This window comes from Ambystoma mexicanum, chromosome 3q, assembly GCF_040938575.1.
Source record: "Ambystoma mexicanum isolate Mex_15411 chromosome 3q, UKY_AmexF1_1, whole genome shotgun sequence".
Lineage (NCBI taxonomy): Eukaryota > Metazoa > Chordata > Amphibia > Caudata > Ambystomatidae > Ambystoma > Ambystoma mexicanum.
This window is the reverse complement of record NC_090926.1, coordinates 51,663,157-51,951,514: the sequence shown is the minus strand read 5'-3', so window position 1 is coordinate 51,951,514 and position 288,358 is coordinate 51,663,157. Positions and strand designations below refer to the sequence as shown.

The following is a 288,358-nucleotide window of genomic DNA, read 5'->3' as shown; positions in this document are numbered from 1 at the left end:
CATTAGCGGTCACCGCTAATAGCGGTCACCGCAAATAGCGGGAACCGCTATTAGCGGTGACCGTAAATAAGCGGATCCGGAAGTAGCGTCATCGCACAGGAACGGGAAAGAGCAAGGCGGCCATCTTTAAAAACACAATCCATTGCCATCCACCACAACCAGGAGACATCTGACCCCCCCGAACTCCCACACACCTCAACCATCACCTGTCTGAAATCAGGATGCCAAAAGTTGTGAAGAAAAGTGGAGATCGGCTGCGCCGGGAGCGCTTCTCAAGAGAGGAGCTGACCATGTTGGCTGAAACTCTTCAGGAGCATGCAGACGTGGTGCTTGCAACAGACATGTCCCGACCGGCGCTGCTGCAGAAAAAGCAGATATGGGTGTTGGTCGCTCAGAGGGTCAGTGCTGTCGGCACAACACCCCGCACCCCAAAACAATGCCGCAAGCGATGGGACGACTTACGTCTGCGCGTGAGGAGCATACTGGCGGCAAACAGAAATCTTGGAATGGCGACAGGTGGAGGTGCAGAGTCGCCCCTAAAACTCCAGCCATGGGAGGAGATATGTGCCTCCACCATAGGCACCAAGTCCAAAGAGGGAGTTGGGGACATGGTGAGAGGAGCCCCGTCATCAGCCGATGCAGGTAGGTGTCTCTAATCAAACAATGCCAATACCACCATGATGATGTCCACATGAACGGACAGAGCAATGGTGTATATCAGGGTCCACCAGACACATAAGCAAAAGACTGCCTACAGGCAGTGCAGAGCATCACCTTGTCCACATGCATGATGCACCCCATTTCTGTTGCTACCCACATGCCTCCATGCATCACTCACCCAAGAGTGAGACAACCTGTAAGTCACTCCCTCCAATGTGACTCATCTATCGATCCATATCAATGCAGCAAACACAATGCATGCTCAATACCCGTAGACCCATCACTAACCCTCTCCCTCCTTTGGTCCCCCACAGGCACACAATCAGACAGTGCTGATGACGACACCGGTGCCACCCCAGATAAGAAGGCCAGGGCTGAAGAGGGACAACACCGGCCCTCCATTTCAAGGGGCATAAGGAAACCCCTACGACATGAGAAGGCCAAGAGCACACCACAGGACACAGCACCAATGTGCTCTACGTCCAGTACTTTGGCACCCACAACAGCCAGCATCAGCCAAGTGTCGGTGGCAGAAGGGACTGCATCGGCTGCAAGCAGCACAATTGGGGAAACAGCTGCCACAGCAGCAATCTCGGATGACGAGGAAGGGGATGTGCTGCATGTTGCCACCCCCCTCACTGACCGCCTACATTCCCCCCACCTGTCCCCATGCAGCCTGCCCGACACAAGCATGCACGGGCTATCTCCGGCTAACTCGTGGCCGGCAACTCCCAGCCCAACCACACCTGTGCCGGAGGAACACAGTAATATGGGCACCCCTCAAACATCCACCCCAGCCCCAAACACCCAAGAGGGGATCCAGGACATTATAAGGCGCCACCAGCAGGTCACTGGCCTCTTGACACAGCACATTACAGAATGTGGTAGTGCAAGGGAGGACATCTGTGATTGTGCTGCTTCCCTGAGGTCAGCAATTGAGTCCAGCTCAAAGGACATATGTGCAGAACTGGCCGCAGTGCGGCACGTACTGTCCGAGATGGTGCAAGCAATGCGGGACATGCGTCCATCTGAGCAACCGAGTACATCCTCGGCTGCCAGTTCCACCAGGACCAGCCCTGTGCGCAGGTCTGGCAGGTACTTACGGCGATCAGACAGGGGTGCACCTGGTGCTGGAAGAGGGGGATGCCAGTAGGCACAGCCTTGTGTACTGGTGCCACGTGGTCCACTGGTGCACAGTACTGCACACCATGTGTTGGGGAGTTGAGGGGGGAGTGGGTGTGTTGGGGAGTTGAGGGGCGAGGGGGGAGTGGGTGTGTTGGGGAGTTGAGGGGGGAGTGGGTGTGTTGGGGAGTTGAGGGTGTGTGGGGTGGAGGGCCTGTTCACTTAGTTTTGCTTATTCAATACACTTTTTGGTTAATCAAAATTCACATGTGTGGACATTGCTTATTGCGTACGTGTGCTTAATTAGGTAACAGTCTACAGTGTCCATGTCCCGGACACACCCTGTGCCCCGAGTGCCATCTCCATGTTACACTCCCTGTCCATGTCTGCTAGAAACATTGGTTGATCAGAGTCTGACGAATGGACGTCCCTCCTGTGCATCGTTTCGTCCCTGAGGTGCTGCCCATCCCCAACCTCCTCATCCTCATTGTCAGGTGATTGCAGTTCAGCGTCAGGGGGCAGGGGCACATTCTGTCTGATGCACATATTGTGTAGCATGACACATGCCATGACGATCTTGCCTACCTCCTGATGCCTGTACAGGAGTGCCCCACCAGACCTGCTGAGGCAGTGAAAACGTGCCTTGAAAAGGCCAAATGTCTGCTCAATCACCACACGGGTACGTGTATGCGCACAATGGTAGTCCTCTTCGTGCCTGTTCTGCGGGTTCCGGACTGTGGTAAGGAGCCACCTCTTCAAGAGATAGCCTGCATCATCTGCATGTGGGCAACGATGTATGTGTAAGTTACCACATCATATTTGACCTGATTGAGTGACAACATGGCATGCATGTATTTCTTATTGTCAAGCCCATTTCCATGCATGGATGGAGACACACGATGTGACTGCTATGTGTGTATTACTCTTATGGACTGGTTTGCATGCCATCTACTAGTGGGCGCAGGGGGGTCAATTTCCTTGTGAGTGCCCATGCACTGTGTTAGTCCACAGTGGTTGTTTCTGTGATGTTGCAGATGTCCGGTGATTTGTATGCTTTCATCCTGGCACCGTTGATGTCAGCCTCATGATGATCTCACTACGCACATCAAAAGGTGTCATTCAAATCAGTTGGGCCTCTGTGTCAGTGTAGTGGTGTATTGATGTTTTTGACCCTCATGTGACTCCTTTGTACGCAGTAATGGGGGACTGTACTTTCAGTTGATGGTGTTTGGTGCTGTCTATTGGCCATAGCCATTGCTTGTAGCTGCATTATGATGAGGGGGATGCGATCTGATTTGGTACAGTGCACATGCAGATGGCTGTGGAATGGTTGTGACACTGCTTCATTCACATGGTAGGGCTGCTTACATCTTGCATTATGTGGTCATGTGTCAGGTCCAGTCTGGGCTGCTTTGGGGCATGAGCATGCTCCATTACCTCTGGCACTCGCAGCCAGGTGAAGTATGCATGTATACGTCAATCACCTACCCACATCACATTTCCATGGGCATAACATGCGACTCACCGAGAAGCCAGGACCTCTGCCCTGCATGTTGCTCCGTGTAGCGTGGTACCGTCGAGTTCTGCAGGATCATTGATTCATGGATAGATCTGGGGAATCGGGCACAACAATGTGTGCTGATCCTGTTTCAGTCACATACCATTTGCACATTGATTGAGTGGTATAGCTTACGGTTGGTTGCTGTACGCTACCTCCATGGCATGTGGGACCACCAATTCCACTTGGGTGCAGTTCATGGTACCAATGCAACTAGGTATGCCAGCCAGTGAATGGAAACCTACTTTGGTGTTTGAGATCTCCTGGGCAGACCGTGGTAAGGAAATGTGGTCATCTGTGTGCTTGAGGAGGGCATCACGCACTTGGTTCAGCGTACTTGAGAATAATGGTTATGAAATGCCATGCAAGTGCCCCACTATGTGCTGGTAGGTGCCTGTGGCCAGGAAGTGGAGCACAGACACTACCTTCAGTAGGGGTGGGATGGCGGTGCGTGTTTCATTCAGGCTGACAATGTCGTCATGTATCATGTCCCCAATGGTGGTGATGGTGTCCCGGTCCAGACGGTACAGGGTGTGGATCTGCTCAGCGGTTAGGTTGAATGGACTGGCTCTGATGCGTGGGATTGGGGGCTGCCTGCGTGGTGCCACTGGCTGTGCTGGTAGGGCATGCTGGACCTGCCTTGCCCTCCTTCTCCTCCTGTGTCTCCTCTGTGCTGCCTGTTGTTGTTGTAGCACTTCCACTGCAATCAGGTCCTCCAGCCCCAGCATTGCTAGTAGTATTGGGATCATTGTGGAGTGTGACTGAGTGTGGGAAGGGGTGGGGTGTGCTCCTTTTGTGCTAGCCCAGTCTGTATAGCCTCCACCTGTGCTGATTGTGTGCACCTGTGGCAGTTGGAAACACTGCACATGGCCGTTTACGGTTGATCCGTGATGGCGGTATTTGCACCATGGCGGTAAGGTACTTTACGCCCGGCACAATGGCGTTAATTGCATGTCCGCCCGACTCGTGGTGATGTTCCCCACTTTGCGCCATGCCGGTATTTACGGCATGGGAGGTCGCGTGCCCCCGCCCTTGCCGCTTTTAGTGGCACTGTTAATTACGGTACTGTTAATTGCGCATTGTCAGGTTATAATCGGCCGGAGCGGTAAACGATGCAGGTAATCCTTTACCGCCATCGTTTTCCACTTACCGCCAGGGTCATAATGAGGCCCATTGAATTTCGAAGTGTCTTGCAATATCTTTTCCATATTTATTCCTTTGATATAATACATGGACACACATTATCATCCTCTGTAATTTCTGCCATTTTGCTTGATCTAATGTAAGAGATCTTCCAGTTGTTGATTCATACAACCAACAGTTTGGATTAAAAAATACTAATAGGCAGTTTGTGATGTGTTGCAGAAAAATATTTTGAGCAGTTCAATTAAATGCCCCTAAAAAACGTTGCTTTACAAAAATGATAACATGGAGATGGATTATTGCTCCCTTGTCTTGAAATCCAGCACTGCACAAAACATACTACCCAAAACAGTTCCTTATCAATTAATGGATGTACACTGTCACAGAAAGATATTTAAGAGTAAAGAAATTAAATTTAAAAAGCAAGCCATGCGTTAATTAAGTGCTGCAGCGAGAACTGGAATTCTGCTCTTTGCTGGTTGAAGCAGCATGAATTCTGATGTCTCAACTTCACTGTAATAAGCTATTACTACCCAACCGAAATTGGTACCAATTTAATTTAAAAGACCTCAGAAGAATGAACGGTTGAGTAGCCTTGGCAGGATTCAAACCTGCAGATCACACAGCTATCTTACAGGATAGAATGATATTGCATTGAACTGAGCAATGCGTTTAGGTCTTCAATAAGGCACTGTCAACATCACACGGTGCTGACCCGGGAATGAAGGGTGGCAACCCGTGCAACTAAGTGATTTCAAAGTGAGGTCGATAGTACTGCAGGCTCATAAGATTAACCACTGGCAGGGTGGTACTTGCATTTCGTGACATCATAGTTGATTTAACTTATGGCAGGCCAGGAACAACTGGAAGCCATGACATATTACCCATTACGTCTACCAGGAGAGTTTGGTCGATTTACAATATGCGTTAATGAACCACTTAAGTGCTCATTGGTTCAGGACCGGATATTAGAATAACTGATGCCTGCCTGCTGGTTTCGCCACCAGCCACCACGGTACAGGCATGCTGCAAACAGAGCTCAGCCGCAGATGAACAGCGCCGGTGTAATATGGCCTCATTTGCCGCAGGTGGTTTCTTGGGGACTGGGCTGGCTAGTACCGACTTGACTTACAAACGGCCCTGCAGGCGACTAAACCCACCACTCTATCTGGGTGACTGCGCGCTTCTTGGTGAAAGGCCACGCAACACGCGCGAAGTTGTGTCTCGTACAGTTCTCAGACGTAGCCGTCAACATTCCCACTCAAGGCCGAGGCGATAACTGGGCAGAATGACTGTACATTGCGGCGGTGGCGCGGAAGAAAGGTCAGCAGGCACGGGTGAGAACGCAGCGCTATCGCATGGGTGGACACTGAAAGCGTGATCACAGATGCACACGTAGTGCAAGTGGGCACACGTGGAGAGCGAGAGAGACGGCGTGGGAGGACACTGAAGGCGAGTAACAGGGCCACACTGGTTCAGTGGCACGAAGTGTGTGATACAAGCATGGGGAGGTCAGCAACCATGGCTCTCTGCCTAGCCTGGGCCCTTACTCTGTGGCCCCCGTGCCTGCTAGGCACAGATCCCCTCACAGTGATCACAGCCACCGAGGGCACTGCCCCGCCCGAGCTGGAGAACGCAGCCATCCGCCGCAGGCCATCCTCCGGGTTACGGCCCTACAGCCTGTCGCTCGACCCCGACGACTATAACTATTCTCCAAAACCGCGGCACCTGCGCACCGCCCGTTTGCTGCGCCTGCTGGGCCCGTCCTTCGACCCCTTCTGGATGTCTGTGGAGGACCCACGCAACGGAAGCAGCGGGCCTCCCACCAGCGCGAGCCGTGACCTGTCAGACGGCGCCGCGCGCTACCAGCGCAAGCTCCGGCGCGAGGCAGAGGGCCTAGAGATTTCCGGGTCGCTACTGCCCCCTGGCGACGCCTACGCCAACATGACGCAGATGCTACGCGCCTGGCTGGTGGACCGGGCCACCTGCCAGTTGACGTCGTCCTGGGTCGACCTCGGCCCTGTCTTCTGGCCCCGCTGGGTGCGGCATACTGACTGCGACGACCAAGGCCCGTCCAGCTGTTCGTGGCCCCCAGGCATGGTGTGCCGCCGAGCCCAGCTCACCCAGATCAAGCTGCTGGCTTGGCACTGTTGGGCCACCCCAACAGAGGCAGGGGTCGCCGCCGGACGCCCTGTGCAGCAGTGTGCATGGCGACTCGTTCCTTACCCTGTTGTGGCTGCTTGCAAGTGCTCCTGCCGGTGATGCCAGGACGGTGGGCTCAACAGCCATCCTGTGGGACCTGATACTCTTCCGGCTAGTCGTGAACCACCCCAGAAGACAGTGACTTTCCAATCCTGCATGTCGCTGCCAGAGGCCAGTGAGTCATGATCCACAGCAACCTCTTAAAAGCTTTGACTTTCCAACCGCTCCAACATCCCAGATACCCATGACTCCTAAAGCATACAGGCCCTTAACTTAGCACCTTTGCAATTGCAGGAGGACAGCCACACTCACCACACAAGCCCATGAGACACTTGCAGGCAAGCCCTGCACTTTGTGACGTTTCATCCTCACAGGCCAGTGAGTTTCCCACACAAGCTACTAGAAGTTCAGCAAATATTCAGTCATATATGCTCTCAGAGGCCAATGGCTTACAAGAGGACTAACACTCCAGAGTCCGGTCACTCCCCAGCAACCCAAGCCCTGTGGCAGCCGATAACCCTTAAAGTGGACCTGTCCCCATTAGGGTGAGGCACTCCAACTGTACAAGCTCTATAGAGACTAGTGACATTCAGTTAAGCAAGCCCCACAGCCAATGGAATCTACAACTACATAAGCCCCCAAGTTGGGGATCCCTTAAGGTGCAACTTCAGTGCGATAGGATTCCTTCCCCTTCTCATTCCAACTCATCATCACACCACAGAAGAAACATTGAAGAACTGGCATTCAACCAATCGAGGAATTCAGAAGTTCAATCCTGGATAAATTGAGGTCATGTATTTAGGCAAGGCAAGAGTTTAGCTTCTATAACATGCCAATGGTAAGCCATGTTTCAGACCTCTCTAGTACACCATTCTACCGCCTTAGACTTTTATTCCAAGTCTCTTGCAGTGAGCCAGAACATCAGTGGGAATGCAATTAGGTCGTTAAATGAAAGCCCGGGGTTGGAACGTGGCATTTCTTTTGATAATAGACGTCATCGGGGTTCCTTTTTTCTTACCAAATAAGTATGTATATTTATCTCCATGGTTTTCGTTCCTTTAATGAATTAAATTGAACAATATAACACTCCCATCTATCTGATGCAATAGCGCTCTCTTTTGTGACTCAAACATGTTAGTCTATGTGCATATTGTTTACTGGGAGATAATCGTGTATTTGTAAAGACAACATGAGCTTCTGAGTGTGAGTGTTGAATTATTTGCTAGGGCAAAATCTGTACCAGATTTCGAGTGGGAGGGGAAAATACAATTTATTAAGAACTCAGCAATAATGATAATGATGTGTTATTTATATAGCGCCTTAATTCAAAGCGCTTTACAGAGCACATATTTACATACAATATCACCCAACCGAAATTGGTACTCATTTATCGACCTTGGAAGGATGAAAGGCTGAGTTGGCCTTGATCGCAGCAGCGAGCGCTCAACCCACTGAGCTATCTAATAGTTGTGTTCTTCCCAACAAAATGTACTGGGAAGATTACTTGTGTTTGGGAGTGTGTGGGTGCAATGGTGGGGGTAATGAGAAGTGTTTGCAAGGTACAATCCCCCATCTCCTTAAAGAGAAACAGGTTCAGATGCTGGATCAGGCACTAATGGCTCACTGTGTGATCTTCGGGGTTAGGGGTCAGTAGGTGATTCTTCTTGTCTCCGGTGCAAAGTAGATAGTTGAAGAGAAACCAGCTTGCGGGGTGGGGGTTATAACATGTTGCGGTGAAGTGATTGCATGCAATATGTCGTTTCTTTTGTGGCTTTTCAGTTTTTAGCCCTTTGGATTGTGGTTCTTGTAGTTTTGTTTTTTCCTCAGGCTTGAAAGCGTTAGAAAGTAAAGTACTATTGGCTAAAAATATGAGTATGGCGAAGTGATTCAGACCCGACTCAGGACACTTGGAATATATCTGAAAATATTACCAACAACCATTGCAGATGCTTCTGAACAACTATTGCTAGGTTGGTGCGTACTAATTGAGGCATATGTAATAAAGAAAAGCTCCCAAGATTCATTGTTGCATTGTGAACAATAGGGAGCACGATTTCATGGTGATGATTTAATCATGCCTGTTGTTCAGACATCCTGCATAAATAGCAGAATAGAAATATTAATCGAGCAACTCATTCAAAACTCTAGTAGATGCAGCACACAAGAATCCACTCAGACGATAAAACATTCGTCATATTATTGAGGCATTATAGCCCTGGGGAGGTAACAAGTGTTACGGGACCTGACGTAGTTCAGGGGCACATAAGGAAGGTAAGGCACAGTAACGCCAGTCACAGCACTCCCCCACTCAGCCCCCAGAGCTATCATTCCATTATAATATGGCTAAATCACACATACATGTTAAGAACAGGTTAGAAAGAAAGAAAACAGTTGGCGACTACGTGCAGAAACCTTGTGGGAACCATTGTTCTGGTGGAATGGGGGCTTAAGGAGAGACCGAGCATTGAGGTGAAATGTTGTGAGAGAAACATCAAGCTTTGTAACAGTAGTTAAGACCCTCTGCTAACTCATAATTTACAATGGCATGCCACTTTTCAGTATTATGACAAAATACAATACTAAACATATCATCTAGCTAACGTAGCCACAGCAACTCACACATGCTAGCTATATATAAGGTCAAAGCAAGTAATGGATTCTGTGCCCTGGAAAATGGAATGTTCAGACGAGCAAAAGTGTATTACTGGGTGTTGTCAGCTCAGATTGTAAAAAGGCTCCGGATTATTCCTTTAGGAAGGACATAACACCTCCAGGTGAAAGTAGACAGCAAATGCCCCCTGGGGGGCGGGGGCGCTGGGATGAGGTGGAGGAGTCCTCATTTCGTGTTTTTGTTTGTGCCCGTTCCCCAATTTCCGCCAAGCAAAGCAAGGACTGAATAGGGTGTCAAACGGGGTGTTGTTAAATGGAATTACACCTTGTTCTTAAGAGGCGGTCTACAGAACAGCAAGAGACACCATTTTAAATGACCACTTTCATTTCTGGCTGGATGAGCAACTGTGTTGGAGACCATTGAATTGTTAAAACAGCAGCATTTACCAGGGCTGAAGACGTATTATGAGGCACGTGTATCTCTATCATTACTAGCCATCTCGTTTATCTAAACATTTGCAAATGCTTGTTTTATCTATTCTTTTAAAAAAATAGTTCCTTTGACTTAATGAAATCCTCATTTTCACATTGAAAGGTTTCCTCCGACTTTTTTATGGTGTGATTCCACGTCTTTCCACAATGACCCCATACTTTTGGGAAAAGAAGAATGTGTCATACCCGAGACCATTTTTCTATCAGCATATTTATTTTTCTAATTGAAAATGCACAACCTGACAACAAAACGTGGGAACCTGGATCAAGAATGGCACTAGTGCCATACCTATTTATATTTTCTTTTAACTTTGTATTTTGTCAGCATATAAAGGGAAACATTACAGTGCATATTATTTCAAAGCAGACTCTGCCATGCATAATTTCTATTTTATTGCATAGCAGTTATTGAATACTTTTGTCATTTGCATGTCATGCAGAAGATTACATTCCTATCTAGCAAATCTTCCCCTAACTACTTCCCAGACATAATAACAAGTCACACTTGCACTCTTTCCTTCACCCCCACAGCTCAAAACTGAGTTAAATCGCTCCTTAACCTGCTAAACAGACCCAAGGCCCACGCATAAATATATACCCCAGTTCCATTGTTCAGCCACCAGGGGAATTCTGCTCCCGGTTGTTCTCCCCTGCACCAGAATGTAAGGCACTGACATCCACAAGATTTCTGGGAAGAGGGATGTTTGCTTCAATAAAGGCTACAGCCTCATCACAGAGCATAAAGAAGAAGGTCTTGCCCCACTGTTGGATACATAGTCTGGCAGGGAAAAGCATTGCATAAGGTATGGCCCGATCCCTCAGCAGCTTCTTGACACCATTAAATGAGTGCTGCTCCATTTGCCCCGCAGTTGAGAAGTTGGATAAATATGCATCACAGTAGATTCACATAGCAGGTGTTCTTTCTCCCTGTCCATTCACAGTATTCGGTCATGGTCTCTAGTTAAGTAGATGAGCGATTACCGTCCGTGGGAGGAACGCCAGGTCCTGGCCTGACAGAGTCAAGTGATGTACGTCCTTGAGCAGATCTTCAACCAGCACCTCCATATGTCCCTGGCCCACTTGTTCAGGGAGACCCACAATACTAATGTTATTGCGTCTGGAGCACGACTGTAGGTTGTCACATTTTGGAGGGCCAGTAAGGTCCGTAGCAAAAGCCATCTGGGCCTTGAGCAGATTGAAATCATCATCCATTGTACCGATTCCAGCTTCAGCATCAGTCACCCTTGCGCTCTCCCGCTCAATCTTGGTATTCGGATTGCCACATGTAGCCGCAATGTCGTCCAGTTTTGTATTTATGGAGGCAAATACAGTGTTCATACTCTAGTTCTGGAGCTTTGTGGTTCTTCTTTCTCGGTGGCCCACTCGTTTCCGCCTCTGGGTCAGAGCGAGTCTTGGAAGTCTGATGGGGAAACGCTTCCATATTGCTGTGATTTTTGGTACCTCGGCATCCCCTTTATCATGTTGAGGGACCAGCGTGTAGCCTGTATTATCTTGGGGCAACAGTTTCAGCGTACTTCCGAGGGGTGCAGGGTTGGGCTCTTCCAGAGGTGGTAAAACTCTAAACATGTTCTGGACAGCACCGTGAGAGCAATGGGGCCCAGTGAGTTGTACCAGGTACAATGAAACACGAGCAAGGCTGTCAGCTGTGCTCCCCCAAATGTGGTGGTAGCTGCCACTTAGTTACCTGTAACATGCCACCATAGGGCGGGGGCACGGTGTCTCCTCAGCTGATCAGCACAGGGCTAAAAAGCCCAGCCCCAGTAGTGCATGCATGGTTCGGCACAGTTCCACTAACCTCCTCATTAAGGCATAGCAGCCCAATCCAGGGCCATGTGACCACACCAGTGATGTGCACAGCAGCCCCAGAAGCCAGTAGCTCCTTTTTCGAGGCTGCAGCAAGGATCCATGGTGCACGCTCCTGCATGGGTGACCAGGGGCACAGATAGAAGCATGTCACAGGGTGGTCAGGGTCAGGCGTCGCCGAAGCCTCAGGTCACTAGCAGTGGAAGAGCCTTGCGGCGCAACAGCAGTGGGGAAGCTGCTCTGGCCGCTCCCCGCATCCACAGATGAGAGCGGCAGACCCACCACTTACCGGCCAGCCATCCACCTCAGGATTCCATCACATGGTTGTGGCACACCAGTGTGGGGCCACAGCAGACCCACCCCAGCAGAGCAGGCACCAGAGAAGCATTGTTGTCCACAGCTTGCATGATCAATGCAGGGGTTAATGCACCAATGGGAGCCTTGGGTGTAGGCGAGCTGCACCACTGTCCCGGCGATCCAATGTACCAGATCAAAGAGTGCCTTGGCCACTGTCAGCAGGCTCACCTATGAGGCGCTGAGATTGCAGGATAGCTCCACATGCAGTCACCTCTGGCGTCTCAGACTTCTCCTGGATATCACCAACAGGTTCCGACAGCGATTTCCATCAATTGCAGCGGCCACCGCAGTGCGGAGCCGGGGCTAAGCTACTGCTGAGCGGACGGTGGTCAGTAGTCTCAGCAGAAGGCAGCCATTTGGCAGGCTGCACAACAGCGCCCCCAGAACTCTGGCAATGACTGCTTCATGAGTGGGGATGCTGAGCCAGAAAAGTTAAAAAGAATGTCTGACAGCTTATTTGTAAAGCACACACACATTTCACCCTCTTTCTCTGACAGTTGCCTAAATTGGTTGTCATAGGATTTGTGGATAGCACTGCTTTCTCAGGCACTTACACAGCAAATCCTTTCAACTTGCATGTGATTCTTTCTTACCTTGCACTTCACAGAGATGGCATGATGATACATAGCAAGCCTTCTAGGCCCAATCTTGATATAAACAACAGGGTTTGTGAGTGCATGAACCTGTTGGCGGAAACTGATAATGTATTAAAAATGCAGAGTTAACTGTGGATCATCATGAATTTACAAAAGGCTTGATATGATATGTCATTTATAACGCACCTGTACACACGTGTTTCTAGGCACGGAAAGACAAGGGAGGGAAGTCAGAGGGAGGACAAGACAAGCGATCTTACTAGGCCTTGTGTCAATCAGATTATGCAAGTGCGACAGCGCCAAGTGCAGGGGTAGGGAGAATGGGAAGTTTCAGTGAAAGGGAAGGTGATGTGTAATCAGGGCAGCATTGCTCTGAGTAAGAGCAGCCTGGGCAGCACGGCTCTCGGTAAATTCAAAGAGGCAGGGGACTGTAGAGGTTACAGTTACAGCCCCTAAGTGCATGGTAGGCCCGGATGCAGTGTAGGGGAGACTGATCATGGAGGGGCCTGGTACCCAGTGAGACTCTGAGGGTAGCCAACCAACCAGTCGGCACTGCAGACAGATGGTCAGCAGGGGAGGAGCGAGAGAAAGCAGAGGAGAAAGGGAAGTTGATGAGCTGCTTCTGACATTTCAGGTGGTCCGGCTCAAGTTTGAGATGGGCAGGGAGGCCATTCCAGAGGGAGGCGCCTGCAGAAGAGAGAGATCTACCCCCCACTCTCTGTCTGGAGAAGCATCTGACCCTCAGAGAGTTGGAGGTAGCTGAGCGAAGGGCTCAAGAGGGAAGGTATTTTGGAAGAGAGAGTTGGATGTTGTGCAGGCCCCAGCCCCAGAAAGACTTGTGGACAATGCAGAGAGTCTTGAACTTAATACTTGCAGCCACCGGGAGCCAATGGAGAGATTTCAGGGCTGGAGAGATACGGTCCCTGGGCTTGATGCCAAGGATAAGTCTTCCAGTCCTGTTCTGGATTTGTTGCAGAGGGTGGACAGTGGAGGAAGGCAGATTGCGAAAGAGGCTGTTGCACTAGTCCAGCCTAGAGAGAACCAGGGCTCTAGAGACGGCGAGTTTATGAGGGAAAGTGGGAAAAGGAAGAATACCTCTGAGGAGATGCAGCTGGTAGTGTGCCTTCTTGGCAAGGTCTGTGATGTGCGGAGAGAAGGAGAGGGTGTAGTCTTACATGACACCAGTCGTAGATGACACCAAGGTTTTTTGCCTCACAGGAAGGCGAAGGAAGAGGGCCCAAGGAGGGCAGCCTGAGTGACAGAGGGAAAGCAGAAGCAGGGGTCCCAATGAGAAGGTTCTCTGTCTTACTGGCATTAAGGCAGAGGTTGTTGAAGACGCACCAATCCTGAATCGCGGATAAACAGTCAGGAATGAGGGAGAGAGGAGAGCAGGTTGATGGGAGCCTAAAGGAGAGCCGAGTGTCATCCGCATATCACTGAAAGTTAGAAGAGAAGGTAGAGATAAGGTGGGCCAAAGGGGCCAAGTAGACATTGAAGAACCAGGGTGAGAGGTTAGAGCCCTGGGGAACACCACATGTGGAGAGAGAGGTGGTGGAGAGAAAGGACTCAAGTTGGACCTGGGAGTGTCGATCCAGGAGGAAGGAGGTCAACCTCCAGGCTTCAGTCTATTTGCAGTGGATCTATCTCCAGAAATGTAATCCACAGATCATTTTAGTTTAATCATTAATGGGCTGGTGTGTGCAGAGGTATGCTTTCAGCAACGCCTCCCTGCTAATGTAACTATGGTGGTCCATGGAGTGCACTCTAATGTTATAGAAATCAACCGTAATCGTCAAGAGCTTTTCGATTACATTTAAGATGGACACCATTCAAATAACACAATTCTTACACAACAAGAAGTATGTGAAAAAGTGTCTCCAGGATGTGTTTGCATCTGAACAATTACCAAACTGGCGATCAGGGACAGAGCATAAAGGTTTTGCCATCAACACACACCCGCACACAAAGCCTGGTGAGCACTGGCTCGGGGTGTATCTGAAAGGAGGCACGTGTCTATTTTTCAACAGCTATGGTCTGAGTCCAGCCTACTATCCTTGCATCATTGAAATGTTTGTAAAAAGAAACAGTTAAATGCTGAGCCATAGCATACCTCAGGCATAGCAAGCTCTAGAAACCAAATGTGGCATGCATGTAATCTTCTTTCTGCATAATGCCTGCCAGGGGCTTCCCAACAGATAAACAGAGTGACTTGCGCTATAATGACTTTATGGTGAAGCAGTTTGTCATGATGCAATCAGAATGAAGTCACTGAAGAACACATCGGAATTTATGTCTTATGCCAGACGTGTAATGGCATGCCGGCAGTGTAAATAAAAAATTCACAGGTATGAACATTGGTGCTTTGTGCATAAAACCTAATCTCTGTGTCTATTCTGTTCAACGTATTGTTGGTGTTTTGCTCTTGTTTCATATGTATGATTAAATAGGTATACACAGAAACACAAAAGCACACATGTCACATGCATACACACAGAATAACACAGAGGCACTCGTTCACATGAACACACAAACATGTTTAATTATTATTTTTTTATTTGTTGAGCGCACTAAACCAATGGCATCAAGGCACTGTATACAGAGCAGGAGACAGTTACACTTCAACACATTTACACTTATACATGAAAATTAAATGTCAATGAGTTACATAGTTACAGGTGAGATCCGGCTTTTGTCATGTGAAGGTTGTCATTGGTCAAACCGCACTCTGTGTGAAAAGGAACGTTTTCAATTGCTTCCTAAAGGACCAGTATGACTCATCTGATCTTAAGGGAAAAGGTAAGAAATTCCAGTTTTTGGCAGTGATGACAGGGAAGCTCTGACCACCAGATCTTTTCCTCCTGAATCGGGATTCTGAGCTGGTCGGTGTAAACTAAGGGAGTAGGTTTGACTGATTGGAATTTGGTTTTTTTTGGAGAGAGGTATCTCAGGGCTGTGTACAACATGCATTTGTGCGTAATGGCCATTGTTTTGGAGATAATTATTTCTTGGATAGGTAGCCAATCTGCTTTCTTTCTAGCAGCAGACATGTGATCCCTCTTGGGGATGTTTAGCGCTGCTCTTAGAGCATTCTCTTGGATAACCTGAAGTTTCTTAATGATTAGTGAAGGGGAACCAGCAAATAGAGCATTGCAGTAGTCAAGCCTAGAGCATATCAGTGCACAGGCTAGTGTCACACAGCTGTCTGTGGAGAGAAACGGTCTGCACCGTTCATCAACTTGGATGTGTGTGCCGCAGAAGAGGCAATGGCGTTCACTTATCTGGTATGGGATACTGTGGTGTTTAGATGAATTCCTAGGGTCTTGACAGATTTGGATACTGGGATGGTATTACCTTCGATGTGGCAGGATTCATAGGCATGGTCAAGTTTGTTTTAGGGTATGGTGTGTGGAGATGGAGGATCTCTGTTTTGTTATCGTTTAAGCAAAGAAAATGCAAAGCCATCCAAACTTGGTATCTTCTGAAAGAATGTTTGTAAAGAGATTCATTCAGTAGAGTAGCTTCCAGTAAGGGGGAGAAGGATCTGCGTGTCCAATAAGGGGAAGAAGGATCTGCGTGCTGTACGGGGGGAGCTGAGGCTGTGAAGACCCTCATAGATCATACTGACAAGGAGGAGATCCAGGAAATAGCCTCTGGAGAGAAACAGGCTGCTGAGGCAAAGTGTTGGCAGAGGATTTGGTGATCCACCAGGTCCGAGGCTGCAGATAGTTCGAGAAGTAGGAGAAGGGCTACTTTTCCAGAGTCTTTGATTTCATCCATTTGGTTATTTAAGTCCAATAAGGCAGTTTCAGTGCTGTGGCCCAGCCGGAAGCCATATTGGTGTAACCCAAGCAGGTGTTTGGATTCCAGGAATCCCTATAGCTGTACGTATGCTGCACAGTGCAGGATTTTTAATAGAAAGGGGATCGTTGGGATATGCCTGTAGTTGGTAGCTATATCCAGGTCTAGCAGAGGTTTTTTTAACAGTGGGAGCACCCAGGCCTCCTTGAGGCTAGAAAGCACTAGACCAGCAGAGAACGAGGAATTAATGAGAGTAGGGGTTCAGCACATTCTATAATGAATGATGCTGGCCAGGTGTCACCTTGACCGCAGGAGGGATTGAGGCTTTTAATGATCTTGAGAACCTAATTTTCAGAGACAGAGTCGAAGTGAAAGAGGGGTGCATTTTGGCTCGCAGTTGTGTATGGCTGCACACAGTCATGCAGCCATACACATACACACATGTACAGAAGCATGCACACATGCATGCATCAGTGTAGACACACATACACACACCTGTGTGTGTACGCACACACAGAACAAACATTCTCATGATGTTTTCAGTTTTCTACTGGACATGTATCTTTTCTATTTTAAAACAATGAAACCATGCTCAAGGTGTCATAGTTGGCTCTAATCATGACATGATTTTCTGATATGCAAAAAAGAAGGGGGGCCCTGGGAGTCCCTCTGCCGGACATTAGTCCCGGTTACGAGAGACTTGCCCAGAGTCTTTAGCTCACTATCTTTCACAGAGGAGAAATATCCAAACCATTTCATTCTTTGTCCTGCCCTGGGGCAGTCCAGCACCGAAATGCTAGGCAATTCTCTGAACAAGAGTACCAACAGCAACCCCAGACTTGTATATTTTATATTCATTTAGGTTAAAGTGTATGACAGATAACATGATTTGTGATAAATATGTGATTTTATGTACAATATATGTAAAACTATTATGTTATATGCATATTAAATCAATAAATTAAAATATTCATTTAGGTTGTATGGCTGATTATGGCAACATCTGTTGTGGTACTGCATTGCACGTTGTGTTTTAAAATATGATGTATATACTGACTCACCCAGAAGAACTAATTTTAAATGTACATATCTTCAGGAGAACGCACCCACCCACACACGTGCTGTTCGATTTTATACTGACATATGCATTGCTTAGGGCATTAAAAAACAGGTCCTGTTGTCTCAACACATGAGCAGAGATCATGGTTTTAAAATGTTTAAAGGGTAACACACGCACATATGTAAAAACAGTCTTTGGCAAATCCGTGCCACCAATGGGGCCTGTGTACCACTGGAGCCATCCGTGGAAATACTTAGAGCTGATATGGTCTCTATAATGTAAAGTCTGGATGTCACCTTTTAACAGCCATGCTTCCGAGTTCTCTCATGAATGGGCAAGTTAGACAATTTAGTGGCAAACAATTGTTTATTTAAGGGCTACGCCTGTTTGGTCGGCCATTTTATTCTAGAGTTCGCTGCCTATCAACACCTAGTATGGAATGTGCAAATGGGGTAACTGCATTTCTAACTGTGTGGGTATTATTGCCTGTTATTGCAAAGCTTTTATGTTATGAAGGATGCACATGAAATTGCCTGTTTTGTTTTTGAATAAACAGGACAATGCTAATTTCCAGGCCATGTGTTGTTTACATCAAAAGCCAGAAGCATTTTTACAAACACTGATCCCCGTGTTCACTCTTAACCCTGTCACTTCTCTTTAGGCATGATTCTGTGTAAGCTGTACTGCATGTGTTTTGAAAAGTGAAAAATAATGACTAGTGAATTTTTTCGAAAACCAATCTGTTTTGTGTTACAGGTGCTGGAACGATCATTATAGTGTATGCATTATGTCAGTGCCTGGGCTTATTTGTAGCACCAAGACGTGCTGTGCGTTGGCTGGTTTAAAACTCAGCTAAACAAAGAATGACCGCTTTAATTTACCCGAAAACATAGCCTCTCGCTTTTAAAACAGATTGTTGTGAAGAGAAGGGTCTTGCAAGACAGTGTTCTCTTTTTAAATAAGGTTTTGTCTAAACAAACAGCACCCGCTTTTTTTTCAAAAGCCTTTCTACTTAAAGCACCTCTCATGGCATGGCACATGAGCCCAGATTTAGTTTTAAGATGCAACGCATTCCAAGTTTGGCAGTCCGGAAAGGGTGCCGGTATGTTGCCGGTGGGGGCCACGGATCTCCCGGCAAGCCTGACCTGCCGGGAGTTCAGGCCCCTACCGGCAGGTTTTACACTGAAACACTGGCACCGTTGTTAATCCTATAGGACTCCATGGAAATGGGGATTTACCGTACCGCTGCAGCTTACGATATCCTGGTAGTACCGGGATGTCAGACGGCGGTAACAGTGTTACGGGTTGGTGGCAACCATTCGGTATCACCGGCGGGTTACCTCCAACCTCGTAATGAGGGCCAATGTGTCCCTATGCTATAAAAAAGGAAAAATATTGGCTAGTGAATTTCTTTTACAAGACAGACCTCATTACAAGTTTGGTGGTAAGTGGAAAAAGTGTTGGCAATGGAATTATTGCCACCTTTGCCACTCTGCTGAATTAGGGGTCCCAGCATATGGGTGCTAATTCCACCAATGGAATGAGCCCCAGCAGAATTACTGCCAGTGAGATTGCAGCCAAAAACGAGCGGAATTAGCCCCATCAATAATTCTTCCAGCAGACTTAGCACCATGAATAAAAATGGTAATTCCACCACATTACAAGTGGAAATACTGCAGGAATATCACCAAGAATGGGCAGTAATTCAGCCAAAACCCCTGTGCAGTTACCTCCACCTAAAAGGTGGATGTAAAAGCATCCAGGCGATGACAATGAATCCACAGGTGCTAATAATTTTCACCAAAAGGGTATTTAAAGCCCATACTTTCATCAAGCACATTTCCAAGCAACATGCAGCGAAAACTAGACATGAACTATGGCATCCACAACCTGCTACTGGTTCACTGAGCTCCAGTAGCATGCAAGGCCACAGCAGGGAAGGATACAGGCACCACAGAGGTAAGGAGACATGTGTTGCAGAGGCCGGCCATACCACATACCCATCCTTCTCCCTGGACACTGACTGATGAACAATTTGTCACACTGTATCACGTGGACAGGCACACTTCCTCTGACCTTCTTACTCTGATTGAGGCAGATCTTCACGTCTGTGCCATGGGTGCATTCCTGTTGGGATGCTGCATGGCATGTCCCTGCCAACATTCTCCAAATAGCTCGAGGAAGCGATGGATGCGCTCATGAGGCATGCCCATCAGCACATCTCCCTGTCCCCCGCCCAGGTCAAGGTGCATGCTGCAAAGGCATGGTTCTATGTCAAAGCAGTGGGGCACTACACACATGTAGCATTAGTTCCCCCTCACCCTGGCAGTGTAACTGGCATTTTGGAACCGGAAACAGTAGCAGTCCATGAAAATTCAGATAACATGTGATGGAGATCTCACCATCAGCTATTACTGTGAGCGATTTCAAGGTGCCACCCATGATGCCATTGTGCTGAGAAACAGCACCCTCCCAGATTACATGAACACACACAGAGAGCAGCGTACCTGGCTTTTGGGTAAGTAGTCAATCTGACAATGATTTGGTAAACAAGCACACATGGAGACAGGTGTGAGTGCAAATATGAGCAAACTACAAGTCCTATAATGCCTAGCCAAGATGCATGAAATAGGCCCATTACCCACCTTCTGTTGGCCACAGAATGACATCAGAAAAACTCTGTAGACTATCCTGAAATGCATTAAACCAGGCACACAATTCCTTGTATCAATCAAGTCCCCTATCAAAACCAACAAGCCATTCCCAACAATTCATGGGGATACGCCTGTAAATGCCCAAACAGACAAAACACCCATGGACTATGATGCAGGACACACTGCACTCTTCTGCTTGTGCCCATTGAAAGCCAGAGACCTCCCCAGTCAATAATGTAAGGGGTGCCATCCACAAACACATAGAAGTACACCAGCGCAACAGGAATACTAACACACACTTTGACAACCAACAGTCATTTTCAACACTGTCCTTTCTACCTGTTGTCAGTGACTCAGGCTATCCACATTTACTGTGGTTGATGACACCTCTGAGAAACCCTGGTACACTGCAGGTAGAGTCCTACAATGGGACACACAAGAGGACCAGAACATGCATTGAGCACACATTTGGACTGCTGAAGGGAAGGTTCAGGTGCCACCTCCACACAGGTGGGGCACTCATGTAGGGGCACTCATGTATAGCTGTACTAAGATCATTATGAATTGTTGTTGTTTGTTATTAATTTCCTGTGTCCTGTGACACATTTGGGATACACCATTGTCAATATATGTTTTACACTATTATGACATATGACATTGTGATGTCTATTCACTTACTACTAGTAAAACTCATTCAAAATTCGTTTTCTGCAGTCTTAATTTATTTGGACCCGCCCTGGCCATTTTGTGTTTTGTATTTACAGTCCCCACAGCCTCCACCTTACCCCGAACCTCACTTCAGGTAGCATTCTTCCACTGGTAGGTGGTCTTTTTCAGTTTTGTTCCCCATATAGCTCTTTAGAATGGGCCACCTCTCCTACTCAACGAGCACAGTCAGCTCTGCCAACGGTAAATTTTGGTTTTCCAAGCCACATTGCAGGCACCTTGCCATTTTCTTTGCCTACTGACAGGTTTTTGCAAAGTCTCAGCTTTGGATGGCACTTCCAAAAATGTGATTTATAGTGGATTGAGTGGATTGATTTTTTAAAGGTGGCGGCCGTTGAACTTCCGATTTGCGGCATGACGATTTCCCCATAGTTGCAATTACAGCAGTAATGGTCATTCCACTGAAAATTGACAGAATTACCGTTCTCCAATGATTCTTGGTGGTAATTTCACCTGACGGAATTACCGTTACCGCTGATGGTTGGTGTGCAAACCCATCCACTCCTGATTTGGTGGTAATTCCGCTGAACACTACGGTGGTAATGGCCATTCCGTCAACTACACTTATGGGATGATTGTTTAGTGCCCTTAGCTGACATTGCAGATTAGAAAACATATATTGATGCCACCATGAAGGTACTTCATGTTGAACAGAAGTGGAGTACCTTTGAGAGTGGGTTTTCTAGTTGCTAAATATGTCTGTGACTTTTGTAATAAAGTTTTTAATACCAATACCTGCGGTTGCAGAGACAACCCTGTAGAAAGAGACAAGTGTATGCCATGTGGTATTTTCTGCAGATCCACAGCGTGCTTGCAAAGACACACCCGGAAGACGTCTGTCTGGAAGGTTATTTGCAAAACCCACATAGACTGTACTGTATGTGGACACTATGCTGTGCGTGAACACAATTGTAAAGGATGGATATGTAACGTGTGGTGTGGCAGTGATTGATGTAGCAAAGCATAAGTGTTAGATGACCCAAATAAAACTTTGTTCCAACACTGAATCATACATTGGGCCTCATTATAACAGTGGCGGCCACGGTATGAACGGTGCCTGTGAGGCACTGGCACCATTCATACCGGGCCGCCACATTACGAGTTCTGCTCACGGGTTCCTGACAGCCCTACCTGGCGGGCTGTGCAGCAACCGCAAGCAGAAATCGTAATGCCGCCGTCACCGTTATTAATGGTTCCGACGCAGCCATGCCCCCCACCCCCATTCTGCCCTAGTGGGCAGAATGGAATCAGGAGCTGGCATTACCGCCACCCGCGAATGGGCAATTACCGGCCCACTCATCTAGTAATGGGTCGGTTATTGCCCAATCGTGGGAAGCGGTGCCGGTTGCGAGCATGGCGGTAGCAGTGCCTGCTATACAGGCACGGCTACCACCATGCTAGTAATGAGGCCCTTTATCTTTGAATTTGAATGCTTTCAGGAAACTAATATACACGTGCACAACTACATTTTTGCCTGACATCTGTCAAACGACTCCTCCTGGTAGTTTAACGGTTAAAGTTGCATAAACTATTTTATCAGCAGCTTCAGAGACACCCCTTGTCTGAGTTACAGTTTCACAGCACACAATTCCAAAGACTATGATGGGTACTTTGTCATGAGCCAGTTGATTTAGGAATAAACTGAGATATGTATTTATTTATTTTATTTTATTGATCCTTTGTAAGGTGCTTTATACAACAGAATTGTGTTTCAAAGTGCCACTAAGTTAAATGGGAAGGGAACAGGGGAAATACTGACAGTGCAAGAAAAAAAACAGCAATTATAAATAAACAGTTGTGGTCCTGCGAGGCCTTGTGGCATTCGGCCCTGTAAGTGCACTGAAGAGAAGTGCAGGAAAGGATGATGGAAAGGGGGAGCAGCGGAGTGGACAAGTGTTGGACGAGGGCCCAAGAGGGAAGTACTAAGGGGAGCCAGGAGGAGCACCTCAGGCTCATTGCTAGTACGGTAGCTCTCAAGTGTGGTATGCGAAGCAGCCAGGCAGGGGCCGGCAGGGAAATGCAGTGGGGTTTGGGGGTGCTGGTAATGACTGGGAGGAAGGGCCTGAGATCCTGTAAGGTTCATTAGGATCAGGCCACCGGTACCACCGGCAGTGGGGTGTTTAGCAAGAAAGTGAAAGATAGAAAAAGGTAGAGAAGAGCATAGTTTTGAGCAGTTCCCGTAATTTAAGGAAGCCCGGCTCAAATCTGAGAGGGGCATGGAGGCTGTTCCAAAGGGTGACACCAGCCGCGGACAGAGATCTGCCCCTCACTCTCTGCTTAGAGAAACGTTTGACAGTCAGAGGGTTGGAATCAGAGGAGGGCAGAGCTCTAGCTTGGAGTATTTAGGGAGGGACAGTTGGAGATAGTGTGGGCCTAGGCCCCAAAAAGCCTTGTGGGTGATGCAGAGGGTCTTGAATTAGATCCTTGCAGCCACCGGGAGCCAGTGGAGAGATGTTAGGGCTTGAGAGACCTGGTCCCTGGACATGAGGCCAAGGATAAGTCTTGCAGCCTTGTTCTGGATTAGCTGGAGGGGGCCATGAGAGGAGCAGGGGAGATTGAGAAAGAGGCTGTTCCAGCAGTCCAGCTTGGAAAGGACCAGATCTCTGGAGACATCGAGCTTCTGGGGGAAGGTGAGAAAAGGAAGAATGCTTTTGAGGAGCTGGAAGTGGGACCTTTTGGTAAGGTCCATGATGTGAGGGGTGAAGGAGAAAGTGGAGTCAAAGATGACCCCAAGGTTTTGGGCTCACAAGAGGGTGGGGGTAGGGAGCTCAGAGAGGGTGGCCAAAGGGTAGGAGGAAAAGAGGGCAGCGGTGTCCCGATGAGGAGGATCTCTGTCTTACTAGCATTGAGACAGAGATTGTTTGCTACATATCATTCATGGCTGAATGGCGGAGAGACAGTTGGGGGTGAGAGAGGAGGAAGAAGGGGAGGTAGAGGGAAGTTTGAAGGAATGCTGTGTGTCATCGGCATAACACTGGAAATGAAGACAGAAGGAGGAGATCAGGTGAGCAAGAGGGGTGACACAGATATTGAAGAGCTAAGCCGATAGGAGAGAGCCCTGGCGGACCCCACAGGTATATGTTTGTTTGTTTGTTTGTTTATTTCTAATTCGCACTAAACCTGGAGGTAACGGTGCAGCAAAACAAAGGTGCAAGGCTTACAAAGTTTCAAAGTAGTTCACAATATAACAACATATATATATATATATATATATATATATATATATATATATATATATATATATATATATATATATATATATACACACAGGTAAATTTACTTAGAAGGCAGTGGCATGATATAGGTATAAATGTTCAGCTTATATACAATTCAATTCCATCTATCATTTACAGTGATGGCAACGTCAACATGGTATAGGCAGTTGTGACAGTCTAACTAGACTTCAGTCGAGTTAAGATAGTTGATATAGCTCTTTCTAAAGTGTGGATAAGGTTGGTCCACTCTTAGCTCGTGAGATGGGGAGTTCCAGAGTTTTGCAACCTTCACAGGAAAACTATTACCACCAATCTTAGTAAGTCTGAATCTTGGTACCACGAGGCAATTAGCATTACTAACTCTTGTTGGTCTGCTAGATGTTCTTCTTTTAAGTCTGTCTATTAAGTAACTAGGGGCAGCATTGTTTAAAGCTTTATGTGTCAAGAATGCCATTTTTAGCTGTATTTTATTATGGATAGAAAGCCACTTATGTTGGCGTCTGGTCGAGGAAATATGTACTCTTTTGTTCATGCCTAGTGCGGCTCTTAGAGTGTTATTTTGCAAAATTTGTAACCTCTGAATAATAGCTTTGTTAGCACCACTGTAGAGAGCATTACAGTAATCTTGCCTAGAGAGTATTAATGCTCTAGCCAGTGTAATGCAACTGTCATTTGAATGGAATGGCTTACCAGCTCTGATAAGCTTGCATGTGTAGGCTGTAGTGGAGGCCAGTGATTTCACTTGTTTATCAAAGGACATGGTTGAGTCAAGGTAAAAACCAAGGGTTTTTACCTCCTTAGATACCCTAATGATGTTTCCCTCAATGGTAAATGAGGAGTATTTATGTTCAAGTTTGTTGATATTGGAGAGAGTACCTAAAAGGATCAACTCTGTCTTATCATCATTCAGGCATAGACCATGGGTGGCCATCTCCTTTAACGTGATGTTGACAGTGGTCACTTAAAGATTATGTTTATTGATTATTTACATTTTCTTCCCATGAGCTTGAGCAGCCTACGACTGGAGGCTTTAGGTTTTGACGGAACCAAGGACTTCTTTATCCATTTTTAAAAACTGTGCAGAACCAGCACTACCTAGGAATATTGCCTGATACACATTTTTATGTCATGGGCGCGATGATGATTGATGTAAAATCAGATTTCCTCAAATGACACAGTCGACGGCAGTAATGTCTTGACTTTCAAAAGGTGCTACGTTCCTATTGTCAGAAGGATGTTAACATTCTGAGGCAGGCAAGTACCCTCTTTAGGAACAGTATCAAAGAGGTGACACTACGTGAAGGCTTTGTTACAAACTATGGCACACTAGACAGTATGCCATATAAAGACTTTCTAGACCCCTTTCAACATGTCCATTTACGATCCGTGTGCAAGGCTTTATGGGAGTCTATGTTTTTAATGCACATGACCATCAACATAGTGCCTATGGATCTTTACCATGGTACCGAAAAACATTATTACATGCTGTCCATACAGTGGCTAATATGCATAGCGGAAAGTGATGGCATCTTCATACAAGCAGTCTTGCTGGGCAGCTGTGAGCATAAGGTGGGCTTCTATTATTTGGATGGCTACGCTGCAGTTGATGGGGTTCCCACTGCCTTTGAGTTCAATGAGTGCTTTTATCATGGCTGCCTACAGTGCTACCCTGAAAATGATTTAAATCCCCAAATAAAAACAAATGATGGACATTGGTACCCTAGAACTATGATAAAATGTTCATATCTAGAAAGCCTTGGTATGACAGTAATCAGATTGTGGGAACCCGAATGAGTGTCCATGCCAAAATCTGATGCCACCCTGCATGAGTACATCAAACAGCATCCTTTTTCACAGCCAATGCAGCTACAAGACGCCTTGAAGGGAGGGTGTACTGGCACTGTTAAACTATACCACAAAGCTGCTGGAGATGAATAAAAACATTTCTACGACTTTATAAGCATATCCTTTTATGAACAAAACAAAGATGTATCCCATTGGCCACCCCAGAATCATCTGCAAGAACCTTAAAGACATTGGTCTTCATTACGAGTGTGGCGTTCCGGAAACAAGGGTGCCTGTAAGCTTATTCTCGAAGGCTCATGAAAGTAACGGTCCCTCAGCGAAAAGGTCATGGGCACTTCCCTCCTTGCGATCCCCTTCTGTTTTGCCGTTTTTAACCTTGTATTGAACTGCCATCTTGGAACTGCTGCTTCCTCGTGTGCTTTGCTTCACTCAAAGTGTGCTCTCGGCTCTGCATTTTATCCTTGTGGTGAAGTGTGGTGAAGTGTGATGGAAGTCAGGTGTGTGTGTAATGGTCAGTAATTGCCTGACCCTGCCTGACCATGGTATTGGGATATGTCAGGTACACGGCTTGGGTGTTAGTCTGTTTTCTCTCATAGTGAGCTGTCCGTGAGAAAGTCTTTGTGTTGGGAAAGGGAGGGGCTTGAGTTCCTAAGTATCTTACCTGGTAGGATGGGCTAAAGGTGTTACAGGGAAGGGGTTACCACATCTTGCCATCCGGTGTCCCACTCCCCAAAGACCCCTGACCCAGGTGATCCTCCTGCACTTGTCCATCCCCAGGAATTGGACCCAAAAGCGATGGCTGCGTCCTGGCTACCTGGATGACAGATCCCCAGGGACTAGCCGGGGAGACACCTCCAGGTTTTTCACAGTAGCCATGAAAAAAGGGTACTGCATAGATAAGATTGATGAAATCTGGTATTTTGAGGAAATCTCTGTGTAACCTTTTTACGAGATTATCAAGCTACCCCTTCGTGATGGCCTTGGGGTACCCTTGATGGTGTGTTGATGAAGCTACAAAGGCTGTGTACATTCAAATATACTATGAAAAAGAGGGTGTACTTTTAAGACCCAAATAAATAGCATGGAACCCCACAAGGCACGTCCTCATTAAACTGTCTTAATTCTATATTGGGAAAATTTGAGCAAAGAACTAACTTACAAAACAAAGTCATTATTAAAGAACCCAGTGGCCTGTACAAATACCTGTATGATATGGCCTACGATATGTATAGTTGCGATATCATAGACAATATCATAGAAGATAAGACAGTGTTCATGTGCTTGAAGTAGTCTAAAGAAATACTCAGTCTTCCCCTAATATCAACATATTCATTGTGTGCTTCACAACTGCCTATGTGTGCTTTGGGCTGTATAATGTTATCCATCAGTCGCAGGACAGGTGCCTACATCACAATACAGGCAGTGATTTTTGTGATAGCCGTGGGTAAGCTAAGTTCCCCTTTTGGAGACTGTCTTGACGAATTGACAAGTAAGCTGCCCCCAGTGAGCAAATATTTGAATGTGTCTCAGCAGGCCCAAAGACCTATGCCCATTTTTCTTCTATAGGTAAGCTGTGCATGCAGGTTAAAGCGATTACTTTTCGAAAAACAGATAAACTTTGAGAGTTTAAAACAGCAAACTCCATAACTATTGAAAATCCTAACATTGTCAGAGTTAAGAAACAGTGGCAGATAACAACACAATCCATTCACAATCTCTTTGTGGCGTTTTTGACAAGAGTTCTCATAACCAGCTATAAAATGCACCATTAGGATATTGACAGTGGAGCTCATTAGGCGTTTGCCGGTATCCCACCAGTAATTCCAGTGGGATACCGGCAAACTGAGCTAACGTTACCAGCACCTGATCTGCTGGAATTACCGGCAGATTAGAGGTGCCAGTAAGGGCGTGCAAATCCCCATTCCATGGAGCCCCATAGTACTCTATGGGGGTATTGCTGTTATTACTGGCACCAGTAATATCAGTGACGGTAATACAGGCTTGGTGCCGAGGGGACACGAGGGTCTCTAGGACATGTGTATAACCATGCAAGAACACGCTACATGCTCACAGTTGAGTATGGTTAGATATTTATGGTGTATAGGACGCATCCTCAAGGAGGGAGGATGATCTGATATATGATATGATATGATACCTTAATACCCAGAGGTTTCTAAGCGCAGACCCAGGAATCGAACCTGTTATGCTCTGTGTCGTCTTGCTTCCAGGGCGAGCACATTGCCTCTGAGCTATCCTCCCGAGATCGGCCATAGTAGTATTAGAAATTAGTGCATGCCAGCCAATAGGGAGTGGACACAAGTGTGGGCACATCTGTATTAGAGCAGGAGAGGTGCGTAGTGTGTAGAAAACCCTGTCAGATGGGAGTTGCACATAGTACCACCGATTGTATAGTTGCATCATTGGGGTAAGAGTTGTGTCAGTGAGTTTTACCATGTTCTGGGGTTATAGAAAGGGACACGTGAGTGCTAGTTAGTGTTGTTTTGTGGTGTGGGCTTGTGGTGGAAGAGTCAATACCAGGAGGTACCTCATGTAAAATAGTGAGCCTTGGATCATAGCAGCGGGTGTGTGCAGACGGTGCAGAGGAGGCACTGTGCACATCCACTCTAACATAGGGAACGGTGAGCCCGTGGAGAGGGTCGTTGGATACTAACACTGAGTGAGTGGTTGGGCCTGTGAAGAGGGACAGTGTGACGAGTGGAGTTCCTGGTTGGGCCTGTGGAGAGGGCCAGAGTAAATGTTGAGTTAGGTGTGATTTGGAGTGTGTGTGTGGCTAATGGGAGAAAGGGAAAAGGGAACACAAGGTAGCTGGGATCAATAGAAAGGGAGGTAGAGTAATAATGGCTTATATAGACAGCCCCCTGGACCACATGTGCCAAAAATTGCTCCTGTACCGCGATAAACGATTAAAGTTCAATTGTCCCAGGAGACTGCAGGTCAGTGCTTCCATGCGTGGCCAGGGGAAGGCACTTTTGACACCAAAATAATAGAAAATACATTCTTGTATTTGTTAACGAAATACAAGGGCTCCAGCGCAAAAGCAGACAGAATATATTGGGGCTCTGCAAGTTATATGAAGAGACAAAAGGGGAAAAAGTGAAAAAAGAGGAAGAGGAGACTGAGGAAGGGAGTCGACTGAGCTTTCTGCCCCCGCGCTATGGGCTATATCCAACACTACGACCCGCAACGAGGTGTACCAACCCCCAGCGAGAAACTTCAGGACGCGACTACGGAAAAGCAACAGGAGAAAAGGACAGATACGCACAAAGGGAGGAAATACACACAAGGGGAGAGAGAAAATACCTAGCGGACATAAAAAAAGAATACACGCGAGCAGGTGGACACATTATTTAGTGAGGCCGAATGGGTGCTAGAGGAAGAGGTGCTGAGATAGAGTAAGGCAGACAAGGGGGAATGGCTATCAGGGAGGATAACATTCAAATTAGGCGAAGAAGTGGAAGAGAGGAGGAAGACAGAAGCAGAATGCAGCGATACGGACGATGCAGACTCAGACGAAGGACTGCTAGGGGATAACTGGAGTGATGGGGATAGTGACGAATGAACGCCTGATAAAACAAAAAGGAGGGGAGGAAAGAGCGAAAGCTACAGGACATCGACGGAAATGACTGGGACTGGACAACCTCCCTCCTCAGCAGGGCAGGGAAGGTGAAAATGTGACTGACTCAGGCCACCAAAGGAGGAAGGATAGGTCCAAAGACATGAGTGATGCCACTACTACAAAAAGGGAGGGGGAGCGCACCTTACGTGCTAGGGCAAACAATGGACCGGGACAACCGCACCACAGTGAGGGTTTCCTGCGGGGAACATATCGCAACAAGGGAGCTACATGCAGCAGCAGTACACTCCACAATGGGGAACACCACTGCAAGGGAATTACATGCACAGGGGAAGAGGGTCCCTTAGCGGATGCATGGCATCACAAGTCTGACACTGACAAAATAGGAACAATTTGTAAAACCTTTACTGAAGTTTCTGGGGTTGGAACAACTCCTACTTTGCCCTATAACTAAGATGGAAGTAAGCTCAACCATCAAACGATAAACAAAACAGTCCTAGTGGAGTCCGTCAAATCAAAATGGCCTATGCTAACAAAACCTAATGCCTGCCCTATCTCTTGTACAAAAAAGTGTATAAACGAGAAATGTATGTAAAGAAAAAAATCATTGTTCAAAAGAATAAATGTGGCTGAATCAGCTCTACTCCCAGTTAGACCACACGGAGTAAGGTGGTCTCTGTAGGCAGGATGACACACTCTTGCTCATGTTTTTAACACAAAAACAGTTCCAAAACCTGGATCGAGGCCCGCCTGGACTATCACACTAAAGTCTCTCTTTTCAAACTTCTAAATAATGTTTCAAAAAATCTTCACGTAGGCCCCCCTCTGTCGGGCTCAGACCTTTCTCATCAAAATTCACATAGGTTCCCCTCTATCGAGCTCAGACCCCTTCAGAACAAAGTTCAACAAGACTTGCAAGGGGGTTCCTTTCCCCAAGCTTTTTACACTTCAGGTTTCAGATGTCAAAGACTTTTGAATGTGCGTGGCTTTCTTTACAGACCTCCACAGGACCACTTCGATTAAAAGTTCAAGGTTCAACTTTCACTCTCTCCTCTAGGAGTTAATTTTGTGTACTTCGCTTTTGCAGTACACTTGCTTTATCGTTACAAACAATGCACCTTTCATGAAACTTTCAAGTGGGCTACTTCCTTTCACCGGACCTCTCTGTTACTCATTATCGCTGATTTCACAGCTGTTCTTACCACAAAGTACATTCAAAGGTCTGCGTTTGTTCGCGTCTCATCCACATGCGTGCAGCTTTCACTTGTTATATAATCTTGCCACTTCAAATTTTCTTTAACACACACCGGTCTCTCAGGTTGCTTGCCAACTAACCGGCTGTGTGCATTTCTTTCTTGGTTTTCCCGATTTCCAATTCACCAGTCAAGGTTAGTACCACAGGCTTGGCCCAGCCTCCCAACTCTGCCATTCACCTGGGAGGGTCGCTGGCGTCCTTGAAACATAATGCAGCCTTCTGATGTGGGATCTGGCCTTCTCCATGTGTCTTTCACGGTATCCGGTCATTTTTTCAAAAACGTATTTTCGAAATACCATTTTTTAAAAAACATTTTGCTGACATTTTTTTTTCTAATGTATTATTTTTTAGTTTATATGCTTTTTTTGGTTTTGTAGGTTAAAAAAAAGTGTTAAAAAGGGGGGGTTTGGAGTTGTACCCCCCATTTCAAAAATAAAATGTAAAAAAATAAACATTCAAAAAAAGAATTTTTGGCAAAATTGTTTCAAGAAAATGGCATTCGAAAATATGCATTTGAAAACTTCACTATAAACCATCTTTCGCAGCCTGTCGGAGGCAACAACCTCCAGTAGGGACCTCTTGGGGTTTTTGACCCGCTGCTCTCATCCCTTGGTCCGTCGCTATGCTCCAGTAGATTTGCCTTCACCCCGGAAGTGCTTCTCGCACTCATGTTCCGCCTTGCTAAGAGTGTGTCTCTAGGTTCTGTTTTATAAATGTGAGGAGAGCTCATTGGTTCCAAGTCTATGCCCTTAAAGTTAAGTGCCTGACTTTGCCTGACCCGATTAACGGGACATGTCCAGTATGATGTATGAGAGTTAATCTGGTTACTCTCAGTCACCCTCTTCCTTGGCCTAGTGTCTGTGTAAAAAGGGGGGAGTTGGGGCCTCAGAGAATCCTGAAAAATAGGATGGGTTAGATGAACAAAAAAGGGGGCATACTGTGTCTTACCATTGGCTATCTTACCCCCACTCCCTGAAAACCCCTCACCCAGGTGATCCTCCCACACTGGTCCACCCAAAGGGTCTGTATCCAAAGGCGATGGCAGTGCCCTGTCCACCTGAGAGAGAGATCCTCGGGGGCTAGAGAGTGAGACACCTACCGGTTTCTCACAGTACCGGCAGCAGGGACGAGGGGGATATAGAGGATCAGGTTACAGGGTCTTCGGTCCATGTTATATATGCCAGAACATGGGGCATCTGTCCTTTTGTGCAGCACGCTCAGGCACAGCTGATCCAAGTGGCACAGCAACAGGGGTACAGCACAGTATGATATGATATGATACGATATTTTATTTGTATCACAGTACGGTACAGCACAGCACAGTACAGCTGCAATGGCAGCAGATGCAGCTTCTCCTATCACAACCACAACAAACACAGATGCCCACACAGCAGGGTGGGACACAGATACAGGGAGGGACAACGGATGATGGGATAAGCCCCAGCAGTGACACAACCTCCAGCAGTGGTGGCAGGGACTGCAATGGTGCTAGGACAGAACGTGGGGTCCCACAATCCTGTGGTCATTGTTTTAGGGGGAAATTCTTTTCTTTTTCCACCAAGCAAAACGCAACAATAGGACAGCCTACAGAAAGCCACAGTATGTCCAGTCCTTGCAGTAACTGATGACCCCGAAGAGGAACCAGAGGTAGTAGTGAAAATAGGACCAAGAGAATTTTCCTTTCTGGCAGACAAAGGAGCAACACAATCCTGCATCAGGGTTTGGGAATACCAATTATCAAACAATGTGAGGGATACGCAGGACTTCTCTAGGGCAGTGGCCATGGTTCCAGTTACAGAAGATTTACCACTAACAATTGGAATGCAAATCATTGTAGCACCACTACTGTATTCTAAAGACAGTCCTATCAATATACTAGGGGGAGATATGCTCAGCAAGCTGAATGCAACAATATCATTCAACAATATCATTCACAGAGAAAGGGATGGTGTGCACCACGCCAGGTATTATTACACACGCGTGGCCAAACTCTTCTTGCCGACACCCGCACAGAGCACTCTGAGAGCACAGTCCTTGTACCCAAGCATGTCCCTGTACGGGATTGAGATATTGCTAGGATGCGTCCCGGGGATACAGAGGAAGGTGTTCTGATTGGCCTTAGAATGTCTGTTCAGACCACAGTTGCAGAAGGATGACATGAAGGGGACAACAATATGGAATGGCATACAGTGCTATGCATCGACCATACACTGACAATTACAGGAGTATTAGATGAACAATTGTACTCCGATGAGGGAGAGATGCTATTTCAGAGACAGATACCTTGCCCGATACAGGTAATGGAAAAGCTGGTACCAATACTAACACAGCTAGTAAAAGAAAAGGAACAAACACACAGAATAGGATCTCAGAAAAATGGCTGAGAAATGATAGGTAAAGGGGCCCCATGATGTAGGGGTACTGAAAGGAGTGGGGGCGGTGAAACTAAAACTGAAGGAAGGGACACTATTGCCCCATGCAAAACAATACCCATTGTCTAGCAAAGCAGATGAGGGAATATATTCTACCCTACATGCACTATGGCAACAGGGTATCATCCAGACCTCCTCATTGCCATGCAACACAGCGATATACCCGATAAAGAAATCGAAGGGTGGGTCATAGCGTTTTATCCAGGATCTGCACCCGCTAAGCGATTTGGTTGAAGCAAAATATACTGTGTTCAAGAACCCTGCCACAATATTGTGCAACATCCTGACAAAGGCGAAGTACAGTAATTGGGTCTCATTACGAGCATGGCGGTCCAGGAAAAAGGGAGCCGGTAGCAACGTAGCAGCACCCTTTTCGGACTGACATACTCTGACAATGCCGGTAGGGGCCTCGGATCGCCCGACAGGTCTGACTTGTCGGGATTCGTAGCCCCTACCGGCATTGTTTTCACTGAAGCACCGGCACCATTAGCAACAGTGCCGTTGCTTCAGTGTCCCCATTCCCATGGAGTCCAACGGGACTCCACGGAAATGGGGACTTACCGTTTCTGACACCTGACATCCCGGTCCATCACCACTTGCAATATTCTGATGACTGACTCGTAATATCAGGCAGCAGAAACGGTGTCATGAGGTCGGCAGCAACCCACTGGTAGCATAGGCGGGTTACCATCAACCTCATAATGAGGCCCATTGATTTGAAGAAGAATGCCTTCTTTTCTATTCGCTTGCACCCAGACTCAAGATACTTGACTGCGTTCAGGTATTGCAGGACCAGATTCAAGCACACTCGTTTGCCTCAAGGGTACTGTGAGCCACCTAGCATTTTCAACAGGGTGATCCAGATGGACCTGTGCAATGTACAAATGCTAAGTATGTTGATTCAGTATGTTGACGATTTGTTGATATGCAGTGAGACGGAGGAAGAGTGTAGAACAGATTCAGTACACCTTCTGTCATTGCTAGTAGAAAAGGAATACAAGGTGGACAAATGTAAGGAACTCATGGTGGCAACAGTAAAGACAGACACAAGTGATCACAGTTCAAGGGCGTTTAGAAACTGTATAAACGGGTTGGAAAATGCCTAATGTAAACCTAAATCTAAGATGAGAGCAAGCTACAACCATCAAATACTAATAAGGCAGTCCTAGTGGCTACTTGTCAAATAAAAGGGCCTATACTAAAAAAAACGATTGCCAATCCTTATAGCTAATTTCAAAAATAGTATGGGATAATGTTCACAAGGAAAAGAAAGAAGTGTTCGCAAATGATAAGTCAGGATGTTATAGCCGGGGGCCTCCCTTCCTCACGTTTTTAGCACGGGACAAGGCAGAACCTTTCAGAACAGCACACTCCTGGGCCTCGCCAGCGTGTGGTTTCAGTTCCTTTCAATGATGCCAGGACCTTCTGGGGCCAAGTCTCTTTCTGGCAAAGTCTCTCGCCTTAGAAGGCCTGCTGAACCATAAACAATAAATAAAACAAAAGTTCCTTTTTCACATTGGGCAATTGCTCTTCGCCCCTCGGATCCCCTCAGCCGGGCGCCGATCCTAATCTTTCACGTTGGGTGATTGCTCTTCACCCCTTGGGTCCCCCTCAGCCAGGCTCTGATCATTCTTGCAATGTTAGCCTCCCTCAATTGAGTTCACTACGGCCTTTCACTCAAAAAGGTATCATTCAACAGTCTCAATGTCTTTTTAACCAACTATAAATTGTTGACATCCCTCAGCCGGGTTCACAGGTGTCATCACAATGTTCACAGGTATATCACTGTTTTACCCTCAAATCGTAGGCATCCCTCTGTCGGGTTCACATTTGCCAGTTTCCCAATTCAATCAGTTTTCTCCAATGTGTCAAAGACTTTCAAGTGTACGAGGGGTTTTGCTTGTCCCTCATAGGACCACTTTGGCACTTCACACTAGCCTCTCCTAAGGCCTCTTGGTTTTCGTAGTTTCAACAAAACAACACAACCCAAAAAAAGCTTCAGTCAGAGTCCTTCGAATGAGCGTGTTGTGACGCCTGACCACTCTGCTTCTGAACCTTTTACTAGGGTTCCTTTAAAGTTCAATTACACAAGTTCTTTGTTCAACAAGGTTGCCGCCTGTAACCTTGGGCCTAGCACGATTTGGTTTTACTATCTGTCTTCTCCGACTCAGTGGCTTTGCTGAACTGTTGGTGCTTCTTGTATCAGGAGTCAAGGACAGCACCACGGCGGCAAGCACTTCTCCCCGCTTTGCCTATCAGTGTAGGAGGGCCCTGTGTTCCGCTGACACCTGTCATACCACACGCAAGCTGGACTTCCCAGTCTTATGCTTTCCCTTTAGGAGACTTCACAGATCTGAGTTTTAAAGGACAAAGGAAATTCCCTCTTCGTCACCCCTCCAGGTCTCTCTGCCTTTCTCCTCTTCTTCAACTGCCGGTCTGGAATAGCTGCTTCCTCGTGCGTTCGGCCTTGCTCGAAGTGTGCTTTCATACTCCAACTTTTATCCCTGTGGGGAAGGGAAAGGGCCGTCAGGTGTGTATAGTTATGATTAATTGCCTGACTCTGCCTGACCTTTGTGTTGGACATGTCAGGTAAATGGCCCTGGTCTTGGTCCGTCGTCTGTCTCGGAGTAGGAAAGTGTTTGTTTTGGAAAAGGGGAGGGGTACAACTTCTGATTATCCTACGAGGTAGGATGGGGAAAAGGTGTTATAAGAAATGGGGTACCGCGTCTCACCCGTCGGTGTCCCACTTCCACTCTCCGAGGACCCCCCCATCCAGGTGACCCTCCTGCAATGGTCCAGCCCCAGGTTTTGGATCCAATAGCGATGGCCATGTCCTGGCCACCTGGATGACAGATCCCCGGGGACTAGTCAGGGAGACACCTTCAGGTTTCTCATACTAAGTCAAATTGCAATATTTCTGGGAAGAGGTTGTATATCTGGGACAGATAATATCCATATATGGGTGCAGGATAACACTGAGAGAGGGTACAGGCCATTCACTCCACAGCCGACCACGTACAGTGAAGGACATGCAAATGTTCCTGGGACTATGTAACTATTGGGGAGCCTGGGTGTTTGATTATTCCATTTTCACAAAATATTGCAGGGCCTTAAAGAAGCACAAAAAGAGACGAGGGAACTAAAATGGACATCTGAAATTAATAAGAGTTTCACAGTGCTAAAAGACGCACTGGCCCACATGCCAGTGCTGGCCACCCCAAACTACAGAGAAACGTTGCATCTCTTTTCATACTCAGACGGCTCAGTGATGACAGCTGTTTTCACAAAAGAAGCCACAGGCACACCAGCCACTGGCCTATTACCGTGGTGGTCTAGACCCAGTGATGCAGGGACATTTCCCCTGCCAACAAGCAATTGTGGCTGCAGCATTTTCCATAGAAATGGCAGCGGTAATCACCATGTGATGCCCCATAGTACTGCACGTGGAGCACTTGCTATTTGCCACCCTTGAGAAACCAAAAAGCACTTTAACCACACAAAGGGCACCAGGGTACGAGGTGATATTAATAAACCCAGCCATTGAGGTGATGAGGTGCTGTGTTGTCAACCCAGCTACCTACCTAGCAGAGCCTGTACAGGAAGGGCACTACACACACGATTGTGCAGCACACATGGACAAGATGGAAGGGAACATACAGTTAAAGGAAGAAGAAATAGCAGGTGCGGACATGGTTTATATTGATGGGTCCTTTGAGTATAGACCAGGAGACATGAAGGAGACATACTGGAGCAGCAGTGGTGTGCTACATAAATGATGAATATGTAATAGCCTCCCAACAGAGATTACCCTCACACCACTCAGCACAAGCAGCATAGCTAGTGGCAATGATCAGTGCATTGAACATGATGGAAGGACACGCTGCTAACATTATCTCCGATTCCACCTATATTATATCAGCAATACATTCAGGGTTGGCACAATGGGAAAGGAGAGGGTTCAGAAGGAGTGATGGGTCCCCTGTGTGACATGTTAAAAGTACCAGTAGAAGTGGCAATAATAAAATCCTCCACCCACACAGGTAAAGAAGACATGATATCATTAGGAAATGAAATGGTTGACAGAGTGGTGAAAGAAGCAGCCTATTTACCTGAAGGAAGCATCAGAAGGTGCCCCGGAGCAGAAGAAAGCACCCCACTTATGTCAGCAGACAGGAAGGTGGGTGGGAAGGAAGAGAGGGATGAACGTTTCAACAAAATACCAATTTTCCAAATTATAGAGCTGCAGGGAGAGGCACCAAAGGAGAAAAAGGATTTATGGATACAGCGTGGGTGCTCACTCTCACCCATTCACCTGATTTGGTGACAGAATAGCTCAGGGAAGCCTGTGATGCCCAAGAAGTTGCTAAGTGTCACGCTAGAACAGCTGCACTTCCCCACCCATGCATTCAAAGAACGCATAGCAGTAGAACTGAATGAAGGGAGGTATGTGCCACATTTGCATTAGAGAGTGGCAAAGTTTATGGGGTACTGCATACCCTGTCAACAATTTTTGTCTGATCATACTTTAAAAACCATAAGGGGAACAATACCTCGGCCGGAAGGGCCCTTCCAGCACTTGCATATCGACTATGTTGACATGCAAGAAAGGTGTGCCTCCTATAGGTACATGATTATTGCTGTTTGTGCATTTTGATGTTGGCTTGAGGAGAGACCCTGTGCAAAAAATTACGCAAAATCAGCAGCCAAATTCTTGGTGAGGGAGGTGTTTCCAAGATGTGAAGTATGTGAGATGATAAGGTAGTATAATGGGCAGCATTTTGCCGAAGACCTTTTTGTTGAGATAACGCTTCTTTTAGGGATAAAGCACAAGCTTTGCACAGTGTACCGGCGGAAGTGAACAAGATTGTTTAATGGCTCAATGGCATACTTAAAGAATGTTTGGCAAAGCTGACCTCTTCTCTGTGCCAAAATTGGCTTTCTTGCCTCCCCCTTGCTCTTTTTGCCCGTCCGGAACTCATCCAGTGTGGATCACCACTTGACTCTGCACAGAATTGTAAATGGTAGGAGGATGTATGCACCTGTACCTCCTACACATTCAATTTCAGATGCTAACCCTAGCTCAGAGATCCTCGGTGATGAAATGAAACAGTACTTGACAGAAAAGACAAATGTGCTTCACTACATCTCCCGCAAGGTTCAGTGACCTACAAGTCGGCCGACCAATGTGGAAGAGCGCACAAGTACCCATCGGGGGAGGACTTTCCGCAAGCAGAGCCCCTCTATCCTGGCGACAGAATTCTAATACGCAACACAGTGAGAAAGTGGAAGGAGTCCAGGTTTTGCGGCCCCTTTGAAGTGATCTACGCAACCCCGACGGTGGTATAAATCAAAGAAAGAAGGGCATTGATACATCTTTCAGAAGTCCCTAAAGACAACAGCAGAACAGCGGGAAGACAAAGTATGCATCAACTAACATTGACATTATGTACTGCAGTGAGACTTTACAAAAGACCCGTAATTGAAAGAGAGGATGGGCACGAGAACACTAGGGTCAATGCGGGAAGAACAAAAAATTTAGCAAACAGAATAGGGATTGGATTGTTCTGTGTTTCTGTTTTCTGTCTTCTCCTCTTTTGGTTCTTAATACATCGGGGTAGCATACGCATGCCTGCTGATGGTAAAAGGGAGACATGCACTAGACAAAGTATATCTAGTATTACATAATGTTACAATGCTGTTGGGGAGGGAGGGAACCTGACATCTGAAAACGTGTGGTACAAGGAGATGAAGAGGGTGGGGTGAGGAAGCACCGATGGCACATGCTATGTGGGCTCACTCATCCCTCACCTCACAGGACACCAAAACAATTTCTGCCACAGGAGGTGACAGTAGAGGAAGGAGGATGTCTGATGCATATGTCTCTATGTAAAGCAAGGGGGATGTTCCAGGGGCACACAGTAGAAGCAAAATGGAGAGGGGAGTAGGTCTATGAAGACAACTGTATGCAACTAGAAAGCATGGCCCAGGAGAAAACTACCAATCACATTATACTAGAATATAACACAGAGGGAGCACAGAAGGGAAAACAGGTGGTCACTACCAACAAGAGAATATTCTGTAAGAATTCGGCAGGACAGGACATAAACTGGTGCCACAACAGACCCTTAATGCGAATAAAGGGGTCGGTGTACCACATTGGAAAATGGGAAAGAGGGATGGTACACTGCCGTGCAGAAGGGCTGGTGGGGTTCGAAGAGAATGTGGTGAAGAAAATATATGTGGAATGCAGGAGAATATGCGATGATAATATACATGCCTTAACATGAATAGATGAAAAACATCGCCCAGTGTACATAATAGTGCTCACGCAGTACTCTGTGTTTCAGACCAAATTGGATGGTGGTGCTGCAGATGAACACCGGCTGCAAGAGGACTATGAGCATTGCGGCATTGCAGAAAGGACAGTGGCAGTGATGGATGTGTGGTGGGCCTGCGAAACAAGAGCTTACGCCCAGCTATCACCAGTTTGGGAAGATGTATGCGCACTGGTGACCCTCAACAGCCCTACCTTGGTAGTTCCCCATGCAGATTTGATGCCACTCAACAAGCTATCGACCCAGAAATGGAGAGTGCCAGCAGAGACACGACGAGGGTAACCAGATACAAAGGAAGAAGAGCTTCAGTGCAATATATCAGCAGAACCCACCTAGAGCTTAGAGGGTATTCCGCCCCATTTGAAATTGTTCAGCAATGCAGCCCTGTTTTTTACCTCTCCTGCTTCCTGGGGTGAAAACAGCAGCTAACGCGAAATGTATTAAAATCACGCATTACGACCTTCTAATGAAACCAAAAAAGGATTGAATGCAGTGCGAGAAGAACTCTGACCATTGCGTTTGATGGCTCTCCAAAACCGCTATATATTGGACATTATGTCTGCTATGCAAGGTGCTGTGTGCCACAAGATTGGAAGCACATGTTACACAACCATACCCGCAAACAATGCTGCTAACGGAACACTTATAGAGGCTGTCAAAGAGATAAGAACAATACATGAAAAGATGATGAAAGACCTGATCACGACTTTGGCGGAATTAGCCCTACCGCCGAACTCCCCAGCGCTAATAGCGCCAGATCACGAGTTCGGCGGTAATCTTAATCCTCATTCCCCATTGAGCCCATTCGGGAATGCCCCCATTCCCCATTGGGCTCAATGGGGAATTTTCACGCTCTTATCGCCGGCAGATTTCCCGCCGGCGGTAATAGTACGAATTTACGGGGGATTTCCCCCCAGCTCAGAGCTGGCGCGAAATCCACCGAAGTCCTGATTTGGCAGACCCTTAAATCCGGCGGTAATAGCGTGACCGCCGGATTTAAGGGTTATCGCCAAAGTCGTGATGAGGCCCACAATACATTACGTCAAACACCTGTCTGGACGGACTATTTGCCTGGGTCCCGGACTGGCTGGCAGCGATGTTCAAAATAACTGTCCCTTTGCTCGTCGTGATGCTCATTGCCATCTGCATCAGCCAGTGGGTCATTGACTGGTGCAATTGCCACCAAAGTAAAGCACATTATATAATGTATGCTAATAAAATTGAGCCTGGCAATGGTGGTAGGCAAGGAGCCCACAAGCGTGAAATAGGTTAAGGATGATGTGGAGTTAATATTAATAGCACCCCCACAATACTTAGAAAACTAGGGGGGAAACCACGGGAACACAAATTGCAGTTACACCATAAAGAAGACCTTGTGGGGAAACATGAGGGTGGGGGATGCATTTTGTGTACTATGGGCCCAAGAGACATTTCCATGATTAGCACGAGAGAGTGACTAAATAGCGCTGGTAAACACATTCAGCAGGGATGCCCCCAGGAAGGGCCCTGCCCGGGAAGCCCCACTCTAAACTAAACACATGATTAACACCCCAAGCACCAGGGAGTGGGAGATAGAGCTCAAGCTGCGCGTTGCTGGAACGACTGAAGCAGCTAAAACAACACTGGGTGTTGTCATGACAGGGCGGCAAGCCAATTCTGTGGGCACTCGGGGGTAGAGGGAAAGTGGACGTGAGCCAGAGAACGTTTCACAGTGTCACAAGTGCCTATCAGCAGGTGGCTATGGGAAGGAGAAACTAGACTCAGTGGCGTTCCTGGGAGGGCCAATCAAAAGGTATGTTTTGATGTTACTGGGAGGTGGGCATCATTCAGAGTATCCGCTACAGGGTTTGTGAAGGCCAATATCTAGCAGGTACCATGTGAATGTCTCCCTTCCCACCAGAAGCAGGGTGTCTCGTGTTCCTTCCTCAATGGTGCTGACCAATGACAGTATAATAAAGTTCCAGCGGTCAGCACTGTTATTCTACTAATTTCAAAACTGATCCTGGGAGAGGTGAGAATCGATGTGGCACCACATGGGGAGGCGATTAGTTGGGATACTGGTGATCTTTTAGCTTCAATCAGTTTGTACTAACATACATTAGCTTTAAGGATATGACGTAGCATAGACAATGAATTTCTTGGGAACGGTAGAAAATGCAAACCTTTAAGCTATAACTGTGTCAAATGCCTTGACCAATGTATTCAGAATATAAAACTAACGTTCACTCTATGAACAGATGTCAGCTCTCATCAATCAGTTCTAGTCCACTGTTCTGTTTGATTTGTGCTTACTAAGCTGTAATAACAGTGTTGCTTCTTGTCTGGTGTGTGCTCCGTTTTCGAGTACGATGGTGTGATCGGAGGATCCCTTAGTACAACACAATGGGCCAGATTCTTAAAATTAATGTTTTGAAACTGAGGTGTGCTTCAAATGCGACAGAGGTAGATGCTCCACATTCACAAAATTGGGCATCTCAGAGATGCGTCACTTTATAAAAAGGAGTGCAAAATGTGGGCAACCGATGCACAAAGTCGGTGAAACACATGCACATACACCAAATTAAGTATGCAAAGGGACAGAGACCCCAGAAAGTGAGCATACATGCACCAAAATCCTTACTGACAAAAGAAGACCACAGAATTTGCTCCAGAAAATAACCTTCAACATTTGCTCCGTTTAAAAGTGGAGGAAGTGGCACAGAAAAGAGTGCAAGTGACCCCTGTAACCAGAAGACGCACACAGTGCACCCCAATCACAACCAACAACACAATATAAAAGCAAAGCACAGAGAGATATCTACACATTCCGAATATGGCCAATCCAGTACCCATCATGCTGCTGCACCGACTGATGAGGGAAATGGTGTATGGAAGGATCAGTGTATTTCAAATGGGTAATGAAGAGGTCACCCAGAAGTACCACTTCCCACTATCATACTGGAGGTGTGGACACTCAGTGGCAGGGGGCCCTTCCCACACCCATGGCATCCCATGCCATACCACCACTAGCCAATGTAGTGTCAGCCCTGCATTTCTTTTCAAAAGGCTACTTCTAGATCGCGAGTGGCCTCATGGTGGTGATATCATAATCCTCACAGGCCCTACGGAAGGTCTTCACCATGGCCCTTATATGTGCCAGGGTATACATATGCATGCCTTATCATACATGTACCAGGGCAGGATTAGTGAGGGTATTTTATGACATACCTGGGTACTGTGAGTTTGTGCTGCCATTGATTGCACCCATGTGGCCCTCATATCCCTGCAGCCATAGAACACTTAAGAAATAAAACACTTAACATTTGGCTATCTAGCAATCGCACTGCCAGTTATTACACAATCATAGGAATAAAATGCATTATCCTACTCTGCATCAACACAATCGTAGACATCGAACTACAACATCCCTGAATGATATGGTAAAACTACCACCTAACACATTTAAATGGTATACACCCATGGGAAGTGATCCACTTTACAAAGTAAACTCATCACAACGCTGAAGAAAAAAAAATGCATTGTCTTCTTCTTAGACATATCATGCAGATAAGACAAAAAAGAGAATGAACATTAAACCAATTGTCTGAAATACGTTACTTGTGTTTTTTGGGGATCTGATATAGTGATGCTCTTGTCAGTATTTGCACACAAAAAAGAGAGTATCTGACAGATGCACCAAAAACATGGCATCTCATCAAATGCACCATTAAATGCGCACTTATTTGCGCCTCATTTACACCACAGCTTTCGCACCTTAGGGTACTAGGCATTTCTTGGTGCTTTCTTTGTGAATTTGCAATCTCCAATGAGATACGGAATGGCGCAGGTGAATCTTTGTGCCACTGGGCATCTCACTGAGATCCGCCTATTGTTGATAATCCACCACAATATGTACACCAAAGAAAAAAGTCCATGTTTTATGTTTCATCAAACTTATTACAGAAGGGATGTTGCTGTAGATCTATGAACCTTAACGTCTCCTACGTTGTATTATTTAAAAAGTCCCACGATAAATTACAGGTTAATGTATTGGGTAGGCAATTGTACCTCTCCAAAAGTTTTAGAATCCTTTGAACATGTCACCAAAATGCCCTATGGTTATCTTTTCGTTGATTTGAAAGTCAACACTCCAGAGGATTATAGTCTACGTGTAGGGCTTTACCCTCCCGACATTCCTGCGTTCTACATCTTTAAGAAGCTAGGGGTTGTTTGTAAACATTGATTCATTCACACACACTCCCATCATTCATGAGTGACACTTTCCCTTTCCTAACATGTCGGTACGTCTACAGCAAAACCTTGGCGTTTTACAACTTCTGGACACCACTTTGCCCCAGACAAACTCTCCTCTGCTCAACCTCCGAAGATTTGGTGAATGTCATTGCGCAGATTACTCTCAATATCCTTATAGGGAATGTGCTGTTATCTCCCACACACTTTCAGACTTTGAAAAGGGAAAAGAAAAGAGCTGTGTTCAAGGAGCTCAGTAACAAAAAAGAACCTCTTTTAAATCTAAAACGAAAAATTGGTAAAAAAAAGTCTAGGGCTTCATATGTGGCCTGCTGGGCATAGCTATGTGTCACTAATCACGGGCCTTTAAACGAACCAGTTATGGTGCAAGTGGAGAAACACAACCTGGACACCAGCTTGAAAATGGACACATTCAACCCCTGATGTGGACTGCAGCATTCATAAAACGACAACGGACCATCTGGATTTCAAGATGACCATGATCCTCAAACGCACAGATAAGTCAGAACGTGGCAAGCTGACCATTTATAATACAATTCTACCGATATATCTGGCCTAGCTATATCAAGGTGAGTAGGAGAGAAGTACCTTTACTCTTATCAATCCTGAGCCTGAAGCTGCCCAGGTACTACCCTTGCCAACTGTCTCGACTACAAACGTTGATGCACATGTTCAAGAGGTGCTGGCGAACAATAGCCCTTGCTACAAGAAGAATGCAGATCTTCTAATGTCCAAGTTGAGGGTGATAAAGATGTGATTTCATGAACAGAAAAAGGGGAGCTTATGTTCCGAGAACAGACTGTTTGGTGCTCCAACCTGCTTGACTCAGTATGGGAGATGACACAGAGTAACGCCTTTCCAAGTCAAATGACACCTCGAGGTTGACATTTATTCGTGAGAGCGGCTGCGAAACAGAATGCACCCTCCATAGAGGTGGGTAATACTGCCAACCGCAAACACTTGGTTTGAACTAAAACTGGACTCTATAAATGCATGGACACCCCCACCTCCGACAGGTCAGACCGCCCGACCTCACCATTGTTTCCACAGATGTCAGTAGCATTTGCAGGTTAATTGTGACACCATGGCTCCCGTCCAAAGAAAAAGGCCTTTTAACCTGTCTGGTTGGCTCCTGTTATAATGGAAATGATCTGAGTAATAAAGAAAGATCTTAAGTGACTATCGATTAAGGTATAAAAGATGTCAGACTGCAAATAACAACCTTAAAAGTGTGTTTTCACCATGTATTCTGATGTGCTGTTTTTCTGTAAAAGCGTTAGCCATGCTGAAATAATCTAAATGATTCAGCACCTATTTAATCTCACATATTAAAAACGTAATATCATATCTTGTGGAAAAGTAAACCCGGGTGTAAAGACAGAACTTTGGCTTAAAATGTAAAAGATGTTATAATGCAAATAAAGAAAATGTGTTTTCACTGTGTATCCTGATTTGCCCCTGTACCTTAAAATGTATGTTTTTCTGTAAAGATGGTTGTTGTATTGAAATAAACAAAATGATCAGCACTTATGAAATCTGTCATTTTAAAAATGTAATATCATATTTTGTGTAAAAGTAATGCATGGTGTGTAATAAAGACAGGTGAACATTGGCTTAAAATCTAACAGATGTGCAGCGTTCAATCAAAATATCTTTTCAACACGTGCCGCGCATTGCATATAAAAGGCAATTTTTAATAAACGTACTATCAACTTAAAATTGTCCCTATGTGTAATAAAGACTGTTGAACACTGATGGTCGCTTTAGGTGCAAAGCTTTACTACCTTTTCATTACATAAGAAAGACCGTATTTATATATCCATTAAGAAATTCTCTTGATTACATTTAGTGGCCTACTTATCCAAAAAGGCTCAAAATAAACAAAAGTTATTTCACAAAAAATGCTTGACCCTAAAACTCTTGCCCTTACACACCATGCGCGTCTCTCCGGCTCAGGGCGCTAGCTGGTTTACCGGAAATGCCCAGGCATTCCTGTCTGAATGGCAGCTGTTCAGATCGGGCATGCTCAGGCATCCTCATCAGCACAGCAGCTGTTCAGTCAATTAGGGACATGCCCAGTCATGGCCATCGGCTCAGCAGCTCTTCCAGCCATTAAGTACAGCCGCTTACCTTTCTAAACCTTTCTGACCTTGATATAAAAAAACATTCACATAAACAAGAAATGAAATAAACATTATTTAAGTTCCTTTTTAAATTAAACATTAACATAAAAAAAGAAATAAAAAATCGATTTATATTAAAATAATTATCAAAAATAAATTCAAAAGAGGCAGTGCATCTTGATATAGGGGTCAAGACCCTGCCGATCACCAATCACTGTGACAAAAGATATCCCTATGTACTACTAATGTAACTACAACACTGTACAAGTGCAGTCAAATGGTTGTTAACAATATACCATTCGATATGTTTAAACAGTGGAAATGACAAGGAGAGAATCCAGGGCGTACTCACCGGCAGGAAAGAGGACTAGGAACCACTTGAGACCGGAAATCAGGAATAGCGAAGCTGATATGGATTCCACTGATCCCTCCCTCCCCCCCCCGTGGCAAAGCCCCAGGGACGGAGAGAGAGAGTCCAGGGATACCCTCAGGGGGAAGAAAACCCTGCGTGTCAGTCGATCGTCTGCTTCTGAATTCTTGTGGAAGAGGAATTTCCAGGTAAGGTTATCCCGTACCGTAGGCTACTAGGAAAGTAGACAGAACACAATAAGTAATGGTGGTTGGTGGTGTTAGGACAAGTAAGATAAGTAAGATAAGGAGGTATTAGGAAACACCTTGTTACGAACCGGGAGATAGAGGTAAGTGATACCGGAGTCTCTGTTTCTTGGGAACATCGGAAGACAGCACTGAGATGGAAGAAGAGGGTTAGTTAAGGTCAACAAGAAGAGATGGAGAAAGGAATATTATAAACAAGGAGTACCTGTGGTCAGAATTGTCTGCCCGCTAAAAGGTGGTTTAGACGGAAGTTCCATGGATTGACGGAAGCGTAAGACTGTCTGCTAAAGAGGGAGAAACAAGGTCAGGATAATATCTAAAGTGGAAGGGGAATAAGGAACAGTCAGCCCAGCCTTTGTACCTCAGATGAGGCCGAAGAACAACCGTGATAGAACTTCCGAGGCGGTCCGGATGTTTCCCTTGGAAGAGAGAGGATACGAACAGCGAGCGGGAGCGTGGCAGTAAGTGTACTGCAGATTGTGTTTGTCCTGGAGAATAGCTGGAGCGGGTACTGAAGGAGACAGGAAGACAAATTAGAAATTACAGAATGTGGCAAGGACAGGTAAGAATAAACCCTAGATCCGAACTCACGTAGCGTTGGTAGATAGCAGTAGCAACGCGTCTGTTTGTTGTGAATCGAGGTTGATATGCTGTGCTCGACCGGGAGGGTGGAGCCGAGTCACCATGTTGGAGCCAGGCAGCTAGACCGCAACTGACAGTAGCAGCTGCCATCTTGGGTGTGAAAATGGCCGCCGTACTTCTCCGGATCCACAAAGACCAGCGCTTTCTGAGAGGCGTGACAATGGTCCTTTCAATAAGCAGCAAGACTGGCAGCTGTAGAATGACAATTGTACTCAGAAGAATCCAATTGATCAAGAGGAACTTTCCAAGCAAAATCCCAGCCAAACATGCCTCTGACGTGGCAGACAGGCAAAACCTTTTCCATGAATGCAATAAGGGAAGTACACTAAAGGCAATCAATCAACACTTGTGAAATTAAAAGGGGATTGGGCAGGACTGCGCCTTTGCTCTATGAATGAAAAAGAGCGTAAAAGATGGACAAAACCAAGTAAAGTTGCAAGAAACACGAATTCCCAACAGACTCCTGGGATGTAAAGCACCACCACGGCAACAAGCAACCCTAGGAATTGCTGAGAGATCATTGGTCAGTCTTAAACATAACATGGGCTTGACAATAAGGCCAGCATGCTCTGCCAACAAGCATAAAGAAAGTGTACTAAGACCAGGCAAAGTATGCACTGAAATTGACTCCCAACAGAAGTAATCCACACCAGCTAACGGACAGGAACATGGAGAAAAAAAATCATTGGACCAGAAGAAACATCTGAGCATTTTTTTTTTCAGTTTAATAATCTTTATTGAGATTATGAAAGAATGATAACAAGAAACAGTAGTAACAATGCAGATGGCAATGAAACAACCGTGATGATCAAAATATAAGCGAAGGCAACAAAAAGTAACGGCCACAAACAAGGGGACAGACAAGAGAACAGTGGGAAGGAGTACATAACCCACTGCAAATCCTGGAATCATTGATTCATAAAACTAAAAAGAACTGATAATTGAATATTACGGAAAAATGGAAGCACTGAAAAACTATAGCAAGTAGACTATAAACAACTCAGGAACCATGAGTGGACATACTGAAGTAGCCTAGGTAGCGAATGAAATGAGCCCATTTGGCATTATACTTAGGTATAGCATCGAGGAATGTAGCCATACAAAGTTCAATTCTTTGCACATGGCAGATGTTCCACCATCCTTTAATGGGGATATTTTGTCAGTGTTTCCAATTGGCAGTAATAGCAGTAATCTTCGCCACGTCTTTAGAGTCAGGGCAATGAACACCCTATCAGGACACCCTATCAGTGCCCAACCCACCAGTATTATAGCACAAAAAGTAGAAACAGCAATACAAAGAGTGCGTACAAAGAAACTGCCACATGCAAAAGTGACTCAAGATCCCTAAGAGGAGGGAGAATTCAAGGGAAGCGATGTGTCCATGCCTTCAGATTGAAGAGCGGATAAAGGTCTTCAGGTCAGCAGGATCATCAAAAATAGCATTACCCCCACCATGAGTAACTTTGAAGGAGCAAGGATGGTATAACCCATATCTCACATTAATCCGTTTCAAAGCAGGACGAAAAGATAGGAATTATTTTCTACGTTGAGCAGTAATCTTCGCCACGTCTTGAGAAATATGAACTTTGCTTCCATGCCAACTAAGGGAGTTTTTCTCTTTGGCCTTAGAGATTATGAGTTGAAGCTGAGTAAAATCAAGTAGATAGAATATGAGCGTACGATGAGGGTGGTGAGAGGATGATGAGATTCCTACAGGGCCAATGCGATGGGCATGCTGAATGTTAAAATATGTGTCCAGTGGTAGGTAAAGCAGGTCTGGCAGCATCTTCTGTAGGAACGCAATGGGGTCAGACCATTCGCACCACTCTGGCAAACTAGTGATATGCAGATTGTTGCGCCTGCTCCGATTCTTCAACTCCTCATTATGTCTCTGAAGATCCGTAACCGTTTTTTCTAGCAGCACCACCCTAGGTGAAACATCCTCAACAAAGCCAGCCCTTCTCTCCATTTTCAAACTCCTTCCACCTATCATCCATTTGCTGTAACTTCTGATTAGTAGTTTCAATGAAAGGTTTTAAGGCTCTAATTTCCTGTAAGATGACCTCAATGACAGGGTTGACAGTTGAGAGCGGTGGAGGTGAGTCACTTTTTGGCCTTTTAAGATTGTCCAAGGAAGCGGTTGACTCTTTATTGATAGTCAGCATTTTTTGATTGCCCTTGCCAGTAGCCATTGAGTGTGAGATAAGTATCCAAAGTAGAGAGATGAGGGTGCCAAAAATACACAGGGATGTGCTTGAATTCCAAGAGTATCAGATAGCAGCTACAAAAATGTCCACAAATTGCCACACTGAAGACAACCTAGATTAAATATTTCAAAATGGATGCGAAACAAGTGTAGCTCTGAAGTAAAAATATGTGCATCACACAATGTACTAGGCAGCATTGGGATTTGAGAAGTATCAGTGAGCAAAAGCCCAGATATCAAAAAAATGCCAAATTGAGGAAAAATGTAGCCTTTATATTTCAGGTAAACTTCAACAAGGCTGTACTATCCTTGTGAGAGTATGCACACCAAAAAAAGCATAGGACAGCGTTGAAGTCTTAGAAGTGTAAGGAAACAAAAAAGCAGAAAAATCCATATAATGTTGAACTGAAGAAAAACTTAGCTTAATATGTCTAATTTGCTGCAAGACAGGTGTAGTTTGTTTGATACATCAAGCGGTGGCGCTGCTCATCCGAATGGGGCCGATAAGGCCCGAGCCGGCTCATCAGGTCACAAGTGACACCGGATATTACCACACAAGAGGCAGCCAGTGTTGTGAGCAGCAGTCGTTCAGTGTTCGGGGCTTGGAGAGTGCACAATAATAGCATGTGGGAGCAGCAGACCTCCAGTCAGAATCAGCATCAGCCGAGCAACGGCCCGTGAAAGAAGACACGGAACAGAGAGCGACATGGTAAGTGAAGACATTCTGGTATTAGGGCATAGGGGGGTCGGAGAAGCACGATCAGGCGGCCATCATCCTCTGTGTCAAGCCACGCCCCCATATATGAGCATTTAAAGAACAAGCATGCATACAAGAGCTTGAATGTTTACACCATTATCAAACTGCCTGCCCCCAAGACGTAGTGTGCAGCATTACAACAAAAAAGCACTATTACCATTCATACACCAAGGCCAGTGTCCCTGATGCAATTGCATATCTCTCCAAACCTGCCAACTTGGCCGAAAATGTAATAAAAGCGTTTTGAAAAACACATTTACAGAGCCAACCCAGACTGGAAGAATTTTGACTTGACTTATGGTATCAAATCCGAAACGGGAGCCTCAGCTTCAAGACGGTATTATTGCACAAGCTGCCTCAAGGGCATGCCTGTGCGTAATCTGCACACTATGTATCCAATTACTTATAAACTCAATGGTACATACAGATACTAGCATCTTCAGTGAGCCAGTGCATGGTTTGAGTGTGGTTCTCCACTAACATCTACTATAAACTACACCAAGACGGAAGGGCACAGTCTTACAAGAATCACTCACCGGCTGCAGGACCAACTACACAACACACTTGATCAGCGCAGTGATAAGCGGATTCTAGTGCTCTATCCTATCTGGTTCTGTGAGGAGTCAGGAATGAAACTCAGGCACAAGTTAGCCATGATTTTGGTTAAAGGCATTTCTTCAAAATAAAAGGATTTAAAGTAGGGTTTTCTTGAGTGTTAACGTCTTCAGCCCTGCGCCCAGTTTCACTTACTGGTATGCCCGTGTCGCGTGTGTGTGAAAGGTATTTGAGTAACTGCTTCCCCACCTCCGTTGTCAATATACAGAATATAATTTCTTTTAAAAATGGTCTATGAATCAAATCTATGGCTTATGTTCTAAATATGTTTCGTTTGTTGTGGATATCCTTTACTAACTTTTGTCTTTTTTGCGATTTTGTTTTTTGTGGCCCCTCATTACCCTCCCCACCACGCCTCCTCAATGTCTGTCTTTACATAATTCAATATGCTGGTATATAATTGATTGTATACATGAAGTGAATGTTAAACATGAGACAAAATGAGACATATGTGAATGCTATACTTAAGCAATATGACCCGAGCGGCGGGGGCATTACTGACTCAGGTAATGCCCCGGGGCCCATAGTTATAGACCTGAGCAAAGCGAGGGCCTTAACCTGGGAGCATTACCTGAGTCGGTAATGCCCCCGCCGCTCGGGTCATATTGCTATTAGTACCCCGGCCTGCATTATGTGCGTGACCGGGGTACTAAAAGCATTTTTTGAAACGCTGCGGCGTTTCGGGACAGAAATTAAAAAAAAGAAACGACCAAGAAAATGACCACCATGGAAAGGGAAAACAGAGTTTGTTTCCATGGCGGCCATTGGGAGCGGACGCGCTGGGAACACAAGTGTTCCCAGCGCGTCCGCTCCCGAAAAAGGATCAAAAAGAAGGAAAGTGGGGTTGGGAATTAAAAAAAAGTAAAAAAAGAAAGCGTACCTGCTTCTCCTGCGAGCGATGACTGAAGCCTCCAGCCGTGTGGAGGCGCGGAGCGGGAATGGCCGCTCCATCTCCACACGGCGGGAGGCTTCCCTCGTCCCTCGCCGGGGAAGCAGGAACAATAAGGTAAGTGGCGGTAGGGGGGACCAGGGAGGAAAGGGAATAACAAAAAAAAAGCCTTAACCGAGACCTGGCGGGCTGTCAGGCACCCGCAAGCAGAACTCGTAATTCGGCGGCACGGTATGAACGGTGCCGGTGCCTTACCGGCACTGTTCATACCGTAGCCGCCACCCTTATAATGAGGCCCATTGGCTCCAATACAAAAGGTCTTCAAGGATGAAGGTCCTTGCTCCAGAGGGTGGCTCCCTTCCGCTGGATTCCTCTTTACGTTCTGATGTTTCATGAACAACAGTTCCTTATGTCGTTCTTGGCCAACATCAACGCTGACGCACACAACCGTCTGGATTTGTAAGTTTGTCTCGTTCAGGATACCTGCTATACTTTTCTGCCAGGCTTTTGCTCCTTCTTTTCTGGTTATCACAATATTTCTTCTCAGGGCTTCTTTAGATCTTGTACATTTCTTGTAACTGCCTGTTATACTCTCCTACCAGGGCGTCTTGTATTCCCACGCTAGTAATTGCCTGTGTACTCTCCTGCCAGGTCTTCTGTTCATACTGGGTCTCTGCCCTCTCCCAGAGTTGCACATATACTTTGTTTGATAATATATCTTCTGGATATATTATCCTGTTTAGGTTTCCCATATACTTGCAGTGTATGCATTCATATATTTGAAAGAGTTTTGCTCGTAGTTCAATTCCCCCTTTAACAATAAGTCCTTTCGCTTTCTCTCTCTTGGTTGCTTTATTTACACTTACTTGCATTCAGCGTGGCTGCCGATACACCCCATTGTCCCCGCTGTCTCTGGGTGGATTCTCCGGCTCTTGTTGGCGTTCCTGGATTCTTCCGCGGTTAGCCAGTGAATGTTTCCCATCTGCTTCCTTCTCGTGACTGCTTCCTCTTAGTTTTCCTGTCTCTCTCAGCTTCCACTTAACACATGTGCTTCGTTACAGGGTCTGGTAAGTGAAGCGCTGCTTTCTGTCACCTGTGAATGTGCAGGAGTCTCTTGTTGACTTCTGGCCTTCCCGTAGCATGTCCTCCTCGTGCAGCAGCTTCTTTCTCCTTGGTCGGTGAGCCACCTGGCTCCACCACACCGGTCTCAGCCTTTTGTTCTCTCTATCCTCGCGGCGAGGCGCAACTCTCTGCTGCCAGCAGCAGACCTCGACTCTCTGCTTCTGCTCTTTAAATTTCCCAGGCACAGGTGTATGCGAGCAACAACTAGAGAGCTTGCTGGTCTTGTGACCTCCCCCATCCCAGTATTTTGGTAATTCTGGGAAGGGAAGTCCATTTGTGACAAGTGGTTCGAAAAACTTAATATTCTCAATGGTTATCAAGTCAGTCCTGGATGATTTATAGGTGGAACTGGAGAAGGCGGTTTCATAAATTCCACAAGGCAGCCCAAAGTTGGAAGGTTGGCGTATAGGTCTGGGGGAAAGGTTTTCCCTATTCTTCATAGGAGGATGAATAGATGTATGACAATAGGCCATTAGATATGGGAGGGTTATTTTCAAGGAAAAATGCAAGAAACCGTGTCTCACCCGATGAAGCCATGACATTTCCCCGGAGGTTGTCTGCACCCCATATGATCCTCTCTCATATAGCCACCCCAAGGATTCATCACATTTCCAAATGTCCAGTTTGAGACAACATTGAAATCAAAAAGTGTAATTGCATGCTAAGATGATCAAAATTTTAAATCAATAAATTGCTTTTGACAAAAAATAAAGGAAATGAAGTGTGACCGTGCACACACATTGGAATGGGATATATCACAGAGAAGGATGAACAATACACACTGAGACTGGACTGTAAAGTGCTCACAGTTTTTATTTACAAAGGCTATGAGTTTTCTGCACTTATGCGAATACCGAAATAGCCCTCTGCGCAACATGAATTAAACTGCAGATTTAAAATAGTTCTCTCCACCCCATAGTCTCCCTCGCCAGGTTTTGTCTGCTGATAGCCTGCAGTCCTGGACACCCAAACTGTAAGAACCACAAAGACTGGTCAGGCGAACTCCTGTGGGACACAGGAGTTTCTTTACACAATAGAAGAACTGAGTTTTTTTTAAGCAAAACAAAATGTTAGGAATGTAAAACAAACAGCGTATCCTGTCAGAAATTAAAGGGTGTCTCACTTGCTAGCCCTCGAGGATCTCTCTTTCAGGTGGCCAGGGCACGGCCATCACCTTTGGATCCAGACACTGGGGGTGGACCTGTGAGGGAGGATCACCTGGGTGGGTGATCTTCACGAGTGGGGGTGAGGCAACCGATAGTGAGACGCGCTATCCCCCCTTTCCTGTGCTCGTAACCCAAACTATTGTATAGGATTCTCCAACGTCCCAACTCCACCCCCCTTTCTACACAAACACTGGGCCAAGGAAGAGGACGACTGAGAGTAAAGAGGCTAACACTTACATATCTCATTGGACAGGTCCCGTTAATCAGGTCAGGCAAAGTCAGGCACTTGACCTTAATCACATACATCTGATACCCATTAGCCCCCCGCCACACGGATAGAAGGCAGAACATAGAGCAAGGTGAGACACGAGAAGGAGCAGATCTTCCGGGGCGAAGGCAAACCCACTGGAGCAGGACGACCAATCTAGGGACAGACGAAGGGTAGGGAAACCCTGAAGTTCCCTGCTGGAGGTAGTTGCCTATGGGAAACCATGAAGGAGACGCAGAGAAAGCCAAATCCACGACAAGTAGAAGCCCGCATTTTGTTGCAAGGACGCCAGCAACCCTCCTGGGTGAATGACAGAGTTGGAGAGGTGAGGCCAAGCCTATGGTATCAACCTTGACTCGTGAAGCAAAGCCGCAGAGACAAGAAAGGAATGCACACAAACAGTGAGTTAGCAAAAGACATGAAAGGTCAGTTTGTGTCAATGAAAGATTGAAGCCGCAACAGAAAGTTTGAAGCCGCAACAGTGTATCTCACAATTGAAGGTTGCACGCATGCTGATGAGATGCGAAAGAAAGCAAACCAGCAATTAACTTTTTAGTTACTATAACTGTTAAGCCAGTGATACGGAGTAGCGGAGTGGTCCGGCGAAAGGAAATAGCCCACTCGAAAGTCTCCACAAAATGTTTGATGTCTTGTTATAAAGCGACAAAGTGAACAAACTTTGAAATTCGCAATAGTTAAGATTATCCCTTACGAAAGTGGAAGTTAAAAGGTGATTGCTTTAAGAGGAAGATTTCTTTGAACCGTTATGATTTTCTGTTATGGAACTACCAATACCAAGAGACATTGGGGCATTAAGGGAGAGTTGGAGTGAAATTCGAAGTGGTCCTGTGGAGGTCTATGGTAAAAGCCTTGCACATTGGAAAGTCTTCAACATCAGTGAAGGGTCCAAGCCCTGAAACATGAAATAAGTTAGGGGAAGGGAACCCCTAAAGAATGTAAATGAAGCTTGGGGAAGGGAACCCCTGCAAGTGCTGTGATTACGAGGTCCGAGCCCGACAGAGGGAGGCCTACGTGAACTTCTGTTGCACTGTGAAAGAACTTTTGGAAAGCTGAATAAGTGACTTTAACGTGGAAGGCCAATCAGGCCTCGACCAGCGTTTTGAAGTGCCTTTTTTTGATAACCTGAGCCAGAGTGTGTCATCCTGTTTATGGGGACCGCCTTACTCCATGCTGTCCAACGTGGGGAGGAGAACTGGCTCAGCCACCTTGATCTTTTATGTTACAACACTGACTTTCCTTTGCATACACATTCCCCTTTACACACATTTTGTATAAGAGATAGGGCAGGATTTAGGTTTTGTTAGTATAGGCCATTTTTTGACATAGACTGACTAGGACTGTGTTCTCTTTATTATTTGATCCTAGAGACTACTCACATCATAGCTATCGGGCAACACAGGAGTTTTTCCAAATCTCAAGAATCTAATAAAGGGTTTGAAACTTGTAAGCCTTGTGTCAGTGTCATACTTGCGATACCATGCTTGCCTTACAATCCCCTGTTTCGGATAACTCAATGGTTGGGAATCCAATGGTCCAGGCCTTGTTTTAATAAGCAAGACCCGTGAGTACCCTGAGGGGAGTGTCCAACAATGTCACACACAGTTTCAGGGAACTTAAGTGTCACTGTGCACTTCCTTTTTCATGGTGGGGTCTGGTCCTCTGAGACCCTGGTTGAAGCAAGTCTTCTCTGTGCCTTGGCGGTGTACCCTCCTTGGATGGGTGGTTGTTCGACCCTTTCTTCTGTCCTCAGGGCTCTGGAATGAACATGTGCATCGATTCTCCTCCTCCTCCCCTAGGGGTTTCCTGGGCTTAGCTATCCCACCTGGAACGACCATCATACTTATTTCCCCCTACTTGGCTTGGTGTGGATAGAATATTCTCTCCCTCTGTCTGGGTGCTAACTGTAGGGGTTGCATGTGTCACTTTCTAACCCCAGCTGCCAGGAAGGCCATCATCTCCCCCATAAAGCCAGAGGTGTTTCGGTAACTTTTATATTGTGGGGAATAAGGAGATTGTAGCAGGAAGTACTTTGGATGCCTCATTCCTTCGGTTCCATGTGTTAATATCCCTGCAAATATATTGCCATACAAAAATATCACCATATTTTTGTGGCAATATTAAGGCATGGAACCGGTGGGGGACACCCCCGCAACCCAGCATTATTTTTAAAGGAGCGGGGGACAGCCCCACAACCCCCACTCCCAAAAACCCCAAAAATGATCCCCCGCAAAAATATCACCTATGGCCGTTCCAGACAACCATATATATGGCGATATTTTTGGTGGGGGATAATGTGTAGTGATACCATTCGCTCTGGGTTTCCCTTAACCTTATTAGCCCTGCTCCTGTATGGCCACCTCCACCCCTGGTGGGTAACAGCCTTCCCAACTTTAACTCCAGGTGAGTGCAGTTTTGTAATGGATTAGTTTATGTCCCACCAAGGCCTACCATGCTATGGTCAGGCAGGAGCGTCATGTCATTTTCCTGAGCCAGTGCTCTGCCTGCCAAATTCATGGTGGGGGCTGGTTCTACTGAGCCGGCACTCCACTTTTCAGGTTTGCGGGAAACTGGCTCTCCCGCTTTGACTGTTTGTAGTGCATTAAAAGCAGTGGTTTGCATGATTCCTGTCACTGCTTGTGGGTCTTCCTTGAAGGACCACTTTGTGATCTATGTCAGACTATGTTCCTCGGATTTCTAGCTTTCATTGCCATCCTGTGTGTGTTTGTGGGCTCGGGATATCCCAGTGCTATCGTTAGTAGATACGTGGGATCATGATTTGTTTTGCCGGCATTGGGAGGACTGAGTTAGTTCTGGGATCCCCTTTTAACACCCATAGGGGTCTCATAATGGAGTGGGTGGCTTCCCCTGACCCCCAGAGTTCCCTAGTCTTCCTTGGTTGTGGTGGCTGCAGGTCTGGTGGGTATCATTCAGAGTTGACGGGAATGGTAAAATCAGCAGTATTTTCTAAATACTGCTGATATTACCATCTGCCCAGTTCAGGGTTTCGTTAAATATTGTTTGCGTTATTTCATGGGAATACCATCAGTGGCATTTTAGGTGGATTTTCTAATGACAATCTGACTACTTTTCCTTCCACCTTAGATATAGAGGTAGTAATTCTCAATTGGTCTCAATTTAAAAAAAAAAAGTGAAATATGTTTTCACAATGGGCCATGGTAAGCAGATGAAAAGGTGTACAGTACTGGTGCAAGCCACTACTCTACATTATGCATTCCCAGTTTCACATTGAAAGTGGAACTAACTGAGATGACCATTTTAGAAATACTTTTTTAGGTTACCATTAGCAGAGGTGGTATTTCTGGAATATCCACTGGTGGAGGTGATTACTTCCCCCAGCAGTATTTCTTACCAAAAATCTACCCAACTCTGGAGGAGGTAACCACCTACACCCGTGGTATTTCTGAAAATTTAAAGTTTAGCACCGGTGGAGGTAGCATTTCTGGAATACCTACAAATGTATCCCAGAAATATCAGCCTCTTGATCTACAGACCAAATTCTTGAGAAGCAAACTCGGCTTCATTTGAGGAGTGTGCCGCTTCAGGGGAAAACACAGAGGAGTGCCCCTCAGCTTCAGGATTCCACTTCTTCCAGCCCACCGTGGGGCCAGTACAGAGACTTAGCCATCTCCAAAAAAAAGGCAAGCATCAGTCCGCAAAAAGGGTTAAAAAATGCTGTACCTTCTTGGGCCTATGGCTTCAACAACAAGCATGACTATAACAATACATGGATGGCTGCCCACTCCATGGGCCATTGTCATTAGTGGCACAGCCTTCACTCCCATCCATGACCACATCCAAGATCACATCCACAATAACATCCATCCACTACTTTGTCCATGGTTAATCCATTTGCTCTTCATTTGCTGTTGGCCCATACCATGAGTAAGCCATCATCAACAGACAACCTATTGCAGGCAGCAGAATTAACAGCTATGTAATAACCCTCGCCTGATTGGCCAGCTTAATTGGGGGTTACATAGACAAGCTACCGTGGGGAATAACAGAAATAAACACACACACTCACACAGTAGGCTTTTTTTTATCGACGTTTATGTAATGGGTATGTGCTTTTCACTGTGACACTTACCAATCCAGGGGACTGTACCAGGGTGTCCTGCCTATGGGGGACACATGAAAACTTCATCAGCAAAAAGACAATGGGGGTCATTACGAGTCAGGTGGTAGGGGATACCGGGCACCAGTAAGGAGACTGGTGCCGGTAATCCCCTACCGCCCGATTCCGAGGTCCCCTAACGGGAACCGCTAGGGATGTGTGGTCGGACCACACATCCCTTAAGGGTCCCGTTAGGGGACCAGGCAGCTAATTACGGGCCTGCCATTAGCAGGCCCGTAAATAGCGCCTTCCCCATTCCCATTGAGCCCTATGAGGGCTCAAATGGGAATGGGGAATGGTTGGTGCAATAGGGACTTACCGGTCCCGCCAGGGTCGGACTAGAACGGTAAGTCCCCATTGCACCACACCGGACTCGGTCCCGTTATTGGTGGCAGTCATGGTGCAAATAGCGCCATGACTACCACCAATCTCGAAATGAGGCCCAATGTCTCTTCTGACCGCATAATGAAGAATTTGAATCACATCTGTATTCCTGAAAAAAACTTGATCACTAAATAATAGGAAACAAGTGCTTCTTTTCTCGTGGAACAATGGGACTCATCAGAAGTTTGCCGGTATCCTGACAGTAATACTGCCAGAATACCAGCAAACAGTAATACCATTACCAGTGCCTGATCTGCTGGAATTACCAGCAGATTACAGGTGCCAGTAAGAGTATGGAAATCCCCATTCCATGGAGTCCCACTAGGACTCACATGGAGTATTGACAGCAATACCAGCACCAGTGATACTGGTGCCGGTAATACTGGCTGTTTTTTGACAGTGGAGTGCCTGACTTATATCCAGCACTTGGCTGGAGGTAAATCAGGCCACCCCACGGGCATACTTTTAGTTTGCCGGTCACAAGTTTACCGGTCTAGAAATGTGCCAGTAAACAGAATAACTGCCACAGTAATTCCGACCAGCAGACTTATGAGGGCCATAAGGAGCTGTATTTTAACCTTTATCCAAAGAGATGTTATACAGTCTGCATAGAAAAAAAAAACGCTTCACTCACATAGGATCACAGAGCACTGGCTAAGAGATCACTGACCTTGAAACCCTGAACACGTTTCAAACCTGATTTCACCTACACAACTTTTATAATGGAATGTTTGATCATGCAATTTTCGTTGCCACAATATAATATCTACATATGTTCAGTGAAAAAACTTTAGTTGAAAAAGAGGTAAAGTGATCAGATTCAATGCAACAAAACCCTTGAAATTCACAATGTGGGAAGTGATGAGCATCTTAACTCAGCGTCCCCCAGTAGATGTCCCCCATTATTTCATTTTGTATGTCATTGTGAATCCCTTCTGTTATACTATGAATGTGCTCATGGGCTTTTCAACGGGGAGACACAGCGTTAAGATGGTCATCACTTCCCCAATGCATGGAATTTCAAGGGTTTTGTTGCCTTAACTCTCTCTAAACTAAACTTTGTTCACTGTACATGTTGCACCAATATGTTTCATCCAGGCCCACTAGCCATGGCCTTTAGCCACGGTCTAAGGCAGCCGTGACCACTGTACATGTTACAACAATAATTTTCCCATAGACCAATTGCCCCTGCCAAGTAGATGTGATCTCTTCAGGTGTAAATGTTTTTTCCACTCCCTATTTCCGCGATACTCTTTTCTTGCCTCACCCTCAATCCCCTCATTTGCCTTTTCCCTCTCTGGCCCGGTCCCATTACCCCCTACCACTCTTCATGTGACACAGTTTCTTTTGCGATCGTGTCTTGCACTGTTGCTGCGGTAATCTCTTGTGAAAAAATGCAAGAAAATGCAAAACTCTTCCCCGTCGTTACAGGCACTCTCCACGTGTCCCCCTCATCTTTTCTTGGTCCCCCCACTCGCCTCGATTGCCACTTCCCTCCCTTACCCTCTCCCATTACCCCCTATAACTCTTTCATTTGTGTGAAAGAATGTATTATCCAATCGCGTCTTGCATTGGTAATTCCCCCGAAAAGGCGAACATATTCTATCCCAGACTGGCTTTTCATGCCAGCCCCAATTTAACAAATTCACATGGGGTCCTCTTTCCCCCTCCCTGCCTATAGCCTGATGTGAGTACATCCTTTTTCCCCCCCTAAATAGCATTTTGGCAACTTTTAATTTTCGGCTTCCCGAGGTATTATCGCTGTAATCGCTTGCATCGAGTAAAAAAAAGAAAAAGATGAGTTTTCCTTCCTGAAAAGCCTCTCTGTTGCAAATCACCATGGAGGATCTATACAAGTTATTGGGAGTACGGCCACCCCCTTCTCCGTCAAATACTTTAAAATCTATTGGACATATTTACCCCAAACCAGTCAAGGAAATTAAGTCAACGCTTGGTGCCCAAGTTCTTTGTAATTTGCTCCAAATCTTCCTAATGGTTTTCACGCTATGGCTGTTCAAATAGTTGCACTGTAAAATGAATGGGAGTAGGCTGAAAACTGTGCTTGTTTCTTAATAACTTTTGAATTTTCAACAAATCTTTCACACAATTTCCAGTTTGGGGGGGAACCATGACAAACCTTTTTTGGGGAAAATGTCATTGAAATCCGTCCAGCGAGTCAAGTTATTAGCAATAGAATTTTAGGAAACCTTTATGTGCAAACGTTTTACCTTAACTATAGCGTGTCTATTGCTGCCCAGGGAAGGGGGGCTACTGGGAGAGAGACTAGAAGAGGAAAGGGGAAGAAGACGGAGACAGGTGAGTGGGAAACATGGTATGAGGTGACCCCCCATTAGAAGAAAGAAGGCAATGGAGCTCATGTTTCAATGAAACATAACGTAAATGGAAGGCGTTACAGCCTCACGTAAGGCTTTAACGCCTTCCATTCACACTACAGCACATTTTCAATCATTAGTCTAGCAGAGAAGAGGGGTGGAACACAACTTGCATTTCCGCTGCCGTCCTTCCTCTCCGCCATACAAATGCTCCAGCATTTGTGCCAGCATGGATATTCCTGCCAGCACAAATGCTCGAGATCCCTATGTAGTCCATGTTGGGTGGTGTTTAATTTTCATTGTGAACACTGCTTACCACATGGTAAGCTGTGTTCACAATGAAAATTAAATGCTTAAGCGTTGCTTGCCCTGGAAAGCGGTGCTCACAATTAAAAGTAAAAGCTGCCCAACATGTGAGCAAGCTAGGCAGCATTTATTTACATTGCATGGCAGTGTGCGAAAGTGCAGGACAAAAGGTGGCCGCCTTTTGCACTGCACTTTTGCACTCTGCCGTGTAAATGATGAACATTTGGCGGCGGGGAGCCGCCTACGTGCATTTCAACACGTAACGGCTCTCAGCTCCTCAATTGCCATGGCCAAGCAGTCCGCTATAAAAAAAAATTGTGCAGGTGAAACCACGTAGAAGTGTTTCAAACACTGGGAAGAATGTATCAACGAATTAGAGTTCACAGAAAGCACCAGCCTCAATTCTTAAACATGGAATCTCTGACAATAATGAGCTTATATAGACGAGTCAAGCAGACACAAGATGCTTCCAGGCGCTGCAGCATCAAACAAATGAAGCAGACATTTGGGAACGACTTCTGCAGAGCTCCATCGAGTTGCCCTCCGCAATCTTGGGAACTCTGTCAGGAAAGTCCTTTTCGGGAAATCCAGAACATCAACGTGTGGGCCAGGCTTACAGCAAGCCTCACAAGCCTGCAGGTGTAACTTCTCTCGGAAAAATAGAACATTCCCGAAGCCGCGACACCCAACCCGTCCTCAGAAATCCTACGACGGTAATGAAACATGCAGAAGCCAGTATATAAAAACTGTTCCACTGCTAGGCACATGGAGTCCCTTATCTCTGTGAATACAGTCACGTGCTTGCGCTCTGGGGAGCCTCTTCGCTATGCAGTAATGCCACCTCAGGCTGCTTGAAATTCCATCAAAGTCGTGTAGCTTGCGAATTCCTGTATGTGAACAAGAGCCAACCTCTTGTATACCCATTAATCTTCTTTTTATACAATGCAAAACAACGCCTTGGTTTAAACCCATACACATTAAAGGCAGAGAAGGCCTTTCAGGGGCATTCCAATTTATCAGGAAGAGGAGGTGAGGCACATGGAGGCAGAGCAAGCCATCCCAAGGGGGCAGAAGACAGGCAAGAGGGAAAGCGGACAAACTCCAAATCCAGTGATTGCCTCACAGCACCATACCACATTGGTGTTCCTCCTCCTTCAAGTAATTCTGAAACATTTGACATACATTTGCGAGATTGTGAATACATGCTTCTCTGGTTTTCTTTTGTGTTACTCACGGGGATCACTCGGAGAACGGTATCTTCCTAGTTCTGTCTCTAGGTGTAACCCCCATTCTCATAAAAGGGGATGACTTAATTCTGTACGTTTGTATATGGTGATGGGTTCTCCCACAAATAACCACTCTGACGCCGTTTCTCAGTCCATGGATGTTTATTTAACACCTTACAGCAGCAGATCGTAGGCCTGGTGAATACTGCCAGATCTTCGGGCACACCAGGGTATATGGATAAGATTGGCACTAGGGCCGTCCCTCTCTCCCCCAACTTCCCTGGACTGTCCTTCCTTCTTAGCCCAGCCGCCCGTGCCAGGGGTTATTGCTACTGAACGGTGCCACCTTTTGCTCTCTTTTCTGACTTTGGCTAAGGCTGGGTTCCCTAAGTCGATGGCTGACTCGCTCACTAGGGACCTTCACGATGTCTCTCTTCTAACCGTACTTATTTCTTTGCTACCAAGTACAGGGATGGTGCCTTCTGCCACACAGTACCACTTGCTCTACACACATGCATGGCATCACCTGACCCTCTCCTACATTGGTCCCCAAGATGCTCTCCTCCCAACCACTCTTCTATCCCTCTCATGTTACATTGTGTCTTCGTACCATCACCCTCAGATGTTACCTCTCTTCCTGCTTCTCAATTCCTCCACTCTACTACCACGACCTCCTACTACCACCTAACTACTACCTTCAATGTTATTTCTCTTTCCTGCTACTTTGTCTCTCTGCAACTACCACCTCTGCTCCTATCCACTTCTCCACTCTTACCCCTACTTACTGCACTACAGCTTCTCACTACTACTGCCTCTCTACTTCCACTTCCCCTTTTCTGCTTGAATCACTGTCGCTCTACTACCATTGCTACGTCTCTCACTCTCACTGCCACACTACTACTGATACTACCACTACTGCTGTTCCCTTTTTCCATGGCCTTTTTGCAGGCCCATCTCTAGTTTATATATCCCCGGTGGCTGGTGGTATCTGCGGTATGACCCGTCTGGAGGACTTTGTTCATAAATAGATTTCCCTCGTGGTGTAGAGGGTCTCGGTTACTCCTGCCTCCTTGGAAGTCTTCTATTAATGAAGGTCCCTGGTGGTTTAGGCGGGTGGTTCTTTGAGTGCGAGCTTCAGCAGACACTAGCTGCTGGGGCCACGCTCGATTCCAGGCAACCGCATTGGATCGCTGCTCCTCCTGCGGTGGCAGCTCACCACCCCGTGGCGCCCTCTCCGGCACCGGCTCTGCCCCGGCCTGTCCGAGCCTGGCCCTGTCACAATACAACAATGATTTTCACAGTGATCAGGCTTGAAAAGGTGTTTTTCTTTAATATTGTAAAGCCCAGTATCTCCTGGATTAGAGACATTTCAAAAGATAGCATCCTGAGAGAATAAATCCTCTCGGGAGGAGCACTGTTGTAGGCATTTCTTTCCCTGACCCTCCATTCGGCATGGATGTGCAGTTGACACTCTGCTGCAGAGCGCTTCGCCCGCACCCCACGCTAGCCCTATTTGCAAATAACACTTCCTGGTTGATCCCGTCCAGAGCTCAAGTCGAGGGCACACGTGGGTGGACGCAGACCCCACATTTTTCAGAGGGCACCTTGATATGCTAATTTCTGGTGATGCCACATCCAATTGATATGTAAATGAGGCCACCCACATTTTTTTTAGGACTTGACCCCTGATCCCGTCATGAGATTCAGATGGTTGCGGCACTACCTGGTGTCAGCGGGTGTGCTGCTTACTTCACAGCCACTGGCACACTTTGTTTCCCGGCCCGCTTCAGCACAGCACCCGACAACTGCTGGCAGATGCGCCCAATCACTTCTGTGCCAAACTGCCCCCCAGCACTGCTACTGACTTTACCCGGTCACCCCACATACAAGCGGCGTGAGGCTTGATCTTCACCCAGGTATCTCCACTCATGCTGCCCAAGGAAGGAGCGCGTGTTGCACTCAGCTGCTCTCATCTACCTGTGTCGTCTCTGGCATATGTGGCCCACGGTGCAAAGACTCCCTGATCCACTACCACTGTGGCTCATCCGGTGTAGGATCAGAAGGGATGAGAGATCAGGCAGAACAGACAAGTCTGTCATACTGTAATATAGAATGTATTCATATATATGTGTATATTATATATTTAATATATATTCGCATTTCTAAACCCTGCTGCTTGGGTAAGGTGAGTTATATATAGTTTAGAGGGCTAGACCCCCCTCCTGTAGTAGTCCTGCACTGCCACCTGTTAGCCTGTCAGATGACCTGCCCACCTCACAACTCTGACAGAAATGCTGTAGCTCCTCGAATCCAAGATGACACCCATCCAAGTGCACCAGTATCCCATCTGCAGAGGGTCTGACGTTGTCGACCAAATAGCCTTGCAATAACCATGAACAATGCTCTAAAGGCTGTCACTGCACATATGCCTCTACACACTCCCTTCAAACATATTGAGCCCATCCACTTACACTCAACATAAAACTTACATTCCTCTCCTCCTATCTGCCTGCACCTTCCAGTATCTTGACCTTTTGTTATGTACAACCCCAAAGTGATAATGTGACGACAATCCAATCATAGATACATCACTGCCTGGGAAGCAACAGGGATGGCATCTCTTTCCTAATGAGTTTCCGTGGTTGTCCCCACTAGATAGGTGGGGACCTGATACTCATATCCTAAGCCAATTGTTGTGATCTGAGGTACATCATGGTCCAGCATGACCACGACCAGAAGCTTTAATTACCTGATTATGTTTTTTGGGGAAAATGTATGGACACAATACGTTTCATAAGTCTTTTAGCTATACCAAAATAAAGGTAATCATGCTCAGGCTGTCCCCTAGGCCTCAAATGTCTTTTATACTTTCATCTGAGTTCTGAATCCTAGAAAGTCGCAGCTACTAATTCCTGTTTTATTATGGTATTGTTTTCTGCACAAGAGAGCGTGCCTATGAATTGCTCACATATTTTACATGTATTCACATGAATTCCCCCACTGTGAGTACTGTCTACACATGATATAGATGAAATAGAGGGTGGGGTATCACCAGAGTACAATGAATTCGGCCTCAGTTGTTAATTTGATATCTCATATATCAAATATTTTTCAAATTGGGGTACGCCATTAGTGGTATCATTGACCAACATGATTTGATTGCAGTAGACTATGGGGGTCATTGCAATTTTGGTGGTATGCCGCCGGTAAATCCGGTGGGATGCCACCAAAATGGTACTACCGTTACCGACATGTGGAATTCCGGAATTACAGGCATATTCCAAGTAGCGGAAACGCTGGTAAATCTTCATTCCACAGAGTCCCAAAGGACCCCATGGAAGGAATTGCCGGAATTACCGGCACCAGAATTACTCTTGGCTGGAGATAAATCAGTGCCCCCACCGGCAAACTTGTGTTTTGCCGGTGTGGTAAAAGTGCCGGTGCCAGAACTACAGGGCGTTTTACCAGCACTTATACTGCACCAGCAGAACTGTAATGATGCCTATGAGACCATAAAAGTTACAGGTACCGCTGCTGTGCAGAAAGACATATGCAAAAGGGCATCTAAGACATTAGGAAAATGTAATAAGTCATGCCTTGGTTGGTCATGCTTTCTGGAGGTTTGCAACTCAATAAACATTCTTGGCCGTGATCTGCTTCAATAACAACATGGACTGCTAGGGGACATGGACATTTCACAAACAGCGATGTGGAGATATAATATCTAACTAATCACAATATATTTCGGTCCAAGAAAGTCCGATGATAACTAACTTGTGTATGAACGCATATACAATCATACAAAATCTGCCAAATAAAGATAAGCGTGAGTGGCCAACTGGGTGACTATCAATGGGCATGCCCAATCATATAATAAAGAGGAAGATAACATTGGATGATTATAATCCAAACTTGATTGCAGAAATCAATGAATTCTCCAAGTTCTCCAAAACCCATTGGTGTTGTTGAATGTCTATGATCATCCAAGAAGAGTAATGATGATGGTCTCCTGACATGAATACACACGGTATTAGCTAGTAGAAAAACAAACATGTCTAGTGAGACAGTGAGCCTCATTACGAGTTTGGAGGCAGCCATGCCCTTAACAAGGGCATGGTTGCCTCCAAACTCGGGTCCGGGTCCGTGGTCCCTGAATGGGGAAATACTGGGCCATTCCGACTTTGGAGGGCCCGGTATTTCCCCATTCAGGGAAACCAGACCATCCCCATTCCCATTTGAGCCCCCATAGGGCTCAATGGGAATGGGAGCATGTTAACAACGGGCCCGTTAATGATGGGCCCGTTGTTAACATGCTAGTCCCCTCGTGAGACCCGCAAAGGACGTCTGGTCTGACCAGACGTCCAGAGCGGGTCCCGCAAGAGGACCTCGTAATAGGGCGGAATGGGTTTAACGGCACCGGCACCTTTACCAGCGCCTTTAAACCCATTCCGCCAGGGTCGTAATGAGGCCCAGTGATCATAGTAGGTGACCTCAATGACCTCCCGGGACAGGAGGAAAGCTCTGTGGCAACGCGCAAGTCTTGGAAGCAAGACCACGCTGAGCAAACACAGGTTTGAATCCCGGACCCGTACTTGAAAGAAAAAATAAATAAATAAAAACAAGCGCGTTATAAATGACCTGCCCTTACAAAATGAAACTAGCGCCTAGATACCTAAGGGTTATGTGCCCTGTAAATAAATGCAAAAATGAATAAATAATACATTATATTGATAAATATGACACGTGGGCAACAAATAATAGTGTGGAAATGAGTCCTGCTTCAATAATGAAACAAATTCAAGGGAACAGGCAGGATAAAAAGTGGATGTAGTTAAAGTTCGACTGGGAATTTGGCAGAGTTAAGGCAGAGGTTCCTGGTAATTTTTTGTGGAATGTGGGGAGTAAATATGCTATGATTTACTACATTTCTGTCACAACTATGGACCTTCATAAGATAAGCTCCTTGGAAATAAAATTCAATCTTTGTAGAGATCATACCATGTTGAATAATCAATTAAATTGATTAAGTTAGAGAAAAGAAGGGTAAAGGTTGTTGGGACAGTTATAAACAGAATATGTAGGTTGTAAAGTAGTATGCACGCTATTAAAGGATACATGGAAAAGTTTAATTACAAAAATTGCAAGATTGACAAAACTATTTTCCCAAATTCAATTGTTGGTTGGATTTTCAAACATACAACAACCTTCAGACAGATTGGTTGCTGTGAATCTTGGTGAGAAAAAAATAACAAGCGAGGGGAGATTTATGATGGCACGATTGCTGCAGAAAAATATCCTCTTCTGCAGTACATGCAGCATATTAGGAAATGACTCGTCCTTAACAAAACTGATAGTGCCCACCTTATCACAAAAAGCGAAATATAGTTTCCATAATTGGTTGAAAAGATACTAAAGCACTATGGTAGTTGTTGCCAAATGTATTATGTAAACATTGCACTAAAAAATACTGCGGATTTACAAAATGTATAGCAACACAAATAGTAACTCACTAATAAATCCCACAAATGAGGAGATTTGGTCTAAATGTATTGCAGATGTTTTGGGACAGGAGACAGTCTTAATCAGAGTAACATTCCTATCGCTTGTCAACCCTGGAGCGTGGACATTTCTGAGGCAACAGTATTGGAAACCATTCTACAATTAAAACAGTCTTGTGCACCTGTGCCTGATGGACTTTCCAATACAGGTCTCATAAAGAATCTGATTGCTTGGCCCCACCTGTTGAAGAAGTTGTTTGAGAGGGTTGTTTGGACATGGTATATGCCACACACTTGGAGGGAATTGTTATTGATTCAAGTATTTAAAACGGGCAAGCAGCTTAACCCCTTGAATTACATGCTTCTGTCGTTATTAGATGTAACCAGTAAAATGTGTGCCACCATATTAGTACGAGAATTACACATGTAGGGATTTGGTTTCCTTGTTGCTTTTGTAAGTATGAGTGGAATGTTGGGTGAGTGACAAGGAATGCAGTCTGTGAGAATGTTGGTGTATGGTTGAGAGTGCTGTGTGAGTCAGTTGTAGTTATGTAGCCTACCTGAGAGGATGCTGGTGCATGTTGTTTTAGGCTCTGATGAACTTGACATAATAAACCTAAAAGATGTACTGGAACTTCAATAAAGGAACACCTGGAACATCAGAAGATGTCAGAGTCATCATTAGAGGACCCGAGCTTTACAATGGCGACAAGGATGCTGGCTGTGCTGGGGGACAGCACTAAGGAGGACACATGCACCGCCCCCCAACCAAAGAAGATCCTCTCAGGTAAGGCGAGCGTTTTATGTAAGTAGGCGCAGGAGGGACCAGCGCAGTGGGCACAAGCGCAGGAGATAGTGAGCAGCGCCAGGGGCAGGGGCCAGCTGTCCTGCCAGCAGTTGGGCAGGTTGAGCACTGTGAAGGCCAAGAGACTGGCAAAGGAGCTTCGGCAGGGCTGAGGGCCCAGTGACTGGATTGAAGGGGTTTGAGAACCCAAAGCTGCGGCATGGAGGGGCTTGTAGCCCATGGCAGTAGCATTTGAAGAAGCTTGGAGTCTGAGCTGCGCCTTAGAGACCTTAGAGCCATGATGTGCAGCTAAGGGGCTTGAAGCCTTTTGGTGAGCCCTGAGGGGTTGGAACCCATTGCAAATTGGAAGAGGCTTGGAGCCTGTAGCAGCGTCTGGAGGGCTTGAAGCCCATTACAGCATTTGGAGGGGCTTGGAGCCCAGGGTTTGGGGCCTTTTCTAGGGAGACTGAAGTGGTGCCAAGAGCTTTGCAGAGTTGTGGCATCTGCAGAGTTTTGCAGCATTTCGTGGAAGCGCTTGCCACCAGCAAAGCAGAGGAGAGCAGCGCAAGGCTGTAACATCTCTGGTGGAGAAAATCATTCAGTCAAGCAGATGCAGCATTCCAGGGAATTATAAAGGAGCGCTACTAGGATGTTTAGACTGTTGGTGTGGGGCCGTGTCCCCTAAAAGGTACTTTTATGGGGGGCGTGGCTAAGCACAGAGGTAAAATGGTCGCCTAGAGGCTCGGCTCCGCCTCATAAAATATATAAATTGCATTAGGTTTGTTTATTTTATAAAAACTTACCTTAAATCCGATGCACTTCGCGTCGCAGTCATCCCGGGAAGGCTCGGTGAGGTTTCTGCACGGCTCCGGTGTGTAGAACAGCTGATTCCGCAGCGGGCTACTCTCGCAGAGAGAGCATCGAGAACACGTCGGAATGCGAGCCGCCCCTCGTGTGGAGAGGCAATTAAAGAATTAACTTTTCAACACTATACAAGGAAATATAGTCACAAAAAAAACAAGAAGATTACTGACAATATATTTAAGCTGAGAGAAAAGTGGGAAGGGACTGCTGTAAAAGTTTGGATATATAAGGTTTTCAATTATATGAGCAGACAGGAAGATCAGAGAACGGGAAGTTAGGAAAAATAACAAAGACAAACGGAGTTAATTAAAGTATAAGGCACTTTATTTTGATCTCCCTCTTGTATACACATGCCACTCCTTTAAATATTACAACAATTGCCACATCTTCTTGCAGCAATATTTTTACTATGAATATACAGATTGGACAATAATCACCCAACCTGCACACCTCCACAGCTGCACAGGCTTGCTCCTTTCTTTATTGTTAACTGCTCTGGAGAACAGCGGTTGGTCCACTCTAGGATTGCGCAATATCCCATGGGATTTCTTAACTCTTGCAATCTTCGGTAGTATATGCCTTATTATTCTCGTTTTTTCCATTTTTTGGTCTCTTTATCTAAGAGCAAAACATTAAGAATGATATGGATGTAATAATTATATACTACGAGACATCATAAATAATATCTACAAAGAATTATACGCCTTAACAACAAACATCTGTCAACAATTGTTTAGCTATGGCAACCAGCAATGCTAACCAAAACAATTGTTCCTCTTCTAAGGATGCTACCTCCTTTTCAACTAATCTGAAAAGACCTAAAAGTGACTCTCCACCTCCAGTAGGTATTTCATATCCAGCTATTGAAGCCATTCTTGCGGAAATTAGGGCTCTTAAACCCTTTATATAAACCACAAATGCTAAACTACAGTAATTAGATGAAAGGTGGATGGGAGTTAACAACAGAGTGGATGAGGTGGTGCAAAGAATTGGCGAACTTGAAGATATTTCCCCTAGGGTTGCGCAATTAGAAAAATCTATTAAAGAACTCCAAAAGCATAATGAAGATTTGGAAAATCGCAGCAGGTGCAATAACCTACGCATCTCAGGCCTACCTGAAGGAGCTGAGGGTACTGACCCCATTGTTTTTCTACAAAAAATGTTACCGCCCATACTACATTTGCCCATGGAAACTACATTTAACATACAACGAGCCCATAGGATTGGTCAACACTCACAGGGTAATTCATAGAATTTCGCAGAAAAGTGTCGCAAGCGGCTGGCGCAGAGTGTCCGCGTGCGATTGTCTGCGCCAGGCACGTGCGCTAAAACCGATTTCCGCGCACAGCGTATTCATGGATTTTAGGCTCCCAAACCAGCCGTGGCGCAGAGTATCGCAGCGACCCTGCAGCAGCGCCAGTAACGCCCCCAAGAACGCCCTCGCGCAAGGAAAAGCCATCAAAATCGCAAAATCATCACAAAGGGCTGCGCTAACCCTGGACCAGTTTACAGGGCTGCCAAACAAGGAACGCAAAGCGGGTAACGTGCATATCAGGGGTACGCGTGAAGTTACACACGCGATTAGCCAGGGTACGTGTATTACAGGGGTACGCGGGAAGTTTAACACGCGATTGGCCAGGGTACATGTATTACAGGGGTACGCGTGAAGTTTTACACGCGATTAGCCAGGGCACGTGTATCACAGGGGTACGCGGGAATAATCAGACGCGATTTGGCTGGGTACGTGTATTACAGGGGTACACGGGAAGTTTTACACGCGATTCGGCTGGGTACGTGTATTACAGGGGTGTGCGGGAATTCTCACATGCGATTTGGCCAGGTACGTGTATTACAGGGGTGCGCGGGAATTATCACACGTGATTTGGCTTGGTACGTGTATTACAGGGGTGCGTGGGAAGTTACACACGCGATTAGGCTGGGTGGGTCCTCACAGGTGTTCCCTGTACACCCTCCACGGCCCCTGCAGGCAGCCCACAAAACAGGGGACTACCCTGCACACCTGCTCATGTCCCCCTGCACCCCCACCCCCCAGCAGTGCAGGGGCAGCCTCCACCAGGCCCCCACCCATGTCTCCCACCACCCCCACCCCCCAGCCACCAGGGGCAGCCTCCACCAGGCCCCCACTCATGTCTCCCACCACCCCCACCCCCCAGCCACCAGGGGCACCCTCCACCAGGCCCCCACACATGTCTCCCACCACCCTGAACCCCCAGCAGTGCTGGGGCACCCTCCACCAGGCCCCCACCCATGTCTCCCACCACCACCACCCCCCAGCCACCAGGGGCACCCTCCACCAGGCCCCCACCCATGTTTCCCACCACCCCCATCCCCCAGCAGTGCAGGGGCACCCTCCACCAGGCCCCCACTCATGTCTCCCACCACCCCCACCCCCCAGCCACCAGGGGCAGCCTCCACCAGGCCCCCACTCATGTCTCTCACCACCCCCACCCCCCAGCCACCAGGGGCACCCTCCACCAGGCCCCCACTCATGTCTACCACCACCCCCACCCCCCCGCCACCAGGGGCAGCCTCCACCAGGCCCCCACACATGTCCCCCTGCCCACAGGCCCTGACAATCCTCAAGCATGTGCCTCATGGCCAGCCACCACAGCCCAAAGACACAACCAAGTATTACATGTGCCCATGATACTACTCCAATGGAAACAATGTAAATCAACACATGTGTCTCACACACACACAATGGTTGCAAGGGAACCTGAAAACCCATATCATGACATGCATGAAAACAATGAGATGAAACCACACATTGAAGAATGAAAAAATCAAAATAATGTATTAAAAACAACAGCAATGGCTATCAAAATCAACCAAAATACACAAGTAAAATAATTAAAAAATTAAGCAGGCTGTCTCTTTTCAAAATGAAATCAATAAATGACAATACGGAAAAATATCTTCCAAAGTTCAAGTCCATGAAAAGTAAATGAAGGTAAAAAAGAAATAGAAAACCATTGCTCCATGGCAAAAAATATTCATAGTTAAAAAAATATCCAAATCCAAAGTCCAACTATGTACAAAGTATTCAGGGTCCATCATCCCAAGAGAAGAAATGAAACCTACCAAAAAACCTATCTAAAATGGAACTTTATAGAAAAGGTGGAGCAGTGTCTGTCGACTCCAAAGAAAAATAAACTGCAAAGGAAACCTATCACTAAATAACTATATACAATGGCGGCGGGCCAGTCCAGCGGCTCACTTAGTGGTGTTCCGGACCAGGGCATCATCGAACTCCTCGTCTATGTCCCGGAGGCGGTCCTGTTCCATGGCCCTGAGGGTCCGCAGGGACGCCAACATGTTCACCTAGAACTCCCTGCGAATTGCCTCGAGGCACTCGGCCTGCCTCAGGGCCCTCCGCATGAAGTTCTCCGCCCTGACCATCGTGAGCCGCGCCTCTTCTGCCTGCCGCCGCTCCCCATCTATGGCGTGGCCCAACCGCTGCCACACGGAAGACACTTCCCGTCCAGGGTCCTCCTGCCCTCCGGCCGATGCCTGCCCCTCCGATGTTGAAGGCCCCGAGCTATCGTGGCTCCCACCTACAACCTCCTGCTGCTGCAGCTGCTGCTGTCCATGTGCCCTGTCCAATGGTGCCTGCACATCATCCTCCAGCTGGGGTGCAGTCGTTGATGTGGCCACCCCTGCTGGACGTCCGACTCCCGACTGTGGCAGGGATCTGTTGTCCACCAGCCTGGCCACACGGTCGGAGGCAGCTCCACAGGGCACCCAGGTGACACATGGGTGGGAAGATGGCATGGAGGACGACTGGGGCATAGGGGGTTCTGTGGAGAAGGGGGTCGGAACAAGGTCCAGGAAACGGAGGAATCCAGCCCTGGTGAGCTGTCCCAGTGGGTCAACGCGGTCAACGAGCCATGCGAGAAGACGTGCAGACTCATCATGAAAAGACTGCAGGTCAGCTTGCATGGCCCGTTGACGCAACGCCACCCCAACCTGGACAGGCACAACTTGGTGCAGGATAGCCACATCCGCAGGGAGTGGAAGGCCATGTGTCGTAAGCCAATCCTCTCCCTGAGAACGGGTCTGGAGGTAGGCATCCCCGCTGGTGCAAGATGATGCAGTGACAGGATCAGGGACAGGATTGCACACAGGCACCTCCGCGGCGGCCTGTGCTGCCTCCTGTCCCTGATCCTGCACTGCACCACTAGCACCAGTGGAATCCCCACCTCCAGACCCCGCCACTGTCGCTTGCACGGCCTCCTCCTCCACCAAACCCCCCACCAACCTGGATGACTCCGTGCCATCTTCCCCCGTTGGGCCCTGTGGGGTCCCAGCTGCCCCTTCTGCTGCCGAGGAGTCCAACTCCAACCTCCGCCTCTTGGACCTCCCCTCGGCAGCTGCGGCCTGGGACGCGGCACCGGACTCCTCACACCCCGACGAGATCACAACCTGGGAGGGGATCCGGGCCTTGCGTCCCCGGCTGGTGGTGCGACCCCTGCCGCTGTGCTCCACAGCACCTTCTCCGCCCTCTTCTTCAGTTGACGCTGCAGACAGGGAGAAAGAAAACACAGGCATCAGGGCACTGTAAAATGGACTCATACACACATGACAGTTATACATGAGTGGCATTGGTAAACCTCAGACATGGCATCACAATCCCCAACACACATGTCATTTCAACTTGCACACATGAGCCATACCACAGCCATAATTCAACAGCCAGCACCATCCATTCACATACAACAGCATGAGCAGCCAAAGGTCATCCACACATCACATGCAACATAGGGAGTACACTACACATGCACACACAACACCAAACTTGCATGCATGTGTACACCTCCGCCAACTGTCGCAGTGTTTTGATTGACATCCATGTCACACCTGACAATCATTCCTCCACATCCTGTGCCATGCAAGCCCACACACACAAGCACCATCCATGTGTCACACATGAGACCCCTCGCATGTGTCACCCTCACGGCCCTGTACACCCCCCCTACTTGGCCACATAAAAATACACGTTCAACCTGCACACTCCTGGCACACCACCACACGCACAGCTTACAATCAGTATGCATGTACACTTACCGCTCGACTCCAGACGGGTCTGCTTCTCAAGGACCTGGATGTGGAGCGCTGGGGATATGCGTTCCAGGACCCTCATCTGATCTTCCGACAAGTGGCCCTGGCGCCCCTTAGCATCCGCTGCCTTCAGGAGGCGCCGGGCCTTGTTGAGGGTCCTGGACCTGAAGTCCTCCCAGCGCTTCCTGACACGTTCGTAGTCGCGGACTGCCACCTCCTCCGCGTTGATGGCAGTCACGATGTCCATCCAGATCCGAGTCCGTCCTTCCTTGTCGGCGCGCAACCTTCCGAAGAGGGCATCATACTGCCCCAGGACATGCTCCACCAGGACACCAAGTTCGGTGGCAGTGAAGCTGGTGCCCCTCTGCCTCCTTGGCCGGGGGTTGCCACTGGTGCCAGATGTTACAGTGCCCGACATGGCAACCCCAGAGGCAGGAGTGGGTGGGCAACTGGGTCCTGGGGCTGGGCTGTGGGGCGATGGAAAATCAGTCGGGAGTCTTCGGTTCCAGCAGGGGTGGTCACAGCAACAGCACCCCTGGCTTATGTGCAGGCAGCAAATGGCAGGGCACGTGGACAGCAGGCAGTCAGGCAGCAGCAGATGGCAGGTGGGAGCGTGCTCAGGGCTCTGGGGGGCAGTAATTTGGCCTTCTGGGCAGGAGCGTGGTCTTCCGTGTGTGAACGCGTGGTCAGCTTGATACGGAGTGATTTGGCACGTGAAAATCCAACACGTCTGCGTGTAATTCGAGGAAAGGCCCTTAGCGCGTAAATGCGTCGCCAGCGTATGCGCATCTATGAAGTCACGTGCACGTTGAACTGGGCACACGTTGGAAAATGTTGCGTGTGAAAAAAATGAAAGACACGTCCGAGTGTCAAAGCATGTAATTGGTGGGAATGGGCCTAGCGCATACACGCGGCAGTGACAAAGCGTGTAATTGGTGAAAATGGACCTACACGCAGAAGTGACAAAGCGTGTAATTAGTGAAAATGGACCTACACGCAAAAGTGACAAAGCGTGTAATTGGTGAAAATGGCCCTATACGCAGAAGTGACAAAGCGTGTAATTGGTGGAAATGGCCCTACACGCAGAAGTGACAAAGCGTGTAATTGGCGGAAATGGACCTAGCGGGTACACGCCGCTTAAGTGACGCTGGACGTGTGGGCCTGCATAAAAGGTACGTGTAGAACACCATTTCCTTGTACGTGCTTTTCGTGGAGGGCGAGTGGGTGAATTCTGTACTTCTTGTCGTTTCACACGCGATTTACTTCACGGCGTTTCAAGTTCGTACTCCCTGTTACCTCTGACAGCTTTTTCTCTTTTTTCTCTTTTACTGGTTTACCTGGGCCTGTTCCCTCAAACAGTGTTCCCTTTTACTGTTGTCCTGTCTCCTCAGACAGCGTACAAATCTTCTTTTGGCGGGGTGTTGCCAACCAAACGCGCTCCTTCTTCACGCTTTTTTACCTGGCAGACGGTGAGTCACGCACGTATCTAACATCTGTGCTTGCCCCGTGTGTAGCCTACCCCTTCAGAGGTCATTCTAGGCTGCGTGTGACACGCATACGTTCATTCTTGTGTTACTGGGTGCCACAGCGTAGTGCAGGTTTTTTTTCTGCACACGTGGTCTAGGAGGGGTTGCGTGCACGTCATCTCCCTTTTTTGGGCCTCCTGTGCGTAGCGTGACCCGTCATCTTTCCCCAGGGGTTACATTCAGCCTTGCTAGAGCACTAGGGTACAATTACCATCTGGTACCCAACCCCTTTGACCCCCAATTGCCCAGGACAATAGTTTACAGCCACTCCCATACGCACATTAACATCAGTGCCATGGCTGGGAGGCGAGGATTCCGTAAGGGTGGCAAAGGTGGAAGAGCCACAAGTGGTGGCCGTGGTGGATCCGGTAGGGGACGTGGTCGTTACTTGCAGGGTGAGCCTGTCCCCCATGTGTGGAGGACCAGTCAAGGGCACCCATAATCCCCCCCCTCCTCATGTTGAGGCTGATGTGGCTGACACCATCCATGCTCAGCCCTTGTTGGACCAGCCCATTGTGGCATCAGACCTGGCTGACTCCATGGCTGACTTCCAGGTCAGCAGGCCTATGACACGTGCACTGGTGCACGTTGATGTCATCATGCCACGTGGATCTGGGGAAGCAAGGTCATCTGCTGCCCCAAGTAGGCAGGGCGGAGAGGCTGCAGGGGCAGCTGCGGCTCCATCCACCCCAGCTCTCACACACCCAGCCAGGACAGTGTCGGTCCTAGTCCATCCTGCTGACATTCCCCCTGACACCATTACACTTGAGCCAATGCCTGCACCAACTCCCATGCTGAGTGTGCAATCCCACACTCCTGATACAGAGTCCACCAGGGCTCCTGCGCCTAGTGTCCAGAGCGGCGCAGGACACTCAGGATCACCACCACCTTCCAAGCGGAAGAGGAAGAGTGCTCGTCCGGCACAGGCTGATGCCCCAGACACGGCTACACAGTCCGGCCCGTCGAGGAAGCCCAGCTTCACGGATGACGAACTGAATGTACTTGTCGAGTATGTGTCCGGACATGATAACGAGATGGTCATTGTTGCAGGATCCAAGACCACACCTGCACAACGCCAGGCACACTGGCAGACCGTTGCGGACATCGTAAGTGCCCTTGGAATCGTGAGGCGCACAGCCAATGATTGCTATAAGCGCTGGAATGACCTAAAGCGCAGGGCAAAGAATAAGCTGGCCTCAAGTCATGCCGCAACTCTAGTGACTGGAGGTGGGTCTCCAGTAGTGGACATGGAACTCACTCCACATGAGTCAGTCGCTGGGACCTACATAACGGAGGAACAGATCCAAGGCGTGGGAGATCTGCCTGATTACGAGGCATTGTCCGGTGAGTGCACATGCATTTGTGTGTCATCCATGTGCATGGTGTGTGTGTGAGGGCTTCTGTTTGTGTGCCAGGTGAGAGTGTGTGCGCCTGAGTCGTATGGGTCAGCCATGTGCTTCATGCAATACATCCCGCGCAGCTGCATTTGGCCATAGCAGTATCCCTTCTGCCAACAGTAGACATCTAGCCCAACAGCACGCCAGTTGCCCTTGAAGTGTCACCTTGCCACAACATTGATGCTTATTTTTCTCTGTTCATTCAGGCAGATTGTTTGCATTCCACCACTTTTACTAGGCATTTCTCAGTCCTCTAGTCACATGTCTGACATGGCTATGGTAAAGTGGAGTGACTTTGTTACCTGGATATCATTTGTTCACACATGTCCCTGTGCAATTGGACCATTTTGGACTGGCAGCTCCAGATGAAAAATCTGACCTGTTTGAATTAGAAAAGCTATTACATGCGGGAACTGGACTGAATGAATAGGTGCTGCCCTCCTCTCCATCTTCACTCAATAGCAATGGTACATGCCATCTGTGTGATGGCATGTGTGTTTCACCTGGCAATCACAGGCCAATGTGTGATGCCACTGCCAGGCAGCATGCAGAAAATGTGTTCACCTTCCATCTTGGTGTCATCAGTGTGTGCCATTTGCCTGCCCTTCATATGCAGTGAGGGTGCATGCATGGGAGGGTTTTAGTCATGTGGGACATGTGTCAATCAAGTACTGGTTCTCTTGCTTCTCAGCCCTCATTGTGTGCCATGGTGCTAATGCCTGTTTCCATTTCTTTGTTTTTATGTCTTTGCAGGGGAAGACGCACCTGATACTGCTGGGGTTGTGGAGATGGTGCAGACCCAGGAGGGGTCCGAGGGCCGACCAACCACCAGTGAGGGACGTGGTGTGGTGGTGGGTGAGAACCCACAAGTGCTGCAGGTCGTGCTCTCAAGGGGTGTCTCTGGCTGCACCTCCCCCGAGCTGTACTCAGGTGTTGATTCGGATGATGAGACCTACGTGCCGTCGCAGGTGAGTGTTCCAGGGAGGGATTCCGTTCTGTCCCACCCACCTGCACCAGGGTCAGAACCCTCAATGGGGATGTCAGTGTTGGCAGCTACGCCTTTGGTGGTTACGGATGCAGGGTCACACTCTGCGACATCTGATCCTGTTCCTGGGCCAGCAGATCAGAGGGGGAATGCAGTCCTGCAGCCTCAGGCAGTGCCGGCACAGCAAGGCGCAGTTCGCCTTGCCCCAGACAGGTGTGGTGCCCGCCGACGTGGTGGCCGTACGCCACCTGGCAATACCGCATGGGAGCAATCCATTTACGGTATGGCAACCCAACAGGCAGCATCATCCGAGATGATGGCTCAGGCCATGGATAGGGTGGCCACTTCCATTGTCCCCCCTAAAAGGCTGATGGAGCGACTACAGCAGGCAACCGACTCCATCTGCCAGTCACACAGGGAGGACATGTTGGCGTCCAACAGGGACAGGCGGGCGGCACTGGCGACTCTGCAGGAGGCCATCTCCATAGAGTCCCAGGGCCACAGGGAAGCCCTGAGGCAGGAGCTCCTTCACCTCAGGACGACTCTTGTTGAGCTTGAGGCTTCAACACACCAAAGGACAGAACAGCAGCTGGAGCGTCTCACCCGTACGCTCTCAGCTGAGATGCAGGCAACGAGGGCAGAGGTCCGGGCATCCCGTGAGTTGTTGCATGGGGACCTCCGCACACTCATCCTCCAGAACGAGACCTACCACACCCGCATGCTTGCTGCCAAGGAGGAGCAGACTAGGGCCTTTCGTGGGCTGCCTCCCATAGTGCAACCACCCCCGGATGCAGCTGCACAGGGTGATAATAGCGACAGCAGTGATACTCCCACAATAGGGTAGCTGTGTGGGCCATGAGCCCATGGAGGTGTTTTTTTTTCCCCAGGATCCACGCAGGTGGGTTTTGGTGTGCACCCTGTCCTCGGACCTCCTGGGTGGCCTCCCCAACCCCCCCGGGCCCATCAATGGCCATTTTTGATTTTTTTTAATTTTTATTTTTATTTTTCCCAATTTCTTTGGGACAATTTGTTGCCTTCCGTGGTTCCTGTGGGCATACGCTGCATTGTGGCTGGGCACATGCAGGCTTGTCATGTATTTGGTTCAGATGCTTGGGTTTGAGTCACACACACCCCTCCTGCTTCCCGTTTCCATGGGCTTGCAAAGGGTGTGCCCAAGTTACATTGACATACATGGTGACATTGGACTCCCACTACATGTGTGGGTAGTCTAGTCAATACTGTGTATACATTCCTAGTGCATATTGCTGTTGTGTTGTACACTGCATGTTGCATTGATGTGTAACTCATCATCTGTGTCTACCTCCCAATTTGCAGGTCCCTTCCTCATGTCTACACAAGGCCCTCTAGTTTGGAGATGGGGTCCATGTTGGCAGCAGTGCACCTACAACTCTACATGGCGCCAACACTGTACAGCTGGAAGTGGTGGGAGTGCAGGCATTTCCAGGTGGTGAGACTACTAATTTATTACATTTGTGATGTCATGTTAATGGTAGTACCTGCTCAAGTTTGTTGTTGGTCCTGCATTACTGTGAGCATTTCAGGTGTTGCAAGTTTCAATTAGGGACACTGTACATTGTGACACTTGTGTCATGTTGTGGGGATTACTTTGTTTACCTGCAAATAGCATGACATGGCACGGTGTGTCGTGTGGCGGTGCTGGGGATGGGTTGGCTGACATGGCACTGTCCTCTTGTTGCATTTTGCAAGTGGGTATTCATTTTAGCTGCTTGAATGTGTTTCTTCACAAAACTCCCTTGGTGGTTTCTGTGTGGGTAGGGATGCACACATTGTAACACTTCCAGGTGAACAATCTCAGGCTGATATGGTTTTCACGGTTGATTCTCCAGACATTCAGGATCAGTGTCAGGTTGACTCATCATTGATTGTCAGATGGAATGTGCCAGGGCAGTGTGCACTCCACAGGGGTGTGATTTCTATGTGAAGTAATTAGCCACTAGCTGTGTACGGGCTGCCTCCCCCCGTGCCCTTTCCCCTCCCATGCGCAGCGGCTGTGCATGTGGTTGGGGATGTGGGGCCACCACCATGTCCACGGCCAGGCCCCGGCGTGTTGCAACGTTGTGCAGGACACATGCTGCCACTATGATCCTGCACACTTCTGGGGGAGCATATAACAGCTGCCTGCCAGAACGGTCAAGGGAGCGAAAGCGTGACTTTAGCACTCCGAATGTGCGCTCCACTATGCCCCGGGTTGTAATGTGGGCTGTGTTATATCTTACCTCGGGTGGCGTGGTGGGGTTCCGAATTGGCATCATCATGCGGGGGCTGAGAGGGTAGGCACTGTCCCCTGTGGAGGTGGTGATTGGTATCATTGGTGGGGTTGTGACCTTGCTCGGTATCTGACATGCATGCATGTGCAGTGGCATTCATACTCACCAAGCAGCCATGTATCGCCATGCCGCCCAGCTTCTAGGTCCCGGCTTAGGGTGGACATTCGGTAAATGAAGCTGTCGTGGGTGGACCCGGGATAGTTGGCATATACTGAGGTGATGATTCCCTTGGCATTACATACTACCTGCACGTTGATGGAATGCCAGTGCTTGCGGTTCCTATATATGTGCTCTGATGCCCTGGGGGGACGTAGAGCCACATGGGTGCAGTCGATGGCACCTAGCACTTTGGGGAATCGTGCCACACCGTAAAAATCCAGGGCGGAAGCATGCCTTTCTGCAGGTGTTCTGGGCAGGTATATGTGCCTGCGGACTGATGGGCGTGTAGTGATGATGGTCAAGACCTGGTGTAGGCAGCGTGACTGGGTGGCCTGTGATACCCCACCCACTATGGCACTTGTCCGCTGAAATGATCCAGTGGCTAAGAAGTGCAGTACATTGAGGACCTTCTCCAGGGGGCTGAGTGCTTGGGAGCACAGGGTGGGTGATGTGAGGTCATCCTCCCACTCACTCACCAGGTCCAGTATTATGTGTGTTGGAAACCTGTACCTCCCATACAGCTGGTCATCAGGCATCCTGAAAAGGCTGGTTCTGGGTGTGAATATTCTGGCCCTGACTATCCTCCTCCTCCTCCTTTGGTAGCCCACGGCCACTGCTGCTAGGAACGGTATGTTCATCCTGGGTCTGAGCTTGTTATTTTGTTAGCGCGCAAATGTATGCGTTGCGCGTGTTGTAGGCGAGCGTGTGACCCGCGCACCCCTGAAATCCAGTACCCAGTCCAATAGCGTGTGAAAATTCCTGCGCACCCCGGGATACAGGTGTGCTGACGTACTTGCGTGTGTAAGTGCCCGCGCACCCCTGAAATACACGTACATAGGCCAATCGCGTGTACGCGCACTTTTGTCCAATTACACGCGATGACACTCTGACGTGCTGTCCAATTACACGCGATGACACTCTGACGTGCAGTCTTTCCACGTGTGCTCCGTCATCACGTGCTGTGTGGGAAACACCCGTGCGGGTCACGTCACAGACGCGCTTACGCGCTGAGGGCCTTTGGTCCAATAGAATCGCGTATGCGTGCTGACGTGCTTACGCGCTAAGGACCTTTCCTCGAATTTCACGCTGACGTGCAGGATTTTCACGTGCCAAATCACTCCGTATCAAGCTGGCCACGCGAAAACACACGGAAGACCACGCTCCTGCCCAGAAGGCCGAATTACTGCCCCCCCAGTGCCCCGAGCAGCCTCCCACGTGCCATTTGCTGCTGCCTGCCTGCCTGCCTGCCTGCTGCCACCGTGCCCTGCCATTTGGTGCCTGCACATCAGCCATCTGCAGGGGTCCAGTTGCTGTGTCCACCCCTGCTGGAACTGAAGACTCCCGACTGGGATTACATCGCTCCACAGCCCAGCCCCAGGACCCAGGTGCCCACCCACAACTGCCTCTGGGGTTGCCATGTCGGGCACTTCCACATCTGGCACCAGTGGCAACCCCAGGCCAGAGGGGCAGAGGGGCACGAGCTTCACTGCCACCGAAGTTGGTGTCCTGGTGGAGCATGTCCTGGGGCAGTATGATGCCCTCTTTGGATCGTCCCGTGCCAGCAAGGAAGGACGGGAGAGGATCTGGGCCGACTGTGTGGTTGCCATCAACGCGGAGGGGGTGGCAACCAGCGACGTCCAGAAGATCAAGAAGCGCTGGGAGGACTTGAGGTCCAGGACCCTCGTGAAGGCCCGGCGCCTCGTGGAGGGGGGCCGGGGCTGCATGAGTTCCATCCGAATGAGGGTCCTGGAACCCGTACGCCCAGCGCTCCATGCCCAGATCCTTGAGAGGGAGACCCGTCTGGAGTTGAGCGGTAAGTGTCCAAGCATTGCTGTGTGAGACAGGGCATGTTGCGGTGTGCTGGTTCTCTGATACTTGCCTGTATGTGTGACATAGGCCATGTATGCATGTATGTGTGCAGGGACATCATGGTAATGCATGTGCGACCAGTGATGTGTGAACCACATGGTTGTTGCATGTGTTTAAATGCCACATGGGGAGCCCTATGCAGATTTTAAACATGAGAGCATGCCAGTCTCTGTTCCTGGACATGGGTGGGGGTGAGGGATGGGTGCTGATGCCAGGTACATATATGGTAGCCATGTCTGTGAGCCTGACCTGCGTGTCTGTGACTTGTGCATGCCATGGATGCATGACACATGTGTGTGACAATGCACAGATTCACTGATGCAGCCTAGTTACCCTTGTATCCGCTGTGTTTGGGGTGTATGGGGCCAGATGGATGTGACTGAGGTGAAGTGTGTGCATGTGATAGGCATGACCCATGATGCATGTGAGTTCCATATCATTGTATGTTTCAAGAGTCCATTGGACATGTATGGAAATGTCCATGGCATGCACCATGCCTGTTACTGTGTGTGTTTTGCCTGGACTGACCCATGTGTTGTGGAGGGACATGATGGAAGTGTACTTTGACAGTGGTACTCATCTGCTATTTCTTCCTGTCTAGGGGACCATTGTACAGTACCCTGATGCTTGTGTTCTTTGTCTCCCTCTACGCAGCGGCTAGTGAAGAAGAGGGCGGAGACGGCGCTGTGGAGCAAGGCGGCGGGGATACCCCCACGGCTGCAGCGGAAGGGGTGGGTGAGCCCCCACAGGGGCCTGCTACGGTGGAAGACGGTGAGGAGCCATCCAGGTTGGTAGTTTCCACAGAGGAGGAGGAGGCCGCCACAGGGGCACACATGGGGACTGGTGGGGGCATCCCTGCTGGTGCAAGTGGTGCAGTCCAGGGCCAGGGGCAGGAGGCAGCACAGGTCACCGTGGAGGGGCCTGTGCATGTCGCTGTCCCTGACCCTGTGAGTGCACCACCATGCACCAGCAGGGATGCCCCGTCCCAGGCCCGTCCGCAGGTAGAGGGGATGTCCATGTCACCTGACTCCCCTCCACCTGCGGACGAGGGGACCCGTGTCCGTATGGAGAAGGTCCTGATTGGGGTTGCGATGCGCGCGGGTGCAATTCGTGATGACGTGCGTGCTTCCCGGGAGGAGCACGCACATCATCACGAAGAGCACCGTGCCGACGTGGCCCAATTGGGATCTTCCATGTTCGGGGGTTTCCTGCATGTGTCGGCCAATCTGGCGGCCCTCTCCTCCTCTGTGGAGGCTATACGCCGGTCGTTCTCCTTGCTGTCTTCCGGCCCAGATGCCACCAGGGCCCCCTGTGGACCTGCCCTGACCTATGCAGCCAGCTCGGTGGGGATCCCATCCCTGCCACAGTCGGGAGTCGGAGGTCAAGCAGGGGTGGACACCACAGCAACTGTACCCCAGCAGATGGAGGATGTTCCGGCATCATCAGGCAGGGCACGTGCACGACGGCGTCGGTGGATTCCATCAGCCTGGATGCCGTCGTGCTGGCAGAGGCAGTTGCGTCGGAGGCAGCAGCAGAGTCAACGTGGGAGGCATCATGGCTCGGGGCCATCAACATCAGAGGGGCAGGCATCGGCCGGAGGGCAGGAGGACCCAGGAAGTGTCTTCCGTGTGGCTGCGGTTGGGCCAGCAGATAGGTGCGGAGCGGCGGCGGGCGGAAGAGGAGCGGCTCACGATGGTCAGGGCGGAGAACTCCATGCGGAGGGTCCTGAGGCGGGCCGAGTGCCTCAAGGCAATCCGCAGGGGGTTGGAGGAGCAGATGGCGTCGTCCCTGCGGACCCTCGGGGCCATGGAACAGGACTGCCTCTGGGACATAGACGAGGTGTTTGATGATGCCCTGGCCCGGAACACTACGGAGTGAGCCGCTGGACTTGCCCGCCGCCTTTGTATATAGTTCTTTAGTTTTAGGTTTCATTTGTTTATTCTTATGATTTGGAGTCGACGGACACAGCTCCACTTTTTGTAAGGGTTTTTTGTAAGTTGCATTTTTGTTAGGGTTTTTTGTAGGTTTCCTTTGTTCAGTTGGGCTCATGGACCCTTGGATATTTTGTACATAGTTCTTCATTGGATTGTTTTATTTTTTAATTTTTTATTTCTTCTCCATGGAGCAATGGTGTTTGGATTTATTTTTTTTCTGTCGGATTGATTTCATTTTTAATGTGACTTTGAAGTACATTTTTTTTGGTTTTGGTGTTTTTAATTTTTCTGGACAGACATGCACCTTTTTTTTTTTTTCATTGGCATTGTAGTTTGTTTCATTTCATTTGCATTCATATTTTTTTAATACAATTTTGTTTTCATACTTCACTGTGTGGTATCATCTCATTGGTTTCATGCATGTCATGTTGGGTGTTTTCCATTTCATTTGCAACCATTGTGTGTGACAGACATGGGTTCATTTGCTTTATGTACGTTGGGGGTGTAACATGTCATTTCCATTTCCATGTGGGTGAATGGGTTACTTGGTAGGGCCTTTTGGCTGTGGAGGCTGACCATTACGCACATGGTTGGTGATTGTGAGGACCTGGGTGCAGGGAGACATGAGTGGGGGCCTGGTGGAGGCTGCCCCTGGTGGCTGGGGGGTGGGGGTGGTGGGAGACATGGGTGGGGGCCTGGTGGAGGGTGCCCCTGCACTGCTGGGGGGTGGGGGTGGTGGGAGACATGGGTGGGGGCCTGGTGGAGGCTGCCCCTGGTGGCTGGGGGGTGGGGGTGGTGGGAGACATGGGTGGGGGCCTGGTGGAGGGTGCCCCTGCACTGCTGGGGGGTGGGGGTGGTGGAAGACATGGGTGGGGGCCTGGTGGAGGCTGCCCCTGGTGGCTGGGGGGTGGGGGTTGTGGGAGACATGAGTGGGGGCCTGTTGGAGGGTGCCCCTGCACTGCTGGGGGGTGGGGGCGATAGGGGACATGGGTGGGGGCCTGGTGGAGGGTGCCCCTGCACTGCTGGGGGGTGGGGGTGGTGGGAGACATGGGTGGGGGCCTGGTGGAGGGTGCCCCTGGATGCTGGGGGGTGGGGGTGGTGGGAGTCATGGGTGGGGGCCTGGTGGAGGCTGCCCCTGCACTGCTGGGGGGTGGGGGTGGGGGTGGTGGGAGACATGAGTGGGGGCCTGGTGTAGGCTGCCCCTGGTGGCAGGGGGGTGGGGGTGGTGGGAGACATGGGTGGGGGCCTGGTGGAGGGTGCCCCTGCACTGCTGGGGGGTGGGGGTGATAGGGGACATGAGTGGGGGCCTGGTGGAGGCTGCCCCTGCACTGCTGGGGGGTGGGGGTGGTGGGAGACATGAGTGGGGGCCTGGTGGAGGGTGCCCCTGGATGCTGGGGGGTGGGGGTGGAGGGAGACATGAGTGGGGGCCTGGTGGAGGGTGCCCCTGCACTGCCGGGGGGTGGGGGTGATAGGGGACATGGGTGGGAGCCTGGTGGAGGGTGCCCCTGCACTGCTGGGGGGTGGGAGTGGTGGGAGACATGAGTGGGGGCCTGGTGGAGGCTGCCCCTGGTGGCTGGGGGCTGGGGGGTGGGGGTGGTGGGAGACATGGGTGGGGGCCTGGTGGAGGGTGCCCCTGGATGCTGGGGGGTGGGGGTGGTGGGAGACATGGGTGGGGGCCTGGCGGAGGCTGCCCCTGCACTGCTGGGGGGTGGGGGTGGTGGGAGACATGAGTGGGAGCCTGGTGTAGGCTGCCCCTGGTGGCTGGGGGGTGGGGGTGGTGGGAGACATGGGTGGGGGCCTGGTGGAGGGTGCCCCTGCACTGCTGGGGGTGGGGGTGATAGGGGACATGAGTGGGGGCCTGGTGGAGGCTGCCCCTGCACTGCTGGGGGGTGGGGGTGGTGGGAGACATGAGTGGGGGCCTGGTGGAGGGTGCCCCTGGATGCTGGGGGGTGGGGGTGGTGGGAGACATGGGTGGGGGCCTGGTGGAGGCTGCCCCTGCACTGCTGGGGGGTGGGGGTGGTGGGAGACATGAGTGGGGGCCTGGTGGAGGGTGCCCCTGGATGCTGGGTGGTGGGGGTGATAGGGGACATGGGTGGGGGCCTGGTGGAGGGTGCCCCTGCACTGCTGCGGGGTGGGGGTGGTGGGAGACATGAGTGGGGGCCTGGTGGAGGGTGCCCCTGCACTGCTGGGGGGTGGGGGTGATAGGGGACATGGGTGGGGGCCTGGTGGAGGGTGCCCCTGCACTGCTGGGGGGTGGGGGTGGTGGGAGACATGAGTGGAGGCCTGGTGGAGGCTGCCCCTGGTGGCTGGGGGGTGGGGGTGGTGGGAGACATGAGTGGGGGCCTGGTGGAGGCTGCCCCTGGTGGCTGGGGGATGGGGGTGATGGGAGACATGAGTGGGGGCCTGGTGGAGGGAGCCCCTGGATGCTGGGGGGTGGGGTGGTGGGAGACATGAGTGGGGGCCTGGTGGAGGGTGCCCCTGGATGCTGGGGGGTGGGGGTGCTGGGTGACATGAGCAGGTGTGCAGGGTAGTCCCCTGTGGTGTGTGCTGCCTGCAGGGGCCGTGGAGGGTGTACAGGGAATACCTGGGAGCACACAGCCAAATCGCGTGTGGAACTTCGCGCGCACCCCTGAAATCCACGTACCCGGCCAAATCGCGTGTGGAACTTCCCGCGCACCCCTGAAATCCACGTACACGGCCAAATCGCGTGTGGAACTTTCCGCGCACCCCTGAAATCCACATACCCTGACAAATCGCGTGTGGAACTTCCCGCGCACCCCTGAAATCCACGTACCCGGCCAAATCGCATGTGGAACTTCCCGCGCACCCCTGAAATCCACGTACACGGCCAAATCGCGTGTGGAACTTCCCACGCACCCCTGAAATTCACGTACCCTGACAAATCGCGTGAGGAACTTCCCGCGCACCCATGAAATCCACGTACACGGCCAAATCGCGTGTGGAACTTCCCGCGCACCCCTGAAATCCACGTACACGGCCAAATCGCGTGTGGAACTTCCCGCGCACCCCTGAAATCCATGTACACGACCAAATCGCGTGTGGAACTTCCTGCGCACCCCTGAAATCCACGTACCCTGACAAATCGCATGTGGAACTTCCCGCGCACCCCTGCAATCCACGTACTCTGACAAATCGCGTGTGGTACTTCCCGCGCACCCCTGAAATCCACGTACCCGGCCAAATCGCGTGTGGAACTTCCCGCGCACCCCTGAAATCCACATACCCTGACAAATCGCGTGTGGAACTTCCTGCGCACCCCTGCAATCCACGTACCCTGACAAATCGTGTGTGGAACTTCCTGCGCATCCCTGAAATCCACGTACCCTGACAAATCGCGTGTGGAACTTCCCGCGCACCCCTGAAATCCACGTAGCCTGACAAATCGCGCGTGAGACTTCCCGCGCACCCCGGTATACACGCACACGTATTTTTTGTCAGCGGTTGTCCGTGTTTGCGGTTACCCTTTTGCACGTCATTTGTCCTGGAGGGCCACAGTATAGGACATTCATCATGGCTGTATATAGGTGCTATTTGTTGGCGCACCTTTTGGCGCACATTTCTTACACGCGCAGAGACGCTACCGCCTGCTTTCTTGTGGCGGTTGTGTTTGTGCCTGTGCGCTGGTTTGAGCGTGCGCTTTTTTGCCCTATTCTACTCCATGAATACGTGTTGTAGGTGAGCGTGTGGGCGTTCCGCGCACTTGTACCCTGTACTTCCCCCGTGACGCCCACATTTTGGCAAGTTGTTCCCCATTCCGAGTGTTACGCCCCGTGTTCCGTCTACTTTTGTTGCGTGCGCCGCGCTATGTGCGATTTTCACTGTGGCCTGTGCGATTTTCGCTGTGATCTGGCGCACGCAGTTAGATGGCATGTGCGCAAACGTGCGCCGCGCACTTTTTTATCGCGCATCCGATGGTTTTCTCGCGCACGGCCTTCCATGAATCGATGTGCGCTGCTTTTCGTGCGATTTTCGCACTTGCACTGCAATTTTCGCTATTCCACTGCGATTTGCACGTTTTTGGCCACTTGCGCCGCGCTAATTATTCCATGAATCGGCCTGTCAGTCTCTTCCACATCTCGTCAGAGGCCAAGGATGCTTATATTTTACCTCTTGGAATATTCTCAACTACAACTAATTATCTCCACAGCAAAAGAAAGCAAATCACTCATTTGGCATGGCAGCAAGTTATTTGTTTCACAGGATGTGGCAAGAAGTACGACACAAAGAAGAAAAGGTTTTCTGGCATTCCGTCCTGTTCTAAAACAACTAAATATCCGCTATGGCTTATTCCACCCATGCTCCTTTAAGGTAACACATGAAGGTCGCACTGCAGTTTTTGATGATCCAGCTGACTTAAGACTCTTCATACAATCCATTAAAAATGATGGCATGGACACCTCCTCTCCTGCAGCTGCCTCAACATCACCTACTACTTGAAATCAAATCTTTATAACCTTACATTTATGTTTTTATTTACCTAATCCAATGATTATCTAATTACATTAATTAAGTGAGGCGGGCACTCTTCTGGAGTCCCTCTTCCACTGTTGGTGGCTCTCTTCTTTTTGGCGACCCAGTTAGCGTTACCTATCCCTTACATATATTTCCTCCCTGATCCTTCCTCCATGTCCTGTTTGATCTCTAAAATTACTGACGTGACATGGCCTGTACCCTCCCAATGTTTTATCAAACCCCTTCATCCCCTCCCTGACCCCCAATGTTCTATCCTCCTGTTTAACTATTTGGGTATATATGATTTGAACCACATGACAAAAGATATGTCTCTATTATCGTTTTACAGCTATGAGTTGCATGTATATCAATATATTTCTGACTAAATGATTTTAAATGTATAACATGGAACATCAAGGGTTGTAAGAATCCTATCAAAAGATTTAAAGTCTTATTTCACTTGAACAAATTTAAACCAACGGTTGCTTGTCTACAAGAAACACATTTATCCCACAAAGAAACAACAAAACTTAAATCTCTGGGTTAAGGAGGTTATCTCCAGTCCAGCTAAATCCAAGAAAAATTGAGTTGCTATATTAATTAGTAAAAAACAACCCTTCAAAATTCTTGGCCAAGATGCTGACACCAATGGATGATGGGTTTGGGTAAAACTCTTAATTGACACCACACAAGTATCAATTCTTAACATCTATGGACCCACATTAAAGCATCCGTTTAGCCCTACAAACTTTTCTCTTTCCCGTGCAAAATCCCCCAATAAATATCTTTCCCTGTTACTTTGGCATAATAAGCATGTAGTAATAAATAATAAGATCCTCAATCGCAAAGCATGGATTAAAAAAGGAATCAGATTCATCCAACATATTATAGATGGTCCGTCTATTCTCTCCTTCCAACAACTCTCTACCATATTTAATATACCCAAGACGGATTTTCAATTTTCCAATAATTTAATTAACTCCTGTCTTGACGCACTTGGCCCTTTTCTTATGAGATTCTTACCCCAGACGCCCTCAGACTACTGCACCTAATCATGATGAGTGAAATTAGAGCCTCAAATATATACAATTTGCTCACCTCAACATTTAAGGTTTGTCCAATTCGTCTGAAATGGGAATTTGACTTAGGTTACATGTTTGATGATCATATTTGGCTCCGCCTGTTTTCCAAAATTAAACAACTATCGGTGTCAGCAAATATCTCACAACACTATTACTTCTTCATTCATAGAGCATTCATTACTCCAGCCAAATTGGCTAAAACTAATCTGAATTACAATGCAAAATGCTGGTCATGTGGCTTATCTCCCGTTACGTATATGCATATGTTCTTTGAATATACATATATTGTTGAATTTTGGCATGACATTTGGAAGCTTCTTAAATGTATCTTCTGTGTACATGTTCCTTTCTCCTCTGTAAATATATTTTTAGGAAGCTTGGCTATTACAACATACATTCCACCTGCCTCAGCCAGACTTAATGATCTATTTATTTGTATAGCCTTAAAATGCATCACAGCTAACTGGAAAGACTCTCGTTTGCTTTCTACCAAGGTCTGGTGGAATGTTATTTGTCACACTCATAAATTGGAAATGTGCATGGCTAACAATCAAAATACAATTCCTAAATATAACGCTAAATGGCACTATTTCACCTGTTTTCTTAACTGTTTCAATGCTACTGCTCATGGTACATGAATATATATCCTTATTTCTTCTTCATTAACTTTATACTATACTCATATTGAAAAGCCTGGTCTATATTACTGTAGAAATGGACATATCAATTTTATGAAATAATCTATTATACCATCCTCCCCCCTCACCCTTTCCCCATCTGTTTCTTGTTTGTCTCCCAGTACGTCTCCCCATATCTCTATGCTCTCTACATATAAGTTACTCTTTGCAGACTTGAGTTACAACTACTCAAATGTAACTTGTAATTTCTACAACGTCAGCGTCTACTCTTGTTTAAATTGCAATCATTAGTGAATTTAACTAATGAATATGTTATGTAGAAAGCATAATATAGTCTGTCAAGATCATTCACTCTGTTAATACTTTATGGTTACCTGTTTAATTCAAAGTCTGTAACTTGTTAACATATGTATCATTCTCAATATTTAGAACAATAAAAATCATTAATCAAAAAAAAAGGTACTTTTATTTTTAATGGGCGTCGGCAGGAGGAGCACTACATGAGGACACATGGGACGTGTTCCCTTAAGATACTTTTGTTCAAGTGGGAGCAGCAATGGGAGCAACAAATGACACATGGGACGTGTTCCCTTAAGGTACATTTGTTCAACTGGGAGCAGCAATGGGAGCAGCAAATGAAATATATGTGTTTTGTTGTGCAGATTTTGAGTATGTGTCATACCAATGTTACTGTAGGGATGTTATTTATATAAGAGGGTTCTGTGATGTGAGGCCAGGTGCAACCTATGTGTGCATGGCAGGAGGTGAGTGTATTGTGGTTTAGCGTGTCATGGCCTCTGTTTAGAAGTGACAGGACAGTGAGTATGGGATAAAACGTGTTGGATTTGGAGCAATGTTAATTTTAATAGATATGGAACAGTTTTGTTTAACGCATGTTTTTTCCCGCAGATGGACTTTTTTCTAAACAAAAGTATTGTGGACTAGTCAAGGTTATGCAAATAGGAGTCAGAAATGCATTTGATTTTTGCCACACTAATGTTTTACTTTGCAGGTGGCACTTTCGTTTTAGCTGGAGAACTAAGTAGTTCACTTTGAGCGTTCTAGAAATGCAAACTGTGGATTTGATGTGTGATGGTTTGCCTGTGTGCTAGAGGCTTTTAGTGAGTGGTGTGTTATATGGTGAGGTTTCTTCACAGCAGTTATGTTAGCTAGTGTGGTTTCAGGGAACACAGGTGACAGATAGGGGGTGGCAACACTGCACCGTGGGTGTTCTTGTTTTTGTGTGTTGTTTCACTCGGGTGTTTGGAACGTCCAGCCTGGTTCTTTGTAAGGTTGGGTGCACAGCATGGTGTGGTGTGTTTAATGTGGCTGTGAGGATAGGAGTGGATGTGTACTGCAAGTGGTGTGCGGTCGTTCTGGCGAATGTGAAGCATTTGGCGATGTGGTGTGTGATGTGATGATGCTTCCTCATAGCAGTGGTTGGCTTGTTTGGTGGGTCATGAGGACACAGGTGACAAATGGGGGGGGGCTGCATTGCACTCTAGGTGCTCATGTTGTTTTGTGTCATTTCACTTGGATGTTTGGAACGCCCAGCCTGGTTCTTTGGATTGTGTGGGTGCACAGCTTGGAGTTGTGTGTGTGGTGTGGCTGTGAGGAGAGTAAGGGATGAGTAGTTAGCTAGGCGGTGCAAGCTGTGTTGAGGTGGAGAGAAGTGAGATGCCTGAGGTCGTGGAAATTTGTAGTGGTGCAATTTTCAGTGGTTGGTGTCCTTTCTCCACTGTGGAGAAAAGGGGAAGGGCACTGTTGGTATGTGTTTTGGTACCATTTATGCAGGTGACGTTTTCAGGGTGCACAGTTGTGGTGATTGTAGTTTTTGGTTGTGATGCACACGCAGGGTATGGAGTGTGTGTGTTGTGTGCGTGGCCTGGTTTTGGTAGGTGTAGTTTGTGTTCCTTAAGGAGGGAGATATGTAGTGATTTGGTTTCCTTGTTGCTTTTGTAAGTATGAGTGGAATGTTGGGTGGGTGACAAGGATGCAGCCTGTGAGAATGTTGATGTATGGTTGAGAGTTCTGAGTGAGTCAGTTGTAGTTATGTAGCCTACCTGAGAGGATGCTGGTGCATGTTGTCTTAGGCTCTGATGAACTTGACATAATAAACCTAAAAAATGTACTGGAACTTCAATAAAGGAACAACTGGAACATCAGAAGATGTCAGAGTCATCACTGGGAACCCAGAGCTTTACATACTGCTAAGCCCATATCAAATGAGGCTAAGAAAACGTTTGGCTACGACCTACAAAATATTTGCATTGAACATCTTGGTAAAATGATCCCTTATAGTGGCAATAGTCCTTTATATATATTGTTCATCAATTTAACCATTCCTTTTGATGCGGTGGAATGTACACTATTATGGAGAAAGTTTACATTCAGATACATTCAGGTTTGATAAGTATGCTTTGCCAGCTCTATAATACTTCTGTACAGGTTTTATTGGACCACACTTGTGGGTTTACTATGAGGATACCTACAAAGTGCAGACTAAAACAGTGCTGCATATCAGCACCCCTGCTGTACAGCCTGTATATTGCTGACTTGCCGAAAGCTCTTCATACTATTAATCATTTCCCACCAAAATCGGGCTGCATGCATGTTTCAATGAGGGCGTATGTGGATGATGTGACCCTTTTGGATCACACTCTGATTGGGCTGGCCAGAAGCACAGCTGCTGTCAAAATGTATTGTGTCATAGTGACGTGAACGGTGGTGGACGCGTGTCATAGTGACGTGTATGGCGATGGGCGCGTGTGTGTGATGTCATTGTGGCTTAGGCGTGAGATGCTAGTGTGACAGTTGGAGCGGCTACTGAGTGGAGGTGGCTTCAGGGATGTGGGTAGCATGTGTTTCTGTTGTCTCACAGTGTCTTGTTGTTAACGTGGTGTGTTAACTGAACCCAGGACAATTAACGTAACTTATAAGTACCGGAGTTCAGGCCTACTTTGGATTACGTCACTGGTGACAAGGATTAAAAAGGAAGCACGGGTGTCATCGCTGTTGTGGGGGGGGTGCAGCTGAGACAGGACACCGCCCCCCATTCGTGTTCCCCACACCCCATGTTGGTTTGGAGCCTGCAGTAGTAAAAGTGCCGTTGCCATACGCCTCTGCCTACAGGTGACGGCGGTTGATGTTTGCTGGTGAGGGACGTGGCTATCGTCCCATTTGAGCTTGGGGCCTGAAGGAAAAAAGACAACGGACATTCGGAGGGTCCACGGTGGTGTCGCCGTCAAGCAGGCAGGTTGGCGGCAAAGAATTACTTGGTAACTGTTGCCTCGTAGAGGCCTTACGAAGGAGGACGCGCACACACGGAGATTGCACCTTGCTTCCTTTATTCTCCAAATACAAACTCTAACTGGCGCTCGAGGCGCCTTCTCCCATAATCCCCGTTTCCCTTTCCTCCTCCCGCCGTGTCAATAACTCCGCCCCCACAACGGTGGGGGCAGCACTCCTTAATCCATGAGTACTTGGCAACATCACCCCCGAACAATATATTCAAACATTGAGATCAACATTCTTCAACATGTCTCGTAGGTTTTCTTACAGTTCTCCGTGGCCTCTCCTCTTGGTCACCTGCCTCTTGCAGTTCCGTGGTCCTCACTTCTCTGCTTGTCCCTCCTGGGTCTCCTCCTGGTGGGACCCACAAATCGTCCTGCGGCTCTCGAGGCTCTGGAGAGGCCGACCGATATAGCGGCTCTGTTCCTTCTCGTCTGGAGTAGTGTCTGAATTGTTGACAGTTCCTGGTGACAGCTCTGCTTTGTATCTCGGCCGTCACCATCGTGCCTTTCACTGCGATTACTCTCATGGGGCTTGGGGCGAACCGCGGATCTGTCTTTCTGGGCGTTGGTTGCTGGACGAGTACTTCATCTCCAATGTGGAAGTCTTGCATCACTGCATGACGGCGGGCATCTGTCTCTCGTCTCGCTCTCTCCTTGGCTTCTGCATCCTTTCGGAGCACGTCCATGTCAAGCGGCTCCTCATCGGCTGGGTTGTACGGTATGCGGGTTCGTACTTTGTAGCGAAACATGAGCTCGGCGGGTGTCTTGTTGGTGGCTTCGTGAGGAGTGTTTCTGTAGTCCCGTAGGAGTCGGCACAGCGCCTGGTGTGGGTCGACCGCTTCTACTCTGGCTCTTTGTCTCGTTTTTTTGATTGATGCCATGAATCGTTCAGCCATCCCATTCGCTTGAGGGTGGCGAGGAGTTATCTTCGTATGTACAAACCCTAGATGTTCTGCTAGTGTTCCAAATTCATGTCCACTGAACGGGGGCCCATTGTCGGATTTGACTGTTTTGGGGATCCCCCACTCGCTGAACACTTCTTCTATTGCCGCTGCTACTTGGGGGAATGCGGTGGTGGTGACCGTTCTGACGATTGGGAAACGTGAGTGTTCATCTATTATGAGCAAGAGGTAGTCACCCTCTTCCGTGGGTCCATAGAAGTCCATGGCTACACGTTCCCATGGTCGTTCGGGTATCTGTGTGTGTTGGAGCGGGGGTGGATGTTCCGCGGGGGCAGTGCACTGACAGGCGTGGCAGTTCTTCACCCATTCTTCCACTGCCGCGTCCAGGAACGGGAACCAAACATGGCGCCTCAGCTGCCTCTTGGTGTTTTCTGCTCCTCTGTGACCCTCATGGGCCGTGCTTACCACTTCATTCCTGAGTGTGGCGGGGATGACGATTTTGCACCCTCTGAGGAGGATGTCGTTGTCCTTGACGGCCAATTCGCTGTGTACCCTGGCCAGTCTTTCGATTTCTTGTTTGCACGCTCCTGGGTGTGCCAGCGTTGCTCTATGGTGATCTCTCCATTTGCTGGACAGTGTGAGGCTGATGGCGAGTGCCATGGTGGGGTCAGCAGCGGATGCGGCAGCCACTCTCTCCAGGGACAACGCCGGTGGTAGCGAGTTCGACGCTATGTACTGTACATAGGCGATGTCTCCCTCACGGGTCAGTGGGGCCCCCACTGGGTGACGTGACAAGTAGTCAGCGGGGTTAAGGTCGCCCCTGGGATGATGTATGATGTCATAGTCGTATTCCTGTAAACGGATTCCCCAGTGCTCGATTCTTGGAGGCATCTTGGTGTGCGGGTTGCCAAACAGCGAGAGCAGGGCTTGGTGGTCCGTTATTAGAGTAAACTTTTTCCCAATGATGAAGTCATGGAAATGTTCACACGCCCAGACGGCGGCTAAGCTCTCTTTTTCCGCCTGGGAGTAGGCCAGTTCTGGGGTGGACAGGGCTCTGCTCGCGTATGCGACAACGTGTCTCGGGTGGACATCCGCCCCGCTAGTTTGGGCTAGGATGGCGCCAAGGCCCACCGGGCTCGCGTCCACCACGATTTCAGTGTGCCATGCGGGATTGAAGTATGCCAGGCGGTGTGCTTCCATCAGGGCCCGCTTGATGTCGGAGAAAGCCTGGAGGCATGCAGGGGTCCATTCAAACACTGTATCTTTCTGGTGGAGTTTCCGTAGAGGGTCGGTGAGGGATGCGTAGTGCGGTATATATCACGCACAGTAGCCAGCCATGCCAAGAAATGAGCGGACGTCAGCGACCTGTCGTGGTTCCTCCAGTTTGGTGATGGTGTCAACCTTATCAGGATCCGGCAGCATACCCTCGCTGGAAAAGATGTGCCCAAAGAATTTGAGCTTGGTCTTGCTGAAACGGCATTTTGCAATATTGAGGGTGAGGCCTGCTTCATGGAGTGCTGCGCATGTGGCGAGCAGGGCCTTGTCGTGAGCCTCCTTTGACGAACCGAAAACGAGGATGTCGTCACTGTAATTCAGTGTGCCTTTGATTGGTCTGATCACCTGCCGGATGGCCTCTTGGAAAATTTCTGCGGCTGATGAGATGCCGAAGTTTAGGCGCTGATATCTGTATAGACCGTCATGGGTCGCGAATGTCGTGATGGGTCTGGATTCCGGATGCAGCTCCAGCTGATGGTATCCCTGGTTGAGGTCGAGTTTGGAGAACATCTGGGCGTTGTTCAGTTGCCTTCGATGCAAGGGCCCGGGTGCCGCTCGCGCTGAATGGCAGTGTTTGCCACCCTCATGTCCACACACAAACGGATCTTTCCTCCCTCTTTTGGTACCACCACGAGTGGGGAGACCCATGGTGTCGGGCCTGTGGCTGGTTCAATGATGCCATCGGACAAAAGTTGTTGGAGTGCGTCTGATACTGCTACTTGTAGGTGGAAACCCACTCTCCGGGGGTGTTGCGGTACTGGCCTCACTGAAGTGTCAATGTGTAGTCGGATGGGAGGGGCCTTGAGTTTGCCCAGCCCTCTGCAGAGGTTGGGGAAGTCTCTCGTGATGTCGGCCTGTGTGACCAGGTTCTGCATCTGGTAGCATGCGATGGCGCCAACTGTATCTTTCGCGTTCATGTTCTCGGAGGTTGCTGTGATGGAGTCTCCCGCCTTCACGAGTATTTCTATTAAACCCAGACGGGACGCCGTGTGATAACTGAGCAGGCATCGGCTTCTAGCAAGTGACCGGATGATGTGTATTGATGTGTCTACTTTCCGGCCATTCAGGAGAAGGCGTTGTGTGAAACATCCTACTGTCAGTAGGGGGGTGGTGGCACCCCACTGAAATATCCTTGAGCGGGACTGTTGAAGTGCAGGTGGGTTCGGTAGCATGGCGTAGTCCTGTTCGCCCATAATGTTAACGGTAGCGCCTGAGTCAATCATGAATTGGAATTGTCTATTCCCCATTTTGATGGGGATCTTCGGGGCTTCTCTGGCCTCTTCAGTGTCGAGTATGAGGTTGACAAACTCATCTTGGTCGTATGAGTCATATGGTATGTCATATGCAGCTCCCTGCACCTCCTGGTAGAGAGGTTCAGGCCCATATTCTTCTGGTGGATGGTCATATTCGTTGGTGAAGTATTTGGTCCGATCAGTCTGCTCTGGCTGTGGTGGGAATCCCGGCGTGTGGTATTCGTCAATGGCTCTGACGTATCGCCTCTGTCCTTGGCTTTGTTGGTAGTATCGGGGTTGAAAGTGTCTAGGAGGTGGCGGACGGACGAACGTCCTGACTGGCGTTTGGGGTCTCGCTGGAGGAAATGGTACGCCTTCCCTGCACACCGAGTGGAAATGGCTTTCTCTTCCGCAGTTTGTGCATCGTTGAGACAGAGCAGGGCACGATCCTGCGTGCGGGAAAGACATCCCACAGCGATAGCATTGTCTCTGTAGGCGGGGTGTTTGGACGTTTTGAGTTCTGTATGGCTGTGGCCCCCTGTCGCCTGGACGAGATGGTTGCATGGTTGCGATCAGTTCTGCAGCGTCGTGTCTGGGGTTGCTTGGGCTGGCCATGGATGTGGCTTGAGCATCGACCCTTTCATGTATGCGAGCGAGCTCGCTCACCTCCTGGATGGAGAGGGGTTTCTTCAAGAGCTGTTTCTTGAGGGCAGGGGATAAGCAACCTTCAATGACTCTTAATCTTATGGCTTCTTCCAGAGAAAATGCGTCGAATTGACAATTAGCACCCTTTACTCTCAGGCGGGTTATGAATTCATCAACTGTTTCCTGTGGCATTTGAGTGCACTTGTTGAACAGGTAGCGTTCGTAGTCACGATTGACTTCTATGATGAGGAGTTTGTCTAGGGCCTTTATTAAGTCCTTGAAAGTGTTCTGTTCAGCTGCAGGAATAGTCTTGACCACAGTCTTTATCTCGCCTCCCACTAGATTAAGGAAGATGTCTCTGATGTTGGGGGAATTTCCATCCCCAGATCCCCTGACGTAATGCTGGAAATCTTCCATCCAATCAGTCCATCTGGGTCCTTTCGTGGCTTGTGGGGTCATGGTGAAAGGGGGTGGTAGCCGCAGTTGAATCGGCTGCACTACGTGAGCCGGCATAGGCGATCCTGGGTTGGACCCTGACGCGGAGGCTGGCGTGCTCATGATGCCGGACACAATATGTATTTAATGTTTTAGTTGGGTAGCGGACACTCCCGGCCTCCGGCGTGTAGGGTGTCACAGCAGGTGTCCAAAACGCTTCCCTGCACTGTGTTGTGCTGTGCCAGAGGCGTGTGGTGGTCCCGCGGGCTCCTTTGATCCACCGACGACCTTCTTGACCTTCTGGAGGTGTTGAGGAGAAAGGTTGTCCGGATAGGAAAGGATGAGGCCTGGAGGTATTCAGGGCGTGTTGGTGAAGTACTGCGAGGAGGAAGAGGGCTTCCACTTGTGTGGGCTACCGGGATGCAGGAGGAGGAGGAGGCCCGGGGCGTTCAAGGCGAGAAAATTTTGGCGGATTGCCAGAGGAGGAGGCCCAGGGCGTTCAGGGCGAGAACGTTGGCGGACTGCCAGATGTGGATGCCTCGTGTGCGCTCGCGGCGCGGCGAGTGGCGGACAGCCAAAAGGGAGGAGCGGCGGATTGCTTTGTGCGCGCCCGCGGCGCGTCGGGTGGCGGAAAGCCAAAGGAGGAGCGGCGGATCGCTGCGGAGGACTCCGTGGGCGCACGAGGAGAAACCTCGTCGCCAGTGTTGCCTCGTGGAGGCCTTACGAAGGAGGACGCGCACACACGGAGATTGCACCTTGCTTCCTTTATTCTCCAAATACAAACTCTAACTGGCGCTCGAGGCGCCTTCTCCCATAATCCCCGTTTCCCTTTCCTCCTCCCGCCGTGTCAATAACTCCGCCCCCACAACGGTGGGGGCAGCACTCCTTAACCCATGAGTGCTTGGCAACAGTAACAAAGAGGTAAACAGACCTACATTTTGTTCTTTTCGTTTGAACTTGTTCGTCGTTGTTCCCACTACTGTGTGTCGCGGCCGGCGAGAAATAAGTAATCATACAGGAAAAGGAGACAATCGTACCTGAGACAAAAACAATACAATGGAAGAGCCAGTTTATTGCAGGAATGATTTTTTGGGGATGTGGACTGCACGTCAGGAAAGTGACATTGGGGTGGGGCTCATGACAGAGACGCACATGCATCGGGGCGTGACTGTTGGCAGTGGCTGTGCAAGTATGGACTTCAAATGTTGCAAACAAATGGACATGCAGCGCAGGTTTCACCGGATGGCGGTGCATTCGCTGTTTCCTTGCAGTAGAGACGTGGAGGGAAGTTCAGCTCCGATTCTGGGTTTGGGAGTCAGAGCAGAGTACTGTTAGAGTCGCCGTTGCATGGGGCAATGTGGTCGGAGGAGGGAGTGAAGTTTTCCAAGTCACGTGATGGCGGTCGCTTTTCATGCAGCTGCGTCGAAGGAAGTCTAGGTTTGGATGTGGACTTTCGGCGCAGTTTGCTGAATGAAACCCAGGATGTCTGGCGCAGTCTTCACCACAGTTTGATGTGGTTCAAGGATCCAAGAGGACGTGATATGGTGTGATCTTGTCAGTGACTTTGGGGAGGTAGGTGTTTGTCCGGGCCTGTGTTGATGTATGCTTGTGGGTGTGCGTGTTTATGTTTGTGTGTGGCCCGTTTGGTTTAGGGGTTAGGTGCATCTTTGACGCAGATGGGGGGTGCTGGTTGTGGCGGCTGTTGTCCTGTTTTCGGGTTTGCATGCTATGTATATTTCGTAGCCGCGGGTTCTAGGTACTGGTCTTTGTATAATGAAATAGTTAAAAAGCAATTCTGTATGTGATGTGCTATTTCCTTTTCAGATCAGTGGGTTGGTGAAGGACTGGACTTGAACTTTTTGCGTGGTTTCGTTTTTGAAGCCTGGCTTTGCTGAAGGATTGTTCAGAAGTTTTCATGGAATTCTTTGGTGGTTGCAGGATTTTGACAATATTCATTTATTTATTTTACACAATTCAATAACTGTTCAGGGTAAACAGGTCATTTTTGACGATTTGGGACATGTGGTCGTCGGGGGGAGGCTTTACGGCCATAGGTATTCCAGTGGGGATTTAAGAAAACCCATTTCTTCATGCTTGTATACTAAGTGCAAGTGAGTGTGGAGCAGTCTGTTGAGTAATGTATGAATGCTCGAAGTTTTGGGGTGGCTGCATTTTGTGGTTGGCTGGTTCAGGGGGAGTGCCAGGTCATGGAGGCTTGTGCCGTTCTAGTATAGTAGTTTACGGGTTGCCATGGGGGAAACAAGTGTTTTGCTTTAGCAGCGTGGGTGGCTGCTTAGTAATTCATTGTTGTGTTGCCCTTAAAGGTGTTTGGTTTAGCAATTTTGGGTTGTGCATTTATTGACCAGATATTTTAGTGGAGTTATGGCTTTTGATGTTTTTGCTGTTTTTTAAGTACTAAGGGGTTACTTAACATGTTTGGTATTTTCTTTGACGGCGTTGGTGTGAGTTGCATCTACTTGATTGCTGGAGATGGTATGGTTAATGGTGTTGTTAACTCTCACTCGGGTATAGGGAAGTTTCATCGTTATAAAGTCGGAGGTATCCGGTATTTTGTTTGGTGTGGGGATGTGGAAGGATGTTCATGATATTTTGTGCCATGTTATGCGGTGGTGGAGGTGCGTGACATGGGAAGTTGCATTTGACAGGTAGCTGATGTTGTTTTTGGTGGATTGTGACTGTAGTGATGGTTTGGTGCAGGGTTCCCAGTTTTATGTGGTAGGAAGTGCTGGGTGTGCTCGAGGCAAGCTGGTTTGTGCTTGCGCGTGGCAGGCCGGAGGCCCTGGGGGGCAGACTATGGCGGAAGGAGTAAGGTGCTTAGATGGGTTAAGTTGTTAGTTTGGTGCCCTCTGTGGGGTCGTGGAGCGTCCGGGTGTGGCAGGCCTGGGGTCTTGAGGTAGAGCTTGAGACCGGTGGTTGTTCTTTGTTTTTTGTTTTGGTCCTCGAGGGTCCATGTGGTCCGGAACAGATTGGGGGAGTATCCAGGTTCTTTTTCCAATTCGGTGGGTCTTATCCCTGTTTAAACTTTGTGGTTGGCATGGTCAAGGGTTGTGTTGGCTTATTGTGGAGGCTAGCACGGTGTGCTTCAGATAGTTGGTTAAGGATCATGTTAGTTAGCTTATCAGTGGTCTGTTTGTGTGCCCAGTGGATTTTTGGGAACGGTGTTAAAGTTTGTTTACTGTGATACAGTTTTGTGGTCGGTTGTGTGAGGTCTGGGGTTTGTTCAGTGAAGGTTGTCTGTTCTTCCTTTGTGCATTAGGTCTATTACCTAGTTGGCCACTTAGTGATAGGTCTGGAGTGTTTTGTGTTGTCATGGTGTTTGGTGCATTGTTGGACAGTGTTACTGTGTATAAGGGAGGAGGATGTGTTATAGTGGCGTGTACAGTAGCGGGCGTGTGTCATAGTGACGTGTATGGCGGAGGGCGCGTGTGTGTATTTTGTGCGCAGGTGTGTGTGATGTCATTGTGACTTAGGCGTGAGATGCTAGTGTGACAGTTGGAGCGGCTACTGAGTGGAGGTGGCTTCAGGGGTGTGGGGAGCCAGTGTTTCTGTCATCTCATTGTGTCTTGTTGTTAACCTGGTGTGTTAACTGAACCAAGGACAATAAACGTAACTTATAAGTACCGGAGTTCGGGCCTACTTTGGATTACGTCACATACCCAACAAAATAATTTTAAAGAGACCATAAATAAAACAAAGATCATGTGTTTTGGGACACTGTCTGCTAAGCCAAAAGTATGCAAGCTTGGAATGGAGGCTATAGAACAATTAATAATTGTGGGCTGATCGAGCACAATAAAATAAATGCAGTCTCTTTAATGAAAATTATCAGAAATGTTGTGACTAATACAACATGTTAGGCGTTGTTTTGGCACACACAAAGTGTTGGAGATGGACTTTGGTGACCATATGAAATGGCTGAATAAACTTGAGGAGAACATTTGGCGATTAGCCCTTTGCCTACCGCAGTGTACACCTTTCCAAGCTATTCACCTGGTCTCACTTTGTTAGACAATTTTTTGGCCATTATATGGGGGCTTCTTTACTTAAAGCTGTGAACATCTCGCGATTAACTACTGTTAGCCATTGTTGGCATGGCCATTAGTCAAGACCCCCTTTAAGTAATTCATGAATTCAAAATGAGGAACAGGAACTTCTTGGAGGTGATAGATTTTAAGATTGATTGGAGTTCGGCTTTTGCTATTCAGAGGAACTATTCAGAAGTTCATGTCGAAGGCTAAACAGTGGAATTGACATGGCAATTACATGCAAGTACCTAAGTTAAAACAATAAATGTATTTTCTTTTCTTTTGTTTTGAATATTTGACTCCCCAAACGTGTACAGGGAAGTGTTCTTCTGTTAGACACAGAAGAATCTTTGTAGAATATTTATTCAAATTAGGATGACGTTGGTACTGACACTAGCTGTGCATGGTGGTAGATATGGCATTGTTGTTAGCAAGACAAACTGCCAGCTTTGCACTTTGTGCACTTTGTCTGAAGATGTACGTCATCTATTAGCATCTTGTGAGGGGTTGGTTGCACTGTATATTCAGTATTTGGGAACATTTCTTCATTACATAGATACGTCTAAAACAACATCATTCTGGCACTATTGCATGTCACGTAAAAGATTGTCATTAACCTCAGCACTGATCAATATATGGATTAACATTGAGAAAGGATTGGAACACAAGACCCAAGCTACACCTCACTGATGAGGCCAAAGCATGTCTGGGGTTGCTTGTGGTCTTGTGCAGAAGGGATGTGACCTAGGAGTTCGGACTGGACTGTCCCTTTGTGGGTGGTACCAAGCCTGACTTGCATATGGTCTGTCCCCTTTCTCAAATGGCTTGGCAGGCAAAGAACGATGGTCGAGAGAGTTGCCCAAATCAATTGCCAGAGATTTAAGATGAATTCTAAACCTTCCAGACATTACCTCTTTGTTTTTCCATGTACAGACCTAAGACAGCATGTGAGTTCTGCCACAAACAAGATCCTTTCCACCATTTTGAATTTTCACTACATACAGATTACAAATGACTCGTGCAGTTTTGGATCAGGAAACTAATAATCTACGGGATTGCACACTCTTCTCTGAACACAAATGTATGCAGTCTTTTCAAAATATGCATGTACGGCTTTCTCTGAACATGTGTATGTAACTTTCAATCTATATATGTGTACAACGTTTTGAATAGATATTTTTTGTCTTCCATCTATTCCTGGCAATATAATATTCTCCTGTAATATGTACCATGTCAAAACACTTTCCCCTTACACATAGGTCTGCCTGTACATTTCAAGATAAGGGACGTCAGGGGTTTAACACTTTGCACAATGTTCTATGAATATGATGACTTCTCTTTGCTAATTTCTGTTGGTGTAAACATATAGTTCGTGACTAGACTCACACCAGCTGCTAGTTTTGCATGATATCACATTAGACAACAGTATGTCATGACAACATTATGGTCCGCAAGAGTCTATGTCAGCATGAGCCAAGAATTCTATTTAATGGTGCTTAGTTTTGCAAAAATACTCTGCATTTAATTTGCACCAAAATATTATCAGTTTTAAATTGCACCTCTCAATACAAAAATGCATTGGGTTTTAAGGAAATCACAGAGCACCTGGAGACCATGAAAATGGCAGCGGTGCGCAGTATAACTCAAAATGACATAACATAACATCTGATATCATACTCAATGTTAATGAGAGGCACAGGGCACCATATTTAACACTGCACCTGTATATTTGTTGCATTAGTAATCTCTTTGGCTCCCAGCCCTCTAGTCCCCAGATTTACCATAGGCAGTCTGTAGAGACAAATTGGAGCTATATTGGGGTTTCTACTTAAATGTTAAATGTGGCTTCTAATTTTGAGAATGCAGCTTAGTCCCTCAATCTGGGGCCGCTGCCCCAACTGCCTCAACTGCCTTTTCAGTAGGCTGTCAGGAATGAGCTGATCACCCCTCTCTACAGCCTGCCTAGGAATCAGTTATCCAAATGGTTTTAGCTCTGCTCCTCCAGCCACCTCCTTCCACTTGTATCCCGAAATATTCTTCAATAGTCTTCAATATACATTGTAAGAAACATGAAGGTGTCTCACCTGCTAGTCCCCAAGGATCTGTCATCCAGGTGGCCAGGACACGGCCATCGCTATTGGATCCAGTTCCTGGTGGTGGACCAGTGCGGGAGGATCACCTGGATGGTGGGTTTTCGGGGAGTGGAAGTGGGACACCGAAGAGTGGGACGCGGTATCCCCTTCCTAATAACACCTTTTCCCCATCCTGCCCAGTAGGATATGCAGAAGCTCTACCCCACCTGCTTTTCCAATACAAACACACAGCGAAAGACAACGGACTAACACCCGATAACTACACATACCTGACAGCCTTTTCTCTTCCCCACAGGGATAAAAGTGAGAGGCACAAGAGCACACTTTGAGCAAGGCCAAATGCACGAGGAAGCAGCCCTTCCGGGATGGCAGTTCAAACGGAGGGGAAAGGCAGGGAGATCTGAAAGGATGACAAAGAGGGAATTGCCCTTGCCCTTTTCAACCCAAACCCGCAAAACCTCAGGTAGAGAAAATGTAAGACCAGGAATTGCAGCTGGTGAGTGGTGTGTCGTATGTCAGCAGTACGTGGAACCCTCCCACACTTTTTGCCAGGGCAGGGAGAAGCAGTTGCCATTGTCTTACTGTCCTTGACTCCAGCAGCATAGGAAACGCCAACGAGTTCAGCACAGCCGGTGAGTTGGAAGAAGCTGATAGTAACCGGACTGTGTTAGAGTCAAGGTTGCAGTGGCAACATTGTATGTGAAGAAAGAAGATAATAGACAGAAGTCTTTTGTGAGTGAAAGTGGTACCAGAAATAGTGTGGTCCAGCGCTACGTGTGTGATCATTCAAAAGACTCTAACTGGTACCCCTCTGCTGAACAAAGAGAAGGTACTGAACTAAGGTTACAGAAACTACAAGTACCAAGAGGCCTTATGGGAGGATGGCATAAGGTGTCAAAGTGACCATACAAGCGTCAAGCCAAATCCCTTGCACAGTCAAAAGTCTTTGACACGTTGTGAAAACTAAGTGAAGTGGGATGAATTGGCAAATGTGAACCCAACTGAGGGATGCCTGCGAATTGGGTTAAATACTGAGATAATCATGAACATTGTGAGTTGAGAAAAGGATCAGATCCCGGCTGAGGGGGATCCAAGGATGAAGAAGAATCGCCCGACGTGAAGATTAACAGAAGGAACTTTTGCTTTGTGTTTATAGCTATCAGGCCCTCTGAAGCGAGAGACTTTGCATGAAAGAGACTAGGGCACAGAAAGCCCTGTTATTGTGAAAAGGAACTCTAAGCTTGTGCCAGAGCAACCGAGAAGTTTGCTGTTCTCAAGAGTCCTGCCTTGTCCCATGCTAAAAACCCAGGGAAGGGAGACCCTGGTTTTAGCATCCCGACTTATCATTTTGTGAACACTCATTCTTTTCTTTGTAACATAGCGGTAAAGATTGGCATAGATTTTTTACTCTAGGCCCCTTTTTATTTGACTAGACTCCACTAGGACTAGATTAGTATTATTTGATGGTCGTAGCTTGCTCCCATCTTAGCTTTAGATTTAGATTAGGCATTTATCTCACCCCTTTTTATAGTTTCATAAACACCTTTGAACTGTGATCACTTCTGTCTGGCGTCTTACTGTTGATACCATGCCTTCCTTACAACATCTACCAATATTCATATTAATAGCAATCTCAAATCTGTGGGCAAACTATCTTCCAATCCTCAGCTTCTCCACACATCATGTGACATGAAAGTAGAGGATGCGTCCTTGGAATCCAATGACAGCAAATGTGGGAAGTAATTCAAAACATGGAATGTCACTGTGCGCTAGGTATTTCCAGAGATACTAATTGTTCCTATATATCCTCATTGTTTCCATAATGCAACAGGCGAATTTTAGTTGGTCTAATGTTTCTAATAGCTTCGTTAAAAAGTTATGGTTTTTTTATGAATAGATGTTGGGGTTAAAATGAACATATGTAACTTTACTATTCACTTTAGAAGTGAAGCAATGCTGACTTTGGCCAAAAGACATCACTGTTGATACATCTCATGTACATTCTCCTTCCGAATAGAAGTATGTGTGGAGGTTGGTTTCTTTGACTTGTTCACGCAGATCAGAGAAGCTTGCTGCTCTCGAGCTAGGTCCATGCTTTAAACAATAAAATAAAAAAAATATCAAATTAATGACATATTATGGTAACACATATGTGGATTTTTCTTCTTTACTGAGGATACAGGAACCTAACACTTTGATGAAATCCTAGACTTTACATTTATAATTCCAATAAACATGCTGGGGCTTGCTGAACACTTTTGAATGCAAACACAATATTTTACATGTGGTACAGTTCCAACTTCCAGTGCATTTTTCTGCATGTCCTCACATACTGATCAGGCAACAGTGGGAAAAATGTTTGATTTTACATGTGTCTTTGAGGGTGAAATAATGCCGGCTGCATTTTTACATGTAAAAAGTTCTTGTTTAATATATATATATATATATATATATATATATATATATATATATACATATATACAGTTCACTGCATGTCTTCAGCATTGACAGTCCAGTCTCTGGAATTACTTTTCAAGACCCCGGAAATAGCCACTGTTTATCTCTGGTTGTGCACGCAGTTATTTCTACCTCATATTTTACAAAGGTGCCATTTTCATCATGGAAGTGAGCAAGATGAGCAATCCAACAGGAGGCATAATTGTTTGATAGCACCTCTTTTACTCTATAGGAACATTTTCCATTGTTGTCAGTTCAATGTAAGTAGTTATCCTCTAGGTCCAAAGTTCCTTACAATGTAGAGTGTGAGGTACTATGCTGGATTGAGTTCTTACTTAATGACAGGTCTACAGAAGTAAAACAACAGAAATTCCTATTCAGAACATCATTACTACACTGCAGAGTTGTACACGCTTCCTCGCTGTGACCCTGGCTATTTAACAATTAATTGCATCCTGTAGCATCTGTTCTAGACAACTAAACTCAGTGGTCGAAGTGAGCGGGAGCGGTCGGGAGTGGTGCTCCTGTACTTTTTTAAATTACCTTTTACAGCTCCTATACTTTTATTTTAAGAAGAAACCGTTCCGAAATGGTTTTGTTTTAAAATAAAAGTGTAGGAAGAAGTTGAAACTTGCACTTTCAGTGCCATGCACTGAACGTACCCTTAAACAGGAGGTGCAAGTGTTTGGGGGTGTGTATTGTGTGTGGGAGGGGACGAGGTGATGGGGTTTGTGGGGATTGGGTACAGGCCTGCAGGGAACATAGCTCCACTACTTCTTTTCGTACACTTCGACCACTGACTAAACTGATTATGTTTGGCTATATGCAGATGAAATACACCTAGTGTTCAAGAGCAACTGCATCACACATCCTTTTACTCTGGCCACCCATTGCAACTAGGCCAGAAGTGGGAATTTTCTGTACCAACCCTCCCCAGTCCAGCTGAGAAGGGGGATATGTATTACACAACCATGAAATCCTAGGCACAGCTCTGAAAATATCAGGCCTTGCAACGTAACATTCCTTGTAGCCGGGAATCTTGTTAATAGTATTGATAGAAATAAACCCATAACAGATGGATAATTGTTTACCCCCAAGAGAAGCTCTATCGCCATATGTTCAAAATCAAACATTGTCAGACATAATAAGATTTCCATGCAATACTATAATGGCGTGGCCAGTATGAATCACTTCATGACAGTGGTGTGCCCGAGGCCAACACACTAACATGATGTAGTGACACACATGTACCTAGAACAGCTCGCCTGAAGTGGCCTACCTCATCCAACACTATCCTACATAGGTGGGTCAATAGAGAGCACCAAGGATAGAGCTGGATAAAGAAAGCAACTCCAGTCTTACTCACTAAAATAACTAACATGCCACAACTGAGTGCGGCTGGACTATGTTGCAGAGCATCCCCTGCAAAATGAACACAACATTAGTACATGTACACAAGTGCACCTATGCACTGCTCGCCAGCTCATCTGGTTACCAATCTTCCCAGTTCCTCTCCCCCATGGGTGGCTGGACACATCATCCCCTTCTCACCAAAGGGTTTGGCAGTCCGAGCTCACCAGTGCTGTGCAGAGACATTGCCAGCAATGGGTAGACTGTGGCCCATACCCCTCCCCATTGCACATTCCGGTGTGTTACAATTACTGCTGCTATGTTGTGTGCAGAGGTGTGGGTCCTCCATTGGGCTATTCAGTGTTAGTACCTTTTCTGTCTGCAGTGTTAAGACTACGGGATTCCCATATCCCTTCCCTGTCATATAATATGGTGTGTAGCAGTTACCCACCCCCCATGGGTTCCTCCAGGGTGGAAGTGTACCCGTGCCCTGTGGTCTGTCATTCCTAGTTTCAGACATTTCTCACTCCACTTTTCCTCGAATGCCCTCTACAAGAGGATCAATTAAGCAGAGCCTCTCTCTCTCACCTGTTTCCTGTTTACCTTCTATAGGGAATGGCACGTCTAGGTCTTCCTCCAATTCAGACGCCTCTCTTTTCCTGTACTCATTTGCTTCCCGCCTACTCCCCAGTCCTTCTCAGTTTGTGCTCTTTTTCATGGTGCTTGTCACAAAGGCTCTTCTCGGGTGTATCTAAGTCTTCAGCGTTGCAAGAGTGATAGGACAGTTTAGAGTCGATCTCACATTGCCCAACGTCAGGTGTGAAATAGACAACCATGACTGGCTTTTAGGCTCATACCTCATTACATTCTGGCACTTGAAGGTTATCAGTTACACTTTTTATAGAAATGTGATGTTACAGGCAGTATAAATTGCATGCTTTAGAGACAATTATTTTAGTTCTGTCAGGTTATGTGTGAAAAGTGGTATGTGGTGTGTTTGCATTCTATCTTTGGTGTGCTTTACAATTTTCATATTGAGAATGTACTTGCATGTAAATCACTGTTGTGTGAGAGAAAGGAACATATTTACCGCTGTCATTTTAGTGAGTACATCCCATGAGGTCAGGTACATATGTATGTAGATCTTAAGAGATCTCTGAACAACATGTATGTCGGAATTCTGGACGGGCGTCTTTACCTTTCATGAGTATGCAGTCAATAAAATGAGTACCCTTTAGCAGGGTATAAATGACATCTCTTATTTACAATGCTGTGATGTGACACTTGTGATGCAGAGACCGAGTTTCCTATCGTCCTGTAGTCTCTAGGCCAGCATATTAAACTAGATAAAGAGTATCTAGCTACCCCTCCCTCATGTGTCCAGATCTAGTGTGACCTCTAACTTGTGTGCAGATGTGGAATAAATACTGCACAATGGTTGCTTATCTTATTTCTATTAAAAAGTTGTATTCATTACATTTCATCATATATAATTAATGTCATCCATGATAACAATAACCACATTCACAAACATGTAACAAACAAGTAAAAAAGTGTGTCTCATTTTTCTCATATGACACAGGACAAAATCCCCAACTCATCGGGATGTAGTCATGCAGTGTGGGGTTAGTATTGGGTGTGCTTCATATGCAGTGGGTATATTTTTTTTATCAAATTCACATAGTTTTCATTTGGGTATGCATGGGCAGCCACTATTTAATGCATCTATCAGGGGTCATTTTTCCCAGTTTCTACCACATCTAGATAGCGTCATTTGTTGTTTGGCAGTGGTTGTTGAAGGCATTGCCCAACGGCTACAAAAGAGTGGGCGTATAAGCGGCTTTGTTATTTGAGCACAGGATTTTTCTTATGAAATTGCATTGACACAGGGTGTTTCGGCCCTTGCCTTGGTGATTCGCACATCCAGGCCATCGTCTTATTGGGTATTCTAGTGGGCCTTCGTCAGGACAGACAATTACTTGATTTCGGAACCTTAGTTGTTCACCTAACCGTTTTTATTTTATCTATATGAAAATGACGACATAAAAATATAAAAACAGTAAACTTAATCACAGAGTGGCACTTGGTAACCTGCAGGGTGAACAGCTGATATTGATTGAAATACAACACTGTCATCATGTACATAGCATGCTATTGCTGCAGACACCAATCATATGTAGAAATAGGCTAAACACTTAATCGCAAATGTGGGCAAATAAGGCGATACAATTTGTTATATACATGTGTTTGGTCCACAGCAATGTGTAACTAACTAATGTCTAGTTTGCGTACTGAGAATGCATTATGGTAAAATCTCTGCCAGTAATTAGTCTGGCCCCTTTAAAACGTATGTCTTACTAAAACGCTGTGAGAATCATTTGGCAATATATGTCTAAAATAATGTCAAAAGACAAGAGCTTTGTTTGATCAATGTGATGACTGTACATTAATCACACTCCATGCACACGCAAGGAGACGTGTCCAAAATCAAAACACCATATTGGAAATGATATGCCGACAGACTGATCACTGTTTTTCTTCTGTATACATACTTTGACAGAATAGAACGAGATATCTGCAAGCTGTGAACAAATGTATGGGCTCTGTACCCCAGTGACGACATATGCACATTGAACCCATATACTAGTGGAAGATAGGATGTTAATGCGCTAAGCACCATTCAAGTAGTAATAGTGAATGCAAGATAAAGTATATGTAGATTTAATTAAATCGTGAACAGCCGACACGTGTTTCGACACGCAGGTCGTCTTCAAGGCTCGAAGAACTGTAGTCATAGAATAGTCCGTGGAATCCTAATTGATGGCCCTGTACGTTAACAAAGCAGGAACACCAAAATCGTCAGGTGGTTTAGAAATCACAAAGCTATGGATGCCGTATTGGCTGATTCATATATATATATAGCTCGTTCAATCGAGCGGCGTTGCAGTGTACGGGTAAATCCAGTCAACAATCTGATGGTGTGAAGAGTATACTGAACCATTATTAACCTCTCTCAAAGGAAAAACATTGCTTTGTCCACGTTGCGTACACACAGTAACATGGCCGCCAGGTTGCTGCCCCTCACCATTCGGGCATAGAAACAGACATAAACAGGGAGGCGTTACCTAGTCAACAAATAAAAGCTTTCGGAGCCCAGCTCCAAGGTTGATCTAAGAAGCCGAGGACCCGTGCGCTATCAGTCTGTGTTCAGCTATACAAGTAAGTTCCCCCAAACCGTACTGATCACTATGGCAACATGTGCATGAGCATCAGGGTTTCCCTGACTATGCCGTGCCGACGCCACCACAGTGAATCGAGGTACACATTTTATAAAATCACAAAACTGGTATAACAGTCATAAGCGAAAATGCTGGCTTTTAAGACCACAAGCCTTGATTATGTCACATGTTTTTTTGGAGCATTTCGGCCACATTTAGAGACACTCGCTGTGGCCCTTGCATGCACTTCTATTTTCTAGGCCGGGACAGCGTGCTGTGTTGTTGTGTCTCCCCAAGATCATCATACTAATGACAGGATTGATCCTTGCACAGGCGCAGCAGGTGCTGAGATGGCCTGACATCGAATGCCGGCCCCGCTTATACAGTTAGAATCACATATAAGCATGTTTGATTTTTTAAGCACTTGTCTGCCTCTACCGAGCTAACAAGTGTAAGAAGTCACTAATCATCTTGAAAAGGACCCGCCAAGTGCTGAGTCCGTATGCAATTGGATATTTGCCTGTGTTTAGCTTAAATCATATGCCGATGCGAATAATGTAAATTGGGCAGTCACCTTCATGCGGACAGCTCTTAATGGCACACAACAGCCCTCTCTCACGTAGTCAGACATAGTTAGGTACCTTCAGTAGGGACCTTGTAGTAGTGATTGCACACGCATTCACATGCATTCCCCTTTTGCCGTGACCAAGGATAGAGAGTGTTAGCAGACAAGACCGGCTCCCACCCGACAAGATTCTTTCAAGGTGCAGAAAAGCAACAATGTGAAGGTCAGTGAATCATGGTGGAACAGCACACTGTGTACGTTTAGCAGCACATGGTAAGTGCCAAAATGAATATATATCTGTCATTGTTACAGGCTTCATCTCACTAATTGAGGAAGATATAAGACTGTGAGATCTCCCGTGGTAGCATGGAAGCCCCATCCATTTCAACAAATTATTTTCCCAGTGTCTGAGTAACCGGCAGGTCAGTGATCCTCTCTAAGTCATTTGATGGTTACATACAACTTCAACATACGCCATAAGTATCCTTACACTTGTCTTTTACTATTTTTATATTTTTATGATATCATTTTCCTCTAGATCTAACAAAAAGGGTTAGGTGAATGACTAAGGTTCTGCAATCAAGTAATTGTCTGTCCTGATGAAGGCCCACTAGAATACCCAATAGGATGATCACCTGGATGTGCGAATCACCACCGTAAGGGCTGAAACATCCTGTGTGAATGCAATTTCATAAGAAACATCCTGTGCTCAAATAAAAAAGCAGCTAATACACCTACTGCCCTTTAAGACGTGGTAGCAATACTTAAAGATAGATGAGGATGCAGAATTTACTGAAACATCAATAATCAAACCGCCTCAGGAATTTGGCAAAACTTGGTCTGTTTCACTTGCAATTACCCAAAACAGGGAGTTACAACGGACATTCGCTTGATTTCTCTCAGCGCATATTATAAAAAAATCATCTCTTATAGTCAAAACTCGTCATTAGTGACATCACACTACCTGGCAAACTACAAAAAACGACTTGGGGATGGGATAGGCTTCCAGGAAACATCAAGGTATACGTTCCATACTGATGGGGGAAATGATTGGGTCTCTACTGTCAGGTGGGCAACATAGCCCATCCTAAGTGCAAGTCATCTTCCGTGTCACACTAATACTCAACACTTTATTGGTTATACAAACTATAGGGCTCTTTGATACCTAGCCCTCTACCATTGGTTTGGCACCCTTGCACCCTTCTGGAATATTCCACACGCTAGCAGCACGCAGCCAACAATATCAGGTGCAGGGAGGGTCAGCGTGATCATGCCTCCCTCCCAATTAACCCAACATCTATCATCAATCTTGCAGTCTGCCAGTCAATTAAGGCTTTGAACTTGGCCTTGCAGAAGCTCCATGTGCCTGGGAATAAAAGGGAGTATCTTCTTGGTTTCGGTGTAGCTCAACCCAATGTCTGTTTTGCTCTGACCATGTGATTGGAGACCACGTTTTCAAGCTTCTTGCTGCATTTAATTCTATTAAATGATGAACCTTTGACGGCTTCAGTGTTTCTCCATTCCACTTCAAGCAGAAGTTTGTTTCTTTCTCACGTTCATGTTACTACTGAATGGACAACCAGGCTCACGGTGGCCTCGACTTCTTGGTGCTGGGTCAGCCAATCCTTTCTTGAATTTCTCCTCTGCCCTCAGTCATTTTCCAACTGTGCCACACTGAAAACTCTTTCCAATCACAGGGTTTCAGGCCTTGTTAAAGTGCACTGTGTAATATCCAGGTTCTATACATTCCTATGTATATACATTGGCGCATTGCTGCAAACTATTCACCACGTAGCCAGCCTCAAGATCACTTTGTCTATTTGCGTCATTGCGTCTGTACAAGTGTAAACTGTTTTGTTCAGCGTTTCTGTAGCATGAGCATCTTCATCTCGAGCCCGAAATGTTGCTCATCTTCGGCACCGCCTCTTCAAATCTTATAGAACCTCTATGTTCTTTTACCTTGTGCCTCTTTTCTAGGTGTGTCAACTCTGCTTCGCATGACATCACCAGTCTTATCTTTCACTCATTTTTACACTTCTTCTGGGACTTTGTCCAAAAGGCCATTACTTCTTCGTGAATGCATATAAGGTTTTATCAATGGATACCTTGTTTCCAGGATTCTCTGTGGTATAGGCATCCTCACACGTACTGCACGTGTCTCAATTTCTGGAAACACACAGGTTTGGCAGAATAAGTCAAAGCCAACAGCGCTTGTACACTGAAGAAATTAGGGAAGCACTAAAGCTGCAGGTGGCTGAGGGGTGTGTGAGCACTGCCAGATGCCACCCACAGTTAAGAACCTAAATGAACACAGACAGTTCTCAGTCTCACTGTGCTGAACAGTGCAATAGTGACAGGTGTTCCAAGTAATTCAAAGAAGGAGGGATTTCTCATGAGTCCAATGAGTTTAATAACGAAGTAGCCTGACACGTGTTTCGAGTCCTCACAGACTCTTCATCTGAGGCTGAAGGTTTCAAGAGCTAGCCTAACCAATTAAGTATATCGTGGCCAGTGCCAGATGCACTCTCTCACTGCTTCGCAATTGCGAACTCTGTGCAATGCTGCTGAACTGAATGAAGTGAAAGTAAGCCCAGACAGTCAGATGAAGAGTCGGTGATGACTCGAAACACGTGTCAGGCTACTTCGTTATTAAACTCATTGGACTCATGAGAAATCCCTCCTTCTTTGAATTACTTGGAACACCTGTCATTATTGCACTGTTCAGCGTTGTGAGACTGAGAACTGTCTCAATTTCTGTCTCCCAACATATAGGCAGCATGGGGGCGGTGCTTTTGGTAGGGGTACTTGGCTCCTTCTCTACACGTCCACTCTTTTGTAGCCGTTGGGCAATGCTTTCAACAACCAACAAATGACGCCATCTAGACATGGTGTTAATTGGTAACATCGACGTCTACTAGCTGCATTAAATAGTGGCTGCCCATGCATACCCAAAAGAAAACAATGTGAATTTGATCAAAATATACCCACTGCATATGAAGCACACCCAATACTAACCCCACACTGCATGACTATATCCCGATGAGTTGGGGATTTTATCTTGTGTCATATGAGAAAAATGAGATACACATTTTAACTTGTTATATGTTTGTGAATTTGGTTATTGGTATCATGTATGACATTAATTATGTATGATGAAATGTAATGAATACAACTATTTAAATAAAAAAGATAAACACGCCACTGTGCAGTATTTAATCCACATCTGCACATAAGTTAGAGGTCACACAAAGTCTGGACACATGTGGGAGGGGTAGCTATACACTCTTTTTCTAGTTTAATGTTTTTCCCCCACTCATGAGTATAAGCCTCTCGGTAACAACAGATTTAGGGTACAACCCTTGTTTTTCCATATCTCTAGACCAGCAGCAAGCAAAACCTAATGGGCATGTAGCAGTACCCCTCCCTTATGCACATGCCACCAATGTCATGCAGAGCAGTTCCATCAGGGGTGTGCTCTAAATAACATGACACCTTCCTTGGGTCTGCAGGAACAGGTTCTCCTGCAGAGCACTATGTGAAACGGGCACAGGGGTCTCTAAGCCAATAAATAGCTCATAGGTTGCCTTAAAGGTGACCTTGTTGGCACCCCAGCATGCGCAGAAGAGCATATGCTTGCACTCCAAGGCTGAGCTCTTATCATCTTCATAGGTGGAACTTGTGGTCTCAGTGTAATGTTTACAAGAGAGAGAGAGAGAGAGAGAGAGAGAGAGAGAGAGAGAGAGAGAGAGAGAGAGAGAGAGAGAGAGAGAGAGAGAGAGAGAGAGAGAGAGAGAGTATGTGCGTGTGTGTGTGCGTGTGTGTGTGTGTGTGGCGCACAGGGAGTGACATGAGGCAGAACCGGGGCCAGTGTGTTCATTTATTGTTAAGACATGCAACATGATTAGCTTTGGGCACTGGCATCATTAAAGGGCAGGGGAGGTGCAGGCATACACCATTGAGAAAAACTGCAATGTTTGCATTGGACACAGCCAGCATGAATGTGGAATGAAAATGTTTTGGGCAAAAGGCAAAAGGGTATTGTTGCTGCTTCGGTAAGGAGGCAGAACAAGCAGGTATTTGCGACATGCATCTGCTGCACTAGCGCAGAAGCTGGGCAGCGCCATTTCGGCAGTAATCAGCGGAGCCAAGAGGCAGCACCCGTTCCCCATGTCAGGCTTACCCAATGATGACTGACACATTGTGCAAGTGTTTGGCAATAAAAGGCCCTGGTTTTGATTGCACATCACGTAATAGTAAACAGCATAACTACACGCAATACATAAGGTACACTTTTGGGCACGAGGTCCAGGATTGTGTGCCCCTGGCCCGTGCCGCCTTCCTCTTCCCACGACGACGTGGGCCACGTTCGTTGCCATGTATTCCCCTTTCTTCTCCCTTCTTTTCTTGGGTGGGTTTTGGGAAAAGAACATTTCCTGCGTGCGCAGAATCCTTATGGTACTCCATCTGGGAGTACCAGATAGCTGATTTTCTCCCTCCTCAGTGGTTCCTTATATTCCCCTAGTTTTGCCTTGGGCTTTGCATATATTGTGGGGGCTTTGTTGTGCCCCGGGCCGGCTGGTGCCGACGGCCTTTAGCACCTTGTTGTGCCTTCCCTTGGCTACTTGTCTTTTTCCTGTTTCCCTTGCACCTGTGGGTGCGGCACTTGTTAGTGCCTTGGCACCCTGGAGTGGGGAAAACCCTGCTCCCTGCGCCCGCCTAACATACCAAACAATACGTGTTGACCTGGGGGAAAAAGGTGTTTTGGGCGTATTTGTGTTGTTACGTGCTGCTGCTCTGTCCCCCTTGCCCCTCAGGTTACTTGCCCGTGCTTTCTAGCTGCGGGTTGCCCCCTCTGCAGCACTGACCATACATAACCAGTGAAGCCAAGAGGCAGTAATCGTTTCCCATGTCATGCTTACCCAATGACGACTGAAACATTGTGTAAGTGGTTGTCAATAAAAGACAGTGGTTTTTATTGCACATCATGTAATTGTAAACAACATCATTACATGTATACATAATTTACACTTTTGGGCAAGAGGTCCAGGATTGTACACTGGCTCGTGCCGTCACACCTGGATGGGTTACCAACCTTTCTGTGTGGAAATTGGCCATACCTTTGTTTGATAGATGTGTTCCGTCACTGTGGAACAGCTCTGGGTTTGCCAGGGAGATGGCACTGTGCCTGATAAAAATGGATTCCCCTATTTATGCAGAAACGTTCTAGCACTCTGTTGAGTTTTTTTCTTGCTATGTCAATTGCTTTGTATGAATTCGTCCCAGTATTGCTGAGTAGAATATCTCAGTCTCTTTCTAGATGCCTTCCAGGGATGAGCATGTATCGGCTAGTAGCTGTTTTCTCCCCTGTTTCACCAAGTCGTTGCCCCCTAGGTGTATAATCACAAATTCCGGGGGGTCCCTGAAAGCTACTAAGTCTGCCAGCCGGTCATGAATCTCAGACCAGTTCACCCCCCTGTATCCCCACCATGATGTGATGGTGTTTTGGAATGCTGGTCTTTCTTTTGTCTCCTCCGACCATCTCCCTGTTCTAAAAATGAAAGAGTTTCCTACTATCCACGCAGATTATAAAGGGGCATCGCGATCTTTGTGTGAGAAAAACATCATATTCGCTCTGGTCTTATGTAACGTTTCTAACAGTCTAATCTCCATCGCCCTATAGTTTTCACTTGTTGAGGCCCAAGCCCTCCTTGCCAAGCTGTTGTCGCTGCCTCTATTCTGAACAAGTGAGTTCCAAACTCCTTGCTGTCCCACGCAGCCTTACCACTGGCTTTCATTAGCACGGCTTTAAAATGAAATTGACTTAAAGCAGTGCCATCACTGTGCACCAGGAAACGGCCCCCAATGGGCGGGCGTTGTCTGCTGTACTGGTTGGTGATACACCCCGGGCAGTTTGACTTGTCCTCTATGCAGTAAATGTTGATTTCTCTCTTGTAACCTCTCTTGGATGTATGCACTTCATTAGTGAAACTATATACCCTTACCCGTACATCCAATATGCCCAAACCCTCGCTGGCTTTTGTGCTTGATGCTATCAATTTGCTTACCTTGAAAGCCCTGAAATATGCCACAGTGAATGCTGTTTTAAATAGAAGTGACTCATATGGGTGTGAGCACACTGTGTCTAGTAGCCTTATGAAAACTACTAGTTTTTTTTAAATTCAAAGGGCGCCTCTTATCTTTCTGTGGGCCCCCCAGTTTCCCGCACCCTTTTAAAGCATACGTTATTAATGCATTGCGGGTTGAGTCTGACCCTCCTTGGATCTTGGCGAAATATGCCACTGACCTTAAATGCCTTTTTGCCCACTCTTTTTTCTTCCCTTGTCTGCATGCCCATTCCAGAAATATGTTAATTTCTTTAGTTGTTACTGTTTCTACATTTAATACGGTTTTCAGACACTTACTATATTGTACAGTGGTGTTGGTAGCAGGTGCCTTCTTGGCAAGGCCCAATAACAACCCCCCTGCAGGGTCTGTGTTTCTTGCAGGAAGCGTGTTCCTGCTGACACCCATCTCCGAGGTGTGTGACAATGCTGGTGTGGCAGCCCAGCCCCGGCCGTCCGATGTTGGTATTGATGTTGTCCGTATTTCTCTGTCAGAATTTCCCAGCACTCTCTCAGAACATCCGTCATGTATTTTTGGCCGTTTGGGTCCATTTGCCGAAATAAGCTCCACTGAAAACGAGATAATGCATCTGCAATGTTATTATCTGCTCCAGCAATGTGTTTAGCCCTTAAAACAATGTTTTTGTTCAGAGTTATGCGGTCATGGCTCTTAGAATCCGTAATACCAGTTGGCAGGTTGTTGATCTTCTGTTTATGATTCCAACTACCGCCATGTTATCAGACCATGCAATGAGTTCAGTGTTTGCTAACCGGTTTCCTCAAATGTGGAGTGGCAGCTAGATGGGTATACTCTCTAATAGAGTGATGGTTCTGGTCCAACCTACATCATGCCATGTTTCTGGCCTTTCCCCTGCACACCAACCTTTGCTCCCAGCAGCATCCGTAAATAGCATCCTCTTATTGATTGTGTTCAATGGCGTGCGCCATATTGTAGTACCATTGAAATTTGAAAGAAATTCTTCCCACATCACCAAATCTTTCTTAACCTCTTCCCCCAACCTTATGTATAAGTGGGTTTTATTGCAGCCTTTGATCCTCATTTCCAAACCCCTTGAAAACACTTTTCGTTGTGGGATCACCCTGGCTGCAAAATTCAGGCTCCCTGCTAATGACTGTATTTCCTAAACTGTGCCCTTGTCTTTACCCTTAGGGCACTCTGATTTTTCCAATTAACTCTTCTACTTTCCTAGGTGGGAATCCTACACACCCCGGCTTCTGAGTCTATTTCTATGGGCAGGAAAGATATGTTTGTGGCTGGGTTTTTCCTTTTGCCAGCGGTATGCCCCACTATGCTGCCATGCTCATCAAATCTGACAACGCATCCTGACATTCCCCTTTACCTATTTGCCCTATCAGTAAGCAAACATCCAAATAGTGCACTACTGCCCGCGCTTCTGGTCGTTTTCTCAAAAATGCCCATTGAAAAAATGAACTGAATTGTTCAAACAATGCGCATGATATGGCACAGCCCATTGGTAGGCATTTATCCACGTAAAATTTGTTTTCAAATTTGAAATCCAACCAGGGTTGGGAGTTTGGTTGTTCGGGTGCACTGGTAGTAATCTAAAAGCTGATTCAATGTCTAGCTTTGCCATCAACGCCCTTTGCCAAATGTTTTGATCAAAGTCCCTCCTGTAAAAGCACGTATGTCACAGCTGTTTCTGTTTCAGGTTTCCTGTCATCCACTGAAAGGCCCTGAGGGTAAGAGAAATGATGTAGCAATCTAAACTGTCCTGGTTCTTTTTTGGGTACTAGGCCCAGCAGTGAGCCGATATATTCCTTGAATGGCATTTCTTCCCAGGGCCCTCCAATTCTGCCCACTTCTAATTCGTTCTGAATTTTATTCCTTACTATTGTTGGGTTCTCTATTTGAACCCTGTTCCCTAGAATGGGATGTAAAATCCTTCCAGGAAAAAAAAATGTATCGCCTGACTTATCTATTTGTCCGGGAATGATAAAGGCATACAATCCATTATTCTAATGTACGTTCTCCCTGGAGTTAGATTGTCTTTGAGACGTGGGATCTCATTGCTCCTCTTTTTTGGCGACCTTTATTAGGTAATCTGGTGCATCCGCTGCGGCTGTGCTCCCCCACAAATTGTACAATCATGTTTATATCTGCACTCCCTGCTCCAGGGGCAATACCCCTTCTTGAATTTCCAAATGTTGTTCCTGGTGGTGTTTTGTGGTTTATTTGTATTCTGTCTGTGGGTATTTGACCTAGCCACCCATGGCTGCTTTTTCTGAAAGGGCTGCTCGCTCTTGTTCTGACTTTCTGGCTCTGTGCTTTTATTGTTGCTTATCTTGGTGGTTTTTGCTTGCGCTGTACCTTTCTCCCCGCAGCAAGGTGTTTTTGTCTTCAGCACCTCCTGGATGTATAAGCTATTCTGCACTTCATCCCATTCTATTTCTGGGTGTACTGCCATGGCCCTCCTAAATTGCTCGTCATAAGTGAGCCATGCTTCCCCCCCAAAAACGTCCCTTACTTCCCAGATTTTGGGCCTCATTAGGGCTTTGGCGGTAGCCATGCCCTTATTAAGGGCATGGCTGCCACCAAAACCGGGTCCGGGTTCCCTGAATGGGGAATTACCGGGCCATTCCGAGTTTGGAGGGCCCGGTAATTCCCCCTACGGGGAACCCGGGCCCGGACCTTCCCCATTCCCATTTGAGCCCCCATAGGGCTCAATGGGAATGGGTGCAGGGAGCAAACAACGGGCCGATTACGATTGGCCTGTTGTTAGCTCCCTGGTCCCCTCGCGGGACCTGGTAAGGACGTCTGGTAAAACCTCGTAATGAGGCAGAATGGGTTTAACGGGTCCGCATCCATTAGAGGCCCTTTGTCTACATATGTGAATAACTTTCCCCCTTCATTCATGGATTTTTCTAAAATCCCAGTTGCCATTATACAAAAAGCCTTTTGCCAATTGTCCCAATTGTGTTCAACCTGTGATTTTCCTGCCAATACTTCCTCCTCAATGTTTTTTGGATCCCTAAAAACATTGTATCCTTTTTGTTGGGCCTCGAGCAATGAGAACATTTCTATGTAACCGCTCTTCCCTATTGTTTCTTTGGCTACTTGTTTGATATTCCAAGCTAGGGATCTCTTAAACCTGTTTGATATTTATTTCTCCAACTCTTTTAGAGTTTCTAACAACTGGGGGGTTGTGACCACTGCGTTTTGCTCTTGGGGGTGGGGTTTGGGGTAGCGTCACTGTTGCTGCTGTCTGGTGTTGCACCTACGCCTTCTGCTGTTGGCGCGTTATTATGGTCCCGACGGTGGCAGGCCCTGCTGTGTCATTTTGGGTGGTATTGGGACCCTGTACCCATGCTATTAGATGCCCATTCTCACTTCCTCCTTGTTCACCAACCCCTTCAGACCCAGTGTTTTTTAGCTATTTTTCCCCCCGAGTCAGTCACCATTTTCTCTAATCTATCAAATTTTGCATTTACCAATGTTTCTTGTTGCATGAAATATTTGGTTGAAAAATGATCCATCATTTCATGAATGAGCGCTTCCTTTATACCTTGTTTGGTGTTCTTTTTCCCAGTGCCTGGTGTCGCTTGCTTCTCTGTTGTGGCTGGACTTCTGTTCGCTTTGGCTTTCTTTTTAGGTGGTACCACTGCTTCCTCAAGTTCCGTTATCTTTTCTTCCTCGTCTTCCTCGTCTTCACTCAGCCTTTTTCTTACCCACACCCAGCCGTGTAATTTCTCTGCCTCTTCTGCCCATTCCATCAGCTTTGGCTTCTTCTTGATGGTCATTGCACGATTTGTTTGTAAAATCCTGATGTCAGAAAGACAAAAATGCTTCCTCCTGATATCTGCTTTTTCAAATTCCTGCCCAGCATGCGCTCTGCTGCCAGAATCATCCGTTATTATTTCTTTTGTTGGCTTTGTCCATGCCAAAACAAATCACCAGTAGATATGCCGTGTGTCTTTTACAGCACCTGGTCTGCAGATCGATGCTCCCAAAAACAACGTCTCCCTTGCAGTGGCGGCTGGTGAGTTTTAAAGCTGGTGGGGCGTAAAGTTCCCAGGTGGAATTTGGGAGCGAGTGCAAGCAGCGCGCAAGCCCGCACCACCCAAGGAGGGTGTGGGAGGGTTCTCCCCGCAAAACATTTTGAAAAATGGCCTCCAAAATGTGCCATTTACTGTCCAAAACCCACCGAAAAATGACATAAAATGCATTAGGTTTTACCTACTAATGGTGGTACATTATTATTACGTGTGCAAGTGTGATGGTGTATTTTACAGCAGCTTGTATTAAGAATCGCTGGTACTATGATGTATGCATAAAGAAATTCATCATTATATAGTCAGTAATGATGGAAAAATATCATTTTGTCATGCTGTTACTGGCATTCATATGCATTCATCCTCTCACTTCTAAGGCCACTTCTACTCCTCCTACTCCTCCTGTTCTCTGTGGCCCCGGTCTTCTATTTCTCAGGCCTATTACATTCCTAGCCCTCCCCTTTTCTATAACCCCTGTCCTCTACCTTTCAGGCCTCTTCCACTCCTAGCCCCCACACCCCCTTCTCTGTACCCACGTACTGTACCTCCTAGCCCTTTGTACCCCCGTTCTCTTTCACCTGGCTCTGAAATATCCCATAAGGTGGGCGCAGCTGCACTCAACAAAAGCACTTAAATAATTCAAAGATGTGTTGGAAACAGATATATCTGCTTAAAAGTGTGCTTTTGCTTTAACAAACACTTTTGCAATTTGATTCACATTTTTCTTAAAATGAGCAAAAGTGTTGATAGAATGCATTTTCCTAACCAAGACACCATTTCATCAAAAAATAAACCTCAAACTTGCGTTGCATTTCTGGTCTTCCAATGAATCGATGTGAGCAATCGCCTCCCAGTCCCGACCCTAACCCAGGAAACCGTGAACCCCCATTTGTCTGCATCAACAAAATCTGGGTTCATCCCGCCGTGAGAAAGAGGGGCTGACAGGGGAGGAGGGGTAAGCAAACCCTTCACAAACTACATCCTCTACAAAAGATCATAAAACAGCATATGGAGAACAGAAGAATAACTCATCTAAATAAAATTCAAGTCAACAGGGGCTCTGACCGTTCTGTCGAGCACAACAGACACCACAAGCTATGTCTGCCAAGAACTTATTAGATATAGTTCAAATAAGCAAAAAACATATGTTCCCAAAAGTTTCCCTCTGTCGGGTAGGGCTATTACACTAAACTCTATTAAATTATACTGGCTATTATGTAGATGGTACATCATTATTATTATTATCAATGATGATGTAGGATCTGGGGCAGATTAGATAGCGTTTTGTGCACTTCTTAGGGGCTTCAGTGGCAGTGCAGGGTTGCATCACTTACGCATAGCTGCAGCAGCGACGTGAAAGGTGCGACGGGAGTTGCTTGGCGGGATTCGGGAAGGACCACCCTGCCTATGTGTCCGGCATTGCTGGTCATTCAAATCCCTCAACATTCTACATGCACCATGCCATGGAAACACAGGGCAGTTTTCGTAAGCACGCCACTTAAGGTCCCGCGGGCGCCCCTTTTAAGACCTGCTCTTCAAATATAAGACTGTGTAATACTCATTTTACCTACCCCCAATTTAATTCGTCAGGGTTCACCAAGTGCATTAGCGAACAAATGCACTTTCAACCCGCTACCTTCCCATTTCGCACAAACTCACACCAGCAGCTTTCAGTGACTGATATATTCCTCCATACCCAATCCGCCTCCCTGAAAATTTACCATTTCCAAAAATATTCCAGCCCTTTGTACTATTCCCTATCTCCAGAAGGACGCCTGATGGTAACCGCATGCACTGCTTTGCCAAAAGCTGCGCACGTTATACTGGAAAAGTCTCTCATGTTAAATAGCAAAGCAGGATCCTCACAGCCGCACCCTTTCAACTCAGACACTCACATGGAGCTTTTTTAAATCCCCGCTTTGAGGCCATAAAAGACTCCAGTCAGAAATTAAATAGTTATAATTAGACATACCACTGCTACTGCTACCTGGGTCACTTCGATGACAGTGTATAGCACACGGAAGAGACCCAGGCCAGCCGCTGAGCCGCTAAAAGACATTCAAGGCCTCGACAACATGATAGGTGTCTTTTACTCGGGAGGACACAGCATACATCTCTCACTGAGAGTCAGGTAGAGGTAGGCCAAGTGTCCCGCGGCCGCCATTAAGTTTTAGTTAAGGAAACTGTCTTCTTAGAAGACTAATCGTTTCCTTAACTGAAACCTAATGGCGGCTGCGGGACACTCAGCCTACATCTCAGTTTTAGTTAAGGTTAAGGAAACTCTTAGTCTTCTTCGCCAATGCGGCATGGAAGACTAAGAGCTCACTTAACTAAGAAGCCAACACAAACACAATTTATATGCTCACTTACCTGGGGCTGCAGTAGCACACGTCCGTCCGTGGATGGGCCTGGTTCTGGGCCTGGGTCACTGCGACGACGAGTCCTCGACCACCACACCAGCAAGCAACTAGGATCAGATGGAAAGAACGAGAAGAAGGTGAGGCACACTGTGTGCCCATGACCGTCACCCGACTCCACCCACACGGATTGTCATTGGCTGGTAGACAGCCAATGACAATCCAACACAACCTGTTGCTATGGTCCTGCATGGCCTGCAATGCTAGCACAGGAGTCAGGTTTCCTCTACTGCTGCGCTGTTTGCGCAGAATACCGACAGTGAGGGGCCACCATTCCACCGCCCCGACAGCCTCCCAAATGTGGGAATGGGATACGTAAAGTGCGTGGAGCTCAGAGCTCCACGCACTCTACATGGTAGAATATGGACGTAGTCTACGTAGATCCGGACGCGCCCCGCTGCTCTAGGTTGGGCAGGAGCAGGCCTGGCAGCCCAGCATACTGCAGACATAGCGGCAGATTAATAAATAAATAATCTGCCGCTCTGCAAAAATTGATTAAATTAATTCCAGCACAGCAAAAAGAGTTGTCTCTTCTTCTTTCTGTGGTGGGGAGGGGGGGGCGGCGCCCCCCCGCCCTAAGTAAGCAGCCGCCACTGCTCCCTTGTCTTGTGAAAGTGAAATGACAGCGTTTTTTCATTTGAATGAGCAGCGGTGCGCTAGCCACGTGTAAGCCTGTTTGTTGTTTCTCTGTTGCCACGGCAACCGTGGCCGGTCTCTCTCCTTGTCCTTTATCCGAGCAGAGTACTCGTGCCTGAGTCTGTCTCCATCCCCTTTGGGTTTGCTGGTCCTTCGCTGTTTCTCCTGAGCCTTTGACCGATGCCGACAGTGAGTTTCCCATACAGGAAAATGGGGCGTTTCTTTTATGTTGACACGTCTGTTTTCAACAAGCTCCTCTCCTTTTTCCACTTGCTCACTGTTGGCTGTAATGCGGTGTGCTGCCCTGGTCTCCGGGAGTGGGGCGATGCTCATCCACAGCTCTTCCCGACCGCAGCATGGTGAAGCTCACGGTCTCACTTCCCGAGCAGGGCAGTGATCGTACGCCAAAAATAAAATAAAACCTTACCGACCAGAGCATGTTGAAGCTCACGTTCTCGTTCCACGAGCAGGGCAGTGCCTCATATGCCAAAATCAAATACAACTTCCCGACCGGAGCATGGTGAAGCTCACAGTCTCGTTCTAACAGCAGGGCAATGCTCTGAAAAAGAAAAGGTTTCTGCGTGCGAGAATCCTTATGATGCATCTCAAGCATGCACCCATACAGAGCCGAAACTCCCACCCCCCAACCCAGCACACAAACTCTCAAGCATGCACCCATACAGACACGAACCCCCACTCCCCAAATCAGCACACTCTTAAACATGCACCCATACAGACCCGAACTGCCCACCCCAACTCAGCACACAAACTCTCAAGCATGCACCCATACAGACCCGAACCCCCCACCCCCAAATCAGCACACACACTCAAACATGCATAGTGTTGCACTTCAAGAGTGAGCCCAATAATAAAGCTAAAACAGGCACAGTTAGGAGATGTACATCCTTTGCTTTTTGAGGAAACCTGACCCAAGGAAGGCCATACTCCTCTTGGCCAACCCGAACAGCAAACTATAGCAGTGAAAAAGATCTGAATGTCCAATCAAGGGTCAATAAAATATATATAATTTAATGAAACAGACGATATACAATAACTAAATAGAAATAAATTATAACAATGGAAAATGTGCAGTACAAAATGTAAGTTTGAAATGCAAATAAAAATCGTTACCCATCAAAAAACATTCTTTTTCCATGTGTTTAATACAAATTGGGGGTTGAAAAAGCCTCCTGCCACGCCCCGCCTACCGCCCCGCCCACATTTACTTTTCGGCCCACTTTAGCTCTCAGGTAGGGTATTTTCGGCTCTCTGTCAAAATCAGTTGTGCACCCCTGCCTTAGAGCCACTCCCACCCACCCACATGGATGTAGCAGGCTTAGGCCAGAGCCCTTTCATCAAGTGCCAGCACATTGCTGTGCAAAGCATCATCCTGGGCAACGTGCACACGTGTCCTAGCAGGCATCTTTTAAAGGGAAATCTCCAAGCCATTCAGGTTCATTGCAAGCAATCAGAGGCTGGGCCGGCCCTCGCAGGGGCCGCTAGAGGGCCAGCCCACATAGCAAGCTGCCCCTCTGGCCACCCACCCCTGGGTTACATACACCCCCACTTCCTCCTCCAGCCGGGAGGAGGAAGTAGGTGTCCCCCGGTCCTACACATCCAGCCGCACACCTGGGGAGCGCAAATAAGGCGGGGGCTGCGGTCGCTCATCCTCTTTGTTTACCGCAGCCCCCCCCAGCTTTAAGTGCTCTAAGTGCTCTCTGACTGAAATGGACGATGGAAGGGAGCGCTCTCGAGGGACATAGTGCTTTGCCACGGAGGAGGAATTATCCGGGTATAGCGTGCACGCCCGAATTGTAGGCTTTGTCTGAGCCAACAATTGCGTGTTGCGCTCCAGGTTTCTCTGAGCAGTCATTTTTCAAGTGTGCAGAGCGGTAGCCGCGCTGCCTGGGGTTTGTTTAGTTTTTCAATTGCACTCACAGTTTTGTATTTTTTAGGTGGTAATAGGTGTTTTTGTCTGGTTGCAAAGTTGCCGCAGCACGTTGGGCCGTGCATGGTGAAAGCATTCAATGGGGTGCGCCTTTGAATGGTTGCAGCGCTGTGTTGGCCCTTGTTGTTCACATGTCACGTGCTGTGCCCCGGACAGTCGAAGTGCCATGTGGGGTTTGTAAAGTAAATACGATTTGGTGCTGTATATGTGGCACAATGAGTTAATGCCTGAGGATGCTAGCTGAATGATTGGCCGTTCGAGACCATCCTCAGACAAGAGACACATCGTTAAATATTAGGGTGTATATTTGTGTCACTGTGCTAGCTCAGAGAGTTTCGCCCACATCAATGTTATTTTCGATTATGGCCTTGCATGGGAGTAGTCTGTTGTGTGGGACAACAGTTTTGGATAGCCGGCGCACTTCCGGGAATTGTTTTTATTTATTTATGGGACGATTTTTGGAATCTCCACCCAGTATGCTCAGCATTCGAGTAGTCACCGGTGTAACGCCACTTTTTGCTATCTGTCAGAAAATCCTATCGGTAGGAAAATCTGACAGGAATTGTAATGTCATTTTTTGCTACCTGTCAGAAAATCCTACCGATAGGAAAAAGTGAAAGGGTAGAAAAATCTGACAGTTTGACCTGTCATTTTTTCCTACCCATCAGTAAGTCTCTCATAACCAGGACTAATATCTGGCAGAGGGACTCCCAGGACCCCCCTTGTTAATTTGCATATTCAAGTAACTCTGGGTTTCACCCTAAGTTACTAGGGGAATCCAGACGTGGACCCCTTGCTCACTTTTCTTAGAGAGACACAGATCCACCCTACTGATGAGGTCCAACCAGACTGAAACATGTGTCTGGGGTTTCTGTTGGTACTCTTGTTCAGAGGAGAATTGCCTAGCATTTTGGTGCTGGACTGCCCCAGGGCAGGACAAAGACTGATATGTTTGGGATATTTCTTCTCTGTGAAAGATAGTGAGCTAAAGACTCTGGGTAAGTCTCTCATAACCAGGACTAATGTCTGGCAGAGGGACTCCCAGGACCCCCCTTGTTAATTTGCATATTCAAGTAACTTTGGGTCTCACCCTAAATTACTAGGGGAATCCAGACGTGGACCCCTTGCTCACTATTCTTAGAGAGGCACATATCCACCCTACTGATGAGGTCCAACCAGACCGAAACATGTGTCTGGGGTTTCTGTTGGTACTCTTGTTCAGAGGAGAATTGCCTAGCATTTCGGTGCTGGACTGCCCCAGGGCAGGACAAAGACTGATATGTTTGGGATATTTCTTCTATGTGAAAGATAGTGAGCTAAAGACTCTGGATAAGTCTCTCATAACCAGGACTAATGTCTGGCAGAGGGACTCCCAGGACCCCCCTTGTTAATTTGCATATTCAAGTAACTTTGGGTCTCACCCTAAGTTACTAGGGGAATCCAGACGTGGACCCCTTGCTCACTATTCTTAGAGAGGCACAGATCCACCCTACTGATGAGGTCCAACCAGACAGAAACATGTGTCTGGGGTTTCTGTTGGTATTCTTGTTCAGAGGAGAATTGCCTAGCATTTCGGTGCTGGACTGCCCCAGGGCAGGACAAAGACTGATATGTTTGGGATATTTCTTCTCTGTGAAAGATAGTGAGCTAAAGACTCTGGGTAAGTCTCTCATAACCAGGACTAATGTCTGGCAAAGGAACTCCCAGGACCCCCCTTGTTAATTTGCATATTCTAGTAACTTTGGGTCTCACCCTAAGTTACTAGGGGAACCTAGACGTGGACCCCTTGCTCACTATTCTTAGAGAGGCACAGATCCACCCTACTGATGAGGTCCAACCAGACCGAAACACGTGTCTGGGGTTTCTGTTGGTACTCTTGTTCAGAGGAGAATTGCCTAGCGTTTCGGTGCTGGACTGCCCCAGGGCAGGACAAAGACTGATATGTTTGGGATATTTCTTCTCTGTGAAAGATAGTGAGCTAAAGACTCTGGGTAAGTCTCTCATAACCAGGACTAATGTCTGGCAGAGGGACTCCCAGGACCCCCCTTGTTAATTTGCATATTCAAGTAACTTTGGGTCTCACCCTAAGTTACTAGGGGAATCCAGACGTGACCCCTTGCTCACTATTCTTAGAGAGGCACAGATCCACCCTACTGATGAGGTCCAACCAGACCGAAACACGTGTCTGGGGTTTCTGTTGGTACTCTTGTTCAGAGGAGAATTGCCTAGCATTTCGGTGCTGGACTGCCCCAGGGCAGGACAAAGACTGATATGTTTGGGATATTTCTTCTCTGTGAAAGATAGTGAGCTAAAGACTCTGGGTAAGTCTCTCGTAACCAGGACTAATGTCTGGCAGAGGGACTCCCAGGACCCCCCTTGTTAATTTGCATATTCAAGTAACTTTGGGTCTCACCCTAAGTTACTAGGGGAATCCAGACGTGGACCCCTTGCTCACTATTCTTAGAGAGGCACAGATCCACCCTACTGATGAGGTCCAACCAGACCGAAACACGTGTCTGGGGTTTCTGTTGGTACTCTTGTTCAGAGGAGAATTGCCTAACATTTCGGTGCTGGACTGCCCCAGGGCAGGACAAAGACTGATATGTTTGGGATATTTCTTCTCTGTGAAAGATAGTGAGCTAAAGACTCTGGGTAAGTCTCTCGTAACCAGGACTGATGTCTGGCAGAGGGACTCCCAGGACCCCCCTTGTTAATTTGCATATTCAAGTAACTTTGGGTCTCACCCTAAGTTACTAGGGGAATCCAGACGTGACCCCTTGCTCACTATTCTTAGAGAGGCACAGATCCACCCTACTGATGAGGTCCAACCATACCGAAACACGTGTCTGGGGTTTCTGTTGGTACTCTTGTTCAGAGGAGAATTGCCTAGCATTTCGGTGCTGGACTGCCCCAGGGCAGGACAAAGACTGATATGTTTGGGATATTTCTTCTCTGTGAAAGATAGTGAGCTAAAGACTCTGGGTAAGTCTCTCATAACCAGGACTAATGTCTGGCAGAGGGACTCCCAGGACCCCCTTGTTAATTTGCATATTCCGGTAACTTTGGCTCTCACCCTAAGTTACTAGGGGAATCCAGACGTCGACCCCTTGCTCACTATTCTTAGAGAGGCACAGATCCACCTGATGAGGTCCAACCAGACCGAAACACATGTCTGGGGTTTCTGTTGGTACTCTTGTTCAGAGGAGAATTGCCTAGCATTTCGGTGCTGGACTGCCCCAGGGCAGGACAAAGACTGATATGTTTGGGATATTTCTTCTCTGTGAAAGATAGTGAGCTAAAGACTCTGGGTAAGTCTCTCATAACCAGGACTAATGTCTGGCAGAAGGACTCCCAGGAGCCCCCTTGTTAATTTGCTTATTAAAGTAACTTTGGGTCTCACCCTAAGTTACTAGTGGAATCCAGACGTGGACCCCTTGCTCACTATTCTTAGAGAGGCACAGATCCACCCTACTGATGAGGTCCAACCAGACCGAAACACGTATCTGGGGTTTCTGTTGGTACTCTTGTTCAGAGGAGAATTGCCTAGCATTTCGGTGCTGGACTGCCCCAGGGCAGGACAAAGACTGATATGTTTGGGATATTTCTTCTCTGTGAAAGATAGTGAGCTAAAGACTCTGGGTAAGTCTCTCCTAACCAGGACTAATGTCTGGCAGAGGGACTCCCAGGACCCCCCTTGTTAATTTGCATATTCAAGTAACTTTGGGTCTCACCCTAAGTTACTAGGGGAATCCAGACGTTGACCCCCTTGCTCACTATTCTTAGAGAGGCACAGATCCACCCTACTGATGAGGTCCAACCAGACCGAAACATGTGTCTGGGGTTTCTGTTGGTACTCTTGTTCAGAGGAGAATTGCCTAGCATTTCGGTGCTGGACTGCCCCAGGGCAGGACAAAGACTGATATGTTTGGGATATTTCTTCTCTGTGAAAGATAGTGAGCTAAAGACTCTGGGTAAGTCTCTCATAACCAGGACTAATGTCTGGCAGAGGGAATCCCAGGACCCCCCTTGTTAATTTGTCCACATCAATGTTATTTTCGATTATGGCCTTGCATGGGAGTAATCTGTTGTGTGGGACAAAGGTTTTGGATAGCCGGCACACTTCCGGGAATTGTTAAATGTTTTTATTTATTTATGGGACGATTTTCGGAATCTCCACCCAGTATGCTCAGCATTCGAGTAGTCACCGGTGTAACGCCACTTTTTGCTATCTGTCAGAAAATCCTATCGGTAGGAAAATCTGACAGGAATTGTAATGTCATTTTTTGCTACCTGTCAGAAAATCCTACCGATAGGAAAAAGTGACGGGGTAGGAAAATCTGACAGCCTAGCCTGTCATTTTTTCCTACCCGTCAGAAAATCCTACCGAGAGGAGGCATTGGGCAACCCACCCAGGGGTAGGAAAAAGTGACGGGTTTGGAAAATCTGACAGCCTAGCCTGTCATTTTTTCCTACCCGTCAGAAAATCCTACCGAGAGCAGGCATTGGGCAACCCACCCAGGCGTAGGAAAAAGTGACGGGGTAGGAAAATCTGACAGCCTAGCCTGTCATTTTTTCCTACCCGTCAGAAAATCCTACCGAGAGCAGGCATTGGGCAACCCACCCAGGGGTAGGAAAAAGTGACGGGGAAGGAAAATCTGACAGTTTGACCTGTCATTTTTTCCTACCCATCAGAAAATCCTACCGAGAGCAGGCATGGGGCAACCCACCCAGGGGTAGGAAAATGTGACAGGGTAGGAAAATCTGACAGCCTAGCCTGTCATTTTTTGCTACCTGTCAGAAAATCCTGCCGATAGGAAAAAGTGACGGGGTAGGAAAATCTGACAGCCTAGCCTGTCATTTTTTCCTACCTGTCAGAAAATCCTACCGAGAGCAGGCATTGGGCAACCCACACAGGGGTAGGAAAAAGTGACGGGGTTGGAAAATCTGACAGCCTAGCCTGTCATTTTTTCAAACCCGTCAGAAAATCCTACCGAGAGCAGGCATTGGGCAACCCACCCAGGGGTAGGAAAAAGTGACGGGGTAGGAAAATCTGACAGCCTAGCCTGTAATTTTTTCCTACCCGTCAGAAAATCCTACCGAGAGCAGGCATTGGGCAACCCACCCAGGGGTAGGAAAAAGTGACGGGGTAGGAAAATCTGACAGTTTGACCTGTCATTTTTTCCTACCCATCAGAAAATCCTACTGAGAGCAGGCATGGGGCAACCCACCCAGGGGTAGGAAAATGTGACAGGGTAGGAAAATCTGACAGCCTAGCCTGTCATTTTTTGCTACCTGTCAGAAAATCCTGCCGATAGGAAAAAGTGACGGGGTAGGAAAATCTGACAGCCTAGCCTGTCATTTTTTCCTACCTGTCAGAAAATCCTACCGAGAGCAGGCATTGGGCAACCCACACAGGGGTAGGAAAAAGTGACGGGGTTGGAAAATCTGACAGCCTAGCCTGTCATTTTTTCAAACCCGTCAGAAAATCCTACCGAGAGCAGGCATTGGGCAACCCACCCAGGGGTAGGAAAAAGTGACGGGGTAGGAAAATCTGACAGCCTAGCCTGTAATTTTTTCCTACCCGTCAGAAAATCCTACCGAGAGCAGGCATTGGGCAACCCACCCAGGGGTAGGAAAAAGTGACGGGGTAGGAAAATCTGACAGTTTGACCTGTCATTTTTTCCTACCCATCAGAAAATCCTACTGAGAGCAGGCATGGGGCAACCTACCCAGGGGTAGGAAAATGTGACGGGGTAGGAAAATCTGACAGCCTAGCCTGTCATTTTTTGCTACCAGTCAGAAAATCCTACCGATAGGAAAAAGTGACGGGATAGGAAAATCTGACAGCCTAGCCTGTCATTTTTTCCTACCCGTCAGAAAATTCTACCGAGAGCAGGCATTGGGCAACCCACCCAGGGGTAGGAAAAAGTGACGGGGTAGGAAAATCTGACAGCCTAGCCTGTCATTTTTTCCTACCCATCAGAAAATCCTACCGAGAGCAGGCATGGGGCAACCCACCCAGGGGTAGGAAAATGTGACGGGGTAGGAAAATCTGACAGCCTAGCCTGTCATTTTTTGCTACCTGTCAGAAAATCCTACCGATAGGAAAAAGTGACGGGGTAGGAAAATCTGACAGTTTGACCTGTCATTTTTTCCTACCTGTCAGAAAATCCTACCGAGAGCAGGCATTGGGCAACCCACCCAGGGGTAGGAAAAACTGACGGGGTTGGAAAATCTGACAGCCTAGCCTGTCATTTTTTCCTACCCGTCAGAAAATCCTACCGAGAGCAGGCATTGGGCAACCCACCTAGGGGTAGGAAAATGTGACGGGGTAGTAAAATCTGACAGCCTAGCCTGTCATTTTTTCCTACCCGTCAGAAAATCCTACCGAGAGCAGGCATTGGGCAACCCACCCAGGGGTAGGAAAAAGTGACAGGGTTGGAAAATCTGACACCCTGCCTCGCCTGTATGAAGCCCGCCTGATCAGAATGGATGTGTTATGACTCTTGCAATTATTTACTAACAACAAAGTTTCTATGAATATATTTTTAAAGAGGTTCACTGAACCCTTACCTGCGAAGAGGGAAATGGGTAAGGATGAACAGTGGGGAGCTTTCCCAGCTCCACCTGTGACCTCGATAAGGTGAAAACAAGATCCTAGGTAAAGCAGGGGAAACCCTCCTGGGGAAGAAAACCCAAACGTAGAGTCAGACTGTAGGTCCGGAAGCAAAGTTTCCTATCTTTACGAGCGATGCAGAGTTTTGTGCGGATTTGCAGTGTTCTGGGTCCAGACGCATAAAAAGAAAGAGAAACCTTCTTAGTATTCTTGTTACAAGGATAAAGGGGTATGCAAGGGAGAATAGCAGCCAAAACAAATCAGGAAAGCAGTCAGTGGACTTACCAGTTGCAAGATATCCTTTGCTTTAAATTAACTTTTTGGTGCACGTGTTGCGCAAAGTAGGAAGTCTTGATCGGGTGTGATGCACAAAGTAGTAGATTGTCCTGGCGTCTGTGAGAGGGTGTTTGCCTTTATAGCAAATATAAATTGACTGTCTGACAAATTAAACAGATTGGCAAAAAGTCCAATGCAGGGTTAATCCGACGAGTTCAGAAAGAAATTCCCCTTGGAAACACTGTGTTAGAAGTCACACAACAAGAAGGGTTTTAGATACGTATTCCTAGTTTAATTTTGACTAGAATTACAATAAGAGTTCAGAGTGGCAGAATGGCAGTGAGTATGAAAGGCACTGCTTTTCCGTTTGAAATTATGTGTTAATATACACACGGAGTATCTGCAGCCAAAGTCTCGCCGGGAACAAACTTTGAAAGGATCCCAAGATTAGTTCCGGAGTCGTAATCCAAACAAACTAAGCGAATGGGAAGTGCTGAGCAAGCCACGGGGAAGCCGTGCTGCAGCTCGAGTTACAGAGCAGGGAGAAATGAATGAGAAAAGAAAGGAAAAAAGGAAAGGAGATAGCACTTACTTCGCCCGGAGATCCATTAGTTTCACAGAGTTAAGTTTGAAGTAACGCGCCGTTCTGGGTTGGAAAGCTAGTAATAAAGGAGGAGTTAGAAGCGGCCATTTTGGAAGAGACTAGACCAACGAAGATGTTAAAATAATCGCAGTGAAAAGAATCCGCCATGTTGGGGAGGTGATTCTTGGCTTACCGATGTATTCTCCACCTTCTCCATAGGGAATACCTATGTATGACAGTATGCCCCCCTTGTGAGGGGTTAGGACCGGGTTTCCAGGGACGTGACCTGTGAAAACGTCGAATACAATCCGGAGCATGGACCTGTGAAGCAGGTTCCCATGTACGATCAGATATAGCATATCCTTTCCAGTCAATTAAATACTGAAGTACACCACGAAAGTAACGGGAATCACAGATGCCGGCCACTTCATATTCAGGCCCAGACTGAGTATCGACAGGCGGTGGGGATGTTATGTGCTTTCTCTGGAATCGATCCGGAATATAGGGTTTCAATTGTGATACGTGAAATACAGGATGTATTCTGGACCAGGAAATTGGCAGTTTCAGTCGGTAGGCTACGGTTCCAATGGCTGATAAAACAACAAAAGGTCCGAAATATCTGGGTGAGAGTTTGGAAGGTACCAGGTGGCGGGGGAGGAATTTAGAAGCTAACCAGACCTGGTCCCCTACTTGAAGAGGTGGAGTATACATTCTTTTTTTGTCAGCCTGTACCTTTTGTTGTTCTCTCGAATGGGTTAAAGCGGTAAGGGCCTTTGAATGACCTATCTTAATGGAATCCATCAAGGAAGTTATCGAGGGACTATGGGGACTAGAGGGAGTGATGGTAGGTATGCTGGAAGGGTGGTAACCATACGTGCAACAGAAGGGGGAGGTGTTGATGGAACTATGGTGGGTGTTATTATATGCAAATTCTGCTAAGGGTAAGAGTTCTGACCAATTGTCTTGAAGGGTTGACACAAAGCATCGTAAATAGTGTTCAAGGGTTTGATTTAGTCTCTCGGTTTGGCCGTTAGTCTGGGGATGGTACCCTGAACTTAAGGCACGTTTGATGCCCAAGGTTTTACAGACCAGGGTCCAATACCGAGATGTATATTGGGATCCGCGATCCGAGATTATGGTGTCAGGAAGGCCATGTTTAGAAAAGATTGAGTGGAGAAATATAGTGGCCATTTGGGCTGCAGTTGGTATTTTGGGAATGGCTACAAAGTGAGCAAGCTTGGTGAAGTAGTCAACAGTAACCATTATGGCTGTGTGATTATTGGAAGGTGGAAGATCAACAATGAAATCAGTTGATATTTGTTGCCATGGTTTGGTGGGGAGAGAAGGTTGAACCAGTAATCCAGAGGGATGATGGCGGGACGTCTTAGTTTGGCTACATACTGCACAAGAATTTACATAATCTTGCACATCTTGAGAGATTTTAGGCCACCAAAAGTGTCGGTTAATTAGCAACAAGGTTCCTTTCACGCCTCGATGTCCAGCGATAACGGAGTCATGATTCATTTGTAGAGCTTCCTTTCTTAATTCTTCCGTGGGAAGATACAATTTGGAATCATGGAAGTACAATCCATCTTCTGCGATGAGATTGAATCTTTGCTTGTCAATGGTGATAAGGGGTTCCATTGTGGAAGTTACATCCTTGATAGTGGATAAATAATCTCTAACAAGATAGATGAAAGTAGAGTCTGGGAACATCTTTTCTTTTTGAAAGGAGTGTTGGTGAGTGATGGGTTTTCGAGATAAGGCATCTGCCATGATGTTGGTGTTGCCTGGGATAAAAGTGAAATTTATCCGATAAGATGAGAAAAAATGAGCCCATCTGGCCTGTCGGCTATTTTGTGTTTCTGTATATTGTAGAACTCGTAAATTGTGATGATCGGTTCTTATCTCAATGGGGAATTGGGCTCCGATCAGTAAATGTCTCCATTCTTGTAAGGCCTTTTTTATGGCCAGAAGTTCCTTTTCTAGGACGGTGTAATTGACCTCTGAGTTGGATAAAGTCTTGGACAGATAGGCGAGAGGATGTTCTCTTCCGGCCGTGTCCATCTGTTTTAGTACCGCTCCTATGGCCTTGTTAGAGGCATCGGATTCAACTATAAAGGGTAGTTTTTGATTTGGTAGTCTCAAGATGGGGGCTGTAGTAAAGGCCTGTTTCAATTTCAAAAAGGCTTCCTGGGTTTCGTTAGTCCAGTCAAATTTGTGATTCTTCTTAAGAAGTTTAGTGATGGGAAGAATGGTACGTGAGAATTGTGGAATAAATTTGCGGTAAAAATTTGAAAACCCCAAAAAACTCTGAATTTCTTTTATGGTTTGTGGTATGGGCCAATTTAGAACTGCTTGTACTTTGGTGGGGTCCATTTGTGTCCCTTGTGCGGATAGTATGTACCCCAAATATGGGATTTGGGGTTGATGAAATACGCACTTTTCTAGTTTGGCAAAAAGATGGTTCTGTTTAAGTCTTCTTAATGCTTCCCGAACATGGATGATGTGATCAGGGAGGTTCTTGGAGAAAATCAAAATATCATCGATGTATACCACTACCGTGTGTAGTAAGAGGTCTGAAAAAACATGGTCTATAAACCTTTGGAAAACGGCAGGTGCGTTGGAGAGACCAAATGGCATAACCCTGTATTCGAAATGTCCGAATGGGGTTCTAAAAGCAGTCTTCCACTCGTCGCCTTTGCGTATTCGGATGAGGTGATAGGCGCCTCTCAGATCGAGTTTGGTGAATATGGTTGCTCCTCTCACGGCTTCTAGGATGTCTGGAATAAGGGGCATGGGGTACTTATCCGAAATGGTTATTTTATTTAACCCTCTGTAGTCTATACAGGGCCTAAGTTCAGTTGTATCCTTTTTTGGGATAAAAAATAACGACGCACCTGCCGGTGAATGAGATTCTGTGATGAGTCCGTTACGGAGATTGCTTTCCAAGTATTCATGTAGGACATTTTTTTCTGTTTGAGACAGAATGTACATCCTACCGAAAGGAATAGGTTGGTCTGGAATTAAGTCAATGGAACAATCGTCCCGACGATGGGGAGGGAGCTCTTTGTACTCAAGATCAGAAAAAACTTCTTTATAATCATGATAATGGTTAGGCAAGGTTGTCATCACTTTGATGGAGGTTGATTCCTGAGACTGAGGTATAGGCGGGAGGGTGTGAAACCCTACTGATCCCTTATTTAAACAATGGTTTACACAATGTTCTGAACCTAGAAAAAGAGTTCCTGCTGTCCAATTGATAAAAGGGTTATGTAGTCGGAGCCATGGAAGACCCAAGATCACGGGATAGTGGGCTGCTCTTATGAGGTCGAAAGCTATGTCTTCTTGATGGGTCGAAATAGTCATGTTTATCAGTTCGGTTTCTTCTTTGATAAGTCCCGAAGAGAGGGGGGTACCATCCACTCCTTCTACGGGGATGAATGTAGAACGTGATCTACGAGGGATATGATACTTGTGGGCCCAGTGGTCATCCAGGAAGTTTCCTGCGGCTCCACAATCGATCAGAGCTGGGATGTTGTCAAGTAGGTGATCTTTCACTCTCAATGATATTTTGATGAGCACCATTTGGGTAGAAATTGGAGAACTGTGTTTTCCTTCCCGGATCATAGTTCCCCTTATGACCGGGAATTTGCGTTTCCCGATCTTCTAGGAGGGACCAATGGGCAATCCTTTAACTCGTGTTCTTTGGAGGCACAGTACATACAGAGACCCAAAGTACGGCGTCTGGTTCGTTCTTCTGTGGTTAAGGGGCCTCTTGCAGATCCTACTTGCATGGGTTCTTCTTCTTTGGAGGATTTGGGATGGAATTTAGTATTTTCAGGTAAGCGGGGGTTTCTGGGTCGTTTCTTTTCTGTATTACGTTCTTGTAGGCGGTAATCTAGTTGGAGAACCATAGTGATCATTTCCGCGAAATTCCCAGGTCGAGGCAGTCTAGAAATCTCGTCTTTTAGATCTTCGTTGAGTCCTCTACGTAGTAAGGTAATTAAGGCATCATCAGACCAGGCAGTCTCATGGGCCATTTGTTTGAATTGGGTTATAAAAGATAAAGTTTCCATAGACCCCTGTCGAAAGTCTAATAGATGCTCTTGTGCTGATATGATTACTTCTTGTCTTCCAAACATTGCCCTCAGACTATTGATGAATCCAGGATAGGAATCTAAAATTGGATTATTGGTTATCACTAGTGGGGTCGCCCAAGCGAGGGCAGCTCCTACAAGATTCGAAATCATATGGCCTACTTTAATGCGGTCTGTAGGAAAATAAGCAGGTTTAAAGGCGAATTGCACTACACATGAGTCTAAAAACTCACGAAGTTTTTTTGGATTACCATCATATTTACCGCCCGGTAATGGGCCTGGTGGTAAGTCGTGGTGTTGCATCATTAATTGTCTGAGAACGGCATTATCGTTTTTTAGGGTCTGGACCTCTGTGGTGAGATTTTGCAATCCCGCCATCATTTGTTGTATTTGTTGGTCCATTTATTCTATTATTTTTGGCGTTACTTTCTGTTATGACTCTTGCAATTATTTACTAACAACAAAGTTTCTATGAATATATTTTTAAAGAGGTTCACTGAACCCTTACCTGCGAAGAGGGAAATGGGTAAGGATGAACAGTGGGGAGCTTTCCCAGCTCCACCTGTGACCTCGATAAGGTGAAAACAAGATCCTAGGTAAAGCAGGGGAAACCCTCCTGGGGAAGAAAACCCAAACGTAGAGTCAGACTGTAGGTCCGGAAGCAAAGTTTCCTATCTTTACGAGCGATGCAGAGTTTTGTGCGGATTTGCAGTGTTCTGGGTCCAGACGCATAAAGAGAAAGAGAAACCTTCTTAGTATTCTTGTTACAAGGATAAAGGGGTATGCAAGGGAGAATAGCAGCCAAAACAAATCAGGAAAGCAGTCAGTGGACTTACCAGTTGCAAGATATCCTTTGCTTTAAATTAACTTTTTGGTGCACGTGTTGCGCAAAGTAGGAAGTCTTGATCGGGTGTGATGCACAAAGTAGTAGATTGTCCTGGCGTCTGTGAGAGGGTGTTTGCCTTTATAGCAAATATAAATTGACTGTCTGACAAATTAAACAGATTGGCAAAAAGTCCAATGCAGGGTTAATCCGACGAGTTCAGAAAGAAATTCCCCTTGGAAACACTGTGTTAGAAGTCACACAACAAGAAGGGTTTTAGATACGTATTCCTAGTTTAATTTTGACTAGAATTACAATAAGAGTTCAGAGTGGCAGAATGGCAGTGAGTATGAAAGGCACTGCTTTTCCGTTTGAAATTATGTGTTAATATACACACGGAGTATCTGCAGCCAAAGTCTCGCCGGGAACAAACTTTGAAAGGATCCCAAGATTAGTTCCGGAGTCGTAATCCAAACAAACTAAGCGAATGGGAAGTGCTGAGCAAGCCACGGGGAAGCCGTGCTGCAGCTCGAGTTACAGAGCAGGGAGAAATGAATGAGAAAAGAAAGGAAAAAAGGAAAGGAGATAGCACTTACTTCGCCCGGAGATCCATTAGTTTCACAGAGTTAAGTTTGAAGTAACGCGCCGTTCTGGGTTGGAAAGCTAGTAATAAAGGAGGAGTTAGAAGCGGCCATTTTGGAAGAGACTAGACCAACGAAGATGTTAAAATAATCGCAGTGAAAAGAATCCGCCATGTTGGGGAGGTGATTCTTGGCTTACCGATGTATTCTCCACCTTCTCCATAGGGAATACCTATGTATGACAGGATGAGCCTCGGAAGGAGGCCCTCTAGTCTTGTTGCAATTATTCTGGTGAACAACTTTGCATCCACGTTCAGGAGGGAGATTGGTCTATAATATTGGCAGTCTGCAAGATCTTTTCCTTCTTTAGGGATGACCGTGATTAATGCTTTCCCAAACGATGGAGGGACCCTCCCTGTGGACATAATATTTGTGAACAGATCCGCCAGGAATCCGCCAAATGCCTTACAGAAGCCTGCCGTGAACACGTCCTCTCCCGGGGACTTCCCCAGCTTCAAACCTGATATTGCCCGGAGGACTTCCTCATCTATTATTGGGGCCTCTAGGGTGGAGACTTCTCCTGGTCTAAGGGACGGGAGAGTCACTCCCTGCAAATAGGATTCTAATGTTTCCCCTCCTATAACTCCTTCCTTCTCGTACAATATCTCATAGAAACTGGCGAATTCTCCCACTATCGCCCCTGGGTCTGATCTTTCCCCCTCTTTCCCATTCTTGATCTTTGCCACCCATCTATCTGGCCGCTGGGCGCGGAGCTTCGCCACCAGCCTGGCATTCTCCAATAGGCGTATCTCAGATCTTAGTTTGTGGGCCAAGAGCGTTCTAGTTCTCTTCTTGGCCGCCCCTTTACTAATCAATCTACTCCGCCATGTAGCTTTAGCCGCCTCCCATACTGTCTCCAAGTGAACCTCACCAGTGTTGTTTAACTCAAAGTACTCTCTAATGGCTGGAAACATCATCTCCTCTCAAAAAACCGCATCCCTCAATAGGAGGTTGTTACACCTCCACAATGATTCCCTCGGTTTTAAACCTGATATAATAATGTCTGCCCAAACCAGGTCATGATCTGACCAGCTAACCCGGTGATGGTTACAAGCGTCAGTTCTGCTCATATGCTGGTGTTCCAGAAATATATAATCAATTCTGGTTCTGGAGCCATGGACTGGGGAGTAAAATGTATAGCCTTTCATAATTGGGTGAGTCTCCCTCCAAAGATCTACCAACCTGTGGTTCCACATTAAGTCCAAGAACCCTCTGTATGGCTGCCCCACCTACTACCTGTGGGGATCGGCTTCCCACTGTGATCCAATCCCTGGTCTGCCCACATGTTAAAATCGCCTCCCAAGAGGATGAGCCCCTCTGCCCTATCCAATACCTCCCTCAGTACCTCCTTGATGAATTGCATCTGACCCATATTTGGGCCATACATGGCTGCTATGGTAATTCTGGAGTTTTCCAGGTTTCCTGAGACCACCACCGCTCTTCCATCTGCTCTGCCCCAAACTGGCGACTCTGTGAGGCTAAGGTTTCTGCAGAGTAGGATCCCAACACCTCCCTTTTTGGTGGAGCCTGATGCCCAGAATATCTGGCCCACATGTAAACCTGGAATGCGCCTTTCTTCCCCTTTCACTGTTCTAGTTTCTTGTACTAGGAGTACACCCAGACCTGCATTCTTCATTTCCCTCCCCAGGAGTGAGCGCTTTGTTGGTGAGTTAAGGCCCTTTACATTAAGCGATCCAGGCCTTAAAGTTTCGACCCGGCCCCTTTTCTCATTGTCTGTAATCGAATGACATTTTTTGATTCACACCTCTTCCGGCCATATGGAAGCCGCTCAGCTCACTTCTTGAGTCCGATCTATGTTGTGCCTGAACCCATACATTCCCAACCCTTTCCCTCCCGTCGACCCCCCTCACATCCTTGTCTGCGATGCTTGCCAGTTGGCAAGCCACTCAGGGAAGAGGTCCGTCCGTGCCTTGCTGTCCTTCTTATCTCCTCACCACCCCCGGCTGGGGTCCCTTAACTTTTCCCAGCTCCTGCACCTCTGATGCAGCCCTGATTTTTTTAATCCTCCTCTAGATCATGCGTCGGGGTGTTGTTTTTTTTTTCTCTTGCCCTTCATCTTCTTCTTTTTGGCCCAGGGGCCCTGTGGTTCTCGTCTATGCTCCTGGGGCGTCAGGGTCCCTTTGTAAAGCCTCCTTCCCCCCGTGACTCGATAATCCACTCCATCCCATTCAAATGCGAGGGCAAATGGGTAAGACCATCTATATCGTATATCCTGTTAGAGAGCCATTGTGTGAGGGGACGCATTCCCTTCTGCAGGTAAGTGTGACAGCGGAGAGATCTTGATAAATCCTGATTGTGTCCCCCTCAAAGGAGAAGCTCCCCAGCCTCTTCGCCTTTTCTAGGACCTCCATCTTTTCTCTGTAGCGGAGGAAACGCACCACGATGGATCTTGGGTCGTTCCCTCTGCCTCCACCACCCTTATGAGCTCTTTCCAGCTGGACTTCCTTGCCCAACTCCAGCGTGAAGAGTTGCTTTATTAAGCCTAGGACTATCCTCCCAACGTCCGCCGCTGTATCCCCCTTTTGTTGGGTCACCCCTAGAATACGCAGGTTATATCGGAGTTCCCTGTTTTCAAGGTCGTCCATCTTCAAAAGCATGTCCTCTTCTCTCATTTCCAGGTTTGTCAGCCTCACTTCATATTTCATGTCCAGCAGATCAGTCTGAAGGTGGTTATTCTCCATACCTTCCATTTTCTCTTCAAGAGTGCCAACTCTCCCTTTAAGAGCCACTATCGAGGCCTGTGTATCTGTCCTATGGCCTTGATTTCCTGCAGAATGTCTTTAAGATCATCCCTGGTAAGTGGTGCAGGGGGGGGGGGCACTTCCTGTGGCCATATTGTAGTGCGTGTTGCAGGCACAGCTCCTAGTGTTGGTTCAGGCCTACGGAAACGCTGGAGGGATAGGATTGCGTGGGTAAGTGCTTGTTTCTCAGGGGTGCCTATCAATGGTTGCTCCAGGTTTCCGGTCCCCTGGGTCCAATAGTTTGGTGCAGACTTCCAGGCTTCCCTGTCTGTACCCCTGGGACCTCGTTCCAGACTCCTTTGTTTTGTATGTCTTGAGCCCAGATATGGTTTTGCCCTGGAGGGACCCCACTGCAAGCCCAGAGTTCTTTAGAGATTCCTCAGATGAGGTCTGCAGCCCAGTTTCTGGTGGGGCCTCCCGTGTTGAGCCTTCTGCTTCTGGCCTTATGCTCCCTCCATGATCTCTGTCTCTCCCTGGTGTGGGTGGGCTGGATTGCATGGCTCGGAGCTCCACCGAGGACTGGGATGGCGGGGCACCTGCTGCCTGCTTATTTTCTGCGCCTGCTTCAGTCTCCAGAGGGGTTCCCGGGCTCTGCGCTGGAACGAGATGGGGTCCCGTTTGTTGGCACCCCGGGGTTCGATGTGGAAGCCCCCAAGGGCTGCTGTTTTATCCCCCTCCATGCCCCCGGAGTCCACAAGCCGCCCTTCCTCCAACGTTGGGGCATGCGGAAAAAGAGGGTCTGGGAGAGTTCTCGGGGCCCCCGCTCCCGCCCGTGTGTCTCGGAGCGTTTATATATGCCAGGTGTAGGGGGGAGCCCGGCTCGTGATTTGGCTTCCTTTGGGCCTCCTCATCCCCCCGCGACCTCCTCACCTCTTCTGGATCCTTCCGAGGCGAGACGGCATTGGGCCGTGTGCTGCGAGGCCCCAGTGTGCTTTGAGGGCCCCCAGCCACCGGCCGTCGTCTGTCTCCCCACTCCACGACAAGCTGGTTCCAAGCCCTCTCTCTGCCCTGCGGCTCCGAGGGGTCCCCCGGGAAGGCCTCTCTCACCAACGAAGCATGGGGGGCACCTTCGCCTCTGTTCAGGGGGAACTCACTTTCTCCTGTGGTCGGGTTTCGCTCTCGTGGTTTACTTCTCCTCCAGGCACCGGGCTACGTGCGCCTCCGAGGGTCAGCAGAAGGCCTCTGGGCCACGATGGAGCCCGCGGGGTACCCTGTTCCGCTCTTGGGTCTTCTAATTGTGGGTTTTTTAAATCTCCAAAGTGGTTTCCCCTTTGAATTTTCCCCTGGCCTGGCTATATTCCAGGATAACAAGCTAGCTACCAAATGGGCTGCTTTAGATAACATGTGTACCCGCCCAATCTCAGGACCCGCCCCCCTCACAAAGCTCCCAGTCGACTGGGCTGGGCCGGTCAGCCGTACGTCAGTCCAGATCTTCACAGGAGGTTAGGGCCTCATACCGATTAGCTAGCTCAACCCCAATAGTATGCGCCTCTCCCTTCTGTGGGGTCAATCTTTCTAAATTAGGGTTGGACCTCCAACCCAAGGGTAATCTGTGGCCAAGAGGTGGATACAAAGGCCCCTGTACGTGGGGTAACTCTGTGCTTCCCTCCTCCTAACAAATTTGCTCAAGCGGTTCCCTGAATCAGCCACCCTCCCTGTACAACCGTAAAACAAATCCTGATAGACCAGCCTACTATGAGGACTGTAGCTGTTTGGTTTTAGGCCTCTGGATAAATTAGAGTTGACCAAACAACAAACCATTGTTGCATCCAAGAAGGAAACCACTATGCAGTCCCCCTTCATACATTTGGGTTTTTGGCCTACCCTTCCTACCCTTCTTGCCATTAATATAAGGCTTGGGTCAATGCTCAGTCCAATCAGGTTGGTGTTGATCCAGTGGGTCGTTTTATTCATCAGTGAAATAGTTGATTCAAATCCACACTTGGGGAGCCCCGGTACACCCATGATAATCCCCATAAGAGGGGCTGCTGCAGGCAGTAAATTCAAAATGCTCTTCTCCAGCCCTCCTATATGAATGTTAGCCCCAGTGTCCCCTATGAAAGTCCTAAAGCTTGAGTCGGACCTCCCAGTACCCGTACATTTTGAATTAACAGTTACTGAGCTTAACTGTGTGGTTACTGCCTTATCCTTTGCTGGCATCACCAGCCCGCTAACCTCAGTGACCGGGCCAAGACGCTCACCACTCAACCCCCCCCCATTAGTATCTTACCATTTAGCTTTGCCCCAACCCCAACCGTACTTATTTCTGCCACTCTTTTTGTTAGAACTCTGAGTCATCCAGGATAGCCAGTGTGTTCATTACCCCGGACTTAAACATCTGCAATGACTCTAGGATGGTCTGAAGGGGCTTGAGCTTTACATCTAGAAGTGATTCCAGCCAGAGCTTATCCTCCTCCCCCCTGGAGGAGGAATTTAGATCCTGTCTCAGCTCCCTCTCCGGGCTCCCACCCATATGGCTATTCACCAATTGATCCGTTACTACACCCCCTCACTGTTAAGACACATAATGATGGGTCCACACTGCGCAAAGTTATAATTAACTCTTTATTGAGTTAGTAACAGCAACGACCCCCAGCCAGGGGAAATCTTATCAACTGACCTAGTGGAATGTGGAGTCCCTCAGATGCTGAGACTCCACATTCCAGGAGGCGATGTCAATGAACATATTATGACAACAGTAATGTAGTTGTAGTTATGAATGAGATGTAATGCACACACAAGCCCATCAATACATATACATTTAAATATAATAACTTCTAATATGATAAACTGTAACCTCTAACACTCACCATCCGAAGCACCCCGGTGGGAAGCCGGCTGGCGAAATTCATCAGCATGTGGGAGTCCATCTCCACCGACCGTTGGGAGCTGGATGCGCTGGGCCGCGGGCACACTCTGGAATTCCAAAGAAAGTGTCCCCGTCTACCACCTGTGGCTAGGAAGGAAAACCACGTCCCACAGCTACTTCTGGAGGTACGAGCAATGCTGAAAAAGGGCGCAATAGAACTCGTCCCGAAGAGGCTCCGGGGCTCCAGAGTGTACTTGCGGTACTTCCTCGTCCGAAAGAAGACCAGCGGTTGGCAACCCATCCTAGACCTTCGTCGTCTAAACAAATACATCAAGTCCCAGAAATTCCGGATGGTCACCCTCCAGCACATGCTGGAACAGCTGGAGAAAGGCGACTTCTTATCCTCGCCGGACTTGGAGGATGTCTACTTTCACATCCCCATTCTCATAGGACATCGAATGTTCCTACAATTCGTGGTCCTTGGACGACACTATCAGTTCAAGGCCCTTTGCTTCGGAGTGAAGTCAGCACCCAAGGTCTTTACCAAGTGCCTGGCACCGGTGGTGGTGCGGCTGCGCCTGCAGGGGAAACACGTTTACCCCTACCTGGACGATTGGCTCAGCCAAAGCAAAGTCAAGGAAACTCGCCGTCGATCACACAGCGAAGACCGTCCAACTGCTCACAGATCTGGGATTCTCGATCAACTTCGCAAAACCCCACTTGGTACCATCGCAAGACGCCCTGTTCCTGGGAGCCAGACTCGACACAGTGGCGCGATTGGCTTCGCGGTTGGAGGAAAGGACAAAGGCCATCTTGGGCAAGGTACAATGGCTGTTGACCATGGACGTGACTAGGGTGAGGTCCATCAAGTCCCTACCCAGCATGATGTCATTGTGCATCTACCGCGTGTGCCTATGCAGGTTGCGGATGCAACCACTGCAGGAGTTCCTCGACGCCTGTTGGATGCAAGCGGCGGGCAGCTTCAAAGAAAGGATCTCACTCAGCAGACTTTCCGCCAGGCGATCCGGTGGTGGGGCACCCGCGCGCATCTAGCGGCGGGCATGGACTTCCAGACCCCGGCACATCAGGAAACGGTGACGACGGACGCCTCCTTGGAAGGATGGGGAGCGCACACCAGAGATCTCCACGCAAGAGGCCTTTGGCTCCCGGAGGAGAGGTCACTACAAACGTCCTGGAGCTCCGAGCTGTGTTCTGGGCCCTCAGGTCGTTCCTTCCGTCCCTCAAGGGCAAGGTGGTAAGGGTCTTCACCGACAACACCACCACAATGTTCTACATCAGGAAGCAGGATCTGTGGCACTGGGCCGTTGCCCAAGGGATGTTCCTGGTACCTTTTCATCTAGCAGGAATAAAGAAAACCATCGCCGACTCACTCAGCAGGGAGCTGCGCTCGTGCAACGAGAGGGAGCTTCGGCAGGATCAAGTGGATCTCCGATTCCGACGATGGGGCAATCCCCAGATTGACCTATTCACGACGGCGATGAATGCCAAGTGCCGGAGGTTCGCCAGCAGGTTTCCCCAGCCGGGGAGCATGGGCAATGCCTTCTCATTCCCCTGGGACAGCCTGTTCCTGTATGCGTTCCCTCCGTTGCCGTTGCTACTGCGACTCATCAGTCAACTCAGACGGTCCCGGTGCAGGATGATCCCCGTCGCACCAGCGTGGCCGAGGCAGATCTGGTTCCCGGATCTTCTGGACATGTCAGCGTCCCCCCGGTCAAACTACCGACGTACGCGGATCTTCTCGCCAGGGAAGGAGGCGCCATCCTCTATCACGACCCAGGATCGCTGAACCTGCAGGCCTGGCTCCTGCAGCACTAGAGTTTGGAGGGTACAATAACCTGGCAGACTGCAAGGAGGTGCTTGCAAAGGCCAGGGCGTCCTCAACTCTCAAGTGCTATGGACACAAATGGAAGAGGTTCTCTGTCTGGTGCCGTGCACAGAAGATTAACCCTCTGCGGATTATGGCCCCTCAAGTGCTGCAGTACTTGCTATCGCTGGCCAAGGCGGGGCTGGCACATGCCTCCATCAAGATCCATCTGGCGGCTATCTCCCGCTACACCAGAACTCCGGGGCAGTCATCTTTATGGTCTCATCGGCTGGTGAAGGAGTTCATGAAAGGACTGTTCCGGTCGTTCCTGCTGGTGAAGGCCCCGGCGTGGGAGCTCAGCGTGGTGCTGACCAGTCTCATGTGGCTGCCATTCGAGCCTCTGCATTCGGCACTGTTGAAGTTCCTGTCGTGGAAGACAGCGTTTCTTGTGGCCATCACCTCTGCACGACGGGTGGGAGAGATCCAGGCCCTCTCCTGTAAACCTCCATACCTGACATTCCACGAGATGAGGGTAGTGCTGTGGATGCACCCCTCCTTCATACCCAAGGTGCCGTCAGTCTTCCATCTCAACAAGCCTTTGATGTTACCTGTTCTCTTCCCGTCGCCTTCGTCGCCGACTGAGAGGACTTTGCACTCGCTGGTTGTGGTTAGAGTGCTGAAGTTCTACGTGGACCGCACAGAGTCTTCGGAAGACATCACAGCTGTTTGTGAACTTTGGACCTGTGAACCAAGGGAAGGCTCTCTCGAGGGCTTCCATTTCCAGATGTCTCTCCGGCTGCATCATGCACTGCATCATGCACTGTCAACGGTTGGCAAACCGACCGTTGCCCGGCCGTCCAAGAGCCCATTCAACCAGAGCGATTGCGGCTACCATGGCATTCCTGTCTGGGGTGCCCCTGCTGGACATCTGCAGGGCTGCTACGTAGAGGTCGATGCACACCTTCATGAGATTCTACTGCGTCGACCGGGATTCCAGGGAGGAGTCCAGAGTCGGCCAGGCAGTGCTGCGCAACCTGTTCGCCTGAAGGTGAACCTGGTGAGGAGGTAAGAGATGCTTAATGTTGAGTTGTTGAAATGCTTAATGTTGAGCCTTGCCACCTCCCGTGGTTGTGCATGTGTGTACTGCTACGTATTCTTGTATTCATGAGCATGTGAATCCATGCCAGACCCCATGCTGGAGAAGGAACAAGTTACTTACCTGTAACTGTTGTTCTCCAGCATGGTTCTGGCATGGATTCACGTGTGAACCCTCCCTCCAACCCCTCTGCGGCTCTTCTCTTGGTCCTACTGCCACTTTACGTGCTACCCAATCTGAAGATGGGTGCCAGAGGAGGGGCTTAGGTAGAGGGCAGTCATTGGTTGGGGGCAGTATGACCCAGAGACCAGTTATTGGTTACTAGTAGAAAGACAGTTCAGAAACGAAACTGAAACTGATTTTTTCTTTACCAAGGATTCCCAGCCCGACGACGGGGAATATTCATGAGCATGTGAATCCATCCCAGATCCATGCTGGAGAACAACAGGGTGCCCAAACTGGAAAGGTGTCCCCCTGGCAGGACAATGTGTGCTGAGTAATTCCTGCTTAGCACAGTAATTGTCCTGGCAGTAGGACACCTTAACCTTTCGAAAAACCTCTGCCAGGACAATGTCCCAAGGAGCTCCAGGCAGCAGCAGAGGGGCTCGCAAGTTGCTCTGTGTCAACAGAGCATTTCAATGTGAACCATTAGGCACTGATGGGAGGGAGGGTGGACTATTAGCAGGGACTTTTGTCCCTTTAGAAATGTGCATGGCAGGGAGTGATCAGGTGTGAGACGGTTGCATAATGTTGCAGGCTTTATGAAATAATGAGTATGGCTTTACCCAAGGTGGTTTGTTAGGCTCACATTAATCTGCCTGATGTGATTGTGACTTTGCATGCAGGATGGGGACAATAAAACTAAATCCAATAAGATCCTCTTATTGTTCAACATATTTCTATAATGATATATAGTTAAAGTTAATAATGAAAGGGCCGTTTCTTATGTAATGTGCTTTGCTTCCAAGGCATTGCTATAAATAAACTATTATTTAAGCACATGAAATGCAAAGGGAAACATTAATAAATATCTATATAAACTAAAACTGTGTGTTTCTTAAATTGTCCACATCCCAGTTTCACCATTTAACCAAAGTGTGTGATCCTGGGCAGACCATGTAATCAGACTGTGTCTTATCTGCCGCTCTGTAAGTGATTCACTTCAAAGCTTCAAAGCTTTAATATATCATGCTGCTATTTAAAAAAAGAAAAAAAAAAAAGCCTGACTTGCTCCATCAGTGGAGTAACTTTGCTGAAAATGTTGGGGGGGGGCATGACATCTGATGAAACGGTGCTCCAGCCAAATGAATGGGGACAAAATGGTGTGCCATGAAAGTTGGGGGGAAAACACCCCTGTCCCCCCCCTAAAATTACGCCCATGTGCTCCATATATAACAGTGCAATTTAGGTATTTTGCACCACAAAATTGTTTGCCACTTGGCTTACTTATGACAACTTATTCTAAAGTCAGTTGCATTCTGCCTCCAAGTATCAAAGACTGATGATGCTCCTTGCTATGTGCTTTCTGTGAAGTAATGTCTGTTGATGCAATCCATATGCAAATTAGTTGATGTGCATGTATTTTGCCCCAGTGCGCCACGACAGAGCTCTAATATATGAGTTCCCTGCATCTGTAATGATTCTGCCGTTTTTTTTTTGTTGTGTTAAAATGCGAGATGCCACTAGTAATGTTACCAAAAAAATAGATTGGGGCAGGGTTGGGCGGTTTGTGGGCGCGAATGAGACAGCCTGGAATTGCTTGCACTGCATTTGAGGGGAAAGTAGCAGGAGTTTCACCGTGGCTGTCCCCCTCACCAGATCTTGCAATGCTGAATACTCCATTAACAGGATAATATAGGGAGGCTTTTCATAAGATGTAACTGTATTGTTATTACCACAAAGCGCAGCTCGACATTTCATGAACTGTAAGGAGTCATTCATGGCTTCAGTTGAAGCCTCGTATTTTAATGACAAGTTAAAGTTCATGTAATGCCGAGCTTCGTTCCGTTGTGGGTATAGATTAATCACTGTTTATTATTCTGAGAGAAAGCTTTACATCAGCGGCTTCCTCAAAGACAGCCTCGCGTTTTAATGCAAAGTTTTCTCTCAGAATGAACAGTGTTTGTATATTACAGCAACGCAGGCAGCTCACGTGGTGCTCTGCTGCTTATGTCTGTGACAGCTCGGAAGAGGGGCTTCTGCTCAGGCTTAATGCAGCCAATCAGCAATCAGCTGAAGGCAGCCGAAGATCAGGGGATACCGGATCGGTATGGGATACCAAATATTACAGAACACCCGCAGTGCCTCACTATAAATCATGACTGAGCATGCGCAGTCAGCCGGATTCATCACGAATATGTACGTGTATGTGAAATAAGTGCACTATTAACGTGACAATGATGCACTTACTTCACATACACGTACATATATATTTGTTATGTATACTTTCATATGTTTTGCACATTTAGTGCTTATTAGAATCCTGGGACTTTGTGAAACACAGTGTCCGCTGTGTTTATCTTCTGGAGTCAGGTGGATTCGTGAGGTTTGCGTCTGTTTACGAGTAGCTCTTAACAGGGCTTCGCAGTGTTCTGTTATTGCAGTGAGCCTGGCTCACATCAAGTTACAGAAACGGCACCCCTGAGACGCCATAAACACAGTGCCACCACATTCCTGCTGTCAAAAAATCCTATCCTTTAAGTAATGACTGAGCATGCGCATGCATGCTCAGTCAGCAAGATAGGATTTTCTGCAGATAGGAAAAAGTGACGTTACACCGGCTTTCCCCGAGCGGATGGCGCTTTGATTTTCTACCGGTAATTTGATGTCTGGGTGGGAGGTTTTACTTTTGTTACGCCTCACAGGAGTTTAGCATTACAACGCTGCCCTGTCCGGTCACCGCACCGGCGGACTTTGCTTGTAGCTATGGGCGTGCATGTATCTTCCCGATGTGGCCGCTGTGCCGCCGGGTATAAGGGTGGTGGTATGCCTTGTATCATTGCCTTGTCCGGTCGCCGCACCGGCCGCCGTGGCTTTCTTGTTATGTGCCCAGTGGGCCGCAAAGCAGTTGTATTTGCATGTCCATGTCTGCATTGTGGGGCTGCCCTGCCGCACGAGCAAGCTTATATTTTCGAGCGTTGTCAGGTGTTAATGCACCACCAGCCGCGGTGTCGCTTGATGCATCTGTAGACCTGCAGCATTTCTGTTAGTTTTGGGTGATGCATTGCTCTGGTTTTAAATAATGCTAGCAAGTGTATTTGCCCTGATTTTGTTTTGCTCCAAATGTGGCCCTGATTTTCCCCATATTGCGTTTGCTGTGTGGTTTGTTTTGTGCCCGACAGCGTTCCCCACCTTGCGGGGGCACGTAATTTGGAGGGGTACACGGTTGCAGGGCCTGCACAGCACCACGTGGAGGGGTATTGAAAATGGCGGTGGCCGTGTCGCATGGTTTCAATAAGGTTTTTCTGCCATGCACATTTGAGACTTCTCCGTCTCTTCCATTGGCAGTGAACAGTGTAGGTTACCTTAGCACATTTAAAAAGTTGATTTCACGTGCGTTAACTCACGGTTTCAGACTTTCCAGTGAAGTCCGAGACAATTTTTTAGGGTACAGTCAGAGCCAGGTTATGGTTTCATAAGGGGTGCTTAACGCCGGTAAGGACAGATCTGTGCACCCGCGCGTTTAACATTGCTTACAGAGGCACAATCTACAGGGCAATTAATCGGAAACTCCCCTATAGGTTTCATTCAGGATAGCAGACGTTGTCAAGGTTGTGGGTTTAATTATGTTTAAAAGGCACACTTTAATGCTTAATTTATCTAAACCTGCGCTTTGGGTGCAATTCAAACAGGGCATAAGAGTAATGAATGGCCATTTTGGTCATGCTTTGCTGAAGGGGCATGTTTTAAATGTGAGCGCAAGGGAAGGGAGGAGCTGCGTGTGTGAACACGAGCAGTGCACAGTGTATGTTTCGCCGGGGTGCCTTTAAACACGGAGCCTTTCTTTTTCATTTCTCGGCAGCTGCCTCTCGATGCTAACGATGGTCTTATCCTGACCCCAGGCACTGGGAATGGTCTGCCCAGTGGTTGACGCTGGGTTTTCTTTCTTGGGAATTTTAGCATATCCCACATAGAATTGTGCACATTAGCCTAGATGGGATTGTGAAGGTTGGCAGGTGCCACACTTAGATGGAATTATGAAGGCTTGCAAGCGCCACACTTGGATAGAACTGTGAACTTCAGGCTGCGTCACATCTAGGCAGGATTATGAATGTTAGCGTGTGCCACACATAGATAGTATTGTGAATGTTAGCAGGTGCCACACTTAGATGGAATTAGGAAGGCTAGCACATGCCACACCTAGATGGAATTGTGAATGTTAGCATGTTCCACACTTATATAGAATTAGGAAGGTTACCAAGTGCAACACTTAAATGGAATTGGGAATGTTAACATTTCCCACACTTAGATAGAATTGTGAACATTAGCCTACGCCACATCTGGATGGGATTGTGAAGGTTAGCAAGTGCAACACTTAGACAGAATTGTGATTGTTAGCATGTTAAATGTCATATAACCCACTAACCAAAAAAGCTCTAAATGTCTGTATACTTATCTCACTCAAAAAAATCACTCAATCATCTCTCGCACAGCAACCTGCACGCACTTCACCACACTGCAAGAACACATAAACCGCACCAACAGCACACAAGGACTGACATCGATCCGATACTCGCACCTAAGCTCAGCACCCAGTGTATACCGAGTTGAAGCTGCCAACAGAACACCAATCCTCTCACTATCCTACTCCCTCTTCACCTTAACTAACCAATCCCACCTTCTCGTTTACAGATCCGTCAGAACGCCTGGGGACCAACTCTGTTGGTGATGGTGCGCGGTACAAATACCTTTACATTAACATTTAACATTTATTTCTGGGTTTTCTTTCTCGGTTTTGTTTGAACACACGTGTTTTAAGGGTTATAGGAAGAAAGTTGTCTGCTTGCAACCATTTGGTTTTGTGGGTGTTTATAAAAAGACAATTAAGGTGTTTGGTGCCCCGACGCAGGGGGTATCAAATGTACCATTGATTAGGTCAGTAATCTATTCGTTTTCTGTTATGCAGGAATTTTGATGTGCGCGAGGCAAGCATTGTGCTAGTAAAGCTCAGGGGCTTATGTTGCCAATAGTGGGTAGCGCAGGTGATAACTTTTAAGCCTTTTTAATGGTGCCACGACTCCGGCTCAGAGGCCACAGGGCTGCCGAGCACCTCGTGGGTGCGGGAGCCATTTTCTAGCGGCCATGCCACATGGGCGTATGTACTACGCAGAAGGGTCTGGCAATGTGGGCTGCTGTTGTGCACCAGCGTTTGTTAAGGAAAGGAAATAAGGAGGTTTATTGAACAATGGGTGTTTAAGGTACAAGGCGCCCACCTTGGTTGAGGCACAGATATGTACAGCGATTTGTCGGCGAAGTTCAGGCACCGCACAGGCTGGGGCGCGGGAGGACAGCCCTTTGTTTTAATTGCAGGTTCCGGTGGGACTGGCCTACAGGGCTTTTGGCCGAGGGGCACAGATTGGGGGCCATTTTTCCAACATATATTTGCACAGTGTGCAAAGGCGAAGCAGTTACATCAGGCAGATGGGCACGCAGGAACAAATGAGAAACCCATATATCACTACTCCTCAGCAGCAGTAGGATTATAGGGCAACAGGCCGTTGTCGGTAGTTACGCTATTGGTATTAAGGATTTAAAAGTAGCCACTCAGACTGGCTTTTTGGTTTGAATTACCTTTTTATGTTACGCTATTTTTAATCACAATTTTATCCAGCTTTTTGCTTCACGGTTTTTGAAGTGACATTGGTTATTACAATAATGTCTCAGCAAATGCTGAATAAGGCACCGCCCCCAACGATTTTGGTGACATGTGTGTGCCATGTGCAATTACAGGGCAGAAGTTTTGAACACGCTGGTAGCTTGCCTCTCGCACCGACTATACTTTGAAATGGCGGCATCCGCAGCAGGTATAATGAAAGGAACATAATGCATCTTTTTGTGTATTCACATGGTGACGAATATTGATGTGTCGCATTTCGGAAGCTGTTTTAAAATGGTTTTATGGTCCTGCAATCAGTAAATGCAAGGGGTCAGTGTTGACACTTGCTTTTTCGTGCTGTGGGATTGTTAATTTATAGGCTCCTTGGGCTACCAGAAGCATGAGTGGCACACAGTGTATAGGGAGCCGGATGTAAGGGCGCATTTAAGGCATAAGCAGGAGTACCTAATAGTTATGACCAGGGTTGTTGAATGGATATTCTTTAAACTACTCAATTTGTACCACATTCAGGAGGCCTCAGAGGCGGATAAAAAGATCCTCTGTAGTGCAGGACCCGTATCTCCTATTATCACTGCCGTAAGTCTGTCCTTCTCACCTTCTAATATCAATGTCAATGATCCATCATGGTCGCAAAATTCGTCTCCGCCACGCAATTCAAATTGTCCCCTTTCTCAGACCACTCCCCGTATAACATTGACAGAATTATCTTCAGAATCTATAACTTCATTGTCTCAATCAAGTATTCACTCGAACAATATCAATGAAGAACGTCACACCATTACTCAGCCCGTTGGTTCTCTTAATGGTCTGCTGCTTAACCACAGATCCCTGGTCAAGCATGGTCATGAATTATCCGCTTATATCGAAGAAGAAAAAACTCGACGTCTGTGCTTTCACGGAAACGTGGGGCTCTGCTGCTGCTGGCCCTTCACTTCACTTAGCCATTCCTGACGGGTACTGCATGCTCAGACAGGACAGAGAGGCAGGGAGGGGAGGGGGTGTCGCCTATATTCTTAGGAAATCCTTATTAGCTTGGAAAATTAAGTGATACCTTATGGAAGGAATAGAATTCCTTCACATAAAAATCGGAATGAATGCTAAAACTACTGTTAACTTCATCCTAATTTATCGCCCTCCCTCTTGTCTAGGTAACCTCTCCATGGCACTCTCTAGTTACCTTCTACCATTACTGAAACCCAATGCTCGTTTTATAGTACTGGGAGACTTCAATCATTGGTTAGGACACACTGACGATCACATTGCAGCTGAATTAGCTCATTCCTTTGCAGACTTGGGTTTTATTCGAATGGTGCACATCCCTACCCATAATCTGGGTCACACGCTGGATTGGGTATCTGTCATCAATAGTCCTTGTCACGATGTGATGATAACACCTTGCACTTGGTCAGACCATGCTTTTGTTCATTTCTCGACCACAGTACCTTATGTTACTAAAGTTCAGTTGAGCTATTCTGAAGCAATCTCATTTCGCAACACCAAACTCTTAACTTTGGAAAAAATAGAAGCACTGACATCTCAGGCCATACCAATTTTAGAGACTGATGACACAGGCATTTTAGCTAAGAAAATTAAGTCTACTTTGAATTTGGTGGTTAACACCCTTGCGCCCCTAAAAAATAAAAAATAAACCTGCAGACTCTAAAAGAACTCATGTATGGTTCTCCCCTGAACTGCAATCTCTTAACGCTACATCCCTCAAGCTATTTTATGTCTGGAAAGTCAACCAATCCCAGCTAGATCTTTCCAACTACAAAAAGGCATCTAAAGCATATAAAATTGCCAATACGGAAGCTAAGAAATTGTACCTGGACACCAGAATTACTCACGCTTCATCGTACTCTAGGGAATCGTTCATAATTCTGAAAGAACAAGAGGTTGTCCCAGAGCCGGCAGCAGCTACGATTATCAAAAATGATGATTGGTGCACGGATATCCAGAATGCCATGTTAAAGAAACTGGATGGTGTCCGTGAAGGCATAGCTACAAAAAAAGTGCCTATGAGATCCAAGGCACTCATATAGCCAGCAATATATTCACTAGGAGCCCAGACATTCCTATTTTTGACTTCACTCCTATATCTGAGGAGGAATTATCATCTATTATATCCAAACTGAAAGCTAACAATTGCACAGGGGATCCCTGTGCCTCTACTATAATTAAAACTTGCCCTCCCACACTGGTACAGGCCATATGCAAATTTGTGAACTCCTCACTTCTTAATGGCATTGTTCCAGATGAGATAAAGCAAGCCTGGGTCACCCCCCTTTGAACCCTGGATCCGACGGTCCCTACTAACTATCGGCCGATAACTAACACCCCCTTTCTGCTGAAAATATTGGACCGGGTTGCATATACTCAAATTGCTCGACATCTCAATTTACACCCTGTCCTTAATCCATTTCAGTCAGGGTTCAGACAAGGCTTCGGTACTGAGACCTCTTTACTGGACCTCAAATCTCAACTGCTTCAGAGATTGGATAAACAGCAGATTTCGCTCCTAATTTCGTTGGACCAATCTGCGGCGTTTGACCTTGTCGACCATTCTATTCTGGCAGACAGACTTATGTCAGTAGCCAATTGCTCGCAGGCCGCCACCAAGTGGCTGCTCTCTTTTTTATCAAATAGATTTAGTAGGGTGTGTGTCAATGAGGCTAAGGCACTGGCCTTTCAGGTGCTCTTTGGAGTTCCGCAAGGAGCGAGTCTATCCCCTTGTATTTATAACATCTTCATGGCGCCTTTTTTCGCTCACCTTGCTCAAGAGGGTATTCTCTTTTCTAACTACGCAGATGACACACAATGTGTCATCCCTCTCACGGGTCAGCATGACCTGGACGAGTGTTAACTAAATCAGATATTCTCCATTATTGAACAATGGATGATGCTTAATAACCTCGCTCTCTACCGTGGTAAGACTGAACTTATGGTGGTGGGATCAGAGGCCATTTTAGCTAAACTTGACCCAGCTTAGCAGCACTTCCAGTTAGGGGATGTTCAAATCCCCACTTTGCCTAAAGTTAAAATCCTGGGTATGATTCTGGATCAGTCGCTTAACATGAAGCCCTATGTAGCCAGTATAGTCTCATCTGCCACCTACTACATTAAACTGCTGGCACATTTGAGACCGCTCATTTCTCAACAGAATGCTGAATCTATCGCCCGTGCGATTGTAGGAGCTAAACTGGATTACTGCTGCAGTCTGCTAGCAAGCTCCAGCAAATCCACTATCAATCGTCTTCAGGTGGTCCAAAATGGCGCGGTCAGAGTCGTAGTTGGACTTTCATATAGAGCCCATGTCTCTAAAGCGCGTCGAGCCTTGCACTGGCTCCCTGTGGATTCTCGGATACCTTTCAGACTTCTGGTCATCACTTTCAAATGCCTCAAGGGAACGATGCCCCCTTATCTACAAAGGTGTATAGGAAAAAAAACCTGCCTTAGAAATTTGCATTCTAACAACCTTAATATCCTCCACCAACCAAGATTTAAAACCAACAAAGCGCAACTGGGTGCTTTTGTATTTGCGGCCCAGCGCTTTGGAATGCTCTACCCTCTCACTTGAGAAACTCTCTGGTTTTAAGCAATTTCAAAAAGGGTCTTAAAACGTTCCTATTTAATTAGTATTCTTTGATCTTTCGCCATTGTGCTCATCTGACTTTAGGATACCCTTTGCCTGTTATTTTTTATGTCTGTCTTTTGTCCGCGCCCTCACACCTACGGGTTTATGTCTGCGCACTACAAATGCTATAAAGTAAAGTAAAGTAAAGGAGGCACAGATCGGCTGCCGCTAAAGGAAAGGAGAGGGCGCAGAAGACTGTAGCCATCACGGCACCTGTACCTGCCGAGGTTCAGAGGAATCGTGGCGGTGCTCTCAGCTCTCCTGTAGCCAACTCGGCAGTAGCAGCAGAGGGCCCCACCCACAACCTTGGAGATGATAAAAGGTATGTTCATGCAGTGTATACAAGCATGGGGTAATGGGGGTAATGGGCAAATGTTTTGTGGTAATATTAATGCGTTTAACCAGTTGGGTAGGAATGCTGAGGCGGTTCACCATCAAGGGGAGAACCTGGTGTCAAGGGGCATGAGCTCTGGGGTAGGACAAGCAGCCGTGGTCACTCCCTGGGCAGTACAGGTAGCAGGAGTGGGGCATTTGGCACAGGTGGGGCACCACCACCAGATCTGCAGGTGGCAGGGCCGACATGGTGGGGACAAGGGGCAGCAGTAGCAGGGGTTACCTCTGGGGGGGGATCGCCAGGGACTGCAGCCGGTGCTGGCGCCAACAGTCAACCAGGTTCAGGGCGGAGTAGCGAACAATGTCATACAGTACGGGAGGCCTATGCCAGGCTTTTCCCCGGCAAGGGTGGCAGTGAATTCCTTGGTATGGCATATTTAAGGGCATACAAGGAGAGAGTATGGCAAAAAAAAGGAAATTCTGGATCTGGTGGGAATGGAACCAGAGGGTGAAGGGTTAAAGGAGTTAACCGACAAAGAGAGGCAAAAGAGAGACAGGGAGAGGCCAAAGGTGGAGGCTACTATTAACAACTGGCTGAGGGCCTTTAGGATGTATACTCCCATCATGCTAGAGAGATTCCCACAGGATGGGGTGGTAATGATTGCATATGAGCACTACATTCACAATCTGTATCTAAAACATGGTGCTGACGCTTGGCTCAACTATGATAGGGGGTTTAGATTTAAGATGCAGGTTCGGCCAGCTATGACCTGGGATGAAGTGGATGTGGGCGGGTACATAGACAAAATGGTACCTGCCAGGTAATCTGGGAAGAAGGCACAAGGGGAGAAGCTGCAATACGGGAAGAACAGAGGGTCTTATGCACACAGGGGCAGGGGGTCCTTTCGAGGGAACTCCTGGAACAACCTCCCCAGCTTCCAGGGGGAGCAGCCCGAATGCTGGGGATTTGCTGAGGGGAACTGTACCTTTGGCAAGGCTTGTAGATTCAAGCACACAAGGGGCAAACGCTCAGGGGGACGCAGCTCCTCAGCTGGGGAGGGGAAGCAGCGAAGCAGTGCCAAACCCAAGGACAAAACTAAGCATGATTAAAAGCCATTTACCCACACCAGTATGATTGCAGGCCATGATTCCTTATCTAAATGTGTATCACAACGTTAGCGATGCTAACATTCCCGGGGAAGGTTTTAGGTGGTGGTTCAGGATTCCTTTCACTGGGGCGAAGGTTGCCAAAGAGGCCAGCAATTTGAAGTCAACATTGGTGATGCCGGAGGTATTGGCTCAAAAAGTGGGAAAGGAAATCAAAATGGGAGAGTGGCGGGACCTTTCGCTTACCCTCCTTTGGAGAATTTTGTGGTATAACCTCTGGGTTTGGTTCCCAAAAAGGAGCAAACACAGTACAGGTTGATACAGCACCCTTCCTTTCCGGAGGGTGAGTCCGTGAACAATGGCATAGCTGAAGAGCAGTGCAGGGTACATTATGCATCATTTGTTGAGGCTGTGGAGATGGTGAAAGCCACAGGGAGAGGTGCTCTAATGGGCAAGGCTGACATAGTCTGCATTCAGGCTGTTGCCAATCCACAAAGAGAGCTTCCATTTACTGGGCTTCAAGATGCAATATGATTACTTCTTTGACAAATGTTTGCCAATGGGTTGTGCTATTTCGTGTACATACTTTGAAAAATTCAGCAGCTTCCTGGGGTTTGCAAAGGACCTCGGCGGGGGGGTTCTGCACTACCTCGATGATTTCTTGTTTATCAGTGAAAAGGGAATGGGGGAGTGCCGGTCGCTCATGAGATCATTTCAGGGGCTGATGGAGGAAATGGGGGTACCACTTGCCAGGGGGAAGACAGTGGGTCCGGTCACAACATTGACCTTTCTGGGGATTGAAATTGATTCAGTCATGGGAGTGCAGGCTGCCCAGCAATAAAGTGATGAAATTGAAAGAAATGATCAAGGTGTTGAGAGGTAGGGGTAAAGCCACCTTGAGGGAGCTTCAATCACTGGCGGGCAACCTCAATTTTGCAGGAAAGGTCATCCCGGCTGGGCAGGTGTTCGCTAGGAGCATCAAGCTTAAAACAGTGGGGTTGCAGCATGCAGGACATTATGTCCGCGGAGGTTAAGGAGGATCTCAGAATATAGGATGCGTTTTTGGACGACTTTAATGGGGTATTGCTATGGAGAAAGGAGTTGGACAGCGGCAAGATGCTTAAACTGTTCACTAATTCCTCAGGTTTACATGGATTTGGGGCCATCTTGGGGAGCGAGTGGTGCGGACATCACGCTGCTAGAGTTGTTCCCTATTGTAGTGGCTTTCAAAATGTGGGGCCGACAATTGAAGGACAAGAAGGTGGTGATCTGGTCGGACAACTTGGCAGTTGTGCAGATCATCAACCAAGGAACGTCCAGTAATCCCACGGTGCTGAAGCTGCTTAGAGAGCTCACAAGGAGCCTGCTGTATCTGAACACAGAAGTGAGGGCACGGCATATTCAAGGGGTAAAAACGTGGCCACTGACTCTCGCTCTCATTTAAAGTGGGAGAAGTTAGGGCGGAGCTGTCCGGAAGCAAGCATGACGATGACCCCTTTCAAGGCACAGCAGTGGGGCATGTTTGGGGGAATTTGAGTTCCTTGATCTATACCGCTCTAGCACCTGGCACAGCGAAGAGATACAAAGGGTGCTGGGAGCGGTTCTTGGCCTTTCAGAGCGAGGTGTTGACAGAGACACAGAGGGATTTGCCTATACTGACTTTTGTGGGATGGTGTTGGCAGTCTGGGAGGACCAGATCTTGGATGGCCTATCACTTGGCGGCATAGTGCATTACTACAAGTTGGGGGGAAGGACAGATCCCACGAAAGAGCACTACATTGTGATGGCAATGAAAGGTTGGGCCAAGCAGGTTGAGAGGAAGCCAAATGAAAGGTGGTCCATTGACGTGGTGAAATTGCACAGTATGATCGAATGCCTGGGAGGAGTTTGCTGGAATGAGTCTGAGAGGGTCTTGTTTACGGCAGCCTTCAAATTGGCCTTCTTTGGGGCTTTCAGAGTGAGTGAGTTGGTACCAGAAAATAAGGACGGCAGGGGTTATTGGTTCCTGAGGATGGATGACGTGCACTTAGATGGAGGGCGGTGGAGCATCTTCCTTAGAAAATACAAGACAGATCAGAAGGGGAAAGGTAGGACTATTATACTCAGCAGCACACAAGGCAGCACGGTGTGCCTCGTGCGGCGTATCTCCAGCAGTGACTGCCTACAGGCGAAGGGTCGCCTTTTCTCTTACACCGTGATGGGTCAGCCCTGAGCCGTTTCCAATTCAAGAGGTTCATGGATATGGCACTGGTAAAAATGGGGGTTACTGAGGGGATGTTCAGGACTCATTCCTTTAGGATAGGGGCAGCCACCTCAGCGGCGGGGATGGGCCTGAGTGCTGAGGCTATCAAGCAGATAGGGGGATGGAAATCAGGGTATTTCAGGAGGTACAGCAGGGCGGAAAAGATTTAGTGCTAACAGCTTCCCTCTCATCTCCTTCCTAGTAGCTGCAGCGCAAAGAAGGAGGCGGTCCGTCTGGGTGGTTGGGCATTCCTTTGTGTCAAGGGCCGGGGCGAACTGGACAGCTGAGCAGAAGGAGTTGACGGCTGGCGAGTTCCGGATATGGTCGCATGGTGTGCCTGGGATTAGGTGGGCACAGCTTCAAGGTCACATGCACAAATTGCTGGGTAAGCAGCAAAAACCTGATGTGTTGATCATACACCTCGGGGACAACGACTTAACGAGTTTGGGGAGAGGGAGATGATGTTTTCCTTACAGGAGTTGTCAGCACAGCTTGGGGAGACCGAGATTGTGTGGTCAGAAATCATTCCGAGGCAGGAATGGAGAGGTGCCGAGAGTCCCTCAGCTGTGGAGAAATCAAGAAGGAAATTGAAGTGCGCAATGGCAAAATTCTACAGGGGCAGAGGCTTCCCCCACATGAGGCACGGCTTGATCAACCTGAAATCCCCGGAATACTACTTGAAGGATGGAGTGCATTTGTCAGCATCTGGGATGGATCTGTTTTTTTGGAATTTGTGCACTAAGCTCTTGGAACTGTAAAGAAGGGAAAGGGGGAGCCGCGGTGACAATAGACAGACTTCAAATGAGCCATTGCAAAGCCGGAAGGGTATTCGCTCCTTTGGACCAGCGTTTCTTGGGAGCCTAAGCAGCAGGGGCGTCTGGTGGTAGCAATGAGGGCTCAGCTTCCCCCCAACAAACGGCGCTCTTAGCCCAGGAACACCTGCAGGGGCAGACGGGTCTCAGACGCAAAGGGTTGCGGGAGTTGTGCCTATTATGGACTTTGCTGGGAAAAGGGGGAAGCAGGTTTTTGACACGGAGCAGTCGCTGCACCGTCTGAACTATTTTCACTATTGTTTGCTGTGTTTTATTATGTGTGAAAATAAATCTGCTGCCTTTTATGCCAAAAGAAGACATGTCTCATTTTGCACCTTACTGAGGGGAAAAAGAAGGGGCCAAAAGAATGAGCAAGGGTGAGGTATGTTGGCATAATAAATGGACAGATGCCCAGGTTATGAAGGTGTCGACGGAAAACACAACAAAATGTAGGAGACACCCCGATAACTGGGGCAGGGTCCTCCTCCTCCTCCCACTCCCCCTGGGTAAAGGGGAGGGATGAATCCAAGCACGCCAAATCACTGGGAAAGCCTGCAAAGGGTGACAAAAGAAAGGGCGTGCCAAGCCCCATATAAGCGGTGGGCGTCCTGCTGCAAAGAACTTTCAGCTTTCAGCAGAAGGACGCCCGCGACTGCAGAAGAGGATTTAGTTTTCTACCCACCCACCCTGCATGAGGAACAGCTACGGCAAGCCTGGCCATTGACGTCGCGGGACGGCGAGGCAGTGTTTTGGCGACCAGTGATAAGAGACAGACTCCGAATGAGCCATTGCAAAGCCGGAAGGGTCTTCACTCTTTCGGACCAGGGCCTCTTGGGAGCCTAAGTGGCAGGGGTGTCTGGTGGTAGCAATGAGGGCTCAGCTTCCCCCAACAAACGGCGCTCTCAGCCCAGGAACACCTGCAGGGGCAGGCGGGTCTCAGACGCAGAGGGTTGCAGGAGTTGTGCCTATTATGGACTTTGCTGGGGGGGAGCAGGTTTTGGACACAGAGCAGTCACCGCACCTTCGGAACAATTTTCACTATTGTATGCTGTGTTTTATTATGTGTGAAAATAAATCTTCTGCCTTTTATGCCAAAAGAAGACATGTCTCAGTCTGCAACTTACTGAGGGGAAAAAGAAGGGGCCAAAGGAATGAGCAAGGATGAAGTATGTTGGCATAATAAATGGACAGATGCCCAGGTTATGGATGACCATTTGCCACGGTGGGCCACTTTCTCATTGGTGCACGAGACAACTTTGTGGCCAAGTCAGACACTGTGGCGCAGGATCACGCTGCACAAAACACAGTTTCAAGGAGAACTGAAAGAGGAGGATGGACAATTTGGCACGCCATCCACAGTAGTAGTGGACAGCTGCAGGGCTCAGGTCGAGTCCCCTACGGGGACGAAATAGTATTTTTTAGCCTGAAGGAGGGCTTAGGGGATAATGAACTCCTTGCTGTGATCTGTTTTATCTGCAGGCTGCACGTTCGAATCCCGCAAAGGTCTATAAAATGAATGCCAATTTTGATTGGGTGATATCATAATGTATGTAAATATGTGCTCCCCCTGCATCCTGTGAGCGGCAGCACGGGCAGAGCATAAGCTAAGGGGTTTTGCATGGTGCTTACTGCGCAGGTTTTGAGTTGTCTTTATGATAAAGTGCTCTGATTCTTTACAGGGAATGCACTAACCCAGGATGGTGCGCACAACAATGGTTTCTGTACATTACTTTTATGATAACAAGGAATTGAGCAATTTGGGATTTCAAGAAACATTTTCTAAATAGCCAACGGCCGCACTCGTTACAGTTAGGGCGGCATTAGTTTCATGGGTTAATTTTCCAAAACAAGGGGATGGTATTTCCAGTGTGTATTAAGGATCCTCAGGCAGACATTTAAAACTTTTCATGAGCTGACTTAAGTACAATTAAGTAAATGGACTATGGCTTGATTTAATTAAATCCTCGTGCCAGAGGATTCAGCTGTGTTTGATCGACAGGTCGCAGGTATGAAGACTGGCCAGGCTTTCTTCCAGAGGTATATATAAGTACCAATTGCGATTATATCGCAATAGGAATGTCGTTGGGTCGCTGGGTTTTGGGTTTCTGCCTTGTTAATTTTCAGGAAATTACTATTACTCTTTCAACTTGGCACTTCTTTTTCTAAGCCCGTGGCAATAAGCACTCCCAGGCAGACAATTGCACTTACAGCAGCTGTTTTAAGTACAATAGAGGGATTGTAAGGTGGCTGAGTTTGAGTATTTCCTCATGACAGAGGACTAAGCACAGAGGCATGGATCTTCCCTGCGTATTCTGCACCAACTGCAGGGGTATGGTTGGGTAATTAATCGAGAGAGTACGATGGGACAGGGGCCAAACGATAGTTGCAGTGATCTGTGCCTATCCACAGGTCACAGGTTAGGACCCCGGCAGGGCCTTCTTCCTGGCTCCCCCATCCCTCAAATATGTTGTCTACCCTCCCCCCCTCGGTAATGCCACTGGGAGGCATTTTTACCCAGATTTTTTTTATAAGTATCATATATGCAGACATGCTGCGGTAACACAGCAGGACTGATAAGTACTGACCCCCAAATCAGGTTAGAGGCTTATGTTATTAGTGCTGACACAGTTGCATTAAGGAAGTACATCTAACAATTGGACGCCCAAAGGAAAGCGGAAAGCGCAACCTAGGGAGTTTGGTTTAGAGCCATGGCGTGGGAGGCACGGATACACGCAATGTATTAGTGGTATGTGCCCGCCGTAGTGACGGCTTGACCTAGCGGCAGCTGCGCAACAGAGGAGCTGCCACCCAAGGGAGAAACTGGGGTCCTTGAGTATAACTAGGTAAGGTAAGGGATGTGGATCGCGCCAGGTTTGCTTTTAAGACCTCCCTGCCCCCCTTATCCCCTCCTCCTTTCATTAGAGCGGGTTTGGCCGTAGGAACTAAAGGTTAATGGAATTACGGACCAACTGGAGGGTCCTTCCTCATCAATGGGGCCAGCTGGGGATACTGTTCTGCATACTTACGATGTGAAAAACAGACGCATGATTATGTGTTGTCATAGGGAATAGAGATAATTGAGGACGTCAATGACCGCTTAAGTCGGGTCCCAGGAGTATGGCCAGGAACACGGCAGAACGATCCTGAATGTTTGGTAAGGTGTGGGACACTCCCGCAAGGTACATGCCTGCGGTAATAGTGGATGATGGCTTAAGTCACTGACAATTTGAAATTATGGTTTATGTACCATTTGAGGGTCAACAGCGACTGGCATGTACATGCTTACGAGGTGTTTTGGGGGGGCCACAAGTCCTTCAATGCTACAAGTGACTATGGAGTCCTGGGCTACCTGCAGTATATGTGGCCCCTTTTCATTGCCAGTACCAACTCCAACGGTCAACTAAGATAAAATCATGTTACGGCCAAATGGGTGGAACACCATCCGACTGGGTGGGCAGACAGACCCCTCTTAACTAGCCAAACGCTAGCCCCCACAGGGCTCCTCTAACTAAGCAGTAGGTTGCAAACACTGCCCAAAAATGTAAACTCCGGGTTGAGAGCAGAATAGCCTGGGGTCCAGTACTGGTTGCAACAATATGGGTTTGGGAACAGAACGCCACAGGGAGTGTTAGTAGCAGGGTCTAGCAAACCCTCTATTTCCCTTGGGAGCCGACACCCCGCCCCTAAAAATACCATTTGGGTAATCTTATGAGTTTGGCGATAACTGACCTGGCAGGGACATGGTGTCTGATAACTGCTCGCTCAAAAAGAAAAGGGGCATCCACACAGGCTTCTGGGAAAGGGGTCAACCTATCAGTCATGTACCAGAAAAGCTGGCCCGCTGCATGGAGACATGTAGATTAAGTGATCCACACAAGGGTCACAGGAGCAACCCACCTGGTAGACAGATTCCGGGGGCTCGCATGGCAGAGAGTTGTGTGAAGGTAGAAGGTGGTGAATAGGCAGACATAGGTATGAGAGGGGCAAGCAGAGAAGGAGCATGGGTATGGGGGACTTGGGGGCATCAGGGGAACCAGCCCCCAAAGTGTGGCAGAGTTGGGGTGCGGTCCTAGCTGGAGAGGAGAACTTTGGCGCTGTGGTTGCGGTCACGAGCGGTTCAGGTATGGCCTCACTCAAACCAAAGCTGGTTGACGAGCACTGACTACCTTTAGGAACAGCTGAGACTCTGTCACCTGAAGTCAGTGGTCCAGCGAGAGCCTGATTGGCAGTCATTAAAACCAGAAGCGGATAGCAGCTCTTTGCAAAATGGCAAACGGGGAGTGGCACGGGTCACCCCTTGGATATAATCTTGTTTATTGATGTTGCTTGGACTGCCCGATTCCTGTGCTCCAATAAACTGCGATCTAATGTTTCCAAACGTTGCAACTGTTTCTGTGTGTGTTATTATGAGTTGATCATACCTTGGTCTCATTGCTTATTATTATGTACAGGGGGTGCAGATTGGGAGTCCCCCGCTAAGAGGGTAGCCCAGCCCCCACAGGGGGTGCTAGAGGCCAGCCCACATAGCACGCTGCCCCTCTGGCCACCCCCTCTGGGTCCACATACACCCCCACCTCCTCCTCCCACTGGCAGGAGTAAGAAGGTGTCCCCCGGGTCCGGCACATCCGGCCGCGGGCCTGGGGAGCGCATGTAAGGTGGGGGGCTGCAGTCGCTCATCCTCTTTGTTTACCGCAGCCCCCCTGCTTTAAGGCCCACCCTCCCTATCCCTTCTTGTTGCACCTGCAGTGGGTACAGGTGGAGGTATGGATTCAGAGGCTGGTAGGTGCCTATAGGGTACATTTTATGCTAGGAAGAATGAGGGATTGGTGTAATGCATATAGCGTGTGGTGAGGAGATTTGAGTATAACTTTTTATGGATAACTTTCCATTTCAGGTCATGCCGTTTAATTTAGAGTATTAATGGTACACGTGTGATGGGAGAAATGTATGACTAAAATGATTGTATACATTGGGCTAAGATCTTTTTTCTCTCGCAGGTGGATTTGGGGGCGGTCCTAGCCAGAGAGGAGAACTTTGACCCTGTGGTTGCGGTCACAAACGGTTCAGGTATGGCCGAACTCGAGACAAATCCGGTTAACGGGCACTGACTACCTTTGGGGACAGCTGAGACTCCGTCACCTGAATTCAGTGGTCCAGAGAAAGACTGACTGGCAGTCATGAAAACCAGAAGCGGATGTCCGCTCTTTAGACTGACTGGCAGTCATGGAAACCAGAAGCGGATGGCCGCTCTTTGCAAAATGGCAAACAGGAAGTAGCACGGGTCACCCTTGGATTTGATCTTGATTACTGATGTGGCTTAGAGCGCCACGATTTCTGTGCTCCAATCAACTGCGATCTAAGGTTTCCTTTGCAACTGTTTCTGTGTGTATTATTATGAGCTGATCATACCTTGGTCTGATTGCTTAATATTATGTACAAGGGGGGTGCAGAGTGGGGGTCCCCTGCTATGTATTCAGTGCCCTCCTTCTGGGAGGACAAAGCTTGCCGGTAGGAGGTGCCTGTTGAAACAGTGTATGGTAAGTCTGACAAATGGCAGGCAGCACATAACAGGCAAAGTCTTGACTCTTGATCCATTCTTTTCAGTCTCACCATGTTGTGGATTCTGGAATTGCTCTGCACTCCAGGATGGCCTGTTAGTATAGCAGGATATCAATATGAGATATTTTATGGCTTTCTGATAGGCGATTTGTGCTGTCTTGTGGTTAAGTGTTAGGCTGGGTAGTGGCATAAGGCAACTGGTAACCAACGGAAATTATCATCATGAGTTATGGAAAAAATGATTTTTCCATAGGCCTTTATTATTTACACCAGTATATATATAAAAATAAATCAGTGCCAGCATTACTGGTTGCCCTCCAAATGCCCAAGTGCTTGTAAGTGGGCCCTGTGGCCATTTTGGCTGGCACCCTCTCTTTTTGTCCTGAGGGCATACTCGTCCCTTACCCGTGCCGCCACACCTCAGTGGGTCTACGGTCGCTCAGGTTTCCCCCAAAGAAACTTACATCCCCTCTCTGTCAAAGCATTGTGGAGGCCTGCTAAAAAGAAGTTCATTCCTTTTATTGACATGTGCACCCCATCTTTTTGAAATCATTCAGTCATGTTCAATGTTATGCCCCTGTGCCTCATGACCCTTGCCCTTGCAGAAACCCACTAATCCCTTGTTCAGTTTTTTTCTGGCTATGTCAATTGCCTTTTTTGAGTTGGCACCCCGCCATTGGCTTCTTGGAAGTATTTCTGATACAAAGATTTCTATCTCTCTCCAACATTGTGCTATGCCTGAGAAAAATGTACACATTTCACAAATTAGCTGTCCTCTCCCCAATTTGACCAGGTATTACCTGCTGTATATTACCAGATACTCAGAAGGGTCCCTAAAGCCAACCAAATCTGACAATTTATCATGGATATCTTCCCATAACATGCCAAGGTATCACCAGGCTGCGATTGACCTACCAAAATGCAGGCCTTTCCCTGTGTCTTCCAGCCACCTCCCAGTTCATGACACAAAGGAGTGTCCTACAATCCATGCTGACCTGTAGGGTTCCTCACCTGTAAGAAAATATTTCTGGTCAGATCAGGTGTTCCCTTATATACTTTTTGTAACAATCTGATGTCCAACCTCCTACCTTTTTTACTTGTCAGGTGCCCTAGTCCCCACATCCATGCAGTTGTTTCTGCCCCTACGCGAAATCAGTGGGTGCCATATTCTTTTGGATTCCACCCTGCCACTGTAATACCTTTCTTTATTATAAATGTAAAATGAAATCTGCTGAGGGTCCTGCCACTCCTATGGATCAGAAATTGTCCCCCCAATGCAGGGCGGACGTTGAGAAAACCTTGTGTGCTGCATATAAGACAGTATTTACTACCACCTGTGCAGTATTTACTGATCATTCTCCCCTTTCCTCATTCTCCTGTTTTAGACCTCTTCAACCATATTGCCAGGCTTTCTTTCCCCAATGTGCATGTCTAACATGGCAAAGACATCCTCTGCTGTCCCACTTCTGACAATAAATTGGCTCACTCTGAAGGCCCCAAAGTACGCTGTTGCGAACGCAGCTGTAAACAGCATTACTTCATAAGCGTCAACGCATATGTCCTTGAGGTTGTCTAACAGTACCAACAATTTGTTAAAATTCAAAGGGCGTCTTAAATCTATCCTTGCCCCCTCCAAATTGGCCCATCCTTTTAGGGCGTATTTAAAGGAATAGTGCGCTCAAAAATATTCTTGTCCCGAGGGTTCGGGCATGTGTTTTTAAGCATACGTTAATCGATCGTACAAATATTTCCTACGCACCTTACCGTAGTTTTTCACTTTTGTACACATGCAAAATCAGGCGGCAGGGCACGGCCATTTTGTGATAATCTGATCCGTTGTCGCATTGCCCAAGCGGGACTGCCCTGGCGGCATTAAATCATATCCCCCGCCCCTGAGCCTGACATCGCCAAACCTGGTAATATTCTCTGCCTTTCTCCATGACGTTACGGGGCAGCGTAGCCAAACACGCCCAGTCATCACCTACATGACGTAAAGTGATGCAGCACCCGGAAATCAACACACATCGTCTCACAACACAGCGCATCACAATTCGGAATATAAAACTGTACTTTAAAATGAAATAGCAAGGCTGTACAATTTTTAAAGTACTTTTATTTCACAATAAATGCTCCCAGAATATCCGGCGATTGCAATATTCAATCAGTAATTTTTTTTCTCGGTCCACAAATGTTTATCGTGAGTCATGCGGTGTTCCTTTTGGGTACACACAGTGTCCGATTTGGGTAAAAGAAGCGCTTTGGTCGCACAGTGAATTGCAAGGCTTGTGCATCAACTTGGCGCTAGACCACCGTAAAGGATGTTATGTTGCTCATAATCGCTGGTACCTCGTAAGGGCATATCGGCCCTGGGCGATCGTCCCAAAAAAGAGTGAAATATATCCAGCTATTGACGTGTATCTGCAGCTGGCGGTTGAAAAAGCCATCAGTTGGTATCTGGAATCGATGACAATCGCAGAATGGCAGGATGTACCTGTTTGGAAAACATAACAGATGTGTGTCTCAGTAGCCGATCTTTATTACAATTTAGCATTTTACTTATTAATTCAGCATCATGTTAAAACTAACTATTAGCACAGACGTGAAACAATGTGAACAGAGAGAAAACAATGTGGAAAGTACTCCACAATTTGCTTCGTAGGATAGTGCTATGGAGTATGTTCAGCTCTAAACGGGATGCGGAAGCTGACGCTACAATTCGAGGTGCACATACATGGCATTTTAATGAATTATTAGCGTTGACCCTGGTGGAACCGAGTGGTGGTCTACACGCATCTCGATGCTGGACTGCCCATGTGCACGTTAGAAAGACCAGTACACACAAAGGTTGTAATTGCGTTTCATTGCAATATGCCACACAGAACAAACGAGTACAATGTAACCCAGCAATAACAGTCAGCTAATGATAAGTTGACTCGTTCGGGTATAAAATCGTTGAAAGTCAAACTTACATTATATTCGGCATTTCCATTCTCTTGGTGTAACGCAGACCGTAATGCAGACTCCGTTCGGATCAACGATTTTTCATAAACTGAACTTACATGTTCCTTAGTCCAGTTTTGGAATGGAGAATCTTATCATATCTTATGTTATTACACACCTCATTTAATTCAATTCCTTTCGGAATGGTCCCTTTCTCTCAAGGTCAAAAAACAATTGAACTTTATACTGTGTGCGATCCGTGGGCTTCCTCAGCTCGTAAGCAAAAATTCAAAGCCGGTGACCTTCACTCAGAATGAAGATACATTCTTAGTTTGCAACATCTTGTCTCACTGCATCCATGAGAACTGGAATTGCGAAGCACAGGCACAGGAGGTGTAGCCTAGGTCTCATCCCTTTTGTGGGATTAGCAGTTATTCAGCTATTTGGGCAACTGTATGGTAAGGCAACTGTAGAACCCCAAAGTTTCTTTCACTCTGTTATCCATCTGGCCCTCCCACGATCAGTGAAGGTCCCACAGTAGCTCGACAAAACTGTGAACTGTGAAAGCACAGCATTACATTGTATGGCAATCGTAAAAATGGTACTAGTTGAAAAATAAATTGACAAAGAGGATACATTCTAAAAGACAAATTGGATGCTTTATTTGGACACTTCATAAAAACATTGTTGATAAAAAAAACAGATGGTAATCATTTGAACCGGGAAGTGAACTGATCCACAAGCTCTGCTTTAGGTGGACAGGGCACGTTGGCAATGTTTTGTGGCAATGTATGTGTACTCTGAACAAAATCGCTCACAATTCCGTGATTATGCATCTCCATACATTAATAATAAGATCTTTCACAAAATCGAATTCCATTTCCTCATATACTGGCTTCACCAACCATTTTTGATTCTTTTTGTAAAGCCCAGAGTGTAGCGAAGCATCCCAAAGTTTCCTGCAGTCCTCGATTGTTCACGGCATTCTCGTTATGCGCTAATACCGCTAGTAATGTCCTATAATTCATCCCTTCTAAGGCGAAATGCAATCTCTTTGGCATGTACTTTAGGCACATATTGTGGAACACCTCCAAATCTCCCGTGTGACAGAATTCTGTGAGTCCCTTCAGATCTCTTGATAGAGTTGTATTAAACACAATCTTCTCAAGGGCTTTGTGTGGATGTGAAGATGGAATCAACCACTTCTTCTTTCGTTCCTGCTCCGGCGACAAAGGGCCATGTTCACATTGGTTTCTGTCCAAGAGTGAACGTTGGAACAGTGGTGCATTACGTAACAGCGCCTCAATGCCCTACGGCTGTTTGCGCGCTATATAAATATAAATAAATTAAAATAAAAAAATAAAAAATTAGTGACCGCCATTTTTCTAGTAGAATTTCCACAGACCCGTCATAAGTTTAGGAGCTCCACCAAAGATGGTTGCTGAAAGACTGGGACCACTGCGAAATACTTTCAGAACCTTTTTTTTCCCTGCAGCTGAGATTTTTTTATTGATGGATTTGGCAACATGCCATATATCAAATTGATGGCGAATATTTGGAAACTGCTCTCTCATTGTCTTGGCTATTGAAACGTGTCTGTTCGTGGCTATGAGGTCGATTTGTATTCCCCTCAATTGTAGATCTTCCAGTGATTTTATAAAACCAAGTTTCTCCATGGCCACTGAGGATTTACATTCGGACACCTGCACAATCACCGAACTCACAATTCTTTTACTTTCCATGTCCTGAAAATGGTATGTGCAGTACTTTGCTGAAAATGCAGGGCTGTCACACTGTCCATCACCAGCTAGCCTGAACCGTTTGTCGGGGAATGTACTTTGAATAGACAATTGTTCAATTTTCCAAGCTTCACTAATGGCAGGGAATAGATATTGACGTTGATATTTGTAGTACTGAGTTTTAGAAATGAAATGGAGTCACACAAATTGACAGAAAATGGACAACTTAATGAAACTAGAGCCACTGAAAAGTAAAGCTGCTGCACACAGTAGATTGCCAGCTGGCAGTTTCCCCAGCATCGGTTGAGCGGACCATGAACATTTTTCATGGAACATTTCACAGGTGGCATGTATTTTAAGGTTACTGCCTTATGATACACGAGTCACATTCACCAATGGCTGCCCACATATTTCCCCTCTCACTGAATGCACACATTTCAGCATCTTTATAATCTCCATCAAACTGCTGTTGAATACTATGTATTTGGCCTCCTTTATTAGACTGTCATCCTGCATTAATGTTGTTTCTGACTGAACTGTGGTTGACATATCAGCCAAACTGGACATATTGTAGTTGAGATTTTTGTCTAGTTCCTCGGTCAATTGTTTTGATGCTTCAGTCTCTGTCATTTCAGTGTCTGTTACTTGAATGTGAATCGGAGAAATCATCAATGTCGATTGATTTTTGGGTGGCCGTTTTTTGGCGGGTGTCGATTGTGTCAAGTGGTCTTTAATTCAAAAGCATCTTCAATACATTCAGTTTCATCTTCATCTGGTGGAGAAGTCGCATTGTAGCAATTGTCCAAAAACACTTTGCTGGCTTCGCCTGTCACATTAAATTAATTCTCTGGCCATTGGGCAAAAGCATCTCAAGTCTGCTTATTGATTTGAACACGCTGCGCCTCAATTAATTGTTGCTCCATGGTGAAATCAGTTTGGCAAACAACATCTCTCATTTCTGTCGCCGTCTGTGTCTGCATAGATTGTACACCATCGGGCAACTAGAAGACATGTTGGAAAAAGATGTTCAATGTAAATCCAACATACAGCATTGGACAATTTACATTAAAAAAAGCATTTTATGAAGGCGCCAGCGCAAAACACTGTTTAAAAATGAAATTGTTTGTAAATTTCCTTATCTTTCTTGCTTTTCTTTGAAACCTTCTTTACTGTAAGGTCAGCAACAGCAAGCTGGTCCACCGAATTGGATCCACGTGCCTCCTCTTCTATATCCTGATTTTGTATACATCCCTAGAAAAGAGTATCCATTAAAAATAAGTCATTTGTATTGGAAATCAAATTATTCCTTCGCACATATAGCTTACACAGATAAACTCGTACAGTGTGTATGTCATTTAGTCAAAATATAAATTTTGAATTTCACCTGATTGATGGCTAGTTTACTCGATCAAAGTTGACTGTATGAAGCACACTGTTCGAAATGTTGCACTCAAGCAATTTGCAAAAACTGCTTGTTTCTAATATTGTCACTGTCTAATAGTATCAGATCTAGGACCAACTTTCTTTCATTCTAGGGAACTGTCAGTATGCATACCTCTGGCTCCGGATCAACTACGAGGGATGATGTAATTGTAGTCGAAGCTTCAGCATCTCCCTGTAACACAGTACTTGTATTAGTATGGATGGATACATTTGAAACGTAACACACACAATGTGACAGAGACAATGGTGCATATCTATAAAAAAAAAACATGAATTAAAGATTGTGTAAACGAATGACAAGATATGTAAATATGATGAGATGATCTCATTCAAGGGAACTGTCAGTACGCATACATCTGGCTCTGGATTGTCTACGAGGGATGATGTAATTGTAGTCGAAGCTTCAGCATCTCCCTGTAACACAGTACTTGTATTAGTATAGATGAAAACATTGAAATTGAACACACACAATGTGACGCAGACATTGGTACATATCAAAAGCAAACCACAAATGAAACATTGTGTAAACGAATGACACAATACGTAAATATGATCAGATTATCTCAAATTCCATGCATAAAACAATTCGGAACTGAATAGCTAAGAGTAAGACTACCTGATACGCGCTTGAAGTGGTTGTTGACTCAAGGCAAGACATCGATGCTGAATCTTGATCCTTCATATTCAGTGCATAGTCATGGAGTTTTAAAGGGAAAATTTGATTTGATTTAGAAATGCTAATCTTAAAAATGTGCATGTTAGGAGACAGATTCCAAAAACATTATGCTTATTTCAAAGGACACTATAGCATAGTTATCTGTGCCCATAAATTGTTTTCTATGATGCTCCTAAAACCGAGGACAGATGTTTAGCAAAATGGTCTTTATTTAAAAAGCAACACAATCTTGTAAATATGAAAAGTATTATAAGGGACATTTACACCTAAAACACCAATCCGTCCATTTAGTTACCTGTTCACTACCCCAAGGGCTACAGATAAATCCGGAAACGTGAATTGCATTTGGGAGCAATTTACAAGTCGTTCTGAGTCGATTCTTCTTTGTGTACATAGATGGGTCATACATATTTGGGGTAAAGTGCAGGCTGCAGATGCGGAATTGATCACCCCTTGTGTCGTACAAAAGTTCTTTGACTCTACTTTCAAGCTCTGCCGGCACATATCCGCAATATCTGACCCATTCTCTTATTAGCACTATAGTCTTTGGGAATACATTCATTGTAGTGCCTTCAGAGTTCTCATGTGTCTTAGAATAGCAACCGAAAATCGCACATGCAGGCATTGTTGGAAATTCTGCAAAAAAAGGTCAACATTATTTGGAAATTACTTTGCATAAAAATGTGAGAAAGAAGGAATTATACCATACATTCTTCTATGCAAAGTATGTTTTGGTGACCACAGCAAAACCAGTGTAGCGTGGCCGGCGGTATTATAGGATAACTTTCATAAACAGTTCATTGATGAAACAAAAATCAGAACCTGTTACTCGTCCCTTGAATGTACTATCGTTCATCAAAAGGAAACATGCTTATATTATAGACACGGTCCGCGAAGGATGCAATTCGATCCCAACTGACACTGATGACAGTTGATATATATCGATAACATAACAAATTAAAATCAAGCCAATGGCAATGAGACGAATGAACATAACGCTACTGGGTACGTTTGTTCGAAATAGATAGAAATTTAGAGATCAAGGAGATATGATTAGGTGACCTGCCCTTACCTTGACCAACAAACAGTTAGACTCAGCAAGCAGGGTAGTTAGTGGCAGGAGAACAGGGAGATGTTCACAGGTAGCATGATGATGAGCAGATTCACAGTGGTCACCGAAGTTCTCAGGTAGCACATTCATGAGTTGACTTGCAGTGCTCAAAGATGTTCTCATGATAAATATCAAGTGGTTTATGAAGAATTAGAAAAGAGGGTGTGGCTGTGAATGAATGACGTGTATGTGTTGTGGTCTTATGTGGATTGCAGCGGTGCGCCCTGTTTCAAGGGATCCAGCCTGGAGACACCGGGTCTGAGGAGGATATGTGAACAATGACCCCTGCGCGTAAGATACCTTTGAATTGTACATGGTGTTTGGCACCTTGGCCGTTCCCGCCCCTGACAGCACCCCTTGGCAGCGCACATCCACTGGTGCCAAGTGCCTTTGATAATGGAGGGGGCATGGATGAGCCTGAGGCGTGCAGACAAGACCCAGAACACTGCTGAATGGAGACAAACTTATGTGAATTGCAGGGGCGGGTCTGCTTCAGGGGATCCGGCCTGGAGACATGGGGTCTGAGAGGGCATGTGAAAAATGACCCCTGCACTTAACATACCTTTGAAGTGTACATGGTGTTTGGCACCTTGGCCGTTCCCACCCCTGACAGCACCCCTTGGCAGCGCACATCCACTGGTGCCAACTCCCTTTGATAAAGTACGGGGGATGGACGGGCCTGAGGCATGCAGACAAAGCCCTGAACACTGCTGAATGGAGACACACTTGATTCACTGAAAAACTGAAACAACCATTGATAAAAGTTCTGTTGTGCTTTATTTTGATTCTTTAATTTATTGCACACATGTACTACACATTGTAAAGTTCTGGTTGCAGCACAGTGTGGGAAAATCCCCTGTATTGACCGCTGTCACTGGGGAATGTGTCTCTAATGGCACCAACGACACAGGCGGGTATTACTCGTCGAACGCGGTGTCCAAGCCTCCCATGAAGCCACCATGTAAATGAACGATAGGCCACCAGCCTGTACCACCTGTGAAAGAGAAAGACACAAACTGTTTTTAAATGAACAAGATAAGTGTATTAAACCTTAGTTGCCAATGACAATTTGTGTATCCAATGGCATTGTTGCCAATACAAATGCTACCTAGACACTGTACAATATTGAACGACTAGTATACGACTATTACTAGAGAATTGCAAGACTAAATTCGTTTGACATTGATATATTGAAGTTACGACAATATAGGAGACAAACATGAAATAGTAGTGGCCTAAGTGACATCACAACTAAAGTACACTTACTCGTTACTTGGATTCCGAGGGCGAACTGTTGCACGAAGTTCGTGCATAAGCACCATCATAATCCTCAACACAGACCATGTAAGGCAGGCTGCCCTGAAGTCTGGCAGCTTGGTAACGCATTGCGAGCGTGTCTCGCCTTCTGATATGTAGGGCAAGCATCGAGAGTTTTCCTCGGCAGCAGCAGTTCTCCTCCTCGGTTGGCCTTAGCGCGCACCAATTGCAGGTGCACCAGATGGAAACGCTGTCCATGCGACTAGGCTCAGGCTCTTGATGAGTTGAATCGTCCTCCCAACTGTCGTCCGAAGCCCCATCATTTCCGCATCTTTCTCTTTTGAGTAATTCCGCCTCGGAATACTCCAGCTCGTACTTGTAGGGCTGTATTGTTGCCATTGTGGGGGAAACAAAAATAATTTATATTAATGGTACTGGTATCTGTTCCCACGGGCTAGAAGCAATGAAGGTAGCTGACCAGAGCACAGAAACGAGGCACAGAATACTCAAAAAAGACAGTGAGAGGAATGGAAAAGAAAATCTGATGTTGTCTGTTGTGAAGCGGTCTGTTTATACTTATTGAGGAAAGAGGCGTCCTGCCATTTCCATGGCGACACGTCATTAGCTGAAGTGCAGAGAGCGTTGACACGAGACATGCTTTGGTGTTGTGAAATGGGCGGTACGCATCTAGTGATGTCAGGCTCAGGGGCGGGGGATATGATTTAGTGCCACCAGGGCAGTCCTGCTTGGGCGATGCAGCAACGGATCAGATTATCACAAAATGGCCACGCTCTGCTGGCTGATTTTGCATGTGTACAAAAGTGAAAAACTACGGTAAGGTGCATAAGAAATGTTTGTACAATCGATCAACGTATGCTTAAAAACACATGCCCGAACCCTCAGGACAATAATATTTCTGAGCACACTATTCCTTTAACTATAGCACTTTGAACCGGTTTCACACCTCCTGCCAGTTTAACATAATATGCAACCACGTCGAGGTGTGCCACTGCCCATGATTTCTTTAATTTTGCATAAATGCCCACTCCACAAATTTGCCGATAATTTTCTGTAATGATATTGTTATTCTAATTGTTTTATTATTTCTTTAAATCTGGTAAATTGCTTTTTGTCCTGCCTTGTTTTTTTTGGGACCATGGCCCTGTTCACCATTTCAAACATGACCCCTTTTCCCTCTCCAATTGTTTCATTTTCAGAGTCTTTATATGTGGCACCTGTTAAAGGTGTGTGTTCATCTGTTGTGCTGTCTATCAAAGAACCCCCACCATGCAGCGAGGTACATTCATTTTGTTTACTTGTTCTTCCAATATGTTCCATACCTCTCTTGGTACCGCAGTCATTTCTTGCTCTGCATCTAGTCTCAGCTACCTGAAAATGTCCAACTGAAAGCGAGACAAAGCATCAGCCACACGATTGTCTTTGGCCACCATATGCTTTGCCTTTATTTCAATCTTGTGTTCCAGTACTTCCTTTGGTATCTCCCTCAAAAACCCCAGAACTATTTAGCATGCTGTGGCCCCTTTGTTTAATGCTTGTACCAAAGCCATGTTGATTGACCACACTGCCAGCTCCTTGTTACTAAGCTTATTTTCCCACAGGATTATGGCAATCTAAATGGGAAGGTTCCTGGTCCAACCATAAAAACGTCCATGCCTGTCGCCAATGACCTGGGTGAAAAATCATTTTTATTTTTGCACAAAAAAAAATGGGTGCTCATTGTGTAGCAGGCCCTCCCGTGGGGTTTGGGGGCGGGGCCCTCCACACCAGGTCTGGTGGGTCCCCAGCCCAGTCCTCGCCCATCAGGGTGAAGATTGGGCTGGGGAGGCAATCAGGGGTTTGAGCTGACGTGACATGTGGCATATTTCACGTGCCACGTTGAGCTCCAACCCCTTCTCCCTGGGCTACCTTGCAGCTCACAAACAGGAACTAGGAATCTCTTGCAGCTTCCTGGTTCCTGTTTGTGAGCAGCACAGAGGAGCCGAGGGGGCATGGAAGGATGGACCGAAGCTGCAAGAAAAAGGTAAGAAGGCCTTTTCTGTAATATGATGTGTGTTTTGAATGTGTGAAGTGCGTGTTAGGTGTATGTATGTGAAGGTGGGTGAATGACACATGATGTGAAGTGATGTGTGTTTTTTAATGTTCTGGGTGGGTGGGTGTGTTCATGCATAGAGAATGCAATGTAAGAGAAGGCGTGAGTCACTGGTGGGTGGGTGAAAGAGAAGTGATGTGATGTAATGTGTGTTTTTGAGTGTTCGGGGTGGGTGGGTGATTGGATATGTGCCTGTGTAGAGAATGCAATGAGTGGATGTAAAAGGAGGTGTGAGTGACTATTGGGTGAATGAGAAGTGTTGTGATGTGTGTTTATGAGTGTTCTGGGTGGGTGTGTGCCTGTGTAGAGAATGCAATGAGTGGATGTAAGAGAAGGTGTGAGTGATTGGTGGGTGATCTGTGTTTTTGAATGTTCTGGGTGTGTGGGTGTGCACCTGTGTAGATAATGCAATGAGTGGATGTAGGAGAAGGTGTGAGTAACTGGTGGTAAATGAGAAGTGATGTGATGTGATGTAATGTGTGTGTTTGAATGTTCTGGGTGGGTGGGTATGTGCCTGTGTAGAGAATGCAATGAGTGGATGTAATAGAAGGTTTGAGTGAGTGACTGGTGGGTGAATGAGAAGTGGTGTGATGTGGGTTTTTGAATATTCTGGGTTGGGTGGGTGTGTGCCTGTGTAGAGAATGCAATGAGTGGATGTAAAAGAATGTGTGTGAGTGGACTGGTGGGTGAATGAGCATGAATGTGGTGGTGTGTTTTTGAATGTTCTGGGTGGGGTTTGGTGTGTGTGCCTGTGTGGTGAATCCAGTGTGAGTGAGTGCGAGAGGAGATGTATGGGTGAGTGATCGGTGGGTGAAAGGGAATGCATGTGTGTGTAAGGCCCTGGGAGACTGGGGATCACTGGAGCATTTTTCCTACATCCTTTATTGTCTTTGCATGTTTTACTGGTATTTGTTCCCTGGCTAAACTGGCATTTTGGTGCAGTCGGTCTAGCCATTGCTTACTGTGGCATAACATTTATTACTCAGCATCTTTCAAAAAGCAAGCATGATAAGTAGTGTTACCTCGCTAGACTGATGTTTTGGTGTAGCGGCCTGTATATTCTTCACTGTAGCATGACTTTTTTTATCAACTGAGCATCTATGATGAATCAATCAAGATAAGTGTTCTTATGAGTCTAAACTGGTTTACACTGGGACCAGTTTGGACAGGTTTTCCTATTGTGACATGTCACTTTTAATGGCCAAACCAAAGGGAGCATGTACTTACATAGGAGTACTGGCATATATTGTCAGAGCCAGTTTTTTGCCCAGTGCCAGTAATGATACTATAGAAAAACATCTTAAAGCGAACATAAGTATGGTCTTATATGGGACTACAAGCATATGTTGGTGTAGCCAGCATGGAAATATATGGGCACAGTCATCATACAAATGTATTTTATACTGGTATATATTGCAGGGACCAGCACAATAATGTATTGGGAAACGTGGACCCCTTGCTCACTGTGCTCAGAGAGGCACAGCTCCACCTCACTGATGAGGCCCGACTAATCCGAAACACGTGTCTGGGGTTGCTGTTGGCACTCTTGTTCAAAGGAGGTTTGCCAGGCATTTCGGTGCTGCACTGCCCTTTTGGGCGGGAACAAGACTGATATGCAAATGGATATTCCTCCTTTGTGAAAAGTACAGTGAGCAAAAAAAGGTGGCTGCAGACTCTCAGTGGGTATAAAACATGTGTTATGATGCCATGTTCTTTCTAGTGAGGGGTGCCTGCTGCCTTTTTGCAGCTCGTGGGTGTTTTCAATTTTAAATAACTGTGTGTTGCTATGAAATTATGTGTGTAGCAATAATGTTACATTAAATTGTGTTTTTGTTAATATCCTCTGGCACCCATTATTACACTTATGTAATGAAAACTATGGGGGGGGGTCCTTTGGTATATTGAAAGAACCTTTCCCAGGAATTATACTCCAGCAAAGATGACATTATCAGGTGCACTCCCCTCTGTGCATGCAGACCAGTCTAATAGGTTTCTTCTATCCTAGTGGTAGCTGAATCATATATACATTTATAACCAGGGAATTTTGTTTATACTAAATCCTGGTCAATGATTTAATTTTCAGGCATTGCTCGTGCAGCATTTTTCTCCTTGTTAAACAGCAGTGAACTCCTTCCCAGGTCAGTGATCTTTTGGCTCTTTTAACACAGCAATGCCACAGATGCCTGCGTTACAGATTTCGGTTACCCTGTTAGAAATACTGCATTATGTATGTTTTACATATAGACCCCACGTCGAACCTGGAAAATGGCATTCCTCAAATGTGTAATCGTGGGCCAATCATGCCTCCCTCTGTTCTTATATCTGGCTGAAATGGGAGCACCTGGAAACACAGGTGCTAGATGCATCTAAAAAATCTGAAGGTCATTTGCCACCACTTTCTGTGATGCCACTTGGGGGAGGGGTCAAATTACATCACTTCCTGTGAGGTCATCGGGGGTCAAGAGTCATGTGATGTCACTTCCGCTACACCTGGCATTTTGGTGAAATGACGTCCCTGGTACCATTTAGTGTCCAACACAGCCCCAAAGCCTTTGCTGCCTGCCTCATCCATGAATAAAACTCTCCTGTTTTTTCTGTTCAATTGCGTGTGCCATATGACCACCCCATTGAATCTTTCCAAGAATGTTCCCACATTGTCAGATCTTTCTTTAACATTCCTGCCTAACCTTATGTGGTGATGCCCTTTTGCCACCCCTCTAGTCTTTAATTCAATGCTTCTTGCAAAGATGCCACCCTGTGGTATTACCTGAGCTGTGAAGATGAGTTTTCCTGCAAGTGACTGTAGTTCTCTCACTGTTGTTTTTTCTTTCTTTGCTAGGGACTGTTGGGTATGCAGCATTCCCCTTTCTCAGTGTCAATTTCAATGCCCAGGAAAGGCATTATTTGGGATGGATCTGCTGTTTTTTCCTGTGCCAGTCGGATGCACCACTCATTTGTGATCTCTTTACATTGTTCTAATGTCTTTTCACATAAGTCAGCCCCTTATGGTCCTGCAAATAAAAAATCATCCACATAATGTACTATCAAAGCCTCTGGTATAGTTGTCTACAGGGCCCATTGCAGGAGACAACTCCGTTTTTCAAAAAAGGCGCATGAGGTGGCGCAGCCCATTGGCAAGCATTTGTCCACATAAAAGTTATCCTCAAAGTGAAAACATAACCAGGGCTGTGAGCTCCTGTGCCCACGCAGCAGCCTGAAAGCTGATTGTATGTCAGCGTTTGCTAACATTGACCCTTTTCCTGATTTCTTTACCCCCTCGGCTGCTTCCTGGAAGCTGCTGTCACTGATATGTCATCATTGACCGATCTACCTGGGCGGTATGATAAATGGTGTATCTGTCTGAATTCTCCTTCTTCCTTTTTGGGACTAGCCTGAGGCGGGAACGGGTATATTCTGTAAAAGGTATTTTATCCCATGGGCCACTCACCCTGCCCAAGTCAATTTATTTTTGTATCTTTTTCCTCACTATTTCTTGTTGCTTGTTCACTGACTTAACGTTTTTTGGGATTTCCTGTGTCCCTCTGCCCTGGAATGGGATGACAAAACCTTGCTTGAAACCTTGGAAAATTAAATTGCTGCTCTCTTTATCCAGGAATATTTGTAAGCATTTTAACATTGCTTGCAGCCTGGTTGATGATCTGCCCAGGCCCAGGGGTTTTTGGCTTGCACTGCTCTCGCTGAGCCTTTTGTACACATGTTACTGCTGTGCCCTGCACCTCACTTGCTACATTGGTGTTTGTACCTGCACTCCGTACCCCAATTGCAGCTCCCTTTCTCGAAGCGTCAGTAAATGGCTGCACTTCCGTTCTGTGGAGCTCCTTTTGTTGTGGGGGTAAACTGGGGTGTATTCCGAATGTATGGCTTTGACCCCAATGATTGTCTCTTGCGAAAGGGCTGCCGCCCTTTATTTTGTTGCTCATAACTGTCACCATATTTCTGGCCGTTGTAAAAATGGGGTTTCCCCGTTTGCTGTCCTGCCATGCGTGTGTATCCTTGGTTTGGTCTTGCCTTCAATACATTGGATAATTACAAATGTGCTTTCTGTTCACCCCAGCCTAAGTCAGGATAACTGTCCATTGACATTCTGAACTCCCTGTCAGAGTTGAGTCAGGCGTCTCACCCATATGATTTGTGAACTTTGTCCACTGTGTGCTGGTGAGCCAGTAGAAATGTACTGTACCTATACCAATGTGAATGGGCTTATCCTCTTATCATCTCATCTACAATAGTTAGAATTCAAATACACTGCGGTCTGTTGTACTTTCAACACAAAATTTTAATTGTTCTGTTATTACAACATCTTGATAAACTTGATAAGCTCTCAGACAATTTTCAGCCAGCCGACACTTGTTTCGACCTTTGCTCTTTATCAAGGATTGCATATGGTACAACGCTGGTTTGCGAAATTCTATACCTCTATCCGAAATGACAACATTTTCAATTACCAGGACAGATATGCACATCATATCAAAAATGGGGAAAATATATCTTACCATGTTGTCATCGTTGGATATATAAGGGGAGGGGGGTAGAAACAGGAGGGCAGAGAAAAAAATATGATGAATATCAAAGCATTGTAGGAAAGAGAAGGGAAACATATATAGTCACAAATTCTTGTACTCCTGCAGTGGAGCATTCCTGTGTCACATACACATCGTCCTTAATGAGCTTTCCTCATCAAGATGAAGTGTGTGGTTTACTATGACATTTAAGAAAGTTTAGTGAAGCTGTGATTCTGCACTACCCAGTAAATCAGGCATAATCGGGCTGGTGATATCAGGGCTGGTGCCTTGGGATCATCCTTTCACTAATGTGCCAACTCCTTTCTCATTTGAGTGTAGCATGCATTTTCTACTCTATCTTTAAGTTAATTACACAAGTGTGTGTTTAGTCACATATATTGTGATCCACCCTGATGTATCTATTACACTAATCGAGGTGTTAGCTAGAAGTGCTGTCCCTTCTTCTGGAAATCTTTCCAGAATTACGGTCCCCATATTCCGAAAAGCTGATTGCCAGTTTTGGAAAGTATGTTACACTGGCGTCTTTTTATACATTCTTTTCATCATCCTTCTTGTCATCTATACTAATATCAAAACCTCTTCTCAGGAAGTCTAATAAAGAGAATATTTCTATAAACTCATTCCTTCATATTTTCCTTTTCACCTTTTTTTCAATGTGCCGTGCTCGAGTGCTTTTAACTCTGCTCTGCACCATTCTTCCAACTGAGTGTCTCCCAAATGTTGTTTTAGAGGCTCCATCATTACCATTATTTTCCATATAATTGTCTTTCTTTTTAATTACACGCTTTTTCTCAGCCAATGCACTCAGGTGCTCCAATCCATCCTCATCAACTTGATCTGTGTCATTAGCATTTGTTGCTGTGTAATTTGCATTTATTGTATCATGCTTTCCTTTCTTTTTAAACAACAGTTTTTCAATCGTTTTTTCTAGATCCCTCCCTTCGGTACCTGTGTTATTTCTTTTTTTCTCTGCTCTTCTACCTTCACTGCTTTCCCGGAGGCTGCACAAGCAATTTCTTCCTCTATTCTTGCCTTCTTTTTCAGGGGGATCTCTGTGATGTCTGAATCCAAAGCCACTTCCTTCTGGCTCGCATCGAACAGGCTGGGAGACCGGCTTCCTTCTGCTGTCCCAGCATCCTGGCATAGCTTCTTCTGGACCCAGTCAAGCCCATGTTGCTTCTCAGCTGCTGCCACCCATGGCAGTAGCTGGAACTCTTTTACCCTTCGTGTGACCATGGATTAACCTTTTTTTTTTTTTTTTTTATTTATTTTTATTTTCAAAAAAACAAACAGAACAACACGTCCAACTGTTTAGGACGTACATAATCAGCATCAAACCATCACATTGTACAGTGTAATTCTCCGTCCTCCCCCCTCCGACCCCACAAACTAGAGCCGGCTCACTCATGTCATCTACAGGAGCATTATCAGGTATCGCAGTGCTTATGCGCTCATCCGAGTCCTCTGGTTCGTTATTGTCCTGGTGAGGGTTTGCCATAGAGGTCACCAGTTGCCGCCAGGCCAGCAAGGGCCCTACTTCCTCCTCTCCCCCCCTAGTGACCGCTTCAAACCAGACTACGGATTCCGCCTCCGCCCATCTGAGGAGGTTCGCCCACCATAGCTCCACCTTGGGTCTGTGGGCCGCCTTCCAGCCCATTGCGATCCTGCGCTTGGCCAGGATGTAGGCTAAGTCCTTCATTTTGCTTATGTGCTTTAAATCCCGTGGCCTGGGAAAAATCCTGAGCATGCATGGCCAAGCTGATCCCACGTCCAGCTCCACTCCTCCAACAGCCAGTTTAGTTTTAATCTCATCCCAAAATCTGTGCACCTCTGGGCAAGCCCAGAACATGTGTAGCAGCCCCACTTCCACCTCCCCACACCTAGGACATTTCTGCGTAGCCGAGCCTCCAAACCTTGCAATTTTCCCGGGAGTCAGATAAGCCCTGTGAGTGGCATACAATTGGAGTTGTTGGAGTCTCGCATTCCGGGATACCTTTTTGTGGTACCTTTGGGCTCTCTCCCATTGCCCATCTGACATGGGTCCTCCTACTTCCTCCTCCCAGTCCTGCCTCAGTTGAAGCAGCTCCTTCCCTGCCTTTGCTCACAGAAGTTTGTATATCCTTGATATTTCGTGCCCGTCCTCTGAAACATCATACATCGTTTCCAGGGAGGCATCAGGGTCATCCGCTAGCACTGTCTCAGGTCATCGCTCCCTAACCCGTTTCATGAGCCTAGCGTAGGTTATATATGGGCCTTTATGCACCCCTGTCTCCTCTTGCAACCTCTGAAATTCCAATGCCTCCCCTTCCTGCCATATGTGCCCAAGAGTGGCCAGGCCTACCGGTTCCCAATATCTACGGACCGCTTCAAACAGTTGGGAGTCGTTCCCGCATAGTGCCACCAGTGGGGCCTGCTGAGAGAACGGCTCTGAGTCACCATCATTCTCCACGTTCTGCGCCAGACATCCCTGCCCAGCCTCAATAGCCACCCTCTTCCCACCAGTTTGTTATTTTGTAACCACACCACTTCCCTCATAAAGTATGGGGCCGAGTCTCCCCGCAAAAGCCTGGCTTCCGCCGAGTCTTCAGTCGACAGCCACCTGGCCACAAACAGCAGCTGCCCCGCCAGATAATAAAGCTCAAAATTTGGCAGGCCTATGCCCCCCTTGTCGCATGGGTTCTGGAGCTTCCACAGGGCCACCCTGTTCCTAGAGTTACCCCATATGAAGCCCCTGCACACGCTATGAAGTCTCACAAATAGGCTCCCGAAAACAGGACATTCACAAAGAAATGCAAGAGTCTAGGCAGGACCACCATCTTGAGCAAGGCCGCTCTCCCCATCATAGTCAGGGGCAATCTAGACCAAAACACCATGCTGTTCTTAACTCTCTCTAGTGCTTTCTCCGTATTTTGTTCGTGCTCAGCCTCGATCTTGTGGTAAATATTTACTCCCAAATACCTAAATGTCTCAGTCTGCCATGGTATTGGCAGGATAGGCAGCCTCTGTAACGGGACATTCTTATATCTACCCAAGAGGAACAAACTAGACTTCCTAGGGTTCACCGATATGCCCGAAAGGGTGGCATAATGGTTCATCACCTCCAGCACATACTGCAGGTTCTCCTCCGGATAACGCAGAAAAAAGGAGCATGTCATCTGCATACAGCGATACCAGGTGTCTACCACTCACTGTACTAATCCCCACCTCCCCGTATTGTTGCTGCAGGCATATTGCCAACGGCTCTAATGCCAGAATGTATAACATGGGTGACCAGGGGCATCCCTGTCTGGTCCCCCTGCTGAGTTGCCAAGTATCTGAGATTATGGATCCTGTTTTAACTCTCGCCATCGGGGTGCTGTATAACAACTGGACCCACCTGATATATCCGGGTCCCATTCCGTATCCCCTCAGGGCCGCTTTCAACCAAGGCCATCGCACCGAATCAAAGGCTTTGACCGCGTCGAGCGACACGAAAGCCAGCTCACCCGTATCTTCCTCAGTGTAGTCAATGATATGGTGTAGCCTCCTATGGTTATCGTTAATGTTCCTGCCGGGGACATAGCCCGTCTGATCTGTGTGTATCAGCTTACCGATCACCCTCTTCAGCCTATTGGCCAGCACTGCCGTAAGTATTTTGCTGTCCTGATTCAGCATGGACAAGGGTCTGTAGGACCCACACTCCATGGCCGGCTTGCCTGGTTTCAGGAGTGGGATGATCATCGCTTCGCGAAGGGACAATGGCAGTTCCCCCTGCTCATAGGCCTCGTTGAACATGGCAAGCAGTGGCTGAAGCAGCTCCTGTCTGTATGTCTTGTAAAACTCACTAGGCAACCCATCCGTCCCGGGTGCCTTGCACGTGGGCAAATGTTGGATCACCACCTCCAGCTCATCCGAGGTGTCAGGGGCGTCCAATTCTGCGTGTTATAGGTCGTCCAGGGTGGGCAGCTCTATGTCCTCTAACGTGTCCAGTATGTCTTGACACTTATCCTCCCCTGTGTCCTCATATGGGTGTCTGTAAAACTTGAGGAACTCCTTGTTCACCCCCTCCTGGGTATTACAGATGCAACCTTCCTCATCCCTAATCTCACTGATCACTGTGCAGGGGGTCTCACTCTTATACAGCCAGGCCAGCAATCTGCCCGGCTTATCGCCCCCTGCATGTAGCCTCGCCGTGTATTTCTTGTAATTTAGTCTACACAGCCTATCCCAGAGTCCACTGCAGGTTAACTGTAGGTCCTTTATCTTGGCGCTATTCTCCCGGGCGGTATCCTCATGTCGTGTGAGACCCTCCAGCTCCCTTTCTGTTTCCTGAAGTTCCCTTTCAATGCCCCCCTGGAGCCCTTTAGATTTCGAAATGGCTACTCCACGCACCACCACCTTAAAAGCCTTCAATAATGTTCCCACTGAGCATACACTGCCCGTGTTTATATCAAAATATTCCTCTATGGCCTCCCTCAAATCCTCCCGTAACCCCTCATCTTGTAATGCCTCAGTCCTAAGTCTCCATGTCGGGATCCGCACTCTGGGGGGTTGGTGTCGCCACTCTACAACCAAAGGCGAGTGGTCGGATAGTACCCAGGCCTTGTATTCCGCTCCCACCATTTCTCCCGCTATCTCAGCCGCTACGAACACATAATCTAGCCTCGTGTGCAGGTCATGTGGCACTGCATAGTGCGAGTATTGCCTATCCATTGGATGCAACCTTCTCCACACATCCTCTAGGCCTAGATCTTTTAACATTGTCCCCAGCGCTTTGGCCGCTGGCGCCGGCTTCCCCGCTTTGTCAACTGACCTATCCATTTTGGGATTCAGGGTGCAATTAAAGTCCCCTCCCCACACCACCGCACCCCCAGCCAGTGGGCTAATTTTGCTGTAAAGGGACCTAAAATAAGCCGCTGTATCGTGATTGGGGGCGTACAGATTTATGATATGCACTTCCCTGTTCTCCAGAAGTCCTGTCACCGCCACCATTCTGCCCTCTGGGTCTACCGTTGAGCACCTGAAGCGGCACATGCGGCGCCACCCAAGTGATTACCCCTCTAGGGTACGCCGAATATGTAGCCCCCGCAACGTGTCCCCTCCATTTTCTCCTGACAACCTCCAACTTCTCCCTTGTGAGATGAGTCTCCTGCAGCAGGGCTATGTCAATGTGCATCCTTTTTAAATACAGCATCACTATATTACGTTTCAGATAGCTATTAAGGCCCCGTACGTTCCAGGTCACAATTCTGAGATTACCCGATGCCATCTACTCGGTTTGTTCCCAACCCACCTCTCCCTTTAATGCTTCCCTTGATGGTTCATTTTCTGTCTCTTCCCCTTCCCCCCTCAACAGTTCCCCCCCTCCCTGTTCCCCAACTCCCTTCCACTGCACACAACTCAGCCCCTACCCCCACCCTACCCCACCCCAACAAATGCCCAGCTCCATCCCTGGATCTCAGGCCCACCCACGTCTGGTCCTGTCCCGTCACCGAGGACTAGGACCCCGCGGGGCGTCACCGATCTAACAGTGACCTAACTAAGTATATTACTATTGGGTTCAAGGGATGCGTCCTAGGAGCTCCAAGTCGTCGATTTTAGGATTGGTGCGTCCAGCGGGTCCAGCCAGTTGATACTTCAACCCACTCCCCACAAGCTTAATACAACTCTATATTGAAGTCCCAATGTCTTGGCCATGTCACCCTAGGTGCCAAAGCTACGTGCTACTAATCTTCCACAGCTCCCATCTGGACATCCGGTTCTTGAGGTCAGCCCTGCATATCCGGCCAGTTCATTGCCTCAGTCGGCGTCTCGAAAAAAAGGGATCTGTTCTTATAAAACACTTTCAACTTGGCTGGGTAGAGCAACATGTAGCGATGGCCTGCTTCCTTCAGCCTTCTTTTTACCGACCAAAAGTTCATCCTACTACGCTGTACAAGCAGCGTATATTCCGGGTAAGCCGTGATTTTTGATGAACCCTTTTCAATCGTTCCTCCCCTCCGGAAAAATTCGAGTATCTTCTCCCGATCCCGATAGTTCAGGATCTTTGCGATCAGCAGCCGCGGGGGGGGGTCCAGGGGGTGATCTCCTTGTCAAGGCCCTGTGCGCCCTTTCAACCGTGAACCCCTGGGTCAGCACCCCACCTGTTATCTCCTGTAAGAGCATGGTTTCCACGTATTCTGTGGGGTTTGACCCTTCCATACCTTCTGGCAAGCCCACTATACGGATGTTATTGCGTCTGGCGCGCCCCTCTGCTTGCTCAGCTCTGTCCTCCAGATTGCCCACCCGTTGCACGAGGGCATGGAGCTCCTTTCCATGTGCGGTGCACGCCTCCGTGTTCGGGGCTATCTCCTTCTCCAAGACCCCAGTACGCTCTGCAATCGTTTGCACGTCCTGTCTCAGCAGGTTCACCACCTCCTGGACCGCTCCGATCTTGAGGTCCAGGCCCTCCTGCAGTTCTTTCATAGACTGGCCCAACTTGGTCTCCCAGGCCACCTTTAAGTCTGCGATCGCTGCCAGCACCTCCTGGATCGCGCCCGGTGTCTCCGCCGTTGCCATGAGGGTCTCCTTGCTCTTGCCCCCCTCCGCATCTGGGGGCGACCTGGCATAGGCCTCCATCGTGGGCTGTCTGATCCTGGGTCTAACCACTTTAGAGGACATCCTGCTATGTAACTGGCCGAGGGCCTGCCGTGCCTCCTTCCACACGAAGGTCTGCGTGGTCACGAACCACTCTCAGTATGTACTTGTCTCTTCCCTTGCGCCCAGAGCGGGTCTTGTCCTCCCACGTGCTCGTGCACTCTCGGTGTCGTGGCCCCGGTCTCTGTCGTGTTCCTTCCATGGCCAGTGCTCGAGTGCGCTCACCTATCCGCCGCACTCCCTTTGTCCCCCCTCTTCCGCGATCACAAGGCCAACCGGCCCACAATGCCCTGGCCCAGGGGGGCCGCTTTAAGTGTCAGGGGATCAGCAAATGTCTCGCATCGGCCTCCTCAACTGGCCTGCGCCAATGTTTCGACTTTCCCTATGGGATTTCTCCCATCTCCCTGCGTGTACACAGTTAATCCGCAGCGCTGTGAAAACTGCAGCCACCGCTACCCGCCCGCTCGCGCTGGCCCCAGGGTCCGCAGCCACCTTGTTGCCAAAGGTGCGCTGCCACATTGTATCTTCCTGGGTTCCGCCGGCGTTCGACCCGATTATGCCGCAGGCCCAGCGTCAGCTACCAGTTCGCTCGGTGGGTCTCGGCGGTGTTCAGACCGTAGATTGTACCAGCTCCGGGTGCGTGTGCCTTCAGATGTGCGCTGCCTCAGTGAAGCAGCAGCGCGTCCCGGGCAAACGCCGCAGACCGCCTCTAATCGCTGGTCTTGGAGTTCGATGCAGGGGCCTTACAAGTCCTCTTTGTCTCTGCCGCCATTTTGTTCCACTCGCCGATTCAGGGCGCGCGGCGAGCAGACGAGTATAACTCGGTGTCCGCACCCTCCAAACGCATCAAAATTTCAGTGATTGTAGCCGTCATCTTCACAAGCATGGACGTTATTTTTCGGTGCCGGCCGGTTCCCGTGCACGCACTTCTCCTCCAGGATCATTGTAGGATCAGCGGAGCTCCACAAGAGCACGTCCCTTTACATGGCTGTCCAAGCCACGCCCCCGGTCATGGATTAACCTTGGCGTCGGCTGTTTGCTTAAATCCCAGTTATGTCTTGAAATAAAACACTCCTTAGTGCACACCCGGGGCTGAAGGAACAGAAGGCTGCAGGACCTCCTGCCAGTGTGCTCACTGCCCTGTTGATGTAGCCTTGCTGTGACCTTGGCGTAGGCTGTTTTGATGAATTCACAGTCTCAACTTAAAAATTGTGGATGCTTTAAATTCTTGAAATCAGCAAAATGTGCAATTGTTGCATCTGGAGCGATCCTCTCCTTGTGCTCCGGTGAAATTGACAACGTAGGTTGCAGCACCCTGTTGCCTTATCAGCCGAGAGTGTAAAAACGGTCCGTGTGCTACAGTAGCAAATGTAAGGTGTAACAAAGTTTTTCGTCGACCCCACAGAGCACAGCGCTTTTGCTCACACTTCATGAGTGCTCAGCACCCGAGCGTGTTCGTTGTGATTTTAATGAGTGCTTCCCTGCTGCTCCTGCACAGAGCTCTGTTGCTGTATGCACTCTTACCCATTTAACAAAATAAAAGGCAGTGCGCCTGACCTTGGCAGGTCCCTGGGCCCTGGATGTGCTTCGAGCACGCACCAACTACTTCACAACGCAGGCAGAGGTGCTCCGCTGCCTTCTGTGCACTCGCACTGGCCAGCGTGAGCTTACCATCTTGTCCGACCAACACTGCGGTACAGGAAGTGGTCCGCTCCTCTGTCGAAGTCCTCAACCGGGCATTGTGGTGCAGGAAGCCGTCCACTTCTCTGCTGAAGTCTCCAGATGGGCTTTCCCTTCGCCAGGCAGCCACTCACCGCCCATAGCGAAGCTGAGCCTGCCAGGAAGGATCTCTCCTCTCGCTACTGCGCTCTTTGCAGAGTGCTAGGTGACAAAAAGTGAAATCAAAGTAAAAGAAGCTTCTTCTATTTTGGGCCGTGCTCCGTTCAGGGCTTGACCGTTGTGGCCAACCTTATGCCACTGCCCTGCACTTATGGGGCAAAATTGCCCTGGGGCCACATACTATTTCCTGGTGAGGCAGCCTGATCAAAGGAGGCCAGTTACAGACTCTGCCTCATGCCCTATTGTGTTATTTGTTTTCTTTTGCACCTACACTCCCTTTCTCACCCATTTCTCTTGCTTCCCCCATCCCCTGTTCTTTGAAGTATAAGGTCTAATGACACCTTGTACTTCAAATACCTGCCATCAGGATGCCTTGCATCCTGATGAGGTGGTGTGAAAAGAGAAAAATAATATGAGGCCGGGAAACCTACAGGAAACACACCAAACACCGGTAACAAAGGAACATACAAAGTACTTTATTTTAAGGTCAAGCAATGACAAAGTCAATAACGAAATGGATAGCTATCGGCCCTCAGTACAACACAACGAACTTCAACGGGGTTCGATGTATTCAGTGAGAGACTGTACATTGGGACATTCAGGCTTTTATACATTTCTTCAGCCTGTTGTCCAACCCCTTCACGCGTTAACCATTCCATGAATGTATTACTGGTCTAGGGTCTCTGCCAGGTCAATTCTAATTTATTCATCAGTATGTGCATAGATCAATTCCGTTGATAAAGGTAATCCATTTACATGCAGGTCAACAGAAGGACAAGGTCTCAGTTTACGACCCTAACAAGTGGCCTGTGGGCAAGTTATACTTTAGCTGTACAGAGGTCAAAACAACCTAGATTCTATACGGAATGGCATCGTCCACTATTTTGATGTACAAGGTGACTTTTACACAGCAAGAGAACATAAAATGGTGGTTTGATTCAAGATGGCGGCTTACATCAATTTCTAAGGTCAAGACCTTGCCGTAGAGAGATATTTGCGCACAGTTTTAAGCAACTTGGCATAGGCCAGTATACATACAATCGTTTACAATAGGAGGCATAACTCAATATCCAGTTTGACAAACCCTCCTTTCGGCCTATGCCAAGTGCTAACACTACTTCTGATCTCTTTGCAAGTAACTCCATACGTCATCGTCCATACACCCTGAATTGCTGTCAGAGATATCTATGGCCATCAGATCATTCACTAAGATCTCTTTTAACACATACTCCTTGGAAGTTTTATCCGGGGCATATACTTTTTGTCCTATCGTACCTATCGCCTGAGTACAACATCCCCCTAGCATCGAACATATACTAGGCAGACATTGGATACAACAACAAAGGAATAGCAGAACTCCCAAAATGATCAATAAAACTGAAAGTACCTTCCAAACCCAAGATCGCAAGAAATCCCAAAACTAAGCACTAAGATTCCAGTTCCCCTCGGGAGCATGCACTTCTGAGCTAAGGACGTGCAGATTCTGAATTGCTTTGAAAATGGTTGGGGAGGAGTCTTGTACGAAAACACAGCAAGCGGACCCCACTAATTTACATACTCCTCCACGTTCAGCCAGAATAACATCTAATGCCATCCGGTTCTAGAGTGCTACTAATCTTATCACTTTCTGCTCTAATGTCATGTTATAGAGTATAACTGTCGTCCGGTTGATGGTTCTCTCCAGTACTCTTGCTAGTCTCCTGATGTCTTCGGAATTTGCTATCTGCCCCCAAAATGGCACAACTGATTTTGCTATATCTCCCATCACTTGTGCGGGGGTATCACCATTCTCGTCCCGCCATGGACAAGCCTTTGAAACTTCCAAAGTGCTTGCTATGAATACCCCAGGTAACAGGATCCCTAAATAACAGGTTCCCTGCCAATCCCTGGGCAACCATGGAAATGCTACATTACCGCAAACGAAATAGACAGGTTCGCCCACATACAAAGGTCTGTCTTCCCCAGTCAAATTTGCAACGTTGGCACAGCCTTTAAAATCTCCCATTGACTGGGAACCATTCCTCTGTATGCAGAAGGAAACTGAATCGGGGCTATGGTTAACAGAGTAAGAAGGAGGCACGGCATCCTTATTGCCTATCGGAGCCATTTTAAAGGAAACCAAAGATTGGAAAGGACGAGATAGTCTATCAGAAGGCCTAATTGAAGCAACGTTGAGTTTGCTCCTATTTGCAAAAAGCGAGCATCCCTGGGAAGTCAGAACACATTTTTCAAAATTGTTCAAATTAGTTCCATCAAAATTCCCTGAGATGCTGTCATTCCATCGGCCAAATAACAGTGCTCTAAGAGAGGCATAACAAGCAATCGTCAAAGGTAAGGGATGAATATACCAACCTACCCCCTTATCCCCATGTTGCGGTAAATGTGAGCAGACCCAGCAATTGGTTTTGTTAAAATGGCATGTGTTGAATTCATAATCAGCATCATAGTATTATTGTGATACTTCTGTCTATGCTGAGAGTCCCTAGGTGACAGAGTATGCAAATGTACAAAAGGAGTAAAAAACAGTAGGTACAATTTCAGTTGGCAAGAGAGGCTCTAGAGGATAAATCTCCTCGACGTACCAGAATCCTAAAGCAGTTACTATAAAAACCCCAATTATTATTATCAAAACATGGCAATACGTTTTCAGGGACCAGGCACATTGTTCATTGTTCAAGTTGGTCACCCCCTTGTTTACAAGTCCAATACGGGCAGTAGCGGTGGCAGGCATCGTAGTCTTCGGCTGGAAACCCCAGTGTTCGTTGTTGGCGACCCCCCGGTCGTGCGGCTTCTTAGTCCTTCCCCAACCCTAGCCGACAGAACCCCCTTTCTCAAATTTGTGCAAAAGCAAGCCCTTGATGATCCTTTCCTTTTTTTGTTTGAATGCACAGTCGAACGGTGCCGTAGGTCTATTTTCTCTACCGAAGATTATATCTGGTGGTTCCCGGTACTGTTTGATCCTCAGAATTCGGAGCAATGGTTTCCGGAAATGACTTTTCCAAAGAGTGTGGAGACAAAATGGACGGTTCCCTGAGCCCCACGGGCTCAGAGAGATTCTCCGACTCACTCACAGTGCTATTTGCTGCTTCAGGATCATCGATTGCAGCGTTAGTGAGGGGTTCTGTTTCTTCTGTAATGTGCGGCATTGGATGAGGAAGTTTCTTGACATGCGTCGTATGTATCCAGTTCTTCTTTCCAGCCACCCGCACTGCCGTTTGGGTGACCAACAAGACCTGGAATGGTCCCTGCCAGCGAGGCGCGAGGCAAGAGGACCGCTCGTATGCTCTCACCAGGACCCAGCTTCCAGGCCGGATGTTGTGTCCTGGGCCCTCGTAGCGTACAGGTAAAGCTGATCGTACCTGATGATAAATGAAATACAGATTTTTAGTCAACTGGTTACAGTAGTCTGAAAGCAATACATTCTCAACATTTGTCAGTGCTTTAGGTTTCGGAAGACCCCAAATATTGGCAGGCCTCCCCATCACCACCTCAAATGGAGAGAGCCCAGTCTTAGTTTGAGGAGTAGTGCGCATGGCTAGTAACACGATCGGTAAGGCTTCCGGCCATTTTAGTTTGGTACCGGCACACGTCTTAGCGAGTTTGTTCTTTAGGATACTGTTATGTCTCTCTACCAACCCGCCACTTTGAGGATGTCTAGCCAAATGAAATCGCTTATCAATATGTAGTGCCGTACATATCTGTAAAATTACAGCAGCAACAAAATGTGGACCATTGTCCGACCAAGTGACTCTTGGCAACCCAAACCGCGGAAAGTACTCCTTTATCATAATTTTTGCAGTGGACATGGCTGTAGCATCTTTGACAGGGAAAGCCTCAACCCATTTACTAAAGGCACAAATGACCACAAGGACATATTTTAAACTATTGCACCACTCCATCTCAATAAAATCAAAATGAATCACTTCAAATGGGACAGAAGGAGGCCCAAAGCTACCCCTTGGAGTTACCGTCCCCTTCCCCACATTGCGCAGTAGGCAAATCATGCAATTTTGGACATAATGCTGAGCAATTTTCGAAATCTTATCATTTACCCAGACTTTCTCTAACATTTTCGTAATCTGTTGAGCACACACATATGTGGGATCGTGTGCCATAGTAACCATCATGACTATGTAGGCATTAGGAAGTAACCATTTCCCTTCAACTGTGTCCACCCAACACCCATCATCATCTAATTTCCCCAAGCCTTCAGCCCATTTCTTAGATTCTTCTATTGTGTCATCAGCTTGGATATCCCACACAGACCCAATATCCTCGTCCATTATATAAACATCCCTAGTTTTTCTTAGAGCATACATTTCTGTGCGAAGATCTGTGGCAGTTTGTCTGGCTATCTGATCAGCGAAAGCATTCCCTTTTCCTACATCGTCTGTGATCTTGCGATGCGCTGCGCATTTCATGATCGCTAACTGACTATGGAGCGCGAGCGCTGAAAGCAATTGTACTATCAGGGGGCCATGCTGAATCTTGGTCCCATGTGAAGTTAGAAACCCTCTCTCTGACCAAAGTCTCCCAAAGTTGTGAGCCACCCAAAAGCATACTGACTATCAGTATATATATTCACTGTTAGCCCTTCGGAAAAGCTCACAAGCTCGGGTTAATGCTATAATCTCTGCGGCTTGAGCAGAGTTATGTGTAATTCGCTTGGTCTCTACAACCGTGCTTAATATAGTGACTGCATAAGCAGCTGTGGATGTTCCATCCGGAAGTTTGAAACAGGAGCCATCACAAAATAGCTCCCCTTGTGCATTTTCCAAAGGAGTGTCCTTAACATCAATTCTGCCCTTTGTTTCTTGTTCAGTAGTATACAGGCAGTCATGTGACTCATCATCACCGCAACAGTATTTTGCGGGAAAGGTAGGAGTTCAACTGGATTAAGAACACAACACCTCCTAATTTGTATGTGGGGAGCAAACAAAATCAATTCATATCTCGTCAATCGTGCGGAAGTGAGGTGTTGTGTTTGGGTTTTGTTCAATAGAACATCTACAGAGTGAGGCACCATCAGGGTTAAATCATGGCCTAGGACCATTCCCTCACTCTGCTTTACAGACGCGGCAGCAGCAGCGACAGCTCGCAAACATCTTGGCAAAGCGCATGCGACAGGATCAAGGGCAGAAGAGTAGTAACTGCACAGCCTATTCTTCCCTCCATGTTCCTGCGTTAATACAGCCAAAGCACATCCATCACATTCATGCACCAACAACACAAAGGCCTTGTTGTAATTTGGTGTACCCAAAACCGGTGCAGAGCATAATGCAGTCTTGAGAAGCTCAAATGATTGTTGATGTTCCGATTTCCATGGCAATGGCGAAGAAATGCCCTTCTTTGTCAAAGCCAACATTGGTTTTATCACTAGTGAAAAGTTTGGGATCCATAACCTACAGTAAGAAGCCATACCTATTAAGGCTCTGACTTCCTTCTGTGTACCTGGGACAGACATGCCAGAAATGTGTTTTATTCTTTCAGGTGTCAATCTTCTTCCCTCCTTTGACAGGAGGTAGCCTAAATAGGCGACCTCCTGGCAACAATATTGAAACTTTTTAAGCAAAGCTTTATGACCATGCTTAGCTAGATGGATGAGCAACAATACAGTGCCCTCTTTACAAGAGCTCTCAGAATCTGCTGCTAAAAGCAAGTCGTCAACGTACTGAAGCAGCGTACAAGTAGGGGGTAATTCAAGAGTATCAAGCTGTTCTTTCAAGGCATACTATAAATGCTAGGACTCTCGGTGTAACCTTGAGGTGCACAAGTAAATGTGAACGAGCGACCCCCTAAGGTGAACGCAAACAAATATCTACTGTCCTTGTGTATAGGAATACTGAAGAAAGCATTCTTCAGGTCCACAACACTGAAGTAAGTAGCCGTAGCTGGAATCATAGTTAATATCGTCGTCATTTCAGGCACAATTGGAAATTGTGGAGCGACAACTGCATTGATGGCACGTAAATCAATTATAAAACGAAACGGAATAGCATTGTCACCTTTTTTGTACACGGGTAAGATCGGACTATTGCACAAACTTCCTGTAATCTCCTCAATCACTCCACGATGCACAAAATCAGAAACAATGCTCTTCAAAGCTCACTCACCTTCAACCGAGATCTTATACTGCGGGATAAGTGGTAGCTTAATACCATGTTTCAAGACTATTCTAAGAGGCTCAATCTGTAGAACACCGACATCATTGTCGTCAGCCGCCCACAAACACTCCGGGACATTACTGAATTCTGGTGGCAAAGGTCTAGTCAAAAATTGTGAAACAGAAAACTGCTGTGGGGAAATCGTCAAACGCACTCCATCAGATGAACAATGAATTACCGCATTTAATTCCTTCAACAGATTCAACCCCAACAAATTCTCTCCACAATTCGAAGTCAAAAGAAATGGACAGTGGTCCGTAAAGGGACCCAAAAGAATTAGGTACCGGCGAAGAAACCGGACAAATGACTGGTGTGCCAGAAAACCCTACGGAGACATTGGTTTGCCCTGACAGTGGAATGTTTGGAACTCGTGAATGATCAATGGAGCACTTTTGTGCTCCAGTGTCTATCAAGAACTGATGTTTCCTATTTCCCACTACCATTTCAACATAGGGACCTTTCTGACTAACGGCAATAGGAGTAGGTTCCACACCCTGCTTCGGGCAATCCTAACGAAACAGAATATCATCAGAAGGAAGCTCCTCAGAGAGGTAAGCAGCAGAAGGGTGATCGAATATGTTTCTAGTATCCACACTCAAAGTCTGATTGTCCTGTGAAAAAGGTTGCTGAGGATCCTGTGAAAACTGCCTCTACCAGGGCCCCCCACCCCGGGGCGACCTCTGGGTCGTCTACCCATACTCCCAAATGTGTTATTCGACCTCTGTCGAAGGACAGGGCATTGTGCATGCCAATGACCCTCCTGGCGACAATAGGCACACTGGTTAATGTTCACAGGACCCAAGGGCACGTTCCCTTGTGGAACATACTGACCTCTAATCTGCAAACTACCCCCTCTGGGGCCTCTAACAATTTGTTGTAACAATACTTTAGTCTGTAAGTCTCCTTTTCTCTTTTCCACTCTATCTTTTTCATTATTGACACGGTTCTCGTAGTACTGAGCCATGTGCAGTACTTCTGACTGGTATTTCGCCTGTCAAGCGCTCTCGGAAGACATAATCTGTGACTGGATGTCAGGCAGCAATCCACGCACAAATTTGTCTACAAATAACCTTTTCCCAGATTCTGTGCCTAAATCCTGTCCACTGAAGTCCGAGAATACTTGTTCGAACCGATTAAAGAACTCGGTGGCACCCTCAGATTTTCCTTGGACACAGGCCGTAAGCTTGTCCCAAATAATTCTTTTTTCAGGAATTATAGTTTTTAATTTCACAATAATTCTGTCAGGCAAAGTGAGTATCACCTGAGGCGGTCTCTCACCAGCTGGCCTTTCCCCGTCAAGCCTAGTAATATAAACCCACGTATCTCCCAACCCAGGTGCATCATATATTGTTCTAACGTGCTTCCACAAATCTATGGGCAGGAGTACAGGGAATAACAAGTCAATATCGCCTAGGGTGAACACTGAGAACTGCAAGACGGACTCTATCTCTTTATAGAATCCTGTCGGATTTTTCCTAATGTCAGGAATAGATTGCCTAATAGTGTTCATTTCCTGTCGTGAAAACGGGACATGAACAAACTGTGATACATAATGTTCAGGAATGTCCACAGCAGCTATACCTGCTGCAGCATTAGCGGGGTGTCCAGTCATAATTTCGAAAACATAATTTCGAAAGTAAAAAAAGTCGAATCAAAAATGTCAAAAAAAAAAATGTCGAATTGGTTTTTTTTTCGATATTTTTTTTTTGGCTCTAGTTTCTGTGAAAAAAATAGGTAAAAATAAAAAAAAGGGGGGTTGGGGGGAACCCCCCCATTTCGAAAAAAAACGTCATTAAAAAAAAATTCGACTTTTTTTTTTCGACATTTTTTTTTTGACTTTTTGACTTTCGAATATTTTGTATTCGAAATTATGTCTATGAACCCATTAGCGGCAATCTCAACTTTTGGGACAAATGTCGGAGGTACCTCTCTCATAGGCAACTGAGATGTAGGCAACTCTGAACGCTTACTAAGCAACAGAGCTAAGTCGAGCGCTAAAGCAGTCGAAGAAGTGTCAAGTGAAAAAGCTCTCTTATAAATACCCAGTAACTCTGTGGGACAACTAACCTTCTTCCTCACACATTCATCCTGTAGGTACTCTACCATTACCTGAATCACCTTCCTCTGCATTTCTAGCGTATATTGACTGTATGTGTCATATACCTCAACCGGAGTTATCGATAAATCCGAAATCCATCTAATCGCATCTTTTGTACAAATTTGTGCTTCCTCAGATGCCCATTTACGACACAGAAGAAATCGTTTCTGTACATACATACTCTCTTCTTCGTCATCCTCATTCTGTAACTTCTCCAAGTCTCTCCTATACTCAAACAACCTTTCGACATGCTCATGTACTTTCTCCACAGTATCTCTTGATAGTGCTAAAGTATTCGGATCCCTCAGCCCTTGTGGGAGATCCACATTATTTAATTTACCCCACATTACGCATAAATGAATCCCTAAACCTTCAATAAAAACATTTTTCTGAGGAAAATTATCCATATTAGACAGTGTGGCAAAAACATTAGCTCGATATCTCTCTCCATACAATGCTTAGCCCATGCAAACAAATCCCGCTTTTTATCTGTAGGGACAGTATTACGAGTAACAACTCTCGACCCCGCACCCTGATCAACTATAGTCGATACAGAACCACTCGGGAGTGGAGGTGCAGGTAGATTCAATGGAGGTGTTATTACTGGTGCAATGGGAAGAGGTAGTAGAGCAGGCGGAGGAACAACAGCCGGAAGAATAGGAACAACAGTTTGAGCAGGGAGAGCAGGAAGAGGCAAAGCAACAGGAAGAGGATCATACGGAGGTGGTGCAGAGGCACCAGGCCTTCGCTCGTTTAACAATTTGTCGAGAAACACGTCAGAAACATGAATGTCTTTAGAAGGATAGATTTTCTGAATACCGAGTGAGAAAGCCCTATCCATATTCCTAACTGACTCAGACTGTTTGTCCTGATCATATAACAACGCCTTTTCAGCGTTAGTTTTTATGACGGCGCGCATGTTTTTCCCTAGTCTTAAGCTGCTGCAATGCTTCTTTTTTCCAATTCTGTAAAACATCAAATGCTGCGGGTCCGGCCTTTTTCTTTAACAAGACCGACTCTAAGTATTCAATACGAGGGATCTCAAAACTACCATTGATTGGCCACTGAAGTTCGGAGGCATGTCTGGTTTGTCTGTACCAAATATCATTAAATACTACACTTCCAATGCCATGTTTACAATACATAGTAAACGCCAGCGACCCCTCCTGTGGTGCCGGGTGGCTAAATTCCAAAGATTGTCGATCGCTGCGGAATAATGCCCTAAAGCAGCTAGACAATTTCCCAGGCATTTCTCAAAAACTTGGTGTTACCTGGTCAATAATTGTGTCTGCAGATACAATGCGCCAAATTCAAATTGTCAGGGTTAAATTAAGAGTCGGGTCACGACTCACCTGACCAAACCTAAGGAGGACCGTACGGTTTATCAAAGAACTTACCTAACGAATTTTACCTTGTGTTTGCTGATTTCAGCAAATCTGCCTGCCTCAAAAAGTGGACCCTCGTCAAAATGCTGTCTCAGACCGCATGGCTATCGTCCAAGGATCGGATCGTGCAGCGCTGTAGAGGTGTCGCGTCTCGTTCAGTCGGGCCCGTAGTATCACACCGTCCGATCCCGGTCCGATAGCATGCGTCAACCTTCAATGGTCCGGCATCAATCTTGAGGGTCCCTATTCGGGCGCCAACTGTGAAAAGAGAAAAATAATATGAGGCCGGGATCCCAAAGGAAACACACCAAGCACCGGTTACAAAAAAACATACAAAGTACTTTATTTTAAGTTCAAGCAATGACAAAGTCAATGACGAAACGGATAGCTATCGGCCCTCAGTACAACACAACGAACTTCAACGGGGTTCGATGTATTCAGTGACAGACTGTACATTGGGACATTCAGGCTTTTATACATTTCTTCAGCCTGTTGTCCAACCCCTTCGCGGGTTAACCATTCCATGAATGTATTACTGGTCTAGGGTCTCTGCCAGGTCAATTCTAATTTATTCATCAGTATGTGCATAGATCAGTTCCGTTGATACAGGTAATCCATTTATATGCAGGTCAACAGAAGGACAAGGTCTCAGTTTACAACCCTAACAAGTGGCCTGTAGGCAAGTTATACATTAGCTGTACAGAGGTCAAAACGACCTAGATTCTATTCGGAATGGCATCGTCCACCATTTTGATGTACAGGGTGACTTTTACACAGCAAGAGAACCTAAAATGGCGGTTTGATTCAAGATGGCGGCTTACATCAATTTCTAAGGTCAAGACCTTGCCGTAGAGAGTTATTCGCGCACAGTTTTAGGCAACTTGGCATAGGCCAATATACATACAATTGTTTACAATAGGAGGCATCATTTAATATCCAGTTTGACAGTGGAAGCTCAGGGGGCTGCTGAACCTAGGGGGGATTTTGTTGTGGGTGCCTGCTGGAACCGCCCCTGCTAACCTGTATTGCCCCAGCCACACACCCTCTAACTCCTGTGGCTTCTAACTACATGCTCCGGGGCATTCCGTGCCGCATGGCACTCAAATTACCGGTCTGCGATTCCCGTCTGCGGCATTGCACACTCCAAATGGGAATATGTGGTTATTTTGTTTTATTTCCATAAACACACAGGGGGGAAAAGGGCATCTCAAAAAAGCGGGCAGACGCCGTTTATGCAAAGTACATGCCTAACTCATGGCTGCAGCCTCAGTCTTACAGATCCATTCTGCGTAAGTCTGAAGCAGAACAGCTTGGAGAAGAAGGAAAGAAAACAACATTCTCGCTCCCCGGTGGCCCAACGTTTTCACATCTCAAAGAGCTCTTGTCAGAGGTGGTGCAACAGCAGACCTCCCACCAGCACTCTGTCGGTAGGATTTCTGATGCCAGCTCTGCCTGTCCTTTCGCCTGCCTCTGCCGACCCATTCTGACTGCTTCAGTGCTATACTGACTGTCAACCGCCCACTGGAAAGTATGAAGATCCGCTGACAGGTCTAACAGTTTGAGTAGCGTGGCGGATTCCATCACCTGCGTTTACCATCTTGTAGAGGAGGAGCCAAGTACCCCCACTCCACCGGCCCTGCCTACATTGCCTGAGACATATGAAGCAAAGTATGTGACGTATACTGAACAGATAAACCAGCAAAAAGAAGAGCGTGGCTCCGTGCGGTACCCATAAGAGTGCCAAACCTAAGAGAATATGGGAGCTAAAGTACCCATTGAGGAAACCATACTTGCATCCAAGACAATATGATGACCATTTGAATGAGATTCCTAATGAAACAAAGAAACTGAATGACCAGGAAGAATGATGACGTCATACAAAGCTGAATCGACACCCATATAGAAGCATAACCAGACCAGAGAGGCAGACGATTCATAAAGAACAAAGAAATACCGAGGATAAGTGACATGTCGGGATCAAGATGAAGAGACTTATGCCACAAACTTGATGAAGAAACTTAGTTAGTTTAAACATGTACAGATGCAATGAAATGCAAGCAGCAAAGTGATCATGAAGCTAGCCACATGCTTAAATAGATTAGACCGCGGCAAGTGCCAACATACACCTATATATCTCATAGATACATATGGATTAAGTAAAGAATGAATGTTTCCACTACATATAAAGCAGTACTGAACAACGAGGAATGCCTCATTTCAGTGTCGCAGTTACAAAAAGCAATTGAATTTAACAGAATATATTTCAGCTAAGGAGTTGACTGAGCCAAGAAAGCCAAGGTCTTATCAAACTGGAATTGGCTGACATTAGATACAATTAACGTGAAAGAATAGAAGCTCCTGTTCAAGAAGGTCAAGCAAAAACAAAAGACGTCAGAGGACTATTGAAGAATAAAATCAAATACACGAAAAAGGCTCAATTCATGGTGTCCAGTCACGTGATGGAAGAAAGTTGGACGGAGGAGAACATCACACCTACGCACGGAAGCCGGATAGTACACATACTCCTTAAAAATTCTCAGAGAACAGTACAGACTCAAGGCCAACTTCAAAGTACTAATTGACACTGGACTATTGAGGTGATGATGGATCACATTTTGAATTGGTGGGAAGCTGGTATCAAGACAAGCTCACACGCACCTGGTTGTTCGCTCTGCGTGCTGCTCACATAGGTGGAAAATTACTGACAGGGGTTAGTAGCCAACCAATTGTAAGGAACCACGTAGTTGGGGTCCTATAGTTTTTTAAGCCAATCGGACATCGTACATTTAGTGACGTCCATAGTGGCCATTTTGAGGTGAGGGCTTAGTTGCCCCACTTGATGTTAACTATCCTATTACCTCTCTCCGTTACTCCATACAGATATAGAACCTATGCTTAGTTATTCACTTAGGACCAATCCCGCTTCCCAATAAGTTTCTGAAGTTTGCCACGTAGGATGACGTTGGTAGTGAAGCAGGTCTAAACGTCAGAACTGATACATTTGGTCTATGAAAATGCTGTTTTTTCTTAAATGAGTTAGAGTCAGAGTATCGAGCGATTGCTGATGTTTGTTGTACTTCCTGTTTTAATTACTTGCATTAAAACAGACAAACTTTTGCCAAACTATTTGTGTCGTCTGTATTATTGTTGTATGAATAAAATCTGCATCCCCATCTATCTCCAGGGTATTGCTACTCATCTTAAAGGGCTGGAAGCCTCCAGTTCAATCTCATAGTGCAATCTGCGCTGTTTTAAGCCGTTGTGTTCCCTGCTTCCAGGAAGTTTGTGGTATTTTAGAAAAGACAGCAATTCCAGAAACCTTATATGCATACTGTTCCTTCAGACAATAAAGTTGAAAATGTTCCTTTTATTTCTTCGTTTTGAAATGGTCTTATTAATTATTTCACTCTGCAACGTTTGATGAAGAAGTCTGTGGGACTTCGAAAGTTAATTCTTTGTTACATCTCTGCAGAGTATTTTCAGTAACGCCAATAAAAGGTATTACAAGTGTGTCTTGCTCATTTTCTTCAAAGAGGGAATAGTTCCTGACCCCAAAAAGGTAGAAACCATCCACCACTTCCCCAGCCGACACAATCAGTTGAGATGAGGTCATTCCTAGGCATTGCAGGATATTCTTCCAAATATATCTCCAATTACACAATGCCCACTAAAGCCCTATGCCACCTCCTCAAACAAGAAGTTCTGTTTCAATGGACCTCACAATGCCACTTGACTTTCAAACACATCAAAGAAGCATTAACAAACGTTCACAATATGGATTAGTTTGATCTACCATTAATCACGGAAGTAGCAGTTGACGCTGTCTCTGTGGGACTAGAGCAACTTTGGCACAACACAAAGAAGCAACACCCCATTTCAAGACTATACGAAGGCCATACGACAATGAACTTGCATCCTCACAGTTGGTGAAAAAGAGCCTGGATGCAATTTGGCCATGTGAGTATTTCTATAATTTTCTGAGAGACAAACACTTCACACTAGTGACAGACCACCCAAGCACTTTTATCGCTGTTTGGAAGTCCACGGACAAAAATGCCCCCTCACATTCAGAGCTTGGACATGAGATTCCAAGAATGAAATGATTGCATTATAGGCGACAAGGAGAAAGATCTCACTCCGGAGGAATACATATGAAGGAATCTAGTGTGAAACTGGGCTCGAAACATTTCAAGAGAAGGAGAAGAAAATCCCAATTACATGACAGCCAATGCACTATCGCCAACTGACTCAGAATAAACCTTGTTCTCAGCATCTGGGAATGACTCCATGACCCCAATTGCAAGGGCCAATTTCCCTCATGAAAAATAATAAATAGAAGGATGACAAACAATATGCATCTCGGGAGGATAGCTCAAAGGCTATGTGCTCGTCCTGGAAGCAAGACAACATGGAGCAACGCAGGTTCGATCCCTGGGTCCGCGCTTAGAAACCTTTGGGTATTAAGCATGTTTTAAATAACCTATCACATCATATAATCTCCCCACCCATGATTACAACGCCTGGCAACAATCCACACTGAACCAGGTGTCGAGGGACGAATCTCATTAAACCCATCTCCCTGAGGAGGATTGTAGAGAACATTGCTCATAAAGGTTGCAGCGGAGCAGTAAATACAAAGAGACTCCTGTGGAACGAGGTATGGTTCCTCAACATAAATGAGATGGTACAAGAGATGATCTAACAATGTGAAGCATGCCAAATAACAGCCAGATCAATTCCCCTGCTACCATTGAAGATTACGAACCTCCCTGAAACAGTATGGCATACAGTGACTGTTGACTTTTATGGACCAACACACAAGGGAATCTACATATTTGTCATGATAGATGAATACTTGCGCTGCCTCATCACGGAAGAGAGCAATCCACTAACTTCAAGACGATGGTTCAAACAATAGAGAAAGTGTTTAGTGAATCGGGAATACGCAGGGTAGTGAGGTCAAACAACAAACCACATTTCAACAGTCAAGACTTTAAAAGATTACCTGCTCATCTAGGTTTTACCCACCCCAAGAGCATATCTCTGTGGCAAATCCAACGGGATAATGGAATGATTCATGGCCACAATAAAGAAAATGGCTCAAAAGGCCAAGTCAAAAAACGTGTACTTACAGCAAGCAGTATGCAGATTGTTGCATGGATATCGGACAATAGCACACCAATCCAAAAGGGTGGCCGCAGCAGAACTAATATTGGTGCATCCTCAGGTGACTAGGCAACCCAGTCAACCCATCCGAAGCATGGAAGAGATGCAGAAATCAGAGCCAGTGATGGCAAAACCAAAGTAACAGCAGAGCACTATTCAGAAAAAAGGAGACATGCACAAAACCAAGAGTTTAAACGTGGTAACAAAGTAACGACAGATACAAAAAACGGACCGCAGTTTATGCCCGAGCTATTACAGGCAATAGTACAGAAATGGACCATGATAACCACTGCTTCCTGACACCGAGAAATAACAAGGAATTCCTCACAGTTCCAAACTTTCTAGGGGGTCAGAAGACATAGAATTAGAATACATAGAGGGATGAGAGAATGCTGAAGTTGAAAGAGTGTGTGTTGAAGTTGAAAAGGAGCCACGCTCAACGAACCAAGAGGAAGAACCTATGAATGATATGTGAAGGATATGTGAATGATATGTGAAGGATATGTGAACGATGTGTCACAGGGACAGGCGAATCAAGGGAGATTGGGAAGAATGATCAAGAGGCCACGTAGACTGGAAGAAATGTAGATGTGGACTGATATCTGGGGCAGCAATGTCATTTGAAGGTCGCCAGAGGTCACAGCTGCGGCCCCTGTGGTCACAGCTGCTACCCCTAGCTTCTTCCCTGTGACCCCTGTACTGGAGCTTGCGTTATTTTTTAATAGTTTTTTTTTCAACAGAGGATCAGGGACCCTTATTGAAAACAACAAACTATTTAAAACAAAGCACAAGCTCTTGCCACAGTGGCAGACGCTGCGCCTCTGTGTCTGTCTGGACAGGAGTGTTAGAGCTCATGGTTGCGAAGCAACCATAAGCTAATCCCCCATGTCCGTGCAGACAGCCAGGCACCACCTGCCTCCACAGATCCGATGATCTGCAAAGTGAACGGCATGCTTTCCTTCATCCGCTGGAGGGTAGAAAACTGGTATAAAAAGAAATGGTGCATTACTTGGGTGTCTCTAACTTCCATCCAAACACGCCACTCCATCATTCCCCTCTCTCAAAAGTTGACAGTAGGGTTCAAAACTTGGTTTACTTGTGCAATCCCACTTTACTGCCACTGGCTGGCTTTGCTTCGGTTTCCTAGCGTGTGTTACCTTCTAGTCGCTGCAGCTTGCTTTTAGCCCTACAGCATTGCGCCAAACGATTGTGCAGGAAAAATGAATAAACTGATTGTTCAAGCAAGCCGCTGCATAATCTAACGCTTGCCGGGGCAATCAGAGATCCAGAAAGCCATAAGAAAGAGAAGGAAGACTACGCTCTATGATTCCACAGAAACTGGCAGGCCCACGCCCGTCATCTAAACGCTCTTATTTTTTATTATTTTTTTTATTTGTAACATACAGTTTGTAAACAAACTTTTATCACAAAATATCACATTTCTCACATTTTTCCCAATCTCTCTCGGTTCTCTGTGGCTCATTTAGTCTCTTTTTTCACAATCTTTGCGAGCTACATGTTAATCTTCTTTCCTGGCTAAAACACTCTTTGCAATTTCAAACCAATATTTTATCAAGGTAATTTACAATCGCACAAGTTAACTGTACATTATGACCATTCAGAATTAAGAATCTGTGTAATGCACCATCACAACATCTGGGGTTTAGCACCAGATTCCTCCATAACAATTGAAACAGGTTCGTACGTCAATCACGTTATTTTCGATGACTATTACTTTGTTTGACCTCAACCAGATGGAATAGGTCCATGTGACCTATAACTCTGCCCTCCTTCATGTCTACAGATCATTTTTGATCAATAAACTGGATCTAAAGAACACCTGGGTCTTGCTATACTCCTCTCAGCGTACATCCGATATTGAACAGGATCTTTTCACCATTAATGCCTAGGTGAGAAAACAGTTAAACAAATATTTAAAATAACATTTTGTGTCCATTGTTCGTAAGAAGTTTTGGAAATTATTGATAAAAAAAACATGCATGTTATTTTACATACATGCTGTTTCTTCCGTGGTATTACATTCCTTGTCTTGACGGTTCAAAACAACACATCCGTCTAAACAATGCATGAAAACATTAAAAATTAGGCACTTTATGCTAGTCTCTCGCCCACAATCAGTAAAAAAACAGGTAAATGATGTGCACTATAAGAGAAGACCTTGCTTTTTAACATTGCTATCATTCAAATATGTATATTTTTACAACCACTATTTAGAATTTGTGTACATTTATGGTTTTTGTCTGTTTACTTTCAGTGGGTTTTATTTACATAACAGTACGGTCAACAAGAAGTACTCAACACCATCAAGTTTCATATCTTTTTTTCTTCCTGTCCTGAAGACGGCTACATTTGCATCAACAGACAATTTAGTGTATTGCCTGACTCTTTTTGTTGCCATTAGCCGAAACATATGTGGACTTTCACAACATAAACCTAAGATGTCTAATAGGTTTCACCTCTGATAGAGCTGGTTTGATTAAAAAGTGCTCTACTCCTTTTTTGTGCTTGATTTTGTACATCTAGTGTCCACAAGACACAATATTCACGTACTAACCCCACCATAGTTCTTATTGTGTTATATCAGACTTCTCGTCTGGTTCTGCTGATTTATTGTTGTTTACTGACAATGTGTGTGAAGATCTCTTCTTCTTTTATTAACAAAGACATTTTATATAGTTTTTAGTGAAATTTAATAATAAAATTGGTTTTGTTATTCCATAGTGGTTGTTTTTTTACCGTGGCTTCATTCCCTGATAGGCTGTTCGCCATCCCCATACACACAGGCTTTAGCCTGGTGTTTTAGTTGCTCCTTCTTCTGATGACAGGCACATTGTTTACCTGATTGTGGCACTAAGAGACAGGGTCACCACCCTCCCTTGTTTTTCCTTCATACATTCAGAATTAGGAGCCACCATTCTTCCATATTATTGTTCAATGGAGCACATTTTTCAAGGTAAAAAGAGCTATAGTCTTTAAGCACTGGACATTCAATTATCAGATGTTTTGTTGATTCCACTTTTTCGTTGCAATATCTACATACATTATCTTTAGTTTCCCTATCATGTCTCATAAACAACATTTCTTTGTTTCTTTGTGCATTTAACTGCAATCGCATAAAACCATCTCGATGGTGTCTTGACGGAAACTTTTGTAGATATTTTGGTAATATCTCTAAAGTGTTCATTGCGGTTTCTAAATAAAGAGATGTTGCTAAATCTTTCTACTTCTCCAGATTTTGAATCCATTGCCATTGTTTCAATTTCTTTTTGGCTATTTGCGGCTGACTCAATGACGTTTCTAACTTTATATCTGCAGACTGTAATGTTTTCCCAAGAGTCTGTCTCCATGTCAGTAGAAAACCTCCATGTGGATACTTATCTGTTGGCGTGAAGATTTCATTTGCTGGTTCGGGATTATTTATACACATCTTCCTCAAAAGTGTCATTGACTTCTATAACACTGTTTCATGTAATGCGTTTAGCACCATTTGTTTCCAATGATGATCATAGAGATGCTTTTTGCTAACCTCAATACTCTTCTCCAGTAAATCCCTTCTAAATATGGCCAGATGTTATGGTTTAAATTCCAGCCAGCCTCTGTGCCAAACGTAATAGCCAGAATTACTTTCTGTAAATGAAAGGTATGTGCTGGAATCAGGGTATATTTCCCATACAATTTATGTATTTGTGCTCCTTGCAGTGAAAAAGTTGTCATACGCTGGATTAGGTCTTGGACCCAGCTCCATTCCCTGATTGATATATTAAACAGTACTCCTAAATAACGGATTTCTGAAACTATTTCAATCTGAACATCATCAATCGACCATCTGAAATTCCTATTCTTTGTTAGTTTTGTCGGCCTGATCTTCATTATTTTTGTTTTTCTTACATTAATTTGTAAATCATTTTCTTGCATGTAGCTTTGTAAAGATGTTAGAAGTAGTTGAAGGCCTATCTGTGTGGTGTCGAATAGGACCAAATCATCAGCATATGTTGCCCAACTTATTTGGTGTCCATTTATCTTTGGCGGGAAGCAGTTGACTACCTTCAAGGCCTTTGGAATGTCCGCAATGAACAACTTGAATAACAGGGCGGCTAAGGGACAGCCCAGTTTCACTCCTTTGTTGGTAGCAATTGCCTCCAATAGGTCTCCTTTATCATTCAGTCGAACTCGAATGGTTGTATTTACATGAAAAGCCATTATCGGTGGTAGTATGTTTTCAGGACATGCCTAAGCTTGTAGTTGCCCCCACAGGATCTCTCGATTTACTGAGTCAAACGCTTGGCACAAGTCCACAAATCCCAAAAAGAGATTTTGCTTCTTCCTCATTGTTTCAATCTTTAACAGGGTTAAAATTACTAGATTGGCCTCAGTTCCGACTCCCTTTGTAAATACGGTCTGCCAACAATCTGTTAAGCCAGCCTTAGTTGCCCATGCTTTTAATTTTTGCTGCAAAAAGGTGGCTAAAATGTTTCCAATTATATCTTGAAGGGCAATCAGACGATAATTTGACAGGTCGTCTCGATTGCCCTTCTTATAAACTGGTACGATTATTGCAGTAACGCATGATTGAGGTAGACGTTACAAGAAAGCAACTCTTAAAAAAAGCATCTCAATGATTCCGGCCCATTGGAACTTGTTTGCCTTGAGCATGACAGTCGTGATGCCGCCTGGACCGGCAGCATGAGAATTTTTTAGCCTTGTGATTGCCAGGACAATGGGCCTCATTACGACCCTGGCGGTAAGGGGTTTACGCCAGCGTTAGCTGCGCCGACCCCTTACCGCCAATTACGAGGTCCCTTAGCGCCATGGAGCTTTTAACACCCGCTTTTAGCGGGTGTTAAAATCCATGGCGCTAAGGGACCATGGAGTTAATTACGCCACCGTAATTTACGGTGGCGTAATTAACGCCTTCCCCACTCCCATTATGCCCTATGGGGCAAAAATGGGAATGGGGAAGGGTAAATGGGGATTGGGGACTTACCGCCCCGCCAAGGTCGGAATGGGGCGGTAAGTCCGCCAACCACCATGGCGTAAACGTAGTTTACGCCATGGTGGTAAAGTGACGGCCCAGGCGGTGACTTACCGCCTGGGTCGTAATGAGGCCCAATGTCTTCCACAGTTTCACATATGTCCCAGACAATTGGATTATGAGCGACTGTATTCGACCATATGACTGTTTTTGCACAGAATACATCTGTAAAGTGTTTAATCCATTCATCTTCAGATACTCCATTTGCAAGTATTGCATTTTGGTTTACGTATCCTTTATTTAAGATACTCCAGGTTTCTCTCGAAGTATGTTTTTTTATTAAGTTTAGCATCCGTTCTCTGCATTCTTGATCGCACATAACGGTGAATGCTTTTAACCAGTTTCGATATTTCTGTTTTTGTTTTTTAATTGCACTTGGGGCTAAGACTCCTAATTTTATTTTTAGGGCCCTGATGTCCTTGTGCATTTGCTTTTCTTCACTATTTACTGTTGCGCTCCATGGATGTTTGTTTAGTTGTGAAGTTCCTTTAAAAAAACTTTGACCTGAGTTTACTTGAATTAACAACGGTGCATAATTTATGGACTCCTCTGTTGGAAATATCGTTGATCCTAGAGTGGTAGTTAAATATTCGATCTGCTTGACATTGATCCTTAATCTATTTCTTCCATAGTTCATTTCAATTGGTTGATTTATCTTGAATATAAACATTTTACATTGCAAATGCTAGGACAATTCCAAGACGTCATGGTCGCTTCTTTCAGTCGATATTATAGAAAGCTTTGCAATTTTATGCCACATGTTTAAGGAAGTCCAGATGTAATCCAATGTCTTAGGGTTTCCTTCATTATGCCATGTGAACTTCGGCGGTATATCATCTGTTACGTTCCCGTTTATCATCACGCAATTGCGTGATTCAATGGCTTTTTCCCCAACGGGTACGCCTACTGGGAGATTTAGATGTTGCATATTGTTCTATTACCAACTGTTCATTTGCTTTCCCAAACCATGAAAGATTCATATCTCCACATATGATGATTGATAAATCGTTATATTGTGTTTCACTTCTGTCTATTAAAGACATTATAAAATTCACAAAGTTTTTTGATGATATCTTTGCAGGAATCCAATACAAGTTAATCAGAAAGAGATATTTCGTATTTTCCACTCCAAAACAGCATAGATTTAAAATTGTTCTTTGGACAAAAATATTAGGGTTTTGATTTGTAAGCACTTCCCAGCCTGTGCCATTTTTTACCATCGTTATTAGTCCATAAAATGGCTGCCCTTTATGATTTTTGTCAGCCGGATATAACAATACCAAATAGCCATCTCTTACTGGTGGAATTCGCAACCATGTTTCCTGCAAACATATTGTGACATTTTTATCTAAGTTCACAGGAAATGTGTTAAATAAATGTAGAAATCCTTTGGTGTGCCATAATATTAGTGTGAAAAGATCTTCATTTCAGTCATGAGATAGCTAATTTTTCTGCGGCACCATCTTTGGTTGATTCTTTGCCTTCCAGCTTTGATCAAAGATACTGGGCCTCATTCCGAGTCGGGCGGTAGGGGATACCGGGCACCGGTAAGGAGACCGGTGCCGGTAATCCCCTACCGCCCGATTCCGAGGTCCCCTAACGGGACCCGTAAGGTATGTTTGGTCAGACCAATAACAGGCTTGCCATTCGCGAGCCCGTTATTTGTGCCCTCCCCATTCCCATTGAGGCCTATGGGGACTCAAATGGGAATGGGGAATGGCATTTTCAATGGGGACTTACCGGTCCCGCAAAGGTCGGACTACACTACACTGGTAAGTCCCCAATGACCTAGACCGGTGCCGGACCCGTTATTGGTGGCAGTCATGGCGCAAATAGCCTTTTCCTCAGCTCATCTCTTTTCTGTTTGTTTGTTAAAGCATCATCTGAATCGACATTTCCATCGTGTTGATTTGTACTTACATCGGTCACTTCGGCTAATATTTCAATGCCTAGAAAGAACAATTCCTCTCTTGCCGCCAGCAGGGCTTTTCATACAGCATGAGATTTTATATGTAGCAAAACCTTGTCCGCTCGGTCTTCAGTTACATATTCTACAATGCCAATGTCTTGTGATGTTATTGTGCGAAGAACTGGCACTGTATGTAATAAACGCATTACATTTCCTCCATTTAAGTTGACTTCATTGTCATCCACAAAGACGTTTTCCACACAAAGTTTCCAAGACAAGGCATTTCGATCAGTCGATGTTAATCTTTTTGGTTTGTGTGTTAGTTTTTGGCATTGTGCTGCTGTTAATTTCGGATTTAAGCTTGCTTGTACTTTATTTGAAGTCGTGGCTTTCGATGAGGACACATTTATTCCTTCCTTTTCATGTCCGCCTCTCTGATTGAGAGGAACCGCACATTTCCCCAAGTTCTTATTTGCATTTATTGGTGCTTTAATTTGAGCCTCCAACAATTTGGCCTTTACACACTTACAAGACAATGCTAAACTTACTGAACATTCTGGCTCATTATCTCCAGAATCTAAGCTCCCAGATCCTTCAGATTCTATCGAGTAAGTGGATAAATTACATAAATCAACAGAAGAAGCTACTTAGTGAGTCAAAAACTCATTAGAATCTAACCTTAAACACTTTTTAGGATTTCCTTTTTGTATTTCCTTAATCTCATCTGGTACTTTAACCTTAATTGCAGTTTGTTTCTTGTGTTTAGTTGAGTCAGACTTCTCTCTTGGGAACAAGCTCGGTCTTGTCGGTGTTGACAGATTCCTTATAAACTTTTTAGACCAATTAGTTTGTTTCTTCGGATCAATTGGTTTTTGCTCCACCTTTTTTTTCAGGGCTTTCAAATTTTTTTGGTTAGCTATGACTTTCGACTGACTTGAAATAGATTTTGCTACTCCATTAAATATTCCAAATGTTAATTTCTCTTTTAACAACGGGATATTAGTCATCGTTATTTGACTCGATTCCTCCGTTGCAGGAGCTGTTGATACTAAGCCCTCTACTGTGCTATCAGGGAGTTCTTTTTCAACATCTGGTTCCGCCAATGGAACGTTTTTTGTTCCTTCAGTTTGAATTTTTTGAATTACCTTTATTGGCATTTTTCCCGAATCTATGTTCTCAGAATTCTGTATCACAATAGGTTCGTTTTTTTTGGGACAGCTGAGCCCCTTGCTCTTTCTCAAGAGTGGACAGTTGTTATATTGTCCAAATTTGTTTGTTTAACCCCCATTGATTGACTTTGTTTGTGTTGTGATGATACAAAATTCTCACTTTGGTAGTCTAAACGCTTTATTTGAAAATCAATTTCACGATCTTTACGCTTTAGCCATTTCATGCAATCCAAAACGGCCTCCATTAAACTTGTTTTGTCATTGTTGACTCTCATGGCAAGGTCACTCAGTCTGTTCTGCCAAGTTGTTGTCTTTTCCGCTTCTTTGTCAAGCCGTATTTGGTGCATTTCATTTAATGTTTCCATTTTTATTATTTTTTCATTTAGATTTCCCAAAATAGCTCTGTTATTGTTGACTACTTCATTAATTGATTCATAGAGCTTTATAAAGGGAATTAATGGCTGTGATGTTGCAGCTAAAACATTTTTGTGAATTTGAATCGCTGCTGCTGCCGACAAATTCGATTTGTTTGGACACTCCTTGCTGGCATTGTTGTCATGCTCTTTATTTGCCGAATTTATATTTTCATTGCCACTATCATCTTGATTTTGGGGAGTTTCCATTGTCAACTTATTACATTGCCTCATTTTTGTTATTTTAAAGTTGTTTGATTCACATGGTTTTGGCCGTTAGTGTATCTCACCAGCTGTTGGAGTACTCGTTCGATCGAATCCGGTTATTTGACCTGCTAAGTGGTACTGTTGGGGTGGTCCCTCTCCTCGCGTCCCGCAGTGGAGATTATTCGTCTTTTCTATTTTTGAAAAGCTCTCTGTCAATCGATCTTTCATTGATTCAAAGTCGGCTTTTAGCCGCTCAGTTAGCCTGGCCTCACGTCCTGCAAGGTCGAGTCCCTTTGGCATCAGATTCGATTCGCTTATTGCATGATCAGGCATCGAACACTGCTTATTACTGACTGAAATTGGCGTTGACATTGACATTGTCAATTTACCTGTGCTGTGTATCATTGAATTGCCATTCACCATTTTGCCATTCGTCGTGCATCGTACTTTTTTGTTTTCCTGATTTTCCTGAATTTCATTATTGGCAGTCCATGTACCGGTCTCCAAAATCTGAGTTTCCATGCTTATTTTGTTGTTGCCGAGAACATAAGAGTTCACTATACAAATCTATCTTCGTTTTGGAAATCAGTATATGATCGTTGTTAATGCTCGCGCTAGTATTGCCACATTGAGTCTCTTCCGACGCTGTTGATGAAATAAATACAAATACATTTTAATCAGTTGTCGGGGGAGAAACTACCATTTCCAGGAGTTCAATGTCTGTTACATCGAACAGCGATTGAAACGCTGCAATATTTATCTCTATAACTTCATTATTCTCAACCAAGTTAGTATCTATATGAGTACGTTCTTCCGCTCTGGCATGCCCACACGTGGCAACAGCACCACTGTGTGAGAAGATTGTGATTAATTCGGGACAGAGCTGACATCACTCACTTTGTTCATCAAGGTTCGTTCATTCATGCAAGCCGAGGCCAAAACCGCAAGTCGAGGTACTGGTGCCATAGTGTCATGATGCCTACCCCTGGGGAACCAGACCAGGTCCAGCAACCCCGGAAGCAGGCATCAAGTTATTTTGAGCAAGCACAAAAACCCCTGTTAGGGGCTGTTTGGGTGCGGTCCTGGTGCCATAGGCGCCAGGCTCATAGAGTAGAACTTACCTGATGCAGACCATGCTGCAAGCTTACCTGATGCAGACCATGCTGCAGAGCTCCAAGCCAAATGAGGCTTGGAAGGGACTATTTTACCTAAGGACTATTTTTTACTCAGGTGGGGCTGGGGAGGAATACTTACCTGGGACTACTTTTGAGGCTATTTAAACCACGCCCGAAGAGCAGCACATGCTTTGCGTTATTCTGCATCCAGCAGCGTAACGCTCACCGTGTCTGCAAGCCTGCATCCAGTCTTCTGCCAGGCCCGCCTCGAGTCTGCAGCTCCTAGAAAAAGGGAGGAACAGAACGAGAAAAGGTTAGAATAAGAGCAAAACATTCGATCCTTATCTGAATTCTGGATCCACCGCGCCTTCGAGCTGAAAGAAAGAAGTATTTACACGCGCCGCCTCACCTGCTGCAGCGCTGCGCTGAACTCATCGGCCTTCGCAGCATCCTCACGATCCACCGCATCCTTCTGCACGTTCCCGCCGCACTCCGGCACCTAAGGGGAACACAAGAACAGCAAAGGTGAGCCAAGGAAATAAACAGAGGCAATAGTAACTACCCCATAGACTTACCTGATTACCGCCGGGGGTACTATTCCTCTTCACGGGTCGGCGCAGTCTCCATTGCATCCTCGCCGTACCCCGGCCCCTAATGGGAACAAAAGGACAACAAGGTGAGACATAGGGACAAACAAGGGGAACTCTTCTCACCACAATAGACTTACCTAATTTTACCGCCATTATTCCCCGAACTTCATATTTTCTCTCCACACCTGGATAAGGGAGCAATCGACAGGTTACATTCTGGCCTTATTTTATTGAACTGTGTTGGATAAGACAAATCCTTACCTGAACTTGTCAGCTACCACGAGGAACTCTTTGCTGGGGTCAAGCTGCAAACTGCAAGGAATCAGACAAGAGTGAAAGTCAGACATGTGAACTCTTACGAACTACATACTTTTCGGAGTCAATATTGTTCTGGAACTCACCAATTCCTTCGAGCTAGTGAAGCAACTGGCTATCAACGCGCCCTTGCGCTCAATGCAGGATGGAGAGCTCATCTTTTCAAACCATCAGGTGAGACTATAAGAGGGGACATCAAAGGTGATCTGAGGGGAGAACAGCGGGGGTGTGGGGATTTACGCTCAACTCCACGGGTGCTTAATTCCCTTTCTCCATTTGCAGAAGAATATTCCTATGGGCCAAGCAAACGAAGCTAGGTGGGCCAGTCCAGTCCGTCATCTCGGCCCTACGCGTCACATTGGTGGAGACCGCAGCTGTCCAGTTCAGATCGACGCCTCTGTGGGAGCCAGGTGAGCGTAACAGAACGCAAAACCTACCCACAAATTCCCACCCGGGCGTTATGGATACCTCAGAGACTGACCAATTGGCCCAATTACTAGGGGAACTGAGGGCTGAAGTGCATTCCGCCCGTCAAGAAACCAATGCTCTTAGGAGAGAACTGATTTTGTCAAAGGAGCGAACTGATGACCTTGCTAGGCAACTATTGCAAAGCCAGGCTGTACAAGCACCCCTACCTGGTTCCGGGGGAAATCGAGCTTCTGTGTTATCGAGTAACCTTGTGCAAATAAACCTACCAGGAAATATTCCATTAGCTCCACCCGAACGCTTTGCCGGAGATCCCAAAAGGTTCGCTGTGTTTATGAACCAATGCCGCTTGCACTTTTTATGCAGACCTGGAGCCTTCCCAAACGATCAAGCCAAGGTAGCCTTTGTATTGTCATAGCTCAGCGGCAGTGCAACTGATTGGTCAATTCCACTAGTTACTCAGGATGACCCAATTCTTCGGGATTTTCAGGGCTTTCAAACAAGCATGGAAAGACTATTTGCCCGGCACTTCCAAGGACAGGCCCTGGATAATGAACTTTTGTCCCTACAACAGGGTAACCAGGACCTTCTATCCTACATCGCGACCTTTAATAGGTTGATAGTGGAAACTGGATGGCCTGAGGTAAAACGAATCACGTTATTTCATCGAGGGCTTCGAGGAGAACTCAAGGATGTCTTGGCTCAAGTCGTGAACCCACCTCAAGACTGCGCTGAATATATAGACTTAGTGGTCCAGTTAGATCACAGACTTCAGAACAGAAAGGCTGATCGAGCCAAGTTTGAGAATCGGGTGTTGGTCAAAACCCACGCTAACCCCAAAGGAGCAGATGCTTCAGAACTCATGGGGTTCATCGGAGGGGTTAAAGGACCCTTAACCCAGAAGGAAAGAGAAAGGAGACGGCAAATGCAATTGTGTCTATATTGTGGAACTTCTGGGCATTTTCTACGGGATTGCCCTGTAAAACCACCCAAGAAGGTGGTAGGAGCTGCTGATAAAAGCCATATGGAGTCAGACTCGGGAAACGACCACGCCCGACAAGCGTAGAGGTCCACTTGCCGAGCTTGAAGAAGGATACTCAGACCTCGCATTTTATCATACCAATGGTCCTCGTAGATCCAGGGCAGCCATCGCGTATGCACGCAGTAAGGGCATACATTGATAGCGGGGCCATAAGAAACTATGTGGACTATGAATTGGCTTCCAGGATGAATCTACCTCTCTGCCGAAAAACCACTTCAGATGTCATCACCACAGTCGATGGAACTGAAATTGCCTCTGGGCCTGTAACTCATTCCACCGCAGAGATGACACTATTGGGTCAGGATGGGCATCGAGAGACTATTGCGTTTGATCTAATCAAAGCCCCACAGTTCCAAGTAATACTGGGGATACCTTGGTTGGAAACACATAATCCTTGTATTGATTGGCAAGAGAAGAGAATAACCTTCCCGGATTGTGCACAAACCTGTTACCCAAAGAAAATCAGAACGCAGGCCTGGCCACAGTAACCACAGCAGTCATGCAACTACCTCCAGAATACCAGGAATTCCAGGATGTCTTCCAAAAAGAACAGGCAAACACTTTACCTCCTCACAGATCGTACGATTGTGAAATCGATCTCATACCCGGTGCACAGCCCCCTTGTAGCAGGATCTATGCCCTTACGGAACCTGAGAACCTTCACCTACGACAAATACTTAGACCAGTACCTTGCCAATGGCTTTATTTGCCCATCCAAGTCCCCTGCATCTTCAGCTTTGTTCTTCGTGCCCAAAAAGGAAGGTGACCTCAGAACGTGCATAGACTACCGCGCATTGAACCAGATAACTGTTAAGAACCGATACCCATTGCCTCTGATCCCTGAACTACTAGACCAAGTGAAGGTCGCTTGTATATACACTAAATTAGATCTCCGGGGGGCATACCATCTGGTACGTGTAAAAGAGGGCGATGAATGGAAGAGTGCTTTCCGCACTAAGTATGGGTTATTCGAATACCAGGTGATGCCTTTCGGGTTGTGCAATGCACCAGCAGCCTTCCAATACTTCATGAACGATGTCCTTCGTGAACTCATTGACATTTGTGTTGTCATATATATTGATGATATTCTAGTATACTCCTCTTCAGAATCTGACCATGTGAAGCACGTGCGAGCAGTCCTTGAGAAATTGCGCCAGCATAAACTATATGCAAAACTAGAAAAATGCGTTTTTCATGCCACAGAAGTTGAATTCCTTGGGTTTATTCTGACCCCAAAGGGAGTCCGAATGGACTCATGAAAGGTGGACGCAATCCTTAAGTGGCCATCACCAAGTTCAGTTAAAGGAGTACAAAGCATGCTCGGCTTTGCCAATTTCTACCGCAGATTCATCCCAGATTTTTCACATATCGTACATCCCATCACAGCACTCTTGCGAAAAAATAAACGCTTTATGTGGACTGAAGAAGCTGAAAATGCCTTCCAAGAGCTGAAAGCGAAATTCACGTTTGCACCTGTATTAAAGCACCCGCGCCCTGAACTTCCGTACATAGTGGAAACTGATGCATCCAGTCTAGCCATGGGATCTGTCCTGTCTCAAAAGGACCCTGAAACTGGCCAGCTTCACCCAGTAGCATTTTGGTCCAGAAAGTTCTCGGCACCCGAGTTAAACTATGCGGTTACCGACAAGGAGTTATTAGCCATTAAATCCGCCTTCAAGGCTTGGCGGCACTATCTTCTCGGTGCCAGGCATACCATTACTGTGATCACCAATCACCGGAACTTACAGTATTTAAAAACAGCCAAGGCCCAATCATCACATCAACTCCGATGGGCATTGTTCTTTGCCGAGTTCGATTTTATGATAACCTATCGACCAGGTTGTAGGAATGGTAAAGCAGACGCCTTATCCCGAATAGGGATGGGAGAGGCAGAAGTGAACCCAGAACCAGTGCCTATAATTTCCGAACAAAGGATTTTTGGCATGACTACTCTACAGACACTAGAGGACATTCAGGTAAAGATCCAGCAACTCTTTGATCCCACAGCCCTGAAGGACTGGGTAAAGAAAGGCCCGGACTACTCTGTCACCAATGATCTGCCTTATTACCAAGGGCGGCTATTTCTGCCACACGAGGAACTACAAGAGCTAGTCATTTCCCGTTATCATGATACCCTAATGGAGGGGCACCCAGGTATTGCAAAAACTGAGGCTAAAATTAAAAGACAATTCTGGTGGCCCACCTGGCAAAAGGATATTAAATCATTTGTGATGTCTTGTGGCATTTGCGCCCAAAACAAAAGTCAAAAGAAAAAAACAGCCGGACTGTTACAACCTTTAGACATTCCGCCTACACCATGGCACACCTTATCGTTAGACTTTATTACTGATCTACCTCCTTGTAATGGGTTTAACACCATTCTAGTTATTGTGGATCTTTTTTCCAAGATGGCCCACTTTATTCCTTTAAAAGGATTACCTTCAGCCTCAATCCTGGCCAAAGAATTCCTCGTAAACATTGTTCGCATACATGGATTTCCGTCCGTGTTGGTCTCTGACCGGGGCAGTCAACTCATTTCACATTTTTGGAAGAAATGTTGTCAATTGGCGCAAATCGACATGAGATTATCAACCAGTCACCACCCCCAGACCGATGGTCAAACGCAGAGGACCAACCAGACTCTTGAACAATACCTGCGTTGTATGTTACATCAGATTGAGAGTAATTGGAAGGACATTCTTTGGATCGCCGAATATGCATACTATAATTCAGTACATTCTAGAACTGGACAAAGCCCCTTTCATACCCTATATGGGCACCATCCTCGAACCTCAGACCTTGACTCACCCCAACACTTAGAAATGCCTGCAGTGGACCATCTACACGCTACGATTACACAAGCCTTTAAGGAGGCAACTGCACATTTAAAACAAGCGAAGGAGAAATATAAGAAGGATGCTGATCGGCATAGAAGTGATACTCCACAGTACCAGATAGGGGATCAAGTATGGTTGGCTACAAAACACATACCTTTCAAGGGAACGCGGACCTTTAACCCTAGATATTTGGGACCTTACTCAATTAAGGCCATTATCAACCCTGTGGCCGTCAAGTTGGACTTACCTGCTAATATGCGAATTCACCCCGTCTTTCATGTGTCACATTTGAAGCCAGTGCAACCAGGGACAAGACTAAACAAGCCACCAGACCCCATCCTTATAGACGGGGAACCCAAATTTGAAGTTAAGAACATCCTGGACTCCAAGATGGTGAAGTCAAAACTTTTTTATTTAATCGACTGGAAAGGTTACGGACCACAGGAAAGGTCTTGGGAACCTAGTGACCACGTGCATGCACCTCGATTGGTTAAAAGATTCCACCGAAATTTCCCAGACAAACCAAAACCACGGCGAAGAACGACTTTAGGAGGGGCCTTGGGGGGTAGTGCTGTCATGATGTCTACCCCGGGGAACCAGACCAGGTCCAGCAACCCCGGAAGCAGGCATCAAGTTATTTTGAGCGAGCCCAAAAACCCCTGCTAGGGGCTGTTTGGGTGCGGTCCTGGTGCCTATGGTGCCAGGCTCATATGGAGAGTCAGTCCTGGCGCCATAGGCGCCTGGCTCATAGAGTAGAACTTACCTGATGCAGACCATGCTGCAAGCTTACCTGATGCAGACCATGCTGCAGAGCTCCAAGCCAAATAAGGCTTGGAAGGGACTATTTTACCTAGGGACTACTTTTTACTCGGGTGGGGCTGGGGAGGAATACTTACCTGGGACTACTTTGGAGGCTATTTAAACCACGCCCGAAGAGCAGCACACGCTTCGCGTTATTCTGCATCCAGCAACGTAACGCTCACCGTGTCTGCAAGCCTGCATCCAGTCTTCTGCCACGCCCGCCTCGAGTCTGCAGCTCCTAGAAAAAGGGAGGAACAGAAGGAGAAAAGGTTAGAATAAGAGCAAAACCTTCGATCCTTACCTGAATTCCGGATCCACCGTGCGAGCTGGAAGAAAGAAGTATTATGCGCGCCGCCTCGCCTGCTGCAGCGCCACGCTGAACTCACCGGCCTTCGCAGCATCCTCACGATCCACCGCATCCTTCTGCACGTTCCCGCCGCAATCCGGCACCTAAGGGGAACACAAGAACAGCAAAGGTGAGCCAAGGGAATAAACAGAGGCAATAGTAACTACCCCCATAGACTTACCTGATTACCGCCGGGGGTACTATTCCTCTTCACGGGTCGGCGCAGTCTCCATTGCATCCTCGCCGTACCCCGGCCCCTAAGGGGAACAAAAGGACAAGGTGAGACAAAGGGACAAACAAGGGGAACTCTTCTCACCACAATAGACTTACCTAATTTTACCGCCGGAGGCATTTTCCCCCAAACTTCATATTTTCTCTCCACACCTGAATAAGGGAGCAAGCAACAGGTTACATTCTAGCCTTATTTTATTGAACTGTGTAGGATAAGACAAATCCTTACCTGAACTTCGTCAGCTACCACGAGGAACTCTTCGCTGGGGTCAAGCTGCAAACTGCAAGGAATCAGACAAGAGGGAAAGTCAGACATGTGAACTCTTACGAACTACATAATTTTCGGAGTCAATATTGTTCTGGAAATCACCAATTCCTTCGAGCCAGTGAAGCAACTGGTTATCAACACGCCCCTGCGCTCAATGCAGGATGGAGAGCTCATCTTTTCAAACCATCAGGTGAGACTATAAGAGGGGACATCAAAGGTGATCTGTGGGGAGAACAGCGGGGGTGGGGGGATTTATGCTCAACTCCACGGGTGGTTAATTCCCTTTGTCCATTTGCAAAAGAATATTCCTATGGACCAAGCAAACAAAGCTAGGTGGGCCAGTCCAGTCCGCCATCTCGGCCCTACGCATCACATATGTGGAGACCGCACTGTCTAGTTCAGATCGACGCCTCTGTGGGAGCCAGGTGAGCGTAACACATAGGGAGCAATACCCATTTACCCATCAACTGCGCCGGGCTCTGACATTGAAACTGAGTTTGTTACCAATCGTATCCTCCCAAATCACATGGTAACGATTTTGTCTCATGCAATGGAGATGATACATTAGTTTTATGATGTTTGAAACGATATAGTTTCGTTTTATGTCGGGTCTGAGGTCCAGGTTCAGCCATTCGCTCACTCTTCGCTTACCTGCTTCCTTCTGTGGACTGCTGCAGACTGAACTCAACGCTTGTACTCTGCGCGCGCTTCATTCACACCGGAAGTTTTTAAAGGGAGTTGAGGCACGCAGAAGGCAAGCTGAATTAAAGGGCCAAACGTCCAAATAATCAAAGCACGAACCCCAAGTAGTTGCTGCAGCTCCTTTCAAGACCAGTGACTGCTTCAGACTGAACTCTGAGCTCGAATTATGCCTCTGTGGCAGACACGGAGGAAATAAGGTAAGGTTTAAGTTTTATGTACAATTACATATCCTAAAAGCTGAACATTGTGCAGTGCAATTTAGGGCTCGCATGCCCTTGCCCCTTCCGGGGAATGGGGACACTGGTAATGAAAATCTCAGGGAGGGTGGGATTTTAAAGATATCCTACCATGTACAGCTTGCTTGAGAGAGATGTTTTCGATCTGCAGCCACAGGTTACAAACCCACCAGCGACGACACAGTATTCACTTAAATTCACTGGGCCTCATTATGAGTCCAGCAGTAGCTGTGCCGGTAAATGGGGACCTACCGGGGCATTACAGCCCCGAAAGTCCCAGTAATTCCCTATTGCTGGGCGCTGGAAAATATTACTCCCCATTGGCATTCGAGTCCCATTGGACTCAATGGGAATGGGGAGGACGGATGCACCGGCACCATTCATTAAGGGTGCCGGTGCATCCGTCAAGGTCTGCGAACGGGTGCCGTTCCGCCCAGCGGGCGGAAAGGCACCCGTTTGCAGACCTCGGATTGTGCCGGTCCGGTAAGAACGGTACCGGTAGCTTACCGGCACCGTTGTTACCAGACAGGCACACTCGTAATGGGACCCTCTGCCATTAAGTTGGGTAAAAAAAGAGACCTATTTTTATAGATCTTAGAGGCAGGAGGATTCCGGCAAACGGATCTATGTTTCATGAGGCTTTGTCATCCTATTTCTGACACCACCGCCTTTTGGGAGCATGTTTTCCCTATGCAGGGGCCGACCTTTGTGGTGCTGTTGGCTTTTAAGATTGTCAGATAAAAGCAATGCAGCTCCCGCGGTATCCGGAATAATTTCATCTTGAATCTACGCAACATTTTTCACACATCGGCCCTGTCCGTACAAAATAAACAACTCTTAACAGTTTCTGTAGCTAATACAATTGCACAGCTGTAGACTGAGCACCCCACATTAAAGCGCCCCTTCAATGTATTGTACCTCTGACACACACGTAATAAAGCATTCAACAGGTAGCTTTTGTTTTCAAACGGCCTTCGGCTGATAAATGTGCACAACAAAATTTGACACAACTGCACAGCAAAGAGTCATGGCGCCCCATATCTACCCTTGACGTCAGCAGACAGTGCGCTTATGCTGGCACATCTCTCCTGCATATAAGGTCATCACTGTTCCACATACTACGTGCGTGCAGCGATACCCATGCACGAGTCAGCAGCGCCGGCTCTGCCTATGCTCCTCCGTTCCCCCACTGCAACGCGCCAAACGACAGGCATTTAATATTAGAGCAGCCTGTGTCTCAGGTGTGCTTTTGTGAGGGGAGAATCGATATTCCATCCAGCAAATGCCGAATAAAACAGGCTTGACTTCAGAGCACCTGCGTTCATCGTGCTGCCTCTGCTCTCTTACTAACACTGCAGTATTTGCTGTACACTGTCTGCTGATGTCTAGAGTGGATATGGTGTGCGTTGTCTCTTTGCTGCGCAGTTGTGTGAATTTGTGTTTGGCACGTTTATCAGCCGAAGGCCGTTTAAAAAAAAAGAAAAGACGCCCCGTCTCTCATAATAAAAACCATGTTGTGAGTTTGCCGTTTCACCCACCATTCTTCAAAATGCTCTGTCTCTGTGTTGACTTGCAAAAATAACACAGGCGTCATAACCGACTCAGCAGAAAGAATGCAATGTTTGTGGTGCGATTAAATGCCAAAGTTGGTCCACTTGGAGAGCCTTGAATTAAGAATTATGTCCCTAGTGTTGGTGGAGATGTCTTTTTACGTGCAATGTATGCTTCGGCGGTGGGTGGCTGTTAAATGTTAGCAGGGTCGCACTGGGACAGGAAATAGGGCCGGTCACCCAAAAATAAGTTGCCCACCCCTCGCCTCAGGACCCATGACCTATGATGACATCACCGGAAGTGATGTCATTTGACCCCACCCTAAAGTGACATCCCGGGAAGTGATGAAACATGACCTTTCACCCCTTGACAAAACAGGAAGTGGCATCAAATAGCATTGTTCCCAAGTACACTAAATTACTGTGAATCCAAGCAAATGTCCAAGGCCAAATGATAATATGTTATTGTAAGCACTTACGCTCAAGCTCTTTTTTTAATAGAACAAGTATGCATAAAATATCACCCAACCTGTGTTGGTACTCATTTATCTGCCTTTTTTTTCCACATTTTTTTTTCTTCTTTCAAACCAGCCCAGGCATGGCCAGGAACCGGCCCCCACTCCCCATGGACAATTTCGGCCCGGCCACGGCCCGAAAGGCCAAGGGGCCAATCCGACCCTGAATGTTTGGACTGGCAAATAAAACACCCCTTTTTTATTAGTCCTGTATATTGCAGGACAGATTCTTAGCAAAACATTGATATTAATATTTGGACGGCAAGCCTTAATGTCAAGCCTGATACCCCAGGGAGAACAAACTCAATTTTCAAATGTCCTGTAAGAAAAAGACTGATGTGGCGGGGCGCTCTGTGCCCCCATCACAAAATTCCTGAGCCTCCGGTAAGTGCCAGAGTGCAGGCAGCTATGTGTTGGCTGCCCTCCTATGAGACATGTGTGAGTGAACAATCAGCACAATGGATGGCTGGGGAGCTTCATTCCAGCTTGAATGTGTGCCCCTGCCTGGCTGTCCATGACCCCGCTCATCAGCTGTTGCTACTTAGCTGTCCCAGTGACCCATCCTGTTTCCTTGGAATATTTCATTATAAATTGTTTGCTTTAAAAGGTGGGCACCTTCTATACTTTGCGAGCATAGTTATTGGAAATTCTTCTCTCTGAGGTTATTTTTCCAGTGTTGATTACTTTTTTTCAAAGGCAAATACTAATTTGTCTTGTGCACCTTTTTCTAAAGGGAAAAGTCAATTGAACTAAATGTGTATATTTCACTTTAAGATATGTTCACTTACTGTGCATATTTTATTACGTGGCAGCTTTTTATTTTTGCTACGGAGGGGGGGAGAGATTCCCACACTGAGTGACGCAAGGGAGCTATGCCCATCCCCAGGTTGAAACAACACATTTTACAGCACATTCTGCAGGAATAGAAACAAGCTATTAGATTTAAACTCTCTGAGCTATCCAATTGTGAAACATTATTCTGTAGAATCAGTTGTGCAGTTAAAAAGAAATATTTATAAGGATATCTACCCATCAACCTCATGAGTCCTTAAAAAAATATATAGCACCACAATGATCAGGTTTCCTAGTGCACCATGACATATCCCTGCTGCTTCTAAGCACTGTAATAATAACTGTTATGTTAATAAGAAATGTAACCCCCACAGTCAACAAATTACCAAATGCTGTGGTATGCACATTTAAGGATAAATAGCTGATAAGATAGTTCAGTGGGTTAAGTGCTCACTGCTGGGGTCTATGTATGTTTGCTCGTTTGAATCCTAGCCAGGTCTACTCAACCATATCTGTCAATGACCATATAGCTCAGACATGTATGGTTAATAACATATAAGGTCAGTGGCACATAGATGAGTACAATGCTGTGGTGCCAGCCTCTTGGTCTGCTTGATGATGAACCATGTATGTATTCCCTTTCAGTTTGTGTGTGAACTTTTGATTTAAAATTTGACTAATTATATTGCCTCTACAAACTTGACCTTAATATATTCTTGACAGTTTTGTTTTTTTCAAAATTTCCTACCAAATCCAAGGGAATTACAGATAGTCAGGATTTGCTGTCCCTTTTGCTGCATGCTGCTTGGCCTCTTTTTTCATTAGGTGCACGTTGGTTTAAGTGTAATTGTACACCCTGACTATGCGTTGCCATTTTCTTCTATGCCAGATTTCTGCATCCTGTGGCACAGGACTGGGAGCAGGACGGCCAGAGCACACCGACACCAAGCAGGAGCAGCTTTTTTTACCTTGTCCGGAACCTCGAGATGCCCCTAACTGCAGGCAAGCCAAGGTAAGTGCAAATGCTTACATTGACAATAATTTGGTAATATGAGCCAACACACGCTGATATTAACGCTACATACAGTGATCCATTCTTGTATGAAATGTATATCATATTAAAGTGATATTGTTACCATATGTTTCGTACTGTACCAAGCAACAATGCTATGTGATGCCACCTCTTGTTTTGTCAAGGGGTGAAAGGTTATGTGTCATCACTCCCTGTGATGTAACTTGGGGTGGGGTCAAATGGCATCACTGCCTGTGATATCATCAGAGGTCAAGGGTCGGGTGATTTCACTTCCGCTACCCCTGCATTTTGGTGAAATTACATCCCTGAGTGGGGGATGTGAGGAATTCGACCATACACACAGTCGGTGTATACGTTCACCTGGGTTTTTGGAAATTTTAACAGAAATTAAATAATGGTAGAACAACCTCCAGATAATGTGTGGGGCTAATCCACACACATTTTCCTATGCTCACCGCATGACATACACATAAACCTGTGTAATCTGGGTGGACACAGCCTACAGACACAGTCGCCCCAGTCATATTTAGTTGGGATATGACAGCCAAGAGTACACCATGTCATCTCAGAACGGGGAGGGCAAAAAGTTCCTCCTGCCATGGCCAGCCTTATTAACTATCAAAGGCTCCATGGATCCGCCCTGTCCCTTTGTTGATGCCTGCAGAATGGTGGCAGTGATTAACATAATAAGCATACTAATGGAGTATACTTCAAACAGGCCTGCATCGGGCCTGGCTGCAGAGGTTAACAAAGGAGACAGCAAACCCCAACAATCTTTGATATGCACTGTGTCAACCTGAAGCCAGTGTCATGACCCTTGCCCCTGGCCCTCACTGGCAAGTCAGCCTTCCAGTTAGGGCCAGGTCAAAGGCCTTAAAACCTCATCCAAGACTCTCTTGGAGTCATTCCTGGCACCTTTGGCGCCAGGCTCATAACCATCATGAAGACCAACACTAGAATGGGAATATTTACTTGGGACTATTTAACTTGGGGGGGGGTTCAGCCAACATGGAGGCACACACATAGCTCAGTTACAAGGAAATGAGCTATGCGGTCTAGTCTTTCGTGTGTGGCAGGCCTGGGATTACTTTACCTGGACTACTTTGGGTGTGGCAGGCCTGGGACTATTTTACCTGGATTACTTTACCTGAGACTATTTAAACCGCACCCGAACAGCAGAACATGCTTCGCGTTATTCTGCTGTGGGCAGCGTAACGCTCACCGTGTCCAGTTCTTTGATGCCAGCTTACCTGAAACCAAGGACCTGCAGAGAGAGAAAGAACACTACGAAACTTACCTGGAACAGTATCCTGTCTTCAATCCATCACCGACTTCAGTTCCACTCACCTGAAGGTACGAACTCCATCATCCAGCACCACATGCATCCTGGAATACCATAACCTGGAAAGAGGAGAAAGAAAGACAGCATTAGTAAGCGTTTACTCACGTTTCCTCCCGAATGAAGAAAGCCACACAATTCTTACCTGGGTAGTCATCTCCTGGTCAGTATCATCGCTGGAACATTACGGCGCTCTGCGAGGTACATCGCAACCTGCAAGGAGAGAAAAGACACAGGTGAGCAATATAAAAGGCGAAAAAGCGCCGCGCATCGCGCATTACTCACCGGACAGCATTTCGCACACCGCGCTTCCGCCTATAGGCCCATGCTCATCTTCAAACTGCATGACAACACCAAAATACCTTTCCATACCTAAAAGGAAAGAAGCAAGACATTATAATTCGAACTAAGAGGAACATAAGAATTGCATATAAAGACTGTAAAGCAGCAAACCTACGGAGTCTCAGCAGGCCTGGATTCCCAAAGGGGGGCTTGCACCAGTGAAGTAACTTGGTCGCTGCTCGCCCCCCACATCTACGCGCCCCTGCCATGAAGAGCAGGACGGAGAATCCACCTTTTACAATATTAAGGTGAGGAGAAGGCCCATGGGGGAGGAAGGAGTTGAGGCCAAGGGAGGTGGGAAAACATAAAGATAATCTGGTATTGAATCCAGCTCTCCTATATTGCAGACCCGTCTTTAACCAGAGGCCTTACCAAGGGACCGGGAGAGGGTTCGAGAGTGCAAATCATCCAACCAGGGCTGGGTGGCGTCCCCGTGGATACCAGGTGAGCGTAACAGAACGCAAAGCCTCAATAATATTATCCACCTGGGCGTCATGGAGACTTCAGAGACTGACCAGTTAGCTCAGTTGTTGGGACAATTACGCACTGAAGTATATTCAATCAGGCAAGAAACCAACGCTCTTAGGAGGGATTTGATTGTTACTAAGGATCGTACTGACGAAATAAGTAGACAATTGCTCCAATCACAGGCAGGACAGACCCCATTGCCTGGTAACATTCCGCCAGCACCTATACCAACTTTTTCCACCAATCTAGTACAAATAACCCTTCCTGGGGCAGTTCCTTTAGCTCCACCTGAACGATTTACAGGGGACCCCAAGAAGTACGCAATGTTCATGAACCAGTGTCGTCTTCATTTCCTTTGCAGACCTGGGGCTTTTCCTAACAACCAAGCGTGGGTTGCTTTTCTCTTGTCATATCTGAGTGGCAGTGCTGTGGATTGGTCGGTACCATTGGTAAGTCAGGATAACTCGTTGTTACATGACTTTGGGGGTTTCCAGATGGAAATGGAAAAACTCTTTGCTCGTCATACCCAAGGCCAAGCATTAGACAACAAACTTTTGTCACAACGCCAAGGAAGTCAAGACTTGCTTACATATATAGCAACATTTAACAGGCTAGTCGTTGAAGCTGGGTGGCCTGAAAAAAAAAGGACCACACTATTTCATCGGGTTCTACGAGGGGAACTGGAGGATGTCCTTGCTCAAGTGGTTAACCCACCTAAAGACTGTGGAGAATTCATCAACCTTGTGTTGCAATTAGACCACAGATTACAAGACCAAAAAGCGGACCGGATAAGGTTAGACACTCGAGCTGTGTATGTCCGGTCAAAGGATAATGTTCCACGTACATTGGAAAACACGGTAGAACCCATGCAAATCGGAGGTGTACGACCCCCTTTAACTAAAAGTGAAAAAGACAAAAGAAGGCAACAGCAATTATGCTTATATTGTGGAAAATCAGGCCACTTCCTCAAAGAATGTCCAGTGAACCACCATGGAGAACTGTTGGAGCCACAGAGAAGGAAGATAATAACAAGGAGTTGGAAAACTACCAAGCCCGGCAAGCGTAGAGGTCCGCTTGTCGAGTGTTATGGTTCAGAATATACCACTAGAACACAGCTCAAAGGATACAGGCTTGTAACCAAAAAAGGATACACTTGGAGACGTCCCTGAAGTCACTGAATGACCTGAAGTAGGACGACATCTGTCAATGTTAGACCTTCCAACTATGTCACTCTCTGACTAGTACAAAGTCGACAGCCAAAGAGAGCTATTAGTGGAAAGGGCGTGGAAGGAACAATACCACCAGGCTGTTGATAGAAAAGGAACTAAATTAGAAACTGAGCTATAACCAAGAGAGCAGCTAAGCGCCTACCTAGGATACACTAACCTGTTGATCAGGACAGCCACAGGTAGAATCCAGGAATGTCAGCAGGTAATCCAAGGGAACAACGACAAGGAAGGAAGTTAGTAGAGGAATCTAACCCGAGCGTGACGAGGGCCACACTAGAGTCGGGTTGGGGCACACAGGATAGCGTCCATTAAGTCCAGTGCACAAGTCCTTATTGGAAAACCAGGAAGGTGGAATGGAGGGAATGTTGTTCCAGGTACGTAGAGACTAATAATGCCCTTTAGAGGAGTATCCAATTGGGATCTGTGAGATTAATAGACTGCACTCACAGTTAACACAAAAAAAAGGAAAGAAGTCCTTCAATAACCAGGAATTGGGATCCCGCTATCAAGTAATTTGGTATAGCGGTTGCCAGAAAACAAGGTAATGTTGCCAACAGCAGACTGCCCCAAGCGGAACTGGAGCTGAAAGTTGTTAGTAGGATCTGCTGTAGGAAGCGGTATAAAGCTGGGTGCCTACTGAGGAGAGCAGCAGGTGGCTCAGAGTGAAGCTGGAGCTGGTAGGTTGACAGAAAGCAGCGGTGGAGCACGAAGTCAGGAAGGTTGCCGACTGAGGAGAACAGCAGGCGGCTCTGAGCGAAGCCGAAGCGGGTAAGATGACAGAGCGCTGTGGTGGAACGCAGAGTCAGCAGCTGCTCCGAGCGGAACTGGAGCGGGAGTGTTAATAGAAAGAAGCGCTGTAGAAAGCTATGAAAAGCTGAAGCTGCGAGGGAAAATAGCAAACTCCAAGCTCCGGAACGCCATGAATCGAATAACGATCAGAAGCGTTGTTGGCCTGGAAACGCCATGTTATATACGTGTCACTTGACCATTTGCGTTACTACACGTAAACAGGAACACAGCAGGTAAATCAAGTTACTGGAAGATATCACGTGACTCAACCCATGAGTGTACCAATGTAAACAAAGCAGATGCACATGTAGAACTAAAAGAACGTCGTCAGCATGCGCTTAAGGATGTGATGTTTTCTAATAGCGGCGCTTCCCCGGCAGCTTTCCAAATAGTCTCCAATGTGTGTAAAATGGCCTGGCAGTTCTGAAGGCCATGTGGGCAGGTAACATCGACCATTTGGGAGTTCTTGGTGTATAAGTAGGAGTGGAAGCAGATGTGCCAGGTTTACATGGGCTGACAGGCATGACAGTGCCATCCCCCAAAGAACGCCCCACCCCTCTGGTGACATGGAAGCGACGCAGCAGTACCGGTGCATGTATGTTAGCCAAAGGTTCCGAGGACCAGTCCTCAGGGCCGTACCCCTTCCAATCCATGAGGTAATGGGGAACACCAGCACGCATTTTCATGTCCAGAATGGCCCGGACCTCATACTCGTCAGAGCCTTTCCAAGAAACTGCCAAAGGCCGGATGGGCAACCGAGTCCCAGATGTACAGGGCTTAACAAGAGAAACGTGGAAAACAGGGTGTACCCGCCAACGTGTGGGCAGCTCCAGACGAATTGCTACAGGATTGATCACCTGAGCGATTCTGTATGGCCCAATGAAATGTGGCAGGAGTTTCTTTTTCCCAGGTATCCTAAGGTTTCTAGTAGACAACCAGACAGACATGCCGGTTTTATAGAGGGGTGCATCCACTCATTGTCGGTCCGCATAGTACTTGGAGTGAGTTTGGGCTTTCACCAGATGCTTTTTTATCCTAGTGTGTAGTGTGGCTAGTGCTGTCAATTTGTCGGCCGCCCCAGGTACATTTCCAGATGGCTCTAAGTCCACTGGAATGGATCTTGGATGTTGTCCATATAGTGCATAGAACAGAGAAGTGCCCATTGAGGAATGCAGTGAGTTGTTGTATGCAAAGTCAGCTGCTGGCAACAGCGAATACCAAGTAGCTTGGTACTGCAAACATAAACAACGTAAATATTGTTCCATAGTTCTGTTAACCCATTCGGGTTGGCCATTGGTTTGAGGATGGTAGGAACTGGACATGCTATCCTCCATGAGAAGGGCTGAGGTTAATGCCTTCCAAAAACGGGATGCAAACTGTGACCCTGTGTCAGTGATCACTATAGATGGTAAGCCAAAGAATCGAAAGACATGCTTCAAAAACAGGTTGGCCAGAACACTTGCAGTGGGGATGCCCTGACATGGTATGAATAAAACCATTTTGGTAAAGTAATCAATTACAACCCAAACTGTATCGTATCCATGGACGGGAGGTAATTCAACTACGAAGTCCATGGATACCATGTACCATGGTTTATGAGGCACGGGTAATGGACGCAGCAGCCCCATAGGTTTGCTTGGTGAATCTTTGCACTGCGCGCATAGGGCACAGGAGGAGACATAGTCCCTGGCATCCCTTGCCATTTTGGGCCACCACCACCATCTTTGAAGTAGATCCAAAGTCTTTTTCTGGCCTGGATGGGCCGCTACCAGGGAGTCATGACCCCAACGCAATGCTTTGGTACGGGTTTCCTCTGTAGGTAAATACAAAACACCATTCATTAAAGGAAGACCACCTCTGGTTTCTAGATTGAGATTATGCACCTCCTGAGGATTCTGTGAAACCCAATCTAATGCCTTCTGTTTCCGAGATAGTTGTGCAAAACAACTACAAATTACATTATCTGCCAAAAGCGGCGGTTTCTTTGTGTCTACGTTGTCAACACCAGAGTGCAGGCGGGATAGAGCATCCGCTTTGGTATGATCTCTTGAAGGTCGGTACGAGATGCGGAAATCGAATTGGGCAGGAATACCAGGTAATGGCTTTTGGACTTTGCAACGCTCCCGCTGCATTCCAGTACTTTATGAATGATGTTTTGCGGGAGTTAATCGACATTTACGCCCTGGTTTACATTGATGACATCTTAGTGTATTCTGCTACAAAAGAAGACCATGTCAGGCATGTCCGCTCCATCCTTACACAAACTGTATGCTAAACTCGAAAAATGCTCTTTTCATGTCACCGAAGTGGAGTTCCTCGGTTTTATCCTCACACCAAAAGGTATCAGAATGGATAGGCACAAGGTAGATGCCATTCTTAACTGACTGTCACCAACTTCATTTAAAGGAATCCAGAGTATGTTGGGCTTTGCAAACTTTTATCGCCGATTCATCCCAGATTTTTCCCAAACAGTGCATCCAATTACATCACTATTGAGAAAAAATAATAAAAAGTTCCATTGGACCGAAGAAGCAGAGAAGGCCTTTCAAGAACTTAAGAAAACATTCACTTCTGCTCCAGTTCTACGGCATCCTCGCCCTGACCTCCCTTATATAGTTGAAACAGATGCCTCTAGCATGGCTATGGGAGCTGTTCTCTCACAAAGGGACCCAGGAACTGGCCAGTTACATCCTGTGGCCTTCTGGTCACGAAAATTCTCACCTCCCGAACTCAACTATGTTATCACAGACAAAGAACTCTTGGCTATAAAATCAGCTTTCAAGGCATGGCGACACTATCTCCTTGGTGCTAGACATACTGTCACGGTCATAACTGATCATCGAAACCTGCAATACCTAAAAACAGAAAAGGCCCAATCATCCCGTCAACTGCGATGGGCTCTTTTCTTTGCTGAGTATGACCATGTGATCACCTACCGTCCAAGAGTCCGAAACGGAAAGGCTGACGCCTTGTACCACATGGGTGTTGATGAAAAGGTATACATAACTCCAGATCCAGTAGCCATCATTCCAGAAGACAAACTCCTGGGTCTTACGAAAACATTGACACAGGGTGAACTCCAAAACAAGATCCAAATCTTAATGGATCCCACTTTCTCACAAGAGTGGTGTACTCAAGGAGAACATTACACCATTAAAGACCAGTTACCATATTTTAGGAACCGTCTATACTTGCCCAGTAAAGATTTACAAGAGCAGGTTATTTTGGTAACCCTGATTGAAGGTCATCCTGGAATTGCGAAAAACTCTAGCTGAAGTAAAACAAAACTATTGGTGGCCCACATGGCGTAAAGACATCGTACAATTTATCCAATCTTGCGGTGTGTGTGCACAAAACAAGTCCCAAAAGCAGAAACCAGCTGGTCTTCTCCAACCATTGGAAATTCCTCCCACACCATGGCACACACTGTCCCTTGATTTCATTACAGATCTACCTCCCAGTCAAGGATTCAACACCATCTTAGTAGTTGTAGACTTGTTCTCTAAAATGGCACACTTTATTCCTTTTAAGGGTCTTCCAAATGCATCCAGTTTAGCAAAAGTATTCCTGGAGGAAATCGTACGGCTACATGGCGTTCCATCGGTCTTGATCTCAGATCGAGGTAGTCAGTTCGTATCCAACTTCTGGAGGAAATGCTGTTCAATGGCCCAAATTGACATTCGACTATCCACAAGTCACCATCCTCAAACAGATGGCCAAACAGAAAGAACAAACCAAACCCTCGAGCAATACTTACGTTGCATGTTACATCAAGTGGAAAGAAATTGGAAGGACTTGTTATGGATAGCGGAATATGCCTATAATAATTCATTACACACCACCACTGGACAAACTCCTTTCTACACTATATATGGTAGACATCCACGTACTTCAGAATTGGATCTCCCAACCCCTTTGCAAATACCTGCGGTTAAAACCCTACATACGACTATTTCCCAGGCCTTCAACGAAGCAGCAGAAAATGTACTCCAAGCCAAGAACAGACAAAAGAAATGTGCTGACCAACATCGTAGTAAAGCCCCTGACTATCAAAATGGAGACAAGGTCTGGTTAGCATGAAAATATGTGCCCATAAAAGGGACTCTGACCTTTCGTCCCCAATATCTGGGACCTTATTCTATTGAATTCATAATAAATCCAGTGGCAGTTAAATTAGCCCTACCACCCACTATGCAGATTTATCCTGTGTTTCACGAATCACGCCAGGTTACAACACCACCAAAACCAGTATTAGTGTCATGATGCCCGCTACCGGGGAGCCGGTTCAAGCCCTGCGTCCCCGAAAGCGGACATCCAGTCCCCAAGGAAGGACCCAGCAACCCCATATAGGGGCCCTTTGGACAGTGTCCTGGCGCCTATGGCGCCAGGCTCATAAAAGACATCAGTCCTGGCGCCATAGGCGCCAGGCCCATTATGGTTGTGCTTGGGTGCACTTACCTGATGCAGACCATGCTGCAGGATCCCGGCCTCCTTGAGGCCTGAAAGGAACTACTTTACCTGTGGGACTAATTTACCATCTGGGCGTGGTCGGGGAAGGATACATACCTGATTGGAGGAAGGATACATACCTGGAACTTCTTCCAAGGCTATTTAAACCCCACCCGAACAGCCACACGTGCTTCGCGTTGTTCTGCATCTAGCAGATGGACGCTCACCGTGTCTGCTCCTGCATCCTGACTTCTGCCACGCCTGCCAGCATCCTGGATCACCTGCAAAGGAAGAGAAGAAGAGAACAGAAGAAGGAACAGTCCTTACCTGCTAAATCCACATCCCGGAGACATCTCGCCGACAATCCTGAAAAGGAAGACTTTTATTTAAAAGCTCATCGCGTCTATCGCTGCAGCGCCGCATTCCACTCACCTTTACTGGGTGCCTCCATGTTCAGCAGCGATCATCCGGTCATCCGGATTCGCAGTCACGCCCCAGCGCCTAGGGAGAAAAAGACCAGAACAAAAGGTGAGAGAGAGAAGGGAATAAGGAAAGCTAAATCTCCATGTTAAGACTTACCTGTTGATTCATTCCCTCTTCATTTTGGGTCCGCGCCGCATCCTGGCATTTCCGGACCCTGGCCCCTAAGGGGAAAAAGAGACATCAGCGTTAATGAGCGAATGAAAAGACATTACCAAAAAACGCTCATTAAAGACTTACCTGATTTCTACAAGGATTTCACCTATCATCTCGGGTCGGTGCCTGTTCCCCGGCATTCCGTACCCCGGCCCCTATGGGGAAAAAGACACTAGCATTAGTACATTAATGCAGGGATACAAGGGGAACCTCTTATCAAAATACTTACCTGGAAGCCAAGCAAGTTTGGTTCTCACCAATCCGAAAATCCAGTGAAGTAACTGGATACCAACGCGCCCCTGCATCAGAAGCAGGATGGAGAGCTCGTCCTTCCAGACCCTAAGGTGAGACGCTACGAGGAATCACAGAAGGGTTTCGAGGAGGGTGAGAGGGGAAAGTGGGAGGCTGATTTCATTACCCCGCAGACAGTTAATCCCCTATTTTCGCCTACAGAAGGATACTTCTGCGAGCCAGACAAGCCAGATTTGGGGGCCCGGTCCAGTCCGTCTTCCGAACCCTGCGCATCACCTTAGAAGAGGTCACAGCAGCGCGAACCAGGCCAGCGCCTCCGTGGGAGTCAGGTGAGCGTTACAGAACGCGAAGCCTTCCTACAAATTCCCACCCAGGCGCTATGGAAAGTTCTGAGACTGATCAGTTGGCCCAATTACTGGGGGAATTACGGGCCGAAGTACATGCCGCTCGTCAAGAGACTAATGCCCTCAGGAGGGAATTAATAATATCAAAGGAAAGAACTGATGACCTGGCCAGACAGCTTTTACAAGGTCAAGCTGGGCAAACTCCTCTACCCGGTTCCGGAGGGAACCCCACTCCTGTGGTTTCCAGTAACCCTGTGCAGATTAATCTACCTGGAAACATGCCGCTGGCCCCACCCGAACGCTTTGCTGGGGACCCCAAACGATTCGCCGTATTCATGAATCAGTGTCGTTTGCACTTCCTATGCAGACCTGGGGCCTTCCCTAATGATCAGACCAAGGTAGCCTTTGTATTGTCATTTCTCAGCGCTGTGCTGCCGATTGGTCAGTTCCACTGGTTACTCAAGATGACCTGATTCTCCGTGATTTTCAAAGGTTTCAAGCAAGCATGGAAAGGTTATGTGCTCGACACTCTCAGGGGCAGGCTCTGGATGACAAACTTCTATCCCTGCAACAGGGCAATCAGGACCTCCTATCCTATATTGCAACCTTTAATAGACTAATTGTGGAAACGGGATGGCCAGAGGATAAAAGAGTCACGTTGTTTTATCGAGGCCTACGCGGAGAACTTAAAGATGTCTTGGCCCAAGTTGTAAATCTGCCCCAAGAATGCACAGAGTATATAGACTTAGTGGTCCAATTGGATCACAGACTTCAAAACAGAAAAGCAGATCGGTCCAGGTTTGAGACCCGGGTGTTGGTCAAGACCCATGCTAATCCCAAGGGAGTTGATGTCTCTGAGCCTATGCAAATTGGAGGGGTTAAAGGACCCTTAACTCAAAAGGAACGTGAAAGGAGGCGGCAGTTAAAACTATGTCTTTATTGTGGGAATTCTGGACACTTTCTACGAGATTGCCCGGCAAAACCGCCCTGAAAGGCGGTAGGAGCCGCTGATAAAAACCATGAAGACTCTGTTTCGGGAAACGACTCCGCCCGACAAGTGTAGGGGTCCGCTTGCCGAGCTTGAAAACTAACTCTCAGACCTCGCATTTCATTGTGCCAATGGTTCTCGTAGATCCAGAACAGCCTAAGCGGTTGCATGCAATAAAGGCATACATCGATAGTGGGGCTATTGGAAACTATGTGGATCGTGAATTGGTCTCTAGAATTAACCTCCCTCTCCGCCCTAAAACCAGCAAAGATGTCATCACCACAGTCGATGGAACTGAAATTGCCTCTGGACCGGTAACACATTCCACTACTGAGGTGACTCATATTGGTCCCGACTGCCATCGGGAGGGTGTTGTGTTTGATGTAATCAAGGCTCCACAGTTTCAGGTTATTCTTGGAATCCCTTGGTTAGAGACACATAATCCTCGAATTGATTGGCGAGCTAAGAGAATAACCTTCCCGGATTGTACACAAACCTGCTACCCAGAAAACCTGAAGATTAATCTAGCATCTGTAACTTCTGCCTCCATGCAACTACCTCCGGAATACCAAGACTTTCAGGACGTCTTCCAAAAGGAACAGGCCAACACGTTACCTCCTCACAGATCGTACGATTGCCAAATCGATCTGGTGCCCGGTGCACAACCCCCTTGTAGCAGGATTTATGCCCTTACCGAACCTGAGAATCTGCATTTGAGACAATATTTGGATCAATACCTAGCTAATGGTTTTATTTGCCCGTCAAAGTCCCCGGCATCCTCGGCTTTGTTCTTCGTGCCCAAAAAAGAAGGCGACCTTAGAACTTGTATCGATTTCCGCGCAATGAACCAGATAACGGTTAAAAACCGTTATCCTCTGCCTCTGATCCCTGAACTCCTTGACCAGGTGAAGGACACTTGCATATACACCAAGTTAGATCTCCGGGGGGCTTATCATCTGGTATGAGTTAAAGAAGGCGACGAATGGAAAACTGCCTTCCGTACTAAATACGGATTATTCGAGTACCATGTGATGCCTTTCGGATTGTGTAACGCGCCGGCTGCCTTCCAATACTTCATGAATGATGTCCTTCGGGAACTCATCGATGTTTGTGTTGTCGTATATATCGATGACATTCTGGTGTACTCCTCTTCGGAATCTGATCACAGAAAACACGTCAGGGCAGTACTTGAAAAACTGCGCCAACACAAACTGTTTGCTAAATTGGAGAAATGTGTTTTCCATACCACAGAAGTCGAGTTTCTAGGTTTCATCCTGCCACCCAAAGGAGTCCGAATGGACTCAAGAAAAGTGGATGCCATCCTCAAATGGCCGTCACCTAGCTCTGTAAAAGGGGTTCAAAGCATGCTCGGCTTTGCCAATTTCTATCGCAGGTTTATCCCGGAATTTTCACGCGTGGTACAACCCATTACTGCACTCTTGAGGAAAAATAAACGTTTTGAATGGTCTGAAGAAGCCGAGCAGGCCTTTCAGGATTTAAAAGCTAAGTTTACCTCTGCACCTATATTGAAACACCCGCGTCCAGATCTCCCTTATGTCGTCGAGACTGACGCATCCAGCCTAGCCATGGGAGCTGTCCTGTCCCAAAGAGATCCCGAAACCAACCAACTGCATCCCGTAGCATTTTGGTCCAGACAATTCTCGGCACCCGAGGTTAATTATGCAATCACGGACAAAGAACTGTTGGCCATTAAGTCCGCTTTTAAAGCCTGGCGGCATTATCTGCTTGGCGCTCGACATACCATCACAGTGATCACTGATCACCGGAATTTACAGTATTTGAAAACCGCCAAGGCTCAGTCATCACAGCAGCTCCGATGGGTTTTTCGCTGAATTTGATTTCGTGATTACCTATCGACCTGGCTGCAAGAATGGCAAAGCAGATGCCTTATCCCGAATTGGAATGGGAGAATCTGATACAAACTTAGAACCAGTACCAATAATTCCCGAACAGAGGATTCTAGGCATGACTTCGTTACAGACGCTTGAAGACATTCAAGCCAGAGTGAAACAACTCCTGGACCCTACAACCTTACAGGATTGGATACAAAAGGGATCAGACTTTACCATAGATAATGGTTTACCTTATTTTCAAGGACGCTTATTCCTGCCACATAAGGAATTACACGAACTAGTTATTTCCGGTTATCATGATGCATTAATAGAGGGACACCCCGGTATTGCCAAGACAGAGGAAAAGGTGAAACGACAATTTTGGTGGCCCTCTTGGCGAAAAGATGTTAAATCTTTTGTGATGTCCTGTGGTGTTTGCGCCCAAAATAAAAGTCAAAAGAAAAGACCAGCCGGTCTCCTTCAACCTCTAGACATACCGCCAGCACCCTGGCACACCCTATCAATGGATTTTATTACGGACCTGCCTTCTTGTTCGGGGTACAATACTATTCTGGTAATTGTGGATTTGTTTTCCAAAATGGCCACTTTATTCCTTTGAAAGGTTTACCTTCAGCTTCTGTCCTAGCCAAAGAATTCCTCGAAAATATTGTTCGGCTACATGGATTCCCATCTATACTAATCTCTGACCGGGGAAGCCAATTCATTTCCCACTTCTGGCGCAAATGTTGTCAAATGGCGCAGATCGACGTAAAATTATCGACCAGTCACCACCCTCAGACCGATGGTCAGACCGAGAGGACAAATCAGACCCTTGAGCAATACTTACGGTGTATGTTACAGCAATCTGAAAGCAACTGGAAAGACATTCTTTGGATAGCCGAATACGCATATAATAATTCGGTACACTCTGGAACTGGCCACAGTCCTTGTTATACTTTGTTTGGGCATCACCCTCGAACCTCAAACCTTGACTCACCTCAGAACCTCGGAATGCCTGCAGTAGAACATCTGCATTCTACAATTACCCAAGCCTTCAAAGAGGCAACTACGCATTTACAACAAGCCAAGAGAAAATACAAGGAGAATGCTGATCTACATCGGAGTGAAGCACCTCCGTATCAGATTGGGGATCAAGTGTGGTTAGCTACCAGACATTTACCACTCAAAGGGCCTCGAACTTTTAACCCAAAATATCTGGGACCTTATTCTATTACGGCAATAATGAACCCAGTGGCTGTTAAACTTGATTTACCAGCTAGTATGCGAATTCACCCTGTTTTTCATGTGTCACTTCTGAAACCAGTGGCACCCGAAACCCGACTACTCAAACCTCCAGAACCTATTCTAATAGATGGGGAGCCCGAATTCGAAGTGAAGAACATTTTAGACTCAAAAATGTTTAGGTCAAAACTGTTCTACCTAATTGATTGGAAGGGGTACGGACCTCAGGAGAGGTCGTGGGAACCCAGCGACCATGTGCATGCACCTCGATTAGTCAGGAAATTCCACCGACTCTTCCTAGACAAACCAAAACCCCCGGAGGGAACAACCTTGGGAGGGGCCTTGGGGGGGAGTGCTGTCATGATGCCCGCTCCCGGGGAGCCGGTTCAAGCCCTGCATCCCCGAAAGCGGACATCCAGTCCCCAAGGAAGGACCCAGCAACCCCATATAGGGGCCCTTTGGACAGTGTCCTGGCGCCTATGGCGCCAGGCTCATAAAAGACATCAGTCCTGGCGCCATAGGTGCCAGGCTCATTATGGATGTGCTTGGGTGCACTTACCTGATGCAGACCATGCTGCAGGATCCCGGCCTCCTTGAGGCCTGAAAGGAACTACTTTACCTGTGGGACTAATTTACCATCCGGGCGTGGTCGGGGAAGGATACATACCTGATTGGAGGAAGGATACATACCTGGAACTTCTTCCAAGGCTATTTAAACCCCACCCGAACAGCCACACGTGCTTCGCGTTGTTCTGCATCTAGCAGCTGGACGCTCACCGTGTCTGCTCCTGCATCCTGACTTCTGCCACACCTGCCAGCATCCTGGATCACCTGCAAAGGAAGAGAAGAAAAGAACAGAAGAAGGAAAAGTCCTTATCTGCTAAATCCGCATCCCGGAGACATCTCGCCGACAATCCTGAAAAGGAAGACTTTTATTTAAAAGCTCATTGCGTCGATCGCTGCAGCGCCGCATTCCACTCACCTTTACTGGGCGCCTCCATGTTCAGCAGCGATCATCCGGATTCGCAGTCACGCCCCAGCGCCTAGGGAGAAAAAGACCAGAACAAAAGGTGAGAGAGAGAAGGGAATAAGGAAAGCTAAATCTCCATGTTAAGACTTACCTGTTGATTCATTCCCTCTTCATTTCGGGTCCGCGCCGCATCCTGGCATTTCCGGACCCCGGCCCCTAAGGGGAAAAAGAGACATCAGCGTTAATGAGCGAATGAAAAGACATTACCAAAAAACGCTCATTAAAGACTTACCTGATTTCTACAAGGATTTCACCTCTCATCTCGGGTCGGTGCCTGTTCCCCGGCATTCCGTACCCCGGCCCCTCTGGGGAAAAAGACACTAGCATTAGTACATTAATGCAGGGATACAAGGGGAACCTCTTATCAAAAAACTTACCTGGAAGCCAAGCAAGTTTGGTTCTCACCAATCCGAAATCCAGTGAAGTAACTGGATACCAACGCGCCCCTGCATCAGAAGCAGGATGGAGGGCTCATCCTTCCAGACCCTAAGGTGAGACGCTACGAGGAATCACAGAAGGGTTTCGAGGAGGGTGAGAGGGGAAAGTGGGAGGCTGATTGCATTACCCCGCAGACAGTTAATCCCCTATTTTCGCCTACAGAAGGATACTTCTGCGAGCCAGACAAGCCAGATTTGGGGGCCCGGTCCAGTCCGTCTTCCGAACCCTGCGCATCACCTTAGAAGAGGTCACAGCAGCGCGAACCAGGCCAGCGCCTCCGTGGGAGTCAGGTGAGCGTTACAATTAGTTGACGGAGAACCAGAGTTTGAAGTAAAGGATATCCTAACTCAAAATACACCAGATCCAAACTATACTACTTAGTTGATTGGAAGGGATACACCCCTCAAGACCTAGTGAATACATCCATGAACCTCCCTTAATTAAAAAGTTCCATCAGAATTACCCAGCCAAACCAGGACCAGGCAGAAGTGCCACCTTGAGAGGGGCCTTGGGGGGAGTAATGTCATGACCCTTGCCCCTGGCCCTCACTGGCAAGTCAGCCTTCCAGTTAGGGCCAGGTCAAAGGCCTTAAAACCTCATCCACGACTCTCTTGGAGTCAGTCCTGGCGCCTTTGGCGCCAGGCTCATAACCTTCATGAAGACCAACATTAGAATGGGACTATTTACTTGGGACTATTTAACTTGGTGGGGGGGTTCAGCCAACATGGAGGCACACACATAGCTCAGTTATAAGGAACTGAGCTATGCGGTCTAGTCTTTCGGGTGTGGTAGGCCTGGGACTACTTTACCTGGACAACTTTGGGTGTGGCAGGCCTGGGACTATTTTACCTGGACTACTTTACCTGAGACTATTTAAACCGCACCCAAACAGCAGAACATGCTTCGTGTTATTCTGCTGTGGGCAGCGTAACGCTCACCGTGTCCAGTCCTTTGATGCCAGCTTACCTGAAACCAAGGGCCTGCAGAGAGAGAAAGAACACTATAAAACTTACCTGGAACAGTATCCTGTCTTCAATTCCACTCACCTGAAGGTACGAACTCCATCATCCAGCACCGCATGCATCCTGGAATACCATAACCTGGAAAGAGGAGAAAGTAAGACAGCATTAGTAAGCGTTTACTCACGTTTCCTCCCGAATGAAGGAAGCCACACAATTCTTACCTGGGTAGTAATCTCCTGGTCAGTATCATCGCTGGAACATTACGGCACTCGGCGAGGTACATCGCAACCTGGAAGGAAAGAAAAGACACAGGTTAGCAATATAAAAGGCGAAATATCGCCGTACATTGCGCATTACTCACCGGACAGTATCGCGCACACCGTGCTTTCACTTACCGGCCCATGCTCTTCTTCAAACTGCATGACAACACCAAAATACTTTTCCATACCTAAAAGGAAAGACGCAAGAAATTATTATTCGAACTAAGAGGAACATAAGAACTGCATATAAAGACTGTAAAGCAGCAAACCTACAGAGTCGCTGCAGGCCTGGATTCCCACAGGGGGGCTTGCACCAGTGAAGTAACTTGGTCGCTGCTCGCCCCCGATATCTACGCGCCCCTGCCATGAGGAGCAGGACGGAGAATCCACCTTTTATAATATTAAGGTGAGGATAAGGCCCATGGGGGAGGAAGGAGTTGAGGCCAAGGGAGGTGGGAAAACATAAAGACAATCTGGTATTGAATCCAACTCTCCTATATTGCAGACCCATCTCTAACCAGAGGCCTTACCAAGGGACCGGGATAGGGTTCAAGAGTGCAAATCATCCAACCAGGGCTGGGTGGCGTCCCGTGGATACCAGGTGAACGTAACAGCCAGCTCCCACCCTTAAAATCAATGGACAGTGACATATCATGTCTGGGACTGCATGTCTACAGTAGTCATCCCTGGAGGGGGACCCCATTCAGAAGGTACAAGCATGTGGATTGACAAAGACAGAACGTCTGTTCTCACTGCAGCTTCAAGGGAGACCTGCTGCTTTGATCAGGAACCACAGAGAGCTCCATTTAATAGAGAGACCCTATGATCCATAACAGACAGAAAGATGGGTGGGACTTAGTATTACATATTTTTACCCCTTTACCTTTTCTGTTGCAAAGCACTCTGGTTATGACCTCATGCATACAGGAGATTGTTGGTGGGGACCCCGGATTGGTTCATTAGGGTAGGCTTAGCCTACACCAATCACTGTGGCCCATTTTGCTTTAAAAGAGGGCTGAGCCCCTCTTTTAGGAGATCATCTGAATACTTTGCGAGGAGTAGCAAGAATAACTAAGCAATGGACCCTGGGTGAAGGTACAGTCTGCCTTACATCTTCCGCCAGTGAAGGAAGGCCAGGACTGCCAAGAGGGAAGCAAGATCCCTCCCCTAAACATCTCCCAGGGAACAGAGGGATATATTGAATCCAGAAGACCCTCCAGCAGCTCCAGAACTGATACCCAGCCAGCACACAGCATGCCCTGCTAGGCTTTGCAGCAAGCTTCCTAGGTGAGAAGTGCCAGATAATCTCTGAACCAAACCAAGGGCAAGGCAGCTGCCTGCAACACTCTCCTCAGCTTTCGGCCGTCCACCTTAAAGGACGACATGAGCAGTGAAGAAGCTAGGAGTGCATTGACGAGCATCTACCAATGTCTGCCTTAAAGGACATTTTCGAGCTAGTGGAGCCACAGAAGCTGCAACCGACTGCACTGCTGACTATTGTTACACCGCATTTGCTTAAGCCACCCGAGATGCCTTGACCTGTGCTTCAGAACCGCGGACCAGCACTGAGACGATTCCTGACCCTGACCTGCCGTGTAGGCCAGCCTTCAGCCGTCCATCCAGCCTTGCTCGCCAAACTACCTGCCGCCAGATGCCCGCAGCTGTCTCCCGTCTTGAACTCTGTCGCAGAAGCTGCAAAGCGCCTTGAAACCAACTCTACATTGTCGAGAACCAAGAACTTCTAAATGTACAAGGTACATTGTGGTTCTGTCCCCCTGGTCCTTCTCCAAAGGCTTCTAGTGAAATTGTTTGACCCATTGTTCCCTTTGTGTTGAAAACAAGTATCCCTCAACTATTGTGATTAATTACTATACCGACTACCCTCTGTCAGTATCCAGAGTGCATCCCTTTTCCTTCTTTGAAACTGCCTGTCTTCCACATTCCTTTACAGGGTGGGTTGTATTTCGTAGTGTGCTAGAACTGTCAGTTGTGATAATAATGTAGTAGATATTTGTATACAACCTCTACTGGACAGTCCCTTTTATAATTGGGTAACAATTGTATTTTTGCTTTGTTGAAACTAACCAACGATCCACGACCTTTCGGAGATAAGCCTGCCGTTCTGTCTTTGTTACCAAAATTGCACAAGGAGGTTAATAATTAACTTATGTTTCCAATCTGTTAGGAGCCCTTCTGGTATACTAGAGGTGTGGGGCTGATTGATGGTTTAGAAACCCATATTCATCTCTGGACCACTGGTTGCCCAGAAGTTGATTCGTCAGAGGGGAGACGTTATGTGCAAGGTAGGACGCTGTAGAAGGAGAGGAGTGAGAGCATGTGGAAAGGCAGCAGCAGAAGAGGGGAACTGGAGGAGAGAGGAAGGGTATTTTTCATTGGTACTAGCTGTACCCCAAGAATCATACACAAGTTTAGCTCTTTCTCACTCTATGCTTTCTCTCTTTCTCTCTGTCCCTCTACCTGTACCCAATTTCTCTTTCTATCTCATTCTAACACTGTCTCTCTCTCTCTGTGGGCAAGAGTCTATTTACTACAGTTATAAAGTGTGCTAAACCCGCAGGCATCAAGGCGCTCAACGTGACGTTTTTTTGAGGATAAAGGGTCAGTTTGGACCACCCGGAGTCCTATTGAGTCTATTTGGCAAACAGACAATATTTCAGTGACCTCTGGAATCCCCAGTATGAATGTTCCGCACGCAGGGCTGGTGGTAGGCTGTTTCAATGTTTAGCTGCTATTTCCAGGAAGCTTGAGCCGCCTGCTTTTACTCGTTTGAATTTGGGTTGTGTCAGGCGGTGTCCATATGCTGCTCTTGTCGGTCTGGAGGACTTTACTTTTGATATTTTCAGAGTAAGATAGGTGGCAGCGACATTGGCCAGACAACAGTGAGTGATCGATAAGGTTTTTATTAAGATTTGTTCATGGATAGGAAGCCAATGGGCCTTTCTTCTGGTAGCAGGGATATGATCAAGTTTGAAGATATTGAGCGCAGCTCACAGGGCATTGTTCTGAGTCACCTGCATTTTCCTGATGTTGTGCCCTGACGTGCTTGTGAAAAGAGCGTTGCAATAGGCGAGTCTCGATCCGATGGTGGCACGGGCAATAGTGAGGTAGCTGTCAGAGGACAAGAACGGTCTGGAGGCGTTAATCAATTTTGTAGTGTAAGCTGCAGAGGATGCAATGGCGTTCACTTGGCGCTTGAGAGAGAGGGTAGCATCTAAGTAGACCCCTAGGGTCTTTACTTCAAGGAGAGACCGGGAACCTGTTGCCGTTTATAGTAAAAGCCAAATATTGGGCATCAAGTTTCTCTTCATCACTGCTGAAGGGCCTGCCAGGAGAATCTCTGTCTTTTCATCATTAAAGTAGGGGCAGTTAGTGCCCATCCAGGATTGCATGGTCATGTAGACAGAGTTTAGGGTCAGTGTGTCATCCTTGTAGTTGCCCGAGAGGAGGAGTAAGATTTGAGTGTTATCGGCATAGTTTGTGTAGGATATTCCAATGAAGTCAAGTAAGTCAAACAAGGTTTTCTTAAATATATCGTAAAGGGTGTCGGGGAGACACCAGACCCTTGTAGCACCCCGCAGGAGAGAGCTGCTCGAAGGGCGTTTTTTTTCAGCGAATAACCTAATAGTTTTGTCCTCATGGAAGGAGGTAAACCACCAGGTGGCCTCAGGCGAGAAGTTGGCTGCCTCAGTAAGTTGGTGGCAGAGGATTCTGTGGTTGACCAGGTCGAATGCAGCTGATAGATCAAGGAGAAGCAGGAGGGCAGGTTTTCCCTCATCCCTGATTCCATCGAGCTGGTTCTTCAAGTCGAGCAGAGCAGATTCTGTGCTGTGGCCAGGGCGCAACGCAGACTGGCGCACCCCCAAAATGTGTTTGGTCTCCAAGTAGCGTTGAATTTGCAGGTAGTGTCATGATGCCCGCTCCCAAGGAGCCGGTTCAAGCCCGGCATCCCCGAAAGCGGACATCCAGTCCCCAAGGAAGGACCCAGCAACCCCATATAGGGGCCCTTTGGACAGTGTCCTGGCGCCTATGGCGCCAGGCTCATAAAAGACATCAGTCCTGGCGCCATAGGCGCCAGGTTCATTATGGGAATGCTTGGGTGCACTTACCTGATGCAGACCATGCTGCAGGATCCCGGCCTCCTTGAGGCCTGAAAGGAACTACTTTACCTGTGGGACTAATTTACCATCCGGGCGTGGTCGGGGAAGGATACATACCTGATTGGAGGAAGGATACATACCTGGAACTTCTTCCAAGGCTATTTAAACCCCACCCGAACAGCCACACGTGCTTCGCGTTGTTCTGCATCTAGCAGCTGGACGCTCACCGTGTCTGCTCCTGCATCCTGACTTCTGCCACGCCTACCAGCATCCTGGATCACCTGCAAAGGAAGAGAAGAAGAGAACAGAAGAAGGAAAAGTCCTTACCTGCTAAATCCGCATCCCGGAGACATCTCGCCGACAATCCTGAAAAGGAAGACTTTAATTTAAAAGCTCATCGCGTCGATCGCTGCAGCGCCGCATTCCACTCACCTTTACAGTCGCCTCCATGCTCAGCAGCGATCATCCGGATTCGCAGTCACGCCCCAGCGCCTAGGGAGAAAAAGACCAGAACAAAAGGTGAGAGAGAGAAGGGAATAAGGAAAGCTAAATCTCCTTGTTAAGACTTACCTGTTGATTCATTCCCTCTTCATTTCGGGTCCGCGCCGCATCCTGGCATTTCTGGACCCCGGCCCCTAAGGGGAAAAAGAGACATCAGCGTTAATGAGCGAATGAAAAGACATTACCAAAAAACGCTCATTAAAGACTTACCTGATTTCTACAAGGATTTCACCTCTCATCTCGGGTCGGTGCCTGTTCCCCGGCATTCTGTACCCCGGCCCCTATGGGGAAAAAGACACTAGCATTAGTACATTAATGCATGGACACAAGGGGAACCTCTTATCAAAAAACTTACCTGGAAGCCAAGCAAGTTTGGTTCTCACCAATCCAAAAATCCAGTGAAGTAACTGGATACCAACGCGCCCCTGCATCAGAAGCAGGATGGAGAGCTCGTCCTTCCAGACCCTAAGGTGAGACGCTATGAGAAATCACAGAAGGGTTTAAAGGAGGGTGAGAGGGGAAAGTGGGAGGCCGATTGCATTACCCCGCCAGGGCCGTCACGAGGGGGGTCCAGGGGGGGCAAACTGCCCCGGGCCTCGCGCTTGCTGGGGGCCTCGCGGCCCCCTCTCCTAAGTGGAAGGCAGCACAGTCTCCCGTGTCCTTTATTCACACGGGGGACTGTGCTGCCCCTGCAATGATTTTGCTGTTTCTTGTGAAGCCGTTTGGCTCCGCAACAAACAGCAAAATAATGGGAGACAGCAGGGCTCAGAAGTGAGCTCTGCTGCCTCCCGTCATTCAGCTGAAAACGTGGACACGCTGACTGACAAGAGAGGACTCCTCTCCTGTCAGTCAGTGTGTTCACGTTGCTCAGCGTGACCACACTGACTGACAGGAGAGGAGTTCTCTCTTGTCAGTCAGTGTGTTCATGTTGTCAGTGTGACCACGCTGACTGATGGGAGAGGAGTTCTCTCTCGTCAGTCAGTGTGTTCAGGTTGCTCAGCGTGACCACACTGACTGACAGGAGAGGAATTCTCTCTGGTCAGTCAGTGTGTTCATGTTGTCAGTGTGACCACGCTGACTGATGGGAGAGGAGTTCTCTCTTGTCAGTCAGTGTGTTCATGTTGTCAGTGTGACCACACTGACTGATGGGAGAGGACTCCTCTCCTGTCAGTCAGTATGTTCATGTCAGCGTGATCATGCTGACTGACAGGAGAGGAGTTCTCTCTTGTCAGTCAGTATGTTCATGTTGTCAGTGTGACCACGCTGACTGATGGGAGAGGAGTTCTCTCTTGTCAGTCAGTGTGTTCATGTTGTCCGTGTGACCACACTGACTGATGGGAGAGGACTCCTCTCCTGTCAGTCAGTATGTTCATGTCAGCGTGATCATGCTGACTGACAGGAGAGGAGTTCTCTCTTGTCAGTCAGTGTGTTCAAGTTGCTCAGCATGACCACGCTGACTGATAGGAGAGGAGTTTTGTCTTGTCAGTCAGTGTGTTCTTGTTGTCAGTGTGACCACGCTGACTGATGGGAGAGGAGTTCTCTCTCGTCAGTCAGTGTTCACGTTGCTCAGCATGACCATGCTGACTGACAGGAGAGGAGTTCTCTCTTGTCAGTCAGTGTGTTATGTTGTCAGTGTGACCACACTGACTGATGGGAGAGGAGTTCTCTCTTGTCAGTCAGTGTGTTCACGTTGCTCAGCATGACCACGCTGACTGACAGGAGAGTTCTCCTGTCAGTCAGTGTGTTCATCTTGATTAGAGAGGACTCCTCGCTTGTCAATCAGTGTGTTCACGTTGCTCAGCGTGACCACGCTGACTGATGGGAGAGGAGTTCTCTCTTGTCAGTCAGTGTGTCCACGTTGCTCAGCGTGACCACGCTGCCTGATGGGAGAGGAGTTCTCTATTGTCAGTCAGTGTGTTCACATTGCTCAGCGTGACCCCGCTGACTGATGGGAGAGGAGTTCTCTCTTGTCAGGCAGCATGTCTACGTGTCGGCTGCGTGGATGCTTTTTAAGGGTGCATGGAGGTAAGGTAAGTGTTTTTTTATTTTAAATTAAGTGTGTATGTGTATTTAAATTAAATTAGTATGTGTATGTGTATGTATGTATGAATGCATGCGTGCATGTTGATGTTTGTGTCAATGCTGTGTTTGGTTTTATGTATACATGCATGTATGGAGTTGTGTAACTGGTGGTTGAATGCATGGGTGAAAGTGTTTTTTGTGAGTGTGTGTTCAGCACCACCCCTAAATGTAGCCACCCTGGGGGCCACTTCATTAAGGGGTGGGCTCATGGCATCAGAGGTGCACCTAGGCTAAAATGTCAGGGGGGAAAGGGGACTAATACTTCAAATGTTGGGAGAGGTGCTAACGTCAGTAGCTGTGAGGAAGGGGCAAACTTCCTTGTGTGGGGGCACCTAAAATCTTTCCACTTTTCGAATGAGACTATTCTGGTGAAGCTTCAATGTTACAAGCAGCTACCTCTTGCCTTCATTTCTGAAACATCACACTTAAGGACTGCTGTGAGAATGAGATGTCTCATGTCACCACTTCCCTTCTAATCACTCCCCTAGCATGCAAGTGCTAACCCCACATCACGATTTCAATTACCTAAAAGTGTATGGATATGAATGCAGGTGCTAACAGTGAAATGACTTCTCATGGCCATGCTTATCCCTATGGCATTCTCACCCAGTCCCTGTCCTCCCCACCCAAAACAACTCCTCACTGGAACTCTTTGGGCTAGCTTTAAACATGGCTAGCCATCAAACTTTGCCCTCAATGTGCCTGCAAGTGTTTCCTCAAAGGAGTCTTCTAAGAGTTCATGACTTCATTGGAGTTGTAAACACGTAACTGGTGTAATAAAAATGTCTTAATCAGGTCTGCCTTTGGCCCCTCAATTTAAAAACACCCTGCATGTCTTTCGCTGAAATTCTTTTAAGAATAAGCATTGGCAAAGCCAACAGTTTTGGCTTATGTATAAGTATTAGGCATTTACGAGGCACTGCTATTAGCTGCTCAGGTACTCAAACCATTTTGCACTGGCACTATCAATGGCCAGCTAATACCAATACAGAAGTGCCTTTGCCATGCCTACACAAATGCCCAAACTGTTAGCATTGCCAGTGCTCTCTTTGCTTTACCCTTGATGCACAGGACTATGCATCAAGGTTAAAGCAAACATACTACTTGGCTAAATTGGCCCACTTTGAATGTAGGCCAATCTAGCCAGTAATAACACTTATGGTACACAGTCAGCCTGGATATACTTTCTGTGGCACGGCATTTTTACTGGTTGGGAATCCGTACATGGTAATAATGGCAAATATTGATGCAGCCTGCTTCAACATAATTAGAACAACCAGCATGAATATATGTTTATACTAGCATATCCCGTGTGGAAAGGCGGCATGAAATGTATTGGAAAATGTTCCTATGCACAATTTGTGATTTGCAACTATTGGGAATTTCCATGTGCTTCCATACAAAACCAATTGCAAACTGTGTGGATTTCTACCCAATTTTGCAAAGAAAGTGCTATAAAATGCATACTTTTAACCCAATGTTTCAAACATTTTCTTGGGAGTGAGAACCCCCCCCCAAGCCACCCTTTGGTTTGGGCTCCCTCACTGTGCTCTGTTGATCCTGACTAATTGGAACAAACATTTAAGCCTCTTAAGTTCAGAAATGTACCAGCCTCCACTGTACATCATTTGTCACTGTGTATGATGTGTGTTTTAATGCGCAAACAGGGGCAGGGTGCTCCTTAATTATATGATATGGCATTTATAACGTGCCTGTACGCAAGTGTTTCTAGGCGCGACAAGGCAAGGAGGGAGAAACAAAAGAGTAGGACAAAACACAGATCTTACTAGGCCTTGTGTCATTCAGATCGTACAAGAGCAGGGAATGGGGAGGGGAGAAGTGCCGAGGGTGGGGTAGGATGCAGAAGTGCAGGAACAAAGTAGAAACAAGAGTGCAGCCAACTGGTGGCAAGTGTGAGTACTCATAAGTGTAGCCAACGGGTGGACAATACGAGCAAGAGCGGGGACTGTAGGGTTACAGATACAGACCACAAGTGCAGGGGAGCCAAGAGGCAGTGCGGGATTGCAATAGGACGTACAGGCAGGGACCTGGGCCCGAATTCAGAGCTTGACTAGGTGACCAGTGCATGGATCAGGCAGGTGATCAGCAAGGGAGAGGAAGAAAGAAGGCAGAAGCAAATAAACAGGTCTTGAGGTGCTTCCGGAACCGGAGATGGTGCTCCTCGTTTTTAGCGAGGCAGGGAGGCTGTTTCCAGAGGGAGGCCCCAGCCGAAGAAAGAGATCTGCCCTCAACTCTTTGCTTGGAAAAGTGATTGACCCTCAGAGAATTGGAGGTGGCGCAGTAGAGAGCTCATGCCATCTTATATATATTTATTCATATGATAAAAAAGTTAGTCTGGCATGAACCTTTCTTCAGTAGAGAAAGTAGTAATAAACCATATTTGGGATCCTGCACACAAACTGAAGGGTAGATTTCTCAAGTCTCCTGTGTGCGGATATGCCGCCGCTGGCCGAGTGCAAAAAACTGTAAGGGGGCCTCACCAAATGTTTTGCCCCGGGCCTCACCACATCTTCTGACAGCCCTGTACCCCGCAGACAGTTAATCCCCTATTTTCGCCTATAGAAGGAAACTTCTGCGAGCCAGACAAGCCAGATTTGGGGGCCCGGTCCAGTCCGTCTTCCGAACCCTGCGCATCACCTTAGAAGAGGTCACAGCAGCGCGAACCAGGCCAGCGCCTCCGTGGGAGTCAGGTGAGCGTCACAGGTAGGCAGTTCAGTCCAGGATTTTTTAGTAAGAAAGGGACTTTGGTAATTGGACGGTAGTTGTTTAGGATTGCAGGGTCTGCGGAAGAATTTTTAATCCACGATTCCTTAAGGCAAGTGGGGACTACCCCTAGAGTAAAAGAGGAGTTGATAAAGGAGGCAATAAATGGTGCCAGGGTGTCCGCATAGTCTTTGATGAGGGATGCTGGGCAAATATCTCCTTTATATCCCAAGGGTTTTAGACCCTTTAGTAGGGAAATGACCTCAGCTTCAGAGAGATTAGGGAAGTCAAATTTAGGAAGTGTTTTGTGGAAGGCAGGGAGAGGGAAGGTGGAGTGCAGCAGATGCAACTGAGATTTTACGATGGATTGCTTGTGGGCAATTTCTTTTAGAAGGGGGTCAGTTTTAGCATTCAGAGCATTTTGGATGTTAATAGACCAAGATTCATTTTTTGGGATAGAAGCTGGGGGGTTAGCATGGGTTTTTAGTTCCATGAGGATGGAGAAAATCTCGCAGGTGTTGGAACTGGCATTGGCGGTTCTGGATTTGAATGAGTAGATTTTGCCAAGAGAATTTCGTGTTTATCATTTTGATAGAGTCGTGAACAGCATCTTCTGTGAAACTGTAGGCGAGTGCTTCCATTTGGATTCTTCACTCCTTTTGTTCACATGGAGCTCTAAGAGAACCAGGAGTTTATATGCACAGAAGGTTTGGGTTTTCGAAGCACTAGTGGGGCTGTGGTGTTGACAGCTGTCGTTGAGGTCTTAGAATAGAGATCAGCAAGTGTGATTGGGTACTTAAGAGGAGGGAGGCTCCAAAGGGGAGATGGAGAGCACCGAGCAACGGGACAATGGGATCCTTGATAAGGTTTCTAACACTCCATTTCAGTGTTTGGGGAATCATCTCAGGGACTAGTGTAGTGTGCCTGGTGGGGGCGATAGTGAAGAGTACTATGTGGCAGTCTGACCATGGGCAAGGGTGGTTGGAGGGGATCACTGTCTGACAGTTCAGGTGGCCAATCCAATCAAGGATCCTGCCTTTGGCGCATGAGTAGGGGTGAGAATACATTGCTTAAAACCAAGAGTGGCGAGTGAGTTGGCAACTGAAGTGACGTTATAGTCAGCAGGATCATTATAATCCAGTTGAAGTCCCCTAAAAGGATTGTTTTGGAGGTTAGCTTGGTGTGGGCACCTATGGCCTGTAAGAGATTGTCTTCAAATGGTAGTGCATGACCCAGGGGCTAAAAGATAATGTGGACAGTTATGATATCTGTGCATGTGATGGTTGATTGCATTGTCAGGTGTGTGTTTTCTAGAACAACCCAACCTTTGCTGATACCAGCACAACCTTAGAAAAAACACAGATCCTTAAAGGGAGTTTGCTATGTTATTTTATGCTTGAAAATAGAATGCGAACAGCAGCACCAGAGGCAACCCACAATGTGGGGACCACTTTTGCTGCAGGGTTTACACCTGGGTGTGTTATTTTCTTTTTGTTTCAAATTAATTCTCAGTGTTAGCATGTTGTAACAAATGCAAGGGTTCAGCATCCCTACCACCCATTAAGTGGCCACTGCACAAAAGTAAACATTTCCTTTGTGCTAACAGAAGAAATAGATAATTGTTTTTAATTTGAGCATGACCCTTTCCATGTTGGAAGGCCCTTTTTTGAGCCAAAATAGTGTGTATGCGTAGCATAAGACGCTATAAATATATATCTTTATTTGTACTACCTTTGTAAAATATTCAGCTTTAACATTTTACAATTATCATGTCCAATGATCACAATCAGTATAGATTCGATTCCTAATAGGAACACTGCACTTGCCTGACTGAGCAAAGCATATTGTCAAAGCCTAGAATAACCATTTCATTATTTTCTGACAACATGTGATCATTCCAAGATGGACACCCCTATTGAACTCTTTCAAAATCCTCCTATGAGAAACAGGAGGGAGGCAAGTATCACCAATGAGGGTTCCTGGCTGCTTTGCATAAAATCAAACATAATTTTGGGAACATAAGAATGTCCACAGATCTTTATATTTGACAAATAGGTTGTCAGCATAATAGCCTTGAAATAGATTATGGATGACAAATGACCCATTAAGGACTGGGCTGTGTAGCCTTTGGTAAAGTTAAGTCCCAAATATAACTAGGATGTCACCACAAATAAAAACAAAAGGAGGCATGGGCAATTCAATCCTTATTTTGGAAAGAACAGGAAGTGATGTCACGAAGACGCAATGCTTAAGGGGACCAGGAAGGAAACATTATGTCTTTTCAGCATGGTTCCCCTGTGTTCCAGACATGTCTCCTAATATTTTGAACCCCATATTCTGCTTGTTTTACTCTCCTAAAATGTGGTTATTCCTGTTACATCTGTTGGGGTTTTGTCATGTATGCTCTGCTTTTGATGGCGTTTATGGTTTCCTTTAGATCCCGATTTCATGATCTCTGACTTTTGCCTAGCCTAACCTGTTGGCCCACTTACTTGGAAATGACTCCTCTGCTTTTGGTTTCGGTTGCCAGTCTGTGACTGTCCCTTGACTATGCAGTGTTGCAGAATGTTTTCTGTTTGGCAGCTTCTTGGGTTCACTGGTCATCGCAGTTGGCAGCATGTTGTATTCCTGGCATTTTCTGTACACTCCACCCCCGCCCCTCCGCGCCCCGTCTTCTGCTCTGTTTATTTCTCACATTGCTCATGGACGCCGTTGGTTGTGCTAATTGCCTACCGATAAATCTACCAGAGGTTCAAGGAGAAATTAAGTCTCTTTTTGATTTACATCTTCCTATCCCTGGATCGACTGGGGAATAATAGTGACATTCCTGAACTCCAGTTCTTTAGAACAACATCCTGATTCTTGACTGAGGATCTCTGAATCCTATTCAGTGAAGGAATATCAGTTTGCTTAAGGACCGCTTTTGAATTATAGGTTCAGCTCCTGATGGGTTAGATGTGGTTACCATCAGGAAACCCTGAAGGCCACAGGTTCAAGCCAGGTCTCTGGTAGTAAAGGTGGGTGTCTCAGCAATAGGCCAAACTTCTAGCACAGGTCAAAAGAGAGCCATTGAGATACTGACTTTCCCTTCCTTACATTACAGAGAACAGGAAGGACAGGATCTGCTCCGCAACATGACCTTATTGTGTCTACACCCCCCCTCTTGCTGCTGGGCCTTTTGCAGCCCCTGTCTCTGGATAGTGCTGTGGGGGTAATTTCTCCAGCCCAAGGAAGTCCAATCTCCCAGTTGTCAGACTATACATACGTCAGTGATTCATGCATGGAACCCCTTTTATAACAAAGTACGCAATGCACACTGGACTTGGGCTCATTTTATTTTCACAGCACAGACCCTAACACGGAAGTGTTGGTAACCATGAACCATGTATACTCATACAGACAACATCGTCAGCGGATGGGAGGATAAAATGGCGGCAGAATCTGTCACTCCATTGGGGACGGAGGGCAGTTCTCCTTTCTGAAGATAATATTTCCTCTCCCTAAAGCTGGAGCCTCCCAGAATTTTAGAAGCGGGGATGCTCAGAGGGGAAGCACTTGATGGCTGTGCACATGCACAGGTCATTTTAGAGAACTGCGTACATGTTTGGGATAGGATGCCACCGGAATGTGTCACGAGAAAGTACAGCACTTCTAGGGCTGTTGAACCTGCGAGGCTCGGTGCTGCTGCGTTGTTTGCTATGGAAAAGCAGTGTTGCATAGCTGTTTTGCATGAGGAAAAAAGAGGGTGTTGCAGGCTGTGCATTTAAAAAAAACAATATGGTGTATAAGGGCCTGACCAGATGATATGAAAAGTAGGATGCTCTGGGGCTGTCATAACCTCAACCACGATGTCATGGTGTGGCTTGGCACGAGAAATCAGACGAGCAATTGGCACGATAGGACATCAAATATTGTGGTACATACGAATTGTTCTTTGTCATTTTGCACGTAGATGTTTGAACACAGTGAACACATTATTGCCAGTTTACATTATGTATTCTTTAGCAAATCGTTGCAAATGTCTAATATACTCACTAAGCACACCACTGGCAGCTTAATGTATGCCCAGCAGTTAGTAACTCACATTCTGCCACTTGTAAGACCTTTGTCAGGTTTCATCGTGCCTAGTTTCGCTCATCGTGGCTGGCTTCCGCTATCTCGGCTCACGCAACACTGCCAGTTTACAGTATTGTCCACTTAGCACATCACTGAAAATGTCCATTATGCCCAGTTAACGGTTACAAAATGATTGAGCAAAAGAAGGGGCACACAGCATGGTGCTACACTCTCAACAATGGGGGGGGGTGCAAGCCGAGGCATTTTGAGTGAAGCGTAGAAAGAGGTAAGAGTAGAGGAAGAACATAAAGAGTAGTGGCAAGTGTTTCAAACTTTGGGGGCAACCGAAAACTCAATTGAGCACAGAGACGACTAAAGAGAGTAAATAGAATAAGAGACGAGGACAGTACAGAAAATCAAGAGAAGATAAGTAGGGACAAGGCCGTGAGTCAATTACAAAGTAATGAATAGTAAGCAAAACCAGAGAGGGGCTAGGAAGGAAAGCCAATGGAGAGAAGCTAGAGAAGGAGAGATAGGGAAACAGAGAGGAAGCCAAAACAACAGTTAAAAAAAACTGGAGAATTGGAAAAAAAAACACACAGGCTCAGACACTGAGAAAAAGCAAAGAACAATCAAGATAAGCAAAGAAACAGATATGAGAAGTGAATAGAGCGATGGGTCAAATGTCAGACGTGGGTTACAAGTGAAAGAGGAGAGAGAAAGACCATCAGAGCAAAATAAATAGGGGGGAAAAGAGCCAAGAGAAGAATGTGGATTTCCGTCTTCTATTAATTAAAGGTGAAGAGGGAATGATCAAGCATCCAGAGCTTGACAGCAGGGTCAGAGATCGAAGAGTGGAGATAACCAGTTAAGGAAGAAAAGGAAATAATGATCAGTGAATCATCGGTATAGAAATGAGGGTTCTGACTGAAGGAAATAATGATTAACAAGAGGGGGGGCATAAAGAGAGAGTATTAAGGATCCAAGGAATAAACAGTGGGAAACAACCCAACATAGTCAAACTAACTAGATGACTCGGTCTCCCAAGATACAGAACAGGTGGTGTGGGGGGGAGTTAGGGCGAAAACCAAGAAATAGTGACAAAATAGCCAAAGGGGAGACTCGAATAAAGAATAGAGTAAGCAGCGGACGTGGTAACAAGAGATAGGTCTCCACAATCGGGAGAAACCGATGGACGAAACGTGAGGATAAGCAAGGCCCCGGCTTGAGAGAGAACCCCAGGAATAAGCGCAAACAAGACTGAAGGAAGGGAAGTTTGGATGAATTTAGGGGGGAGGGACAGTTTTGCATTGTGTTCGTTTATATAAATGCCAATAAAAATCTAAGTGAAAAAATAATAATAATAGAGTAAGCTTCTATGTCAAATGCTGCCGATCGATCCAAGAGAATAAGAAGAGAAGGCTTCTTCTTCAGGGAGGAATTTGTAGCATGCACGAGAACAGCTGCCCATAGCCGCATATCCAGAATGAAGCGATGAGCGGAGAGAATTATCATGTTATAAAGCTAGTTCTGGAGTGAAAAGCACTTTCCACAAATTTAGAGTAAAGAAGAAAACTAGGTTGATAGTTTGATGGAAGAGATGGAGCAGCAAAGCGCTTTTTAAGAGTAGGACGAATAGGTGCATGCTGAAAGAAGGAGGAAAAACACAATACAAAAGTGGGGATTTGAAAGGAAAAACGACGAAGAACCAAAAGTTGGTTATGAAGTGTGAAGGGACGGCGAGGATGAGTGGAAAGAGGTAATGAGAGCTTGATATTAGAGATTTTTGTGGTGAAATAGATTAAGGTCATAAGAGGTGTGGAGAGAAGAAAGTGTAGCACGATCAGAGTGACATTTTTCAACAACGATGTTCCGGTTTGTCACAGTATTATGCGTATACTGCAAGGAGGCCATTCCCTAAAGTTGGTGAGGTTTTACAAGAAGGAGTAAATGGTGAGAACGGTTAGAGAAAATGAAGGGAGGATGACTGTCCGGCCTTAACCCAAACACCCCCGCTCTCTGGTGCTGGCGAGGAAAGAGGGGAGGATAATTCTCCCCATGGTGGTCTAGGGTTGCCACAGGTAGTGAGTCTACAGTGAAGATTGTACATGCCATGTAGTTCCTACTACTGCTATCATGCTGGGCGTGTTGTTTCAAGTTTTCAGCCCTAGTCCTCCTGAAAGCCGACAGCAGGCAGGTCTGCATGTACACACACACACACACACACACACACACACACACACATATATTACTGGTTATAATGCTGGTATGATCACTAATTTGTGCTGGCTTTGCCTTTGTCGCAGTGTTCTATTGGCAGTGGGTGTATTGCCAGTGCAATGATTAAGTTTGCCTGGATTTCAGTCGGCCGCAAGAACCGGATTGGTGTAGGTGGAAGCAGCAGCACAATTACCATCACTGTGACACCAACACAAATCTGGTAATTGTATCAGCCCAAACACCTACGCAGTTCCTGTCCTCCCACCATTTTTTGTAATTTAGTATTTTATTTGTATTGATATAGCACGTAAGCGGTTTACGTACGATCAAATGGTACACAAAGGGTGATACTTGGTCAAAATCAAAATCAAAGTCTGGCAAAAAACAAGGACAATAAATTAAAGAGAAAGAAGGTGGTCTTTAAGCCTGGATTTAAAAAGGGAGGGAGTGGGTAAAGACCGAAGAGACAAAGGGACAGAGTTCCAGTGCCTAGGGGCCAGGACGGAGAAAGAACAGAAGTGAGAGGGATCACAGGGGGCGGGGAACAATTAGGAGAACGAGGGATTGTGAGCGAAGAGCCCACAGAGAAGAATAGAAGGAAACAAGTGGAGAGGGAGAAGCTGGTCCACTAAGGCATTTAAAGACAAGGCATAGGAAATAAAAAGAAGTCGAGCATCAAAAGACAACCACTGAAGGTGGTGAAGGGCAGTGGAGATAGAGTCCCTGGGGGAGAGAGAGTGAACAAGGGGTACGAATGGAGGGAAGAGGGGCAAGACAATATGCTAGGAGACCCAGGAGTAGACAAGAGCAATGGAAAAGATGAAAGAATACTAAAGAAGTGATCAGGAGTTTAGAGGAATGAAAAGTAAGTACCAGCAAGCCCTCCTAATTTTTTTAAAATTGTCAGCGACAGGAGCGAGAGATAGAGGAAATGCGAGTGTAAAAAAGACAGTGAGGATCGAAATATATTTCAAGAGAGAGAAGGAAGCAGGGGGAAGGGAAATACAGAGAGGGAACGTGGGGAAACCATAGAAGCAGGGAAGATGAGGAGCCCAGTTTTAGAGGGATTCAGATGTAAAGAGTGTAAGGACATCCAAGATTGTATGGGGAAAAGACAGACCTAAAGAGATGAGTGGATGGAATCGAAGAAAGAAAGGAACACTTGGGAGTCATTGGCATACAAAAGGTACGAGAAACTATGTGCAGAGATGACAGCCCCAAGAGGAGAAGTACAAAGAGAGAAGAGCAGAGGAACAAGCACAGAACCCTGCAGTGCACCATGTAGTTAAGGGAAAAAAGAGGGCTGACCAGGCCAAGAAACGGAAAAGGGGTGGTTGGTGTGATAAGACTGGAACCAGTCCAAGAAAGAGTGGCGATAACCAAGACGAAAATGAGGAAAGAAGAACCGAGTGGTCGACTGTATCGAAGGCGGACGACAGATCAAGGAGCACAAGATAGCTTCTGGTAGCAATTAGAAAGAAGAGATTCAGTTACCACTGAAAGTGCAGTCTCTGTGGAGTGAGAGGGCCTGCATCCAGATTGAAAGGTAGGGACGAGTGAATGAAGGTTAACAAATGAAGAGACTTGAGTGTAGACAATTTGCTCCACTAACTTAGAAAGAAAAGGAAGGAGGGAAATAGACCGGAAGTTAGAATAAAAAGAGGGGTCAAGTACATTTTAAAAATAATTATCTGGAGAATAGAGTCATGCTTGAAGGATGAGAAAGTGAGAGGTTAAAAAGAGAAGTGAGATAGTTCACAAACGAAGGGTAGACAATGGGAATTAGAGATGAAGTGAGAGAATCGCTCAGGGCAGAAGACGGATGAGCAAAGACAAGACAAGTGATGTCGGGATCAGAGAGTATTTGGAAATAAGACAAAGGGCCTCATTACACGGATGGCGGTAAGGATTTACCGGTACCGGTAAAATACTGGTACCGGTAAATCCTTACCGCCTTACTACGAGGTCCCTTTGCGGGTTGGGGCATTTAACGCCTGCTTTTTGCAGGCGTTAAAAACCAACCCGCAAGGGGACCCAGGGAGCTAATTACGGTACCACAATTTGCGGTACCATAATTAGCGCCTTCCCCATTCCCATTGAGCCCTATGGGGCAAAAATGGGAATGGGGAAGGGCAATGGTGGATGGGGGAATTACCCCCTCTCCAACCTTGGAATGGGGCGGTAATTCCCCTTTCCGCCAAGGCGGTGCCGGTATTTTACCGGCATGAACCATGGCGCTAACAGCGCCATGGTTCTCCGCCATCCGTGTAATGAGGCCCATAGTAGCACCAGGAGCAGAGGCAGGGGGAGACGTGAGGGTGTAGAACGTGAGGACAGTGAAATAGAAGATCGAAGAAAAGAAATCTTGGAAGAGAACAGGGAGAGGGTCAGCCAAGGCTGAGATGGTTTATGCAAAGGAAAGAAAAGAGCAGAAGGGTATATAGAAGGTCAAGAGTATCAGTCTAACTGTTGGAAAAAAGATGAGTGGCAGCGTCAGCTGATAGAGGTGAAAAGAAGTTAAGAGAAGGAAGACCCGAAGTGAGGGTGCTCCTCAAGGAGGCAATGTTGAATGAGCGAAGATCGTGGCGATAGAAGCCGGAGGGAGTAGGAGGGGAGGGTGAAGGGCAAGAGTGAAAGAAAGCAAATAGTGATCAGAAGACTGGGGTGGGAGTGCAGTTACAGAAGATGACAACAGTAGAGAAAATAAGAACCAGTGAGGAACCTGAGTTCTGGGAGTGAGGAGTGGGAATTTGTGAACATTGATAAGAGTCAAGAATAGAGAGAAGAGGGACAGAAGTAGTGGAGAGAGGAAGATTAAAATCGCCAAAGAGAAGCAAGGGAAAGTCCAGAGGAAGTAGAAGTGAGAGACATGAGTCGAGATCTTTGCATAAACTAGTGACAGGTCCAGTGGGGCGGGGGGCAGTAAATCAGGAGAAAAGCGAGGCACCAAGGGGGAGAAAAAAAGTGAGTACTGAAATTCAATAGTGGAAAAGGAAGGAAGGCACCATCAACAAGAACAGCACATATTGGAGCACTGTACATGCCTTGCTACTTACAGCACAACCAAATAGATGTGCTCTTGGCACTGGTGCACGTTTTTCTCTAACAAAGCTGCGCACATTTATGAAAGTATCACCTCCCAAAAGGCTCCATCTAATCTAAAGTCAATTAAAACCATTGAAAATATCATTTGAATTTCCCATCCCCAGAAATCCACACGTTTTAGCTCACTTGATTCAGAACAGTTTTTACATCTTGTTAAGGGTAACAAATGCTCAGGTTCACTTTTGGATTTCTGTCCTCCCTCACTATTTAAGGAAATAGAACAATGGTGGGAAAAGGCTGAGCCATCATGTCAGTACATTAATACTCCATTATCCCAAACTTAAACCCACCATGCTTGGAATCCTCCTTAGTCACCCCATTACTTGGAAGGCAGTGTTCACATTGATGTCCAATCGATAATCTTCCCCATGTTGCTACGCTGCTCGAAAAAGCAGCAACCTTTGAGCTCCAAACATGATTTATTGGATACCGAATTGTCTAGAGTCCCTCCAATTTTGGATGTAACCCAAAAAGGTTTTTGGCATTTAAAAACACTGAACCCGATACTTCTGTCATAGGAACGTGAACAGAAATTCTCAGCAAATAAAGCACAAGTTTTATCCAGAATTGATTATGCCTGCTCTCTGACCTCGGTTAAACTGGAAAAACATCTTCAGCATCTTCAAAATGCAGCAGCACCCATTACCACAGGCACAAAACGTAGGGATCATATTGAAGCAATAAACCCCAATGCGTGGGGGCTTTACCGGGCCAGGCAATGCCGGTTCTCGAGGGCTTTACTGGAAGACCTGTCCCAGTAAAGTCCCCCTGCCTGGAGGGGTTTCTTGTTAAATTGAACCTGGCCTGTTTGCCTTTTGTCAACTTGAAATAAAAACTACAAATCAAGATGGCCGCTGTGAACTAGGTAGTCCCTTTTCCTTTTCCATGGTGGCCATAGCCATAATGGCAAAGTGCTGGGAATATTCCCTGAGCTGGCGAGGGATGGAAGCACCAGGAATGTGTGGCAGGGGTGGGAGTAGGTGAGGCATGTGAAAATTGGGGTTGGGGGAAGGAGAGCAAGGGGAGCCCAGCACACACTGTACCTGCTGTCCCGGCAGGGAATATAGCGGCATCCTACTTCCGGAGAAGCTCGGAACAGGGTCTTTACCGCAAGGCAAAAAAACAGTTCAAAGCTTTCTTATTGGCTTGGAGGCTGCCACACACCACACTTGGTGCTAACACACCTTCATTAAAGCTCTGAACGGGCTCCCTTTTTCAGCCAGGATTGTTTTGAGAGGACTGTGTGTGTGGCCTAGCCCGCATATCATGGTCAGGGACCAATGTTGATTAGCAATAAATTACATCATTGCATCCCGAGGAGGATACTATGTTCCATTTGCAAACTTGAGATGCTCGAACCAGAATGTAAAAGAATGCGAATTGGAGGAACATACTTAGTTTCCTTAAATACCCCATCTTTGGAATTGTCTTCCTTTTAAAAATAGACAAATCTCATCTTTTAAACATTTTTTACATCTAAACCCATTTATTTGTGAAACACATTTGGTTTATGGGATTAATTAATGATTTTTTTTAACATGCTTAATTACCAATGAACAGTCTCTAAACGCGAGACCAGGATTCAAACATGTGTTGCTCTGCAGTGTCTTGCTTCTAAGACAAACGCATTGCCCCTAAACTATCCTCCAAGACCGTGTACACCAACCCATTACCAAGAGATCATTGCAATGATCATGTGCTTTAGAAATACTATCATGAAACCTAGCAGAACCATATTTGCACTGTTGTTAGCAATGGAACGAATTCAATTAGGGCCTCTTTTTTGCAATAATCCTCATAAAAAAACCTTTCACAAACCTACAACTGGTGCAAATCTGGTCTTCGTGCGAGCATCACCACCACAACTCCCAGTTTGCACAACCCCACTATATTTCCAGTATGAAAATTATATGCATATTCCAGATTAGGTCTAACCCCATTGTATTACCATTTTGCACATCCCCAGTATTGTCCCAGTTTGGCAATCCCAATCTAGTTACAACTGGAGACAGCTCTACTTACAGTCTGCACAATCCCAGTATATTGCTAGTTTGTCCAACCTTAGCATATTAAATCTATGTCCAGTTTAACAATACCAGCGAACTCCCTCTTCGACAATCATAGCAAACTCAATCTTTGATAACCCTGGGGTCTGTTCTCAGCTTGGCAACCACAGTACATTAGAATAGAAGTTTGCTGTTCCTTAGAACCGTGCACAATAGAATTCACATATCAAGCATTACACCGCATCATGTGCTTGAAACTTTAATTTTATTTTAGAAATTCATGTTCTGCAGCAATTGTTTCTATTAATTGTTGTGCCTGTAAACGTTCTACATGTTATGCAAAATCTTCATTGTCCAGCGCTTTTCTACATGTGCTGCTCAGATGCAGCAGCTAACCGCTGCTTCCAGATGCAGAACTGCATTCACTGCTACCAGGGATAGAGCCTTTGGCTGCAGGATGTCTAGGTGTGAGGCTCACGTGTAATCAGTTGGTGCTTACAGATGTAGAACTGCAGGCCAAGGGGCGTGGCTAGGTGTTGAGTGGCAATGGCGGACTAACCATTTGCCCCCGCTCCGATGATGGAATGCTACGGAGATGAATGAATCGCCCTTTTTCTCGCTTTCCTGCAGGGAGTTCCCCCGTGATGGCTACTGGCTCTGCAGTGCGACTTTAAAGTTAAATAGGGAGAGCTGGCGCCACGGTCTCCATCATTGAGTGGCTGAGCTTCTCCTCATGCAGTCGGGTCAAGTCGTCACGCTCCAGCGGACCGTTTATGGAGGTCAGTTTCCATCACAACAAAGGCCCAACTACTCGTTTCTTCCTTGTGGAAATAAAAAGGTATTGGAAACCTTTATAATGGAAAGGGAAGCCTCTCATTTGCTCTTTCAGTGGTATGAACGGAAATATTGTCTCTTGTCATTTACTGTGACTGCTGAATTTAGTATCATACAGCGTGAATAGTTCATAAATATTTTGGTGACATATTATGACTATCATGATTGGAGTTTCTGATTGGAAATAGCTGTTGAAATCTACTGGCTACTTTTGTACCATTTGTTTGAAAGCTTTGTGACCCATTAGATGACAAGAATTTAGCCACAGTATATACCAGTTTAACCACTTCATAAATATATCTGGTCTGTAATAGTGTTTGAGTGATTATATATGCAATTGGCCTCTCTCAAAAAGGTAAAACAAAGGGAGATGGAAATAAGGATGTTCCTTCATCAGTGGCCATGAATCTCAGGAGTGCAAAGAGCGACTCTCCTCCACCAGCCCGGGTCTTATTGGAAGCTAATATGGGGAGTCATCTTACAAGAATAGGAGCTTTGAAACCCTTTATATAAGTCACTAACAATAAACTTCAGCAGTTCGATGATGGTCTAATTTTGAAGCAAGAATTGACGCGGTCGAAAGAAGGAAAGGGAATGCGAAAGACGTTACTCAGTGCGTAATATTCTTCAAAAAAATCTGTTGTAGCACTTTAAAAACAAAATGAGGACCTAGAAAACAGAAATCATAGGAATAATGTACACATTTTTGGTCTTCCGGAAGGAGCATATCTTGTCTCTCCGGTAGCAAATAACATCATTCAAAGAATGAGCAGTGGGCTTTGGAAACATTGGTGTCTGCATTTCCGTTCCTTGCTGTGGGTGTGCCCAACCTCCACATACACATCAGTGCTGCATACTTGTTTATACTTATCTGTCAGATGTTTTATTCTTTTCTCATTAGTTGCATTGAGTGGTTCTTGTTCCTATCTCACATAGACATAGGTACAAGATCACAAACCCTCAAGTATGGCAACTTTTCTCCCTTCTTCCCATAATTTTCCCTCTTGTGTCAATTTTGTTGTGTATATGGTTGTGTAAATAGTAATATAAACTGTTAAATGGTCATTGTTTTTTTGATTATCAAGAAGGGGATGTTTGCAGAAAAGAAATGGGTCAGATGAATTCGATCAGATGTAGTTCTAATGATAAACTTAATTGTTATAATGTATTTAGTGAATGGAACTTAAATACATCACCTGCAATGTTAAATGCCTGAATAACCTGGTGAAGAGGCAAAAAGGTCTTTACATAATTAAACAGGTTCAAACTGTTTGTGGTCTGTATTCAATAAACACAGTTATCTTTACAGGAATTCATGAAATTGAAAACGTTCTGGGTGGGTGATGCAATGGCTAGCCAAGCTGAAGGGAAACATGATGGGGTTGCAATTGTAATAAGGAAAGGGGTGAACTATGAAATTCTACAGAAGGATACGGATTACATAGGAAGATGGGCGTTAGTTAAAGTGCAATTCAATTCTCAAATGTTTTCCATTGTTTATATATATGGACATATGAGTCTATATCCTATTTTCTGTGATGATATTAAACAATGCTAATACGATCTGACTTGCCTAGCCTGATTGTGTGTGTACGCTTCAACAACATCATTGACCCATTTGTGGATAGATCTTCATGTCAATTTAAAAACAATATAACACATAAGGAATTATTATGCTGTGTGTCAAAGGTTGGGATGGTTTACTCTTGGAGAAGGGCACACTTTGATTTCACTTTCCACTCTATTCCCCATAATATGATGTCCCGTATTGATTACATATGTATCTCTTGATATTTATCTAGTACCATTGTAGACTCTACAGTGGATAGTCCAATTATTTCTGAATTTGCACCTTTAGTCACAAGTCTGGGATTTAATAATTTGGATAAAGGATCTATCAGATGGAAATGTAATAACTTTCTTTTGGAGGATGATACATTTGAAGAATCATTTCAAAATGGTCATAATTTCTAATTTGAAATTAATAAAGATGTGGATACCTCACCAGTCAATAATTGGGATGCTTATAAGGCAGTCTTACATAGTCATATCATCTCATTAGTAGCCCAAAACAAAAAAAGAGTTGAAGAAAGATTTGGATATTCTATTTAATCAATTGCATAAACTTGAAAAAAGTAACAATTCCAATGCGGATGATAGTTTTTTTTAGGGAGATTTAATCTCTTCAATTTGCTATTAACAAAAAACTCTCAGAACAATCAAGTGAAACCTTACTTAAATATTAATCAAAATGTTATCACACATCCAACAAAGCTAGCAAGGCACTGCTGCTTATTTAAAAATAAAAAATAAAGATATAAAGTAATCTAACAAATATGATTCAGGAGAGGTAGTATCATCAGAGAAAGATATCTCAGATGTCTTTAACAAGTTCTATAAGAATCTATATTATATATATATATATATATATATATTCAGTGAAAAAACTTTGTTAAAGGGACGTTATGGTTAAGTTGCGCTGCTAAAAACCTTTCGCCAGTTATGGTAAGCTAAGCAGCCATAACTCGCGCCACCACCGTGAATTGCTAAGCCTAACACCCAGGACATCAAAGATGACGTCACAAATGTCATTGATGACATAACATCCCTTTAACAAAGTTTCTTCACTGAATTTCATAGGTTTCTAGCAGCGCAACTTAACCATAACGTCCCTTTAACAAAGTTCTTTCACTGAATTTCTTAGGTTTTTAGTAGTGCAACTTAACCATAATGTCCATTTAACAAAGTTTTTTCACTGAATTTCAGAGGTTTTTAGTAGTGCAACTTAACAATAATGACTTTGACTTTATATACATGTCATATGGAACTGACTGAATCTCTTCTACTGTACTTGATGTACGCGAACTCATTTAATGTTCGCGGACATGTTCGAAGGACAGTACCACTACCCAAAAACTCTGGGGGGGTATGTTTGATTGTTATATCATAACATAGGAACATTTAACAAATTCAAAAATTAGCACACAAACACATTATATGTACTAATACATAAGAAATGTAACCCATATATGCAACACACTAACCATTCATTTAAATGCACTATGTTCTAAAATGGAATATACCACAAGAAGATAAATTGGCTTCCAACATAATTACCTCACAAACACGACAGAACTGAGAAGAAGAGCAGACCCACTGAGTACGTAGGACATATCTTACCTGAAATAGTAAGTGTACTTAATTTTATTCATATATTTAACTTTCTGTATTAGATAAAAAAATATATTATCTTTTTTTTTCTCACAGAAATGTCTAGTACTCTGGAATGGCTAGAGGAGCATTTCCCACATGAAGAAATGTAACAAGATAGTGAAACTAATGGTAAACACTTTATAATATAAACCATTTAATTATTATTATTTTGTATACATTTAACATATATATATATATTTTTGTACAGAGCATACCAAAATAGAAAATACTTCAGAAAAACCTGTTATGGATAACACTTTTCACAGTATAGAAGAAAAAATTGATTTATTGTTGACTAATTTTAATAAATTGAAAACTTTTGTGGAAGATCATTTTAAACCAAAAACCTCATACCATTGCCCCACATGTACTTGTCCCTCCTCACCATATCCCAGTCAATTATCCCCAAACCCTCTTCATAACCCAAAAGTTTTGATGAGACTTCCATCCCTTCTTCACCTAATAACAATCATGTTGAAACCCCTAATTCTCCTGTTTTTGTTTCTGTTTCTGCCTCACCTTCTCTGTCATAAATGATTAATACATGTTAAAAAAAGTTTAATTTTTATATTGTGTTGTAAATAGTTTCGTTTTTTTAAAATAAAAAAAACAATGTAGGTGTCCGCGGACAGTGCAGGTGTTCTGAAATGTTTGTAAATAAACGAAAATGGAGGTGTCCTGAAGAACACTATGTCTGTTCGTACTGTTCGCTAGCAAGTTCAAACTATTCTAAGAACACACGCGGTGTCCTGAAATGTTCGTAAAAAAAAAATTTAAGTGTCCTGAAGAACACTATATCTGTCCGTAGTGTTCGCTATCAAGTTTAAACTGTTCTAAGAACACAATTGGTGTCCTGAAATGTTCATACGTAAACGAAAATGGCGGTGGCCTGAAGAACACTATACCTGTTCGTAGTGTTCGCTAGCAAGTTCAAACTGTTCTAAGAAAACATGCGGTGTCCTGAATTGTTCGTAATTAAACGAAAATGGAGGTGTCTTAAAGAACACTATACCTGTCCGTACTGTTCGCTAGCAAGTTGAAACTGTTCTAAGAGCACAATTGGTGTCCTGAAATGTTCGTACATAAACAAAATAGGACGTGTCCTGAAGAACACTATATCTGTCCTTACTGTCCGCTAGCAAGTTTAAACTGTTCTAAGAACACATGCAGTGTCCTGAAATGTTTGTTTCACGTGTGACGCATTTTTAATTACTTCAGGACCCGAACAGTGTCCGTAGAACATCAACGCGCATGTGCTAACCAATCTCCGTGCATTTGGTGTCCTGCGGACATGCGCTTCCTTCGCGGACTTGTTCGCGAATGGTTCATATGACCACGCCCACGCTGATTGCGTGTTCTGAATGTGGACACTGTTCGTGTCCCCGAACAATTTAAAAGTACATTTTCAATTAATCCATAATATCTTTCAATAAAATCTCACCATGGCACAAGTCCCACATAGTAATCCTGAGTTCCTACATACCTTTTGAAACTTTTCAAACTTTTTTTTGTGTTCGATCTATCCGCGGACAGAGTGCATGTCCGCGGACCGCGCACAAGCACACCTATAAAAGACCACGGCCTACAGCTTATTCTCATTGTGTTTCTGGCTATTCTTCAGAACACAGTGATTTTTGCTGCCACCTGCAGATTACACCATCATCGAGATGGCATCCATGGCTGAACTACTGCCACCTGGTGCTGCACCTGCTTCAGCACTGCCCCCACCCCCTCCACCACCACCACCTCCCTAAGGGCCTGAAGAAGGGAACAGGAGTGAGGGTGCAAAGGAGGAAGAAGAGGATGATGAGAATGAGGTAGAGGAAATCCCTACTACCCGCACTAGGCGTGAGTCTTGGGTGTGGCGGTTATTTACCATTCATGGGAATGGTCCTAAGGCTTGTGCGAACCGTGTTACCTGCAATGAGTGCAAAATGATACTCAGTCGCGGGGAGCACGGTAAGTACAGCTTTGGGACCACTACTATGAAGCGACACCTGAGGCCATTTCACTCTGGGGCTATTCGCAGGGTTGTACCTTGCGAAGAACGTAGCAGGTTGATTTCCTCTACTTAATCCTCTGTTTCTGATCCTGTCACCACAAGGACCACCTCTTTGGGACAGCGTCTTCCTCAAGCTGCCTCACAGGCCATAAAGAATGCTGATGACCCTTACCTTTCGAGGGTCACAGTTGGATGTATGTACTGTGACACAGTACTCTGCATGGGGGAGCGACTTCGTAGTGCTTTTGAGATTATCGTCTCAGAGCACGAGAAGATCTGCTCACTACCCAAATAAAACCCACTCTACATCTTCCTCTCTCAGCTCGCCCTTTCTTATCCCTGTGGTTGGTGTCCCCCCCTTTACCTTCCTTTCCCCTCCTCTCCTAGTGTGTCGTGTATAAAAAACCAAAAGAAATACAAAATATCAAAAATCAAAAAAAAATAAGGCTCTTTTCAGAGCCGCCTTTCACAGTTAAAAAATAGAAGTGAAAATAAATGAAGCAGGGCCCTTTGTATTTTTTTAGAAGTCCGCGGACAGTTCGCGAACATTTAAAAAATTGGGTTCCTACCCTATCACAAACATTGCAATTTTCTCTGGGAGGAAGTGGTGGCTCTGAAAAGAGCCTTTGGGAGGTGTTTGTAAGTCAAAAATTATAAATGCTTAACACCTACTTCAAAATGGATGTTGTAATTCCAAAAAAGGTCACAATGCATTTTGTACATTTCTCAGAAAAATCTCATTGCCTCCATAAGTACGATGGACTCCATCTCTGCGACAATGTTTGTACTACGAAACAGAATATTTTCATTGTGAAAAGAAGACATGCCAAAATCTTTTAGAAAGGCACAAACAGCTTTATTAACATTGCGCCTTGCTTTTTCCATTTGTGGACCAAATGAAGAAGAACGAAGCCACATTTGTCTCTGCGCAATCCGTGAAAATATCACTTGAGAATTAGGAAACATGTCCATAACCTTCCCAAGTCCTTCTTTCATAGCAAATTGCAAAAAAATTCCAGTCACATGTCCTAAACTGTTCCCTCCACAATGAATTACAATTATGTCTGGATGTTGCTCTGTCTCCAAAGCAGCACAGAGAGGTAGCAAGTCCAACCACTTCATTCCACGTACTCCATGCCAGTGTACTTCCACATGTGTGAATCCAAGATCTACAGCTACTCCACAGCTTTCTGCCTGCACCTTCAACCAATGTATGCATGAATCTCCCAAAATCCATACAATCCTTTTCCTAAAACACACAGACATAGCTATCTGTTGTTCTCTCAGCAAAAACAGTATGTGAGAAACTCTCTTCTGGCACAACACACCCACTAAACCTTCCTGACCAATCCCTTTCAGTACTCATTCTCATTTGCATGACTTCTGAACCCAAAAATCCCCGGATGTAACTCCCGATTTCCACGAACTACCGCCATGTCCGCGGACATATCGTAACATGAACAGCCCTTCTACCATTTCCACTTCACTCTCTCTGCCATTTCCTCATTGGATGTAGCTAAGAAGTCACATGACCATGCACCAATCACATTCAAGACCTCTACATCTAACTGCATCATTATAGATCAGCACTGCAAATGTACTGTGAATCTCTCTGAGTACAAGTGTCATATCATTGGCAAGCCCCATCTACCAGAAATACTGTACAAGTCTCCAAGATTTCTACTTACAGCTCAATGCATATCCATATGCATGAACACAAACTTCAGGTATGCATATTTTCTGTACAGTAGATGAACACATTTTCAAACAGACTTTTAGCTTGTGTAATCTGTAAAATGAATTTACTGTATTTTTTCAATTTCCTAAAATCAACTATCACTTATAAACCTTTATACTATTTACTTTCTTTATACACACACACTCAAATCATGTTAAACTAACATTTTTTAAATGAAATATATAGACTACATATATTCAAACAAAATTGCATGCAAGCACAATGTATGTTTAAATCTTTAAAAAAAATACTTATACACTTTCATATTTTTTTGTTTTTATTTATTTATTTACTTAATTACTTTAATTTAGACATGACATTGAGGCACTATTACCTAGAACAGCTTAGTTACAGAAATAGTGGTATTTACTGGTATATTATAAATTTCACAAGACATAGTAAGGATATTTATTTTGCTACAATTAGTCATTCAATACAATTTGTTCATTAAGAACATATCATATGTACTCAACTGATGCAATGTATTTTATGTAAATAAATTAGTTTAATGGTTTTGAAGAAGGCGCTGAGGATTTCAATTAAAAAAAATCAATATCTAAATTAAAAACAGCGCTATATACAAACAAAATTACTAATTTGAATCTTTTACAATTGCAGTGAAGACCAGTCTCCTGAAAAAAAGCAGCTGAATTCGAAGAACAAAGAAGAACTAAGAAGTTACCTGTTAATTTAAGAAAAAAAGTAAGTAGAATATCACCATAATATTTGTATTATTACTCAAACATACTGTAAAGTTAATACCAGCTATTTCTGTGCCTAAAAATAGAGATTGTGTACCATTTTGTCCAAAAATCTCCATGTCTTAAACAGCGATTTACAGCCAGAATGGCCCACAAATTCCTATTTTTGGACACACAAATGACCCAACTGAACCGCTAACATTTTCATATTATAGAACAAACAACTCTTTTAATTGTATACATTAGATTTACTATTTGTACTTTTCCACACCACTAAGGTACTTTTTTTTGTCATCTGAACCCCAGTTTAGTAACACATAAATTCAAGAATACCTATCCCTACTAGTTGTAGTTCCCAATGCACAGTCACACAACATTACATACATCTTTATCATCTTACTCAAACACTCATGCACACAGCAAACATACATTGCAGAATACCCCAACCCATACCTTCTTTATTTTTTCCAACAGACCCTAAAGAATGCCTACCAAAAGTCAAGTCCGTAGAAAGCAACGCAGAAGTAGAGCAAATGAAAATAAAACTGTCCAACATAAGCATCCATCTCTAGCAGAATTTGTAAAAAAAAGTTGAAACAAAACAGCTAATACAGTCATTTAGTGAAACACAAGAAGTTTCAAGTACAAAAACTTTGCCTCCAAATGTAAAACAAACCAAAAAACAATTAACAGAAAATCAGCTATCACTACAGATAAAACTACATCTTTAAATTTTAATATAGTGCAAAGTAAGCATACCAAGAAAAGTATTTTAGCCAAAATGTACTGTCACAAAGTCCTTCAAAATCTTATAAAAACAGGTGAGAAATCAGGTTCAATGCTTAAAACCTATCGTAGGAAATTAATCTTAGAAGCGTTGATGGACAGTGCAATTCTTCTCAAAAGAAAGTTATTTATTTTACTGTTAAACAAAATGAAACCACTAACAAAACTAATAACTAAATTACAAAAAAGACTTCTCAATAAGCGAAATGTCAACATAAAGAACTTCTTAAGTATCTGCGGAGGTGAATGGAATCACACTACGAGCACAGAACCATATTTTAATGAAGAAGCGTACAAACAAAAGCAAACAAATACAATTGCCATACATAGCAGTGGTCGAGGTTATGAAAAAGCGAATAATACTATAATGGAACAAGAAGTAATCCTTACAAAAATATGCCCTGAAAACTTAGAATTACCCCTCCATTCAACTGAATCAGAACGTCTAGTGTACAAATGGCCATGCACGTCAATGTGTAACATTCCCAAACAATGTTTCAAATCTTTACGCCAATTCCTCAATAAATATGTAAAAAGCAAAGGCAAAATCAAAATTAAATTACTGCAAAATATGGATACCTGTCCAGTGCGCAAGTACACAGGACTACAAGGACATTCATTGGCCTGCATTACAGGACCTAATTGTAAAACCACTTTCCATGATATCAAAAGGATATCAACACATCATTCAACTATAAGAAATCTAGTCTATAAACTGTACTATGCTAAAAGTCCTGCTTTAGCACTAGCAAATTTAAATAACATCCTTCTACCTGGTACAGCAAAAGGCCTACTTGAAGAAATTGACTATTTCCAGAAAAAATATTTTGGAAGTGAAAGCCATTTACAGAATGAAATAGCTTTAAACATATTAAGCAACAATTCTACACATGGCAACCTTTTGGTAAACACATACAAAAAAGAAATACTAAAATTTAAAAGTACATCAGCTGAAGTACCAAACCATGTATGTGTATGTTGCCGTAGAACTTTTTATAAAAGTAACACAAAAACTGTAGATCTATCATACAAAATAGAAGACAATGAAGATTCTAAATGGTTTGAATTAGCTCTCTAGCTTGTAGCAGAAAACAAATACGAAATAACTGACCCCTTAATACTTTGCAGTTACTGCACTACAAAACTTGACAGCAACCAAACTCCTTCAAGTGCTATCACAAATAATTTGGAATTATACCCAGTACCAAAACCCCTACAACAACTTAATTTATATTAGAGCATCATAATTCAAACAGTACACCCATTTCAAGCAATAATACGCCTTCAACCAAAAACAGCAAAATTACCTCCCTCTGAATTGGTAAAAGGCATTCGTGGAAAAATAGTTTATTTACCATTAGATCTAAAAGAAAATGTGCATACCATAGGAGTGCAACGTCCAATGCAGCAATCTTTAATTATCTTAGTAAATGGAGTACCTACAAAAGACAAAAAAATATGGCAACAGCTGGTAGATTTATATAAAGTTAGACTAGCCTTCTAATATCTTAAAGAGAATAATGAATATTACAAAGAAATTAATATTGACGAAAACTTGAAAGATACAACTGAAATAATTCAAGAAACACAAGAAGCTGGTCAATTTGAGCTACTAGATCCTGCTACAATATCAAATATTTTAGACCATTATACAATTCATCCTTTGCACTCTAATGATACCATAGAAGATGTACTGGAAACGTACCAAATGCGTCAAACAAAAGGATCGCCAATCAGCATATGGGAAAAAAGTATAGAAGCACGTGCTTTTCCTCTACTCTTTCCTACTGGCAAAGGAGGAAGGTATGATGATAGACCTATTCATATATCAGCTTCAGAATACCGCTCATTACGGATGTATTCTGAAGATCCCAGATTTAGACAAAATGTGGAATACATATTTCACCTACTCTTTGAAAGTGAACTAGCAACTTTATGTTACGGAGTTGCACACATATTAAAATCAGGATCACACTTTAAAAATATGACAGCTACACAATTATTAGAAAAAGTGCAACAAAAGGATGAGGTTTTACAATCAAATATTACAAATCTATTAGCAAATGTGCGTGGTACTAAAGAGTACTGGTTTCGACGTCATGGAGATGTACGTTGTATGATCAGAAACCTTGGCCCACCCACTTGGTTTGTTACATTAAGTTGTGCAGAATATGCATGGGAAGATTTACATGATTTCCTACGCATATCAAATAAAAACAAAACAAACATAGATATACTAACACCTGGAGAACTTTGTTCTTTGGATCCTGTTAATGTTTCAAGATATTTTCACCATCGCTTCATTGCTATGCTACATTTTATTTGTAATAAAACTGTTCCTCCCCTTGGAGAAGTGCAACACTTCTTTTGGAGAAAAGAATACCAAGCCAGAGGAGCACCACATATCCACATGCTTTTATGGATTAAAGATGCTCCTAAATTTGGTCAAGACAGTGATGCCACTGTTACAGTTTATTGAAAAATATGTGACTTGTGAAATTCCATCAAAAGCCACAAATAGTGATCTTCATGCACAAATTTTACAATTTCAAAGACACAAATGTGGAAAATATTGTCGTCGCAAATACAAAAACAAAGGGAAATACTACACAAAATGCCGATTTGGTTTCCCTAGACCAGTTACAAATACAGGTCAAGTGAACAACCTCATGTCTTCAGTTAGACATAGTGTTAAAGGTAAGTCACCTAAAAATACATATTACATTAAAAAAAAGAAGAAGAAAAATATATCAATGAATATAATGCAATCATTGCCCACTTATCGAATGCAAACATAGATGTGCAGTACATTGCAGACAATTCTACTGCAGTTGAACGATATGTCACAGCATACTTAAGTAAAGCAGAAAAGACAGAGCTCCAAGACCTCTGGAATGACCTGTCATCAGATAAAACAGTGTCTCAGAAATTATACAGCTTGGGCATAAAAATGCTCACCCATAGAGAATGTGGATCATATGAAGCAGCTGATTGTTTAACTGGTACTGCGTTGTATGGTAAATCTGAAAATATAGTATGGCTAAGTCTTGGTCCAGCTAAATCTAGAAAAAGAGTTCTAAAATCATATGAAGATATATAAACAATAGCCACACGTGATCCCAACAGCCAAGACATTTTAAAAAACAATTTATTGGACACATACTACCCAAACAGAAGTAATACTTTGGAAAACATGTGTCTATACCACATAGCCCAAAACTACACATACAAAAATAATATGAAACCAGATGAAAAAAGGTAAATATAGAGTGACAAACTGTGAAGGCAGCTTAGTTAAACTCACTAAACCAAATTGTATTAATCATATCAAATTGTCATTAAAGACTCCTCAAAATAAAGAAGTATATTACATGTCCCTGCTACAACCCTTCAAACCATGGAGAAAAGAAGAACAAACACTAGATAACTATGACTCATATGAGGATGCTTTCAAAGCAAATGAAAGCACTATAACTGATGTAAACTTTACACAGTACAAAACAATGTTGCACAATGAACAGCAACACGAAGAAGAACTCCAAGCCCAACTAGATAAGGACACTCCTGACAGTAATCAACCTTCTGTAACAGGAAGCCAAGAACCACTGGGAGAACCACTAATAATAAATGAGGCAGAATTAGCTATGATAGAAGTAGAAAACACCATGTGTCAGTATGAAGATAAAGAAATCTTAACTATACTACAATCAAAACTAAACAATGAGCAACGTAGCATTTTTCAAGAAGTCACAAAACAAATTGCACATGGTGTAAAACATGAAAATAAAGAATGTTCCTGCCATAATTATAAACCTATACTACTGTACGTCAGTGGTGAAGCTGGTTCTGGCAAAACATTCCTAATCAAAATCATTAGTAAGTTCCTTCAACAATTGACAAACAACAAACTGTCAGCTGTTACCAGTAGAACACCAGAACAAATTAGACTATCACAAACTTTCTGCAGAAACTGCAATGGAACTACGCAGAGTATTGAAACAAATGAAAATGCTACTAATAGATGAAGTGAGCATGGTCTCCAACCTGATGTTAGCTTTGATTCACCTCAGATTACAAGAAGTACTCAAAACAGACTATGAAGAGCTCTTTGCAGGAAAACACATTATTGATTTTGGAGATCTGCTTCAATTAACACCAGTAAAAGGTGAGCCTATTTTTAAAACATTAGGACACAAACTCTGTCGTAAAACTGTTGGCAGCATTGGAAATGTCAACCTTTGGCAACAATTCCAATACAAAGAATTAACAGAAAACATGCGGCAATCTGCAGATCTCATTATGCCAACATTTTAAAAAGTATCAGAGTTGGTATACTTTCTAAAGAAGCAGAAGCAATATTGAAAACCCGGCACATTAATGCACTTTATGGCGATAATGCATGTGCTACAGATTTTATGGAACAATTAGCCCACAAAAATGTCAATTGTATGGCCTTAATGCCAACTCTTGCAAGCTGTTTCAAATTCAATGAAATCATGCTAAGTAAAGAAATGCAACCAATCATGGAAATTAGCGCCACAGACAAACTAGATGTACATGATATAACACTACCCATGTGTGAACAAGCCACAACAAGACTAAATAGTTTAGAAAAATCAATCTCAAACACAGCAGGCTTAGAAAAGATATTACAATTATCCTTAAATTGCCGAGTAATGCTTAAACGTAACCTTGATGTGGACCAAGGACTAGTTAATGGAGCACTGGGTACAGTTGTGGACTTTCAAACATACCCACGCGACAACAAAATTCAGTTTGTCAATATACTCTTTGACAAACTTTCAGAAGTAAAAAGGATAGGACGCTCAACAGCTAGATTCCTTCTCTTTTAAGATATGTATGTACGCAGAGAACAATTTTCTCTAACTCTTGCATACGCAGTCACGATTCATAAATCACAAGGTCTTACCCTAGACAAAGCAATGATAGCTATTGGCAACACAGTATTTAAAGAAGGCATGAGCTACATAGCACTATCACGCTTACGTACACTTGATGGTCTATTTCTAATCAACTTTAATGCAAGTAAAATAAACGCTGATATTCCTTGCATTTTAGAATACAATAGACTTCGCTCACTATACACCCCCCACCTAAACACATATTCTGTTCCATAAAAAGTAAAAGAAAAATGAATCAAACAGAGTCACTGCAAATCCTCCAAAGAGAGTAAAAGAAACGAATACTTCATCAAGTAACACAATCAAAAAAGAATCAATTAGGGAAAGTAAACCAGGTACTTCTTCAAAGAAGGAAGACAAACTCCAAAAAAAGCAGTTAGATACAGAACTACCTGGACCATTTAAATTCTCAAATATAGTTGGTGTAAGTTGCTACGCAAATGTAGCAATGAATATTCTATTTCTATTACCACCAATTGTTGACAACATTTGCTTACACAGTACAGACCCATTGTGTTTGCAAATGTTAGTACTTCACAGAAATGCAGCAAATAATCCTGACAACACGTATAGTGTTTATGGAATAGGACAACAATTGGACTACTGTGCTGGAATGGTGAATTCACTATAAACTCACAGGAAGATCCACAAGAATTTCTAATGTACTTACTACAAGTACTGGAAAACAAAAACATACCTATAAATGACATTTTTTAGATTTCATACATGTGGAAACATACACGCAGTCTCAGCAACAATGTGACACAAGAAGAAATCCCCAATGAACGCTTCATATATATATCAATACCAAATTGTGAATCCATTCCATTTCAGCGACTTGTACAAAATGAAAACCATGGTAGATTATGCTCTACCTGCAATTCAGATAATCGCTCCACGTTAGTAATACAAACACATAGTAAATACATAATACTAATGCTTCTACGCTACAATGCAGATGGTACCAAAAACAGCTGCAAGCTGACTGGATTCACACATGGCCAAATATCATTTGGTAAGAAATCCTTCACAACAATAGGTATAATCTACCAAGCAGGAGCCACAATCAATTCAGGGCACTATACTGCATATATAAAAAAGAAATGTGGATGGTTTGAATGTAATGATAGTACCATTACTCTAAAGCAGAGATTACCAGCAAATCTTACAAACGCTTATTGAATGTTCTTAAAACCAAAATGTGATAACTAAACTGTATTTAAACCCTAAGTAAACTTGTGTTAAAAAAATATAAACTGTTAGAATACTCCAAAAGCTATCTAACTGCTCAAAGATTCTACAACAACTAATCAGATAAATGAATACCACTAAATTAGACCAAAAAATACACAGTTAGAATACGCCAATTGGTATCTAACTGTCCCAAACTTTAACAATATCCAAATAGATGAATCAATACCACTAAAATATATCAAAAAATAGACAGTTAGAATACGCCAATTGGTATCTAACTGCTCCAAAATGTTATAATATGCAAACAAATAAATAATATGTTACTGCTCCAAAAAATGCAACAAGCCAAAGCATAAAGCATTAGCCAGAAACAACAAGTGAACACTGAAAACAAACAAACAAATAAACTGTAGCATAACAGAAAAAGGGTTTTTTTTTAATCCAACATGGATTTTTTTTCTCCCACAGACCCAATGATTTTAGCAACAAATATAGAAACTGAGCAAATTGCACAGTACTCTGATTTGTAATCTACTAAATATGAGGCTCCAAAAAAAAAAAAGTATGTTGATTATACAATGTAATAAGTCATTACAAAATACTAATACTAACATGCTATTTACTTTTATCACAGAAATTAACAAGAAATACATGTACTCCGGTTACTAGACCAAACAGTAAGTGCACAATCATAAGGAGAACCATCGCAGCATATCACATCCATAGTATCTACTACCTTTGTTCCTTATACATTTGTTTTTCACCCAAAGTTATAAGCAAATATGAATGTGATATGCTGCGGTGGTTGTGGCCAGGGCATAGAGTCTTGCACCCAAGACTCTGTGCCCTGGCCACAACCACCGCAGCATATCACATCCATAGAGTCAAACATTTCAACTATGGTCTATGGAAACTTTTAATGTCCGCGGACATTATGAATGTTCTTAGAACACTTTCAACTTGACAACGAACAATACGGACAGTGTCCTCAGAACACCCCCATTTAGTTTATTTGCGAACATTTCAGGGCGCCGCGAGTGTTCTAAGAACACATTTAACTTGCCATCGAACAATACGAACAACATCTTCAGGACACCCCCTACGAACATTTCAGAACAACGCAAGAGTTCTTAGAACACATTCAACTTGACAGAGAACAATATGGACAGCGTCCTCAGGACACCCCCATTTTGTTTATTTGCGAACATTTCAGGACAACGCAAGTGCTCTTAGAACACATTCAATGTGACAGCGAACAATACAGACTACGCCTTCAGGACACCCCCTACGAACATTCCGACACCCAAGTGTTCTTAGAAACGTCTTCATAACACCCCCATTTTGTTTATTTGCGAACATTTCAGGACACCGCAAGTGTTCTTAGAACACATTCAACTTGACAGAGAACAATACGGACAGCGTCCTCAGGACACCCCCATTTTGTTTATTTGCGAAAATTTCAGGACACCGCGAGTGTTCTTAGAACACATTCAACTTGCCAGCCACAACCCCCCATTCATATTTGCGAACATTTCAGGACACAGCGAGTGTTCGACAACGTCTTCAGAACACCCCCATTTTGTGTATTTGCGAACATTTCAGGACACCGCAAGTGTTCTTAGAACACATTCAACTTGACAGAGAACAATAAGGACAGCGTCCTCACGACACCCCCTACGAACATTCCCCGGACACTGCAAGTGGTCTTAGAAACGTTTTCAGAACACCCCAATTTTGTTTTTTTTGCGAACATTTCAGGACACCGCAAGTGTTCTTAGAACACATTCAACTTGCCAGCCACAACCCCCCATTCATATTTGCGAACATTTCAGGACACAGCGAGTGTTCGACAACTTCTTCAGAACACCCCCATTTTGTGTATTTGCGAACATTTCAGGACACCGCGAGTGTTCTTAGAACACATTCAACTTGACAAAGAACAATACGGACAGCGTCCTCAGAACACCCCCATTTTGTTTATTTGCGAACATTTCAGGACACCGCGAGTGTTCTTAGAAGCGTCTTCAGAACACCACCATCTTGTTTATTTGCGAACATTTCAGGACACCGCAAGTGTTCTTAGAACACATTCAACTTGACAGAGAACAATACGGACAGCGTCCTCAGGACACCCCCATTTTGTTTATTTGCGAACATTTCAGGACACCGCAAGTGTTCTTAGAACACATTCAACTTGCCAGCCACAACCCCCCATTCATATTTGCGAACATTTCAGGACACAGCGAGTGTTCGACAACGTCTTAAGAACACCCCCATTTTGTGTATTTGCGAACATTTCAGGACACCGCGAGTGTTCTTAGAACACATTCAACTAGATAGAGAGTACAATACGGACAGCGTCCTCAGGACACCCCCTACGAACATTCCCCGGACACCGCAAGTATTCTTAGAAACTTTTTCAGAACACCCAAATTTTGTGTTTTTGCGAACATTTCAGGACACCGCAAGTGTTCTTAGAACACATTCAACTTGCCAGCCACAACCCCCCATTCATATTTGCGAACATTTCAGGACACAGCGAGTGTTCGACAACGTCTTCAGAACACCCCCATTTTGTGTATTTGCGAACATTTCAGGACACCACAAGTGTTCTTAGAACACATTCAACTTGACAGAGAACAATACGGACAGCGTCCTCAGAACACCCCCATTTTGTTGATTTGCGAACATTTCAGGACACCGCAAGTGTTCTTAGAAGTGTCTTCAGAACACCACCATCTTGTTTATTTGCGAACATTTCAGGACACCGCAAGTGTTCTTAGAACACATTCAACTTGACAGAGAACAATATGGACAGCGTCCTCAGGACACCCCCATTTTGTTTATTTGCGAACATTTCAGGACACCGCGAGTGTTCGACAACGTCTTCAGAACACCCCCATTTTGTGTATTTGCGAACATTTCAGGACACCGCGAGTGTTCTTAGAACACATTCAACTTGACAGAGAACAATACGGACAGCGTCCTCACGACACCCCCTACGAACATTCCCCGGACACCGCAAGTGTTCTTAGAAACGTTTTCAGAACACCCCAATTTTGTTTTTTTGCGAACATTTCAGGACACCGCAAGTGTTCTTAGAACACATTCAACTTGCCAGCCACAACCCCCCATTCATATTTGCGAACATTTCAGGACACAGCGAGTGTTCGACAACGTCTTCAGAACACCCCCATTTTGTGTATTTGCGAACATTTCAGGACACCGTGAGTGTTCTTAGAACACATTCAACTTGACAGAGAACAATACGGACAGCGTCCTCAGAACATCCCCATTTTGTTGATTTGCGAACATTTCAGGACACCGCGAGTGTTCTTAGAAGCGTCTTCAGAACACCACCATCTTGTTTATTTGCGAACATTTCAGGACACCGCAAGTGTTCTTAGAACACATTCAACTTGACAGAGAACAATATGGACAGCGTCCTCAGGACACCCCCATTTTGTTTATTTGCGGACATTTCAGGACACCGCGAGTGTTCTTAGAACACATTCAACTTGACAACGAACAATACGGACAGCGTCCTCAGGACACCCCCATTTTGTTTATTTGCGAACATTTCAGGACACCGCAAGTGTTCTTAGAACAGTTTCAGCTTGCTTGCGAACAAAACGGACACATATTGAGTCCTCAGAACACCCCCCATTCAGTTTATTTGGAGCATTTCAGAACACCCGTGATGTCCGCAGACAAATCGAACACAAAAAGAACGTCTAACACATACAAAAACACAACTTTCATCCTATCTCATACACTCCCACCCTCCCCAAACACTCCTACACACCGACACACTCTACTAAATACAAATTTTGAACAAAGTTTCACCGCGCTGTCCGCGGACGTCCGCGAATCCAAGATGGCGGGCGCTACTGAAAATCTGACTAACACGTTGCATGTCCGCGGACATCACGCAAGCCGATTGGCCAATCAGGACACTGTCCGTGGAGCGAACAGGGAAGTGTGTCCGCGGACCGAACACAGATATCACAAATTCTTTTTTACCTACTTTTGGGTCATTTTAAAAAAACTACTGGACGGATTTTCACCAAATTTGCAAAAGCACGCCTTCGGGACCACGCCACTGCTCCTGGTCCAAATTTGGTGAAAATCCGTCCAGCCGTCTGGGCTGTAGACAGGAGCAAAAATGTTTTCCCATTCAGTCTATGGGAAAAAAAAAGTTTTGGGACACCCCCTATAACTTTGCCCCCCCTGGACGAATCCTCACCAAACTTTGCAAAAAAATTCAGAGTGACCCAAATACTTTTTTTTGCAAAGTTTGGTGAGGATTCATCCAGGGAGAGCAAAGTTATAAGCCGCCCAAAAAGTGCTCTTACTATGGAAACACCAACTTAACCATAACTACATGGCCACTACTGTGACCATGTAATATATACATATATATATTCTATATTCTTCAGATCCCACTAATTCACATATCAATTTTAACAATTGTTTTAGTCAATTAAAGGACCTCCATCTGAATATTGATTTAAGTGCCCTTGATAATCCTATACAGAGGCATGACATTTTTAAAGCCATAAAAGATCCCAATAAAGGTAAAGCACCAGGTTCAGCTGGTTATTCTATTGATTATTTCACGCACTTTGACATCCAAACTAGACTGCCCATATGAAAACAATTCTAAAATTGGCGGATCATATGGCACGTTTACAGAAGCCTCTTTGATTCCTTTCCTTAAGCACGATAAGGAAATTCAACTACCTCAAAATTATAGGCCTATATCTCTAATCAATTAAGAATGTAAAGTTTTTGCTAAAATATTGGCTAATAAACTGTTTTTTTGCCAGGGGAGGAGGAATATTTAATCTAAAGACAGATTCTTTATGAATGCACTTCGAATTATTAACAAAAAGAAACATTTAACATTTAACTGATAGTTTTATGGACATAGCCTTGGACGCTGAAAAAGCATTCAATCGGTGGCATGGCATGGGGAATTGTTTCCATTCCATGGTTAAACATTTATACGCAGATTCCAAAACCTCTATTTTTATTAATGGTAATTTTTCTTCTTTTTTTCAATGCAAAGAGGTACTAAACAGGGTTGTCCATTATCACCAATTCATTTTGTTCTATCCTTGTTAGAACTCCTTCAAAGGAATACAAATATCCAGGTCATTTATTGTGGTAAATATGAAAGTAGCAGCTTATGCAAATGATATATTAATTGTTTGGAAGAACCCAAAGGACATGCTTGTAAATTGAATAAATACTATTAAAACGTTCTCGATATTCTCAGGGTATAAATTAATAAGGGCAAAACAAGATGTGGCCAAATACAGTCTGAAATGGTGTCAAATGTTTAGGAATTTTCATTGCCCCTTCACATGCAGAAATAATTGAATTGAATATGCAAGCCCTCTTAGTGAGATTGTGTGATTCAGTAGCTGGTTAGTCCCTGTTATATCTCACATGGTAGGGTAGATTGGAAACCATAAACATTGTGCTCTCTCCAGTGGTTTTTTACTATCTATACATTCTTCAAAATGTTTCTTCTTGACTTTCTGTGTTGTCAAAAGAAACAGAATATCTTTAAGGAAATTAAAGAACTCAGATAAAGCAGGTGGTGTTAGATTCCTGGATTTTAAGTGCTTTCACAAATCCATTATCCTAAAACTAGCTCAAAACAGGTTCCTTCCAAATTATGATGGCATTGTGCTTGAATGGTCAATCATTGAGAAAGAGCTGATTTCACCCTTTGATTTGATTTTAAGGCTATAACCTATATGTTAATCATTCTAGGTAATCTTACTCCAAGTGAATCCATTTGACAATCTCCTATTTCAGAGAATGTATTTTCAACCTAATAGATTGGCCCTTTTATGCTCTTTCTCCACTTTTATGGTGTAATTAAAACGTGACCATAAATGGCAGACCAGTATTATGGAAAGCCTGGTTAAGTGCGGGTATAAGATATGTTAGTCAAATCATAACAGGAGACAATGTTCTTTCTTCTTATGAATGTAATGATAAATGATAAATATGCTATTTCTAGATTTACAAGTATTCAGTATTTTGAACTGACAAATGCATGTTTAGA

At 46.1% G+C, this 288,358-nt stretch overlaps 1 protein-coding gene and 1 long non-coding RNA gene across 2 annotated transcripts; both read left to right on the top strand.

Moving 5' to 3' along the window:
• Positions 1-5,805: 5,805 nt before the first annotated feature.
• LOC138582100 (noggin-like) lies at positions 5,806-7,781 on the top strand. Its single transcript, XM_069653058.1, has one exon. The coding sequence runs from the start codon at positions 5,987-5,989 to the stop codon at positions 6,743-6,745; it is 759 nt and encodes a 252-aa protein (XP_069509159.1). The 5' UTR covers positions 5,806-5,986; the 3' UTR covers positions 6,746-7,781.
• Positions 7,782-49,847: 42,066 nt separating this feature from the next.
• LOC138582099 (uncharacterized) lies at positions 49,848-269,251 on the top strand. Its single transcript, XR_011304949.1, has 4 exons — positions 49,848-49,986; positions 168,255-168,324; positions 229,310-229,432; positions 267,517-269,251. It is a non-coding gene; the product is annotated as an uncharacterized lncRNA (long non-coding RNA).
• The last annotated feature ends 19,107 nt before the right edge of the window (positions 269,252-288,358 follow it).

Coding starts and splice junctions, on each gene's coding strand:
- LOC138582100 (XM_069653058.1), top strand. CDS start 5,987: ATGGGGAGGTCAGCAACCATGGCTCTCTGCCTAGCCTGGGCCCTTACT.